At 46.8% G+C, this 288,358-nt stretch overlaps 1 long non-coding RNA gene across 1 annotated transcript; it reads left to right on the top strand.

Annotated features, from left to right (window-relative positions):
- The first annotated feature begins 114,534 nt into the window (after positions 1 to 114,534).
- Positions 114,535 to 258,224, top strand: LOC144807943 (uncharacterized). Its single transcript, XR_013606531.1, has 3 exons — positions 114,535 to 114,618; positions 177,406 to 177,450; positions 255,819 to 258,224. It is a non-coding gene; the product is annotated as an uncharacterized LOC144807943 (long non-coding RNA).
- Positions 258,225 to 288,358: the final 30,134 nt, after the last annotated feature.

Raw genomic sequence — 288,358 nt, 5'->3', positions numbered from 1 at the left:
CAAAGAGAGGGGACACAGTCCAAACCATCTGGAGGAGTCCTTGAGGAGTGGGAGCACAATGCCAGCCCTTGTCGGAGGTACTTTGCTGTAGTACGAAGGTCTTGAAGATGCAGCTGTGGAGCCCAGGGGACAATACAGGAGCACAGAAGCCATCCAAGAGCTTTCTCAACCCCGACTGAAGAATGCAGGAAGGTCAGTCACCAGCTGGACCACCAAAAACCCTTGGCAATGACAACCAGATGTGTTGCAGGAGACAATGCTTAGTTGATGACCAGCATGGTATGTGGGGCTCACGGGCCACAGCAATCAGGAATTGAAGGAGACCCCAAGTGGACCCTCTGGCATCAGGCACAGGGAGGTGCATGGAGGCCTCAGCAGCACACAGAAGATGAATGCCCACATCACTGGAGAAGCAGGGAGGATGGCACTCTTGGAGCTATGTGATGCTGGAGGCTGGTACTTTTTGGAGCTTTAAGATTTTGGTCAGGAGAGACAACAAGTTATAGCAACAGCAAACAGACTCGGTGCACAGGGATGTGTCCCGGTCAGCTGGAGAGGAATTGGAGTCTCCCAAGTTGCAGGAAAGACTTGTCAGGCCTCTGGAGAGAACCAACAAACCACGACCTGTGGTGCAGTACCGGGAGGTGTCCATGGGACAGCAGGATCCACAAGTCGGTTGTCGTCGTCGAGGTGCCTGCGGATGCAGGGGAGTGACTTCTTCACTCTGAGGAGGATGCCTTCTTACTGTCTTGATGCATGGAGAGTCGGGTGGGACGCAGAAGGATGCACAGACACAGAAATTGCAGAACTTGAGACAGCACGGAAACTAAGTTGTAGTAGGAGACTTCCTATCCTACCAGAAGCAGCCTTTGTCTTGGTTCCCTGCTCTGCCTAGCAGTAGAGTTCAGTGCCCAACAGCAGAAGAGTCTTTAGACAAATCTTCAGACAAAGCCAGTCATTTCTTGAAAACAAAGTCTGGACAAATCTAAGAATGCACTCTCAGGGGAGCTCTTAAGTAACCAATAAAGGGGGGAAGGACTACTTCCGTGGTGACTCACCGATCAGTAGGGATCGGGGATGCTACTTGATGGCCTAACCAGTCAGATGCTCCCTGGGGCCTCTGCCCATCTAAAATTCAAGACGGCAGAATCAATTGGCCACCTGTCAGAGTTCTGGGCAACTCCCAGGGGAGGAGTTGGACAGGTGGGTGGCCAGTCCCCTGTCCTTTGTGTAGTTTTGTGCCAGATCGGGAGCCAAGGGCTCCCAAACAAAGGCAAACCGGTTTATGTAAGGATGGCTCCAACTGTGCCCTTCAAATCAGTCTGGAGGCAATCGTAAGCATCCCCAACCGAGCCTAAGACATGGTTACACCTCTCCTCTATAGGAAATCCTTTGTTCTGCCTTCCCTGCCCGAGTAAAGCTCAGCAGCAGGAGAACAAAACAGTGTCTGGGGTCGGCAGCAGCACTGGCTTACATGCAAACCCTGCAAGGTAGAATAAGGAGGGTCCTCTAAGGAGCCCTCAAGTACATGGGATCATGCAATTAGCACCAGAATCAGTGTAGTGGCATGCATGATTCTAAACATGACCAGGTCCGGTGAAGCCATTATATAGCTGGACATCAGAACTCTATCAGTGTACAATACTCACCTAAAAATGGCTTCCCCACAATGGAGCCAGAGAATGGACTGCAGAGTTTGTAGGGGCAACTCTGCTCCTGCAGGGGCACCTCACACTTAGAATGATGCACCTTGCCTGTGGGCTGTAAGGCCCTCCTTGGAGGTGGCTTATAGGTTTTAAGTGCAGTGACCGGGATATAAGGAAAACGTTATATCTGAAGGGAAAGGTGCATGCACCATTTCACACACGTTGCAATGGAAGACCTGTAGACACAGTTTGCATGGGCTTCCATTGGTGGCACAGTACATGCTGCACCCCATGGGAGACCCCTGGTGTAAAAATGCCCTAGATACCTCAGTACAATATAATAGAGAGTTACAGGGGTACACCAGTATACCAATTGTGGGGTGTACAAATTGAGGAGAGAGAGCATAGACACTGGGGTCCTGATTAGCTATATCCTAGTGGGGTACAGTAAAAACACACTGACACCAGGGAAACAGTGGGGGTAACTATGCCACAAAGATCCTACTTTCCCACACATATCATATGGAGTTATAAGGGGGTTAAAGTCTTTGCCAATTGGGTTTACCAATTCACACACATCAGTTTTAGGGAGAGAGCACTGGAACTGTGGCCTGGGCAGGAGGCTCCAAGACACTCTCAGAGCCATTACCATCCACACTGGAGTAACAAGTGGGGGGTGACCATACAGAAAGGGCACTTTCCTACAACCACTTAACTTTTCCATTAAGCAACTTGATGGGCAGGATTATCTAGGAGGTGAGGTTGCTGGTATTAACCGTATTTGATGTACATAACATTCACACTCGTAAATAAAGGGGGATTGAAACCTTATCAGCATGTTGGTTAGCCACTAACATCCACCTCATCCATCGCACATTTGGACAGAATCAGTGCTTCATGAAACAGCTGATGGAGAACTTTTTTAAGAGCAGAGAAAGATAGAAAACTCTATCGCAAGAGAGCCAAATACAAACCTAACTTCAAGAGAGGACACACTCTTCGTCTAACAGGATTACACGGGGACAAGAGCAGCCCCTTCATCCCCTACCCCAAATGCAATGCGTTCGACCTGTCAGCCCTCGGGTGGTCTTTCCCTGTATTTTTTGCCCTTGCCTCATTTTTCACGCCTACTTTTTGTTGGCTTTAGGACTCTGGTCACCCTCCCATTGCTAATCAATGCCAGGGTGCAGGTGCTCTCTTCCCCCAACATGGCTGCCACTGACCCCTGCTACTGCAGCGTGGTCTGGATAGGCGCACTCTAGTAACCAGGAGCTGACTGGAACCCTTAAACAATGTTGCCATACCAGCCTGCCAGCCTGCCCATAGCTAGAATGATGGAAGCTCCTGGAACCTTCCAGAATAGGGGAGGCACCAACTGCCACTGCCAAATGCCAACTGACACTATATAAGGAAAAGGAGGGAAACTTTCCGGTCAGTTGGGGCATCACTGACCTGGGGAACCCACGCAGGAGTTTTAGGCGGGAGGGCCTAGTGAGGAACCTATGCTACTGGGAGGGACAGGATTTAGGTGCTGCCTCTTAAGCTCAGTGAGGTATCCAAAGCTATCCCCCTGATCTGGCCCAGTGGTAGGGAACCCCAGGGCCCATCTGCAGTGTCTGAGGAGAAATTCTTCAGGCCCTCAACTCATCCCCCCCCCTCTTCTGCAACTTCAAGAAACAAGCAACCAAGGGCGCAGAATCATCCAAGCGCCAAGAAACCTACTTCATGAGACAAGATACTGGACTGAGCTGCCCTGCGCATCCCCTGCCTTCAGCTGGGCCTTCCTGTCTCCCCTGACTAAACTGTGTGGAAAGCGCTATATTCTGCTTCCCCTGTCCAACGCTGTATTTAAGACTGCCTGCCCTGGAGCTAACTGTGCCCCCGTGGTTCAAGCGCTGTGATCCTGAGGCGCTTCTCGCCTAAAGAAGCATCCTGCCCTGTGAGGCACCGCAGTTGCCCCCACGAGCTCACCTGCATCGGTGTAAAGCGCTGTGACTAGCCCCGAGGCGCCTGAGGGGACCGCGTCACCATAACCGCATCGGCGCCGCCTTCGCGACAACTCCGAAGTGCCTCTGGCCTATCCTGTGGCCGCCTGCCTTTGCGCGGTGTCCAGCGCTGAGATTACCCCCCTCGGCGGCCCCCGTACGCCAGGAGAGGGCCGCCGCCTTAAGTGAGCCGGGCCGCAGTAGGCCCGAAGTCAGTGCGCATCCCACGTGACAGGGGAGCTCCTTCGCCCCGCCCTCGAGGGCAGCGCTACCATTGGTTCTGGCTGGCGCGCCCTCGAGGCGAAGCACGCCTGGCCCCTGCCTCGTCCCCAGCGCCGGTGCCCTAAAGCGGAGCCTGCACCGCGCTGGGACGAGGGCAGCCACGAGAGGGTTGGAACCCCCTCTCCTCCGCTGAACCCGATGCGAAGGCCCCGGAGGGCCGAAGAAGTGAGGTAACCCCCTGGGGAGGAGGGCGGTAGGCCGGGAGAGGCCCGAGGTCGCCCCTCCCCCGGGGTGCTCTTAGACTGGGCCCTGTTGGCCCCTTTCCCCCTGCAACTGTGCCTCAAGAGACCGTATCTACAAGCCTAAAGTGTTTAGCGTGCACCGTATTTACAAGCCTGAAGTGTTTAGCGTGCACCCTATTTACAAGCCTGAAGTGTTATAAGTGCATTGTATCTACAAGCCTGATTTGCTCCTAGTGCACCACATGTACAAGCCGGAAATGAGAGGGAGATTCACTTCACTGTACTGAATTTTCTTGCAGAGGTGGGCTTCCTTAGCATTCTGATGATATGATCTAGGTCGCAGCCGACCCGCATTCACAAGAAGAAAAGCTTGTCACAAATGACTAAAGGCTGTGTTCTTTGAAGTTATTTGTTAACCTGAAAAGTACTTGCTGATATGTTTTATTCCTTTCTAGGAGAAGCGACCGTGAGAGGTTTGATGTGCTTTTTAAATGCATTATAATTGTCGCTTCTTGTAGGATCCTCCAGGTTTATACCATTACCCCTTTGCCTGTCAAAGAGTTTGATGCGTCAGGCGGGGTCAGTTAATGTTTCATTGCATAGATGGACTAGCTGTATTTTTAATGCAAAGCCTTACTGAAATGCTTACTCTACAAAAGAAATGCAATCTGCACATAATCCATGAAATGTCTTAATGAAATGCTTATTTGAAATGCTAATGAATTACCAATGCCTTGCTCTGATTGAAAGCCTACATAAAAGATCTTGATTTTTCAAATACAACATCTGGTGTGGTCTCCATTATTGCGCCACTGTGTGTTTTATTGGATGTGTGTAATAAGTGGCTGCTTTACACATAAGCCCCTGGCCGCCTTCCTGCTCGAGCCATGCTACCCCCCGGAGAACTGGCGGTCCCAGTTCTTACATTGGTGCCGAGCGGTGGGCTCCAGGACCTGTAGCTACTTAACACCCTCCAGTGAGACGGGGTGAGCTGCAATTAATTGGACACCTATCGTGCTGCAAGCAAACCCAATTGCTCACCACTGTCTAGCCTGCAACAAAGTGTGTTGAACCAGTATTGTTGCCCACGTCTTAGAATTTTTCTTCCAGGTTATCTAGGTCCTCACCTGATAAAATGGAGTTCCAGCTGGCTGACCTGGATAAGTACACGGCAGTGCAGTTAAGGGAGTTTTGTCAGGGGATGGGGTGCCTGTGGGGACGAGAGCTGTTAAAGAAGAGCTCCGTACCGCCTTAAGGGCATGGGTAGAGGCCCACCCAGAGGAAGAAGAGGATAGGGAACAGGTCACACACGGGGAGGTGGACGCTCAGAAAGACCCAGGTTTGCTCAACATTGACGTATCAGATAATGTGTTGCCAGGACCACGTGCCAGGGCAGGGAGCAATGTATCTAGGGAGAGTGTGTCACCGCAGGAGTACGAAGACAGGAGGGGGGAGAGGCGATTGAAGTGGGAACTTGCTAGATTAGAGCACGAGAAGGAGAGAGAAAGGGAAGATAGGCAGTTTGCTTTGGAGAGAGAGAAATTAGCGTTGGAGGAAAAGAAGCTAGCACACGAGCGGCAGCTCAAGGAAATGGAGCTACAAGCATTGCAGTTGAGTGCGCCAGGAAGTCCTAATGGTGGCAGCGGACCAGAGGCTCAGCAGGAGCCCAGATTCTGGTTACCCAAGGAGGTGATAGCGAGCTACACCAAGGGAGATGACATTGCCAGGTGGTTGGAGGCGTATGAAGTGGCCTTGACTGCCCATGGGGTGCCTGAGAAACATTGGGGAGGTGGTTTGTACCGGAAATATACCTCCTGATGTCAGGGACTAACTCCGGTATTTGGAGAAGGTAGACCAGTTTAGGTATTCCCCCATGAAGGAGGCACTTATCAAACATTTTGGCCTCACCCCTGAAAGGTATCGCCAGAGGTTTCGTGGCAGCCATAAGCTGTCCACGCAGAATTGGGTAGATTTTTTTGAGTATGCTCGAAAGGCTCTGGATGGTTGGGTGCGTGGCAGCGAGGTGCGTGATTTTGAGAGTCGGTATAACCTTTTTTTGAGAGAGCACCTCTTGGATAAGTGTTTTCCGGAGTTCCGCCAACATTTGGTGGACCGCAAGTTTACTGATTCCCGTGAGCTTGCGGAGGAGGCGGATATTTGGGTTAGCACCCGGGTGTCACACAAGGGCCCCGGGGGAGATGGCCCGAAAGGCGGACAGGGCGCCCCTCAGAAGAAAGAGGGTGGTGATAAAAGGACAGAGTTCTCACGAGGCCCACAAACTAGACAGTTTGGGAAAGGAGTAGGTACCCCACCACAGAACCGTCCCCCAAAACCCACATACCCTGACAAGAGTCAGCAGCCAAAAGTGGTCCGGTGCTATGAGTGCGGAGAGGTCAGACACTACAAGGGAGATTCCCAGTGTCGCAAACAACCCCCAGCCCCCACTGGTGGCAAGAGTCCCGGGGTGGCTAGTATAGCGCTTGGGTTGGAGCTGCCCCTAGATAGGGAAGGGGAGTGGACAGGCTTGACCCTGGTTTCACTTGGAGATAAGGAGATGGTCCCAGTGACGCCCTTACGATCGAATACTGCTAAGTACCAGCAGAGAGTGAAGGTCAATGGGGAGGAGGTGGACGCTCTGAGGGACACAGGAGCCAGCATGACCACTGTAGTGAGGCGGCTGGTGTCCCCTTAGCAGGTTGTTCCTGATGTGTACCATCCGGCCGTATTGGCTGACGGCAAAATGAGCTACTATCCCGTGGCTCAAGTTCCCTTTGAATGGGGAGGAGTGTTAGGCCCGTTGAGAGTTGCGATCAGCCCTGCCTTGCCTGTGGACTGTCTGCTCGATAATGACCTCGAACATACCGCCTGGAAGGAAGTGGAGTTTAAGGCTCACACTGAGATGCTGGGATTACCAGGGTGGACTTGCGTAGTCACGCGGTCCATGGCTGCCCAGCAAGGAACTCAAACCGGGTTGGAGCCTGAAATAACGGGCCAACCCACTGTCGGTCCAGAGGAGAGTGTTGTGGAGGACACACCCCGTGTGATGGATGGGGAGCCTGCGGAGGTAACCCCGGAGTCCGTGGAGGTGGATGTCGTTCCCGTAGGGGATTTGCCGACCCTTGCCGAGGTCCTACCCGGGAGGAATTCTGTCGGGCGCAAAAGGAGTGCCCCACGCTTGAAGGCATGCGGCGACAGGCCGAAGCCCAAGTGATGAACAATGAGACCGGCAACTATCACGTGTATTGGGAGGATGGCCTCCTGTACAGTGAGCCAAGGGTTCCGGTGCATGGATCTTCGAGGGCCTTAGTGGTCCCCCAGTGCTACCGAGCCTTTTTGATGGAACTGGCGCATGAGATACCTCTAGCCGGACACCTGGGCCAGGACAAGACCTTTGCAAGGCTAGTCCCACATTTTTATTGGCCTAGGATGAGAGTTGCCTCGGACACCTATTGCAAGACCTGCAAGACTTGCCAGGCCAGTGGCAAGACTGGGAATAAATTGAAGGCCCCATTGGAACCACTCCCAGTGGTCGGGACCCCTTTCGATCGTATCGGTATTGACATTTTTGGGCCGTTGGACCCTCCGACCTCTGCGGGACATCGGTTCATTCTGGTGTTAGTGGACCACGCCACTCGGTACCCGGAGGCCATCCCTCTGAGGACCGTTACTGCACCTGTGGTGGCGCGGGCCCTGATGGGGATATTCACCCGAGTGGGATTCCCCAAGGTCATGGTGTCGGACAGGGGCACAAATTTCATGTCGGCCTACATGCAGGCCATGTGGAAGGAGTGCGAAGTGACCTATCGGTTCTCCACTCCTTACCACCCCCAGACTAATGGGCCCGTGGAGCGCTTCAACAAGACCTTGAAAAGAATGATCCGGAGTCTGCCAGAAGACCTGAGGCGGAAATGGGATATCCTCCTCCCTTGCTTGCTGTTCTCGTACCACGAGGTACCCCAGTAGGGAGTCGGGTTCAGCCCCTTCGAATTACTCTATGGTCACCCCGTTAGGGGACCCCGTAGTCTGGTCAAAGAGAGTTGGGAGAAGACTTCAAAGAAGCTTCCCCGGGATGTTGTCAACTATATGCTGGCATTCCGCAGCCAGATGGCTAAGATGTGGAAAGAAGCCTCAGACAATCTGGAGGCTAGCCAAGCCGTCATGAAGGAGTGGTATGACCACAACGCTCAGACGATGGAGTTGGACACTGGACAGAAGGTGTGGGTCATGGAGCCTGGGGAGCTTAGTGCCCTCCAGGACCGGTGGACTGGTCCGTTCGAGATTGTGGAGCAGAAAGGCCAGACCACCTATGTCGTGGATTTGAAGACCCCCCGACAGCCCCACCGGGTGCTCCACGTCAACCGCCTGAAGCCTCATCATGAGCGATCGGAGCTTGCTCTGCTCATGGTGACGGATGGGAGCGAGGAGGAGGAAAGTGAGCCTCTTCCTGACCTTCTAGCGGCTCAGGAGAAGGATGGTACAGTAGAGGGAGTTGTCCTCTCTCCATCTTTGACCCCAGAACAACAGCGAGACTGCTGCCAGGTTTTGGCGCAGCACGCCTCGTTGTTCTCTCTCACGCCTGGAGTTACGCATCTGTGTACCCATGATGTGGACACAGGGGACAGTCCGCCAGTGAAAACCAAGTCTTACCGGCTGTCCGACAAAGTAAAGAAGAGCATCCAGGGTGAGGTGACCAAGATGCTGGAGCTGGGAGTAATCGAGCCCTCCAGCAGCCCGTGGGCTAGTCCGGTCGTTCTGGTGCCAAAAGCGGCTCCACCGGGCACCACACCAGAACTTCGGTTCTGTGTGGATTATCGGGGGTTGAATTCTGTCACCAAGACAGATGCTCACCCGATACCGCGGGCAGACGAGCTGATTGACCGGCTGGGAGCAGCCAAGTACCTCAGCACCATCGACTTGACATCAGGGTACTGGCAGATTGCCATGGCCGAGGGAGCAATGGAGAAGACAACATTCTCCACCCCTGAGGGTCACTTCCAATTTCGGGTGATGCCCTTCGGGCTCAAGAATGCTCCGGCCACCTTCCAGCGGTTGGTGAACCAGGTATTATCTGGCCTGGAGTCCTTCTCAGCAGCTTACCTGGATGACATAGCTGTCTTCAGTAGCACATGGGAGGACCATCTGCAGCATCTCCAGAAGGTGTTGCGGGCGTTACAATGTGCTGGCTTGACCATCAAGGCTAGCAAGTGCCAGATTGGACAGGGCTCTGTCGTGTACCTGGGACACTTGGTGGGCGGAGGTAAGGTGCAACCCCTCCAGGCCAAGATTGAGACCATCATGGCCTGGGAGTCCCCCAAAACTCAGACTGAGGTCCGAGCTTTCCTCGCAGATTCGTCAAGGGGTATGGTACCATCGTAGCCCCCTTGACTGAGTTGATGTCCAAAAAGCAGCCACGTCAGGTCATCTGGACGGCTGCTTGCCAGGAGGCATTTGAAACACTGAAGCGCGCGATGTGCACCGCTCCGGTGCTGGCCACTCCGGACTTCCAAAAAGAATTCATCGTGCAGACAGATGCCTCAGAGCATGGCGTAGGCGCTGTGCTGTCGCAACTCAACGATGATGGCCAAGACCAACCTGTGGCCTTCATCTCCCGAAGACTCCTTCCTCGGGAACAGCGATGGAGTACCATCGAACGAGAAGCCTTTGCTGTGGTCTGGGCTTTGAAGAAGTTGAGGCCATACCTCTTTGGCTCTCACTTCCTGGTTCAAACCGACCACCGATCCCTTCGCTGGCTCATGCAAATGAGAGGCGAAAACCCAAAGTTGCTAAGGTGGTCTATTTCCCTACAGGGGATGGACTTTAGGGTGGAAAATCGGCCCGGAGCTGACCACGCCAATGCTGACGGTCTCTCCCGGTTTTTCCGCCTCAGTGACGAGAACTCCCTAGAGGTTGGGTAGCTCTCCCCACTTTCAGCTGGGGGGGACGCATGTTAGACCTGTCAGCCCTAGGGTGGTCTTTCCCTGTATTTTTTGCCCTTGCCTAATTTTTCACACCTACTTTTTGTTGGCTTTAGAACTCTGGGCACCCTCCGATTGCTAATCAATGCCAGGTGCAGGTGCTCTCTTCCCCCAACATGGCTGCCACTGACCCCTGCTACTGCAGCGTGGTCTGGATAGGCGCACTCTAGTAGCCAGGAGCTGGCTGGAACCCTTAAACAATGTTGCCATACCAGCCTGCCAGCCTGCCCATAGCTAGAATGAGGGAAGCTCCTGGAACCTTCCAGAATAGGGGAGGCACCAACTGCCACTGCCAACTGACACTATATAAGGAAAAGGAGGGAAACTTTCCAGTCAGTTGGGTCATCACTGACCTGGGGAACACACGCAGGAGTTTTAGGCGGGAGGGCCTAGTGAGGAACCTATGCTACTGGGAGTGAGAGGATTTAGGTGCTGCCTCTTAAGCTCAGTGAGGTGTCCAAAGCTATCCCCCTGATCTGGCCCAGTGGTAGGGAACCCCAGGGCCCATCTGCAGTGACTGAGGAGAAATTCTTCAGGCCCTCAACTCATCCCCCCCCTCTTCTGCAACTTCAAGAAACAAGCAACCAAGGGCGCAGAATCATCCAAGCGCCAAGAAACCTACTTCATGAGACAAGGTACTGGACTGAGCTGCCCTGCGCATCCCCTGCCTTCAGCTGAGCCTTCCTGTCTCCCCCTGACTAAACTGTGTGGAAAGCGCTATATTCTGCTTCCCCTGTCCAGCGCTGTATTTAAGACTGCCTGCCCTGGAGCTAACTGTGCCCCCGTGGTTCAAGCGCTGTGATCCTGAGGTGCTTCTCGACACAAGAAGCATCCTGCCCTGTGAGGCACCGCAGTTGCCCACACGCGCTCACCTGCATCGGTGTAAAGCGCTGTGACTAGCCCCGAGGCGCCTGAGGGGACTGCGTCACCATCGCGGCATCGGCGCCGCCTTCGCGACACCTCCGAAGTGCCTCCGGCCTGTCCTGTGGCCGCCTGCCTTTCCGCGGTGTCCAGCGCTGAGATTACCCCCCTCGGCGGCCCCCGTACGCCAGGAGAGGGCCGCCGCCTTAAGTGAGCCGGGCCGCGGTAGGCCCGAAGTCAGTGCGCACCCCACGTGACAGGGGAGCTCCATCGTCCCGCCCCCGAGGGCCGCGCTACCATTGGTTCTGGCTGGCGCGCCCTCGAGGCGAAGCACGCCTGGCCCCTGCCTCGTCTCCTGCGCCGGTGCCCTGAAGCGGAGCCTGCACCGCGCTGGGACGAGGGCAGCCACAAGAGGGTTGGAACCCCCTCTCCTCCGCTGAACCCGACGCAAGGGCCCTGGAGGGCCGAAGAAGTGAGGTAACCCCCTGGGGAGGAGGGCGGTAGGCCGGGAGAGGCCCGAGGTCGCTCCTCCCCCGGGGTGCTCTGAGACTGGGCCCTGTTGGCCCCTTTCCCCCTGCAACTGTGCCTCAAGAGACCGTATCTACAAGCCTAAAGTGTTTAGCGTGCACCGTATTTACAAGCCTGAAGTGTTTAGCGTGCACCGTATTTACAAGCCTGAAGTGTTTAGCGTGCACCGTATGTACAAGCCTGAAGTGTTATAAGTGCACTGTATCTACAAGCCTGATTTGCTCCTAGTGCACCATATGTACAAGCTGGAAATGAGAGGGAGATTCACTTCACTGTACTGAATTTTCTTGCAGAGGTGGGCTTCCTTAGCATTCTGATGATCTGATCTAGGTCGCAGCCGACCCGCATTCACAAGAAGAAAAGCTTGTCACAAATGACTAAAGGCTGTGTTCTTTGAAGTTCTTTGTTAACCTGAAAAGTACTTGCTGATATGTGTTATTCCTTTCTAGGTTAAGCGACCGTGAAAGGTTTGATGTGCTATTTAAATGCATTATAATTGTCGCTTCTTGTAGGATCCTCCAGGTTTATACCATTACCCCTTTGCCTGTCAAAGAGTTTGATGCGTCAGGCGTGGTCAGTTAATGTTTCATTGCATAGATGGACTAGCTGTATTTTTAATGCAAAGCCTTACTGAAATGCGTACTCTACAAAAGAAATGCAATCTGCACATGATCCATGAAATGTCTTAATGAAATGCTTATTTAAAATGCTAATGAATTACCAATGCCTTGCTCTGATTGAAAGCCTATATAAAAGATCTTGATTTTCCAAATACAACATCTGGTGTGGTCTCCATTATTGCGCCACTGTGTGTTTTATTGGATGTGTGTGTTAAGTGGCTGCTTTACACATAAGCCCCTGGCCGCCTTCCTGCTCGAGCCATGCTACCCCCCGGAGAACTGGCGGTCCCAGTTCTTACACAATGCATTGAGCAAATGTATCAAAAAATGATATCCATAAGGTAATAGCATTCCTAAAACCCATATCAAACGTCTCTGACCCTATTTTTTCCTCCCTCACCGAAGATCTCAGTCACCTCTATTCTCCCTAGGGACCCAGATCATTAATGCCTCTCTGACCAAAGGTCCTCCCCCCACCTCCCTGTCTACCCCAAAAATAATGCATTGTGGTGTAGTTTAAAAAACCATAAATAAAAATATCGGGAAGGTCACATCACATTTCTATGACCCTTATATGCCAATCTCACCAAAAGAGAAGCTCATTCAGGAGCGCACCGCGGGCCACTCAAAAGGATCTTAGCCCACAGTTCACGCAAAAGCAGGTCATGCATACCATAAAACAGCAAAGATCTGATAGGGCACCAGTACCAAACAGTCTGTCTAATGCCCTATTTAAAAAAGACTGAAACTTCTGGTCCACACATCTAACCCCCTGTTTACTTATGCACTGGAGACACGCATTATACCAGACTCGTGGTGAGGTAGTACACTTCAACTGTTATATAAAAGAGGAGCACGTTAAAACCCGAGCAATTATAGATTAATTGCACTCATAGACGTGGAGGCCAAGATCTTTGCTTCAAAGCTGTGGAGGACCGGGTGACCAGTATAAATGTAATTCCTAGAACTCAAACTGGATTACGTGCGGTAATGAGCACCCTAACAAACCTATCAACAGTCACTCTGCTGGCCGACCAAGCCATTGCAAAATCAAGCTTTGTTTATGCATGTTTTGAAGACCATACAGCTGCCTTTGATAAGGTCTCCAGAACAAAGCTATGGAAAAAATGGAAAACTGTGGAGTTCCCACAAAAATGCTTGAGGCAATCATTAACCTCTGTTCAAGAACATGGGTCCAAATTAAACTAGGAAATGGCCAAAGTCTCACTAATAAAATACCATCTACCAATGGCTTTAAACAGGGATGCGTTCTAGCCCCCTTTCGGTTCAACATTTACACAGCGGATTTAGAGCACCATCTCTGCCAAGCACAAGGAGACCCCTGAAATGTGGAAATGTTCCAACAATATTGTCTTGCTTAGCAAAACGCCTCGTGGCTTACAGCGGTTGATTGCTCATTTAGTAGACTATATAGCAAATGCTCATTTGGACCTCAATTATCAAAAAATGAAAGTCATGTGCTTTTCAAGCTCTCACAAAAGACAACCCAGATTCACCTGGATGGCAGACAGCAACATCCTGGATAAGGTTGCAACCTTCAGATATCTGGAGGGTACTACTCGACTGGCACCTTAACTATAAGCAATATCTGTCATTGAGGCAAGAAAAAGCAAACCAGCTGCTATTTGCAGTCCACATCTTGCAAAATAAACTCAGAGGCTGTTCAATAAATCATTTGCTGAAGTCATAGCAGCGAAATTCTTGCCTTCAATCTCGTACGGATCGGAACTGCTTAAAACAAAAGATGCATCAGAAATTAATACCTCACAATTCCGTCTTTTCAAGAAATTATTCTCAATTCCACGATTCACATCAGGATGGAGTCTGGACTAAAAAAATAGATCCCAGCAAGATATTGAAAACCTGCAGTGCTTTGCTTAGCGCGCTGCGCCTGGAGGAGCATCTCTGCATCTAGCGGCGTGAATTTTATCTTTATTTTTGTTTCATCCCTTATTTTTTAGCTGGGTTTGTAGTTGACCCTTGTTTTTAAATTTGCCCTCTGACTTGCACTGTAATAGTGATATCCCACCGCTTCTTTGGCAGGCCCTGTTCCTTCGCCTCGTTTTCGGCGGACATCTTGGGGGGATAGTGGAATGTTTGGCGGCGCCATTTTGGGTGTCGGGCTAGTTGCTCGAACGGACGCCTAAACAGCATTTAAGGCGGGTAAATCAGGCGTCGGCCATTATATTGAAAACCTGCAGTGCTTTGCTTAGCGCGCTGTGCCTGGAGGAGCATCTCTGCATCTAGCGACGTGAATTTTATCTTTATTTTTGTTTCATCCCTTATTTTTTAGCTGGGTTTGTAGTTGACCCTTGTTTTTAAATTTGCCCTCTGACTTGCACTGTAATAGTGATATCCCACCGCTTCTTTGGCGGGTCCTGTTCCTTCGCCTCGTTTTCGGCGGACATCTTGGGGGGATAGTGGGACGTTTGGCAGCACCATTTTGGGTGTCGGGCTAGTTGCTCGAACAGACGCCTAAACAGCATTTAAGGCGGTCATGCTGACGTGCAGCGGGTACGCGCAGCAAGGTAGCCGTAGTACCACCGGAGTTACGCCTGAGTTCAGCCCGTCTGCGCCCGTCAGCGTCCCGGAGGTGGACGGAGTGGCGGGAGGGGCTGACTCACGGATTAGATATTCGGCGGCGGACCTACTTTCATATAGGGAGGGTAAGGATGCATGTCGTGTGGTCTTTCCGGGGCGATATAGAGGTAAACGACGGTGTCAGGGATGTGGTTGGTTACCTGGCCATTTCCCGGTGGGGGGGGCTGTTTGCACTAAGGCCAATGCTAAACATTTGTGCCTCTTACCTAATACCTGCTCTTTAAGCAGGCATGCTCTTGATATCTATGAGCTTCTAGCTGTTGAAAAACCTGTTTGCCTCTCGCTTACAGAAACTTGGCTGGGGGAGGCATCTAATCCGGATGTTGTGACTGCTATTACCCCTGATTATGTAATCTATAGGCACGACCGATTGATTGGGAGGGGTGGAGGGGTGGCGATTGTGGTCAGGAGAACTGTCCCCTGCGTGGTTGTCCCGATGGAGGCCATTTCAGGCTGTGAATCCCTGGCGTTCTCGATAACCTTAGCTCCCCATCAATCGTTTACCGGGCTTCTGGTCTATAGACGACCTGGCCAACTGGGATCTTTTCACGAGGATTTGCAGGCGCAGGCATCTGAGCTTTGCTTGAAGACAGAACACTGCATTGTGCTCGGGGACTTTAATGTTCACATGGATGTGGGGACGGATGGTGACACGATTAAAATCAATGATGTCACCTCCCCTCTGGGCCTCACACCTTATTTGTCAGTGCCGACTCACATCAAGGGTCACACCCTTGATCAGGTGTTTTCTACCATCCCAGTTGACATGGCCAACCCGGTCCCTGTCCTTTGGTCGGACCATTTTCTGATTAGGTTTCAGATCTTGGGTATGAGCAAATCACCTTCTATAATGCCGAGTCACTCTAGGCACACTTGTCGGGCATTTCATCGGGTGACTCCAGAAAGTCTGGCCCAGGCTTGCTTGGATCATCCCTGCCTGATGTCAGGAGACCTAGAGAGGGATCTCAATCTGTTGCAGCGGTGGTTAATGGAGCGATTTGACGAACTAGCACCTGAGATCGCTCCTCGGAAAACATCTAGACGAACTTCTGCCCCTTGGTATATGGAGGCTTTGGCTCTGTCTCAGCGCAACTGTAAAGTGGCAGAGAGGCTCTGGTGCCAGCAGTATGATCTTGGAGCTAAGGCTGCCTATAGGGCGGCCATTAAAGCCTATCATGTAGACATCCTGTCTGCAAAGAAGAATTATTTCTCTGCGAGAATCGAGCCTGCTTCGAGTTCCTGTAGGGAAATTTTTACCATTGTGAAGGAGTTTGTGACCCCTAATGCTAATGCGATGCGTCATGAGTTCTCTGAGACGTGGGTGATCTCGCTAGCTTGCTTTTTTACTTCTATGATCAAACGTATCCAGGAGTCTTTTTCTTCTTCAGGCCCTAGTGATGCCATCAGCCCGGGAGATCCGGTGAGCCGGATAGCTGGATTTGGACCCACTCTCTCGGAGTTTCCATCTCTCTCTGACTCCGCATCTCTGGATTTTCTGACTAGACTTAAATGAGGCTCACCTCTAGATCCCTGTCCTGCTAAATTTTTGGCCAGGGCGGCGGGAGCTTTGAACCCGTTGATCAATCCCATCCTTAATTTGTCCCTGATTAGGGGTGTGGTGCCTGTGGCCTGGAAGCAGGCGATGGTTGTTCCATTACTTAAAAAGCCGGGTCTGGACCCTGAGCTTCATGCCAATTATAGGCCGATTTCTCTTTTGCCTGCTCTAGCAAAGATAGTGGAGAAGCATGTGCACACTGTGCTCTCTACTTTTCTGGAAACCCACAGTTTGCTGCATTCCACCCAGTCGGGCTTCCGGAGCAACCTAAGTACCGAGACGGTGCTTCTAGAGGTCAATGAGGTTATTAAGGAAATGCTGGACGCCGGAGGAAGCGCTATGCTGGTAATGTTAGAGCTGTCGGCGGCCTTCGACACCGTCCCTCATGAGGGTCTCCTCAGCAGGCTCTATGAGATCGGTCTGAGAGGGACGGTGTTGAGCTGGTTTCGATCTTATTTGGCTGGTCGCCGTCAGGTGGTCTGGGCCCCTCTGTACTCGGCCAAAGTACCACCGTTGGAGGTCGGAGTCCCGCAGGGCTCGGTGTTGAGCCCGACTCTTTTTAATATCTTTTTGACCCTCTGGCAGTGCTGGCTGAGTCTTTTGGGGCTCAGATCCTGTCATACGCCGATGATACTCAGCTCCTTTCCACTTGTGGGAAGGGGGCTGAGTTTGACGAAGAGGGCATCCGGGGTTGCCTTGGGGCTGTTTTCGAATGGTTTCAGCGAAGCAGCCTCAAGTGCAACCCTGATAAATCAGAGGTGCTCTTCTTCGGGTGTCAGTCTGACCCGAATTGGCAGGAGTGGTGGTCGGTGAATATGTTCCTTCCTAAGTCATCTTCTCTGATTGCCAAGAATTTGGGGGTCAGGATTGACAACGGCTTGACACTTAAGTCCCAGATTCTTGGGTTGGCCGGCACCTGCTATGGCCTCCTTAAAATGTTACGAAAGTTCCTTCCCCTGCTCCCGTTGGCGCATAGAAAGATTACGGTCCAGGCCCTTATTGGTTCGATGCTTGACTATTCAAACGTCTTATATTTGGGTTTGCCCGAATATCTTCTCCAAAGATTACAGGTGGTCCAGAACTCGGCGGCCCGGGCCATTTTTGGCCTGCATCGCCGAGCTAGAGCTTCGGACCTTTTACACTCCTTACACTGGCTGCCTGTCCGAAAGCGGATTGTTTTTAAAGCACTTACGCTGGCGCATAAGGCATTCAATGATGTGGGAGCGGAATACATTCAGAAACGGCTTGCCTTTTACAAACCGGCTAGAACCTTAAGATCGGAATCTCTCTGCCTTGCCGTTGTTCCTGTTATCAGGAAAGCACGGATGGGGGGACGTTCTTTTAAACGCTTGGCGCCCCAGCTTTGGAATGCCCTGCCTTTGCCGCTTCACGGTACATCTAATCTGCTGGCCTTCAGAAAGGGTCTGAAGACGTGGCTTTTTGGTCTGTAATTTGCTCTTTTCTCTCCTTGTGCTTGCCCTATGCAGGCGGTTGTGGGTTTGAAAGTGCCGGGACACTCTTCGGAGTAGCCGAGCGCTATATAAGACACCCATAACATAACATAACATAACAAGGCGCCCTTATAAAATTTTACTGGAGAATGGCAGCAGAGGTAAACTCCCTCTCCCATCATTGCTGGCTGGAAAATGAAAAACGATCCAGACCAAAGAACTCAGATCCACTTTGTGCTACTGCAATCACTTTCATCTCTAAAATTAGAAGAGGCTTGGCACACAATACCTGCCTACTCTGAGTTCAAACAAATAACTAACAAAGCCATCAGTCTGCAGTCATTGCTAATAGACAGAACAACCTTAATGTACAAAAGCCATGCATTGGTGGTTAGGCCAACATATAAAACTCTAAAATCTCAACCGTACCTACCGGATCACTTTTCAGGATCAAATAAGCTCAACCTGATGTTATTGAGGCTTGGAGTCTATCCATCTACAGATTTAACACCAAAATGGAAATGGTCTTGGCCAACCCTGGAATTCCGCCTTTGCGGTCACTGCAGCGAATCATTACTCCACCTACTATGTACTTGCCTGGCTCTACTACCCCTTCGGAAAACTTTATTACAGCCAATATTGAAGCAACAACAAATAAGAACTTGCAGATATGCCATTATAAAATTATTAGGAGGATCATTAGTTCAGCTGGCATGTAAGGCTGTGAGGTTTCTGAACTCAGCAGCAAAGGAGCTAGAAAAAAAGAGCTAGTTAAACCTAGTCCACCCATTAGGGACCTTTGCTTCTTCTATTCATTTTAGACAAAATCTAGGAACAGAAACAAGACTCGTAAAGTGGTGTTTCCATTTAATAAGCTAGTTTGAGTGGCAAAATGAGGTCATATAAAGATAGCAATTCTACAGGACAAAAGGCCCCCTCTGAACTGAAAAAGAAACGCAGAGAGGCGTATTTTCCAAACAAACTAATTCAAGTCTAAACAAGCCTAAAGCAAAAACACTGAACCTATACAGTGAAATAGGTAGGCTTTCCTGTTTTCAGTTTCTATTTTTGGTAAATTCTGGTGGGGTTTTTTCAGTGTTTTCAATATCTTAAAAAACAGTTGTTATCAGTGGTTACACATTTTTGCGCCACTAAAAACAACAGAAAAAGTGTTTTTCCATTGTTTATGGAACGTTTTGCTTTTATTATTGCTTGCTTTCTGCACTGAAATAACATGGTATATAGACAGTGTACTTATAGTGTATATGAGGTCCAAATAGATTTTTGCAAATTAATCTTATTGTAGTACACCATACAATACTTCTTCAGTGAGTCTTTGGGTCATGTGCGCTCGCTCTTCCCTTCCCATGTAAACTTCTGTGAAAAGGCCCTCTCAGCATTCTTAGTCCATTGGGCTGAGAACCATCCGCTAAGGGACACAGTTGGGATGACTCTTTCTTTGATGCCACAAAGCACGAAATGATAAATATTTGCGTTTTAGTTCCTGTGCATTAGAAACCAGTGCACCAGAATGGACTAAAAAGTCAATAGCATCCCTCATTAACTCTTAAGATTGTAAAGATGCTTTCAGCATACCATCTAACAAGTGGCAAGGATCTACTACAGGGTATCACTTCAGCTCGGGTATCAATTTCGACAGGTCATCACACAACTTTTTTATATACATAGCTGAATCACTGCAAATACAAACAATATCACTCTAATCTTTGTTGAACTTGGAAAGAACCTTTTTTGCAGAGCATTACAAGTGACACTGCGCTCCATGTTTTCCAAAGATCTGGTGTCATGTTTTTACCACTATCCCAGATGCTTGGTGATATATATATACTTGTCACTATACCTTGCATTGAATGTTTAAAGTTAAATAAACAAAAAGATCCACCTCTAAGAGGTTCGCTGTGAGCCAAGGTTATCAATGGCATACACAGTATTTGTTAAAATACCGCTCACACATCAAAAGGGCCCTTGGTGTCATGCTTCATCATCGGGGTCTTCCCGCCCCGCTGTGGGACGGGGCGTGCTACGACTAGCGACTAAGCTGGAGCACTTAGATAATGTAAGTGCTATGTGAGGTGTATAATGAGTGAGTGCAAGGAGGGTCAGGGGTGAATGGAAAAAGTGAGATTAAAAAATGCCTGGGCTTATGGGAACAAAAATTATTTTATTGGTCATAGGCTAGTATTATTAAAAATATGGTCGGTGGAGAAACCAAAGCTATCAATGAGCTAGTTCTCCTGGGGATGTCAACATGTTTCGAGGCTTTGAATGCCTCTTTGTCAGGACGGAGTTAGATCCCTCTGTCACTCACTATGGTTGTCATCCAATGGTGAAAAAGTGTATGTACAGGTGAAAAAATAAACATACAATACCTATGTGGTATGTAATTAATTCTAGTTAGAGCCCTGTCAGTATTTCTGAATCACGAGCTGCAATGACTAGGAGTCAGTGCACCATGAGCCGGTCTGGAAGAGGGGTAAGTGGAAATTCCATTACCAGTAGAGAAATCCTCGCATCCTCCCTTGTCCATGGCTTCCGTGGTGTGTTTAAAGCCTGAGGTGTTGGAAATTCACCTACTATCAATACTGACCCACTAGAAACTATGGTCTGATGTATTAAGGATTTTTACCCATTCTCTGTGGGTAAATGGGATGACACATATTAGGAAAGATTTGTATGAAACCAGCCACTTTACCTATCGGTGAAAGAATCAAATGCAGCCAAAATATCAAATATGAGTTTGATATTTCCTGATTCTCTATAGTTTATAAAATAATTAAACTAGACATAAAACATGAAACTAAACCCTGCGTCTTTAGACCAAAGGCCACAAAACTGAAAAAGTAAAAGGAAGAAGAAACAATATTTTAGTGGCATCCCTAAAGAACAAAACTCAAGCAGAATAATGTTAGCCAGTCTTTCTTACTGCCACTTGTGTAACAAAGTTACATTGTATTGACCCCATCAGGAAGAAAAAAATGACTCTTTCACTCTCTTTTTCCTTTCTTTGAATGGCATTTAGTTTGTGGTTGTCCAAGTGTTTTTTCACTGTTTATATGTTTTCACTGGTGAGGGCTATTTTTCTTTCAGTGGGGTTTTATCAGTTATTATAGGTTTAAACCTAAAACCCCACAGCTTAGACATAGGCTACTATCGCATAGGCACCTTGTCCACTCCGGACAAATGTTGACAGTCTAGATGTACATTGCATCATCACTTTATTCTTTATTCATGTTGCGGTATAACCCGTTAGCTTTTAACTTTGCTATGATGTTTGTCCATGTGCGGTTGGCCTAACTTTTATGCATTAGACATCTCATCCACTGATTTCAGGGTGGGTAGCCCTTGGCTTACAAGGCATTATAGGAAGTTGCTGTATTATCAGTTTTAGATCTTACATTAACAACATTGTAATGCAATATTTTAAATTAGCACAAATATCTAATGATTTTAAGTACATCTCTGGTTGTATCACACTTCGCTTTCATGATTTCAAATGAAATCAAATAAAGCATATTTCTACTATGAACAGGAGTGCCATTATGGTAGCCACAATATTGCTCTGTCACCTTTTTTTTGCCGTTTCAGAGTGTCATCTCCCAGCCCTAAGAATGCAAAGCCTGGGATAGTAGGAAGTGGGATTGTTGGGCAGTCCCACCAAATGTGGAGAAAGTCTCTGAAGAGCCCAAATCCACTCCAGCATCAGTCATAGGTGTTCAGCAAGATCTTTTTCAGTTTAGAGGGACAGAGGTACCAGTCACAGAGTAACAAGCTTCACATGTACCCATGGAGTGATTCCATTTCAGAATGTCTCTCCAGAGCTTCCTCCATTTTGCCTCAGTAATTTCCACTCTAAGAATATCCTCCCAGAAAGTCATATGTTGCGGCCTTGGAATGTGAAGTGCAGTGAGTAGTAAGGAGTAAAGGAGAGAGGTAGTTCCTCTGGAGAATCCCACCCTTTAAGCACATTGTTTAATAGGGTTATGGTATCTAGTGGCGGGCGGCTAGTCTAACATCTGGCTGAAGAGCCCAGTGTTTCAGTTGTGCATAATGGTAGTGTTCAATCTCTGATAGATAAGCGTTCTGTTGGCAGTGTTCCAAAGTTAAAATATCACAATTATTAAAGAAATCAGAGAGTAAAAGGCACTGCCCCTCTCTCCGAGCACCAAATGGGCCAGGCTAAAAGGCAGGGGGAAATGTAAAATGTAAATGTAAATCCAGTATTTGTAAAGCGCACAGATACCCATGGGTGTCCCGGCGCTGGGGCCATTGGGAAGATTAAGCGAGCTATTGCCCAGAGTCACATGGTGCTGGGCAGACTCCTGCCCCCGGTGCCGGGGATCAAACCGTGATCCCCAGCGTCCGGCGTCAGTCACCCTGGCCGCTGCGCCACACCTCTTCCCTGCTGGAAAGTGAGTATATTGGTATATATGGAGAAGGGAACGTGGTCCATTCCGCAGTCTTATTCACCTAAATCCATATTTCAAGAGTTGTTCTTGTATGGGTGCTCAAATATGCATTGGGAGGACAGTCTGCTCTAGGCTTTCATAGGACATCCCATATGACTACCTACAATTGCTTTGTCCATGTGTAGCCAATGTTTGTCTGATTCGCTAAAGTGACCTTTCAGAAATAACCCCTAGCTGTGCGGCTTTATAATAAAGTTGAAAGTCAGGGAGTGCTAACCCACTAACATCTTTTGCAAGTCGGAACAATATAAATGGCAAACGTGCTCTAAGATTTTGCAAAATAAAACGTGATTAGTGTACGCAAAGTCGGTAGTAAGTCTTGTAGGAGAGTAGGGTATGCTTCCTATGGTCACCACCACTTTTTGCTGTGCTTTTCAGGTTTTTCAACTTTAATGTGGCTGTGGGCCTGCTAATCAGACCCACAGCCCAGCTGTTCTCTCTCTAAATTTATACCATGTACTTTAGGTACATACCTGATTGGGAATTGGGTCACCTCTGTGAGCCCCTGTATAGTGTACCGTAGGTACCCAGGGCATAAGTGTATTCAAGGTCTACAAGGGGCTGCAGCCTGTACTATGCCACCCCTGGCTGGCCATCCAAACTGACACCACAGGCTGATCGCTAAGCTTGGGTAAGGTGGTGTAATCACCCCTTACTTAGATATAGTATACCTATATATACCTTTATATATAGACACATATGCACCTATAAGTCACTCCTATGGTAGGCCTCGACAATCCTGGAGGCAGAGTGCTTGGTTTTATGTGAGAGGCTGCTCTGGCATGAGCTGAGCCCCTCTGCAGCTTTCCGAACCATCGCCTTATACCTGTTCTATGATATAGCCATACCATATACTCTTAAGTGCATTATAACCCTCGCGGTTAATGCTAACTTTGGTTGAGCTTTATCAAAACATGTCGTGTAAGGTGTCAAACACTTTGGAATACTACCCCCCCCCCCGCCAATTCTGGCGGCGGGGGTAGCATTCCACCCTTCTAGAGGGAGAAGACATGTTGGTTACTGCTTTACCCGGTTAAAGTTAAACAGAGCCTCAGCATCACAAAATGGATGCTGCTACCACAGGCACGAGTCTGACCTCCTGCTGCTGGATGAAACTCCGGCAGGGGAGGCCTGGACAATAGGTTTCCTGCCTTGGGGGTTGCTAGCACCTCCCCAGACAGGCTTTTAGTGTATTGGGGCAGGGAGGGCTGCAAAACGAGACACTGCCTGGGGCACACAAGGTGCTCCATGCGTAGCCCGGTTCAAACCATTAGCTGGGGCACTCCAGCCCGGCTCTGGTGCGAAACTGGACAAAGGGAAATGGGTGTAACCACCCCCTTCCCAGGTCCACCCATAGGAGGGACCTAGCAGGTAATGCAGCCCCTAAGATTGGTATAAAGATAGGAGCTGTGTCCCCAGGACTTTAGATTATCCTGGAACGAAACTCTGATACAAACTCTTGGATCTTCGACATTCTATTTCGACTATAAGACTGAAGACATCTCCCTTGTGGTCAAGGAGTGACCACCCTGTGCAAACAGGCACCATCAGTAACTTGCTGGTCTGCTTTGTCGACGCTCCCGACGGATCCTGAAGACTCAGCGATGCAGGACCTGGACTTCCAGACTTCTCTGAATCCGACCCACACCCACAGTAAAGCTGAGACCCGTGGCGGACACGAGAGACGTGGGACCGGACTCCCTGGACATCCTGAATTTTGCTAAGAGCTCGACTACCGAGGTACTCTCGCAGTTGTCCATTGGGGTACAAGAAGCCCCAGACCCGAGCACCATTTGCACTGAAGCTCAGACACCCTAACTCTACGAGTGGCGCTTGGGGCCCGCTCTTGCATATCAGCTTGACGTGTCTTCCCGGTTGCTAGCCTTCTGGCTAGTGAGCCCCCTGAAGACAAACCTTTAAAATCAGCTTGCTTTTCCTGGTTGATACAGGCTTGCTCCAGATTCCCTTTAAAGGAGAAGCTCCCCAGATCTTGCTGGTCTGACCTGAAATCCATCTTCACTTCCTGCATGGGTTGCGTTTACCAAGGCTTGTTGGGTTCAGTCTGGATACCGACACAGCAGCCAACTAGATCCTTTGTGGGACAGCTAGAATCCAGGTCCTGGTTGTCATCAACGCCTCCTGGTCCTCGTGGCTGCAAAAACAAGCTTTACCTCTTCACCTGAGATCATCGCGACATCGCCTGGTTCCTTCCTGGTTCCTTTCTGGTCACTGGCTAGTGACCCATACTCTGTCCCCTCTGCTTTCAGGTTCTTTAGTTCTTCTATCCACCCTTGGATCCACCCGGACACTCTTCCACTGGCCGCCTGCAGCACTTCTTTGCAGATCTCCATTGAAAGCATCAACAAAACCGACAGCAAAAGGCACCTATGCACCCGGCTTCCCTGGGTGAGGTAACACGAGTACTCCGGTGCTCCCGTGGGTCTTGACTCTCGAAGTGTCCTAGTCTAAAGGGGTTTTGTCGTAGTCCATCCGGAAGTGCCCCAAAACAGTAACTATGTAACTTCTGCGTTCTCCATTATAAGTCAATGGGAACCCACGCCTGTGTTTAGACACTGTAGGCGCCTACTGTGGGTCTCCTCTTTCCTAACCTTTGGTTGTGTGGTGTAACAACCCTTATGGTGATGGTTGTAATTCAACCTTATAGACCAGCTATCCTAGTGGACAAGCAGTCTTAGCCTAAAACTGCAGTGAGCATGTGAAGCCAGCCGTTTTATCATATATAATCCCTTGAATACCAAATGAAAGGACACCACACAAGGTATATATCAAATATATATGTATTTATTACTTAAACATCCCCTCTGCACTCTTTATGAGGTCAGAGTTCGAGATACGTTACAAGTTACTCATTAAGCATACTATAAGTTGCACAAATACAATTCTGCCCTAGGGGCCTCACGTACCATATACTAAGTAAGTGGTATAAGAACCACTTCAGGAATGGTGAATAGGCCTAGGGCCTAGGGAATCGCTGGGGCTACACTACAGGACCAAAGGTTTGGAAGTAGGAGACCCTCGGAAGACACGTGCAGTGTGGGAACACAGACACAAGTTACCATTGACCTACAATGGAGAACGAAGAACTCACAAAGTTACTGATTAAAGACACTTACGGGTGGACTACAGTGAAACTCCTTTAAACTAGGACACTTGGATAGTCAATACCCACGGGAGCACCGGAGTACTCGAGTTACCTCACCCAGGGAAGCCGGGTGCATAGGTGCCTTTTCGTGTCGTGTTTCGTCGACGCTTTCAATGGAGACCTGCAAAAGATGTGCTGCAGGCGGCCGAAGGAAGAGTGTGCGGGAGGATACAAGGGTGGATCAAGGAGCTGAAGAACCTGAAAGCAGAGGGGACAGAGTCTGGGTCACTAGCCAGTGACCAGGATGGAACCAGGATGGAACCAGGTGATGTTGTGATGCAAACAGGTGAAGAGGTGAAGCTTGTGTCTGCAGCCACGAGGACCAGGAGGCATCGACGACAACCAGGAGCTGGAGTCGAGCTGTCCCACAAAGGCTCTAGTTGACTGCGGTGTCGGTATCCGGATTGAACCCAACAAGCCTTGGTAACAGCAACCCACGCAGGAAGTGAAGATTCAATTTAGTTCAGACCAGCAAGGTCTGAGGAGCTTCTCTTTTGGAAGGAATCTGGAGCAAGCCCAGAGCAACCAGGCAAGCATTGAAAAGTAAAAGGATCGTCTTCAGGGGGCTCACTAGCCAACGCGCAAGCAACTGGGAAGACGCATCAAGCTGAAATGCAGGAGGAGGCCCCACGCGGCACTCGTGGAGTGTGGAGGGCTGAGCTCTGGTGCCGATGTCGCTCGGGTCTGGGGCTTCTTGGGCCCCAATGCACAACTGTGAGCTACCTCATGAGTCCATGCAGTTAGCAATTTGCAGGATGTCCCGGGAGTCTGGTCCCACGTCTCTCGTGTCCGCCACGGGTCTCAGCTTTGCTGTGGATGTGGGTCGGAGTCCATGATGTCTGGAAGTCTAGTCCTGAGTAGCTGAGTTGTCAGGTTCCGTCGGGAGCGTCGACAAAGCAAACTGGCAAGTTACTGGTGGTGCCTGTTTCAACAGGGTGGTCACTCCTTGACCACAAGGGAGATCTTCAGTCTTCTAGTCAGCATAGAATGTCGAAGTCCAAGGGTTCTGTTTCATAGTTTCTTTCCAGGGTAATCTGGTGTCTCTAGACACAGCTCCTAACTTTACACCAAACTAAGGGCCTGGATTACCTGCTAGGTCCCTCCTATGGGTGGACCCTGAGAAGGGGGTGGTTATATCCCTTTCTCTTTGTCCAGTTTCGCGCCAGAGCTGCGGCTGGAGTGCCCCAGCAACTGGTTTGAACCGGGCTATGCATGGAGCACCTTGTGTGCCCCAGGCAGTGTCTGATTTTGCAGCCCTCCCTGCCCCAATACACTAAAAGCCTGTCTGGGGAGCTGTGGTAAATAAATAAATAATACCTCTCTTTTTGACTAGATATAACAATAACAGATAGCTCAATAAATAAGAGTCAAGATTCGAGGTTGTAGGAGTTTTGCAGGTTTAATACAGAATAAAGGACAGGAACAGGACAACCTGCACAGGACTAGGATGGCAGCGCTGCACAACACTTGCTAACAGGGCACAAGTATATATATACTTAAACAATTGCATTACAGTACATACGGTAGGCGGAGCAGTGGGTGTGGTCAATAGCAGTCGCGAAAGATAAGGGTGAAAGTAGGTGTAACAGGAGGCGTATACATAGACATGTGATGTAAACGTAACAGAATATGTCATAAATGGGGCGGAAACATGGAGGGGGCTACCTGAGGAGCCGGGACCTCTAACCTACTGGTGCGCGCAAGCTGACAATGACGTGTTACTAGGAGAAGCTGGGGGCTATGACTTCTGCGCTAAGAGCAGAGACTGAAGTCTGGAGAGTCAGAGCGACATGTACCTAAACACTATCTAGTATCTGATGTTTAGAGAACATGTTGATAGAATCCAAAAGTTATCGGGGTAAAGGCTAACAGATTCTAAGACTGGAGCATGCATTATTCTACATGTAGTGCGTGTTGAGGAATATTAAATGACCATTAATACAGTATTTCTCTTACATGGAGACGTAAAGGCTAGACCATGACGGAAACCATTGATGCGATTCAGTAGCTTAGGAATGCAGAGAAGGAGGGCTGGACTGATAACTAGAATCATAACATACTCTTGGCAAACTGGCAGGCAGAGCCAGGCCGAGCCGGGCACTGTGAGGCAGGAAGTAAGTGAAGGGTCAGGAATAAAGGTGGGGGCTGTATCGCTCCTCAGCGAGGGCTCAGGAGACAGGAGCTGAATCTGGTGTCCGGGCCCTTTTGAGGCCTAGAAACGGGGACTTCTCAATGAAATAACGTGCACACTGTGAAACGTGGCAACGTAGCTGTACATAGGCCTAATACTCGTTGTATTCACGAGAACTGGAAACTGGCATACTAGAGATGGACACAACTGTAATTGCGTCTTTAATCGAACATGGAGAATACATATGCATATTAATCATGCACATATAACATAAGATGGGGAACACGTAGGGACACAGAACATGGCAAAATTTACTTTTCCACATTCCCTCCTTGTCACTACGTTTCCATCAGGAAACATCAATATTCATGATACCATCTATCATTTCATACAGTATCATTTGCTCGTCTCGAATTGTCTTGGAACGGGATTTAGGACGGGACTTGGGACTAGGAATACAAGAGGTAGCACAAATGCCGCAAATCGCAGGGCCACATTGTATACAGAGGCAGCAACTGAATGTGATCGCTACTGCAATACCTAGAAATGACAATACTTTCCATCCCCAGGCAGAAATTATACTCCAGAACCAACCGGACCATGTCCAGGTGCCTGGATTTTGGTGTAACAGATGGGCAATTTTATGCAGTCTGGTTATAGCTGAATAAACAGAGGGCGCGTTATTAGGAATGAAAATGCAGCAACTAGATCCGATGACTCTACATGCTCCTCCTCTATCGGCCAGTATGACGTCAAGAACGAGACGATTTTGGAGCACGACAACTCTCATAGCAGATTGCTCTTCGGTTAGGTTACCTAGAGCGGAAGTAGATTCAGTCACTACTACTTCAAGGGTTCTGGTCAATCTACGTATCAATTTACTATTGACGACAGTACCTAAGTAGGGGAAGAAACCTTTATTGAGATCTATATATTGTTCTAGAGCAGTTTCAGTATAATCGACAATCGGGAGGTCTCTCTTGTGTCTAGTATGTACTAGGTGGGAGTTCCTATGATAGTCAGGTGGGGCTAGAAAAACTGGTGGCAGTAGGAAGGCAATGTAACAGGTTCCCTCCCAATCGAGGGGCAGACGAACGTATGCGGTCTGACCACAAACAAAATAAGAATGACGTGAAGCTTTGAAAATAGATTTCCCACTGTCACTATACTTGACAATAGTAGTACAATCACTATGTCCTACATGTACGGAACCATTATTTCTGACACATAATTCGCCTTTGACTGGTAGTACTGACATATCAGGTAAGTCTGGAGTAGAATCAGACTGAACATTCAGGACCATGAAATTCGAAGAATAATTACCCAAATTGTAAACTTCATTTTCTAGATCTAACCCTGTTCTGTGGGGAAGACCTTGCTTGTCTGGAAAACATGTACTGTTCAGAAAGGACATATCAGTTGAGGATGACGTTAACGTAGACCATGCTCCACATGAACCGTTATGTGAAAATGGATAAGGAAATAGTGGCAGGACTCCCTTCGGTGTCTGGAAAGGGGGGAGTCGACCACACACCCAACAATTAGTGGCATTGCTGGTCTGGTGTGAATAGTGTAGCATGCGGATAAATGAATTGTTTCGCATAGCAAGCCGATAAGATAATTCATGAGGAGGCAGATCACTAAACGTGTGCTCTACTGTTGCATTAGAAGACTTATTTACATGAGAAATTGGAAAACATAAATGAAATGCATAACTCGTGCAGGTAACCATCAGGCTGAAAAACAATATGAAACTTAGAAAAACAATACATCGGATTGAGTTTTGACTAACTCTCTCACTATGGGGGTCTATTTCATACATGTCAGATACCTATTTAACCGTTTCACCTAGGGGAGGACTTAGACAATTAAACTGGCTGACTTAATTTACTAGACCTTAATTTCTTTTTATACTCCTGCTGCGGAGTTTCCTCTAACAGGGGAGGCTTGGTATCAATGTCATTTGCGGGACAGTCCTTAAGAATAGTATCTCGGCAATCCTTGGAAAAGTTCTTGGAAACAGTTCGTGGTCGGAGTCCGTGAAATGTCTTTACATGCGACAGGTGGACCCACCCCTTCCTGCCTTCCAACTTGACGGCAGTACGGGTGGTCAGGAGAACCAACTTTGGCTCCTTCCAGCGAGGCTCCAGCGGACTTGAACGATCAAAATTCCTGACGAGAACAAAAGAGCCTGGAAGGATCTCGTGTGGCTTGACTTCAGTATTGTCGGGAAATGCAGCGGCAACCTGTGAACGACAAGAATGTAGGGCAGACATCAAGGAAGCTAGGTAATCTGTCAGCATATTACTGGAAACATCTGTAATACTTCGGGGTCTAGGTGTACCCCACATATTTGGGGGGCGGCCGAATACGACCTCGTACGGGGACAGACCTGATCTGGAATGTGCGACCATGCGCATATAAAACAAAGCGACTGGCAGAGCAACTAACCAGTCTACACCTTTTTCTTGACAAATTTTGGCAATACGGATTTTCAAGGTTTGATTATGTCTCTCTACGAGACCGGCTGCTTCTGGATGGCGTACACAATGGAACTTCCACTGGTACCCTAACAAAAGGGAAACATGTTTCATCAGTTCAGATGAGAATGGCTGGCCGTTATCAGAATATACGACCCTAGGGAGTCCATAATGGGGGAAGAATTCACGAACCAACTGCTTGGCAGTGGTCGCGGCTGTGTAATCTGGGACTGGATATGCTTCTGTCCACCTGGACAAAGCGCATACAACTACAAGAACATACTTGAAACCTCGACATCGCTCCATCTGAATATAATCCATCTGGAGGACTTCAAAAGGGTGGTCAGGGGGCTGGAATCCACCTTGTTCCACCGGGACACTTTTACCTGGATTAAACTGGCAACATATCATACAGGTACGGACTTTCTGCTTGGCTGCAGCTCGTAAATGCTTGTTAAACCAAATGTTCTGGATACTGTCTAACATGGCTTTTTCTCCTAAGTGTGCTGGACTATGTGCGGTATTGATAATGACTTGAACCATTGAGTCGGGGAGAAACCATGTGGCTCTACCCTTCGTCAACCATCCCTGATCTGTCTGGACCCCTCCTTGTTCGGACCAGTTCTTGATTTCTTCGGGAGTAGCATGTAACTGGATATCTATGACATCTTGAGTGGGGTCCTTAACTGTCATACAAGTAGTCTGTTCTAGAGTGGATGTCGGTGTCTTGTTAGCTGGTATGTCTGGTGTCTGTGCTGTAAGCTTGGCTGTTCGATCTGCTAGATCATTACCTTGGGAAATAATGTCGGTAACTTTAGTATGTGCTTTACACTTCATGATAGCAATAGATGTCGGTAAATGTATGGCATCTAACAGAGCTTGAATAAGGAAACCATGCTGAATCTTGGTTCCATGAGAAGTCATGAAACCTCTCTCCTGCCAGAGCACTCCGAAGTCGTGTACAACTCCAAATGCGTAACGTGAATCTGTGTAAACATTAACTTTCAGGTTCTTGGCGTGTATGCAGGCTTGTGTCAGAGCAACTAGCTCTGCTGCTTGAGCAGACAGGGTGTCAATACGGTGTGTTTCAATAACTTCAGTGTCAGTAGTCACTGCATACGCGGCTACTAGTTCTCCTGTACTTGTTCTCATACATGAACCATCCACATAAAGTGTCAGGTCGGGATCTGGTAATGGGATATCTGTCAGATCTTGTCTTGGCTTAGTCATAGTGTTAACAACTTCCACACAGTCATGTGTGGCAGGACTTGAAATAACTGACGGTAACAGTGTAGCAGGATTTAGAACGTTGCAGCGTCTGATTTCTATATGTGGCTGGAACAGTGTCAGTTCATAACCTGTCAAACGTGCAATTGTCAAGTGCTGAGTCTGTGTTCGGTTTAAAAGAACTTCCACGGAGTGTGGAACTTGTACTGTCAAGGAATGTCCTAATACTATGGAATCACTTTGTCTGATAGCTAGTGCTGTGGCTGCAACTGACTTGAGGCACGCAGGCAGAGCCTGGGCTACTGGATCTAATGTGCTCGAAAAATAAGCACAGGGCTTGTATTGTCCTGCTTGATCTTGTGTGAGAACAGATAATGCTGTACCATCACGTTCTGTGACGAAAAGTGTAAAAGGCTTACTGTAGTTCGGTGTAGCTAGAACAGGAGCTTGGCATAAAGCTTTCTTTAACTCATTGAAACTAAGTGTATGTTCAGGATACGGCTGCCTCCTGTGTCGTTAACTGTATCAGTGGCTTGGCTAGAAATGCATACTGAGGAATCCATTGTCTGCAATAAGAAGTAAGGCCGATAAAAGCACGTACCTCCTTCTGTGTCTTGGGCTGAGGAAGACTCGCTATTAACTGGATACGGTCTGGTGTCAACTGCCTACCCCACTTGGACAGTAAGTGGCCTAAGTAGATCACTTGCTGGACACAGAATTGAAGCTTTGAAGGGGACACCTTGTGCCCCATCTCGGCTAGGAAATACAAGACTGTAAGTGATGCTCGCTCGCAAGCACGTTCAGAACGGGCTGTGATCAATAGATCATCGACATACTGGAGCAGGGCAGTGTCAGCTGGCATGTGAATGTTGTCTAGTTGTCTCTTAAGTGCTTGACTGTAAATACTAGGACTTTCTGTGAATCCTTGAGGAGCTCGTGTGAATTTATAGCTCCTTCCATTTAAACAAAAACCGAAAAGGTACTGGCTATCTGGATGAATTGGAAAAATGAAAAATGCGTTCTTGAGGTCGATTACGGTAAAGAATATTGCCTCAGAATCAATGGCTGTCAATAGGGATGAAATATCTGGGACTACCGGATACTGGGGAATAATACATTTATTGAGTTCTCGAAGGTCAATCACTAATCGATATACTGGGGGTGCATTTGGATCAGTACGTTTCATGACTGGAATGATCGGAGAATTACATACATTGGAGTCAGTTTCTACAACTACTCCTTGAGCCATAAGCTCGTCAATAATTTTGGATAAGGCTGCTACAGCCTCAGGTGGCAATCTGTACTGTCTGATTCGTGGCAAAACAATACCTTGCTTGAGAGTCACACGATGGGGTGTGATTTGCATAAAGCCAACATCAGTTGGACCTTGCGCCCATAGATGCTGCGGAACATTAGACAATCTCGGATCAAAATCTCGTAATACATAGTGACCCTTGAAGTCACGTAAAAACAAACATATTCCCTCTGGGGAACAGCAAATAACTGCACCTAATTCTTTCAGTGTCTTAATACCTAACAAATTTTCTGGACATGATTTCGTGAGTAATAGATCAGTAGTTCGGGACAATGGACCTACTTCTAGAGTAACTGGTTTAGAAATCTCGTTTACAATAGGCTTTCCTGAAAATCCAAGGGAAACATTTCTAGAGCCTGAGAGCGGAGCCCCTGGAACCTCGTCGTGACTTATGGTAGTCCTACTTGCCCCTGTATCGATCAGAAACTTTCTGTCTTTCCCTAATACTTGACTATGAACATAGGGACATTCTTGATCTACAGGAATCTCGATGAGAGGCAAGCCTACCTCCCTCTCTAGGCTGTTTCATGAATACTGTTGATACTCTGGATACTCAGACTGTGCATACTGGTACATCTGCTGTGTAACATGCTGTGTTGCAGCAATAGGCTGCGGTGCTGTAACTGTCTGTTGTGCATTCTGTGGCTGAGAAGTCTGGGAAACTTGTTCTTGTCTAGGCGGACGTGGTCTTTCTTTAGTTTTACCGGTGGCTATATTGTGTTTCAGAACTGCACACTCGTTTATAAAATGACCTGGCTGTTTACAATAATTGCATGTCCCTTTAACGGGAGCTGCAGGATGACTGGCTTGATTCGGACCCCTCTTCTGACTGTCTTGAGGAACAGATTGTGCAACTAGTACTTTCATTTTTCGTGTCTTTCATATGTTTTCTCTCGTGTTCTTGCTCTTCTCTTATTCTATTCTGGTGATATTGAAGCATCTGTAACATCTGGGACGGGGTACTAGCTTGCCATGTACTTTCGACTTTCAAAACTCGATTTTTAACTTGTGGACTTGAATTCTCGACTAATTTGGTAACAAAAAGATGAGGGTATGACTCACTACTCGTCTTCAAGCCACTGTTTATAATGAAACATTTCTCAAATCTGGAATAAAAATCACTAGTGTCTTCGTCTTGTTTCTGTTTACAGGCTGAGATTGCATCCCAGTCTTCCTTTTTAGTGGCTAATAATCTAGGCAAAACTTGTATTAATAGTTCCGGTAATTCTTTACATTTGTCTCCAAGACCGGTACCTGGTACTCGTATCTTATCTTCAGCTTCTAGAACTGCCCAATCGATCTTTTTCTCTCCCACCTCCCATTCTTTTTCCTTGAGTTTTTCGTATACCCCTGTGGGCAACAGGACTTTTAACATTTTAATAATATCTGGATACGTGTATTCTCCCATACGGAGCATGTCTTTTAATTCTCGGTGGAACCCTGCTGGATCTTTGTCGTGACAGGGAATTAATTTCTTCATTTCTAAGAGTTCCATCTTGGTAACTGGGGTGTAAACAAATACTCGTTGCATTTCACCATCCGCTGTCCTAACTGGGTGTACTTCTCGTAGCGGATGCTGTCTGTCTATGTAAAACGGTTTACTTTCTGGAGGTGAGACATGAACAAAATGCGGGTTCAAAAACGTTCTATATTTGTGGCGCTGTTCTAGAATGACACTAATTAAATCGGTACCTAAACCTTTCCATCTATACTGGAGTAACTCGTTCAGGACATCATGTAACGGACCTGGATCAGAATGTTGACCCTCATACAGTGTAATGAGGTGCTGGATCATATACATACCCACCAGTCGCTGCTCGGCTGGCGGCAATTTCAGAAACATTTGTGCCACTATTTCGTCTGGAAAAGTGGTAGAATCAGTAGTCCATCGGACTGCTGATCGGGCTAGTTCTTGTTCATGCATAGTACTTAACTCACTATAACCGATTCGTGATTTCAGAATGTGATCGGTAGCTTGAAACACTTGTTCTAGAGAGCCTTGTTCTGGTGCTGGATGATGAAAGACTTTCTTGTGTTCTAGGCGTAAATGTCCGTCTGGAAATCTAGATTTACCTACATACGCTATTCTGGCAGTATTCTCGTCCTCTACCTCTTCCGTAAAAGAGTCATTTTCTTTCTCGCTTCCTAGAGCTTCACTGCGTTGTTCGTGTATCCTTATTATTTCTTTACGAATTTTCTTGTACATATGCTCTATACTATTGAGTGTCTTGTGCTTACCCTCGGCTATATTATCACTCCACTTTGTCAGGATTCTCATTTCGGTCGGATCTTTAGTCGGGGAATCTTGTTCCCGTATTAAACAATTGATCAGAAACTTTAATAGCATAAACTGGGTTTCGGATTTCCTGTGAGACATGACGTCAGCAATACTTTCTGGATCTTGTCCTGTACGAATGAAACAATACATTCTGTCTAGATCTTCTTTCATATCCGGTAGGGTGACCAAATACTCGGACACCTGTCTTATACGTATGGAATATATAACCATGCTATCCTCGCCTGGGACTGGATCATAACAGCATTCAGTAAGAGCTCGTCTGATTTCTGCAACGGACTTAAATTTGGGCGTACGCTGTAACGCACGTTCATGTAATTCTACTGCTCCTAAACGCCTACTTGGCGGCGGGGTACCAGGAGGACCTCCCCCTGCGGCCCCTATACTGGAATCGTCAACTGATACTCTTCGTGCTGGCAGAGTGACTGATGTGGCGGGAAGTTGTACTACGGGCTGGACCGGGGGTACCATAGCAGGTACTGCAATAGGTGCCCCGGTGTCTGGAAGACCATGAATTACATTATTTACAGGAGCTGGTGGAACAGGATTTGCATATTCTGGGACTGTGTCGTCCAAATAGGACGAGATAAAAATATCAGCTGCGGTCGGTTTGTGACGTAGCTTGGTCGGAACTAAGGGTGGCGGAAAATTACTGGATGCCTCCGGGGTTGCTTTTGGCAAGCCCTCGGCAAGAAGAGGATACATACCCTTAATGAGGGCATTCCTCTGTCTGTCTGACTGTTCGGTTTTAACTCGTTCACCTATTTCGATTAATTCCCTTTCTTGGGCTCTTTCTATGGATTTTCTACTTAATTCTGACTTTCTGATTTCTTTTTTGGTTCTTTTATGAGATTCTTTGCGCCATAACTCGATGGCATCTTTCTGTGACTGTCTGGCTTTCTTTTTCCATAACACTTCTTCTACTCGCATGATGCACTCGGCATCCCACGTACCTGATACGGGCCATCTATACTTTTCTTCTAACTCTTTGGTGTACTCCACCCATAAATCTAGATACAATATGGCACTTATGCCATGTTTTTGATACATAAAATGACCTGGACTGTCCCTAGGCGGGACAGGAACTGCTTCTTCTAACCGACCTTTTCTAGTTTTTAACTGACGTAATTTGGAAAACAACGGCATGACTGAACTGTAGTCTAGACACAATACAATACACAATAAAACACGATAATTACACCACTTTCATACCACGACATTAAAATACATGAATGACATTTTAAAATAACAGTTCTGACAAAATACTACCTGGAATATTGAAAACAAAATACAGAATTTCTCGAGAACAGAACGGACTAGAACAGAAACTAGATGCACTGCTGAAACAGTACGAACTTACCGGTCTCATAAAGAGACACGTCAGGACCCGCATCCACCGGAGTGGACACTTCGTGTTGGGTCTGTGTACCACCAAACCCACGGACCAGAGTCAATTAGATTGACCCTGTCTAGATACTACCCCAGCAACGGTACTCACCGGGCAGCAAGAACGGAAGGCCTCGGACTGGACTGGACTGCTTCGACGCCGGACGGACGAACTTCGGATTTTTGTTACGGGTGGGCCTCCGCATACCTCGGACCTTGGACTCTCGGCTTGGGCTCTGGTCGGGACTCGCCGCGTTCCTCCACCGCCTCGTCTGGATGCTGGACCGCAACCTCCGTCTCCTCCGTGGGCCTGAGGGATACTTGAAGCAGAAATATCTGCCGGTGCGCAGAAGAGTTCCGTCACGGCTGCAGAGGGTCAGGGGGCATACGTGGCTTCACCGGCGCGTGGGGAAAGGGCAAGTCCCTGTTCGGGCGCCATTATGTGGTAAATAAATAAATAATACCTCTCTTTTTGACTAGATATAACAATAACAGATAGCTCAATAAATAAGAGTCAAGATTCGAGGTAGTAGGAGTTTTGCAGGTTTAATACAGAATAAAGGACAGGAACAGGACAACCTGCACAGGACTAGGATGGCAGCGCTGCACAACACTTGCTAACAGGGCACAAGTATATATATACTTAAACAATTGCATTACAGTACATACGGTAGGCGGAGCAGTGGGTGTGGTCAATAGCAGTCGCGAAAGATAAGGGTGAAAGTAGGTGTAACAGGAGGCGTATACATAGACATGTGATGTAAACGTAACAGAATATGTCATAAATGGGGCGGAAACATGGAGGGGGCTACCTGAGGAGCCGGGACCTCTAACCTACTGGTGCGCGCAAGCTGACAATGACGTGTTACTAGGAGAAGCTGGGGGCTATGACTTCTGCGCTAAGAGCAGAGACTGAAGTCTGGAGAGTCAGAGCGACATGTACCTAAACACTATCTAGTATCTGATGTTTAGAGAACATGTTGATAGAATCCAAAAGTTATCGGGGTAAAGGCTAACAGATTCTAAGACTGGAGCATGCATTATTCTACATGTAGTGCGTGTTGAGGAATATTAAATGACCATTAATACAGTATTTCTCTTACATGGAGACGTAAAGGCTAGACCATGACGGAAACCATTGATGCGATTCAGTAGCTTAGGAATGCAGAGAAGGAGGGCTGGACTGATAACTAGAATCATAACATACTCTTGGCAAACTGGCAGGCAGAGCCAGGCCGAGCCGGGCACTGTGAGGCAGGAAGTAAGTGAAGGGTCAGGAATAAAGGTGGGGGCTGTATCGCTCCTCAGCGAGGGCTCAGGAGACAGGAGCTGAATCTGGTGTCCGGGCCCTTTTGAGGCCTAGAAACGGGGACTTCTCAATGAAATAACGTGCACACTGTGAAACGTGGCAACGTAGCTGTACATAGGCCTAATACTCGTTGTATTCACGAGAACTGGAAACTGGCATACTAGAGATGGACACAACTGTAATTGCGTCTTTAATCGAACATGGAGAATACATATGCATATTAATCATGCACATATAACATAAGATGGGGAACACGTAGGGACACAGAACATGGCAAAATTTACTTTTCCACAGAGCACCTCCCAAGGCAGGAAACCTATTGTCCAGGCCTCCCCTGCCGGAGTTTCGACCAGCAGCAGGAGGTCAGACTCGTGTGTGTGTCAGCAGCATCCATTTTGTGATGCTGAGGCTCTGTTTAACTTTAACCGGGTAAAGCAGTAACTAACATGTCTTCTCCCTCTAGAATGGTGGAATGCTACCCCCGCTGCCAGAATTGGCCGGGGGGGGGTAGTATTCCAAAGCGTTTAACACCTTACACGACATGTTTTGATAAAGCCCAACCAAAGTTAGCGAGGATTATAATGCACTTAAGAGTATATGGTATGGCTATATCATAGAACAGCTATAAGGACATGGTCCGAAAGCTGCAGAGGGGCTCAGCTCATGCTAGGGCACCTTCTCACATAAAACCAAGCACTCTGCCTCCAGGATTGTTAAGGCCTGCCATAGGAGTGACTTATAGGTATATATGTGTCTATATATAAAGGTAGATATAGGTATACTATATCTAAGCAAGGGGTGATTACACCACCTTGCCCAAGCTGAGTGATCAGCCTGTGTTGTCAGTTTGGATGGCCAGCCAGGGGTGGCCTAATGCATGCTGCAGCCCCTGGTAGGCCTTGGATGCTCCTATGCCCTGGGTACCTATGGTACACTATACAGGGGCTCACAAAGGTGACCCAATACCCAATCATGTATGTACCTAAAGTACATGGTATCAATTTAGAGAGAGAGCAGCTGGGCTGTGGGTCTGATTAGCAGGCCCACAGCTACACTAAAGTCGAAAAACCAGAAAATCACAGCAAAAAGTGGGGGTGACCATAGGAAGCAGACCCTACTCTCCTACACCCCCCCCCCCCAACCGCAGGGACATTAAACTAACCTTGACCAGTTGAGTCTTCATGTTCTAAGTGGAAATATCTGGAGAGTCCATCTGCATTGGCATGGTCAGTCCCAGGTCTATGTTCAACTGTAAAGTCCATCGCATGTAGGGAAAAGGACCACCTAAGCAGTTTGGGATTTTCACCCTTCATCTGATTTAGCCACAAGAGGGGCCTTTGGTCTGTCTGAATCTGGAAGTGAGTACCAAACAAGTATGGCCTCAGCTTCTTCAGGGCCCAAACCACAGCAAAGGCCTCCCTCTTAATAGCTGACCAACGTTTCGCTCTAGGGGTCAGCCTTCTGCTAATAAAAGCACTTGGCTGGTCTTGACCATCTTTATTCAATTGTGAAAGAACAGCTCCCACACCCAACTCAGAAGCATCTGTTTGGACAATGAATTCTTTGAAGTAATCTGAACTTTGCAGAATAGGTGCAGTGCACATGGCCTGCTTCAGGTCATCAAATGCCTTTTGACAGCTTACTGTCCACTGAACTTTCTTTGGCATATTCTTTGAAGTGAGGTCATTAAGAGGAGTCACAATGGACCTATAGTTCTTAACAAACTTCCTGTAGTAACCAGACAGGCCCAAGAAAGCTCTGACCTGTGTCTGGGTGGTTGGAGGAGTCCAGTCCTTTATGGTCTGGATCTTGCTCTCCAGTAGTTGAACCTGACCCCCACCTACAAGGTTGCCCAGGTATGCAACCTTACTCTGCTCTATCTGGCACTTAGTCGCCTTGATAGTTAGGCCTGCCTTTTGCAGGGCCTCCAAAGCATTTTTCAGGTGGATCAGGTGATCCTCCCAGGTGGAGCTAAAGACAGCAATATCATCAAGATAAGCTACACAGTAGTCATCCAGGCCTGTGAGGACTTGGTTCACCAACCTTTGAAATGTGGCAGGTGCATTCTTCAGACCAAAGGGCATTACCACAAATTGATAATGTCCTCCTGGGGTTGAAAATGCTGTTTTGGCTTTTGCATCATCAGCTTGTCTGATCTGTCAGTAGCTAGCTATCAAGTCAAATGTGCTCAAAACGTGGCAGAAGCCAATATGTCAATGAGCTCATCTGTCCTTGGTATTGGGTGGGAATCTGTCCTAGTGACAGCATTCAGACCTCTGTAGTCTACACAAAACCTCATCTCTCTCTTACCATCTTGGGTGTGAGGTTTAGGCACAAGGACTACTGGATTGTCCCAGGGACTCTCTGAGGGCTCAATAACTCACAGCTCCAACATCTTTTGGACCTCTGTCCTGATACAGTCCCTGACATGGTCAGGTTGCCTGTAGATTTTACTCTTCACAGGCAGACTGTCACCAGTGTCCACCTCATGGGTGCACCAGTTTGTCTGACTTGGAGTCAGAGAAAACATATGTCCGTAGGACTGTAGAACTTGTCTGAAGTCCCTCTGTTGCTGATCAGTGAGGCTGCCTGCCAAGGCTACACCATCAACAGACCCATTGTTAAGGTTCTGAGAAAGCAGGTCTGGGAGAGGGTCACTCTCCTCTTCCTGTCCCTCATGAGCAAGCCCATGTCTGCCCTGTCAACATATGCCTTCAATCTGTTGACATGAAGCATCCTGTGGGGGCTCCTGGGAGTTCCAAGGTCAACCAAGTAGGTTACCTCTCCCTTTTGCTCAACAATAGTGTGGGGTCCAGACCATTTGTCTTGGAGTGCTGCTGGGGCCACTGGCTCTAACACCCACACTTTCTGTCCTGGCTGATAAACAGTCAGCACAACCTTTTGGTCATGCCAGGCTTTTTGAAGTTCCTGGCTAGCCTCAAGGTTTTTAGATGCCTTTTTCATATACTCAGCCATCCTGGAGCGGAGACCAAGTACATAATCCACTATGTCTTGTTTAGGCTTTTTGAGAGGTAACTTCCATCATTCCTTCACCAGACACAGGGGTCCTCTTACAGGGTGCCCAAATAGAAGTTCAAAAGAGCTGTAGCTAACCCCCTTCTGTGGGACCTCTCTGTAAGCGAATAAAAGGCAGGGCGGCAAGATATCCCATCTTCCCCTAAGCTTTTCAGGGAGTCCCTTGATCATGCCCCTCAAGGTCTTGTTAAATCTTTCAACTAGACCATTGCACTGTGGATGATAGGGTGTGGTGAACTTGTAGTTCATTCCACACTCTTTCCACATAGCAGTCAAATATCCAGACATAAAGTTTGCATCTCTGTCTGAGACAACCTCTTTCCGAAAGCCCACTCTTGAGAAAACTCCCTGGAGGGCTCTTGCCACAACAGGGGCTGTTGTAGTCCTTAAGGGAATAGCTTCTGGGTATCTGGTGGCATAATGCACTACCACCAGAATAAACCTGTGCCCAGAGGCTGTTTGGGGATCCATTGGTCCAACAATGTCTATCCCAACTTTTTCAAAGGGAACCCCCACCACAGGTAGTGGTATTAGGGGGGCCTTTGTGGTGCCACCTGATTTGCCACTGGCTTGGCAGGTGACACAGGAGCGACAAACCTCCTTGGCATCTTCTGACATGTGTGGCCAGTGAAAGTGAGGGACAAGCCTGTCCCAAGTCTTGTTCTGGCCAAGATGTCCTGCTAAGGGAATATCATGGGCTAAGGTAAGAAGGAAGCCCCTGAATGCCAGAGGTATGACCAACCTCCTGGAATCACCAGGCTTGGGGTCTCTTGCCTCTGAATAAAGGAAGCCCTTCATCCCAATACACTCCATGGGTACCTATAGCATTCCCAGCAGCCTCAGCAGCAGCTTGCTGTCTGAGGGGTTCAAGAGAGCGGCAGTCCAGCAGCGCCTGTCTCAGATCTGCCCTTGAAGGTCCCCCTGTCCCAAGAAACTCAACCTGATCAGCCTCAAGCTCTTCTAGGACAGTTCCTTCTTGGGTCTCACTATCAGCTTCCTCAGAAGGCTGATCCTCATTCTGAGGCAGGGGGGAAGGCACTACCTTAACCCTACTGCTCTTTCTCTTGGTAGGCAACTGGTCCATAGTTTCAGGATCCAGGGCCTGGTCAGTTTTGCACTTTTTGGTCTTTGACCTTGTCACAGCAAGGACATGTGCTGATATGCCTAGCATTTCTGCATGAGTCCTATACTCCACTTCAGACCAGACTGAAGATTCCAGATCATTGCCCAACAAACATTCTACAGGGAGGTCTGAACTAACAACAACCTTTTTGAGGCCAGTTACCCCTCGCCAGGAGAAATGAACAATTCCCATACTATGGATGGTAGTGACATTGCTTGCATTGGTCACTAGGTAATTGTCACCTAGTATTATCTGTCCAGGGACCAAAAAGTTAGGCGTCACCATTGTGACACTGGCACATGTGTCCCTGTAGGTAGGAGCCACTTTGTTATTGATTAAAGGTGTTTGCCTGTACTTGCCCACGTTACTGGGACTCATAGCAGAGGACATAGCCATGTCCATATCACAGAAAATGTTAGACCTGGCACCTTGGCGTGAGCTTCCCTTCCACTTTTTGCTGATGTGCCTCAGATGTTTTGCTGGTGTTCGATGCTCAGGGCATTGCGCCATGGCCAATCTGTGCCGCAGTGCAAGTGCTCCCAATGTAAAGTGTATGTGTAATTGGTTTCCACGATTGGCCTATTTGGTTTACTGTCAGTCCCCAGTAAAGTGCACGAGGAGTGCCGGGGCTTGTAGATACAAATGCTGCTAGTGGGCCTGCAGCGCTGGTTGCGCCACCCACAGAAGCGGCTCCGTAAGATGTGTCTCGGGTCCGCCATTGCAGACCCCGTGTACAGTTCCGCACTGTCACGCTCACTGCGCTAAGGGCCCACACTTGCCAGTCCCTGAACCTTCCCTAACCTTCATATCAGTCACGATGGTAGACCTACGGGCAGGGTGGATTGCGAGTGTGTGGTGTGTGATCGGTCCTTTGGCAACACCGGGACTTGAAGCGATTTGTTGTAACGCTTTTTACTTGTTATAATCTTGCTGCCATATTTTAAATACTACTATTCTCCTTGCTTTTAATATTGCCGATTTTGCACTAATTGCCGATTTTGCACTGCCCAGGCTTGAACCGGAGCTATTTCGCCCCATTTGGTCCCGCCATATTGAGTGAGGAGCAGGGCTGCCGAGCAGACTAGTGCTCCGCCCCTCCCGCCCTCTCTGCATAAATTCCCCGTCAGAGCACGCCGCCACTGATTGCGAGTGTGTGGTGTGTGATCGGTCCTTAGGCAACGCCGGGACTTGAAGCGATTTGTTGTAACGCTTTTTACTTGTTATAATCTTGCTGCCATATTTTAAATACTACTATTCTCCTTGCTTTTAATATTGCAGATTTTGCACTAATTGCCGATTTTGCACTGCCCAGGCTCGAACCGGAGCTATTTTGCCCCATTTGGTCCCGCCATATTGAGTGAGGAGCAGGGCTGCAGAGCAGACTAGTGCTCCGCCCCTCCCTCCCTCTCTGCATAAAATGGTTCCCTCTCCTAGGAAGCGCAGCGGACGAGCGCAGCGGGCGCGCCGGCGGCGCGCCAAAGGCAAGCCCGTCTGCGCCCGTCAGCGCCAAATCAGCGGCAGGCGCAGGACACTCTGCATCTTTCTCTTCAGCTCATTTGTTTACTATCCAGGACCTCTTAGAACTAAATAAGGCCACTTGCTGTCGATGCAGCTTTGATATGACAACAATCATGGGCTATATTTCCTGTACAGCTTGCAGATGGACAATGCCATGGCCCGAAACCAAGAAGAGCACACATGCGGGCACACAGCTTTTCAAAGGAGGACTGATTAATGCTCGTTCCATGGGCGCCCATAGTCAGGACATTAGAGATCTCATCCAAGATTTGGATGTGGATTTTCTATTTATAACGGAAACATGGCTCAATGACAGCAGCAATCCCGATATCACACAGACGCTCCCACCGGGCTACACCATTTTCAGAGAGGATAGGCAACAGGGGAGGGGAGGAGGAATTGCCGTAGTTCTTAAAGATCACTTAAAATATCACACTTTTAAGTTGGAGCACCTGAAAGGAGCAGAAGGTATAGGTTTGTCCATCAAACTAAGCGAAACATCCTCCTTTTCTGGAGGCCTAGTATATCGCCCTCCCGGGACTGCAACTAGTTTTTTGGAGTCCCTAGGTGATGTTCTCGGCCATTCCCTGCTACCCCTATTTTACATTACTAGGGGATTTCAACCTACAGCTGGAATCTAATTCAGAGGTCTCAGCATGTAATTTTAAGCATACCTTGGAGATCTTTGACCTACAGCAGAAAATTATCCAACCCACACATCAAGCAGGCCACACGTTAGATGGAATCTGTTCTAATCTCCCTTTCTTAGAGACCCAATCCCCACTGCCACTGATCTGGACTGACCATGATTTTATTCCCTTCAATGTGAAAATACCTATTGCACAAAAATCTGCTAAGGGTAAGCAGCATTCCGAAAGCTTCCAAAATTGGAGGGAAATAGAGGACAGTTTAAGGCGCCAACCCATTCTGCAGTCTCAAGTCCCAAGCATGACGGGAGAAGTAGCTCTCGACTCGAAATGTTTCCATAATTGGTTACAACAGCTAATTACAGACAGAACCCCTGCCACCGGCTCTGCTGTTAAGAGAAAGTATGGAAAGAAAAATACCCCCTGGTTTACCCCGGAACTTGCTAACCTCCATCTCCTTTGTAAGAAAAAGGAACGTAAATGGCGAAAAACTTACGAGCTTGCAGATAAATTGCTGTACACTAAGCATGGGCGTAAAATCCGCTCCGATCGCGGATTTTTCGGATTTTCGACAAATTCGCAATCCGCGAACTCTCGCGAATTTGTCGAAAATCCGTGAATTCGCTTGCGGCGGATTTTTCGCTTGGTGATACAATATTGCGGGGCGCGGCGTGGTGCACGGCGTTCACTTTCCGTCATTTAGCGTTTGCCGAGTTGTTTTTCTCGATCATATTTTGCGAGTGCTGCGCCATTTTGGATCTTGCTGCGGGATCCCGCGGGAGTTTGGCGCCCGCCAATACATAATTGCGGCTTGCCACCTTGCACAGCACGCCTCGCGAGAGTTCGCAATTGCGAACACGTAGTTGCGGCGGACAGGAACAGTCTCGCACTCGCGAAATAGAGATTTTGCAATTCTGCACAAGAAATTCACCAGCAAACAGGATAAACCTTCAGAAAATGAGGATTTTTATCAGAATCACTCCTCAGGTTGACATTTGCATGGCCTTTTTTTTTGCAAGGAGTCCATTTTTTTGGGGGGGGAGGAAGGAAGTGCCCCACAGTCTCCAACTTCCTGTTCCTGTCCAGCAGGCTCCTCCCAGTGCTTTCTTCATGTGCTGGTCACTTTCATGTGGACCTTGACCTTGACCTTATTAGCATCAAGCCCGCCAAAAAAGCGCACTACATCAAGGAGATTAATGAAGCAAAACAAAAGCAGAAAACATTGTTTTCAATAGTGAGGTCCTTTACGCATCCAAAAGTTCTACAACCCGAAATCCCACCTTCATTAGTTTTTTGCAATCAAATTGCGGATTACTTCGAAGAAAAAATGAATCTGCTACAGAGGGATTTTCCCACTTCTGAACAACCAGTGACTTCAGATCCTGCAGCCCAAAGGAATATAAAATCAAATAACAAGGACAACATTAGCATATTCTAGGGATTTTCCCACTTCTGAAGAACCAGTGACTTCAGATCCTGCAGCCCAAAGGAATATAAAATCAAATAACAAGGACAACATTAGCATATTCTAACCGGTCTCCCTAGCTCAAACACGGGAAGCAATCCTGTTGTGTAAATCGGGATCTCCATCGGATTCCTGCCCCCTTCGGATTCTGCATCAGTTAATTGACGTTGTCAATCCTATAATAAACAACATTGTTAATACGTCGCTCAGCACAGGCAAAGTCCCTTCAGAGTGGAAGAAAGCCATCGTAAAACCACTCATGAAGACGAATAATAAACCCACCTCAGATCTTACTAATCTTAGACCAATCTCTCTCCTCCCCGTTCTAAGTAAGATCACTCAGCAAATGGTACATAGAGAACTAAAAAATTATGTTGAAACACATAATGTTCTACACCCTCAACAATCAGGTTTCCGCCCACACCATTCTACGAAACAGCTCTGATAGAGCTTACAGACTCTATAAAAACACTTCAAGATGAAGGAAAGAATGCCGTCCTGATCCTATTGGATTTCACGGCGGCATTCGACACCATCTCACATAGAATACTGCTCAGCAGGTTGAGAGACGCTGGAATCTCAGAGGTGGCACTAGCCTGGCTGACCTCCTTTTTGGAAGACAGAACCCAAACGGTCACTCTGGGTCCCTTCCTATCTAAAGAAAAGAAGGTGTCAATCGGAGTCCCTCAGGGCTCGATTCTGAGCCCTATATTATTCAATATCTACATGGTTCCCCTCATCTCCTTAATTGAGTTGTATGGCATTTTAGTAACATCATATGCCGACGATACTCAATTAATCGTACCTCTGGATAGGAATCCCAGAAAGGCGGGACTTAATTGAAAAAATTTAAATAATTGTTTAAAGGACGTCTTTCTTTGGTTAGAAACCAACCAGTTAAAAGGCAATGTCAATAAGACAGAAATCATCCCGATGGGAAAAAAGCTTCAGTTTTGTCCCGCTGATTGGTGGCCCAAAGATTCTCCAGCCCCTCCATCGGCTGTTGCCTCAGCGCAAAATCTAGGTGTCTTATTTGACGCCGAATTATCTTTTGACCAGCATGTTAGAAATGTGGTTGGAAGCTGTTTTAGCACTATCAAGTCCTTGAAAACGTTTTTCGATTTCTTGCCCATAGACGCTAGAAAGGCCGTAGCGGTGGCTTTAATCCTTGCCCGCCTAGATTACTGTAACGGGCTCTTAGATGGAATAAATAAAGCCACTTTAAAAAAGCTACAAAGCGTACAACACGCCGCAGCCAGATTGGTACTAAAATTACCTAGACGATCATCTGCATCGGCGGCTTTGAAGGCCTTACATTGGCTGCCTCTTAATAAGAGAATTCTTTACAAGATGCTCATGATCTCCCACCGTGCTTTCAATAATACGGGTCCAAGATATCTCACCAAACGATACATTCATTATAATCCATCAAGGAGGCTAAGATCTTCAGACTGCAATCTGATTTCTATGCCTAAATTCAATCTTAAAACCAAAGGGGGAAAACCCTGACGCATCTCTCCTCTAAGGCCTGGAATGTCATGCCCAAAGATCTTAGATTCCTTCAGATAGAAGGCCTTTTCAGGAAGCAACTAAAGACTTGGATCTTTAGCCCATCATCAGACTTTGTTAATACTATCATTTAATTTCCTCACACCGCACGACACACTGTATCTGTTAGCGCCAGGATGCTCCTTTCGGAGCGATAGTGCGCTTTATAAATAACAATATACAAATACAAATACAAATAAGCGTAAGGTAGGACAAGCCTAGAGTGTGGCATGTCCTAGTAGTAAATTACCGCCCTTTTCGTTCTTCACTATTGAAGGGCTACCTGTTCTCTTAGGCCAGATGAGCTGTCGGAACTATTACACGTTATAGTCCCAGCAGGCTCAGGGAACACGGTAGCACGTCAAGTTTAGTATGCCTGAACTCAGAATAATAAAATACTTCCTTTAGTAAGGTTTATTTTAATATCCTGGGTTTGCAAATGCTACTTTTAGAAAGTTAGCCTTTGCTCGCCTAACTGTTCAGCCCGCCTCTGCCAGGATGTGTATCTGCTGTCTGGGTTTGTGTGAGTGACAGGGCTGGGAGATTCCCGGGGACAGTCGGGGGCTCCAGGTGGTGAATGGGGTGCTTACACCAGGATGGGTGGGCGGAGTAGTCCTTGACTCTGAATAGGGTTGTGCTCCACCACCACAATACGGGCTCCACCTCCTGCGGAGCGTCTGATGTCTCTGCCTTGCACCGTGAAAGAAGACGGCAGCGTCCTGTCAACAGAGTACTCCAGAACTGGGTTGAACCAGGCTCAGGCCCCCTGGCCTGCAAAGACAAAAGAAACGCAGTATAAATATAGGAGTTCCGCTCCTCACAAATCAGATCCAGTTTTGACCACGACGAGCCTCTACCTGACTAGAAGGACCAAGAGAAGCTGAAGGACGAAACCAGTCTGTATCCTGTTAGACTGGCCTGCAGTGGTTCCTTGCTGAGGACGGAGAGGAAAGGACCAGAGAGGACTTTGTAGACTTGTGCCTGAAACGATCTCCAAGGGCTTGATCGAGAGCTTGCCCCCTGAACGGAACCCCAGGACCATTGGGTTCTATTCTGCTTGTGCCCGTCTGCTGTTGGGCCTTAGTTTTTATTCCCTCGCCAGAGTTGTGACTCGGGTGCCTTCGCCCCCTTCCAGGTCGTGACAGCTCGGAGCCTAGCCGCCCTGCCGTAGAGAGCCCCGCTCATCCCTGAGTCGCTCTCCGCTTCAGTGCCGGGCCGCCCGCTCTCCTGTCACCTCGCCGCTCATGGAGCGCGTTGGTTACCTCTCATCTTCTCCAGCCGGAATCTGCACGGGGAGCATTCCATAGCCCCGGACAGTCCGTACGTCGTAACGTACCCGACTGTCTTGCTTTGCCCTCCTGCATACCAAGGCTCGTGCCGCACCTCAAGAAAGGCTTCCCCGTACAGTGGTACCGGAAGCCTGGTGTTGCACCCGCCTGCCATAGAATGCGACGCCCCTCACAGATCCACGAGTACGACCCGGCGTGCTATGAAGTAGTGCGTCCCGCAGGCCTGAACGGCGCCTCCCCCTGTGTAATGTAATGTAATGTAAGGGGTTATTTATACCGCGCAACTATCGCTCCAAGGAGCATCTTGGCGCCCACTTGTATGGCTGATCAGATAGAATTCTTACACTAGGAATCTGGCAGTGGTGTCAGGTAGAGTAAAGATCCAGGTTTTTAGTTGTTTCCTGAATTCCATTTCTCTATCCAAGGCTCTTATGTGGGGGGGGAGTGTGTTCCAGGTTTTTGTGCCTAGCACCGCAAGGGACTTGCCCCCACGGGTCTTAAGCCTGAATGGTTGAGCTGCCAGAAGATTAGCGTTGGTCGAGCGGAGAATTCGAGTATGATGGTATCTGATTAAATTTTTCCGCAAATACAACGGTCCTAGTTTATGAATTGCCCTAAAGGTGATGAGCAGGATTTTGAATAGAATTCTTTTAATAATAGGTAGCCAATGTAAAGCCTTAAGGGCTTCCGTCGCTGATGATCTCCTGGGCCACTTTAATACAAGTTTGGCCGCCGAGTTCTGCACCATTTGGAGCCTATAGGTAACCTCCTTGTCGGTACCTGCATATAGTCCATTACAGTAATCAAGGTGGGATGTGACCAGTGCGACCACTACTGTTTTCCTGGCCTCCAAGGGAAGGAGGTCGAAGAACTTTCTTAAGCTCTTTATAACACCAAAGCACGTACCTGCCACCTTCAGTGCCTGCTGTTTAAAGGACAAATTCCAATCAAAGGTCACTCCCAGATTGCGGGCCGTAGTGGCAGTATTGGGTGGTATTTCTGCTTTTTCAGGCCACCACAGTCTGGGTATGAATTCATTGTTTGGGCCCATCGGTATTATCTCCGTCTTCCCGGTGTTACATTTCAAATGGTTAGTCCGCATCCATTCAAAGGTCGCCATGAGGCAGCCCTTGAGTTTCTCTTCCCAGACCTGGTTGTCTTTATCCATAGTCAGGATCAGTTGCGTGTCGTCGGCATAGGCTATAGCTTCTATGCCAAACGATGCAATTAAACTGATCAGGGGTGCGGTATAAACATTAAACAATGTCGGGCTAAGACTGGAGCCCTGAGGTACTCCTGTCGTGAGTCTTCTCTCCCCAGAGTGAAATTCTCCTAGTGTCACCACCTGTCTCCTTCCACTCAGGAAGTTCTTGAGCCATTCAAGTACCACACCTGTGATGCCAAAGGTTTTCAGACGGTCTATCAGGATGATATGTGAGACCGTATCGAAGGCCGCCGATAGGTCTAATAAAATCAGGACGGCCTTCTTCCCTTGGTCTAGGGCGGTACGGATGGTATCTGCGGTATGCAGGAGAGCAGACTCCGTTGAGTGCTGCGCTCTAAAACCAGCCTGGTTCGGATGCCATACTTCACTCTCCTCTAGGAACCTGGTCAGTTGTTGGTTGACCATAGACTCCGTGATTTTACACAGAGCAGGAAGTAGTGAGATGGGACGCAGATTGGATAATGTAGTGGGGTCAGGGAGCTGTTTCTTTTGCAGGGGTCTCACTGCTGCAAGTTTCCACTCTGGGGGGACATTAGCTGTGGCTAGGGAACTATTTACAATGTCGTTAATGACTGGGTTGATAACCTCCACAATAAGATGCAGGAGTTTAACAGGGAAGGGGTCAAATGGAGAGCCTGATTTGGTGCGGAGTATAGCTCGTCGAGATTCCTCTAAACTGACCGGTTGGAAGCTCGCCAATTGTTTCTCCACCAGTCTCTCCTTTCCATTAACGTCATCACCGGCCCGGCTAGGGATTACAAAATCCTTTGTCAGGCCATGTACTTTTGCTTCAAAGTACTCGGCGATAGCCTCGAACAGAGTCTCTGATGGGGGAATTTCTTGCATTAGAAAGTCAGGTTTATTAAATCCTCTGACTATGTTGAAGATGACTTTCTGTTTATTGTTTGCAGCCTCAACCGCCTTACAATAATACGTTTTTTTTGCCAACTTAATATGTTCATGGTATTTTTTCTTTGTGGCATTGTATTTGGTGCGTTCTATCATGCAGTAGTTCTTACGCCATCTGCGCTCTGCTCTGCGCAGTTCTCCTTGTCTTGTTTTGAGGTCCTGGTTGAACCATGGGGCGGACTGCTTCTTTTTTTCCCCTTTGGTCTTCCTGATATTTCCCTGCCCTCCCATTCCTTTTAGCACATTCATCCATTCCTTGAACGTATTGGGGTCAGTATTCAATGATCCTATCTTATGAGGTCTACATTCCATTGCCAGTCTGGCAAGGTCTGGGTGGGCCATTAGTTCCTTCCACTCTTCGTGGATGGACTGACTTTGTTGATCGCGATTTTTACATTTCATATTATGTTCAAGCGTGAGAGTAAACGGTATGAGCGCATGGTCTGTCCATACCTGAGGTTTTGGATATTCGCATCTTAGAGTGCTTATGTTAGTCGCGATGCAGTCAAGCATATGTCCTGCATCATGAGTGGGCTGGTTACCATTAATAACTAAGCCAAGAACTTCCATGGTCTCCCTAAAAGATGCAGTCGCATTATCAGATCTGTTCTCTAGGTGAATATTTACATTCCCTAGGACCGTGAAATTGGAGTACTTTAATACCAAAGGGCTAAGTGCTCCTCCCACTGTTTCCAAGAAGCCTTTACAGGATCCTGGTGGTCTGTATATTAATGCCCCAGCAAAGGTGAAGGTATCATTGATTTTTATGCAGAAGCCCATTCCTTCTGCCTCTTTAAGTTCCTGCAGCTCTAACACTGAACATGAAAGAGTGTCCCTATGAATAACAGCCACTCCCCCTCCCCGTTTTTCTTCTCCTCTGTCTTTTCTAAGTATAGTATAACCTGGTGGCAGAGCCTGTACCACATCTGGGGTGCAGCCTGGTTTCAGCCAGGTCTCTGTAATACAGAGTAGGTCCAGATTTTCATAAAGTATAAGATCGTATATATACTGGGCATGTCTGGGCATTGATCTAGCATTTATTACGCCTCCCAATAGGAGTTTCCCTCGAGGTGTCATATCAATGATTTGTGTCCAGGTGAAAGCGTGGCCACAGCACTGGCAATTTGCAGGGCCGGACCACACAGACGGATCCATCTTGTGTTTATCACAATCAGGCTCATATTGTAGGGAAAGTAACTCTTGCCTTGTGTATACCTTACTTGTAGATTTTGGGTCAGCATACCTTGCCGTTGGCCCGTCCGAGGCGCGGACGGGCGCAGATGGGCCGGACTCTGGCTCGACTCCGGCTCTCCTACGGCGCTCCCGCTGCGCGTTACCGCTGCGCGTGATCATGGCAGCTTTTTATGCACACCTCGTGCGCAGGCCTGAGCACTAGAGCGCTCGTCAAATGGCGGCGTCACAAGTGCCTACCTCCCCCCAAGATGTCTGCCGGGTATGTGGTGGTACAGCTAGTGGCCCGCTAAGCAGCGGTGAAGTCGCAATGATTTTTACAGTGCAAGTCAGCCTAAGCAATGTCAGGTAAAACCAGGGGATAACGACTAAATAATAAAAACAATAAGTGACAAAACGGGAATTTAAAAGATGACAGTGAAAATTTCACGAAGTCGAGCGCTATTACACACAAGTGCCTCAAATGCCTAGCGCAGTATTATCAGCCTGTTCCAAGGGCGAAACAGACCCGGATGCCCTCTTTTATGCACACCTCGTGCGCCGGCCTGAGCACTAGAGCGCTCGTCAAATGGCGGCGTCACAAGTGCCTACCTCCCCCCAAGATGTCTGCCGGGTATGTGGTGGTACAGCTAGTGGCCCGCTAAGCAGCGGTGAAGTTGCAATGATTTTTACAGTGCAAGTCAGCCTAAGCAATGTCAGGTAAAACCAGGGGATAACGATTAAATAATAAAAACAATAAGTGACAAAACGGGAATTTAAAAGATGACAGTGAAAATTTCACGAAGTCGAGCGCTATTACACACAAGTGCCTCAAATGCCTAGCGCAGTATTATCAGCCTGTTCCTGTGAGCTGCATCGATCCAGGATCGTCGCAACCCTCAATAGTCTAGCTCCCCGCCTCGCTCCTCGAGGGGGACCGAGCCGGAGAGATCCTCTGGAGAACCGTCGGCCTTGTCCAGGGTCCGCCCTCACCAGTAGCCGCGCCTGAAACGCCTCGGACTTCCCCGAGCAAGGTACACTTAAACTCCGTCCCGAGTTCATATCGGATCCAGGGTCCGCAACGTTCTTATTTCCCTGTCATCGTACCTTGCTGAACAACGAACATTCAAAGACTAAGCTTGCCTATTGTAATCTGATGGCCTCAAATCGCTAAACGTTATTTGGTCTTGTGATAATCCTGCTTGAATCTATCTTTTATATAAAGTATACGTATTTTTGATACAACCATACGACTGGTGTCCATTTGTGGTGGGTCAGTGGGTTTACTGTGTGTGATCATAAATGCTTAACTAACTATCGCCCTGAGGATTAGCCTTGTCTGCTCGCGCCACACTACCTAGAGGGTGAGCAGGGGTTATTCGAAGGAGTAGTTCCCTTGCCCTGACGTGGAGCTGAGGGTCCCCGCTTGTCACAAGTGCATACCTGAGCCAACCGGAGACCTCCGGTTCCAACATTGGTACCAGCGGTGAGGATTTCGGATTTGCATTTATGATTCATATACAGTGAATTACTGATCACCGCGTAGTGAGAGCAGACCAATATCGAAGCCACAGATTACGTTCTTGCCAAGAGATCTCCAATCTCCAAACCATGCCTGGTTCACTCCCCGCAAGAGCACCCTCCGTTATCTCTGGAATCGACGATGTTGACTGAGAAGGGCTTGACAAATGCAAAGTTGAGCATGTAAAAGCCCTATGCGTAAAGTTCTGAGTCACCCAACCTGGGGGCAAAACCAAAGCTCAGCTCATCAAGGCACTGAGAGCCTGGAAAGAGTCGAGAGAGCCAGAAAATCAGGTGGTAGTGGATCCACCCGATAGCCTTGTCGAGGTGCAGGGAGGCCCGTCATCAGAAGAACGCATGAAGTAGAGATGGCCAGATTATAAGGACAGATGGCAATGGAGGAAAAGAGGCTCCAGCTGGAGCACGAGATACGTCTGAAAGAATTGGAGCTGAAAGCAAAGAGCTTGGATGCAGCTCCAGGTGGCAGCACAACGCCAGCCCAGGTAGAGTCAAGGGTCTACGTACCGAAAGATGTGGTGAAGGAGTACTTTAAGGGAGATGACATAGGGCAGTGGTTCCGGGCCTACGAGGTAGCCATGTCTTCCCACCGGGTCCCTGAGAGAGATTAGGGAGCGGGGTTGTGGGGACAGTTCCTGACCGAGGGGCGGGATACCCTGCTAGATCTCCCTTCTGAAGAGTCCAACTCCTACCCACGCATGAAAGATGCCCTGATTAATCGATTTGGGTTAACTCCTGAAATGTACCGACAGCTGTTTAGGAAGTGCGTGAAGATTAAAGGGGGTACGTATGTGGAGTATGTGACCTTTTTCTGCAGAGCGCTGGATGATTGGGTGAAGGGCAGTAGGTAAATGATTTTCAAGGGCTGCTTGATTTGATGGCATTGGAGCACTTGTCGGATAATTGTTTTCCTGAGTTACGCCAGCACCTGATGGATAGCAAGCTGTCCAACCCGAGGAAGCTTGCTGAGGAAGCGGACCGCAGGCTCAGCACCAGGGTCCACAAGGGTCCAGTGGGAGACTCAGCCAAAGGTGGGCAGGGTCCCCAGCAGAAGAGTGGGGGGGGACAAGGGAAAACAGAAAGGGTTCCACAAAGGCCCCCAAAGTAATCCCCAAGGGAATCAAGGGAAAGGTTCTCAGCCTCCTCCACCCCCAAAATCAACTGGAGCCCCAACAGGTAAACCTGTTCAAAGAGGGCCCATCACCTGTCTTAGGTGTGGCGACCTGGGTCACGTTGCCTCTGACCCTAAGTGTCGCTTGTTTGCAAAAGCCGCACCCACTGGTGCTTCACCCCGGCAACTAGCATATGTTAACTTTGGGGAGGAAGTAGCCGTCCAAATGGGTGGGGATCCCGTTCAGATGACCCTAGTCTCGCTAGGAGACAGTGAGATGGTCCCCGAGAACTACCTACCCAGTAACACTAAGAAATATGGGCAGGTAGTGACCATCAACGGTAAGAAGGCGGAGGCTCTTCGAGATACAGGAGCCAGTGTGACTGCAGTGAGGCAGCACCTGGTGTCTCAAGAGCAGGTAGTACCGCACGCCTACTGTAGGGTTGTCAATGCCAACAATTCTGAGAGCCAGTGTCCGATGGCTCGGTGTTCCCTTTGAGTGGGGGGGGGGGTCTCAGGTACTCTGCAAGTCGCTGTGAGGACCTCCAAGCCTGTAGATTGTCTGCTAGGGAACGATTTGGAGAACTCCCCTTGGGGAAAGGTGGAGAAAACAACTCATCTGCGGATGGTGGGTCTACCCGACTGGGCGTGCGTGACCACGCGGTCCATGGCAGCCAGTAGGGGTTTTGAAGAGGTCCTGGAGCCTGAAGGAGAGGCCCAGGAACCGGCCTTAGAGAGAAGGCGCAGGGGGCACGGACAGCCGCCCCCCGACGTTCCCACGGCCCAGGAGGAGGCAGACCTCGAATGCCCTGGAGCCTACCGGGGAACAGATCGCTGAACTGGGAGACCTGCCTGAGCTGACCCATTGGCAGCAAGAAGGAGGTCCCTCCAGGGAGGAATTCTGCGAGGAGCAGAAAAAGTGCCCTTCTCTCGTGGGTATGCGGCAGCAGGCTGCAGACCAGGCCAATGGTGTTCGGTCCGGAAAACACTTGGTCTACTGGGAGAACGATCTCCTGTATTCAGAGCCTAGGGCTGCTGAACCTGGGTCAGCTGTGTGCTGGTGGTACCCCAGAAGTTTAGAGCCTTCCTACTGGGTTTGGCTCACGACGTGCCGTTAGCAGGACATCTGGGGATGGACAAGACCTATGACAGGCTTGTCACCCACTTTTACTGGCCCCAGATGCACAGGAGCTCAGACGCTCACTGTAGGACCTGCCAGACTTGCCAGGCAAGTGGTAAGTGCGGAGGGAAGAACAAGGCTCCCCTCCAACCATTCCCCGTCATCAGTACCCCATTCCAGCGAGTGGGAATTGACATTGTGGGGCCTCTGGACCCCAAGACAGCCATGGGCAATAGGTTCATCCTGGTCTTGGTGGACCATGCCACCCGGTACCCTGAAGCCATCCCTCTGAGGACAGTGACGGTCCCTGTGGTGGGAAGAGCACTGATGGAAATTTTCTCACGAGTAGGATTCCCTCTAGAGGTGGTGTCTGATAGGGGCACCAACTTCATATCGAAATATATGAAGTCCCTTTGGCAAGAGTGTGGTGTAACGTACAAATTCACCACCCCTTACCACTCCCAAGGAAACGGGTTGGTTGAGAGATTCAACCTAACCCTCAAAGGCATGATTATGGGCCTAGAAGGACCCATGAGGCGTAAGTGGGACGTCCTCTTGCCATGCCTACTGTTTGCGTACCGAGAGGTGCCTCAGAAGTAGCTCGGGTTCAGTCCCTTCGAGCTTCTGTACGGTCACCCAGTCCGAGGACCTCTGAGTCTGGTTAGGGAAGGCTGGGAGCAATCTCCCAGGAAACCTCCCCAGAATGTATATAGCTACATGCTGGCCTTCCGAAACCAGACCAGGCGATTCAGGCAACTTGCTGAGGCAAACCTGGAAGCCAGCCAGGAAGAGATGAAGCGGTGGTACGACCAGAATGCCACTCTGGTAGAGCTTCCCTTGGACAAAAGGTGTGGGTCTTAGCCCCAGTGGAGCCCTGTGCACTTAAGGATAAGTGGACGGGTCCATTTGAGGTTGTGGAGCGCAAGAGTCCTGTCACCTACCTGGTGAACTTGCAAACTCCCAGGAACCCTTTGAGGGTCCTACATGTTATCCGCCTTAAGCCCCACTTGGAGAGGTCCGAAGTGGGCATGCTGTTGGCAACCGATGATGGAATGGAGGAGGAGACCGAACCTCTTCCGGACCTCTTGGTGGCCTCCGAGCGAGATGGGTCAGTGGATGGAGCTAACCTCTCACCCTCCCTGACCCCTGAGCAGCAGAGTGATTGCCGCCAGCTGCTGGGGCAATTCTCTGACTTGTTTTCCCTGGTTCCGGGTGTCACAGATTGGTGCGTCCATGATGTGGACACGGGAGACAGTTTGCCGGTGAAGCACAAGGCTTACCACGTGACTGACAGGGTACGAGCCTGCATCAAAGAGGAAGTCTCAAAGATGTTTGCTCTTGGGGTGATTGAGTCCTCCAGCAGTCCTTGGGCCAGCCCAGTGGTCTTGGTCCCGAAGGCTGCGATGCCGGGAGCCACACCCGAACTCCGGTTCTGTGTGGACTATCGAGGACTCAATTCGGTAACGAAGACTGACGCGCACCCCATCCCCAGAGCTGATGAGCTCATCGATCGGTTGGGGGCTGCCCGGTACCTCAGTATGTTTGACTTAACGTCTGGGTACTGGCAGATCGCCTTAACTGAAGGTGCCAAAGAGAGGTCAGCGTTTTCAACCCCAGATGGGCACTACCAAATAAGGGTCATGCCCTTCGGGATGAAAAACGCCCCTGCCACCTTCCAGAGGTTGGTCAACCAGGTGTTGGTTGGACTGGACGCGTTCAGTGCCGCCTACCTGGACGACATCGCAGTGTTCAGCGGAACGGTTTAAGAACACTTGCGACACCTTTGGGAAGTGTTGGTGGCTCTGCGCAAGGCAGGCCTCACTAACAAGGCAAGCAAGTGCCAGATCGGGCAGGGTTCGGTGGTGTATTTGGGACACCAAGTTGGGAGCGGCCAGGTGGCGCCCCTTCAACCCAAAATTCAGACCATCCTGGAGGTGAGGGACTTCCTCGGACTCACCGGGTACTTAAGGAGGTTTGTCAAGGGATACGGCACCATCGTTGCCTCCTTGACCGAGCTGACTTCGAAGAAGCAGCCCCGGAAAGTGATCTGGACAGACGCCTGTCAGGTAGCATTCGACACCCTGAAAAAGGCCATGTGCACGGCGCCCGTGCTCCTGGCTCCTGATTTCTCCAAAGAGTTCTTAGTGCAGACAGACGCTTCAGAGCATGGGATAGGGGCTGTCCTTTCACAGACGACTGAGGAGGGCTGGGATCACCTTGTAGCCTTCATCAGTCGGAGGTTACTTCTACGGGAACAGAAGTGGAGTGCGATTGAGCGAGAAGCTTTTGCTGTGGTCTGAGCCCTGAAGAAGCTAAGACCCTACTTGTTTGGGTCTCACTGCCGAGTTCAGACAGACCACATGCCCCTCAGATTGTTGATGCAAATGAGGGGTGAGAACCTGTTGTTCAAAGCTTTATTTCGATATGCACATAATATCATAAAAGCACATTCAAAGTTTAAAAGAAAAACCACAATTCATAAATCTTACATTTTGGAAGGTTGGTTACAGTAAAAACATTCATATTACAATAAATAAATTAAGAGGCATATTAAACATTAGCAGCTTTGTAGAATTTAAAAATGTGATTAAAAACTAAGTCATCTCATTGGTTTTGCTCTAATTACCCATATCCAGCTCAGAAATTTGGCAACCCCACAGACTAAGCATGTGCTAGTGTCAGTCTCAAGTATTCTTAGAGCTACGGAGTGATTCCTGGTTCCGAGCAATAGACATGCAGGTTTTAGCCATTTCTGTCTCGGTTTTGCATAGGCTGGGCATGCAAAAAAGACATGAGCGATGCTTTCATTGACGCCTTCACAAAATGGGAAGTCAGGTGGGGTTTGGTACGGGGGCTTCCACTTACAGGTGTAATCGTGTAAGGGTATGTTTCCCAGCCTGAACTGGATAAACAACGATCTATCCCTAGGTTTTTTGATGAAATCCAAGTAAGGCTCCAAGCGAGGCTTGGGTTTATGCTGTGTAAACTATTCAGTCAGCCTTCCTTGGTTTAGGTCCCTTAGATCTTGCTCGTCCACCCAATTCCAGTAGACTCGCTTAATTTCAGACTTAGATAAGGAAACTCCAAGCTCCCAATTGATTGGCAAACCAGTGTCGTTCAAAAGCTTCTTGATGTTACGGATCCAGCTGACTTTATGGGAGCCATTAAGATTCATAACCTCTATCAAACCGTCGAGGTACTTAGAGAGCTCAGGGGTCCGCCATAGCCTAGCCCAATATAAAAGAGGTCGTAGCCTGGCTAGGTCCCGAATGGAGCGGCGACCCAGATCGCTCAGTAATGGTTTGATGGGGTGCCCATTGGAAGGGATACCAGCTCTCTAATGAACTTATTCTCGGAAGTGGTGAGGCCGCTAATGCATTCGAAGCCCCACAACTCTGCACCATAGAGGGCGCTGCCCACAGCCTTTGCAGCATATATATCCAGGGCAGGGGCAAAGGGCTTAGAGGTGGACATACGATGTTCCCGCCCCAAAACACCAGCCACCCTTTTATGGTTCAGAAGCATTTTATCAATATGGGGCTGCCACTTCAAGTTTTGAGAGATTCTAATTCCCAGGTAGTCAAAATCTTTTACGCGCTCCAATGGTTCTCCATCACGAAAGAGGGTGGACCTGGAAGACTTACTAGGATTGAGATAGAGGAGCTTAGTTTTCGAGGTGTTAATAACAAGGCCCCTAAGTTCACAAAACAAACTGAAGCGATTCAGCAACTTTTGCAGGCCCACGGGGGTTTTCGAAACCAACAAGGTGTCGTCTGCGAAAAGTAAGGTGGGCACTTTATCGCCCGCCAAAACCGGGGCGTCTGCGTCTATTTCAAGCAGAAAAGAGACCACACCATTCACAAACAAAGAAAAAAGTGTTGGGGCTAACACGCACCCCTGTCTGACCACTCGCTTCACAGGAATCCTATTGGTTTTTTGCCCTTGGGAGCCACATCTAATACGGGCATAGGTACCATCATACATGCGTGCCAAAAGGTTTAAGATTGGAGGCGGAATCCCCATCTCCTCTAATATAGTCCACAGGCGATCTCGGGGAACCCGGTCAAAGGCGGTCTTCAAGTCAATAAATGCCAAATAAAGACCGCCTTTGCCGATGGTGACCACCTTCCAGTGAAGGAGTAACAACCTGAACGCTTGGTCAGTTGTGCCTGTGGATGCCCTGAAGCCAGCCTAGTAAGGGGAAATGATCTTGTGCTCCACTGCCCACGAGAGGATCCTCTCAAGGAGAACCCTGCCCACCAATTTCTGTCCAGCATCTATTAGACTAATTGGACGGTAGTTGGCAGGGTTCTCCCTAGGGCCCTTCTTGTAGATGGGAATCACCTCGGCCGCCTTCCAAGAATTAGGGACCGGTGAGCCTGCCATCAATGCGTTTATTAGGGTGGCGAAATACGTTGCCCAACCATCGGGGTTAGCTTTAAAAAGGTCACCGGGCACACCGTCCTGGGGCTTTGGCAGATACTATTTTGGCTATTGCAGCAAGAACCTCTTTATTATTAACTCTAGTTGGCGCGAGCCGCCCGGAACCATCAACTGGAGCACCGCTCAAATGCACAGGGACACCGGGCAGGTCATTCCCACCATAGAGTTTGAAGAAGTGTTCAAACCATTCACTGTCCGTGATATGATTTGGAATTTGGTTCGAGCTGCACCCAGATGATTTTCTGACTAGTGACCAAAACAAGCTGCCATCCTTGTTTCTGCTTGCATCTCTAAGATTTTCCCAATGGGACTCATCCCAAGCCCTTTTGGCGGCTGTAATTGCCTTTCTATAAGACAATCTGGCCGAACGTACAGATACTGGATTAGAGGATTTGATGGCAGAAATTAAATCGGTTTTCCTCCTTCTACAATTACTATCAAACCAGTCCTGCGATGGCTTGGTAGTTGCCAGGCTCTTCTTTACTGGGACCGTAAACAACTTGCCAATCTGATCCATAGTGGCAGTATAGATGTTTTCTGCCTCTGCTGACCCAGCCACCTTATCACAAGCTACAGATAGCCTTGCTGACTGCTCTGCGAGGATTCCATCCAGCTCACGCAGTCTGGCCTCATCCAGACAACACTTAGGCCACTTGAGAAATCTGTTACAATTAGATGGAATAAGTTGCTTGGTTAATAGACCCCTGCTTTTTAAGGGTATGCACTCCCTTCTGTGCCATGGGTCTAGCAATGTAAGGGACAAAGGGTTATGGTCACTCTCCACCGATGGTATAATGACCATATCCACCACAGACTTCCAAGTCCTCCTATGTATCATTATGTAGTCAATCCTACTCTCACACAACACTCTATTGTAGGTATTAGCACCCTGAGCATCGGAGGTAGTACGGCCGTTGGCAGCTCTTAAACCTGTTTCAATCATTAAACCGTTTAATTGAATGACTACAGGAGACCATCTCCGCACGGGCTTGAGGGTTAGGGACGGGACGCCCCATTGTGCATCGTCCTCATGTACTCCTAAAATGTCCTCTACTGCCAATGGTTCGAATGAGCAGTTAAAGTCTCCTGCAACCAAAACTAAGGAATCAGGAGCACACAGCCTTAGCAAGTCAGTTAAAATGTCAATTGTGGGCGATTTAGCCCCCCCTTGGGTACCTCTTACATATACATTGAAGAATTCCCAGGCGGGGGCACCATTTATACCCTCAATGGAGAGTCTCATGATGTCCGGACAGGAAGTAGTGTGGTGTGTAATCTTAAGATTAAGATCAACCCTTACCCACATTATGAGCCCACCAGAGGGACGACCACGTCTAACCGAAGTAGCGGGTACACAAAAGCAAGAAAAACCCTGCATATGCAGCGGTTCCAAACTCCATGTCTCCTGAAACATGCAAATGTCAAACCCATTAATAAAGTCAAGCCAATCTGGTAACAAAAGCTTGTTTCGCAGACCTGCCACATTCCATGAGACAATTTTAAGATTGCTAACATTATCCCTACCATGGGCTAAGACACTTGCAGTTTCACACAAAATTGGGTTGGCGTTGGTGTTTATAATGCCTGCAGGGTCCAGGGCTATGCCACTGGATTTTATACCTGCTGTTAATTGCAATGCAGGTAGCTCTAAGAGGTGGTCACCCTGGGGGGAAGGAGAAGTACTTATTTCACTTGCAGTAACATCTGGTCAATCGACTGCGTCCAGATAGTCATAACGATTGTAGTGGAAGAAGCTATCAATGTTTACGGGGGGTATAGACCATTCTCCTTGTGCTACGCCCCTCATGCGCCCAGGAACCATAGTCCATCCATCAGGTTGAGAAGAAAAATGGCCGGGGGGATAGAAGTAGGTTAGTGGGAGGGAATGGACAGTCGTGCCTGTGCTAGGGTATCTCCAGTTGCAGATGAAATCAACAATTCTAGGGTTATTGAAATTAATCAAAATACAGTCTCCCCTTATGTTTTTAGCCAAATGTCCCACCCATGGAGTCCTACGAACCATAAGTATTTTACCCACTAGGTGCAAGGGCAAGGGTCTATTCACATTTAGCCAGTGTACGACCCTATTCCATAGCTTTGTAGGGCTTTCCCTTTAGTTTTTGCCCAGTTCTGGAGCCCCCGCTAAGACCACCACAAATGGGCAAACCTCCGGAGGTAAGTTTAAGATCTTTTTACCCGCAATAGGTTGGTTAATCAGTGCCCCTCCACCAGGCAAATTTTGGTCTGAGATTTTCTTGCGTTGACATGAGTTATTCTCATTGGGAAGAGTTAGGGATAGCTACAGGAACAGATATAGCCGACTGGGCTGTACCTACACCCACTGACTCCTTGTTGGTAGCTGGAGTGGTAACTTTTTCCTTACGGGTTTTAGGCAATTTAGACAGTTTAGCGACTGAGGGTGAAATAACTCTGAGAGTGGGTTCAACAAGGCCCTTAACATCACGTTCAATCCTTTTTAGGTGGACCTCAATCTTGCTCAACCTCTCTTCTAGTGGAGCTAACAAGAGTTTAATGGTGTCATAGATAGTATTAGGCTCAACCTCCAACACCCTCTGTAGCTTTTCTTGGCTTGGTGACCCATCTAAAGCCTCTATTGCCTTGCTAGGCGGAATAGAGCCTGTTAAACCAAGAGGTGAATTATCGACAGCTTGCTCCGCGATGGGTGGGTTTGCTTTCCTGCCCTTACGACCTTTGTTTCTCCTCCTGCCTGCATTATTAGGTAATTGGTGGGTCTTTTTAGGTATTGCCCCTGGGTCTTTCCCACACTGTTGCCTAGTATTATATACCTTTACTACACTGGGTACAGTAGGAAACATTTGAGGCGACAACAGCAATGATTCTGAGGCCGTGGACTGGCTACTAAGGGTAGTCTGTGACAAATTACAAAGGGGAAGCTGTGGAGTTGGGAGTTCTAGAATGGGGGAAGCACTTAGTCCACTATTGATAATCAGGTTATCAGGGGTCCGAGTGTCCGCAGTTAGTCCCATAGAAGATCTTCTTGCAATAGCTAGTTCATGCGAGACACATCGCTCCATTATAGTAATCCCCTCATCAACAACACTGTTCATCTTTGTTATGAATTGGTCCATGGCTCCCGTAAACACCGCAGCACCTGCCCTCCCCTTAGCCTCTTTGGATGGCATGTCAAATCTCCCAGTTTGTTACAGAGGGTTATATTGATAATGTACTCACTCGGATGTGCTGGATGGAAAATGGAAGGGGAGTGGCCCGACCCGGCCTCTCCGGTCTTGAACGGGCTTAAACGGGCCCGCCCTTGGCCCGGGCTTCGCCCGGGTGCTTCCGCGCGCGATTTGCAGGGGCGAGAGGCGTTTCTGTCTTTTAACGCACCTCCGGGCGCTCTGGTGGCGTCACTCTTGCACCACGGCCGCCGGGGCACCTGGGAAATGGAGTCCCAGGGGCGGCGATGGTGCTGGTGGGGCGCGAGAGCGAGGAGCTGTGAGCCGTTCCCCTCACGGCAGGTGATGGCGGCGTGAATGTCCAAAGTTGAGCCGTTCCCCTCACGGCAGTCAGGCGAGTCCTTGGCGTCAGGTAGTTAAATGTAGTAAGCTCTCCCAATGAGCGCTCGGCGCTCCTGTCTTTTAACACGCCCCCGGGCGCTCTGGTGGCGTCAGTCTCGCGCCTTAGTGATGAGGAACTCCCTGGGGAAGGGTAGTTCTCCTCACCTTTCAGCTGGAGGGGACACGTGTTAGACCTGGCACCTTGGCGTGAGTTTTTTTTTGCTGATGTGCCTCAGATGTTTTGCTGGTGTTCAATGCTCAGGGCACTGCGCCACGGCCAATCCGTGCCACAGTGCAAGTGCTCCCAATGTAAAGTGTATGTGTAATTGGTTTCCACGATTGGCCTATTTGGTTTACTGTCAGTCCCCAGTAAAGTGCACGAGGAGTGCCGGGGCTTGTAGATAGAAATGCCGCTAGTGGGCCTGCAGCGCTGGTTGCGCCACCCACAGAAGCGGCTTCGTTAGATGTGTCTCGGGTCCGCCATTGCAGACCCCGCGTACAGTCCCCCACTGTCACGCTGACTGCGCCAAGTGCCCACACTTGCCAGTCCCTGAACCTTCCCTAACCTTCATATCAGTCACCCCTATGGTAGGCCTACGGGCAGGGTGCATTGTAAGCGTAAGGTAGGACAAGCCTAGAGTGTGGCATGTCCTAGTAGTGAATTACCGCCCTTTTCGTTCTTCACTATTGAAGGGCTACCTGTTCTCTCAGGCCAGATGAGCTGTCAGAACTATTACATGCTATAGTCCCGGCAGGCTCAGGGAACACGGTAGCATGTCGGGTTTAGTATGCCTGAACTCAGAATAATAAAATACTTCCTTTAGTAAGGTTTATTTTAATATGCAAATGCTACTTTTAGAAAGTTAGCCTTTGCTCGCCTAACTGTTCAGCCCGCCTCTGCCAGGATGTGTATCTGCTGTCTGGGTTTGTGTGAGTGACAGGGCTGGGAGATTCCCGGGGACAGTCGGGGGCTCCAGGTGGTGAATGGGGTGCTTACACCAGGATGGGTGGGCGGAGTAGTCCTTGACTCTGAATAGGGTTGTGCTCCACCACCACAATATGGGCTCCACCTCCTGCGGAGCGTCTGATGTCTCTGCCTTGCACCCTGAAAGAAGACGGCAGCGTCCTGTCAACAGAGTACTCCAGAACCAGGTTGAACCAGGCTCAGGCCCCCTGGCCTGCAAAGACAAAAGAAACGCAGTATAAATATAGGAGCTCCCCTCCTCACAAATCAGATCCAGTTTTGACCACGACGAAACCTCTACCTGACTAGAAGGACCAAGAGAAGCTGAAGGACGGAAACCAGTCTGTATCCTGTTAGACTGGCCTGCAGTGGTGCCTTGCTGAGAACGGAGAGGAAAGGACCAGAGAGGACTTTGTAGACTTGTGCCTGAAACGATCTCCAAGGGCTTGATCGAGAGCTTGCCCCCTGAACGGAACCCCTGGACCATTGGGTTCTATTCTGCTTGTGCCCGTCTGCCGTTGGGCCTTAGTTCTTATTCCCTCGCCAGAGTTGTGACTCGCGTGCCTTCGCCCCCTCTCAGGTCGTGACAGCTCGGAGCCTGGTCGCCCCGCCGTAGAGAGCCCCGCTCATCCCTGAGTCGCTCTCTGCTTCAGTGCCGGGCCGCCCGCTCTCCTGTCACCTCGCCGCTCTGTGGAAAAGTAAATTTTGCCATGTTCTGTGTCCCTACGTGTCCTCCATCTTATGTTATGTGTGCATGATTAATATGCATATGTATTTCCCCATGATCGATTAAAGACGCAATTACAGTTGTGTCCATCTCTAGTATGCCAGTTTCCAGTTCTCGTGAAAGCTACGAGTATTAGGCTTATGTAAAGTTACGTTGCCACGTTTCTCAGTGTGCACGTTATTTCATTGTAAAGTCCCCGTTTCTAGGCCTCAAAAGGGCCCGGACACCAGATTCAGCTCCTGTCTCCTGAATCCTCGCTGAGGAGCGATACAACCCCCACCTGTATCCTCGACCCTTCACTTACTTCCTGCCTCACAGTGCCCGGCTCGGCCTGGCTCTGCCTGTTAGTCTGCCAAGAGTATGTTATGATTCTAGTTATCAGTCCAGCCCTCCTTCTTTGCATTCCTAAGCTACTGAATCGCATCAATAGTTTCCGTCATCGTCTAGCCTTTACGCCTCCATGCAAGAGAAATACTGTATTTATGGTCATTTAATATTCTTCATCACGCACTACATGTAGAATAATGCATGCACCGGTCTTAGAGTCTGTTAGCCTTTACCCTGATAACTTTTAGTTTCTATCAACATGTCCTCTAAACATCAGATACTAGATAGTGGTAGGTACATGTTGCCCTGACTCTCCAGACTTTCGTCTCTGCTCCTAGCACAGAAGTCATAGCCCCCAGCTTCTCCTAGTGATACGTCATTGTCAGTTTGCGCGCACCATTAGGTCAGAGGTCCCGGCTCCTTAGGTAGCCCCCTCCATGTTTCCGCCCCATTTATGACATATTCTGTTACGTTTACATCACATGTCTATGTATACGCCTCCTGTTACACCCACTTTCACCCTTATCTTTCGCGACTGCTATTGACCACACCCACTGCTCCGCCTACTGTATTCATTGTAATGCAACTGTTTTAGTATATATACTTGTGTATTGTTATTAAATGTTAGCGCGCTCATCCCAGATCCAGCCCCGGCAGCTGCCGGGCCCTGTCATCCTATTCCTGTGCAGGTTGTCCTGTTCCTGTCCTTTATGCTGTATTAAACCTGCAAACTCCTACTACCTCGAATCTTGACTCTTATTTATTGAACTATCTGTTATTGCTATGTCCAGTAAAACCTAGATCCGGTATTATTTATTTATATACCACATAATGGCGCCCGAACAGGGACTTGCCCTTTCCCCACGCGCCGGTGAAGCCGCGCCGGCCCCCTGATCCTCTGCAGCCGTGACGGAACCATACCGGCCACGTGCAGATATTTCTGCTTCAAGTATCCCTCAGGCCCACGGAGGAGACGGAGGTGGCGGTCCAGCATCCAGACGAGGCGGTGGAGGAACGCGGCGAGTCCCGACCAGAGCCCAAGCCGAGAGTCCAAGGTCCGAGGTATCCGGAGGCCCACCCGTAACAGAAGTCCGAAGTGTGTCCGTCCGGCGTCGAAGCAGTCCAGTCCAGTCCGAGGCCTTCCGTTCTTGCTGCCCGGTGAGTACCGTTGCTGGGGAGTATCTAGACAGGGTCAATCTAATTGTCTCTGGTCCGTGGGGTTTTGGTGGTACACAGATCCCAAAACGAAGTGTCCACTTCGGTGGATGCGGGTCCTGACGTGTCTCTTTATGAGACCGGTAAGTTTCGTACTGTTTCAGCAGTGCATCTAGTTTCTGTTCTAGTCAGTTCAGTTCTCAAGAAGATTCATGTATTCTGTTTTCAGTATTCCAGGTAGTATTCTGTTCGAACGGTTATTTTGAATGTCATTCATGTATTTTAATGTCGTGGTATGAATGTGGAGTAATTATCGTGTTCATTGTGTATTGTATTGTGTCTAGATTACAGTCCAGTCATGCCGTGGTTTTCCAAACTACGTCAGTTAAGAACTAGAAAAGGTCTGTTAGAAGAAGCAGTTCCTGTCCCGCCTAGGGACAGTCCAGGTCATTTTATGTATCAGAAGCATGGCATAAGTGCCATATTGTATCTAGATTTATGGGTAGAGTATACCAAACAGTTAGAAGAGAAGTATAGATGGCCCGTATCGGGTACATGGGATGCCGAGTGCATCATGCGAGTAGAAGAAGCATTATGGAAAAAGAAAGCCAGACAGTCACAGAAAGATGCCATCGAGTTATGGCGCAAAGAATCTCATAAAAGAACCGAAAAAGAAATCAGAAAGTCAGAATTAAGTAGAGAATCCTTAGAACGAGCCCAAGAAAGGGAATTAATCGAGATAGGTGAACGAGTCAAAACCGAACAGTCAGACAGACAGAGGCATGCCATCACTAAGGGTATGTATCCTCTTCTTGCCGAGGGCTTGCCAAAAGCGACCCCGGAGGCATCCAGTAATTTTCCGCCACCATTAGTTCCGACCAAGCTACGTCACAAACCGACCGCAGCTGATATTTTCATCTCGTCCTACTTGGACGACACAGTCCCAGAGTATGCAAATCCTGTTCCGCCAGTCCCTGTAAATCAAGCAATTCCTGCTCCTCCAGACACCGGAGTACCTGCTACGGTACCCCCGGTCCAGCCTACATTACAACTTCCCGCCACTCTGCCAGCACGAAGAATATCAGTCGAAGATTCCAGTTTAGGGGCCGCAGGAGGAGGTCCTCCTGGTACCCCGCCACCACACCAACGAGTAACGTTAGTCGAGTTACATGAATGTGCGTTACAGCGTACGCCCAAATATAAGTCCGTTGCAGATATCCGACGAGCTCTCACTGAATGCCGCTATGATCCAGTCGCAGGTGATGATAGCACAGTTATATATTCCATCCGTGTAAGACGGGTGACCGGGTATTTGGACACCCTACCGAATATGAAAGAAGATCTAGACAGAATATATCGTTTCATCCGTACAGGGGATGATCCAGAAAGTATTGGCGAAGCCATGTCTCAAAGGAAAGCTGAGATCCAGCTCATGTTATTAAAGTTTCTGATTAATTGTTTAATAAGAGAACAAGATTACCCGACTAAAGATCCGGCCGAAATGAGAATCCTGACAAGGTGGAGTGATAATATAGCCGAGGGTAAACACAGAACTATCAGTAGTATAGAGAGTATGTACAAGAGAATTCGTAAGGAAATAATAAAGTTACACGAACAACGCAAAGCAGCACAAGTAAGCGAGAAAGAGAATGACTCTTCTACTGAAGAAGTAGAGGACGAGAATCCCGCCAGAATAGCGTATGTAGGAAAATCTAGATTTCCAGACCGACATTCACGTCTAGACTACAAGAAAACTGTTCCTCATCCAGCACCAGAACAAGGTTCTCTAGAACAAGTATTTCAAGCTACCGATCATATTCTGAAATCACGAATCGGTTATAGTGAGTTAAGTACTATGCATGAACAAGAACTAGTTCGATCAGCAGTCCGATGGATTACTGATTCTACCACTTTTCCAGATGAAATAGTGGCACACATGTTTCTGAAATTGCCCCCAGCCGAGCAGCGACTGGTGGGTATGTATATGGTCCAGCACCTCATTACCCTGTATGAGGGTCAACATTCTGATCCAGGTCCGTTACATGATGTCCTGAACGAGTTACTCCAGTATAGATGGAAAGGTTTAGGTACCGATTTAATTAGTGTTATTCTAGAACAGCGCCACAAATATAGAACGTTTTTGAACCCGCATTTTGTCCATGTCTCACCTCCAGAAAGTAAACCGTTTTACATAGACAGACAGAATCCGTTACGAGAAGTACACCCAGTCAGGACAACAGATGGTGAAATGCAAAGAGTATTTGTTTACACTCCGATTACAAAGATGGAACTCTTAGAAATGAAGAAATTAATTCCCTGTCACGACAAAGATCCAGCAGGGTTCCACCGAGAATTAAAAGACATGCTCCGTATGGGAGAATACACGTATCCAGATATTATTAAAATGCTAAAGGTCCTGTTGCCCGCAGGCATATATGAAAAACTCAAGGAAAAAGAATGGGAGGTGGGAGAGAAAAAGATCGATTGGGCAGTTCTAGAAGCTGAAGATAAGATACGAGTACCAGGTACCGGTCTTGGAGAGAAATGTAAAGAATTACCAGAACTGTTAATACAAGTTTTGCCCAGATTATTAGCCACTAAAAAGGAAGACTGGGATGCAATCTCAGCCTGTAAACAGAAACAAGACGAAGACACTAGTGATTTTTATTCTAGATTTGAAAAATGTTTTATTATAAACAGTGGCCTCAAGACAAGTAGCGAGTCGTACCCTCATCTTTTTGTTACTAAATTAGTCGAGAATTCAAGTCCACAAGTTAAGAATCGAGTTTTGAAAGTCGAAAGTACATGGCAAGCTAGTACCCCGTCCCAGATGTTACAGATGCTCCAGTACCACCAGAATAGAATCAGAGAAGAGCAAGATCACGAGAGAAAACGTATGAAAGACACGAAAATGAAAGTACTAGTTGCACAATCTGTTCCTCAAGACAGTCAGAAGAGGGGTCCGAATCAAGCCAGTCATCCTACAGTTCCCGTTAAAGGGACCTGCAATTACTGTAAACAGCCAGGTCATTTTATAAACGAGTGTGCAGTTCTGAAACATAACATAGCCACTGGTAAAACTAAAGAAAGACCACGTCCGCCTAGACAAGAACAAGTTTCACAGACTCCTCAGCCACAGAATGCACAACAGACAGTTCCAGCACCGCAGCCTATTGCTGCAACACAGCATGTTACACAGCAGATGTACCAGTATGCACAGTCTGAGTATCCAGAGTATCAGCCATATTCATGAAACAGCCTAGAGAGGGAGGTAGGCTTGCCTCTCATCGAGATACCTGTAGATCAAGAAGGTCCCTATGTTCATAGTCAGGTACTAGGGAAAGACAGAAAGTTTCTAATTGATACAGGGGCAAGTAGGACGACCATCAGTCACGCCGAAGTTCCAGGGGCTCCGCTCTCAGGCTCTAGAAATGTTTCCCTTGGATTTTCAGGAAAGCCTATTGTAAACGAGATATCTAAGCCAGTTACTCTAGAAGTAGGTCCATTGTCCCTCACTACTGATCTATTACTTACAAAGTCATGTCCAGAAAATTTGTTAGGCATTAAGACACTGAAAGAATTAGGTGCAGTTATTTGCTGCTCCCCAGAGGGAATACGACTGTTTCTACGTGACTTCAAGGGTCACTATGTATTACGAGATTTTGATCCGAGATTGTCCAATGTTCCACAGCATTTATGGGCGCAAGGTCCAACTGATGTAGGTTATATGCAAATCACACCCCATCGTGTGACTCTCAAGCCAGGTGTAGTGTTACCACGAATCAGACAGTACAGATTGCCACCTGAGGCTGTAACAGCCTTATCCAAAATTATTGACGAGCTCATCGCTCAAGGAGTAGTTGTAGAAACTGACTCCAATGTATGTAATTCTCCGATCATTCCAGTCATGAAACGTACTTATCCAAATGCACCGCCAGTATATCGATTAGTGATTGACCTTCGAGAACTCAATAAATGTATAATTCCCCAGTATCCAGTTGTCCCAGATATCTCTTCCCTATTGACAGCCATTGATTCCGAAGCCTCATTTTTTACAGTCATAGACCTCAAGAACGCGTTTTTCAGTGTCCCCATTCATCCAGACAGCCAGTTTCTTTTCGGATTTTGTTTAAATGGAAGGAGCTATATGTTCACACGAGCTCCTCAAGGTTTCACAGAAAGTCCTAGTATTTATAGTCAAGCACTTAAGAGACAACTAGACAACATTCACATGCCAACTGACACTGCCCTGCTCCAGTATGTCGATGATCTACTGATCACAGCCCGTTCTGAACGTGCTTGCGAGCGAGCATCACTTACAGTCTTGTATTTCCTTGCCGAGATGGGGCACAAGGTGTCCCCTTCGAAGCTTCAATTCTGTGCACAGCAAGTGATCTACTTAGGCCACTTACTGTCCAAGTGGGGTAGGCAGTTGACACCCGACCGTATCCAGTTAATAGCGAGTCTTCCTCAGCCCAAGACACAGAAGGAGGTACGTGCTTTTATCGGCCTTACTTCTTATTGTAGACAATGGATTCCTCAGTATGCATTTCTAGCTAAACCACTGATACAGTTAACGACACAGGAGGCAGCCCTATCGACTGTCCTCCCTTGGACATCTGAACATACACTTAGTTTCAATGAGTTAAAGAAAGCTTTATGCCAAGCTCCAGTTCTAGCTACACCGAACTACAGTAAGCCTTTTACACTTTTCGTCACAGAACGCGAAGGTACAGCATTATCTGTTCTCACACAAGATCAAGCAGGACAATACAAGCCTTGTGCTTATTTTTCGAGCACACTAGATCCTGTAGCCCAGGCTCTGCCTGCGTGCCTCAAGTCAGTTGCAGCCACAGCACTAGCTATCAGACAAAGTGATTCCATAGTATTAGGACATTCCCTGACAGTACAAGTTCCACACTCCGTGGAAGTTCTTTTAAACCGTACACAAACTCAGCACTTGACAATTGCACGTTTAACAGGTTATGAACTGACACTGTTCCAGCCACACATAGAAATCAGACGCTGCAACGTTCTAAATCCTGCTACACTGTTACCGTCAGTTACTTCGAATCCTGCCACACACGACTGTGTGGAAGTAGTTAACATTATGACTAAGCCAAGACAAGATCTGACAGATATTCCATTACCAGATCCCGACCTGACACTTTATGTGGATGGTTCATGTATGAGAACAAGTACAGGAGAACTAGTAGCCGCGTATGCAGTGACTACTGACACTGAAGTTATAGAAACACACCGTATTGACACCCTGTCTGCTCAAGCAGCAGAGCTAGTTGCTCTGACACAAGCCTGCATACACGCTAAGAACCTGAAAGTTAATGTTTATACAGATTCACGCTACGCATTTGGAGTCGTACACGACTTTGGAGTGCTCTGGCAGGAGAGAGGTTTCATGACTTCTCATGGAACCAAGATTCAGCATGGTCTCCTTATTCAAGCTCTGTTAGATGCCATACATTTACCGACATCTATTGCTATCATGAAGTGCAAAGCACATACGAAAGTTACTGACATCATTTCCCAAGGTAATGATCTAGCAGATCGCACAGCCAAGCTTACAGCACAGACTCCAGACATTCCAGTTAATCCGACACAGACACATACTCCAGATCCGACTACATGCATGACAGTTAAGGACCCTACTCAAGATGTCATAGATATCCAGTTACATGCTACTTCCGATGAAATTAAGAAATGGTCCGAACAAGGAGGGGTCCAGACAGATCAGGGATGGGTAACAAAGGGTAGAGCCACATGGTGTCTCCCCGACTCTATGGTTCAAGTCATTATCAATACCACACATAGTCCAGCACATTTAGGAGAAAAAGCCATGTTAGACAGTATCCAGAACATTTGGTTCAACAAGCATTTACGAGCTGCAGCCAAGCAGAAAGTCCGTACCTGTATGATATGTTGCCAGTTCAATCCAGGTAAAAGTGTCCCGGTGGAACAAGGTGGATTCCAGCCCCCTGACCACCCTTTTGAAGTCCTCCAAATGGATTATATTCAGATGGAGAGATGTCGAGGTTTCAAGTATGTCCTTGTAGTTGTATGCGCTTTGTCCAGGTGGACAGAAGCATATCCGGTCCCAGATTACACAGCCGCGACCACTGCCAAGCAGTTGGTTCGTGAATTCTTCCCCCGCTACGGACTCCCTAGAGTCGTATATTCTGATAACGGCCAGCCATTCTCATCTGAGCTTATGAAACACGTTTCCCTTTTGTTAGGGTACCAGTGGAAGTTCCATTGTGTACGCCATCCTGAAGCAGCCGGTCTCGTAGAGAGACATAATCAGACCCTGAAAATCCGTATTGCCAAGATTTGTAAAGAGAAAGGTGTGGACTGGCTAGTAGCTCTGCCAGTCGCTTTGTTTTATATGCGCATGGTCGCACATTCCAGATCAGGTCTGTCCCCGTACGAGGTCGTATTCGGCCGCCCCCCTAATATGTGGGGTACACCTAGACCCCGAAGTATTACCGATGTTTCAAGTAATATGCTGACAGATTACCTAGCTTCCTTGATGTCTGCCCTACACTCTTGTCGTTCACAGGTTGCCGCCGCATTTCCAGACAATACCGAGGTGGCACCGCATGAAATCGTTCCCGGATGCATGGTTCTTGTCCGGAATTTTGATCGTTCAAGTCCGCTGGAGCCCCGCTGGAAGGAACCCCGACAGGTCCTCCTGGCCACCCGTACTGCCGTCAAGCTGGAAGGCAGGAAGGGCTGGGTCCACCTGTCACATGTGAAGAAGTTTTATGGATTGAAGCCTGTTTCTAAGAACATTTCCCAGGATTTTAAAGACTGCCAAAGTACTATTCTTAAGGACTGTCCCGCAAAAGACAATGATATTGAACCCCCCCTGTTAGAGAAAACTCCGCAACAGGAGTATAAGCTCAAATTAAGGTCTAGTAAAATAAGTCAGCCAGTTTGATTGTCTAAGTCCTCCCCTAGGTGAAACGGTTAGACCGGTTTCTGACATGTATAAAATAGACCCCCATAGTGAGAGAGTTAGTCAAAACTCAATCCGATGTATCGTTTTTCTAAGTTTCATATTGTTTTTCAGCCTTATGACTACCTGCACAGGCTATGCATTTTATTTGTATTTTCCAGTTTCTCATGTAAATAAGTCTGCTAATGCTACGGTAGAGCACACGTTTAGTGATCTGCCTCCTCATGAACTCTCATATCGTCTTGCTATGCGTAATAATTCCTTTATCCGCATGTTACATTATTCACACCAGACCAGCAATGCCACTAATTGTTGGGTGTGTGGTCGACTCCCCCCTTTCCAGACACCGAAGGGAGTTTTGCCACTCTTTCCTTATCCATTTTCACATAATGGTTCGTGTGGAGCATGGTCCACGTTAACGTCATCCTCAACAGATATGTCTTTTCTTAACAGTACATGTTTTCCAGACAAGCAAGGTCTTCCCCACAGAACAGGGTTAGATCTAGAAAATGAAGTTTATAATTTGGGTAATTATTCTTCGAATTTCATGGTCCTGAATGTTCAGTCTGATACTACTCCAGACTTACCTGCTATGTCAGTATTACCAGTCAAAGGCGAATTATGTGTCAGAAAGAAAGGTTCCGTACATGTAGGACATAGTGATTGTACTACTATTGTCAAGTATAGTGACAGTAGGAAATCTATTTTCAAAGCTTCACGTCATTCTTATTTTGTTTGTGGTCAGACCGCATATGTTCGTCTGCCCCTCGATTGGGAGGGAACCTGTTACATTGCCTTCCTACTGCCACCAGTTTTTCTAGCCCCACCTGACTATCATAGGAATTCCCACCTAGTACATACTAGACACAAGAGAGACCTCCCGATTGTCGATTATACTGAAACTGCTCTAGAACAATACATAGATATCAATAAAGGTGTCTTTCCCTATTTAGGTACTGTCGTGAATAGTAAACTGATACGTAGATTAACCAGAACACTTGAAGCAGTAGTGATTGAGACTACTTCTGCTCTAGGTAACTTAACCGAAGAACAATCCTTTATGAGAATTGTCGTGCTCCAGAATCGTCTCGTCCTTGACGTCATACTGGCCGATAGGGGCGGGGCATGTAGAGTCATCGGATCTAGTTGCTGCATTTTCATTCCTAATAACGCGCCGTCTGTTTATTCAGCTATAACCAGACTTCATAAAATTGCCCATATGTTACACCAAGATCCAGGCACCTGGACATGGTCCGGTTGGTTCTGGAATATGATTTCCGCTTGGGGATGGAAAGTCTTGTCCTTTCTAGGTATTGCAGTAGCGATCATATTCAGTTGCTGCCTCTGTATACAATGTGGCCCTGCGATTTGTGGCATTTGTGCTACCTCTTGTATTCCTAGTCCCAAGTCCCGTTCTAAATCCCGTTCCAAGAAAATTCGAGACGAGCAAATGATACTGTATGAAATAATAGATGGTATCATGAATATTGATGTTTCCTGATGGAAACGTAGTGACAAGGAGGGAATGTGGAAAAGTAAATTTTGCCATGTTCTGTGTCCCTACGTGTCCTCCATCTTATGTTATGTGTGCATGATTAATATGCATATGTATTTCCCCATGATCGATTAAAGACGCAATTACAGTTGTGTCCATCTCTAGTATGCCAGTTTCCAGTTCTCGTGAAAGCTACGAGTATTAGGCCTATGTAAAGTTACGTTGCCACGTTTCTCAGTGTGCACGTTATTTCATTGTAAAGTCCCCGTTTCTAGGCCTCAAAAGGGCCCGGACACCAGATTCAGCTCCTGTCTCCTGAATCCTCGCTGAGGAGCGATACAACCCCCACCTGTATCCTCGACCCTTCACTTACTTCCTGCCTCACAGTGCCCGGCTCGGCCTGGCTCTGCCTGTTAGTCTGCCAAGAGTATGTTATGATTCTAGTTATCAGTCCAGCCCTCCTTCTTTGCATTCCTAAGCTACTGAATCGCATCAATAGTTTCCGTCATCGTCTAGCCTTTACGTCTCCATGCAAGAGAAATACTGTATTTATGGTCATTTAATATTCTTCATCACGCACTACATGTAGAATAATGCATGCACCGGTCTTAGAGTCTGTTAGCCTTTACCCTGATAACTTTTAGTTTCTATCAACATGTCCTCTAAACATCAGATACTAGATAGTGGTAGGTACATGTTGCCCTGACTCTCCAGACTTTCGTCTCTGCTCCTAGCACAGAAGTCATAGCCCCCAGCTTCTCCTAGTGATACGTCATTGTCAGTTTGCGCGCACCATTAGGTCAGAGGTCCCGGCTCCTTAGGTAGCCCCCTCCATGTTTCCGCCCCATTTATGACATATTCTGTTACGTTTACATCACATGTCTATGTATACGCCTCCTGTTACACCCACTTTCACCCTTATCTTTCGCGACTGCTATTGACCACACCCACTGCTCCGCCTACTGTATTCATTGTAATGCAACTGTTTTAGTATATATACTTGTGTATTGTTATTAAATGTTAGCGCGCTCATCCCAGATCCAGCCCCGGCAGCTGCCGGGCCCTGTCATCCTATTCCTGTGCAGGTTGTCCTGTTCCTGTCCTTTATGCTGTATTAAACCTGCAAACTCCTACTACCTCGAATATTGACTCTTATTTATTGAGCTATCTGTTATTGCTATGTCCAGTAAAACCTAGATCCGGTATTATTTATTTATATACCACAGCTCACGGAGCGCGTTGGTTACCTCTCATCTTCTCCAGCAGGAATCTGCACGGAGAGCATTCCATAGCCTCGGACAGTCCGTACATCGTAACGTACCCGACTGTCTCGCTTTGCCCTCCTGCATACCAAGGCTCGTGCCGCACCTCAAGAAAGGCTTCCCCGTACAGTGGTACCCGAAGTCTGGTGTTGCACCCTCCTGCCATAGAATGCGATGCCCCTCACAGATCCACGAGTACGACCCGGCGTGCTATGAAGTAGTGCGTTCCGCAGGCCTGAACGGCACCTCGCCCCGTGAGCTGCATCGATCCCGGATCGCCGCAACCCTCCACAGTCTAGCTCCCCTGCCTCGCTCCTCGAGGGGGACCGAACCAGAGAGATCCTCTGGAGAAACGTCGGCCTCGTCCAGGGTGCGCCCTCACCAGTAGCCGCGCCTGAAACGCCTCGGACTTCCCCGAGCAAGGTACACTTGAACTCCGTCCCGAGTTTATATCGGATCCAGGGTCCGCAACGTTCTTATTTCCCTGTCATCATACCTTGCTGAACAACGAACATTCAAAGACTAAGCTTGCCTATTGTAATCTGGTGGCCTCAAATCGCTAAACTTTATTTGGTCTTGTGATAATCCTGCTTGAATCTATCTTTTATACAAAGTATACGTATTTTTGATACAACTATACGACTGGTGTCCATTTGTGGTGGGTCAGTGGGTTTACTGTGTGTGAACATAAATGCTTAACTATCGCCCTGAGGATTAGCCTTGTCTGCTCGCGCCACACAACCTAGAGGGTGAGCAGGGGTTATTCGAAGGAGTAGTTCCCTTGCCCTGACGTGGAGCTGAGGGTCCCCGCTTGTCACAAGTGCATACCTGTGCCAACCGGAGACCTCCGGTTCCAACAGACAAGAAAAGCTTGAGTTGGTATTCTAACAAGGCCAGAATCCATCTCAGTTCCCAGGGTTAACCCCACTATAGCCTTGGGTTGAGAACCACCACTGTTAACTGTACTAGGGGGTGCACGTGCCTTAGTGGCAACAGTGTTAGGAGCTGTCTCCTTCATGGTGCAATCACTAGTCCAGTGAGAATTAACCTTACAAGTTTTGCACCAGGGTTTCTTTGGGCCTTCCTTTTTCTTAGATTGTTGGGAACCCCCACCATTAGAAGCTTTTTGGGGACCTTGAGAAAAATTCTGGTCTTTTGCTTTCTCCCCATCCTTTTGGTCTTGCTTCTTCTGATCACCACCTTGGTTCTGTACCTTCTGCTTCACCCTGGTTCTGACCCACTTGTCTGCCTTCTTTCCCAGTTCTTGGGGAGAGGTCAGATCAGAGTCAATCAGGTGCTGATGCAATAACTGGTTCTGACAATTATTAAGAATTTGCTCTCTCATAATCAAATTATACAATCCTGTATAGTCTATGACCTTACTGCCCAGTAACCAGCCTTCCAGAGCCTTGGTGACACAATCTACAAAGTCAGTCCAGTCCTGAGTCTGTGTTTTCTGGGTGTCTCTGAACAGCAACCTATACTGCTCAGAGGTTAAGCCAAACCCATCTATTAGAGCACTCTTCCGGACATTGTAGTTGTCAGCCTCCTCATCACTAACTCTGAGGAGCTTGTCACTACCTTTTTCTGAAAAGGAGAGCCATAAGATTGCTGCCCAATGACTTTGGGGTACCTGCTGTACTTTGCAAGCCCTCTCCAAAGCAGTTATCCACTTGTGGATGTCATCCCCACTCTGGTAGAGAGGGACAATCTTACTTAGGTTTCTATGGTCATTTGACCTTTCCCTACCTCTAGGGATGATGCTGCCACCAGTGGAATCTAATACACTCAACGTTTGCTCTCTAGCAAGAGCCAGGGTCTCTTTGGCAAGGGCAATCTTTTGCCTCTGGATACTAAGATTGACTTCCCTCATCCTAGCATTATGCTCTCTTCTCTGAGGTGAAGTCATCCTCATCACTGCTGAGGTATTTGACCCTATTGAGTCATCAGAGTGGTGGGAGTCACTGGAAAGTGGCCTCCTCCTTCTGTGCTCAGTATTAGGCCTACTTGGGGGCCTGGATGGGATTCTCTCCTGTCCAGCCCCACTTAGTCCTAGGTTGTCCTGGTCCAGTTCTTCAACTTGGACCTGGTCATCATCCTCCTCATCAGACCCCCCTGGATTGTCATCCTGGGAATGCTCTGTTGATGGATTGCCTCCCCTTCCACAACCAGTCTGATCTGGAGCTGCTGCTTTCTCAGCATCATACTCCATTAACAAATCTATAGGGTTTGTTAGGGTTGGACTCTGTCCTTGTCTCAGTTTCCTGAGTGAACACAAACATCTAAGTTCATTAAAAGTAAATGTGTCATAGTGGGAAGGGATCCTGGGAGGGTCCACTTCCTCTGGGAGAGACACACTAGGCCCTCCTCTCAAGGACATTCTCTAGTGAGGTGTGGTGTGTGCACCTACCTATACTAAGTATTACCTACTAGAACCTCTCTAGGACTTGTAGTCAGGGTGTGCTAGGCCCTTTCGTATTATAAGACTTGATTTATATGTACCTCTAGGTACCTTAATGTGATCTTTCAAATGATATCCCAAGGTTATATGGTAAAACAACAGCAAGCTCTTATCCAAACCGCTGCACACCAATGTGAGAAGTTAGCCTGGCTTATGTTGTCCACTATTCTAGTGGGCACCATGCACCAGTCTAAACGACCCTTATGGTGATGGTTGTAAAGTCAACCTTATAGACCAGCTATCCTAGTGGTAGCATGGACAAGCAGTCTTAGGCTAAAACGTCAGGCCCAAGGAAGCGCTGACCTGTGTCTGGGTTGTGGGAGCTGTAGGAGAGTAGGGTCTGATTCCTATGGTCACCCCCACTTTTTTCTGTGCTTTTCTGGTTTTTCGACTTTAAGGTGGCTGTGGGCCTGCTAATCAGACCCACAGCCCAGCTGTTCTCTCTCTAAATTGATACCATGTGCTTTAGGTACATACCTGATTGGGCATTGGGTCACCTTTGTGAGCCCCTGTATAGGGTACCATAGGTACCCAGGGCATAGGTGCATCCAAGGCCTACCAGGGGCTGCAGCATGCATTATGCCACCCCTGGCTGGCCATCCAAACTGACATCACAGGCTGATTACTCAGCTTGGGCAAGGTGGTGTAATCACTCCTTACTTAGATATAGTATACCTATATCTACCTTATATATAGGTACATATGCACCTATAAGTCACTCCTATGGTAGGCCTCGACAATCCTGGAGGCAGAGTGTTTGGTTTTATGTGAGAGGGTGCCCTAGCATGAGCTGAGCCCCTCTGCAGCTTTCGGAACCATCTCCTTATAGCTGTTCTATGATATAGCCATACCATATACTCTTAAGTGCATTATAACCACTGTTCCCAATAAGCTTCGTGGGTCAGCGCGCGCGCACAGAAGTCACTCTAAGTGTGCTGTATTCAGAGCGCACTACCGGACCAACGCCGCTTTCAAAATGCGAGGATTCTATGATGGCACAGATGCGGGATTTTGTATTCGTGCTAATTGCAAGGCACACCAGCAGCTGTGCACTCAAAGAAACACAATACAGACTGTCAAACACGCCACAAGCAGTCGCATTGCGCTCGGAAGGAAACGTTACAGCTCTTCCTCCGCGCTCGGAAGGAAATATTACAGTTCTTCCTCCCGGTTTGCGAAGACCACACACTTTAGAAACTCATCTCCTCAGTTAAAAACTACGGAAACGTTTTCTGATAATATAGACTTAACCCCTTCCATGCTCATGACAAGGTCAGCTCGTCATGAGGCACACTGGAGCTGTGCTAATGACGAGCTGACCTTGTCATGAACAATGGGAAATCTGATATTCAGCACCCAGCAGGAATTGCCTTAGCACCATGGTGGTTAAAGAAATTTGATTGCAGCTCACACGGACAGAAAAAGTAAAAACCCTTCTTACATACAGTAAGAAAACGTTCATCATCACCAACTCTAACAAAAACATATGGCTGTATAGCACCACAAAATAACAATCTAAAGATGCACAGGCAGACGCATTCTTCACAATAAAGCATTCTCAGTAGATCCTGGATTACTCACTGCTTTAACTATCTGCATAGTCGAAATCCAGAACCAATCACATTCAGCCTGCCTTTTCCTGACACACACGGATTCCCTGCTCCGAAACAGACAGAGGACAAGGGGCGTAACACAGCCCCCCCCCCCCCGCAGTCTCCTGTTGGGGGGGGGATGCTCCAGGGGCCCCCTCACTTCATCAAAGAAAATTAAGGCTCTTAACAAATTAAGTGGTGCACTGCACACGCACACCTGGGCCCCGAGGGTCAGGAGAGAGGCTCACCCGAGCCTCTCTCTCATTATATTTAAATAGCGCAGTGTGCACGAGCGGCCCCGGCCGGGCCTCTGCAATGCTCTGACCTCTGAGCCTCTTCATTCAAGAATAGGTGACAGAGATTAAGATTGAGAGGAGCGAGGTGAGGTCGGTGATGGGTGAACAAGTAGAATGAAAGGAGAAAGGAGTGAGGAAGATAGAGGAAAGAAAGAAGGAGAGAGGCAAGTGCAAGGAACTTTATGTAAAAACGCTGCAATAGCTTTCTAAGAACGTTTATTTAAAACGCTGCAAGGCATTTATGTAAAAAAAAAAAGTGGCAAGATATTGGAGATATTGGAGAGACAGTCTATCAAGCACGCAGCAATAACTTACACACTGTCCACAATGTCCACATAAGTAGCAGTTTGAGTATGCCCCCCCCAGTAGATATTTCTGCACTAATATTTTAATCGTAACCCTGTTCCTGTTCAGTTTAAAGGCAACTGTCAGTCAATGGCAATTGGCTTTAAGTCAAAAATGATAAAATCTGAATCAGGGTAAGCCTAGAGTGACTGTCAGACTAGGGAGTGAAGTAAAATATAAGCCTGTAACAAAAAAAAAGGTATGATGAACGAGTACATGATGTAAGAAGCTGGAGTCATTTGATGAACAGGGAAATAAAAAAGTTGAACAAAATGGATTATGGGGGCCTGGTTAGTCTGTGGGAAGAGCAGGACTGTAGCAACATTGAGTGATGAAGATGAGATGAAGCATGACATGGAACACAAAATTGCTAGACATTAACTTTATGCTGTTGATGGAAAGCTTCTTGGACTAACAAAAAGGGTGCTTGGTGGCTGAGGCTGTGAATATTTTGCAGTGTGATTCTACTCAGGATTCACATGCAATGCATCGTTCCACCAGCTGGTGGGTGGGTGAGGAAAAAGCATGCAAAACATGTATCATTTTGCATTGGCCAAAGGTGCAGTCTGTATATTTATTAAAAAGGTTTCCCATGAGACCAGGGTTCCCTACTGAGTGCCCATTAGCTTCAGTTTATATTTCCCACCATACTATTCAGAAGCACTATCCAAATCACGAACAGAAATAATTTTCCACTATCAGTCCCAGAAAGAGTTTATAGCAACCCTTAAAAGAAGAAAATAGAACATGTGCAAAAAAGTGCAGAGGATCTAAAAAACACTGAAAACTGACATGAAGACAGTTTTTTCCAACGTGCTGTGAGAAAACAGGGTTATGTTTAGTGTCTGTCTTTTCAGGATGTTTCATTTTCTGTCTGCCTACTGTGTAATTGATGTTATTGAATGATGATGTGTAATGTGTGATGTGTAAATAAGTTAGGTTTGCATGATGTCAGCAATCAGTGCCTCCCTCATGATCATGACAATATTATTTGTTACAACTGCACTCTTTTTAAACCAAACTGTAGTGCAGATAGTTCATAGTGGCACAAAATATGAAGACTACAGTCCAAAGATTTCGGTTTTCAGTAGTGACAAGAAAGGTTTACACATCAATTGCAGCAAATTAACGCAATGGAACAAATTTCCCATTCTGATGAGAATTAGGAAGAGGAGCCATAGGTTAGTATCTGCATAAAAGTGTGGCTCACTGGTTAGAGGAGGCAGACCTGGAAGCAGAGGTCATCCCAGGACCAGGGTTCAATTCCCGGCTCGGCGGGGTCTTGAGTCCTAAAATGTCCATGGACTCGACAATTCTCGCTCCGGTGCCTACTCGATTCACGGGTTCACACTCTGCGACTCTGGGCAATAGCTTGCTTAATCTCCACAACGGGATGCCTGGCTTTCACCTTGCGGATACCCTGCTGGGGTTATCTCACAAGGGAATACCAGGACGGGTTCCCTAAGCAAGCGCTTAGAAACCGCTCGGTGATTTGCGCTATATAAATTCCTGTACATTTACATTTACATAAAAACCAATTCTGACTTTCTCGAAAAAACTATAAACTGGCAATGTCAAAAACAGAAAAAACGGGGGAGTCAAAATCGTCTGAACCAATACTGCTTCTGTTGACACAAGATGACAATAAAACACTGGAAAGCTGAAGTGATGAGACGCTTTTCAATTTGACTTGGGAAGCAGATGAAACTTAAACCAAAGCCATATTTCTTTAGATCTTGAACTGAACTTAATTTGAAAGCAAAACCTTTTGATGAAACGTTAAATGGGAAAAAGCAAGATCCTATTGGCATTGAATGGACATAATTTTTTTTAATGAACCACATCGTCTTGAAGGCCATTCAGAAATTATATATTTACCACAACATACCCAGGAATCTGAAAACGATGTACCAGACAACACAAAGAAAATCAGCAGTATCCTAACGAAATCGAATGGAGATTGAATAATAGAAAATTGAATGCCTTTAACTTGTAGTTACTGTGCAGAAAAAGATCATTCAACTCTGCTTCTAATATAGGTCTACCCCTTGATAGAGAGCAATAAACAAGACGGAGTTGGCAAGGAGATTGAGATGGTCCATTCGTGCAGTGATGCATTTAAAACTCCTGTTACCCAGCTGGTACTGACATCAAAAGTGACAATCTATGAAGGAGATCCTATAATGTATGCTTAAGTATAAACAACAAGCACTGGCATAGCCAATAGATCTCGCCTACAGCTTTACCAATTTGTCTTAGCCATGTTGTACAGCAGTGTGGCTGCTATTCAGTATGGCAAAAAATTACTGGTGCAAAGTGGCGTGGAGTGAAGCCTTCTAATGTGGAGTAGAGTGTATTGTTATGGAGTGGCGCTGAGTTGAGTGGTGTGGTGTGTTATGAAGTGGTATATAGTGATGTGGAATGTAATTTAGGAAGCATAGTGTCGTCCTAAAAAGTATCCGATGACCCTGATGCAGACTCTAGCATATGAGGGCCATACTCTATACTACTAAGCAAAATAGGGTTAATAAAAACAAAGTCTCATTGTTCTCTTAAAAACGATAGCATCGCCTCAACACTGATTTTATTATGAACAATGCCCGGGCTGTTTGACGCTAATGTTCTACCCCACAACCGACCTCCGAAATTAAGACCGGACATTTTGACCTTACTACCAGTGAAACACCTAAATCAACGTTTACACCCTTGTTAGGGTAGGACAAAAACATATCTGAAAACATTCAACTTCGCTCCTAGAACACACAAAAGTTTAAAATTAAAGGCTGCACGTTGTCCACAATGTCCACAGAAGTAGCAAATACTCTACCTCTCCCTCCCTGTATCTCCTTCTCCCTCCCTCTATCTCCCTCCATCGCCCTCCCTTTCCCGCTCTGTCCCTCCCTCTACCTCCCTCTCCCTCCCTCTACCGCTCTCTTCCTCTCCCTCTACCTCCCTCTCCCTCTACCGCTCTGTCCCTTCGCCTACCTACCTCTCCCTCTACCTCACTCTCCCTCCCTCGCCCTCTACCTCTACCCCCTCTACCTCTACCTCCCTCCCTCTACTTCCCTCTCCCTTTCCCTCCTCTACCTCCCTCTCCTTATACCTCCCTCTACCTCTCCCTCCCTCTCCCTCTACCTCCCGCTCCCTCTAGCTCCCTCTCCCTCCCGGTCTCTAACGATCTCTCCCGCACTGTCCTTCCCTCTCCCTCCCTCTCCCTTTCCCTCCATCTCCCTTCCTCTAACTCCCTCTCTGTCTCTACCTACCTCTCCCACTCTGTCCCTCCCTCTTCCTTTCCCTCCCTCTCCCTCTACCTTTCTGTCCCTCCCTCTACCTCTCTGTCTCTCCCTCTACCTCCCTCTACCTCTGTCTCTCCCTCTCCCTCTAACTCCCTCCCCCATTCCCTCCCTCTCTGTCTCTACCTACCCCTCCCCATCTGTCCCTCCCTCCCTCTCCCTGTACCTCTCTCTGTCCCTACCTACCTCTCCCGCTCTGTCCCTCCCTCTCCCTCCTTCTCTGTCTCTACCTACCTCTCCTGCTCTGTCCCTACCTCTACCTCTCTGTCCCTCCCTCTCCCTCTACCTCTCTGTCCCTCCCTCTCCCTCTACCTCTACCTCTCTGTCCCTCCCTCTCCCTTTCCCTCCCCCTACCTCTCTGTCCCGGCCTCTCCCTCTCTCCCTCCCTCTACCCTTCCCTCCCTCTACCTCTCTGTCCCTCCCTCCCTCTTCCTTTACCCCCTCCCTCTCCCTCCCTCTCCCTTTACCTCCCTCCCTTTACCTCCCTCCCCCCACCTCCCTCTACCTCTTTGTCCCTCCCTCTCCCTCCTCTACCTCCCTCTCCTTCTACCTTCCCCTACCTCTCCCTCTCTGTCCCTCCGTCTAGCTCCCTCTTCCTCTAGCTCCCTCTCCCTCTAGCTCCCTCTCCCTCTAGCTCCCTCTCCCTCCACCTACACCTCCCTCTCCCTCTACCTCGCTCTCCCTCCCTCTCCATCTACCTCTGTCCCCCCTCTCCCTCTCTTTCCCTCCCTTTCCCTCTCTGTCCCTCCCTCTCTGTTCATCTGTCCCTCTCTCTTCCTCTCTCTCTACCTCCCTCTACCTCGCTGTCCCTCCCTCTCCCTCTCCATCTACCTCTGTCCCTCCCTCTTCCTCTCTGTCCCTCCCTCTCCCTCTCTGTCCCTCCCTCTCAATCCCTCTGTCCCTCCCTCTCTACCTCCCTCTACCTTTACCTCCCTCTACATCCGTCTGCCCCTCCCTCTCCCTCTCCATCTACCCCCTCTCCATCTACCCCCTCTCCCTCTACCTCCCTCTCTCTCTACCTCCCTTACCTCCCTCTACCCCCTTTTCCCTCCCTCCCTCCCTCCCTCTACCTTCCTCTCTCGCTCTACCTCTCTGTCTCTGCCCCTATCTGTCTCTGTCCCTATCTGTCTCTGTCCCTGTCCCTATCTGTCTCTGTCCCTTTCTGTCTCTGTCCCTTTCTGTCTCTTTCCCTATCTGTCTGTATCTGTCCCTATCTGTCTCTGGGCGCAATTGTCCAAATTCTGAATGTGCTTACATCCAGGCGCGCAACGCCCATTGGGCTCAAAGGGCTTAAGCCCCAGCCCCCCCCCCCCCCCCCCACTTACCCATTAGTTTGTGGCAGCCCGGGCTGAGACAGCTTCCCGGGCGCGCACACAGCCGCACCTGAGTACTTCACAGGTCTTCCATTTACTTGTTAATGAGGCTTTGTTGTTTTTTTCACTCCTTCTTACAGCACATGCATCTCCACTTTGCCTAGAAACAACAAGGCAAGGTCCATGCACCGCCAATGAAGGCCTGCCGGGCCGTACTATGAGTATCACCGATGTAATTAGTTTACACAACTTTAAAATACTTTTTAAGTACTTTGACTTGTATTTGCTCCAAAAATTACGGCAAACCTAACCACCCAACATAGTATAGTTTCAGTGCACAGAGACCCTACACTGCCGCACACGGAGGAAAGAAATTAGAGGGAACATTGATTATAACCCTCGCAGTTAATGCGAACTTTGGTTGGTGTTGGACCTGGCCCTTTTTGGCAGGTTCACCCCAAAACTTTTTGCTTTTTCCTAGCCTGTTTCTGGAACCTGGTGTTGGTGATTTTAGGCCTTTGCGCACTTTTTCACTGTGGTACAGTGTAAAGTGCGTGAGCTCTCTGTGTATGTATGGTGAGTGACCTGCCCTCCCATAGGAATGCATGGGGAATATGTGTGACCATGGTAGTTCCTGATGTGTGGGGAGTGCAGGGTCGAGTTTGGTATGTGCGCACTCGTGAGATTGAATGCTGCGTAATGATGTATGTGGCATGAATGTGTCTAGTTTGGAAGTGCCACTTCTAGACATGGGTGTGCGTGTGTAGTAAGTCTGCTGGCACGTGATTGGCTGAAGCCTGGCTCCAGGAGTGTGCCTGGGCCTGCTTGTGGATTGACTGTCTGGTTTGAGGGTTGTTTTAGGCATCATGTGTTTTCCTTCCCCGCACCTCTGAATGTGTTTTCTTGCCTACACCCCTAAATGTATTTTATTCTTAGGTGGTCCTAGTGAGGTCCTGGTTCCCTGTGTGACATTCTCCTAAGGTGGTTAGGGTTGCGTAGGTGGTACTTACCTGTTACCAGTGGTTACTGGTTGTGTGCTATACTTGCTAAATTGTGCTACAGTGATTTTATATCCTATATTCTATGTTCTAAAAGTGCTATTTCTAAAAGTGTTGATTCTGACAGTGTCCCATGTGACCCTGTCCTGTACATAATCCCTTGTTGTGGTATTGGGTTTCGTCAGGTCTACATACTCTGCAAAAAACTCTCGAACACCATAGAATAGAAGTTGGCACGGAAACTGGAAAATGCAAAAGACAAGTTTATTAGGACCCCATGGGGTGGTGGTACATTCCTACAGTACCCTTCGGTAATGCAAGAAGTATCACACCGAACATCGGTGTGCGACCTCTTTTATACAAGTTTAACAGTAATAAAAAGGTAGGCGGTATACTTTACAGAGTTTAGGTACATATAAGGGCATTTTTGGAACACAGCCAACATGTGGGAGGAGTTTAGTACTACTGGTCAGTTTCAGAGAACATTCCTGAGAGGTGACCACTCATTAGTCTAACTGTTCGAATACGCATGCGTGAGCTTGACCAGTGCTAAAAATAGCCTGTTGCCGGGCAAGGTAAATGGTCATTGGTACAGAAAAAGGACAAAAGGGCATGCTGACCACGAGGCCGCATGTTCATACAAAATGGAAGCCAGGAAATACAAAATGGCCCCCGCAAGTATGGTCAATTTAAACACGAAAGTTCGTGTAGGTGGGCTAAATGCTAACCTAGTCACTGCCAAATTACGACATTGTGAATATTGCCCGTGCCAGTTGGCACAACGTACATGTGTGATTTCTATCTGATGTGTTTTGACAATACAGAAGTTATTTTTATATAACCTTGTGTGGAGTTCCTTTTGTGGTGTGCCTAGGATGTTGTTGCTGTTGTGTGCTTGCGCAAATGCTTTACACATTGCCTCCAGGATAAGCCTGTCTGCTCGTGCCAAGCTACCAAGGGGGTGAGCAGGGGTTATCTTGGCGTGTGACTCCCTTGCCCTGACTAGAATGGTGGTTTCTGCCTGGCTTTGGTGTCAGCCTTAGCCTACCAGAAATAGCCAGTTCTAACATTGTTGGACAGCGGTGAGGATTAGGACTTGTGTTTGCGCAGTGCCACAGCGACAACTGGCTACATTACAAAACTCTGCATTTTCTAGATAGTCACATGTTTGGGATTATTGTTTGTGATTTTATTTTTCCTCAAGCGTGTCATTTTCAGATGGTGCTCCTGCGCTTTATGTTTAGTGGCAGATGAGAGAAAATGACAGGGCGGGACGCCAGTAGAGGGGGTGGTTCCCTTAGATAAGGAATCCCTTGCTGGGTCCAGTGCTCAATCCCTGTTCCTGTCCCTGTGTGGGTAGATGGAAGAGAGGAAGTGTGGAGGAGGAATGGGTTGCTCGGGAGGGTTGTTATCCCCTGAGTGTAGTGTGTGTGTCTGGATTCCCCAGTATGGTAGGATCCAGTGGTGGCAGCTAAAATGTGTCCAGTGCGTAAAGTCCCATTCCCAGTTCCCAGAGTATGGTGCCTGGTGCTCAGTAAGAGGGGTACAGGTTGAGAGTCAGGGGCAGTGAGGAACTGTCTCACCAGTCTGGAGGGGGATGTGTGTGGATGAGTGGTGTGTTGAACTGGAGGAGTTGGTGTGAGGTTTTTTTGTGTGACAAAAGGAGCTTGCACAGGTGGTGTACCTCTGGTGGTGTACAGGAGGTCCTGCAGAGGCACTGGACAACAAGGTGGATATCTGGCGGTGTGCTAGATGTCTTGCAGAGGCATTAGGGAGTGATTCGAAAAGTAGTGGCTTGTGTATCTGATGATCCTGTGTAGGGGAAGAGGTTCATGTGCAGCCCAGCTAGGTCCCATTAGGATGGTAGGGGTGTAGGGGCTCACGTCCTGTCTCAGTGGAGGCGGAGTGAGTGTGGGACGGGGTGTCCCACGTTGGCCCGAAACCCTGTCTCAGGGCCTGGAGGGTTCCCTAAGGGAGCGCCAGGTCAGGGGCCTAGGCTGTACTTACAGGTCATTTGAGGAGGATCTTCCTATGTCTAGAGGACGGGGAGTGTCTGTAACCAGAACTCCGGCGGTCCTGGTGTTGGGCAGTACCGCTCCTAAGTGGAGGGTGCAGAAGTCCTGCTTCGCTGGGCATTTGACCGTCTAGAGTGCTTGACCATTTGTGGGGCCCCGAGGTGGGGGGAGACCAGGTTCAAGTTCAGCCTGACCTGGAGGGAAGGGCATCTGTAATCAGTGTCCTGACCGGTTTTGGCTACCAGGGGTACCGCTCCAAGGTGGGAGGGTGCAGAACTCTGGAAGGGGGTGCAGAGGGACGGTGTCCTTACTTCTAACCCTGGTGCAACCTGAGGGTTTAGATCCTAGGTTGGGAGATTAGGAAACTTCCAGGTCAAGAAGGAATCTCAGCTAAAGTAGATCAGCTGAAGAGACTGAGGGGGCTGCCCTTTCTGTGTGATCTGGGGCTCACCTGCAGTTTGTTGTTTCCACTAAGGTAGAGGAAAGGGGATTTTGCTGTGTGCTGTGTCCCCCCATCTGCTTGAAGAGGGACTGTGCTGTGTGCTTTGCACCTCAGAAGTGAAATAGTTTCCAGATCCCAGGTGGTAGACCAGTGATGGAGTGAGGTCCTGATCTGGTGACAGAGATGTGTTCTAGTGGGTGCTTCCCAGGGAGGGTGCGGAACCCCAGAAGTAGAGGTAGGGTGGGGCATTCTTGCCCGTGACCTCTGGTCAGCCTGAGGGTGTGGTCCCTAGGTTGAAGGATCAGTGTTAGTTGTAGCTACACTGAGAGGGAGAGTGGAGAATGGCTATTGTGTGCCAGGGGTTACTGCCCTCCACTCTGAGGATTGGTCAGGACCTGTGACATTTGGATGGCCTAGGGCCTGGTCCTGGCCATGGATGACTAGAGAGTCCCAGTGGGGTATCCTAGTTGTGCCAGAGAGCTCTTGTTGAGAGAAATACATGTGGGTTCAGAGTGGCGAAAAACTGGATGGTGTCCCTGTCGTGCCCGTGTTTTGTCGCCCAAAGCAGGGAAGTCCATCAGTGGAGTGATTGGTCTGACCTGCGTTTTGGCTGGAAGGGGGTTGTGTTGGACCTGGCCCTTTTTGGCAGGTTCACCCCGAAACTTTTTGCTTTTTCCTAGCCTGTTTCTGGAACCTGGTGTTGGTGATCTTAGGCCTTTGCGCACTTTTTTACTGTGGTACAGTGTAAAGTGCGTGAGCTCTCTGTGTATGTATGGTGAGTGACCGGCCCTCCCATAGGAATGCATGGGGAATATGTGTGACCATGGTAGTTCCTGATGTGTGGGGAGTGCAGGGTCGAGTTTGGTATGTGCGAACTCATGAAATTGAATGCTGCGTAATGATGAATGTGGCATGACTGTGTCTAGTGTGGAAGTGCCACTTCTAGACATGGGTGTGCGTGTGTAGTAAGTCTGCTGGCACATGATTGGCAGAAGCCTGGCTCCAGGAGTGTGCCTGGGCCTGCTTGTGGATTGACTGTCTGGTTTGAGGATGACAGGGGCTGGGGAGCCCCAGGAGGTTGTCTGAGTCAGCCCTTGGTTGAATGACTGCATCTGCAACTAGGGAAGTGGGAGGAGGTAGCACCTGGGAGTGAATAGGGCTGTGCCTGCCTGCCACAATGCTGGCTCCACCTCCTGCTGGGCGGCTGTCGCCGTGCCCCTCACACTGAAAGGAGTTCCCTATAACTAGTTGTAGCTGGTTCTTACACTGCCTGCACCCTGCTAGACAAAGGATTTTATGGTATAAATAAGGGGCTAACTTGAATCCTGCCAGGGGCGTGCTGCTGCTTGGGCCCAGGGGAAGGCTTGCCTCCCTGGGCCCTGCCCAGCCCCTGGATACCTGATGGACTACTGAAGGACTCTTGTTGCTGGACTTTTTGTCCCTCTAGCGCCTGGGGGCGCTTGATTCCTTCCCTAAGCGCCTGGAAGCGCTTTATTCATCTTTAGCGCTCGGCAGCGCTTTACCTTTCACCCTCCAGCGCTGGGAGCGCTTTATTCTCATATATCGCTTGGGGGCACTTTCCACTGGCTCAGGGCGGTGCCCACGCGGCATTCCTGGCCTGCTGTGCGGCAGAGCGGCGCGGGAGTCCACCTCGCTTATTTTGCCGCTGTTTGCCCCTAATTGTGTAATCACGAGGGAGCCTACTCCTCGGATAGTGACACCCCACCTGCAAGTGCCTGAAAAGGGCCGCCGCGCTGCCTGCGGCAACCCGGAAGTGTTTGGCCGGCCGGCCAATTGCAGCGCGTCCCCCGGGAGAAGGACTGGAAGTCCCGCCCCCACAGCACAGCTCGAGGAAGAAGCAGGGGAGCGGAGGAGCAGCGCCGGCCGGAGAGACTGCGGGGGAAGCAGTCCTGTGACCGGCGCCAGATAAGAAAACGGCTGGAAGACCAGACGGGGCTCCGGTGCTGAAGAGGAGCCCCGCGCTGCTGGAAGGAGGTCGTTACTGCCCAGCGAGGTCCCGTGAGTGCAGGGGGCAGTTCCATTTTCCAGAGAGTGGCGAAGCACAGTTTTGTTGAGCCCTAAGAGGCTCCCCCAAGGCGGCCTTTGTGTGTTAGGGCCGCGAAGGCTCAAGGGGAAATTGCTGCATCTCGAGTCCCCCAGAGGGGGGGACTCCAACCAAGGCGGCAGACTTGCTACGAGTCCAGAGAGGCTCCCAACCCCTGTTTGTTTCGGAGCCCCGAGAGGCTCAGAAGCGCCTACCTGTCGTGAAATCCCAGAGAGGCTCAAGGCGCCCCAAGTGTTCCCGGGTCCGCCGTGAGGGACCCCACCACCCAGTGAGTCTGCATCCTGGTTTTGCGAGCCCAGCGAGGCTCGAGGGGGCATTTCTTTGTTTAGAGCCACAAGAGGCTCTGGGGGCATTCTTTGTTGTGGAGCCCCGAGGCTCCCTGCCCACATGGTTGCTTTAGAGCCCAGAGAGGCTCCCTGCCCACATTGTTGTTTTGCGAGCCCAGAGAGGGCTCTTAGGGGGCAAAGTTATTTACAGAGCCCATGTGGCTCCAGCTTGGCGCAGCTTTTGTTCTAGGGCCAGTGAGGGCCCTGGCGCAGTTTTGTTGATTCACAGCTGCCCAGCAATTAGTGGGCAGCTGCCACGTTTAGGCCCCTGACTTTTGGACACAGGGCGTCCTAGCCCCAACAAGGCCAGTAGAACCTAGGGATTGCCACAGGGGGTGGCTTATGTAAGTTTTTGCGCAATTGTGTGGTTTTCCTTGTTCTTGCACCTCTGAACGTTTTTAGGCATCTTGTGTTTTTGTGCTATTGAGTGGTGTTCTGGCACCTCTGAATGTTTTTATGCATCATGTGTCTTCCTTGTTCTTGCACCTCTGAATGTTTTAGGCATCATGTGTTTTCCTTCCCTGCACCTCTGAATGTGTTTTGATGCACCATGTGTAATGTGTTCTTGCCTACACCCCTAAATGTATTTTATTCTTAGGTGGTTGTTCTTTCCAGTACAGGTGGTCCTAGTGAGGTCCTGGTTCCCTGCGTGACATTCTCCTAAGGTGGTTAGGGTTGCGTAGGTGGTACTTACCTGTTACCAGTAGTTACTGGTTGTGTGCTATACTTGCTAATTTGTGCCACAGTGATTTTATATCCTATATTCTATGTTCTAAAAGTGCTATTTCTAAAAGTGTTGATTCTGACAGTGACCCATGTGGCCCTGTCCTGTACATAATCCCTTGTGAATATTGCCCGTGCCAGTTGGCACAATGTACATGTGTGATTTCTATCTGATGTGTTTTGACAATAAAGAAGTTATTTTTATATAACCTTGTGTGGAGTTCCTTTTGTGGTGTGCCTAGGATGTTGTTGCTGTTGTGTGCTTGCGCAAATGCTTTACTCATTGCCTCCGGGATAAGCCTGTCTGCTCGTGCCAAGCTACCAAGGGGGTGAGCAGGGGTTATCTTGGCGTGTGACTCCCTTGCCCTGACTAGAATGGTGGTTTCTGCCTGGCTTTGGCGTCAGCTTTAGCCTACCCGAAATAGCCAGTTCTAACTGTTGAGCTTTATAAAACATGTTGTATAAGGTGTCAAACACTTTGGAATACTACCCCTCGCCAATTCTGGCGGCGGGGGTAGCATTCCACCCTTCTAGAGGGAGAAGACATGTTGGTTACTGCTTTACCCGGTTAAAGTTAAACAGAGCCTCAGCATCACAAAATGGATGCTGCTGCCACAGACACGAGTCTGACCTCCTGCTGCTGGAAGAAACTCCAGCAGGGGAGGCCTGGACAATAGGTTTCCTGCCTTGGGAGGTGCTAGCACCTCCCCAGACAGGCTTTTAGTGTATTGGCTGCAAAACGAGACACTGCCTGGGGCACACAAGGTGCTCCATGCATAGCCCGGTTCAAACTAGTTGCTGGGGCAATCCAGCCCCGCTCTGGCGTGAAACTGGACAACGGTAAAGGGGTGTAATCACTCCCTTCCCAGGTCCACCCATAGGAGGGACCTAGCAGGTAATCCAGCCCCTAAGATTGGTATAAAGATAGGAGCTGTGTCCCCAGGACTTTAGATTATCCTGGAAAGAAACTCTAATACAAACTCTTGGACCTTCGACGTTCTATTTCGACTAGAAGACTGAAGACATCTCCCTCGTGTTCAAGGAGTGACCATCCTGTGCAAACAGGCACCATCAGTAACTTGCCAGTCTGCTTTATCGATGCTCCCGACCGATCTCGAAGACTCAGCGACGCAGTACCAGGACTTCCAGACTTCTCTGCCTCCGACCCACAGCAAAGCTGAGACCCGTGGTGGACACGAGAGACGTGGGACCGGACTCCTTGGTCATCCTGCATTTTGCTAACAGCTCGACTACCGAGGTACCCTCGTAGTTGTGCATTGGGGTACGAGAAGCCCCAGACCCGAGCACCATTTGCACCGAAGCTCAGCCCCCCTCACTCCACGAGTGCCGCGTGGGGCCCCCTCTTGCATTTCAGCTTGACGGATCTTGCAAAGGAGAAGCTCCCCAGACCTTGCTGGTCTGACCTGAAGCCAATCTTCACTTCCTCCATGGGTTGCTTTCACCAAGGCTTGTTGGGTCACGTCCGGATACCGACACCGCAGTCAACTAGATCCTTTGTTGGACAACTCGAATCCAGCGCCTGGTCTTCGTCGACGCCTCCTGGTCCTTGTGGCTGCAGAGACAAGCTTCACCTCTTCACCTGAGATCATTGTGACATCGCCTGGTTCCTTCCTGGTCACTGGCTAGTGACCCAGACTCTGTCCCCTCTGCTTTCAGGTTATTCAGTTCTTCGATCCACCCTTGGATCCACCCGGACACTCTTCCTCTGGCCGCCTGCAGCACTTCTTTGCAGATCTCCATTGAAAGCATCGACGAAACCCGACACCAAAAGGCACCTATGCACCCGGCTTCCCTGGGTGAGGTACCACAAGTACTCCGGTGCTTCCGTGGGTCTTGACTCTCGAAGTGTCCTAGTCTAAAGGGGTTTTGTCATAGTCCATCGGGAAGTGCCCTAAAATAGTAACTTTGTAACTTCTTTGTTTTCCATTATAAGTCAATGGGAAACCGCACCTGTGTTTAGACACTGCAGGCTCCTCCCGTGTGTCTCCTCCTTCCTAACCTTTGGTTGTGTAGTGTAGCCCAAGCGATTCCCTAGGCCCTAGGCCTATTCACTATTTCTGAAGTGGTCCTTATACCACTTACTTAGTATATGGTTTGTGAGGCCCCTAGGGCAAAACTGTATTTGTGCAACTTATCGTATGCTAATTGAGTAACTTGTGATGTACTTCGATCTCTGACCTCATAAAGAGTGCAGAGGGGTTGTGTTAGAAATAAATACATATATATTTGATATATACCTCGTGTGGTTTCCTTTCATTTGGTATTCAAGGGATTATAATTGGTAAAACAGCTGGCTTCACATGCTCTCTGAAGTTTTAACCTAGGACTGCTGGTCCATGCTACCATTAGGATAGCTTGTCTATAAGGTTGACTTTACAACCACCATTAATAGGGGTCGTTTAGACTGGTGCAAGGTGCCCAGTAGAATAGTGGACATCATATGCCAGGCTAACTTCTCACATGTCTCTCTCTAGCTCAATGGGAAGGTCCTGGAAAAGATATAGGGCCATGTTGTAAATAGGATGGAGATTGATGACAGGATACTTCTAGTTGATTACATGTAGATTTATTGCAGGACACAGCCGAGTACACATCTCGCCAGCTGACCAGATCCATCAACTGACACACATGGAACCCCAGGGGATAAGTTAGAACACTCACAGGTATTCTGGGAGACTAAGGAGGTGGAAACACTAAGGAAGGGCTAATGACTACAGTCAGCCATATTACAAGAAGAATCAATATACAACACATCTTCCTCCTTTAGAAAAGAAATGAAACAAACATAAACAAGCATTTACAATGCAACGGTTTCGCCTTTGGAAAAGTTTGAGCTATTGGCATTGTAAATGACAACATTTGTATTTATGTCTTGGTTTTGAAAACAGATAAATAAATGGCATTGTCCTTTACATTGCCAATAGCTCTAACTTTTCCAAAGGCGAAACCGTTGCATTGTAAATGCTTGTTCTTCCTTCCTTGGTTCTCCCCTCTCTCCCGTCATTCGGGGCGGGAGAGGACACGGACGGCGGGAGGGGGCGGGAGAGGACACGGACGGCGGGAGGGGGCGGGAGAGGACACGGACGGCGGGAGGGGGCGGGAGAAGACACGGACGGCGGGAAACGTGCACAGGACAGCGAGGGGGGGGCGGAAAGGCACACGGAGGGGGCGGGAATGGACAGACTTTCAGTGAAAGGGGAGGGAACGGCAAAAAACTTAACACTTACGCTGCTTGTTCAGTGTATTTAATAGGTGTTCAAATCTTTCCTACAAGGAACCACACCCTAAAATCGGAGCCACACCTACACCTGACTCATACTAATTATTGTAGCAGTGGCGATGTTTGTATGTAGGCAAGACTCGCAATGTGATTTGAACACAGGACGGCCATCTTAAACAGGATTCACTTTAGAGTGACATACGTTTGTGTCTTTTAATTATTATAGTAAAAAGTAACTGTTTCATCGAACTATGTAAGTCCATCTAACTAGAAAGGGAATACTTGAAATGTATTAATAGGGCGACTGTGTTGTGGTAGATTGAAAACACAACAAAACTGAAAGGAAATGTCCAACATTGCATCTTATCTCTTTTATTTTACGATTCGAACTCATTCTGTGCCCAGTAAAGTAGAAAATGATAAGTTCCAACATGGCCACCAGCTTCCCGTACTGTTGAGACCGGCTCGTCGTCGGTCCTCCTCTCTATGTTTCTATTCCAGCGCCTCTTCCTCATTTCCCTGGCTGCTCACTGGCCAGGTCTCCTGACGTTGCTTCCGCCAGTTCCTTCTGCAGGCAGCAGCGCTGGCTCCGAGGGAAGGGCGGCCGCTGGAGGCTAGGCACCGAGTTGACTATATATGGTAACAACCTACGGAGAGTCGCGAGCCCGCCGCCTTCTTCCGGGTTTGAGGAGAAGCTTGGTAGCAGGCGCACCATCCACTGCCTGTCAGGAGCTACGGCTGACAGATCCTCCGCCGAACCCTAGCAGAGAGCAGTCACCGGGAAGATGCCATATGACATTAGTAAGTACCTCTGTCCATTGAATGGATTCAGTGTTAGCTCCTGTGATGGCAGTGGAGACTAACAGTGTGATGGCAGTGGAGACTAACAGTGGCTGCTTCGCTATAGAGCCGGTCATAAGCTGCATGGGCGTTTTGCAGCGATAGTCTGCGGCAGGCTGGGGCTACACCCACGTTCAAGGGTGTTTTTACTGGCATGTGAAACACGGAAATAGAAACTGACAATCTAGAAGCCCAGCTTTATCTTTACAGTAGTCTTAATCATAGAATCACGACGTATTTTCCAACTTGTTTTAATATAACCGAGAGCAGATCTACAATACAAATCGAAATGAATGTTACATAAATGTGTGTTAACTTTTTATAGTGCTCTCTCAAACTGTGGTATATAGCTTGGCGGACGCTACAGGCGTTGCTCTAGGATCATTCTAATAAATAAAAAAACTGGAACAAACCTGCCTAACTATTATGTGTCTTGTATGCATAATTTGTTAGCGCTATAGGCCAGTATGCGGGAGGGGGCGGGAGAGGACACGAACGGCGGGAGGGGGGCGGGAGAGGACACGGACGGCGGGAGGGGGCGGGAGAGGACACGGACGGCGGGAGGGTGTGGAAAAGTAAATTTTGCCATGTTCGGTGTCCCTACGTGTTCCCCATCCTATGTTATATGTGCATGATTAATATGCATATGTATCCCCCTATGATCGATTAAAGACGCAATTATAGTTGTGTCCAACTCTAGTATGCCAATTTCCAGTTCTCGTGAAAGCAACGAGTATTAGGCCTATGTTGCCACGTTATACAGTGTGCACGTTAATTCATTGAATTGTCCCCGTTTCTAGGCCTCAAAAGGGCCCGGACACCAGATTCAGCTCCAGTCTCCTGAATCCGCTCCGAGGAGCGATACAGCCCCCACCTGCATCCCTGACCCTTCACTCACTTCCTGCCTCGCAGTGCCCGGCCCGGCCTGGCTCTGCCTGCCTGTCTGCCAAGAGTATGTTATGCTTCTAGTTATCAGTCCAGCTCCTCGTCTTTGCATTCCTAAGCTACTGAATCGCATCAACAGTTCCAGCTATGGTCTAGCCTTTCGGTCTCCATGTAAGAGAAATACTGTATTAATATTCATAGAATATTTCTAGCACACGCATTACATGTAGAATAATGCATGCACCAGTCTTAGAGTCAAGTAGCCTTTCCCCTCCTGACTTTTAGTTTCTATCAACATGTACCTCCAAACACCAGATACCAGATATGATATAGGCACATGTCGTCCTGACACCGCAGACTTTAGTCTCCTCTTCTAGCGCAGAAGTCATAGCCCCCAGCTCTCCCTAGTCACACGTCATTGCCCGTTTGCGCGCACCACTAGGTTAAAGGTCCCAGCTGCTCGAGTAGCCCCCTCCATGTTTCCGCCCCACTCATGACACTTCTGTGACGTTCACATCACATGTTTATGTATACGCCCTGTACACGCCTCTTGTTACACCCATTTTCCTCTTATCTTTCGCGACTGCTACAAGTTACGCCTACTGCTACGCCTACTGTATTGAATGTAATGTAATTGTTTTGATATATATACTAATGTATTGTTACTGTTAGCCGTCAGCCATTCCCATTCCCTGGCAGCTGCCATCCATCCTGATTCCGTACAGGCTGTCCCGTTCCTGTCCCTCCCCTTATGCCTTATTAAAGCCTGTAAAGACTCAAGATACCTCGAATCCTGACTCTTATTTATTGAGCTATCTGTTTATAGAGTATCCTGAAAAATAGTACCGGTAATTAATTATTTATTTACCACATAATGGCGCCCGAACAGGGACTTGCCCTTTCCCTACGCGCCGGCGAAGCCACGCAAGCCCCCTGACCCTCTGCAGCCGTGACGGAACCATACCGTGCACGGGCAGATATTTCTGCTTCAAGTATCCCTCAGGCCCACGGAGGAGACGGAGGTTGCGGTCCAGCATCCAGACGAGGCGGTGAGGAATGCGGCGAGTCCCGACCAGATCCCAAGCCGAGAGTACAAGGTCCGAGGTATCCAGAGGCCCACCTGTAACCGAAGTTTCCGAAGTTTCCGAAGTTCGTATTCCGACGTCGTAGCTGTCCAGTCCAGTCCGAGGCCTTCCGTTCTTGCTGCCCGGTGAGTACCGTTGCTGGGGTAGTATCTAGACAGAGTCATTAATTTGTCTCTGGTCCGATGGGTTTGGGTACGCAGATCCAACACGAAGTGTCCACCTAGGTGGATGCGGGTCCGACGTGTCTCTTTATGGGACCGGTATGTTCTGTACTGTTTTAGCAGTGCATCCAGTATTTCTAGTAAGTCAGTTCTCGAGAAATTCATGTGTATATGTACCAGGTAGTATTCTGTCCGAACTGTCATTCTAATGTTATTCATGTATTTTTATGTCGTGGTATGAGAGTTTTGTCTGCTATGTTATTACTGTGATTATTGTATATTGTGTTTGAAGTGTATTCCCGTAATGCCTCTGTTTTCTAAGTTACGTCAGTTAAAAACCAGAAAAGGGTTGCTTGAAGAAGCAGTCCCTGTCCCGCCTAGGGACAGTCCAGGACATTTTATGTATCACAAGCATGGCTTAGATGCCATAATATATCTAGACTTATGGTCTGATTATACCAGACATCTCGAAGAGAAATATAGATGGCCCGTATCGGGCACATGGGATGCCGAGTGCATCATGCGAGTAGAAGAAGCATTATGGAAAAAGAAAGCCAGACAGTCCAAGAAAGATGCCATCGAGTTATGGCGCAAAGAATCTCATAAAAGAACCGAAAAAGAAATCAGAAAAACAGAATTAAGTAGAGAATCCTCAGAAAGAGCCCAAGAAAGGGAATTAATCGAAGTAGGTGAACGAGTTAAAGCAGAACAGTCAGACAGACAGAGAAATGCCCTTATTAAGGGTATGTATCCTCTTATTGCGGAGGGCTTACCGAAGGCAACCCCGGAAGCATCCAGTAATTTTCCGCCATCACTAGTTCCGACTAAGCTACGTCATAAACCGACCGCAGCTGATATTTTTCTTTCGTCCTATTTGGACGACACAGTCCCAGAATATGCAAATCCTGTTCCGCCTGCTCCCGTAAATAATGTAATTCCTGTTCTTCCAGCCACTGGTCCCGTGGGTCCAGTTAATGTTACAGCACCTGTTACAGCACCCCCGGCCCAGTCCACAGTACATGTACCCGCTACATCAGTCACTCTACCAGCACGTACAGTACACACCGATGATTCTAGTTTAGGAGCCGCGGGGGGAGGTTCTCCTCGTACCCCGCCTCAACACAGACGTATGACACTACATGAACTAGCGTTACAGCGTACGCCAAAAGTAAATACATACGTAGATATCAAGCGAGCACTTACCGAATGTCGTTATGATCCAGTTCCAGGCGATGGCCATATGGTCATATATTCATTACGTTTAAGACGGGTGACCGACTATTTGGACACCCTGCCCGATATGAGAGAACATCTAGACAGAATATATCATTTTATCCGTACAGGAGTGAATCCAGAAAGTGTTCACGAAGCCATGGTTCAAAGAAAAGTCGAGACTCAGCTCATGCTTTTAAAGTTTTTAATTAACTGTTTAATAAGAGAGCAAGATTATCCAGAAAAATATCAAGAAGAAATGAAAGTCCTGACCAGGTGGAGTGACAATATAGCCGAGGGAAAACACAAGACACAAGGTTGTATAGAGAGTATGTACAAGAAAATTCGTAAGGAAATAATAAAGTTGCACGAGGAACAAGAAGCAAAACAAGCGTCCGAGAAAGAGAATGACTCTTCTACTGAAGAGGTAGACAGCGAGAATCCCTCCAGAATAGCGTATGTAGGTAGAACTAGACTTTCCGACAGACATTCACGCCTAGACTACAAGAAAAGTGTTCCTACTCCAGTACCAGAACAGTGTTCCCTCGAACAAGTATTTCAAGCTACCGATCATATTCTGAAATCACGGATAGGTTATAGTGAGCTCAGTACCATGCACGAACAAGAACTAGTCCGATCAGCAGTCCGATGGACTACTGATTCTACCACGTTTCCAGATGAAATCGTGGCACAAATGTTTCTGAAACTGCCCCCAGCCGAGCAACGACTGGTGGGTATGTATATGATCCAGCACCTCATTACTCTGTATGAGGAACAGCATTCTGATCCAGGTCCTCTACATGATGTATTAAACGAGTTACTACAGTACAGATGGAAAGGTCTAGGTACCGATTTAATTAGTGTCATTCTAGATCAACGCCACAAATACCGAACGTTTCTGAACCCACATCTTGTTCACGTCTCACCCCCAGAAAGTAAATCATTTTACATAGACAGACAGAATCCGTTACGAGAAGTACATCCAGTCAAGAAAGAGGGTGGTGGTCTAGAACGAGTATTTGTTTACACCCCCATCACAAAGATGGAACTCTTAGAAATGAAAAAGTTAATTCCCTGTCATGATAAAGATCCAGCAGGGTTCCACCGTGAATTAAAAGACATGCTCCGTATGGGAGAATACGCGTATCCAGATATCATTAAAATGTTAAAGGTCCTGTTGCCTGCGGGCATATATGAGAAACTCAAAGAAAAAGAATGGGAGGTGGGAGAAAATAAGATAGATTGGTCCGCATTAGAAGCCGAAGATAACACACGAGTACCAGGTACCGGTCTAGGGGATAAAGCCAAAGCTTTGCCCGAACTGTTAATACAAGTTTTGCCAAGACTACTAGCCACGAAAAAGGAAGACTGGGATGCTATCTCAGCCTGTAAACAGAAACAAGACGAAGATACTAGTGATTTTTATTCTAGATTCGAAAAATGTTTTATTATTAATAGTGGTCTGAAAACAAGTAGTGAATCGTATCCTCATCTTTTTGTTACTAAACTAGTCGAGAATTCAAGTCCACAAGTTAAAAATCGAGTACTGAAAGTCGAGAGTTCTTGGCAAGCAAATACTCCGTCACAAATGCTCCAAATGCTCCAGTACCACCAGAACAGAATCAGGGAAGAGCAGGAACATGAAAGAAGACGTATGAAAGACACGAAAATGAAAGTATTAGTTGCACAGTCCGTTCCCCAAGACAGTCAGAAAAGGGGTCCGAATCAAGCCAGTCATTCTGCAGTTCCCGTTAAAGGGACATGCAATTACTGTAAACAGCCAGGTCATTTTATAAACGAATGTGCAGTTCTGAAACATAACATAGCTACTGGGAAGACCAAAGAAAGACCACGTCCGCCTAGACAAGAAAAAGTTTCACAGACTTTCCAGCCACCGCAGAATGCACAACAGACAGTTACCGTACCGCAGCCTATCGCTGCAACACAGCATGTTACACAGCAGATGTACCAGTACGCACAGTCAGAGTATCCAGATTATCAGCCATATTCATGAAACAGCCTAGAGAGGGAGGTAGGCTTGCCTCTCATCGAGATACCTGTAGATCAAGAGGGTCCCTATGTACACAGTCAAGTATTAGGGAAAGACAGAAAGTTTCTTATTGATACAGGGGCAAGTAGGACTACAATAAGTCATGACGAGGTTCCAGGGGCTCTGCTCTCAGGCTCTAGTAATGTATCCCTTGGATTTTCAGGAAAGCCGATTGTTAATGAAATTTCGAAACCAGTTACTCTAGAAGTTGGTCCATTGTCCCGAACTACTGATTTGTTACTCACGAAATCTTGTCCAGAAAATGTGTTAGGCATTAAAACATTAAAAGAATTAGGTGCAGTAATATGTTGTTCCCCAGAGGGGGTTCGCCTGTTTTTGAGAGACTTCAAAGGGCATTATGTATTACGTGATTTTGATCCAAGATTATTGAATGTACCACAGCATTTATGGGCGCAAGGTCCAACTGATGTAGGTTGTATGCATATCACACCCCATCGTGTGACTTTAAAGCAAGGTGTTGTTTTACCACGAATCAGACAGTACAAATTGCCACCTGAGGCTGTAGCAGCCTTATCCCGAATTATTGACGAGCTTATTGTTCAAGGAGTGGTTGTAGAAACTGACTCCAATGTATGTAATTCTCCTATCATTCCAGTCATGAAACGTACTGATCCAAATGCACCTCCAGTATATCGATTAGTGATTGACCTTCGAGAACTTAATAAATGTATCATTCCCCAGTACCCAGTGGTTCCAGATATTTCTTCCCTATTGACAGCCATTGATTCTGAAGTTACGTTCTTCACAGTTATCGATCTCAAGAACGCATTTTTCAGTGTCCCCATTCATCCAGACAGCCAGTTCCTTTTCGAATTCTGTTTAAATGGAAGGAGCTATAAATTCACACGAGCTCCTCAAGGTTTCACAGAAAGTCCTAGTATTTACAGTCAAGCACTTAAGAGACAACTAGACAACATTCACATGCCAACTGACACTGCCCTACTCGAGTATGTCGATGATCTATTGATCACAGCCCGTTCTGAACGTGACTGCGAGCGTGCGTCACTTACAGTTCTGTATTTCCTAGCCGAGATGGGGCACAAGGTGTCCCCTTCGAAGCTCCAATTCTGTGTCCAGCAAGTGGTCTACTTAGGACACTTACTGTCCAAGAGGGGTAGGCAGTTGACACCTGACCGTATCCAGTTAATAGCACATCTTCCACAGCCCAAAACTCAGAAGGAGGTACGAGCTTTTATCGGCCTCACTTCTTACTGCAGACAATGGATTCCTCAGTATGCATTTCTAGCCAAGCCACTGATACAGTTAACGACACAGGAGACAGCCGTATCGACTGTCCTCCCTTGGACATCCGAACATACACTCGTTTTCAATGAGTTAAAGAAAGCTTTATGCCAAGCTCCTGTTCTAGCAACACCGAACTACAGTAAGCCTTTTACACTTTTTGTTACAGAACGTGATGGTACAGCATTATCTGTTCTCACACAAGATCAAGCAGGACAATACAAGCCCTGTGCTTATTTTTCTAGCACATTAGATCCAGTAGCCCAGGCTCTGCCTGCGTGCCTCAAGTCAGTTGCAGCCACAGCTCTAGCTATCAGACAAAGTGATTCCATAGTGTTAGGACACTCCCTGACAGTACAAGTTCCACACTCCGTGGAAGTTCTTTTAAACCGAACCCAGACTCAGCACTTGACAATTGCACGTTTAACAGGTTATGAACTGACATTATTTCAGCCACACATAGAAATCAGACGCTGCAACATTTTAAATCCAGCTACACTGTTACACTCAGTTACTTCAAATCCTGCCACACATGACTGTGTGGAAGTAGTTAACACTATGACAAAGCCAAGACAAGACCTGACAGATATTGCATTACCTGATCCCGACCTGACACTTTATGTGGATGGTTCATGTATGAGAACAAGTACAGGAGAACTAGTAGCCGCGTATGCAGTGACTACTGAGACCGAAGTTATAGAAACACACCGTATTGATACCCTGTCTGCTCAAGCAGCAGAGCTAGTTGCTCTGACCCAAGCCTGCATACGTGCCAAGAACCTGAAAGTAAACATATATACAGATTCACGTTATGCATTCGGAGTCGTACACGACTTCGGAGTGCTCTGGCAGGAGAGAGGTTTCATGACTTCTCATGGAACCAAGATTCAGCATGGTCTCCTCATTCAAGCTCTGTTAGATGCAATACATTTACCGACAGCTATCGCTATCATGAAGTGCAAGGCACATACGAAAGTTACTGATATCATTTCCCAAGGTAACGATCTAGCAGATCGAACAGCCAAGCTCACAGCTCAGACTCCAGACATTCCAGTTAACAAGACACTGACACACATTCCAGAACAGACTACTTGTATGACAGTTAAGGACCCTACACAAGATGTCATAGACATACAGTTACATGCCACTCCCGATGAAATCAAGAAATGGTCCGAACAAGGAGGGGTCCAGACAGATCAAGGATGGTTGACGAAGGGAAAAGCCACATGGTTCCTCCCCGACTCAATGGTTCAAGTCATTATTAATACCGCACATAGTCCAGCACACTTGGGAGAAAAAGCCATGCTAGACAGCATCCAGAACATTTGGTTTAACAAGCATTTACGAGCTGCAGCCAAGCAGAAAGTACGTACCTGTATGATCTGTTGTCAGTTCAATCCAGGTAAAAGCGTCCCGGTGGAACAAGGGGGATTCCAACCTCCTGACCACCCTTTTGAAGTCCTCCAGATGGATTATATTCAGATGGAGCGATGTCGAGGTTTCAAGTATGTCCTCGTAGTTGTATGCGCTTTGTCCAGGTGGACAGAAGCATATCCAGTTCCAGATTACACAGCTGCGACCACTGCTAGGCAGTTGGTTCGTGAGTATTTTCCCCGCTATGGATTACCTAGGGTCGTGTATTCAGATAACGGCCAGCCATTCTCATCCGAGCTAATGAAACAAGTTTCCCTTCTGTTAGGGTACCAGTGGAAGTTCCATTGTGTACGCCATCCTGAAGCAGCCGGTCTCGTAGAGAGACATAACCAGACTTTGAAAATCCGCCTTGCTAAAGTATGCGCAGAGAAAGGTGTAGATTGGTTAATAGCCCTGCCAATTGCCCTGTTCTACATGCGAATGGTTGCCCATTCCAGATCAGGTCTGTCCCCGTATGAGGTCGTATTCGACCGTCCTCCAAACATGTGGGGTACACCTAGACCCCGAAAGATTACCGATGTTTCCAGTAATATGCTGACAGATTACCTAGCTTCCTTGATGTCTGCCCTACACTCTTGTCGTTCACAGGTTGCCACTGCATTTCCAGACAACACTGAGGTGAAACCGCATGAGATCGTTCCAGGTGACATGGTCCTGGTGCGAAATTTCGATCGTTCAAGTTCGCTGGAGCCCCGTTGGAAGGAACCCCGCCTCGTCCTCCTTACCACCCGGACTGCAGTGAAAGTCGAGAATCGCAAGGGCTGGCTCCACTCCAGCCATGTGAAGAAGTTTCACGGACTTAAGCCAAGGACAATTTTTAAAGACTGCCCTATTCTCAAGGACTGCCCAAATACAGACTCTGAATTCAAACTACCCCTGTTAGAGAAAACTCCGCAGCAGGAGTATAAAACAAAGTTGAGGTCTAGTAAGTCAGACAGTTTAATTGTTTAAGTCCCTCTCGGGTGAAGCGGTTAGACAGGTTCCTGACATGTATGAGATAGACCCACACAGTGAGAGAGTTAGTCAAAACTCTAAAAGATGTATTATTGTTCTATTTTTCTTATTATTTTTGAGTCTTATGGTTACCTGCATAAGTTATGCTTTACATTTATGTTTTCCTATTTCACATGTACATATGTTTTCTAATATTACAGTAGAGCACACATTTAGCGATCTGCCTCCTCACGAGTTATCCTATCGTCTTGCTATGCGTAACAACACATTTATTAGAATGTTACACTATTCACACCAGACCAGCAATGCCACTAATTGTTGGGTGTGTGGTCGACTTCCCCCTTTCCAGACACCGAAGGGAGTTCTGCCACTCTTTCCTTATCCGTTTTCACATAATGGTTCGTGTGGAGCATGGTCCACGTTAACGTCATCCTCAACTGATATGTCCCTTCTGAATAGAACATGTTTCCCAGACAAGCAAGGTCTCACCTATAGAACAGGGTTAGATCTAGAAAATGAAGTATATGATTTAGGTAATTATTCCTCGAATTTCATGGTCTTGAATGTTCAGTCCGAGACTACTCCAGATTTACCTGCTATTTCAGTACTACCAGTCAAAGGCGAATTATGTGTCAGAAAGAATGGTTCCACACATGTAGGACATAGTGATTGTACTACTATTGTCGAGTATAGTGACAGTGGGAAATCTATTTTCAAAGCCTCACGTCATTCTTATTTTGTTTGTGGTCAGACCGCATATATACGCCTGCCCCTCGATTGGGATGGTACATGTTACATTGCCTTCCTACTGCCACCAGTTTTCCTAGCCCCATCTGATTATCACAGAAACACACATCTAGTACATGTTAGACATAGAAGGGAGATTGAGTCCCCAATTGTCGATCAAACTGAAACTGCCCTAGAACAATATCAAGACTTCAATAAAGGTTTCTTTTTCTTTATAGGTCCTGTCCAGAATAGTAAGTTAATACGTAGATTAACCAGAACCCTTGAAGCAGTAGTGAATGAAACTACTTCCGCTCTAGGTAACTTAACCGAAGAGCAATCTGCTATGAGATTTGTCGTGCTCCAAAATCGTCTCGTTCTTGACGTCATACTGGCCGATAGAGGAGGAGCTTGTAGAGTCATCGGATCTAGTTGCTGTATTTTCATTCCTAATAACGCGCCGTCTGTTTATTCAGCTATAACCAGACTTCATAAAATTGCCCATCAGTTACACCAAGATCCAGGCACCTGGACATGGTCCGGTTGGCTCTGGAGTATTATATCTGCCTGGGGATGGAAAGTATTGTCATTCCTGGGTATAGCAGTAATGATCATATTCAGTTGCTGCCTCTGTTTACAATGTGGCCCTGCGATTTGCGGCATTTGTGCTACATCCTGTATTCCTAGTCCTAAGTCCCGTTCCAAGAAGATTCGAGACGAGCAAATGATACTGTATGAAATGATAGATGGTATCATGAACATTGATGTTTCCTGATGGAAACGTAGTGACAAGGAGGGAATGTGGAAAAGTAAATTTTGCCATGTTCGGTGTCCCTACGTGTTCCCCATCCTATGTTATATGTGCATGATTAATATGCATATGTATCCCCCTATGATCGATTAAAGACGCAATTATAGTTGTGTCCAACTCTAGTATGCCAATTTCCAGTTCTCGTGAAAGCAACGAGTATTAGGCCTATGTTGCCACGTTATACAGTGTGCACGTTAATTCATTGAATTGTCCCCGTTTCTAGGCCTCAAAAGGGCCCGGACACCAGATTCAGCTCCAGTCTCCTGAATCCGCTCCGAGGAGCGATACAGCCCCCACCTGCATCCCTGACCCTTCACTCACTTCCTGCCTCGCAGTGCCCGGCCCGGCCTGGCTCTGCCTGCCTGTCTGCCAAGAGTATGTTATGCTTCTAGTTATCAGTCCAGCTCCTCGTCTTTGCATTCCTAAGCTACTGAATCGCATCAACAGTTCCAGCTATGGTCTAGCCTTTCGGTCTCCATGTAAGAGAAATACTGTATTAATATTCATAGAATATTCCTAGCACACGCATTACATGTAGAATAATGCATGCACCAGTCTTAGAGTCAAGTAGCCTTTCCCCTCCTGACTTTTAGTTTCTATCAACATGTACCTCCAAACACCAGATACCAGATATGATATAGGCACATGTCATCCTGACACCGCAGACTTTAGTCTCCTCTTCTAGCGCAGAAGTCATAGCCCCCAGTTCTCCCTAGTCACACGTCATTGCCCGTTTGCGCGCACCACTAGGTTAAAGGTCCCAGCTGCTCGAGTAGCCCCCTCCATGTTTCCGCCCCACTCATGACACTTCTGTGATGTTCACATCACATGTTTATGTATACGCCCTGTACACGCCTCTTGTTACACCCATTTTCCTCTTATCTTTCGCGACTGCTACAAGTTACGCCTACTGCTACGCCTACTGTATTGAATGTAATGTAATTGTTTTGATATATATACTAATGTATTGTTACTGTTAGCCGTCAGCCATTCCCATTCCCTGGCAGCTGCCATCCATCCTGATTCCGTACAGGCTGTCCCGTTCCTGTCCCTCCCCTTATGCTTTATTAAAGCCTGTAAAGACTCAAGATACCTCGAATCCTGACTCTTATTTTTTGAGCTATCTGTTTATAGAGTATCCTGAAAAATAGTACCGGTAATTAATTATTTATTTACCACAAGGGGGCGGGAGAGGACACGGACGGCGGGAGGGGGCGGGAGAGGACACGGACGGCGGGAAACGTGCACAGGACAGCGAGGGGGGGGCGGAAAGGCACACGGAGGGGGCGGGAATGGACAGACTTTCAGTGAAAGGGGAGGGAACGGGAAAAAACGTAACTCCGCCCTGGGAAAAAATCTCGGGAACGCCCCCGAATCTGGTCCGGCCTTGACGGACAGATCCGGCACTCAATGGCTAGCCTCCATTTATGGAGCTAGCCAATGAGAGCCGGGGGACGTTCCCGAAGTCCTTATGGTCAACATAGGATTTCACCTGCGCCGAAAAGCTGCGCAGAGCGCAGCCTTCGGCAGGCGAAACCCAAAAAGCATATTGGGTGTATACCAAGACCAAGTATTGAACTGCTCTAATGTATAAAATACATGTTATTGCTTCAATAACAACCATCCAACACCACTAACTGTTGCACAATATTTAGCTTTTTGCTTGACAACACACACCTCCTAAACTGCACAAAATGTATACAAAAGTCAATTTACTGTTTCACTAGTAACACCTCAACTGAGCACCCACTGAAATAATTGTACATGAAATATAGTTTAATACTGCAGTGGCAGCTACCTCCTCTGTATAAACTGCACACATGGCAGCAAAATGAATATTATTTTTTTTCACTGGCACCCAACACCTCATCATAAACCGCACTAATCGCACCAAAATGTAATTTCTTAGTTGACTGACGTCTTCGCCTAATAATAAACTGCACGAATTTAAGCAAAATATTTAGTTTTTTTGTTTTCACTAACTAATATATAACAATTACGTGCACGAATTGTTTATATGTTTCATTGCCAACCAAAATGTGAGAATCAGAATACCAGCAGCTAAATGTGTCAGGACATGTCAGGGCCTTTTCAGTGCACACAGAGAGGTAGGAAGACCTGTCCTGTTTCTTGGTTAGGATTCTTGAGTTGTATTTTACACACTCTTACTGCCTCTCAGCACCAAGATACTGTCGAAATACCCTGATAGCAACCATAACCTGCACCCACTGTAACCAAATAGAGTGTATTGTTCCACTGACAACTGTCACCGAAAAGTGAATGGCACAAACCAGAACAAAGCCGATAATGTACTATTTCACTGACGACCATTTCACAGGGTGCACTGTTTGAAACAACAAAGCAACATATATTCCTTAGTGTTTCACTAGAAACACCTAATAAAATGAACGGATTTGAGTAAAAATATAGTTTATATTTTCAGATAAAACGAGGCCCGAAATCAAACTTCACAAATTGGAAGAAACCCTGAGGATTACCGTTTCATGGACAGCCATCGTCTGCTTTTAATTAAACTGCACTTTTTAAAAATTAATTTAGGGACACTATCTTGTGCTATTTTTAATGCTCTTACTGCTAAAAAACAGATAAATTGTACTGACTTTTATTTCAGCGATAGCTAAAAGCAGGAAATACTAATTTACGTAAACATGTGTTGTATTTAATAACGTTCGATGTACATGTGTTTTTTTATTTCGCCAAAGTCATATAATGTAATAAACTTGGCTAAACAGAAATGCGTGGTCTGCTATTTCAGTGTCCACTAAGAACAATAAATTGCCCTTATTCTGATATACATACTTTATTATTTCACGAATATCCGGTGTCTGAATAACTGCAGTTACGCAAGAAAATGTACATACAATATGTATTGATTGCAATGCAACAGATGCGAAAGAACTTCGGCTTTTCTAAGAGAATCGCATTCACATTCATTTCCAGAAAATGTCAGAGTGACATTGCTTTCTTACACCAGATCCACTGATAAAGGTTGCCCCGGAACAAAAGCCCAAAGTAAAAGCAATTGAGTTCCAGAAAAGTCTTGTAATATGTGTGGCGGTCGCAAAGTTTCAATGTTTGAATTTGTCCGGAGCGTGTAGCACGGGCGAGAATAGAAAGGCGCCTGGGAGGGCAGATGGGAGATCAAAGGCATGCCTCCCTGCACATAAATCGCCGGCACTTAAGCGAGTTGTAGTGCACATAATTTATACTTGATGAAATTCAGGAATCGCGGCGCAACCCCTGTTGTTACCTCCGTGGCGTCTGACGACATGTGCCAGAGGTTCGGTGTAATTGGGTCTGTGTGTGGGGAGGCTTCTCCAAGCACATATTAACCGAGGCGCTGTTTGCATGTCAAGCGCAGTGTCGTGGTGTGCACTTGTCAAACTTCACATGGGATTCAGAAACCCTCAGCCCAGAGGAAAGCTCTCCGGACGCGATGTGATTACGGGAATCATTCTGAGAGTTGCAATGAAATACGCCGAGTGCGCGCGCATGTGTGTTCCCGTGGACGTTTTGGTGGCCCATAACTTCCATTATTAAAACATCCCCCTTGACAGACAGACGGACATAAACACCATGCACACATACACATGGCATGTCCACACACATCATGTCCACACACAGCTATAATCACACACGCGAAACACACATACCATATAAAAACACAAACCCCACACATACCCAGCATGTACACACGAGCTATGTTCACATACGCGAAACACACAGACCATAAACAAACACAACCCCCCACACATACCATGCACAAACACACACACTGCGCACACACATATCCCATGTACACACTATGCACACACCACGCAAACACGACCATTTCATACACACACCGCACACACATACACACAGACACACCCCACATCACGCACTCACATACCGTGTATACAGCCTCCATGTGAACCCACGCATCTGCCTTGCTCGTCAGTTTCTTACCATGAGCTGTAATGGGATTTGGCAAAAGCGCCCCGTTCTATCTTCCAGACGGATGCAGCTGCCCCAGTCATGTCCATGAGAAGGATAAAAGCCCTCACCTGCGAAGGATGACTTCCAGAAGTGCGCGCCCTGAGGCTGCTCCTTGGCGCAGTACACGCCGCCGCTCCAGCCGTTCGCCAGGGTCCACGACTGGTAGCCGTCCATGGAGATGTATGCCTTGTGCCAGGGCTCTCCCGGCCCGAAGCCGGACACCACGTCGATGTACCCGGGCATGGGCTGGTAGGGCCCGGGGTACCCCGGGAAGTAGGAGACTTCCTTGGCCCGCGAGGATCCCTCGCTGCCCTGCGCGCTCGCCCCGCTGCCCAAGGCGGGCACGTCCATGTACTTCTCCACCGGGAAGGCGCCATGAGGCGAGGGCTTCAGGGCGCTTTGCTGCACCCCCACCCCGTGCGACATGCGGCAGCTGTAGTATCCGTTCCCAAAGTGGTAGCCATAGCCCAGGGAGGGCGCGCCGGCCCCATCCTTGCCGGAGTCCAAGCGCGCAGCGCCGGACGACCTCTCCGGGCCGGAGAAGGCGAAGCCAGATGTTGCTCGGCCAGCGGTGGGCCCGAAGACGTTGGAGGAGGCGAGGAAGCCCCGGGCCTGGCCGCTGGAAGACGTGCCCTCCGCTCGGAGCCCGTCCATGTCCCTCTCAGGGGCCTGCGCACGGCTCTCTCCTCCACCCCCGGCCAGGCATGGCAGAGCCAGGCATCCCCCCAAGCAGGTTAGGTCACCGCGGTGCGGTGATAAAAACTAACCTCCGGCCAGAGGGAGGGAGAGGGGAGTGGGAGGAATGTGTGCGCAGCGTGCCAAGTGCAAGGCCATTGGCCGTCTGAGGCAACGTGGTCCTGGAGCGCTTGGGAATCTCTGCCCTCAACCCCCAACACAAGGTGATCTGGGCCCACTCCCCTGCGCACAGGCCCTCCTGCAAGAGGAGTCTGCCCCCAACCCACTATCCAACACTGAGGCCTCCAGCACTCTGCCCCCCCCCCCTCGCCCCCAACCACCACCCGCCATCACAAGGAGGGCTCTTGCCACCAGCACAAGGACTACCCACATCCGGCATATACTTCTGACGATTTTATCAGATTTCAGAGCCTATTTTCCCTTCACTGTAAGGTACGAACCCTTGCCCGAGCTACAGATACATCTACGTGTTTCCCATCAACTCACTTTCATATGTCCCAGTCCAAGAAAAGAAAGGTCCTTCGCACTTGACTTCCCGTCACACATTCACCCACGTTCAAGGGTGTTTTTACTGGCATGTGAAACACGGAAATAGAAACTGACAATCTAGAAGCCCAGCTTTATCTTTACAGTAGTCTTAATCATAGAATCACGACGTATTTTCCAACTTGTTTTAATATAACCGAGAGCAGATCTACAATACAAATCGAAATGAATGTTACATAAATGTGTGTTAACTTTTTATAGTGCTCTCTCAAACTGTGGTATATAGCTTGGCGGACGCTACAGGCGTTGCTCTAGGATCATTCTAATAAATAAAAAAACTGGAACAAACCTGCCTAACTATTATGTGTCTTGTATGCATAATTTGTTAGCGCTATAGGCCAGTATGCGGGAGGGGGCGGGAGAGGACACGAACGGCGGGAGGGGGGCGGGAGAGGACACGAACGGCGGGAGGGGGGCGGGAGAGGACACGGACGGCGGGAGGGGGCGGGAGAGGACACGGACGGCGGGAGGGGGCGGGAGAGGACACGGACGGTGGGAGGGGGCGGGAGAGGACACGGACGGCGGGAAACGTGCACAGGACAGCGAGGGGGGGGGGCGGAAAGGCACACGGAGGGGGCGGGAATGGACAGACTTTCAGTGAAAGGGGAGGGAACGGGAAAAAACGTAACTCCGCCCTGGGAAAAAATCTCGGGAACGCCCCCGAATCTGGTCCGGCCTTGACGGACAGATCCGGCACTCAATGGCTAGCCTCCATTTATGGAGCTAGCCAATGAGAGCCGGGGGACGTTCCCGAAGTCCTTATGGTCAACATAGGATTTCACCTGCGCCGAAAAGCTGCGCAGAGCGCAGCCTTCGGCAGGCGAAACCCAAAAACGAGCTTAAAGTATGGGAAACAGCAACAATAACATTAAAGACAGATAGGAGGTCTAAGACAACTTGAACTAATATTAGTTCATGAAGGCGAAAGAGCATTTTGGGGCAAAGAGTGTAAAAGTGAAGTGTGAGGTGAGACACAACACTTAAAACAACAAATAGGCATCACCACTACCTACTCCCCTTAGACTGACAAAACAGGAAAAAGATAGTGCACTCCCTCCAATCTGTCTTTGACCAGCAAAACAGGAAGAGACAGTCCACTCTCTCAAATCTGTTTCCGTCCACGAACACTTTACGCTCTGAGTTGAAGAAAGAGAGTTCAACATATGCCTTCGTGCTTTATAGATACCACATTCTTAGATAAACTTTGAAGATTCCAAACGTAGGTACTCCTGAAGATTACCAAGTGCAGTATCACAAGCGATGTAAAGAAATTCATTTTTCCTTCTTGAAGCTTTCACTTCAAAAGATGGATTCGTCCATCCTTGCTGTAAATCTTGGAACCTTTGTCCCAAATACGGGCTTTCTGACTTTGCCTCCGTTGTGGACTTCTTGTCCAAACTATGACCTAGGACCACTGTTCCCGTTGTGGACTTTCTGTCCAGACTCTCACTTGGGACCTTTGTCCCCGTTGCGGACTTACCGTCCAGAGCCTCACCTGGGACCTCTGTCCCCATTGTGAACTCACCGTCCCGAGTCTCACCTGGAACCTCTGTCCCCGTTGTGGACTTACCGTCTAGAGTCTCACGTGGGACCTCTGTCCCTGTAATGAACCTATCACAGAGACTCTCACCTGGGACCACTGTCCCCATTATGGACTTACCTCCAGAGACTCACGTGGGACCAGGACCTTTGTCCCCGTTGTGAACTTACTATCCAGAGTCTCAACTGGGACCTCTGTCCCCGATGTGGACTTTCGTCGAGACTCTCACCTGGGACCTTTGTCCCGGTTGTGAACATTTTGTCCATCTTGCGAACTTGACTCCACTTGCATGACCATTGTCCATATTTTATTTTCCGGAACAGCCTTTGTCCAGTCCTGTTTCTTTTACCTCTGTCTCCTCGTTTCTCCGGCTCATTTATGGACTAATTTCACCCTGCTCTTTGACTTTCAGAGGATTCCGTGCAGCGATAGTTATTGAACATTTGTCCATAGATTCTCTGTCCAGCCAAAATCTCCTTTAGTACTAATTACAGTTGTAAGGCACTAGTTGATATAGTGAGGGACATGACATGTAGATCATCAAAATAAAATTGTTGCTTTCAATTTATTTTGTACCATCCACTTCAACTCGTTTCCAGATTATTCCCAGATCTGGTACCATTACGAAAAGATCCAGTAGGTGGTACTGTGGTTAAGTATTTCACACATAAACAAATTCTAAACCTAAAAAACACGAGTGCAGACTTCCGTGTTGAATGCTGTTGCAAAAATGATGAGAATGTGCTGGCTTACCTTTACTCTCTGTATAAACCTTGCAGCGCAGCATATCATTGTCGAAAGAAGCTTTCTTGTCAAATAGGGACATGCGCTGTCTCAGGAAAGTGACAAGAATAAGATATAGAGCGTGAAAACAGACCTTTGATCTTCGCTCTCTGTTAATGCCACTCACAAAACACGAGAAATAGTTTTTGAGCAAGCATTTCAAGGTCTATTTCATTTCATGATTTTCCCGTAACTACGTTGCCATGGAAACAGGGTACAGTAAAATGAAGGACAGAAAATGGCTGCATTACGTCGCGTTGTGACGTTTCACGTTGCGAGATGATGCACCCAAGCTTCTTCCACACGCTGCTTCTCCGCTGAGACCCACAGAAATACTCCTACGTCATCATTAAGAAATGTGCCATGGTGAAGAGTGGGTCAGCACGGAGACAGTCAAACAGTGTTCACAGGCAAACGGAAATTTCACTGTACTCACGGTAGGAGAACTTAAATATTGTTTCCTCTTTTCCTTTCTCCGTTTGTGTCTGTAATCCACTCCTTTCTGGCAGGATATGTCCTTTTGGCAGTATGCGTGTCTGCTTTTCCAAGTGATTCCTTCGGTTTTGGCAGTTTGTGTGATCGTTTTTCATGAGCAGCTGTGGCTTGAAAGTTAAAAGTACTTAGTTTAAATCCGTGCTGTATCTCGTGTCTGACGCTCCATTAGTAGCATTACAGGAATCAGAGGGAAAACATTCTTTGGAGCTATTTCTTAAACGTTACCGGTTTCCTTTTCATTCTAAAGAAGAGTTTCACAGGATAGGCAGTTCCTTTTCCTTAGTTTTAACTGGAGCCAGTTGAGAAGTAATTTAGTTTGACCTTTGCTGCAGCTTTAAACAGGTTTCTCAACTTTAAAGGCACTTTAAATACTTGCGCTTCAAAGATTTTTTGTTACTTCGCGGCTTTGTTTCTCAACACCTTCCTTCTAACCACAGTTGTGTGGTAACAAGTCTTGGGTTCTTGTAGCACAATGCTGCCAGGGATGAGTAATGTAGTCACAGTTTCTAATTGCTTAAGTTTCATTTGACTTTCTCTCATTCATGCAGTTTCATGCTCCTTTTGATAATGTTACTGGCAGCAGATAGGTGGACTGCAGTGGGTTCTCTTCGCGAGGTGTAGCTCAGGCTGTGTTTGATGGTTTCTTCTCTGGTCTGGTCAGCAGAAAACATCGCCAAAATGTTGTAAATAGGATGGAGATCGAGGAAAGGATACGTCTAGTTGATTACATGTAGATTTATTGTAGGACACAGCCGAGTACACATCTCGCCAGCTGACCAGATCCATCAACTGACACACATGGAACCCCAGGGGATAAGTTTGAACACTCACAGGTATTCTGGGAGACTAAGGAGGTGGAAACACTACGGAAGGGCTAATGACTACAGTCAGCCATATTACAAGAAGAATCAATATACAACAGACCACATGCATCGAGCTAAGGAATCAATCAATCAATCAGAATACTTGCGAAGTGCGCTACTCACTTGTGAGGGTCTCAAGGCACTGAGGTGAGAGGGTGCCGCTACTGCTCGAAGAGCCAGGTCTTGAGGAGTATTCTGAAGGCCAGCAGATCTTGGGTCTTCCGTAGGTGAGTAGGGAGGGCATTCCAGGTCTTGATGGCGAGGTAGGAGGAATATCTGCCGCCGTAGGTCGTTAGTTGGATGCGGGGGACAGAGACGAGGTCGAGGCTGGCGGAGCGGGGCTGTCAGGTGGGGGAGTAGAAGCTGAGTCTGCTGTTCAGGTAGGCTGGTCCGGCGTTGTGGAGTGTCTTGTGTGTGTGGGTGAGGAGCTTGAAGGTGATCCTCTTGTCGACGGGGAGCCAGTGTAGGTCTCTCAGGTGGGGTGTGATGTGGCTGCGGCGGGGGACGTTGAAGATCAGTAGGGGGGAGGCGTTTTGGATGCGTTGTAGTCGTTGTATATGTTTGGCTGGGATTCCTGTATAGAGTGCGCTGCTGTAGTCCAGTCTGCTGCAGACGAGGGCCTGTGTCATCGTTCTTCTTGTTTCGGTCGGGATCCACTTGTACATCCTGCGGAGCATGCGGAGGGTGTTGTAGCAGGAGAAGGAGACGGTGTTAACCTGTTTAAACATGGAGAGGGAGGAGTCGAGGATGAATCCTAGGTTGCGTGCATGGTCGGTGGGTGTCGGTGCAGTTCCCAGTGTGGCCGGCCACCAGGAGTCATCCCAGGCTGAGGGCGTGGGTCCGAGGATGAGTACCTCCGTCTTGTCCGAGCTCAGCTTCAGACGTCTATTCTTCATCCAGTCGGCGACGGCCTTCATTCCCTCATGGAGGTTGGTTTTGGCGGTGTGCAGGTCCTTGGTGAGGGAGAGGATGAGCTGGGTGTCGTCGGTGTAGGAGATGATGTAGAGGTCGTGTTGGCGGGCCACTTGTGCGAGGGGGGCCATGTAGATGTTAAACAGCGTCGGGCAGAAGGATGAGCCCTGGGGGACGCCGCAGATGATGTTGGTGGCCTCGGATCGGAAGGGCGGGAGGCGGACGCTCTGGGTTCTGCCGGAGAGGAAGGATGTGGTCCAGTCAAGGGCCTTCCCTTGGATTCCAGCTTCTAGGAGGCGTGTCTTTAGAGTGCGATGGCAGACCGATGAGGGCTGATGTTTCGCCGTTGTCTAGTTGGCGCCTGATGTCGTCTGTGGCGTCGATGAGGGCTGTCTCGGTGCTGTGGTTTCGTCTGAACCCTAACTCGGACGGGTCCAAGATGTTGTTGTCTTCCAGGTGGCGGGCCAGTTGCATGATGACGATTTTCTCTATGACCTTCGCCGGGAACGGGAGCAGGGAGATGGGCCGGAAGTTCTTGAGGTCCTTGGGGTCCGCCTTGGCTTCTTGAGGAGGGCATTGATTTTGGTGTGTTTCCAACTTTCCGGGAATGTTGCTGTTTCGAAGAAGATGTTGATGACCTTCCGTATTTGGGGTGCGATGGCTGCGTCTGCTTTGTTGAATTCGTGGTGTGGGCCCGGGTCCGACGGAGATCCTGAGTGGATGGAGTTCATGACCTTGCGTGTCTCGTCGTCGTTGACGTTGGACCAGAAGGTCAGGCGGTTGGCGCTGGTAGTGTTCACATGGGGGTGGGGTCTTGCGTAGTCGGAGCAGTCATGGTGTTGAAGCTGTCATAGATGTCAGCGATCTTGCGTGGAAGAAGATGGCTAGTGAGTTGCACAGTTCTTGTGAGGGCGGTATGTCGTTGGCGTTGGCGCTGGGGTTGGAGAGTTACTTTATGATGCTAAAGAGCTCTTTGCTGTTGTGTGCGTTGTAATCCAGGTGGTCTTGGAAGGAGGATCTCTTGGCTAATCTGATGAGGTGGTGATGTCTGTGAGTGGCATCCTTGTGGGCTGCGTGGTTGTCCAGAGTGCGTTCGTGGAGCCATATCTTCTCCAGCTTCCGGCAGGCACGTTTGGAGGTCTGCAGCTCGTCGGTGAACCATGTGGCTCTCTTGCTGGCGTGGTTGTTGGAGGGTTTCTTGAGTGGGGCGAGGGTGTTGGCGCAATCGCCGATCCACTGTCTGAGGTTGCTGGCTGCGGTGTCTGGGTTGGTGGGGTCGGTGGGAGGGTTCTGGGCGAGGGTGGTGATCAGCTGGTCTTCGGTGATTTTGCTCCAGCAGCGGCTAGGCAGCTGTTGGGTGCGGTGGTGCGTGGTTGGTTTGGTGATGGTGAAATGGATTCAGCGGTGGTCGGTCCAGTGGAGTTCGGTGGTGTGGTCGAAGGTGACGTAGGTGCCTGTGGAGAAGATGGGGTCCAGTGTGTGGCCAGCGGCGTGGGTGGGTGCGGTGACGAGTTGTCTGAGGCCGAGGTTGGCGAGGTTGTCGATCAGGGTGGCGGAGTTGGCGTTGTTGTTGCTCTCGAGGTGGAAATTCAGGTCCCCGAGGAGGATGAAGTCCGTGGAGGCGAGTGCGTGGGTGCTGGCGAGGGTGGCGATGGAGTCGCTGAATTGTGCTCGGGGTCCGGGTGGTCTTTAGATGAGTGTTTCTCTGAGGGTGGTGGTCGAGTCAGTGTGGATTTGGAAGTGCAGATGTTCGGCAGTTTTGAGGGTGTCATCTGCATGAGTGGCGACCTTGAGGTTGGACTTGTGGACAATGGCTATTCCTTCTCCGGTTCCGTTGTTGCGATCCCTGAGGGTGATCTTGTAGGCGTCCAGGATGGCTATGGCTATGTCGGGCGCCGAGGAGTCGTTCCACCAGGTCTCGTTCAGGAAGGCCACGTCTGAGGCGGAGGTGTTGAGCAGATCCTAGAGCTCGACGGCGTGTTTGCGTGCGGAGCGGGTGTTGAGGAGTATGCAGCGGAGGTGGTTGTTTCCGGTCCTTGGAGGTTTGGTGGTTCTGCCACAGGTGAATGGTCCGTGAGTGCGTTTCGGGGCGGCTTGGAAGCAGGTGTGGTTTCGGCCGGCATTGAGTGCGTGGAGGGTGCTGGCGTCCTAGTTGAGTCTGGTGTTGTGGCGTTCGCGGGGTCCAGGGGTTTTGGCACTGGGCGTGGTACAGGCACGGACAGGCACAGACGGGTTTGCCTTCGGCGTGCCAGTGGCGCACCCGCTGCGCGGTCTCTTTGTGGCCTCCATATGAAGGGATGTGGGAGGGAGGAGCAACTGGGAGGCGGGAGCGGGATGGCGAATGGGATAGCAGGGGTGGGGCCGCAGGTGAGGCAGCGGCGGGGAAATCGGTGGGGGTCACAGCAGGAAAGGGACAGGGACACAGAGAAGGGGGCACTAGGGCAAACAGCGGACACAGAAGCAAATGGAGGGGTAAGGCAGGCACTAATTACCGAACGAGGAAGAAACAATGCGGGCGACAGAGCGCAGAACAGCAGGTCCGGGCGAGCAGGTGGGATAATGAACAATGGGCGGCAGTGGCAGCGGGGCACCGGTCACACAGGGGGCTACGTGGCGGTGAGGGGCGTGACCTGCCTGGTGACAGGGTGGAAGGATTATCAATTCCTTAATAGTGATTCTTAAGGACTCGCTATTAAGGAATCGCAATTCCTCATGGATGTAAGTTTCGCTAAAATGTTATCGATTCCTACACATTCCTTAATTGCAAATCGCAAATTGAGATTCGCAATTAAGGAATGCCTTCCTATTCATTCCTATGGGCCTAGAGGACCATACGAATGAATGGGACAGCATTCGCAATTTGCAATTACCAAATAGGTAATCGCAAATTGCACATGTGTGGAGAAGCGTGGCTCAGTGGTTAGAGGCGGCAGACCAGGAAGCTGAGATCGGCCGTGGACCATGGTTCGATTCCCCGCCTCGGCGGGTCTCGGGCTCAAAAATTCCACGGACTCGACAATTCTCGCTCCGGTGCCTACTCGACTCACGGGGTCACACTCTGCGACTCTGGGCAATAGCTTGCTTAATCTCCACTACGGCCCCTCGCGGCGGGATGCCTGGCTTTCACCTTGTGGATACCCTGCCGGGGTATCTCACAGGGGAATACCAGGACGGGTTCCCTAAGCAAGCGCCTTGAGACCCCTGGGTGATTTGTGCGCTATATAAGTCGAAATACATACATACATACATACATACATGCAATTTTAAGGCGGCCAAAAGGCCACCCTGATGCATCCCCAACAAAGGTAAGTATGCACATGTGGTGCACTCACATGTCCTAAGGGCATGAGCATGCACCACAATGCTCTTTGAAAATTGCATTTTTGTGCATTTTTTTAAGTAATCGCAAATTAACATCAACTTGAAGCTGATGGCAATTTGTGATTCCAAATTGTAAAAATGCAATTTACGAATGCATAATGCATCGCAATTAGGGAATCACAATTTGCAATTCCCTAACTGCAGTCGCGAAATAGATAATTGCAAAAAGTGCGATTACCTGTTTTGCGAATGCCTTTGGGCTTGATGCATCGCAAATAGCATTTTACCGGTCACAAACCGTCCGATTCTGCGAATCAGCCTCTTTGCGACCAGTAAAATGCATGATGCATGTGCCCCATAGTACCCTAGGTAAGGCAGTCATTGTTATTAAATATATACGTCTAAGCCGTGATGTATATATAGGTGCCCATCATTTGATGTCTATCTTCAGTTGTTAAGTGCAGTGTAATTGGCACGGTACAAGCCTGACAACCTGAGGGGATTTGAATGCCAAGATATGTAATGTCTTTTTTAGCCCATTGAAAGAGGGCAGAGGCCACTAAATTTTCCATGTCTATACTGGTCAATGTCAAATTAAGGAGAAAGGGTTTGGTTATATTTACAGGAAGCCTGCCACTTGTTCAAATCAGAGTGATTCATCTTGGAGGGTCTTACGTTAAACTAGTCTCTGGTCCCCACAGGACCGGCTATATTCTCTTTCTCTCTCTCCTTGTTCCTTCCAACCCCACCAATTCAGGTACGGAATGGGCCTATGGGCAAGAAAGCTAAAAAAAAAAAAACTATGTTTTACGACTGGGAGCTGGGTTTGACAGTGGGACTATTTTTCTTTTATTTCAATTCTCTCCGAGTATATGCAAAATTGTTCTCTATAGATGAACTGTATGAGATGGCAAGCTTTAAATTCTAGGCAATAGCAACATGATCACACTTTGACTTTGGGACTGAGACTGTACAGAGACTTTTGTAAATGTGTAAGAATACCTCGGTCATGGGTGATTGTGAAAAACCTGAAAATGCTACAGTACAGAAAATATAATTATGTTTGTGGCAGAACATGGGTGGTTTACAACAAGACAGTGAAATTCCACTCGATAAAATGCTACTCAATATAATGTGACAACTCAACTTGTAGATGTCTGTGCAACATTTCAAGCATTGAGCGCAGACTTTCAATGTGGCCTCAGCCTCATGAACACTATGAAGTCTAAATTTAGAAAAAGACATGGGAGGAATCACTTGGACATGCTGATGAGGACAAAAGCCTACCTTTTGGGTGGCAAAGTTGACCTTGGTAGAGGTTATCACCATTGAAAGAAGGACAAGGACCGCTGGGAGAAGCAGGCATCTCACACATCAGATTTCTGTTCTTTTCTAAAAATGGAGTGTAGGCGCCACTCGAGTAAACAAATCATGTCATGATGATCTGTATCTAGATTGCAAAACTGTCTCAAGACTATTAAATGGAGCAATATTTGTAAAATACACCTGTTTTTGCTCTCATTGTAAACAAAGGTTTAGAGTGATAATTGCTGGAGGTTTATATACTCAAGTGCTGTGCTCGAATGCTTGGTGCACAAAGCCTTGACTTCAGTGCACAAAGATCTTGCACTGCTCCACACAGGTGAAATAAATTAGAGGAAACATTGGTCCTGATAGCTGGCAAGTTTCAGGTGACTACCATTTTTCCCTATATGCCAAAACACTTTCTTGCTGACTTTACCGCTGTCAATGCTTGTTGGTGTACAGTCTGGTAACCACCAACATTACTTGAACGGTGCAACTCAAGGGAACACCTCAACACCTTCATTCAATGCCAGCAGTGGCCCCACTGCTGACTTTTTGCATCTGTTCCTTCAACAGCAGTGTGTAAGTGATAAAACAAGATATCCGTGGATTCAGCTTCAGCACCACTGACTGCCAGGACAACTCTGCACCCGGGCTTCTTGAGCCAGGTATAATTGAACTGACTGTTGTTAACTTGGTCCTGGGACATGCATCACCTTAACCCTCCTTGGGTTCCACGCAACTAGACCTGCAAGTGACCAATTGTCACTAGTGCTTTTTACCATTGACGCAATGCTAAAGTTTTGCAGTACTGATTTGCACTGATTTAATTTTGCTTCTAAAATCATAAATCCGGTTATACTCATCTGATTGACTTAATTTCGGTTTCTAGATTCATATAAAAATCTGCTTTATTTTACATATTGGCGATGGATTTCTTTTAAGTCGTGTCAATTACTTATCATCCATGTTGGTACTCTGAAATGCTTAACACCGTTCCTCTAGCAAAAAAGGAAATTAAATGAAAAGGAGTTTTATAAAGCGCATTAAACCCAAAGTTGTCAAAGCGCTGGGCCAAAAAGATAAACAAAAACCAGAGACAAAGCACTAAATCAGAAAAGATCTATAATGAAAAAGCCAAGTTTTCAGGTGTTTGGTAAATACAGGGAAGAAATCTGCTTCAGAAATGTGAGCAAGCAGTGTGTTCCGAAGTTTGGCTGCAGCAACTGAAAAGGAATACCCACCTTATCTGGCTTTCCGGTGTCATGGGATTGCCACCTTTTTAAAGAGAGGATCTCAGAGACCTACCGGGAGAATACTAGTGAAAGAGAGAGTTAATTTGTCTGGGACCTCTAGGGTGAAGGACTTGGAAGACCATGCAGAGAGCCTTATAAGTAATTTGCTTTCTCAGTGGGAGCCAGTGAAGGGAAATAATCCTGTCTCTGACCAAGTGATGTTTGGGGATGTTAAGAATATGGCAATCAGTGGCATTCTGAGCAGCTTGAAGTTTGTTCATGGAGGAGAAGTTGATGTTAAGATACTGTGGAAAAGTAAATTTTGCCATGTTCTGTGTCCCTACGTGTTCCCCATCTTATGTTGCATGTGCATGATTAATATGCATATGTATCCCCCGTGATTGGTTAACCACTTGGCTGCTAAGGCACCTGATGAGCTTCCATTGACTTTCCATTGAAATCAATGGAAAGTCCATGACGAGTTACCCTTGTCATTAGCGCTGAAGTGGTTAAAGACGCAATTATAGTTGTGTCCATCTCTAGTATGCCAGTTTCCAGTTCTCGTGAAAGCTACGAGTATTAGACCTATGTAAAGCTACGTTGCCACGTTTCTCAGTGTGCACGGTATTTCATTGAAAAGTCCCCGTTTCCAGGCCTCAAAAGGGCCCGGACACCAGATTCAGCTCCTGTCTCCTGAGCCCTCGCTGAGGAGCGATACAGCCCCCACCTGTATTCCTGACCCTTCACTTACTTCCTGACTCACAGTGCCCGGCTCGGCCTGGCTCTGCCTGCTAGTCTGCCAAGAGTATGTTATGATTCTAGTTATCAGTCCAGCCCTCCTTCTCTGCATTCCTAAGCTACTGAATCGCATCAATAGTTTCCGTCATGGTCTAGCCTTTACGTCTCCATGTAAGAGAAATACTGCATTTAATGGTCATTTAATATTCCTCAACACGCACTACGTGAAGAATAATGCATGCACCAGTCTTAGAATCTGTTAGCCTTTACCCCGATAACTTTTGGATTCTATCAACATGTTCTCCAAACATCAGATACTAGATAGTGTCTAGGTACATGTCGCCCTGACTCTCCAGACTTCAGTCTCTGCTCCTAGCGCAGAAGTCATAGCCCCCAGCTTCTCCTGGTAACACGTCATTGTCAGTTTGCGCGCACCATTAGGTTAGAGGTCCCGGCTCCTTAGGTAGCCCCCTCCATGTTTCCGCCCCATTTATGACATATTCTGTTACGTTTACATCACATGTCTATGTATACGCCTCCTGTTACACCCACTTTCACCCTTATCTTTCGCGACTGCTATGCACCACACCCACTGCTCCGCCTATTGTATGTACTGTAATGAAACTGTTTTAGTATATATGCTTGTGCACTGTTATTAAAGTTGTGCTAGCTAGCCATCCCAGATCTTGCAGGTTGTCCTGTTCCTGTCCTTTATGCTGTATTAAACCTGCAAAACTCCTACTACCTCGAATCTTGAATCTTATTTATTGAGCTATCTGTTATTACTATATCCAGTCAAAAATAGATCCGGTATTATTTATTTATATACCACATAATGGCGCCCGAATAGGGACTTGCCCTTTCCCCACGCGCCGGTGAAGCCACGCAGGCCCCCTGATCCTCTGCAGCCGTGACGGAACCATACCGTGCACGTGCAGATATTTCTGCTTCAAGTATCCCTCAGGCCCACGGAGGAGACGGAGGTTGCGGTCCAGCATCCAGACGAGGCGGTGGAGGAACGCGGCGAGTCCCGACCAGAGCCCAAGCCGAGAGTCCAAGGTCCGAGGTATCCGGAGGCCCACCCGTAACTGAAGTCCGAAGTTCGTCCGTCCGGCGTCGAAGCAGTCCAGTCCAGTCCGAGGCCTTCCGTTCTTGCTGCCCGGTGAGTACCGTTGCTGGGGTAGTATCTAGACAGGGTCAATCTAATTGACTCTGGTCCGTGGGTTTTGGTGGTACACAGACCCAACACGAAGTGTCCACTCCGGTGGATGCGGGTCCTGACGTGTCTCTTATGAGACCGGTAAGTTCGTACTGTTTTAGCAGTGCATCTAGTTTCTGTTCTAGTCAGTTCTGTTCTCGAGAAATTCATGTATTCTGTTTTCAGTATTCCAGGTAGTATTTTGTCAGAACTGTTATTTTAAAATGTCATTTATGTATTTTAATGTCGTGGTATGAAAGTGGTGTAATTATCGTGTTCATTTTGTATTGTATTGTGTCTAGACTACAGTTCAGTCATGCCTTTGTTTTCCAAACTACGTCAGTTAAAAACCAGAAAGGGTCTGTTAGAAGCAGCAGTTCCTGTCCCGCCTAGGGACAGCCCAGGTCACTTTATGTATCAAAAGCATGGCATAAGTGCCATATTGTATCTAGATTTATGGGTAGAGTACACCAAAGAGTTAGAAGAAAAGTATAGATGGCCCGTATCAGGTACGTGGGATGCCGAGTGCATCATGCGAGTAGAAGAAGCATTATGGAAAAAGAAAGCCAGACAGTCACAGAAAGACGCCATCGAGTTATGGCGCAAAGAATCTCATAAAAGAACCGAAAAAGAAATCAGAAAGTCAGAATTAAGTAGAGAATCCACAGAAAGAGCCCAAGAAAGGGAATTAATCGAGATAGGTGAACAAGTTAAAACCGAACAGTTAGACAGACAGAGGCATGCCCTTATTAAGGGTATGTATCCTCTTCTTGCCGAGGGCTTGCCAAAAGCGACCCCGGAGGCATCCAGTAATTTTCCGCCACCCTTAGTTCCGATCAAGCTACGTCACAAACCGACCGCAGCTGATATTTTTATCTCGTCCTATTTGGACGACACAGTCCCGGAATATGCAAATCCTGTTCCGCCAGTTCCTGTAAATAATGCAATTCCTGTTCCTCCAGACACCGGGGCACCTTTTGCAGTACCTGCTACGGTACCCCCGGTCCAGCCCACATTACAATTTCCCGCCGCGCCAGCACGAAGAGTATCAGTCGACGATTCCAGTATAGGGGCCGCAGGAGGAGGTCCTCCTGGTACCCCGCCACCACACCAACGTGTAACGTTAGTCGAGTTACATGAACGTGCGTTACAGCGTACGCCCAAATATAAGTCCGTTGCAGAAATCCGACGAGCCCTTACTGAATGCCGCTATGATCCAGTCCCAGGCGATGATAGTACGGTTATATATTCCATACGTGTAAGACGGGTGACCGGGTATTTGGACACCCTACCGGATATGAAAGAGGATCTAGACAGAATATATCGTTTCATCCGTACAGGGGATGATCCAGAAAGTATTGGCGAAACCATGTCTCAAAGGAAAGCTGAGATCCAGCTCATGATATTAAAGTTTCTGATTAATTGTTTAATAAGGGAACAAGATTACCCGTCCAAAGATCCGACCGAAATGAGAACTCTGACAAGGTGGAGTGATAATATAGCCGAGGGTAAACACAGAACCATCAGTAGTATAGAGAGTATGTACAAGAAAATTCGTAAGGAAATAATAAGGTTACACGAACAACGTAAAACAGCACAAGTAAGCGAGAAAGAGAATGACTCTCCTACAGAAGAGGTAGAGGACGAGAATACCGCTAGAATAGCGTATGTCGGTAAAACTAGACTTTCCGACCGACATTCACGTCTGGAACACAAGAAAATCTTTCATTATCCAGCACCGGAACAAGGTTCACTAGAACAAGTATTTCAAGCTACCGATCATATCCTGAAATCACGAATTGGTTATAGTGAGTTAAGTACTATGCATGACCAAGAACTAGCCCGATCAGCAGTCCGATGGACTTCTGATTCTACCACTTTTCCGGACGAAATAGTGGCACAAATGTTTCTGAAACTGCCCCCAGCCGAGCAGCGACTGGTGGGTATGTATATGATTCAGCACCTCATTACACTCTATGAGGGTCAACATTCCGATCCAGGTCCGTTACATGATGTCCTGAACGAGTTACTCCAGTATAGATGGAAAGGTCTAGGTACCGATTTAATTAGTGTTATTCTAGAACAGCGTCACAAATATAGAACGTTTTTGAACCCGCATTTTGTTCATGTCTCACCTCCAGAAAGTAAACCGTTTTACATAGATAGACAGCACCCGCTACGAGAAGTACACCCAGTCAGGACAGCAGATGGTGAAATGCAACGAGTATTTGTTTACACCCCGATTACAAAAATGGAACTCTTAGAAATGAAGAAATTAATTCCCTGTCACGACAAAGATCCAGCAGGGTTCCACCGAGAATTAAAGGACATGCTCCGTATGGGAGAATACACGTATCCAGATATTATTAAAATGTTGAAAGTCCTATTGCCCGCAGGGGTATACGAAAAACTGAAGGAAAAAGAATGGGAGGTGGGAGAGAAAAAGATCGATTGGGCAGTTCTAGAAGCTGAAGATAAGATACGAGTACCAGGTACCGGTCTTGGAGACAAATGTAAAGAATTACCTGAATTATTAATACAAGTTTTGCCTAGATTGTTAGCAACTAAAAAGGAAGACTGGGATGCAATCTCAGCCTGTAAACAGAAACCAGACGAAGATACGAGTGATTTTTATTCTAGGTTTGAGAAATGTTTTAGCATTAACAGTGGACTCAAGACGAGTAGCGAGTCATACCCTCATCTTTTTGTTACTAAATTAGTCGAGAATTCCAGTCCACAAGTTAAGAATCGAGTTTTGAAAGTCGAAAGTACATGGCAAGCTAATACTCCGTCACAAATGCTTCAGATGCTTCAGTATCACCAGAATAGAATCAGAGAAGAGCAAGAACATGAAAGGAAACGTATGAAAGACACGAAAATGAAAGTATTAGTTGCACAATCTGTTCCTCAAGACAGTCAGAAGAGGGGTCCGAATCAAGTCAGTCATCCTGCAGCTCCCGTTAAAGGGACCTGCAATTATTGTAAACAGCCAGGTCATTATATAAACGAGTGTGCAGTTCTGAAACACAATATAGCTACCGGTAAGACTAAAGAAAGACCACGTCCGCCTAGACAAGAACAAGTTTCACAGACTTCTCAGCCACAGAATGCACAACAGACAGTTCCAGCACCGCAGCCTATTGCTGCAACACAGCATGTTACACAGCAGATGTAGCAGTATGCCCAGACAGAGTACCCAGAGTATCAACAGTATTCATGAAACAGCCTAGAGAGGGAGGTAGGCTTGCCTCTCATCGAGATTCCTGTAGATCAAGAAGGTCCCTATGTTCATAGTCAAGTACTAGGGAAAGACAGAAAGTTTCTGATTGATACAGGGGCAAGTAGGACTACCATAAGTCACGACGAGGTTCCAGGGGCTCCGCTCTCAGGCTCTAGAAATGTTTCCCTTGGATTTTCAGGAAAGCCTATTGTAAACGAGATATCTAAGCCAGTTACTCTAGAAGTAGGTCCATTGTCCCGTACTACTGATCTGTTACTTACGAAATCATGTCCAGAAAATCTGTTAGGCATTAAGACACTGAAAGAATTAGGTGCAGTTATTTGCTGCTCCCCAGAGGGAATACGGTTGTTTTTACGTGACTTCAAGGGTCACTATGTCTTACGAGATTTTGATCCGAGATTGTCTAATGTTCCGCAGCATCTATGGGCGCAAGGTCCAACTGATGTAGGTTACATGCAAATCACACCCCATCGTGTGACTCTCAAGCAAGGTATAGTCTTGCCACGGATCAGACAGTACAGATTGCCACCTGAGGCTGTAGCAGCCTTATCCAAAATAATTGATGAGCTCATGGCTCAAGGAGTAGTTGTAGAAACTGACTCCAATGTATGTAATTCTCCGATCATTCCAGTCATGAAACGTACTGATCCAAATGCACCCCCAGTATATCGATTAGTGATTGACCTTCGAGAACTCAATAAATGTATTATTCCCCAGTACCCAGTTGTCCCAGATATCTCTTCCCTATTGACAGCCATTGATTCCGAAGCCTCATTTTTCACAGTCATAGACCTCAAGAACGCGTTTTTCAGTGTCCCCATTCATCCAGACAGCCAGTTTCTTTTCGGATTCTGTTTAAATGGAAGGAGCTATAAATTCACACGCGCTCCTCAAGGTTTCACAGAAAGTCCTAGTATTTACAGTCAAGCACTTAAGAGACAACTAGACAACATTCACATGCCAGCTGACACTGCCCTGCTCCAGTATGTCGATGATCTACTGATCACAGCCCGTTCTGAACGTGCTTGCGAGAGAGCATCACTTACAGTCTTGTATTTCCTAGCCGAGATGGGGCACAAGGTGTCCCCTTCAAAGCTTCAATTCTGTGTCCAGCAAGTGATCTACTTAGGCCACTTACTGTCCAAGTGGGGTAGGCAGTTGACACCCGACCGTATCCAGTTAATAGCGAGTCTTCCTCAGCCCAAGACACAGAAGGAGGTACGTGCTTTTATCGGCCTTACTTCTTATTGCAGACAATGGATTCCTCAGTATGCATTTCTAGCCAAGCCACTGATACAGTTAACGACACAGGAGGCAGCCGTATCGACTGTTCTCCCTTGGACATCTGAACATACACTTAGTTTCAATGAGTTAAAGAAAGCTTTATGCCAAGCTCCTGTTCTAGCTACACCGAATTACAGTAAGCCTTTTACACTTTTTGTCACAGAACGTGATGGTACAGCATTATCTGTTCTCACACAAGATCAAGCAGGACAATACAAGCCCTGTGCTTATTTTTCGAGCACATTAGATCCAGTAGCCCAGGCTTTGCCTGCGTGCCTCAAGTCAGTTGCAGCCACAGCACTAGCTATCAGACAAAGTGATTCCATAGTATTAGGACATTCCTTGACAGTACAAGTTCCACACTCCGTGGAAGTTCTTTTAAACCGAACACAGACTCAGCACTTGACAATTGCACGTTTGACAGGTTATGAACTGACACTGTTCCAGCCACACATAGAAATCAGACGCTGCAACGTTCTAAATCCTGCTACACTGTTACCGTCAGTTAATTCAAATCCTGCCACACATGATTGTGTGGAAGTTGTTAACATTATGACTAAGCCAAGACAAGATCTGACAGATATTCCATTACCAGATCCTGACCTGACACTTTATGTGGATGGTTCATGTATGAGAACAAGTACAGGAGATCTAGTAGCCGCGTATGCAGTGACTACTGACACTAAAGTTATTGAAACACACCGTATTGATACCCTGTCTGCTCAGGCAGCAGAGCTAGTTGCTCTGACCCAAGCCTGCATACACGCCAAGAACCTGAAAGTTAACATATATACAGATTCACGTTATGCATTCGGAGTCGTACACGACTTTGGAGTGCTCTGGCAGGAGAGAGGTTTCATGACTTCTCATGGAACCAAGATTCAGCATGGTCTCCTTATTCAAGCTCTGTTAGATGCCATACACTTACCGACATCTATCGCTATCATGAAGTGCAAAGCACATACGAAAGTTACTGACACTATTTCCCAGGGTAATGATCTAGCAGATCGTACAGCCAAGCTTACAGCACAGGCTCTAGACATTTCAGTTAATCCGACACAGACACATACTCCAGATCCGATTACATGTATGACAGTTAAGGACCCTACTCAAGATGTCATAGATATCCAGTTACATGCTACTCCCGATGAAATCAAGAAATGGTCCGAACAAGGAGGGGTCCAGACAGATCAGGGATGGGTGACGAAGGGAAAAGCCACATGGTTTCTCCCCGACTCTATGGTTCAAGTCATTATCAATACCGCACATAGTCCAGCACATCTAGGAGAAAAAGCTATGTTAGACAGTATCCAGAACATTTGGTCCAACAAGCATTTACGAGCTGCAGCCAAGCAGAAAGTCCGTACCTGTATGATATGTTGCCAGTTTAATCCAGGTAAAAGTGTCCCGGTGGAACAAGGGGGATTCCAGCCTCCTGACCACCCTTTTGAAGTCCTCCAGATGGATTATATTCAGATGGAGCGATGTCGAGGTTTCAAGTATGTCCTTGTAGTTGTATGCGCTTTGTCCAGATGGACAGAAGCATATCCAGTTCCAGATTACACAGCCGCGACCACTGCCAAGCAGTTGGTTCGTGAATTCTTCCCCCGCTATGGACTCCCTAGGGTCGTATATTCTGATAACGGCCAGCCATTCTCATCTGAGCTCATGAAACACATCTCCCTTTTGTTAGGGTACCAGTGGAAGTTCCATTGTGTACGCCATCCTGAAGCAGCCGGTCTAGTAGAGAGACATAATCAAACCCTGAAAATCCGCATTGCTAAAGTTTGTAAAGAGAAAGGTGTGGACTGGCTAGTAGCTCTGCCAGTCGCTCTGTTTTATATGCGCATGGTCGCACATTCCAGATCAGGTCTGTCCCCTTATGAGGTTGTTTTCGGCCGCCCCCCTAATATGTGGGGTACACCTAGACCCCGAAGTATTACAGATGTTTCAAGTAATATGCTGACAGATTACCTAGCTTCCTTGATGTCTGCCCTACACTCTTGTCGTTCACAGGTTGCCGCCGCATTTCCAGACAATACCGAGGTGGCACCGCATGAAATCGTTCCCGGAAGTCTGGTTCTTGTAAGGAACTTTGATCGTTCAAGTCCGCTGGAGCCTCGCTGGAAGGAGCCAAAGCAGGTCCTCCTGGCCACCCGTACTGCCGTCAAGCTGGAAGGCAGGAAGGGGTGGGTCCATCTGTCTCACGTAAAGAAATTTTATGGACTAAAGACTGTTTCCAAGAACATTTCCGAGGATTTTGAAGACTGCCAAAGTACTATTCTCAAGGACTGTCCCGCAAAAGACATTGATACAAAACCCTCCCTGTTAGAGAAAACTCCGCAACAGGAGTATAAGTTGAAATTAAGGTCTAGTAAAATAAGTCAGCCAGTTTGATTGTCTAAGTCCTCCCCTAGGTGAAATGGTTAGACAGGTTTCTGACATGTATAAAATAGACCCCCACAGAGAGAGAGTTAGTGAGAACTCTAAAAGTTGCATTATTATTTTATGTTTTCTGCTATATCTCAGCCTTATGATTATCTGCACGAGTTATGCATTGCATTTATGTTTTCCAATTCCTCATGTAAATAAGACTTCTAATACTACAGTAGAGCATACGTTTAGTGATCTGCCTCCTCATGAACTTTCTTATCGTCTTGCTATGCGAAATAATTCCTTTATCCGCATGTTACATTATTCACACCAGACCAGCAATGCCACTAATTGTTGGGTGTGTGGTCGACTCCCCCCTTTTCAGACACCGAAGGGAGTTCTACCACTTTTTCCTTATCCATTTTCACATAACGGTTCATGTGGAGCATGGTCCACGTTACCGTCATCCTCGACAGATATGTCTTTTCTTAATAGTACATGTTTTCCAGACAAGCAAGGTCTTCCCCATAGAACAGGGTTAGATCTAGAAAATGAAGTTTATAATCTGGGTAATTATTCTTCGAATTTTATGGTCCTGAATGTTCAGTCTGATACTACTCCAGACTTACCCTCTATGTCAGTATTACCCGTTAAAGGCGAATTATGTGTCAGAAAGTATGGTTCCGTACATGTAGGCCATAGTGATTGTACTACTATTGTCAAGTATAGTGACAGTGGGAAATCTATTTTCAAAGCTTCACGTCATTCTTATTTTGTTTGTGGTCAGACCGCATATGTTCGTCTGCCCCTTGATTGGGATGGTACATGTTACATTGCATTCCTTCTGCCACCAGTTTTCCTAGCCCCACCTGACTATCATAGAAACTCCCACCTAGTACATACTAGACACAAGAGAGACCTCCCGATTGTCGATTATACTGAAACTGCTCTAGAGCAATATATAGATATCAATAAAGGTTTCTTCCCCTACTTAGGTACTGTCGTGAATAGTAAACTGATACGTAGATTAACCAGAACCCTTGAAGCAGTAGTGATTGAGACTACCTCTGCTCTAGGTAACTTAACCGAAGAGCAATCTTTTATGAGAATTGTCGTGCTCCAGAATCGTCTCGTCCTTGACGTCATACTGGCCGATAGGGGCGGGGCATGTAGAGTCATCGGATCTAGTTGTTGCATTTTCATTCCTAATAACGCGCCGTCTGTTTATTCAGCTATAACCAGACTGCATAAAATTGCCCATATGTTACACCAAGACCCAGGCACCTGGACATGGTCCGGTTGGTTCTGGAATATGATTTCTGCCTGGGGATGGAAAGTATTGTCCTTTCTAGGTATTGCAGTAGCGATCATATTCAGTTGCTGCCTCTGTATACAATGTGGCCCTGCGATTTGCGGCATTTGTGCTACCTCTTGTATTCCTAGTCCCAAGTCCCGTCCTAAAACCCGTTCCAAGGCAATTCGAGACGAGCAAATGATACTGTATGAAATGATAGATGGTATCATGAATATTGATGTTTCCTGATGGAAACGTAGTGACAAGGAGGGAATGTGGAAAAGTAAATTTTGCCATGTTCTGTGTCCCTACGTGTTCCCCATCTTATGTTGCATGTGCATGATTAATATGCATATGTATCCCCCGTGATTGGTTAAAGACGCAATTATAGTTGTGTCCATCTCTAGTATGCCAGTTTCCAGTTCTCGTGCAAGCTACGAGTATTAGACCTATGTAAAGCTACGTTGCCACGTTTCTCAGTGTGCACGGTATTTCATTGAAAAGTCCCCGTTTCCAGGCCTCAAAAGGGCCCGGACACCAGATTCAGCTCCTGTCTCCTGAGCCCTCGCTGAGGAGCGATACAGCCCCCACCTGTATTCCTGACCCTTCACTTACTTCCTGACTCACAGTGCCCGGCTCGGCCTGGCTCTGCCTGCTAGTCTGCCAAGAGTATGTTATGATTCTAGTTATCAGTCCAGCCCTCCTTCTCTGCATTCCTAAGCTACTGAATCGCATCAATAGTTTCCGTCATGGTCTAGCCTTTACGTCTCCATGTAAGAGAAATACTGCATTTAATGGTCATTTAATATTCCTCAACACGCACTACGTGAAGAATAATGCATGCACCAGTCTTAGAATCTGTTAGCCTTTACCCCGATAACTTTTGGATTCTATCAACATGTTCTCCAAACATCAGATACTAGATAGTGTCTAGGTACATGTCGCCCTGACTCTCCAGACTTCAGTCTCTGCTCCTAGCGCAGAAGTCATAGCCCCCAGCTTCTCCTAGTAACACGTCATTGTCAGTTTGCGCGCACCATTAGGTTAGAGGTCCCGGCTCCTTAGGTAGCCCCTCCATGTTTCCGCCCCATTTATGACATATTCTGTTACGTTTACATCACATGTCTATGTATACGCCTCCTGTTACACCCACTTTCACCCTTATCTTTCGCGACTGCTATGCACCACACCCACTGCTCCGCCTATTGTATGTACTGTAATGAAACTGTTTTAGTATATATGCTTGTGCACTGTTATTAAAGTTGTGCTAGCTAGCCATCCCAGATCTTGCAGGTTGTCCTGTTCCTGTCCTTTATGCTGTATTAAACCTGCAAAACTCCTACTACCTCGAATCTTGACTCTTATTTATTGAGCTATCTGTTATTACTATATCCAGTCAAAAATAGATCCGGTATTATTTATTTATATACCACAATACAGTGTGTTGCAATAGTTCAACCGTGAGGTGATCAGAGTGATGATGAATGAATGGTGCAGTTCCAGTGAAATAAAAGGGAAGATTTTTCTCAGAGTCCTAATAGTCAGGAAACAAGTGCTAGTGGTAAAACTGACCTGCACATCAAAACTCAAGGTATCATCAAAGATAACACCCAGATGTTTGACTGATTAGCCTAGGATGGGAACGCTAACCTTTGGCCACCAGATGTTGGACTAGATGGAATCCAAAGTTCCAAACAGCAGCACCTTCATTTTGTCTGCAGTAAGTTTTTAAGAGTCATCTCTCATCCAGCTGCTAATGCTAGACATACATTGGTTAAACTTCTCTGTCACACAATGATTTGTGGTTGTTTGCGTTAGATAGCACCTAGGAACCCAAATGATGCGCACAAGCTCAGCCAGGGTCCACGTAAAGATTAAAAAGAGAAGGGCTTAGGGGTGAGCCCTGAGGCACTCCACAAAGAAGGCTGAAAGCCTTCACCTTGAAACAACCATACCTCACAATTTGCATTCTATTAGATAAGAAAGTGTGAAGAAGCTTCATGGCAGCCTGCCCAAAACTAGCTTACTGCAGGCATTGTATAATACACAAGGGCGAGACGGTATCAAATGCTGCAGACATATCGAGCATTACCTGCACTGATCGACCTGGTGATGGATACTGTCAGCAGCCACAATAAGGGCAGTCTCTGTGTTGTGGCTACTCCTAAACCCATTTTGAGATGAATCAAGGACAGCATGGGTATCAATAAATGTAACCAATTTCTGATTGATACGTTTTTTAAAAGATCTTAGTGGGGGTCGCCAGTAGGGATAGCAGGAGGGCATTTTTCAAGTCATCTGGATCCGCATTTGTTTTTTTAGGTACTGGTTTGATGATTGCTTTTTCCCAGGAAGTAGGAAAACTACCATATTGAAGCGTAGAGTTAAACACATTCTGTAGGAAATCGACGATGGGGTTTGGTGCCAGCTAAAGATTTTTGGGAGAGCAAGGATCTGAGAGAGAACCAGATTTTAAATTTAGCAGTAAGTCCTTTGTTTGCTGAAGAGAGATGGGTGGAAATTCAACAAGCTGAGTGGGAGGAGGACCGGTAGAGAGATTTTCAGGAAGAAGATCGCTAACCAGAGGTGAATAAAACTCAGCGTATATACGGAGAAGAGTGTCCCAAAAACAGAGTGCAACTCTGTCAGAGAACTCGTGAGATGAATTCAAAGAGCACTGAGTAGGAAGAATAAACAGTTCTATCACTACTTTGAAAAGTTGTTTAAATAAGTTGTTAGCAACCTAATTTTCTCCACAAAGAAAGGCGCTTTAGGCAGCCCAATAGACTGTCTGTAGTGAAGTAACAGGGTCTCGTGCTTCTCTTTTGCTCAAGTGCTGGGGTTTGCCTCCCATTTCCTCTTGAGTTCCTCTGAGAACCAGGGTGCCATGGGTTTGTGGCTGGTGGACCTGATAACTTTCAAAGGCACCTCAGCACTGAAAGACCCATTTATCCAGTCTCGAAAACCTTCTGCTCCATACACAAAGGAACTGTCAGATCTGGTGGTCGAGAGGTTAAGAGCTCAGTCCAGGCCTTCCAAGGTGATCTTACTTGTATTCTGCATGATATGAATTTAGGGGAGGCAGGACCAGCACCTAGAGTAGACTGCAAGAAAAGTAGTTTGAATAAGATTGCCTGATGATCTACCCAATTCCGGGGATGTCCATGCTCCATTACCAAATCAGGATGATTTGTGAATATATCATCCAGGGTATGGCCTGCTGAGTGGATAGAATCTTTTATCAGCTGGGAAAATTGGACATAAGTTCAAATACAGAGGCAGAATCTTTGCAAAAGGTGTCATCAAATTGAAAATTAAAAAGCCCCAGGAATGGCAAAATTAGCATGCATCAGATATGGTTCCCAAGTTTGCATCACACCTCTAGAAAATTAGCATCTGGAACTGGCGGACGATACACAAGGAGGCCAGAAGAAGTGTTATTAGTGGAGATTTTGAGTCTCTCCTCTATACTCTTTGCCATTGAATCTAAAGTACTTTTGAGTTCATCACATGCAGTGACAGCCAGCCCCCCACCCCCAAGGCCTTGACGATGTTGTTTGGTAATGGCATAGCCCAACGGGACCGCCACCACCAGATGAGAACCAGAGTCCTCACTGGCCCAGGTTTCTGTAATGAACACACAGTCAAGACACAGAGAGAGAATTACATCATGAATTTCTGTTTTGTGGTTAATAAGGGAGGGGGCATTAATTAGCACACCACAGAAGCGTTTGTGATTATCGGGCCAATTCCTACCACTTTGCATTCTTTTGCTCCTCTATATATTGGTTGGGTAGCTCTAGGACTACAATGTGTGTTAAGGCAGAAATTACAGTGGGGACGGTTACTGACTGCACTATTGTACAGGTTGACTTTAGTTGAGCAAGCCCCCTTAATACCTGCAGGGCAGAGCTCCATAAATTGGACTTGGGCATAAGGTTATACATTGAGGATACTGTGTTGCGAATAAAAACTGACTGCATCCCTGGCCCCTGGCACTGTCCAGGGGGTTGGACAGACACATACAAGCTTGCCTTTGGAGCACCTTTGTCACATCCACACCCTCCTTGCTCCTAAATAGGGTCTCTCATTGGAGAGTAGAGTGCCTGGACCGCTAACCTCCTAAAGATGGCACTCTGAATGGCAACCAGGAAGTGAGGCAGCTCAAATTACACGCTCCGCTCAAACGGCAGTGCTGCTGTGACCCGGGGTGTAGCTACAGTGCAAAAATAGAGTGCACGTGCCACAAGCCTAGTAACAGATATTTACATTAGCTTTGCTTTGAAAATTAACCCTCCAAAAGTTTGAAACACACTTCTCACAACCAGGAAATAATCGTTATGGAGAAAAGTGCAGTGCCTTCGAACTGAGCTAAGGATTTATTAGTGTGAATCCAAGGACAATCTTTGAGCTATTGTGAGAGTATTAAATAGCAAAGCTGTTGGAAAATGAGGCAGTAGAGGCCTGCACAAATAACATAATTACATTTGTCCTTCACTGGGAACGAAACACCCAACTATAGCACTGTGGTATTGGGTTTCGTCAGGTCTACATACTCTGCAAAAACTCTCGAACACCATAGAATAGAAGTTGGCACGGAAACTGGAAAATGCAAAAGACAAGTTTATTAAGACCCCATGGGGTGGTGGTACATTCCGACAGCACCCTTCGGCAATGCAAGAAGTATCACACCGAACATCGGTGCGCGACCTCTTTTATACAAGTTTAACAGTAATAAAAAGGTAGGCGGTATACTCTTTTCACAGTTTAGGTACATATAAGGGCATTTTTGGAACACAGCCCACATGTGGGAGGAGTTTAGTACCACTGGTCAGTTTATGGAGGACATTCCTAAGGGTGACCGCTCATCAGTTTTCACGTTCGAGTACGCATGCGTGAGCTTGACCAGTGCTAAAAATAGCCTTTTGCCGGGCAAGGTAAATGGTCATTGTTACAGAGAAAGGACAAAAGGGCATGCTGACCACGAGGCCGCATGGTCATACAAAATGGAAGCCAGGAAATACAAAATGGCCCCCGCAGGTTTGGTCAAATTAAACACTAAAGTTCGTGTAGCTGAGCTAAATGCTAACCTAGTTGCTGCCAAATTACGACAGACGGCCCTTTTAGCATTTAGCTGAAGCTACCTCATAATGGAAGTAATCAGGATACTCGTCATCAATATTAATCATCATTATTTTCATCATTTCTGTGTTAATCATTTGCTCGTTTTTGGCAATAGCTCGTTTGGATGGAATACTGACTGTAATACATACAGAGCATAAGGTAGGGCCACATTGGATTTACAAACAAAGGAAAACGAGTATTCCAATAATCATACACAGGATAGTCAGTAATTTCCAACCCCAGGTACTAAGCAAAGTCCAGAACCAATTAGAGAATGTCCATGTACCATTTTCGGGATGAATTTCAGCAGCAATTTTGTGCAATTTAGAAATGGCATCATACACAGAAGGCGAATTATCTGGGACGTATACACAACAACTACTTCCGATAATGCGGCATGCACCCCCATGATCAGCTAGCACTACATCTAGAACCATTCTGTTCTGTTCTGAAGCGTTACAATTCTGGTAATTTGCAGTTCCTCAGTTAAGTTCCCTACAGCAGAGGCAGTTTCATTAGCAACAGCTTAAACAACACGTTTTAGCCGTCTTATTTTCCTGCTGTTTAAGGCAGCACCAACAAAGGAAAACAGGCCTAAATTAAAATCTACATATTGTTGTAAGAAGGTGTCGGTTTGATCTACATTTTCAATCTCTAATGTTCTCTTAACCCTATTTAATATAAAATCATGATATAACACAAAATCATTATGGTACATAGGCGGGGCAATAAATACAGGGGGTAGTACAAAAGATATATAGCAAGTTCCTAATCACCCAATGGGAAGACGATGATATCCTTTATTTCCACAAATAAAGTAAGTATTTCGCGAGGCTACAAAAGCAATACCACTTGGTGTTTCAAATGTGAGAGTAGTATTACATTCACTTTTCCCTACCGGAATTGTACCTTTATTCCTTACACATAGGTCAGCCTTAGTATCAATAACCGTAATCACATGTAAACTGGACATATTTGTAATTCTTTGATTAGTAAAAATACGAGGTGTAGATACATTGTCCGGTCGATATTCTTGCCACTCAAATTTAGCTCCTTCTGCCTGTGGGTAACCATCTCTATCATTATAGCATACTTTATTAAGTCGAAAAAGTAGTCCACCTTTTTTTGACCATCTCAGGGTAAAAAGAAGAGTGTACCAAGCATTGCAAGAACCATTATGAGAAAAAGGAATAAGTGGAGTTCCTCCTTTCTTTTGATGTCCAGGCAACATTCCACATACCCAACAGTTCGAAGTGTTCGTCATATTATGAGTATGATGTAGAATTTGAATGAAGCAGTAATTTAAGTAAGTCTGTCTATGTCTCTCTTCATGATAAGGCAGAGTAAAATGGAAATGTTCAGATGGGATTGGAGTGGTAGGCAGAAAATATTCTCGTGCAGTAAGCAATCGTTCTACAACCCATGCTATTACTGCTATTACCACTATAGTCATAACAAAAAGTACTGCACCCAGAATTCGTCTGTTTCTCATCGTAGTAGGTGCCATAATGCAAAGAACAAAAGTTTCAAAACAAACAAAAAAATAAAAATTGAGTGCTAAGATCCGAGGTAGCCGCTGGTTTCTTCTCCGAGATTCAAGACGGGTGTCGCTTCACTGGACAGAACTGATCCCCCCCCCTTGATATTCTCGGCTTCCGTTTTCACAAACCTCAGAACGGTAACTCAACCAGTCTCGCACAAAACAACTGCTTTCCTTGGCCGCAGGTTGTATCTCGCTCCACCAGAAACAGTGTGGTCCGGGAAGGCTCCCTCCGATTCGTGAGGCGTAACAGCTGGGCTCTTCTCTGCATCCAAGATGTCTCGATAATCAGACAGCACCGCAGGATTCACCAGATCCGGAGAGACACGATGGCAGTGAGTGGAATGTACCCACCGCTTCTTATTCGTGACTCGCACCGAGTTGCCAGCAATACTTGTTCAGGGCCACGCCACCTCAGCTCCAAACTGCTGGTCCTCTCGAACGCACGGATCATAACGTGGTCCCCAGGACGGAGATCGTGAGCCTCTCCAATGGAATTGTCGGGGAGCGCTTCTCGAACCTGTTGATGAATAGAAAGTAAATCATTTGTTAATCGTGCCAAATAATCGTTCATCATTATACAAGGCACATCATGTATTAAACGAGGCTTTGGGACTCCCCAGATATTCATAGGCCTTCCAAACACTACTTCATATGGTGTGAGGCCAGATCGGGAATGTGGCACTGATCTAATAGACAGTAATGCCAAAGGCAAAGCGTCCGGCCATTTCAAAGACGTGGATGCCACGATCTTTGCTAGCTTCAGCTTTAGAGTTGCGTTATACCTCTCTACTAGACCTGCTGACTGCGGGTGGAATACAGCGTGGAATTTTTGTTTAATTCCCAATCCTTTCAGGACATGCTCCACTATTTTCCCAACAAAATGAGGACCATTGTCATTCCACAAAAAATTACAAACACCATAGCGTGTGAAGTACTCTTTGAGTAACACCTTAGCTGTTGTCAATGCTGTATTATCCTTCGTGGGGTAGGCCTCAATCCATTTACTGAAAGCACACACCACCACTAGGACATACTTGAGGTTATTACAGCGCTCAAGCTGGATGTAATCCATTTGCAGTACTTCGAATGGTGCAGTAGGTGGAACGAACCCTCCTTTAGGAGTATAAGTCCCTTTTTGCAGGATTGTACTGTAGGCATATCAGACAGGTCTGCACTACTCTCTTGGCCGTGCTGGCAATCTCAGGATGCTCCCAAACTCGTGCAAGCAATTTAGTAATTGCAAGAGCTCCAACATGTGCCAGCCCATGTGTCATTTGAACCATTGCTTGCAAATAAGCGGCAGGCAATTTCCATCTCTCCATATCTTTGCTACGCCAACAACCCTCATCATCCAACACTCCCTCTGTTGCCCAGGTTGCAAGTTCCGCTTCAGATGCTGATTTTTGTATGTATAATATTTCCTCTCTAGCATCATGCCATCGCTCAGCTTGTGATCTCACCACATACATAGGAGAGACATTTTGTAACATGGCAGTCTCTCTCGCTATGCGATCTGCAAAAGCATTTCCTTGTCCTATTTTGTCTATCACCTTCTTGTGTGCACTACATTTGATTATCGCTACTTTCTTTGGACATAATAGTGCATTCAGGAGGTCACGTACTAATTCTCCATGCATAATATGCACTCCATGCGAGGTCAGGAACCCTCGTTCCTTCCAGAGTAGGCCGAAATTGTGCACTACTCCAAAAGCTTAACGGCTATCAGTGTAGATATTCACACATAAGCCAGCACTTAACTCACATGCTTTCGTTAAGGCTATCAATTCAGCTGCTTGGGCCGATTTTTGCGGTATTCGTGCTGTTTCTACCACTGTCTTAAGTGTCGTGATCGCATAGGCTGCGGAAGTCGTACCATCTGGCAGCTTTAAACACAATCCATCAACCCACAGTTCCCCATCTACATCTGGAAGTGGCGTATCCTGTAAATCGATACGACCCTTTGTTTGTTCTTCAGTCAGAAAAACACAATCATGATGTTCTTCCTTCTGGGTCTCAGCAACAGGATATGGCAATAAAGTAGCAGGGTTCAAAGTGGCGCACCTCTTCAGTGTAATATGTGGCGCCAACAGCGTTAGCTCGTATCCTGTTAAACGAGCGCTAGTTAGATGCTGTGTTTTCGTTTGGTTCAATAAAGCATCTACCGCATGGGGAACTAACGCCAACACTTTGTATGACAAAACTATTCCCTCACTCTGTTGTATGGCCACTGCTGTTGCTGCAACTGCTCGAAAACATCCAGGCAATCCTCGAGCAACAGGATTTAGTACTGCTGAGAAGTACGCACAAGGTCTCTGTTTATTTCCGTGTGTATGCACTAAGACTGACAATGCGCACCCATCCTTCTCATGTACATATAGTGTAAAGATCTTTGTATAATCTGGTGTACCTAACACTGGTGCAGAACAAAGAGCTTGTCTCAATTGTTCAAAAGCATTCTGACATTCATCTGTCCATTCAAGGGGAATTGGTGTAGTTTTGGACAACAACGCTAACAAGGGTTTTATAATGTGCGAAAATCCTAGTATCCACTGTCTACAAAAGGACGTCAAACCTATGAAGGCACGAACATCTTTCTGAGTGCAAGGGACTGGCGTATCTAAAATTGCTTGAATTCGGTCTGATGTCAATGCACGCCCCTCCATAGACAAAAGATGACCGAGGTAGGTCACCTTTGGTCTACAATATTGCAACTTCTTCCTTGAGACCTTGTGATTATTTTTGGCAGAAAAAGAAAGTAGGGAGAGAGTACTCTCCTCACATTGTTCCTGCGTGTCTGCTGCAAGTAAAATGTCATCAACATATTGAATAAGAGCCACCCCAGACTGTAAGTCGAAAGAATCAAGCTGTCTTTTTAAAGCCTGGCTATAAATGCTAGGGCTTTCTGTGTAGCCTTGAGGAACTCGACAAAATCTTTATGATTTGTTATTTAATGTGAAGCCGAACAAATATCGGCTATCGGGATGAATAGAAATCGAGACGAAAGCATTATTCAAGTCAATAACAGTGAATGTAGTGGATGTAGGTGGAATCAAAGTAAGTAAGGTGGTAATGTCAGACACCACCGGATACTGGGGTACGACTATCTTATTAATTTCCCTCAAATCAATAATGAAATGGTAGATCTTAGTGTCTGTGTCTTTCTTTAGGATCGGAAGAATCGGACTGTTACAAACATTATAGAGGACTTCCTCCACCACCCCTGCCATAATCAAGTCATTTACAATATGTGTCAAGGCCACTTCGCCTTCTCTGGAGATCTTGTACTGTGGTACATGAGGCAAAGACACTCCCTCCTTTACAGTAATACGTACGGGAGGAATAATCATTTGACCCACATCAGTATCAGAAGTGGCCCAGAAAGTGCTTGGAAGGGAAGCTAACGCATCGGCCTCCTGCATGAGGCACGATCTCTCAACCTCTGGGTAGTTCTCATTCAAAATAACCCGCACCCCTTCAGGGGCACAGCGTATAGTTGCTCGAAAATGTTTAAGCATATCAAGTCCCACAATATTATCTGGTGTGTTTGGAGATAACAAAAACGGGCATGGGGCAGTAAATTTATCAATGTGAAATATAAGGGGTTGAGACAATGGGCTAAGAGAAGGTGTTCCATCGAACCCTATTGATGTAATCGTTTCGCCAGACAGGGGAGCCCTTGGAACGAAGTGTTTGGACAGAGCGCTACGAGTAGCTCCTGTATGGACCAGAAACTGATCAGTAGAACCCAAAACATGTGGTGATATATATGGACCCCTTTGATCGTCTGGTACTTCAACCGATTCCACACCCCATCCTATGCAATCCTATGCATAATTATTATCCTGAGACTCAGTAAACTCTCCTTCAGCTATCTGATACTGATTCCGTCGATCAAAAGTATTATGATCAGCCTGACCACGACCCCTTGCTTCAAACCTACCACGATCATTCGCTCCACCTCTGGGTCCTGAATAACTATTCCGTGACCTTCCACTCCCTCGACCATGCTGATTACGCTGTTCTCGAAGCACCGGACAATCCGAAGCCCAATGTCCAAACTGTTTACAGAATGCACACTGATCCTCAGAAATATCAGTACGAGTAGAAGACGTACCATACGATCCTCGTCTACCCCTATCATTCCCTCTCGACTGCGTAGCATAAACCTGAGCCAACATCACCTTCGTCTTCAAATCCTTCGCTTTCTTATCACTACTTTCCTTAGCCTCCAATTCCTGTCGTTCATAATACTGAGCCATAGTCAATAAAGAAGCAGGGGTTGCCGTGGTCCATAAACTTTCACTAGTTTTAAACGTTTTGCAATCTCCAGTAGGAGTTTAGCCACGTACTTATCAACGAACAAATGCTTGCCCGTATCCTCTGTTAATGATTGCCCACTGTAATCATGGAATACTTCCTCGAAACGTGAAAAGAAATCAGAGACCGATTCATCCGGCTTCTGTTTACAAGAAGCCAACGTTGTCCAATCAATTTTCTTAGGAGGAGCAAGCGTTTTTAATTTATTCAAAATAGCCACCGGGAGATCTAAAATCAATTGGCATGGCTTACATGCAGGTTCTCTATCTAAATCAGCTCGGGCTAATTCCTTCCAATCTGCACCTAGAATCGTTCGATCATCAAACTTACGAATCGCCCTCCACATATCAGGAGGCAGTATCAACCCAAAGAAAAGATCAATATCAACTAATGTCATAACACACGAAGAAATAGCACCTTCCACACCTTCATAGAAAGCTGCTGGATTTTTACGGGGGTCTGGCAAAGCATTCTTGAGCGCCATAACGTCTGTTCTATTCCATGGCGTATAAAACCCAATTATATACAAAATAACCCTTCGCATCTTTAGACATCTTATCATCATCTGTGCCTAGCCCTTTAGGAGGGACATACAAAGGCGCAGCTTCTCGCATAGGCATGACATTAACTGCAGCGCTCTTATCTGTTCCAGAGATAGGGCACTCTTTGGATACTTCCGTTGATCCAGACGCAGACGAACCCGATGCCTTTTTCAACGCCCGTAGTCGTAACGTCTCATCCCGTAGCTTAACCAAACGCTGGAAAAACTCATCCGCATCTGCAAGAACAAAAATACCTTTACGAAAATTATCACGACCAACTGATATATCCTTAGGTTCCAACTCAGGTGAATACTGTCTAAACCGTTCGACAACTTCATCTCCAAAATGATCCAGAAAATCCAATCCTTCTCGGTCGGACCACTTACACATAAGGCCATCAATCTCTGAAACAGTTATAAAATTTACATTAAGTTTACGAGCAAACCCGCGCAATTCCGTAGCTCGATCAGTAGTTAACCTGGTACGCTGATCTCCTTGATCATCCTCGTCCGAGTCCTCATCCGGGGCCGTAGGCGGAACATACGGAGGCGGGCAACGATCTAGTAATGAAAAATCATCTGATTCATTAGTAAGGACAGGATAAAGAGGACGTCGGATAGGAAACTGACCATTAACTTGCAAATTACGTTCTCGAATCTCCCTCTCTTTCTGTTCCTGCAATTCTTTTTCCTGCAACTCTAAAGCTTTATCACGAGCAGCCTTTCGCTGCTCTTTGTCCGCCAAGGCTTGTTCACGCTTCATTCGTTCACGCACCGCTTTCTCCCACATACACACACAATCAAACATATCCTATCTAGACCTGCGCTGAAACAAACACTGCTCCACATATTGAACCTTTCGCAGATCAAACGACCCATGTAGTGGCCATTGCAATTCACGATCAATATTTGTATATTTATGCCACAATGTACTATACATAATGGGGGGAAGGCCACATTTTATGTACATTTCACGATTAGGTGTCCCCTCTGGGGGAGCCGGCTGAGATTCATTTAATCGATAACTGGTACCATTTCCAAAACAGCACATTCCTCGAAGTGTGCTTAGAACAGGAATGTCAAAATATCACGAAAACGTGATATTACATAAAAATGGCACTTAAATATGTTTTTACACACGGTGTGCCGTTCAAACAAATACAAAGTCAGAGAAATATCTCTAAATGCCTGTCTATGTGAGGTGCACTCCACATATAACTCAAATCATAGGTCCAAATGTTAGCTAACTCAAACAAATCCAAAAAGCCACAGTAAGTGTCAGTAGACTACCTTACCAATCACAAGCTTACCAAATATTCTCAAACGTCCAGGTTCCAACTGCCAAGTTCCTTAATCGAATCAGCCAAATGGGCACTGCACGACAACCCAACCGATCAGGATCTCAGTCAAGGACCGGCGCCACCTGGAAGGTCGAGTCAGAAGGAAAGGAAGAAACACCGTGGGTGCCAAGACTCGGGTCACTCAGTGGCAGCGTACGCGTCCATGGCGAGTTTCCAATCCTTCGTCACGACCTCTCCTTCGGGCAACCGAGTCGCCGATGAGTCCCTTCGTGGTCGTCAAGTTGTGGTATTGGGTTTCGTCAGGTTTACATACTCTGCAAAAACTCTCGAACACCATAGAATAGAAGTTGGCACGGAAACTGGAAAATGCAAAAGACAAGTTTATTAAGACCCCATGGGGTGGTGGTACATTCCTACAGCACCCTTCGGCAATGCAAGAAGTATCACACCGAACATCGGTGCGTGAGCTCTTTTATACAAGTTTAACAGTAATAAAAAGGTAGGCGGTATACTCTTTTCACAGTTTAGGTACATATAAGGGCATTTTTGGAACACAGCCAACATGTGGGAGGAGTTTAGTACTACTGGTCAGTTTAAGGAGGACATTCCTAAAGGGTGACCGCTCATCAGTTTTCACGTTCGAGTATGCATGCGTGAGCTTGACCAGTGCTAAAAATAGCCTGTTGCCGGGCAAGGTAAATGGTCATTGGTACAGAGAAAGGACAAAAGGGCATGCTGACCACGAGGCCACATGTTCATACAAAATGGAAGCCAGGAAATACAAAATGGCCCCCGCAAGTTTGGTCAAATTAAACACTAAAGTTCGTGTAGCTGAGCTAAATGCTAACCTAGTTGCTGCCAAATTACGACAGCACCTGACTCTCAGAGGGTAGCGTTGCAGAGCAGTTTAAGGCTTACTCAAGGGAGGTGGTGTGGGCGAGTAATCGCTATTACAGGTGAGCCAAAATAACACTGAATAATTGATTGTCCAGTCTGTACTTTGCTTTATAAAAGTAAGAGTACATTTATTAAACACACACACTACTCAATACTATGCACCAATTTACAAATATACATAAGCTGTTGGACTTACTTTGTGACATTGCATAACATCTCCACCCCCTATGCAGGGGGTGGGGTCTAGTACCACCACGCCCTCTTATGCACATAATCTTGCCCCCTAATGCAGCAAGTTGAACATAACCTGGAGCGAGGGCCCTGCGCACTGGAATCCTAACAGTGCGACCTACCCCATTACCTCAACAAGCATTTAAAATAGGCACACCTGCCCAGGTGACACATAACCCCGACTGAGCATTTCCTACTGACCATGAAGTATACACCTCTACATTTTAGGGGCTAACAGTCTGGGTTCTTCACCTAAGTGTAGCAGCAAGAATACATGTTTAAGCATCACTTTAGAATGACAGTACTCATCACATTTGTGTATCATTAGAATGCATTGCAATTACAACCCCTAAAGGCATCACAGATGAAATCACAGGATTAAGCATATACAACCAGCCATCCTAGCAGGAATGTCTGTAAACCTAACCCCACTTTGCTTTTTGACATCGCCTTACACATGTACTTCACATGAGACATGTGACTCACTGTCCCCCTAAAAGATATAACGTTAGTAAATGTAGTTCTGGTGCAATTACACCTCTTCACCTTCAGGGGATGCCCTTCTCCAGACATCCCCAACTCAGCCCTTCACTCCTGGAGGCAATCCCTGACGCACCCAAGCTGCAGAACAAAAGTTCCAGCCATGGGGATGCTGATAAAGCCTGGCTGAACCCTTGAGGGGTTATTCTTTTCAAGTCCCCATGAGACTTAGGGAGGGACTCCTCTTCTTTGTGCTGGGGGAGACTGCGATTCTCCTGTTGCTCGCCCTGCACTGTTGCATTCACTTGGTGGTGACCCCGTTCGCCTGGGGCCACCGCAGGCAGAATAACAAGCAGTTTGCCCTTGTAGGCCGGTCCGGGCCTGCAAGGCATTATGGGGCGTTTCCTTGTCTTCCTCTATGCATATTCTAGTAGAGGCTTACCGCTGACTCGGGGAGAGCCGCGATCACCCCGCTGGTGGCTTCGCCGCATCCCACTCATCGGTGGGGGGCCAGTCCCACCCGGACCACCAGGGGATACATTGCAGCTCGGGGAGCCCACCCCAGCTGCTCCTGCGCGGTGAGTGCTTTAGGCAACCCAGGGAGCCCACACCCGGCTGCCCCCACCGTCTCCACGCCCGGCTATCAACCTCGCAGCACATCTCTTCTGGTCTGCCCGCTCCTACGGGCAGACACAAAGCTCCCGCCGGGTCTGTCTGGACCTCAGACCTCGGGAGAGTGCAACGGCTCTCCCCCACCTTCCTCCAGCCACGGGGCAGCACTACCCCGGTCACCGCCATCTCTTCAGGGCCCGTAAATGGGCCAGGGTGGGCCACTGGTACTCCCTCGGCCAACTTCATGGGGAGCGCGACGGCATTCCCTGGCTTAGATTCTTTGCGGGGGTGCAACGGTGCTCCCCACCGCCTCCTCCTCACATGGGGCCCAGATTTGGGGTCCAGGGCCCCTTCCCCCAATCTTCACGGGGAGCGCAACCACGCTCCCTGGTTTCAGTTTCAGCGGTGGCCAGGGTGGGCTCCTGGCACCCTTTGGGGTGCATTCACGGGGAGCGCGACGGCACTCCCCGACTTCCATCTTCGCGGGGGCACGATGGCACCCCCCCGCCGTCAGCAGGCCCCGGACTCAGGATCCCGGGCCCCCTTTTCACCATCTTCACGGGGAGCGCGACAGAGCTCCCCGCCTTAACTTCTGTTGGGGGCAGCCCCCGGGACCTGACCCACCCAGGAGGCATTCTCTGGACCGGCGGCGGAGCCCCACGCGCTTTGTTGTGAGTTGGCCAAAGGTCGCCAACCTTCTGGGGGGCATATCTCAGCCCCCATGGATCCGATTGTCCTGGTTTAGGCCACTTATTGCTCCTGGTGGCGCTCCCCAGCCACTGGGAGCACTCTCTTTTGCCCTCTGCATCTCACAGGAGAAGTGTGGCTCAATGGTTAGAGCGCAGACCCTGATGCAGAGTTCTAGCCCGGGACCAGGGTTCAATTCCCCGCCTCGGCGGGTCTTGGGCTCAAAATTCCACGGACCTGATAATTCTCGCCTCGGTACCTATTCCAATCATGGAGTCCCAACCTGCAACTCTGGGCAGTAGCTTGCTTAATCTCCACAACGGCCCCCACAACGCTAAGGATGCCTGGCCTCCAGCTTGGGGGTGCCCAGGAGTGGACACCTCACAGGGAAATCCAGGATGGGTTCCACAGCGGTATTCGTACAAGCGCCTTGAGACCCTTGCGGGTGAGTAGTGCGCTATACAAGTATCAATTTACATTTACAGACGGTGGATTCAGCAGGGAGCTGCCTTAACTGGCTACCTGGGCCAGCCTTTCGCCTGGGTCTCCTCCTGGGCCTCTCTTCTCCCTGTGCAGAGGCCCCTGCTTCTGTGCACTGGTCCTGGTCTCTTCTCATGGCACTGTTCAGGATCCTGGGACAGTCAGGGGATTCATCCTTCCGATTGCCCAACTCTTCCTGTGCAAACACTTTTTAAAGTTTGGGGAGGGGTCTGGCAGGAAGTCTCTGTTTGTCCTATCAAACAGCAACACATCACTTCACTGCCCCTGCTCCCTCCTTCCCGCCGAGGCCTCTGATTTGGTTCAAGATGGCGTCGTCCAGGGGTCTCCTGCCACATGGTCTCTGAAAGCCCCTTCTCCCGCGCTGCCGTCTCCCTTGTGCAGCGTGGTGCCTGGCACCCGGTGACATCTGCTGATGGATGAGCCTGTAGCTCCACCCATTATCTCTTCTTTGGAGAGGAGGCCTTTGCTCTTGGAAGGAAGGTCGTTAATCCAACCTACTTTGGTCAGCCCCAGCCAGGCCCTGGCTGTGAGCTGACTCAGAGAAATATAACATTTCTGGATGACCCAAAAGCAGTACAAATATGACTTTGGACTCGGCCGAATACTTCTTCTCAAATAGGTTAAAGTGGACTTTGGTGCGTGTCTGGAATTTGTAGGCCCTAGGAAAGTAAAACTAGCCCATGTGCTCCCTATCCTCATAAGAGAATAATGGAATAAACACTGTAAAGCACACTGAGTTTCCCTGGCATGTTTCTTTCCACCGTATAAAGCCTATTCCCTGTCACCACCCAATTCTGCATAAGTCCTGCCACACCAATCACTTTGTATCTGCTCCTGGGCTGCGCACACCAGGAATCTCCCCTGCGCAGCCCATACACGTGTGAATAGGCATGTACACACGTGTCTACATGTAACCAGCCCTGTGCCCCTTACTCCAGCTGCAGCGCAGCAGCCTAGCCAAGCTAGGGGGACACCAGTAAAATTCACATGCAGTCTCTTTTGTCATGAGTTCACTGTGGGTGAGTCCCAACTTATGAGGCTCTCGCACAGTAAAGGCTCAACAAATAGGTGCTCAAAAAGCAAAAAATCTGGGCGGCTCAGAGAGTCAGACCACCTTCTAACACAAGCCTAACCAGCCTCGCTACATAGTGCTTCACTTTCCTACATTGGTGTTACAGCGCTGGGATCCTGAGCTTGTGTTTCGCAGTACCGCTTGGTCATAAATGATTTTTTGCACAATAGATCCACTAATGACTTTGGACTCATTCATTTTTATATATATTTTTTAATTGGAATTTCAGGGAACTGTGGAGGCCTCCCTTTCCAATAGTAAAGTAAAAGACATTTAGGAAAACGTTTTTCAAAGGATTATAAAAAGGTCCCAACTTTCAGGTAAAAGGTTAGGCACAATGGAGGATGACATGAATCTCAATCTGTCATTCCAGCCCTGAAGATCAGTGATTTAAGGGTGTTGTACAAAGCTTTGGGCATTAGCTATAAAGCTACAGCCAAAAAGAAGGAGCTCAACAGGACCTGCAGCTATGATGAGAAAAGAAATAGAGGAAAACCAAACCTCAGAAGGACACCCTGAAGAGGGTGAGGATGAGGCCCCAGCCTAAATTGTAGAAGATGGGGAAGACGGCGAAGACCAGAACTCTCCACCTTTCCCTTACCTCTTTCACCAGTGACCTCTTAATAGAGGAGATAAGACTTAAAGTTGAGGAAAATAAACTAGCCCTCAAAGAAAGAAGGGTCAAGATGTGCTCGAAGCCCAAAGATGGTGGCAGCAATATTAACAGGGTAAAAGATGAAACTGTTGACCCTGAGACCCCAAAAGGGATTGTCCCTAAGTGTAATGATGGTGATAATATCAGCAAGTGGATTGCAGCCTATGAGAGGGCCTGCAAAATGAGGCGGATAGGTCACCAGCACTGGGGCTCTCTACTGTAGGAGTCATTCTCAGTGAAGGGCAGAGATAAACTTCTGACCCTTAATTAGGATATGACGGAGTCCTATCAGTATATGAAGAAGACCTTGATAGAATGATCTGGACTCACCACAGAGGAATACAGATTGAAGTTTAGCGACACCTATAAAGGTTAAAACCAGACATGGGTGGACTTTTTGGACTCTTCGGTCAAAGCACTAGAAGGCTGGATAAAAGGCAATAAAGTGGACACAAGATAATGTAATTATGAAAGGGAATATTTTAACTAAATACACCACAGAGAAACTGAACCAGCATTTGGTGGATTCCAAGTTGTCTTCTCCCAGAGAGCTGGGGAGGACAGCTGAAAAATGGGGCAGCACCAGGGTGTCTACAAAGACCCATTGTGGGAGTGACCAGAAAATGGTACTCAGACTTCCCAACAGGGGAAAGATGTGAGCAACAACACAGACAAAAAGAAGGAGTTCTCCAACCCCCCCCCCCCCCCCCCCCCAAAAAAAAATTCCACTCAGGAGACCAGGTGCAGGGGGTTATCAGGGTAAGAACAGGCCCCCATCAAACGCTTCTGGGGTATAACATGACTGTCAACAGATAGGACATAAAGAGATGCAGCATGTTCCAAAAAGTCCTTTCATTGGTGGACAATCCAAGGGATTGGCTAGCATAGAAGTGGGGCAGAAGGTGTACTCTGGAGAGGCCAGAAGTTACACTGAGGCTGTAGGAAGATGGATATCTGACTATATGGTTACCCCAACGTTTTGCCTAATGTTTAGCTGGTTTTTTACTTAGTTGGCCTGAGATCCTGCTATTCAGGGCCCCAGGCTATCTGCTCTCCCTGTAAAATGGACTCCATGTACTTTAGGTACATACCTGATTGGGTATTCGGTCACCTTTGTGAGTCCCTGTATCGTGTACCATAGGTACCCAGGGAATAGGTGCATCCAAGGCCTACCAGGGGCTGCAGCATGTATTATGCCTCCCCTGGCTGGCCATCCAAACTGACACCACAGGCTGATCACTCAGCTTGGGTAAGGTGGTGTAATCACCCCTTACTTAGACATAGTATATCTATATCTACATTATATATGGACACATAGTAACCTATAAGTCACTCCTATGGCAGGCCTTAACAATCCTGGAGGCAGAGTGCTTGGTTTTATGTGCGAGGGTGCTCTAGCATGAGCTGAGCCCTTCTGCAGCTTTCGGAACCATGTCCTTATAGCTGTTCTATGATATAGCCATACCATATACTCTTAAGTGCATTATAATCCTCGCAGTTAATGCTAACTTTGGGTTGGCTTTATCAAAACATGTTGTGTAAGGTGTCAAACACTTTGGAATACTACCCCCCCTATTCTAGCGGCGGGGGTAGCATTCTACCCTTCTAGAGGGGGAAGACATGTTGGTTACTGCTTTACCCGGCTAAAGTTAAACAGAGCCTCAGCATCACAAAATGGATGCTGCTGCCACAGACACGAGTCTGACCTCCTGCTGCTGGACAAAACTCCGGCAGGGGAGGCCTGGACATAGGGTTTCCTGCCTTGGGAGGTGCTAGCACCTCCCCAGACAGACTTTTAGTGTATTGGGGCAGGGAGGGCTGCAAAATGAGACACTGCCTGGGGCACACAAGGTGCTCCATGCATAGCCCGTATTCAAACCAGCTGCTGGGGCACTCCAGCCCCAGCTCTGGCGCGAAACTGGACAAAGAGAAAGGGGTGTAACCACCCCCTTCTCAGGGTCCACCCATAGGAGGGACCTAGCAAGTAATCCAGCCCCTTAGATTAGTATAAAGATAGGAGCTGTGTCTAGAGACATTAGATTATCCTGGATTGAAATTCTGAAATGGAACTCTTGGACCTTCAACGTTATATATTGACTAGAAGACTGAAGACATCTCCCGTGTGGTCAAGGAGTGACCACCCTGTGCAAACAGGCTCCACCAGTAACTTGCTGGTTTGCTTTGTCGATGCTCCTGCCGGAACCCAAAGACTCAGCGACTCAGGAACTGGACTTCCAGACTTCTCCGACTCTGATCCACATACACAGCAAAGCTCAGACCCGTGGCGGACACGAGAGACATGGGACCGGACACCCTGGACTACCTGCTCTTTGCTAACTGTGCAGCTTCTGAGGTACCCTCGAAGTTGTGCATTGGGGTTTAAGAAGCCCCAGACCCGAGCAGTATTTGCACCGAATTTCCACACTCCACGAGTGCCACGTGGGGCTTGCGCCTGCATTACAGCTTACTGCGTCTTCCCAGCTGCTAGCCCATTGGCTAGTGAGCCCTCTTTGTGAAACTACACTGCTTGCCTGGTTGCTCCGGGCTTGCTCCAGCTTCCCTGCGAAGGAGAAGCTCCCCAAAGCTTGCTGGTCTGACCTGAAGCCAATCTTCCTTTCCTGCGTGGATTGCGTTTGCCAAGGCTTGCTGGGTCCAATCCGGATGCCAACACCGCAGACAGCTAGATCCTTTGTGGGACAGCTCGAATGCAGCCCCTGGCTATCGTCGACGCCTCCTGGTCCTCGTGGCTGCAGAGACAAGCTTCACCTCTTCACCTGATTGCATCTCGACATCGCCTAATTCCTTCCTGGTTCCTTCCTGGTCACTGGCTAGTGACCCAACTCTGTCCCCTCTGATTTCAGGTTCTTCTCATCTTCGATCCACCCTTGGATCCACCCGGACACTTTGCTCCTGGTCGCCTGCAGCACTTCTTTGCAGCTCTCCATAGGAAACAGCGACGAAACCCGACACGAAAAGACACCTATGCACCCGACTTCCCTGGGTGAGGTAACTCGGTGCTCCCGTGGGTGTTGAGCCCCGAAGTGACCTAGTTTACCGTAGTCCATCCGGAAGTGTCCTTAATCTACTACTTTGTGACTTTAACGTTCCCATTATAACTCTATGGTAATTCGCGACTGTGTTCATACACTGCACGCGTCCCCCGTGGGTATCCTACTTCCTAACCTTTGGTTCTGTAGTGTAGCCCCCGCGATTCCCTAGGCCCTAGGCCTATTCACTATTCCTGAATTGGTTCTTATACCACTTACTTAGTATATGGTTCGTGAGGCCCCTAGGGCAGAATTGTTTTTGTGCAACTTATAGTATGCTAAATGAGTAACTTGTAACGTATCTCAAATTCTGACATCATAAAGAGTGCAGAGGGGTTGTATTAGTAATAAATACATATATATTTGAAATATACCTTGTGTGGTGTCCTTTTATTTGGTATTCAAGGGATTATATATGGTAAAATAGCTGGCTTCACATGCTCTCTGAAGTTTTAGCCTAAGACTGCTGGTCCATGCTACCACTAGGATAGCTGATCTATAAGGTTGACTTTACAACCACCATCATAAAGGTTGTTTAGACTGGTGCAAGGTGCCCACTAGAATAGTGGACAACATATGCCAGGCTAACTTCTCACAGAGGCTACTTTAGTTTCCCTGGGAAGGGTGGATATTGAAGGACAAAGATCAATTAGACTGACGAAGAGGCTCTGGGGGATACAGGTGCCAGTGTCACTATGGTGGCAGCTCGACTGGTTTCCCCAGACCAAATGGTACCTGGTGTTAGACACCAGGTAACCAGTGCTGACAATGAGACTAAGCTCCATCCAATGGGCTTGATAAGCTTAGAGTGAGGGTGGGTTACTGGCCCGAATAAGGTGGTTGTTTCCCCTGTCACTCCCAGTGAAATATCTGTTGAGGAACGAACTGGAGACTTCTACTTGGGCAGACGTTGAAAGGAGCGCTCATGTAGAAATGCTGGGTCTCCCTGAGTGAGTGCTGTTACCACATGTGCACAAGCAGTACTACAGGGTAGTCATGGGGGCTTAGAGCCTGAAATAATGGACCAAGGCTCCTAAAGCAAGAAAAAGGGCAAGAAGTATGTTAAGACCGCTCCAAAGGGGACACAAAACCATAAGGAGCACTCTCCTAAGGCAGATGCCCCGGTGTTTGAGGAGGGAACGGTTGCGTAAGAGTCTGCCCTGACCTGGCAGAGCTCCTAAGTGCAGGCGGGCCCTCCGGAGAGGACCTATGCCAAGGAGAAAAGTCAAGCCCAACTCTTGAATGCCTTAGGAAGCAAGCTGTGAGGCAAGATGTCAGTGGCACCCACAGTGTCTACTAGGAAGATGGGCTTCTATACACTGAGTTTATACAAAACAGAGCCACCCAATATTCCCAGAGGGACTGGGTATTATCAGTAACAATTTGCAAAAATGTCCCTATAGGAGTTATTTAAACAAAATTCAATAAATGTTCATATTGCCACCCAAGTGGTCAATTATTAACCAAGAGCAAGGAAAACAGATTTAAACTGTTTTTATTATTCAAAGTATTTTTAACTTTTTTTCTTCTTTTGTACTTTTTCCATATACAAGACTAAAATATGGCAACAAAAATACTACAATATTGACAGACGAAATTCTTAGTAGTATAGGGCAACTTTTGTTAAACACATGGAAAAATAAATATCATGTGCAAAACAGTACTTGTCACAATACAGTCATTTAGCAATCAAATGATGATATAAGGAATGAACAAAACGTTGCCAAGCGTCGACGTTTCGGTCCTTAGTTGGTTATAACAATCCATAGGACCATCTTCAGGACCATGCGCTGCACATATTAATCTAAAAACAAATGCATATATAAATATATATATATAATAACCTTGCCAAAATGGTATCGTCCACCTACTCCAAAGGAAAACAAAACCGAAATTGTGACACACAACTCAAATGTGACACTTAAATTATCCACCAGCACCAAAAACACCACCATTGCCGTGCCACCACCGTGAGCACACTACATTACGAACACATAATCTGGACAGCACAGGGCTTACCCAGGACCTCCAGCCGGAAGTCATGAGGTTATTAACCTAATATCTGAAAAAAGAGAAACCACTATAAATATCGCATCAAATGCAGAAAACCTGCCTAAGGGCTGTGGAGTGACACATCATGTAGGAATATCAATACAGGACTAGCTAGGTTGTGTTAGTGAGACTCAGAAGGTACATCTGTGGGCAAACCATTTGGTTTGGTCATGAAGCCCTCACACACCAACCTAGTTGGTGTCATGCTTCATCATCGGGCCCACCACAGTGACACCGAATGTGTCCCGGGTGTGCTGCGACTCCAGATTACTGAGGAGCTGGTATGCTTGCTGAGTGTGCAGTGAGTAGTGAGTATGAACGTGAAGTTTAAAAGCTATACAGGTGGTCCCAGTTCCCGAGGGTGAAAGGTAAATTTTAATACCTGGGCCCCTGTTAGCGAATAAAAAAGGCTTGGACGATGTGGAGTGTATTAAGAGCTCCTACGTCCCGTGTGGTCTACATGTTTCAGCCAGGCCTTTTGATTAAAACTGGCTTTCCTCAGGACCAATGAGTATGTGTAGGTGAAAAGAATAGAATATTAAGTGATTTGTTGTGTGGTAAAAAGTGTCGCACTCGCTAAGGTGCTGTACGTGTTCGAGGGGGATTCCCTCTGCTTTACTGTACATTGAACACAAAGACATTTACAGACATACAAGGGAGAACCAGTGAGAATGGTATTTTAGATAACACAACTTATTGCCGACTTCTAATGTGCGTGAGCGACCTAGAGCGGCAGATAAAAACGTGGCCATGAGCGTTTTTCATGGCTAGGGTGAACTATAGCGGTTGAGATTTAAAGCGCAGTGGCGGTGGTGGGCTACACAGCGAAACGAGCATAGCGTGAGGTACAGGTAAGTATGGTACATAATTCCTCACACTTGCTACTTGCTGTTAAAGCCTCATGGGTCACTTGGCAGGGAGGGGAAGAAGACCCTAAACATTGTAAAAGGCACGAGTTAGGACTTAACCTGTGGAGAGAAGATGCTGCTTACCCAGAGCGTCGTGAAGATTCAGCATGTTTACTCGCGGTATTTCCGATCAGCGTGCTCCTGCGACCTATCGTCCTGCTCCGGTGTCCCGAGTGAGGTTGCATGGCTCGGGCACGGGCTTAAATAGCTTGTTCGATTGACTGCACCTGGAGCTGGGAGAGGAGGGTGCGGTCGCGCTAGCCCTTAGTACGCGAGTGTAAGGGATCAGTGCTATTCGTATCGCGCATGCGCGGGGAAAAGTGCGGGCCGTATTGCGCATGTGCGAGCTGCAGGCGTGTTCACAGTGCGCTTGCACTTGGCGCTTTGAAATGTTACAGGCGATAGCACTGATATTGGTCTATGGCGCAATTGTGGCCAGAGTGGTGGGTGAATAAAGTTGATAAATAACAACTATGAAAGGGGGGGATTAAATAAAATAACGTTAAAAGGCAACGTTAAAAGGCAACTACAGCGATGGGACAGACCACGAGTCTGAGAGTGAACAGGGATACAGTCTGGGGGTGGAAATTGCATTCCACAGCATGGATACAGACAGGGGGTGGTTATTTGGACAATGCATTCCACGGAATGGAATCATTGAGTCCCTCTGTGTGGGTGGAAAGGCGGTAAATCCAGCGCTGCTCCTTGGCGAGCAGGGTTTTCTCATTGCAATCCGATACTGCAAATTGTTCAATGACTGTCCATGAGAAGTCATTTGGGGTATGATTTTGGGTAAGGAAATGTTGAGTCAGTTTGCTGATGTTTTTACCACAGCGCATTGTGCTTCTATGTTCAGTCATCCTGGTTCTGACTTTTCTGGTGGTCATGCCGATGTACCTCAATCCACACCGACATGTGATCAGGTATATTAAGTTGGATGAATTGCAGTTGGTAAATTGTCTTTGTGTCCAGGTTTTTCCGTTTTCCAGGGATAGTGTCTTGGAAGGGGTGGTGAGGTGGCAGACACTGCAGTTGTAACATGGTTGGTGGCCTGTTTTTTCCGGTAGTCCCCACGCATTGAGGATTGTGTGGCCTGTTGGTTGTTTCTTCCTGGGTCTGGTGGATACCAATTGGTCTTTGAAATTTTTTGCTCTTTTATAGGCAAACCGTGGTGGGTCCCAATTTCTGGTGCCCGAGTTTATGATCTTCCAGTTTTTGCGGATTATGTTTGATACCTGGTTTGAGGCGGTATTGTAGGTGGTGACACATGTCACTGTGGGCGTTTCTTGTGGTTTGACAAATGTTTCTAGAAGGGCCTCTCTGTTCTTGTTGCGTGCTCTTTTGCACGATTTGGAAATGATTCTTGTTGGGTAGCCCCGGTCTTCCAACTTGTGAACCAAGGCTTTTGACTGGTATTTGAAATCCTGGAGGTTACTGCAGTTCCGTCGTATGCGCAGAAACTGCCCAAACGGCAAGTTCTCCCTCAGGGGTCTGGGGTGGAAGCTGTCAAACCGCAGCAATGAGTTTCTTGATGTCGGTTTGTAGTGGGTGGTTGTAGTTAGACCTCCCTGGTCAGGTCTGAGATTGAGGTCCAGGAAGGCCAGTTCAGTTGAGCTGCTGGTGCAGGTGAACTTGAGGAAGGGGTCAAGGTTGTTAATCCATGTTAGGAAGTCTTTCAGTGTCTCTTCGTTGCCTTCCCAGACAATGAAAATGTCGTCAATATAGCGACGCCAGATTGTGATGTTAGCTGAGTAGGGGTTCGTGGGGGCTTCAATGTGCGTCTGTTCGAAATGGTGGACGTATAGTCCTGCCACGCTGGGGGCAAAGACTCTCCCCATAGAGGTTCCATTGGTCTGGAGGAAGAATGTGTCTTCATATTCGAAGTAATTCTCTTTTAGCGCTAGTGAAGCACAATCCAAGATGAAGTGACGCGGAGTGCGGTGTTGCCAGTCAGTCTCCATCAGAATATCGTGGAGTACCTTTAGGGTGGCGTCCTGAGGGAGGCTCGTATATAAGCTCTCTATGTCTAGTCCGACCAGGAGTTGTTTGTCTGGATCGAAGCTGACATCTTTAATGATGTTGAGGAGATGTTTTGTGTCTTGGATATAGGATCGGGTTTTCTGAACACGCCTGCAGCTCGCACATGCGCAATACGGCCCGCACTTTTCCCCGCGCATGCGCGATACGAATAGCACTGATCCCTTACACACGCGCACTAAGGGCTAGCGCGACCGCACCCTCCTCTCCCAGCTCCAGGGGCAGTCAATCGAACAAGCTATTTAAGCTCGTGCCCGAGCCATGCAACCTCACTCGGGACACCGGAGCAGGACGATAGGTCGCAGGAGCACGCTGATCGGAAATACCGTGAGTAAACATGCTGAATCTTCACGACGCTCTGGGTAAGCAGCATCTTCTCTCCACAGGTTAAGTCCTAACTCGTGCCTTTTACAATGTTTAGGGTCTTCTTCCCCTCCCTGCCAAGTGACCCATGAGGCTTTAACAGCAAGTAGCAAGTGTGAGGAATTATGTACCATACTTACCTGTACCTCACGCTATGCTCGTTTCGCTGTGTAGCCCACCACCGCCACTGCGCTTTAAATCTCAACCGCTATAGTTCACCCTAGCCATGAAAAACGCTCATGGCCATGTTTTTATCTGCCGCTCTAGGTCGCTCACGCACATTAGAAGTCGGCAATAAGTTGTGTTATCTAAAATACCATTCTCACTGGTTCTCCCTTGTATGTCTGTAAATGTCTTTGTGTTCAATGTACAGTAAAGCAGAGGGAATCCCCCTCGAACACGTACAGCACCTTAGCGAGTGCGACACTTTTTACCACACAACAAATCACTTAATATTCTATTCTTTTCACCTACACATACTCATTGGTCCTGAGGAAAGCCAGTTTTAATCAAAAGGCCTGGCTGAAACATGTAGACCACACGGGACGTAGGAGCTCTTAATACACTCCACATCGTCCAAGCCTTTTTTATTCGCTAACAGGGGCCCAGGTATTAAAATTTACCTTTCACCCTCGGGAACTGGGACCACCTGTATAGCTTTTAAACTTCACGTTCATACTCACTACTCACTGCACACTCAGCAAGCATACCAGCTCCTCAGTAATCTGGAGTCGCAGCACACCCAGGACACATTCGGTGTCACTGTGGTGGGCCCGATGATGAAGCATGACACCAACTAGGTTGGTGTGTGAGGGCTTCATGACCAAACCAAATGGTTTGCCCACAGATGTACCTTCTGAGTCTCACTAACACAACCTAGCTAGTCCTGTATTGATATTCCTACATATAACCAGGGGACCCGGACTAGCTTACCTAGTCCTCTCTCTCCCTTTTGATTTGCTGACGAGTGACACATCATGTCATTACACCTACCTACAGAAGATGTTAATATCTCCAGTAGTCTCGTATTTTGCACCAGATGAAAGTTCGGGCGTTAGTATAGAAAAGAAAAATCACATCACCTACAAATCAAAGAACTGCATCAATATTGCTAGCGTGAGTCTAATGAACACTCTAATATAATCCAGCCCTAAATTTATCAGTGAACTGCCATGTAAAACTTACTCAATAACGTGAAGAAAGCACCGCCGTTGCTCACCGATCCGCATCCGCGTCCGAGCCAAGCCTCGGAACGCTACCGTGTATATGTTACAATTTGAGTGGTGATACAGTTTGATGTTTTTACCATTCACAGTACAATTTTTTAGTGTCTTAGTCGTCGCACAAGCTGCACAGGAACCACAGGGGAAATGCCCAACCACAGGTGGTAACCCCCATTGGGACTGTATAGTAGAGGGTGCTGGTTCATTATAAGCCCTCACCAGAAAATCTCTCAAATGTCTTCCTCTTTTAAAGGCAAAGCGAGGCTGCTCAAAATGAGGTTCAACTTTACTGATTAAATGCCAGTTGCTTTTTATGATAGTCCTAATTTGGTGGGATTCAGAACCAAACGTAGTGACGCATGTAAGAGGTCTTGTGTCTAACTCAGACATAGCAATCTTTTCTTTTTTTGTCAGCAAAGCCTCCCGGTCATAATACCAGGCCCGTTTCATGGCCCGTTTCACTAGTGAACAACTGGCATTTAATCAGTAAAGTTGAACCTCATTTTGAGCAGCCTCGCTTTGCCTTTAAAAGAGGAAGACATTTGAGAGATTTTCTGGTGAGGGCTTATAATGAACCAGCACCCTCTACTATCACCACTCAAATTGTAACACTAAGAACGTTATTTATTGCATACAATGTCCGTGCATGTTATCGTACATTGGTAAAACTACACAGCAAGTTAAGAAACGGGTGTTACAGCATCAGTCCAGAATAAGATGTAATGTTACAACTGCCCCTTTAGTAGAACATTATCAACAGAAGTTACATATGCCTAACGAAATGCAGTGGTTTGTGATTGATGTCATAAAAGGTACCAAGCGTTGCCAGAATGTGGATCGCTTGCTTACCCTGAAGGAAAATAAATGGATCTGGACTTGTGACACTGTGGATAGGGGTTTGAATTCTCTTATTGAATGGCATACTGTGGCCACCCTGTGAGTCAATGATGGTCCTATATGTCCATCATATTGGATATCAAGGTTCAAGGTTTCTGTAGACGACAACACTCAGCGTGTTAATACTGCCTTTTATAAATTCCTTTTACAATAATAGGTGGATGGGGCTCCTTTTCCAAAATGTCCGCTGTAATGATAGTCTCTGACGATTGGCTTTGCCAGGTGTGTGATTACAGGCTGTGTCAGATCTGACCCTAATATGCCACTACCTCGGTCCCTGTTAGATTTACTGGCTTTTTTGCGCTTCAATTATAGGCTATGCATGTATGATTAGTTATTTTTTGTTTACTTGTGTTCGCCAGAGTAGTACATACTTACTTCTATGGCTTCAGACTATACCAAGATGGTTCCCCAGAACGTGTTACGTCATGACGCTTTGTACGCATATACACGGTAGCATTCCGAGGCTTGGCTCGGACGCGGATGCGGATCGGTGAGCAACGGCGGTGCTTTCTTCACGTTATTGAGTACATTTTACATGGCAGTTCACTGATAAATTTAGGGCTGGATTATATTAGAGTGTTCATTAGACTCACGCTAGCAATATTGATGCAGTTCGTTGATTTGCAGGTGACGTGATTTTTCTTTTCTATACTAACGCCCGAACTTTCATCTGGTGCGAAATACGAGACTACTGGAGATATTGACATCTTCTGTAGGTAGGTGTAATGACATGATGTGTCACTCCACAGCCCTTAGGCAGGTTTTCTGCATTTGATGCGATATTTATAGTGGTTTCTCTTTTTTCAGACATTAGGTTAATGCAGTGCATAACCTCATGACTTCCGGCTGGAGGTCCTGGGTAAGCCCTGTGCTGTCCAGATTATGTGTTCGTAATGTAGTGTGCTCACGGTGGTGGCACGGCAATGGTGGTGTTTTTGGTGCTGGTGGATAATTTAAGTGTCACATTTGAGTTGTGTGTCACAATTTCGGTTTTGTTTTCCTTTGGAGTAGGTGGACGATACCATTTTGGCAAGGTTATTATATATATATATATATATTTATATATGCATTTGTTTTTAGATTAATATGTGCAGCGCATGGTCCTGAAGATGGTCCTATGGATTGTTATAACCAACTAAGGACCGAAACGTCGACGCTTGGCAACGTTTTGTTCATTCCTTATATCATTATTTGATTGCTAAATGACTGTATTGTGACAAGTACTGTTTTGCACATGATATTTATTTTTCCATGTGTTTAACAAAAGTTGCCCTATACTACTAAGAATTTCGTCTGTCAATATTGTAGTATTTTTGTTGCCATATTTTAGTCTTGTATATGAAAAAAGTACAAAAGAAGAAAAAAAGTTAAAAATACTTTGAATAATAAAAACAGTTTAAATCTGTTTTCCTTGCTCTTGGTTAATAATTGACCACTTGGGTGGCAATATGACCATTTATTGAATTTTGTTTAAATAACTCCTATAGGGACATTTGTGCAAATTGTTATCTATACACTGAGGCCAGGGACCTCAAACCAGGGGCAGCCAGCAAAGTGGCAGCCCCTCAAGTGTACAAAGAGTTCATTTTGACCTTAGCCCATGACATTCCCCTAGCTGGACATCTGAGACAAACCAAAACCTGGGACAGGTTGGTTGCCCATTTATATTGGCCTCTGGTATCTGGAAAAGAGTAGGAGTTTTGTTGTTCCAGTGTTACCTGTCAGCCCAGTGACATGCCAGGGGGACAGCCAAGGCATCCCTTAATTCCTCTTTCAGTGGTTGTGACGCCCTTTGAAAGGGTAGGGATTGACATTGTTGGTCCCCTTGACCCCCAACCCGCATCTGGGAACAGATCTAGTGGGAGTAGACCATGTCACTAGGTATCCAGAGGCAATTCCCCTCAGAACAGTCACAACCCCTGCAGTGGCAAAGGACCTTCTTGGTATCTTTACCAGAGTGGGGTTTTCTAAAGAGGTGGTATCTAATAGATGGACAAATGTCAAGTCTCCATAGCTAAAAGCTATGTGGAATAAAATGTGGTATGACCTCCAGGTTCACCACCCCCTATTACCCCCAGAAAGATGGTTTAATTGAGAGGGTCAACAAAACTCCGAAGGTCATGATAATGGGCCTCTCTGAAAAACTCAGAAGTAGATGGAATATCCTGTTATCTTGCCGCTTGTTTGCCTACAGAGAGGTGCCACAGATGGGGGTTGGCTTCAGCCCTTTTAAACATCTGTTTGGCCATCCTGCAAGAGGTCCTCTAACCTGATGAGCGAAGGCTGGGTAACACATCTGAAAGACCTCAAACAGAACATAGTGGATTATGTACTGGGCCTATGTTTGCGCATGGTTGAGTACATTGCACAGAGAAAACAAACATCTGGAGGCCAGTCAGCAGCTCATCTTGCCCTGGTATGACAAAAGGCAGCACTGGTTGAATAACAACCAGGTCAGTTGGTGTGGGTGTTGGAGCCTGTGGCTCCCAGGACCCCACAGGAAAAAGTTGACTGGACCCTACTCTATTTTGGAAAAGAATGGGGAAGTCACCTACTTGGTAGAATTAGGCACCCCTAGGAGTCTATACCTAATTCTCCATGTAAATCGCCTGAAGCCATGAAGAACTATGTAGGTTCGGACTGCAGCGGAATACACCGGAGAAGTTAAGGTATCCCTAAGAGGGAACCCCAAATTATCAAAGCTAAAGTATGCTCCTATGAAAGCTTGTGGATATAAATAACCTGAGAGCACAATCCAGCATATGCATCAGGCGGAGCCACTCCCAACAGGAGAGTGGAACTTGTCCCTCATGCTTCGTAAAGCCTTATTGGTCTCAAACCAGTTGGGACTAGATACATGGAAGGTAACAGCACTTCCATCGTATTCATTTGGATTAAGGGAACCCCCATCCACCTTTGAGATTTTCTCGTGAATTATAAGGTCCTGATGAAGGTGGTAACAATTTTAACCCTCCGAAACGTGCATTGACCGACCACAAGGGAGGCCTAGATATGACAACATATCAGTGGATAATCCTTTGAGTAAATCTTACCACTTTATCTATGATTGAGTGCTTGTCATCTTGAATAATAGGAGTCCCTTTCTATGCTCATGACGGAGCGGTTCCACCATGAGCAACGGTTTGCGTGTGCCCATGACGAAACCGCTCCATCATGGCACCCACCCATGGGGGAAGGGCTGGCGCTCCCCTCATGGACAGCCCATCTAGTCTCCACAAAGGGGAATGGCAGCGGAAGAGTTTCCACTGCCACCCCAAAACCCCCTCCAGGCAATCCCATGAGGTCAGGGCGCACAGCACACGCCGGACGCACTGGAAGCTAATGGCGTTCAGCAGGAAACAGGTATGTTTCCTTGCTCCGGCGGGGTGGGGGAATTTGGGATGCATTGAGGCATCAGGGAGAGGAAAGAGTTTTTCCTCACCCCTGATGTCTCAATGCAGGGCATTCCTGCTGCACGATCGCGCATGGCGTCGCGATCGAGCAGCAGGAATGCCCCCACTAAGCACCAGGGATTGCTTTTTAATTTAAACAAAGCGACCTGTTGGGAAAGGGTTGCTTCCTTAAGGGGCACATTATTTTAAATGCATATCTGCCCACCCTGGGGACAGATCGACTGCGTTGTGCCGTTTCTGGCCCCAGGGGGGTCAGAAAAGCTCACTAGAGCCAGGGATTTAAAAATAAATAAATGGAAGCAACTCCTTTGGCAAGGGTCGCTTCCAGGGGGCATATTTATTCCATGAGTATATTATCAGCCTGTTTTTTTGGCGTTTCTGCCCCTGGGCAGAAAACCCCACTATACACCATGTATTTCTTTTAAATTATAATGGAAGCAACCCCTTGAGCAAGGGTCGCTTCAGGGGGCAGATTTCTTATATATGTGTATTCTGCCCCCCCCGGGAACAGATCGGCATGTTCTATTGGCCTTTCTGTCCAAGGGGGTGGAGGAATCCCCAGTAGACACCAGGGACCTTTATAAAATTAAATTGGAAGGGACCCCTTGGGCAAGGGTCGCTTCCAGGGGGCAGATATCTTTTGTATGTTTAGTCTCTCCCCACTCCCCCCCCCGTGGGCAGATTGGCCCATTTTGTTTGGCGTTTCTGTCCCATGGAGGGAAGTAAATCCCACTAGACACCAGGAACTATATTTTAGTATTAAATCTTTTTATTGAGAAATCAGCTCGCATACAGACAATAATACTTTCCACAAATCGAAAACCCTGTAATACAGAGGGAGATGGCTTGAAACATTGTGATAAACATGGTAAAGTATCCCCGAAGACCTCTGATTCCTTCCCCCCTCTTGGTAGAATTGTAGAGCCGAGTCTGCGGGAAAAAGAAGAAATAAAAACCAGAACCAACCCCCCGCCCCACCCCCATTCCACCCCCCACCTACCCACCCACCTCCCGCGTTCCAGGTCCAAAGTCCCCCAACCTCAACACATCCATTCACTCCCAAGCGTTTCAGGGGTCAGCCTGTTACAGGCGTAATAGACGCATATACCTGTGACATGTCACTTCTCTGAATTCTGTAGCCAACAGGGATAGGAATGGCTGCCACAGCTCTGCATACTTGGATCCTTCCCCTGCTCTGATTAGGGATAACTTTTCCATACCCAAGACCGACCAAAGTCGGGTAGGTAATGGCATTAGGTAAACCCAGGAGGACGTAGGCAGGGAACCTGGGAATTTCTGTGTCAAAATGTGTGTCTACCTCGTCCAGAACCTCCTTCCAGTACCACCGGGTTTGGGGGCAATCCCACAACAGGTGGACCAACGTAACCCTCTCGCCACATCCCCACCAACAGGAGGCATCCCTCGTGTGATCCATTTCGTACAACCTCTCGGGCGTGTAATACCAGTATGTCGCTAATTTGGTGAAGGTGTCTGTTAATCCCATGTGGTACGCTGAGTGCCTTGCTCGATAATAAATTCCCTCCCATTCCTGGTTACTGAACACCCGTCCCAGTTTCCTCTCCCAGCAGGCCCTACCGGAGTTGTACACGAGGGAGAAGCGGTCTAGCAGCATGCGATATAAATCCGAAATGAGCCGCTTGTCCGCCGTCCGCGTAATGAGCCAATACTTATAAGGAGTGAGTTTCCGATCCGCCTTTTCCCGAACCTGAGCGTTGAGCGCCCAATGACGCACTTGCAGATAACGAAGCCTTTCCGTCTCCAGCAGGCCATATTCCCGTCTCACAGTCTCGAAGGGAACTATGCCCTCCCCTGTATACAAGTGGAACAAGAATCTACACCCCGCCGGGCGCCACTGGGCGAAAGCCTGAGTGTCTTGACCCGGCCCAAACTCTGGGTTTTCTATCAGCGGCGTAAGTGGAGACGGAAATGTCGTCAGCTCATGCTTCGTGTTGGTCTGGTACCAGATTTCCAAGGGGACTCTCGTGATAAACGAGGCATACAAAATAGGGGGTTGATGCTGTTTGCGGAGGAAAGGGACCTCCTGTAGAGGGTGGCCCGCTACTTCCTGGTCCTGAAAGAGCCAGTGTTTTTCTGACTCCCACCTGCTCCATTCCACCAGAGTCCGGAGTTGGACTGCTTGATAATACAGCATCCCAAGCCACCCTTTTCTGGTGGCAGCATGGCCAGCCTTAGCTTCATTTTTGGACGTTTGCCATTCCAGATGAATTGGGCGAGTTCCGACTGTGTTTGGCTGATCCAGCCCTCGGGAGGACGGAGCGGGATAGCGCGAAATACATACAGGATTTGCGGAAGAATGGTTATTTTTATGGCGGCCACTCTTCCCAGCCAGGACAACGGAAGGTGCCGCCACCTACCCAATTCCGTACGGAGTGTCTGGCGAAGTCGGGCGTAATTGATACGCACCGTATCTTGCAGTGTGGCCGCCAACTGAATTCCCAAGTACGGGATAGCTTCCGAAGCCCAACAGAAGGGAAAGTGCTCCTGCAAATAGGCCCGTGTGTGCCCTGCAAGCGAGAGGTCCAGTGCCACAGACTTCGTCATATTAACCTTAAAATCTGACGCACCAGCGCATGCTTCAAGTATCTCCGCACAAGCCGGTAGGGAGACCTTGGGGGAGGCCAAGGAGATAAGGACATCGTCAGCATATAAGCTAATCGTGTGCACATATGCACCAAACTTAATTCTCTGCACCCTCCGACCCGTTCTTATTGCCTGCGTCAACGGCTCCATATAAAGGGCAAATAACAGAGGCGAAAGCGGTCACCCCTGCCGCGTCCCCCATTCAATGGGAAACCGGGGCGAGGAACACCCATTGACTCTTACTGTCGCCGTGGGGAAAGTATAGCAATTCAGGACCCAGGTTCTAAACTTCACTCCTATCCCTGCTTTTATCAGACCTGTTCCAAATATGTCCAGTGGACCCGATTGAACGCCTTCTCGGCATCAATCCCGAGCATCATATATTCCCCCTTGGTCCGCATGGCCTTCTCTATCAGGTGTAGAGCCCTCTTGGTGTTGTCAACCGTTTGTCGCTCCGGGATAAACCCCGCCTGGTCTGGCTCGATAAGTCCCTGCATAAGCGGTGTCAGCCGCGCCGCCAAGATACTAGTGTAGATCTTGAGATCGACATTGAGGAGAGATATGGGGCGGTACGCTCCGCACTGTGTGCGATCCTTCCCTGGTTTAGGGATGACCGATATGGTGGCATCTAATAAGTCATGTGGGATTGCTCCGGGCTCCTCGAATGAGTTAAAGGGGGCAGTCAATAACGGCGCTATCTGGGGACAGAATGTTTTATAAAACAGTGCCGTCCGGCCCCGGAGTCTTGGTCAATTTAAGGCACGAGATCGCCGAAATCACCTCCTCAGGATGGATTTTACTATCCAGGAGTTCTGCTTGGTCTTTCGACAAGGCAGGGAGAGAACCGGATTTCAGAAAAACCGTGCCGCTGGCAGGATCGAGCCGCGCCCCCGCATAAAGGGAAGTATAAAAATCGCTGAAGACCTTTGCTATGCCGCCGTCGTCGGTGGCCCGCGTACCGTCCCGTGCATCAATCTCCTGCACCATGTGTCGCTGCTGAGTTTCCCGGAGAGCACTTCCCAGCAAGCGCCCGCACCTGTCCCCCCCAGTGTAGTACATGTGCCTTACCCTCAGGGCCGCAAATTCCGCCCTATCCTGATCTAAGGCGGCCAGTTGCTGTCTTGTTTGTCGGAGTTGCCTCCACACCCGAGGCGCACCCATCCGTTGGTGCATCTGTTCTAGCTCTCTTGTCCGCAACGTGAGTTCCTCGCGCTTGCAAGCCCTCTCTAAGTTTTCAGCCGCCGATACCGCTATAAACTCACCGTGCAGTACCGCCTTGAGCGCCACCCAATGTGTGGCCCGAGAGGTGTCCAAAGTGTGGTTATGTGATAAGTAATCTTTCATGGCCCCTTTGATCTTCTCTACAGTGTCCTTACGGTGAAGCAGTGTGTCGCGCAAACTCCAGCAGCACGCAGCCCTAGTCACAGGGGGGAAGGCGAACACCACCGTCAACGGTGCATGGTCAGAGAGCGACGCAGCACCTATCTCTACTGCAGTCGCCAGTGCCTTAAGTGATGTGGAGGATAAAAAGTAGTCCAGCCTCGCATATGTTTTATGGGCGTTAGAGTAATAGGAATATTCCCGGACTCCCGGATGAAAGGTATGCCAAAGATCCACCATCCCCATCTCCTCTAGTCTAGCCAACCCCTCCCCGGATAAGGTACCTGCCTGTGTGGTGCGCTGCCCTGACCTGTCCAGTAGGTTGTCAAATACCAAGTTTAGGTCCCCCCAACCAAGATATGCCTATCAGATGTCGCAGCCGTCTCGCTAAGCGCCTGATGAAAAAATCTCTCCTGTCCCTCGTTAGGTGCATAGACTGTGCTGACTGTGAAGGATGTATCCCCTAGGGAAAAGCTGTAGGAAAGCAGTCTCCCTCGCACTTCAGCTACCTTCCATCTCACCCTCCCCCTAAAGTGCTGGGTCACCAAAATCGCCACCCAGCTGTCTTAATGGGGCCTGATGAGAAAAACTGGAGCGGGAAGCAGCGCGATTTCATCCTAAAGCAATCCCCGGTCAGAAGGTGCGTTTCCTGAAGAAGACAGATGTCAGCCTTGGAATTCTCCAAGAGCGAAAGGACTGCCCTCCGTTTCACCGGATTGTTTAGGCCTCGGACATTCAGGTTAAGGAGGCGTAATTCAGTCGGCGGCATAACTAATCCCCAACTCCGAACCCTCTATTTCCCAGCTCCGCACCGCACCTCCACTCCCATGGTCATGCAGCAAGAACCACATCACTCCACACACACACACGCATTCATGGACCTGGAAACCCCCCACCATCCCAACAACATTACCCCAAATAACTGGCAACATAGAAATAATAAATCCCCCCCCAACTGCAAAGTCATAAGCAAGCTCATTGTCCATCATCCTTAGGTGATTGGTAGAAAACAACACTGGGGTAGTCTGTCAGTTCGGAGAATACCCTCTCTTCCGCCGACAGCACCCTACATAATACCTAGAAGACCCAGCCACAATTACATATCTCAGAGTTCAGCTGGGATGGGACGCCTCGGCGCCCGATGACACTGCCTCCACCGCCGCCCGCTAGCCATCTTTGATCTCAGCTGCTGGTGGTTTCCGGACCCGACGTCTTCTAGTCTGTTGTCGCCACCGAGGTCTACCATCATCTGTCTCTGTTGCGGGTCCCCCATCTCTTCAGTCTCTGCGGGCGGGTCCAGATCCAATAACCGACACGCTTTTGTCAAGGACCTGAGTTGATGCAGCTTATTGTCCTTTTTGAAGATTAAACGGAAGGGATGACCCCAGCTGTAGGAAATGTTTTGTTGCTGAAGGAGGCCATGATGGGTCTGAAGCAACGTCGTTTCTGCAGGGTAAGAGTGGACAGATCTTGGTATAAAACCAGGGTTTGCCCTTGAAAGGATAGGGGATGCTTCTGCCGTGCCTTCAGCAGTACCTCCTCCTTGATGCGAAAGTCCTGCACACACGCGAGGATGTCGGGCGGTGGGGCCGAGGGAAGGCGGGGGGCCCACTCTGTGCACGCGGTCTATCCGAATGTCCATGTCTGCTGAGCTTCCGAGGATGTGGCGAAACAGCGCGCCGGTGAAGCTAAAGAGATCCCTGGTGTCTTCGGACATTGTTATGCCCCGGATGCGGACGTTATGGCGTCAGGAACGATTCTCCAAGTCTTCCATATGTGATTAGAGGTCCACCTGCTGATCATGAATCCCGACTATCTCTTGACGGAGTGCCTCCATCTCCGTGTCCCGGGAATCGCTCTTGGTCTCCAGGTCCGCCACTCGCTCCCCTATGCTATCTACGTCCTTGCAGACTTCTTTTTTTTTAAATAAATATTTTATTGAACAAAAGCAGAGGTGGTATCAAGCAGTCAATCACAAAAAACATATTTGACATAGAGTACGTAAGTTACAGCAATGGATCGCCAGCACGATTTCGAGGGGAACCAGATCTAGCCAATGACATTTCAGTAGAGGGAGAAGTACACAGTTCACCTCTGTAGACGTTCCATTGCCCCCATTTTTTATCCCAGACACCAGGGCAACCCCTGATCTTATAGACCGTTTTTTCTGACAACATACACACATCCATAGCAGCAACCCATCTGATCAAAAGCGATTTAGCTGGTGAGCCCCATTGCATTGCTATTTCCCTTTTCAGTAAGAGGAAGCCCAGAGCTGCCCACTGTTGCTCCAGTGCAGTTAGATCTGTGGGGTCCCATATATTCAGGAGTCCGCACCTGGGAGTCAGAGGGACGGGCTTCCCCAGAGCATCGGTCATTTTGCGAACAGCTCGCTCCCATAGGTCTTGGATCACTGGGCATTCCCAGAGAATGTGGTAGAAAGTACCAATCAGACCGCAGTTACGGAGACAGAGGTCAGATGTGCGTCTACCAATCTTGGCCAGTAGGGGGGCAGACATGTATGTTCTGTGTAATGTCTTTAATTGTATGAGTCGGAATCTATGATTGATAGCTGATTCGCGCGGGGACATCAGCGCCGCTTGCCAGTCTGTCTCGTCTAAGTCTCCGATGTCGCCCTGCCATTTGTCTCGTAAGAGTTGGAAGGCGTTGGGCATGTTATTACATAATTTGCGGTAAGTGTGCGATATTGCTTTGGCCTGGAGGGGTTCCGATAAGAGTCTATCCTTGAGGGGTGAGTATTGTGGAAGAGAAGAAAGATCAGGGACGTTGGCAAGTATGGCGTGTTTGATTTGGAGATAGCGGAAAGCCTCAGATTGCGCCAAGTCGTGTGTCTTCTGGAGTTCCTCGAACGTCAGCAGTTTACCCTTGTGAAGCATGTCACCTAGAGTGGAGATGCCAATCGTGTCCCATCTGTCAAAACCCCGATAGTGGCAGAGAGAGTCCAGTTTATGTGAGGTCCACAGTGGGGTGGATAGCGTAAGAGTGTTGGCCCACCCAAGCCGTTTGTTAGCTCGGTGCCAGATTGTGATTGTGTGGGACATCGGGCCTATATATTGGGCTCGAGAGTTCTTACCATATAAGGCTTCTAGATAGCCCCCGCGGCCGGTCTGGTACCGCTCTAGGTGAAAAGCCGGGTTCGTGGGTGAACCGTAGATCCATGTGTTAGTGGCGGTCAGTTGGGTAGCCCAATAGTAAAGTCGGATGTGCGGCAGGGCAATACCTCCGTCGTACCAGCCCTGTGTAAGTGAGAGGAGAGCAATACGGGGAGAACCGCCGTCCCAGAGAAGGAGTTGCAGGTCTCCTTCGAGCGTGTTAAAATAAGAATCGGTTATGGGAAATGGACAGTTCTGTAAGGCATATAAGAATCGAGGGAGTGCTAGCATTTTAAAGAGGGCTGCTCTGCCGGGGAGAGTGAGAGGGAGCGATCTCCAATGAGAAATGTCATCACGAAGTCTTTGTAGTGGGCCTTTAAGGTTGCGATCGTAGAATATATTTGGGTCTGGAGTGACAAAAATTCCGAGGTATTTGAATCCTTCCTGGGCCAGTTCAATCAAGTAGCCCTGTGGGAGGGGAGGTGGTGGGCCGTGTAGTATGTATAGTATCGATTTGGACCAATTAATGGAAAAACCCGAGTACTTGCCAAAGTTGGTGATGACGTGTAATAGACTATTGATAGAGGATTTGGGGGAGGAGACATATACGAGGATGTCGTCCGCGTAGAGTGAGATCTTGTCGATCGTGTCATCGTTCCATTGGAGGCCGCGGATGGAGTTGTCAGTCCTGACCCAGTGGGCCAAAGGTTCGAGAGTGAGTGCGAACAACAGAGGGGATAGTGGGCACCCCTGCCTCGTACCTCTGTGTAGAGGAAATCGCCTGGATGTGTGTCCATTAACATAGACTTGACCCCAAGGATCAGTGTAAAGCAATCGGATCCACTGGATGAATTTGGGACCAAAGCCATAGCGATGTAGGACCGCGAAGAGGTACGACCATTCTATAGAATCGAAGGCAAGTGTAGCATCGAGGGAGAGAATGGCTGCGTCTTCCCGGAGGTGCGGCATTCGACTCATCACGTTATGAACCCGTCGGAGGTTGAGCGCCGTATTACGGCCTGGCAGGAAGCCGGATTGATCTTCGTGGATCAAGGCGGGGAGGACCGCCATGAGCCTGGTAGCGAGGAGCTTCGCCAGGACTTTCACCTCAGAGTTAATGAGGGAGATCGGTCGGTAGGAGCCGCAAACGTTAGTTGGTTTATGAGGTTTACGGATGACCACTATTGACGCTAATCGTTGGTCGAGGGGCATGCATCCAACCTCACGGCTCCCCTCAAACATCGCCTTGAGGTGTGGGAGGATCTCGCCTGCCATGCCTTTTAGGAACTCAATAGGGACACCGTTGGGGCCCATGGCTTTACCTGATTGAACGGCAAACAAGGCATTTCCAATCTCCTCCGAGGTGAGGTCTGCCTCCAATTCCTGCACTTCAGAGTCGGAAAGAGTGGGAAGTCTCATCTCGTCGAGGAGCAGTCTAGACTCTTCGGCGCTATATAGTGCTTTGGCCGTGTAGATATTTTCACAAAGTGGGCGGCGAAGGCCTCTGCTATGTCACCTGGGTCCGTGATTTGGGACTGGCCCGGTATGGTCAATTCTGGGATCCATCGGGACCCCTGGTCGCGTTTTTCCAGCCATGCCAGTAGTTTACCTGCTCTGTCTCTCAGTTCGTAGACCCGGTGGCGAGTTGTCAGGAGCTTAGCCTGTGCCTTTTTAGAGGCCAGCGCCTTATATTCCATTTGTTTCGCGCGGAGACGATCCGCTGTCACGTCCGTGGGATTTGCGTTGTGGAGTGATTCTAGGTCGGTCAGGTCTGTTTCTACCTGAGACAGGTGTTCGCTTTGCTTGCGGATGTAACCGGTTTTTAAGGATAGTGCCCTGCCCTTGAGTACCGCCTCTTAGGCCTCCCATATAGTTACAGCGGAGTTCACCGAGCCGACATTTTCCGCAAAGTAGTATTCTGTGTGTTTTAGTAAGTCGCCTTTTATGTCAGGGATTTTTAGGATCCAGGGTGTTATGATGATAGGGCCGCGGGGTCTCTGCCGGTGATGCGTGAATTCTACTGTGAGTGGGGAGTGATCCGAGATTCCCCTGGGCAGCCCTTTAGGGTGGCGAAAGAACTCTAGGTCAGTGGTTGGTGGGAATAGATAGTCTATACGAGAGCTGCTGTTGTGGGCGTTGGAATAGTGTGTGAAATAAGAAGTAGTCGGGTGAGATGAACGCCATAGGTCCTCAAGCCCCATTGTTTGTGCGAAGTCAGATAGGTCAGAACCCGGTCGGTGTGACGGCCGCTGGGGGTGCCGGTCTTGGGCATCATTCATTGTCATGTTGAAGTCGCCCCCAATAATTAGAGGTCCCTGCGGGAGGTCTAACATTATCCGTTGCAGGGCCTGCAATGCGGTCGTGCCTAGGGCTGGAGGGATGTAGACTGAGATGACATTTAGCGGTTTGCCTTCCCAATTGGCCTCTATTACTGCGAAACGACCCAGAGGGTCAGCCCATGTCTTTGTACATGTCAGTGCAACATTATTCCGAACCAGGATCCCTGTCCCTCTAGAACCAGAAGTAAAACCTGCGTGTACAAGTAGTTTATAGCCTCCCCGGTGTAGTGCTTGGCACGCATTGCCCATCAAGTGTGTTTCTTGGAGGAGAACCAAGTCTGGGGCATGGCGTTTAAGATATTGTATGACTATCCCTCTTTTAATTCTATTGCCTAGGCCGTTGACGTTCCACGTCATGAGTGAGAGAGCTGTCGTTGATGGGGGTGTCATGGTGGCTCAAAGGACAGAGGGTGTGCGCGGATTAGTGGTCTAGGGGGCACCAGTTGTGCCCTGTAGCAGATGACAGTGCCGGGTATGCCCATAGCGGGTTTAGTGAGGGGCCTGGTATGGCCGACCGTTGGGCAGTGGGTTCTTTGAGAAAGTGTCGAGCATTGTGTAGGCAGGCCCATGCCTGAGACATCAGTGTGGCGTGGAGACAAGAAATAAGTCAGAAAAGACAGCAACGTCAGGCCCAGATTCTCAAGCACCCATCTCTCTCGAAGGAGGGAGCCGGCATTGGCTGATAGCAAGTGTGGACTGTGTCGTGAAAGCGTGGATCGCTGCGTAGTGCACTCCGTGTTCATAGACTCTCTGCAATATGTAAACATGAACAAAGGCAGAAACCATAACGTTGACTTGGCACACTTAACCTTCCCAACAACCCCTGTCCCCCGAAAACCCTCTCCCCATCTCACATCCCTACCACCAACCCCCCTCCCTGCCCCCCTGCCCGCGGACTTAAAACTATCCACTCCCCAACTAGGCAGAGTGCCTGTCGCCCTCCCGAACATTAATGGGGTGCGTGGAGAGCCATAGGTGCCCCCGCTATCAGTTAACAGGATGATATCGTCTAGTGCAGTCAAATGCAACTTGCATCAATAACAGTATTCACATAGTAGATAACAGTAACGAATTAACCAGGGTAGGCCATGATAGCTGGAGCTAGAGGAGGATAAGGAGAGTCAAATAGCCAATTGTACCCAGTAGGCCTCACGCTGGAGGTCCGAACCATATCAGTTCAGCCATTTGGCAGTGTCCAGCAGCAGTAGCCAAAGTATACGGACACTTGCAGACTTCTTTGATCTCATTTGCGAACTCCTTCTGTAGGGCGTGAATGTCCCCCCTCAGAGAGGTCAAAAGCGACTCTAAGAACGCTTTTGTGATCGGTTCCGTTCCCTCCGTGCCCCCCGCCCTTTCTGCCGCCGTTGGAGACTTGGTGGTCGCTATGTCCTTGGCCTGCTGATGCGTTTGGGCCTTAGCAAAAAGGTCCTTGACCGTCTTCTCCTTCTTCAACCTCGTGGTGGACATCCCTTAGCCCTTCTGGGACCAGGCCCCACAAGGAGCCCCCCTGCCACTGACGCCCACTTACTACTACTGTCTGCCTCCTCCACCTTCTTCATCACAGACTCGCCGAAAAGGGTCCCTGCCGGTACCCGCCAGGCGGGCTCCTGAGGTGCTCCACCAAGCCCGGAAGGGAGCGAGCCCACTGTTAGGCTGCTCTGCTGCTGCTATATAGCGCCCAAAGGTGTGTTCTCAATTCATGCTGCTCCGTCCGCCAAAGATAGCGCCCTCCGCTCTAGTCCACCTCCGGTCCTCTGGATCCCCACGGCCACTCAGAGCACCCTCACGGCCGTACACCGCTGCCCCTGTCCCACAATTCTCAGCGCTGCCACCACTCTCCACCGGCGATCTCCGTCTCTCACGTCTAGGCCCCACAGTCCGCTCCCTCCACTGTAACTCCAGGGAGCCAACCCTCTCTCACCCGTCGCTTACCGGGGTCTCTTCGTTGCTGCCACGCTGCGGGAATCCCTCCGGCGGGAAGCTGCCAGTCACTCCGGGCCAGGGGCACAGCACTGCGGGGTGAGCCCCCTCCGGCTGTCTGACCTCCCACCATATCCGGTCACTCTGGGCTTCCGGGGATCCCCAGGGATTGGCAGTCTGGGCCCCCCCCTGCGATCACACCGGTCTTCCTGAAGCGGTGGGCCAATCCACCCAGTAATCGTTGCTGCCCCGGGTTCGCCGTCCCAGCCACAAAATGGCGGCTCACCTCGGACCTTCCACTGGTCAGCTCGGTCTGTGCCTGATGTCCTCCAGCCTGCGGGGCAACCGCCGTCACCCGCCGTTAAACAGGCCGCCCCCTCCTACACGGAGCCTCCGCAGGCTCCCCAATGTATTCCACAGGGCCGGGTGACTCTCGCCCCTTGCGCTGCAGCCGCCTACCCCCACAAGATGGCGGGCGGCGGGGGTGTCTTCTCCTCTGCCACTGAGACCGGGCAGAACGCCACTCGCTGCTCCTCCGTCCACCACTGGGTGGATCGCCGCACCCGCTTCCACTGCTGACCTTGATCCCGGGCAAGCGCCAGGCCGCTCGCCCTCCTCCACACTCAGGCCTCCGCGCCCTCCACCGGTGTCAGCCTCCGCTCCAAATCGTCCTCTGGCCCGCAGCACCGACAGCCTCCGGTTCAGCAGCAACCGGCCCCCTGGTGCTCTGTGTGTCCTCGGGGGTATTCGCACCGGTACCGGGCTCCGACCACCGCTATTTGAGGCCGTGGGCCTGTGCTAAAGCCATCTGTCGGCGGGAGCTCCGGCAAGATGCGTCTGATCACGCCACCATCTAGGCCACGCCCCCTCGGGGACTATATTTTAATTGAAATGGAAGCGATCCCTTGGGCAAGGGTCGCTTTTAGGGCGCTGATATTTTGTGTATGTTTTTTCTTCCCCCACTGGGGGCAGATCGGCCCTTCTTTGGCGTTTCTGCCATGGGGGTGGGGGGAGAAAACGCCACTAGGCACCAGGGATTTTGTTTTGTGTGTAATGGAAGCAATATGGTTGCTTCCAAGGGGGTAAAATTTGGTAATGTTTTTTCTTCCCCTCCTGGGGACAGATCTGCCCCTTTGTTTGGCCTTTCTGCCCTAGGTAGGAGAGGGGAGGCAGAAAATCCTACTAGGCATCAGGGATGTATTTCTTTTTCAAGGGGGGCACATTTCTGTCTGCTGCTTTCTGTCCCACCTGGCGGACAGATCGGCCTGGCAGACAACCTCACCCGATCCCTTGGGCAAGAAAACCCCCCCATTTTTCTCAGCCCTATTTGAAGGCCCATCTGCAGATTGATTATTTGGGTAGAGACATAGCGTGTTATATTGTTAATTGTTTTATTTCTTGTGAATTGCAATGGTAATGATTTATTTCTCCCTTTTTGTTCTAGTTCAAGGCTTCTGCTCTTTAGACTGTTCCAGGTTGCAGTTTCATTACTGGTAGTTCTGCTGTTTATGTAGTTGCATGTGTTTAGTAAGAGGCTTTTTTTTGTACAATATAAATGAGTTTCATTTCCCTGCATAAATGTGTTTTTTGCAAATGGCATCTGTTTTTTAGTTTCAAAAATGTTTTGCATTTGTGCTTAATGTGTATTTTGTTGTCTTGTGAGTAATTGTTTTTTTTTTCTTTCTAGTGGGATATCGTTGGTTTTGGCTGTGTCTCTGCAGAGTAGGTGCTGGTGAGTGTAGCTGTCACTTTCAAGTGAATCGTAATGTTTTTGAGTATATAGATCTCTGTGATAAAGACACTCATTTTTTTACTTACTTATTTTGCACAGTGTTGATTGTTGTTGACTTGTTTGTGCAGTCTTCTTTCTTAGTAAGGATAATGGCTAGACGCACGATTACTGCTCATCAGGTTGTTGGTATGCTTTTTGAGTCTTCCTCTGACCATGGTTCAGAGAATGACTCTGCATCTGAGGCAAAGGAGGGAGTGGAAGAATCAGGCAGTGAGTTGTCTGTCCACAAGGAATCGTCGGATGATGAAGATACTCTCAGTGGGGATGAAGCTACTCTTAGTGCGAATGAAGTGCCTGTTTTAGAGGAGGTCATTGATGTGCCGATAGTGCAGCAAGAGGCATCTGGGATGCAGCCTGGGGCTGCAAGGTTTCCCATTGGAAGTGCTGACCTCTGGGTTGCCCCAGGCATGGTGCAGCCGGCATTGCCAGACTTTACTGTCGTTCCAGGGTGTAGAGTGAATACTTAAAACATTTTGCCGATAACTTTTTTTCTGTTATTTGTGGACGATGTATTTTTTGCGGTGATTGTTGAGCAGACTAATTTGTATGCCGAACAGTTTTTGAGGTACAACAGTGCTAGCCTTAGGCCCCACTCAAGAGCTACCCGGTGGACTCTCACAAATCTGGAAGAGACGAAGAAGTTCTTGGGTTCACTTTTTTGATGGGTTTGCTAAAGAAGCCATCAATGTCTTCATATTGGTCTACTAGTATCTTGATGGCAACGGCTATATTTCTGGCAGTCATGAGTCGTGATAGGTATTTGTTTCTTCTTCGGATGCTGCATTTTGTTGATAATGGTTTAGCGTTGCCACAAGATCACCCTGATTGTCACCATCTTTTTAAGATTTGGCCTGTCATTGATCACTTTGTAGATCATTTTTCTGAGATCTATGCTCCAGGAAAAGAAATAGCAGTGCATGAGTCTTTCGTTTTGTTCAAGGCCCGATTGGTTTTTAGGCAATACATTCCTAGTAAGAGGGCACGCTATGGAATTAAGATGTATATTGTTGTAAATAAATAGGTTCATTTCACGTAGTTTCTTTAGGAAGATTTATTCCAAGTAAGATGTTATACAGTTGAGCCCCACCAAGAGCAGCCTCCCTGCTGCTCAGCCCATACACCAACTGACATTCTCACTTATCTAACATTCCGCAGTCACCTCTCACACCAACATTCCACTTCACATTCACACTGGCTGAGCCGCAGGTATAACACATCTCCCTTTTTTACCCAAATGAGAATCAACTTCAAATGAATTACAAAAGGAATGGTGCAAGTAGGTGGTGGCAATACGATAATTACTTGCAGCACTGGGGCAAGGAAGCAATTTCAATGTAATACATGTAGAGATGATAATGATGGAAAATATATATGTATGCTAGATAACAGAGAATAGATTTATGAAAGAGTAACAGAACGCAATTCAGAAATCACAAAAAATAGGAGACACACAAGCACACTCATCTCATCTCTCATTCCACAATACAATCCAAATAAATGCAAAACACACGCTACCATGCCATAAAACATAAGCTAAAACTCCACTACCAAAAAGCAGGCTGGCTAGGCCAACAAGAGGTAAAGAGTAACAATAGGAAAGCATGGTAGGAAACCAAACAGAAAAGAGATACGAATCTGTGGAAGGTAATTCCACAGGGAACAATAAAAATACTTCCCCCAATATCGCTAGTTGGGGTGTGATGTGTGGGGGATATCACACAGTACACTAGACACACAAAAGCTGCAGCACTTCCCCCAGCACTAGCTGGGGTGGAATGTGAGAAAAAATTCACACGGCACGGAGGAACTTGTAAAATAAGGAAGAAACTGCAGCACTATCCCTAGCACTAGCTGGGGTGGAGAGAGTGTGGAGGCAAAACAAACTACACAGCACGGAGGGACACTCAGATACAATAGCACTTCCCCCAAGAAAGTTTGGGGTAGAATGCGTGGGAGGACACCACACAGCACAATACAACTTACAGGAATGACAGAAGTTCACCCAATGCTCGCTGGTGTGGAATGTGTGAGGAAAATCACACAGTACAGAGGGACACTCAGAAAACAATATCAAAAGTTCCTCCAACAACACTAGTTAGAATGGAATGTGTGGGGCACACCACACGGCACAAGGTAAAATCAACAATACAATAGGTGGGTATCAAGGACCAACCTATAACCGCGTAAATGTGGGAAACATCACTGCAAACAACTGGACCGTTTCAAACAATAATCCATAGTAAGTGTAACAGGAAGCCAGTACGTAAGAAGAAAACATACTGTGACTGCAAACAACAAGCACACAAGGTAATAAGTATAAGAAAAAACAGGATCAAAAACCTCTGCAACATTTAAAAGAGAACCACAGGAGAGCATGGAATCATACAGAGTAGTGCAAAAACTGTAAGGTAACATAGAGCATTAGAAAAGAAGATGCAATATTGAGAAGGAACACGTGAACACCGGTGCGCAAAGTCTTACCCTAACAAAATACTGTGCGGTGAACTAAAGTTCATTACAGTATGATGCGTAATGACAAAGATGTTGTAAGAAAAGCAGTACTGACATTGATCACTTCCAAAAGGTGACATAGACAAAATGGTCCAATACTAGCAATGTTTAGAATAGCAACAAAAAAAAAAGAAATATGACACAAAGCAAAAATGACTAAATCAAACGAAGATGAAGAATGTATTACAGGTACAGACGCTGAGAGAAACAATGCACAATCCGTCATAGGAAGTGAAAACAGTAACTCCGATATCATAGATGGTGGCAGACAGAAGTTGTATCCATTTAAATTGCACTCACGTTAAAAATCCAATTACCGGCATGGGCGTGTCTTCCCAAGGAACCTCTAAGCGTGAAAGCAGGTACCCAGTGCGGAAATATTAAAAACAAGCATTGGCATAGCCAATAGGTCTTGCCTTTGGGACTTTATAAGTGTTTAGCCATGCAACAGTTAATGTTGTTGCACTAAGGATATTGTGCTGCATAACTAAATACTTATAAGGTCGTGAAGCAAGACCTATTGGCTATGCCAATGCTTGTTAATATGATGTCACTCTGAATTCTGTTGATATGTCTCTTTCAAATAAGTCTTGTTTAGTTTGACATGTATACATTCTGTTTCCTTTTATTTTTGCATTTCACAAGCCTACTGCAACCCTTTACATCTGTGGTAAGGTAGCGCCTTTACAACTTTCATTAACAAATCATAAATAAACCATATTTTCCAATGTATTATGTAGGAAAGTCACCATTTTACTAAAGAAATGGAGGTGAATTTTACGTGTGCGCAAGCTTTACGAAACTTCAAAGTTAAAACCTTGGCACAACTCTGCCAGCCGAAAGAAAGCGCGCCCTGCCCTTCTTGCTCTGTGTTTCCGAAATGCCTGAATTAGATACCATATTTTGAGACCCCTGCCTGCCTGGCAAGGAAGGTATTGCTTCAATTCAAAAGGAACCTGAAGCACACCCTTTCTTTTATCTCGAAATATTGGTTATTCATCTCATTCAGTTTGGCGTGCATGCACTTTTTGAACGCTCCGTTCCGGGTGCACATATCGAATTAATCATTAAGTTGTGACACACCCTTTGCATGTCACAAAGGGTAGCACAGCCTGATTCACATTTGTGATAAACTTATTCACGTACTCAGTTGCTTGTCCAAATTCATCCAGTTTATTGACAGTTTTATTTCTTCTTAATGCGTCACGTCAAAGACACACAGTTACATAATTTCTCGCATCTTCACTTGCTCAGGAATTGCCCATCCGGGTCTATTCACGGGCACGTAAACGAACTTCATTGCTCCATAATATTAAAATCACCCAATGCATTTCGGTCTCTCAAAGACCTTCTTCAGGGGTATCTACAATAATGAAAAAATATGCATCAAACCACCGCAATTGACATTTTATAAAGGTGAAACTTGTTGCAAATATTTTTTGAAACCTCTTTTAATTCTAAACAACATGCATAATCCACTCAGTTTGTATTCACAAATGATCAGGCTGTGCTACCCTTTGTGACACGCAAAGGGCGTGTCACCACCTAATGATTAATTCGATATGCGCACCCGGAACGGAGCGTTCAAAAAGTGTATGCACGCCAAACTGGATGAGATGAATAACCAATATTTCGAGATAAAAGAAAGGGTGTGCTTCAGGTTCCTTTTGAATTGAAACATTATAAACCGTTCCAACCCTGTTAGCACCCCATCGATAAAGCAAGTGGAATATGAAGAACGTCGGGTGTCACGTCTTAGACCCTCCGAATTAACATCAATGAAAGATATGGGTTGAAACACACCGTTTTGGACATTCTTCGAATGACTGTTAAATTTACTTAGTATTGTTTATGTATATGGTGTTACATATAAATTGTGTTTCGTTTGGTTTTTTGCAAACTGTCACCAGGGCATTGTGGGACATTGAGTATTTTGGCCGTGTGGTAAATGAGGGTGGTACATCATTACTGCTGAAACTCTTGAGGGGTGGAGTATGTGAGCCATGCATTATTAATTGAACACAGGTGATGTAGGTGGAGTTTAAGTTTGATAGGAACACGCAGAGAGATCGTGTAGAGCATGGCGTTTGAGTTCTTGGGCAAGTAAATCGTTCATGAAGCTGCAAGTGACCTTCAGGTAAATAAAAAAAGGGGAATTGAATCAATCTACCACGAGTAAGAGGCAAGAATACGGAAGTTGTGCGCTTGGCATACAGGTGGTATAACTATCAAGGGTGCAAGTTCAGTTTATCTGTTTTGGGTCGTTTTGAGGTTTTCTGTACATGAAGTTTAGGGTGGGGGTATGATTGTTCATGGGGGGAGCACGGGCACAAGGGAGTTGTGTGGGCAGTCATTTGTGGATACAAACTGGGTGGATTATGCATGTTGTTTAGATTTAAAAGAGGTTTCAAAAAATATTTGCAATAAGTTTCACCTTTATAAAATGTCAATTGCGGTGTTTGATGCATATTTTTTAATTATTGTAGATATCCCTGAAGAAGGTCTTTGAGAGACCAAAATGCATTGGGTGATTTTAATATTATGGAGCAATGAAGTTCGTTTACGTGCCCCTGAATAGGCCCGGATGGGCAATTCCTGAGCAAGTGAAGATGCGAGAAATTATATAACTGTGTGTCTTTGACGTGACGCATTAAGAAGAAATAAAACTGTCAATAAACTGGATGAATTTGGACAAGCAACTGAGTACGTGAATAAGTTTATCACAAATGTGGATCAGGCTGTGCTACCTTTGTGACATGCAAAGGGCGTGTCACCACCTAATGATGGAATGTATTGCAGCATTTCATAGAGGGTGCTGCTGGTGTAAAGTAAGTAAGGCAGAGCAGCGTGCCAAGCACATGCCATGCTTGTTAGGTTTTGCTAAGAGTAAATACCCTTTAGTTTTACTTAAACTTCAAAAGCAGAGACAGTTTCAGTAAAACAAACACAGACTGGCCCCGAGGAGCAGGGAGATCTCTCCCTACGCATGGGTCCTGCTTTGAATTCTTTACCAGGCGCTACTTTACCACCCCACCCCAGGCACAGGAATGCAAGGAGCTTTACATCACGCTAAACAGGAAGTGACGTAGGCCGCTATCACGCTGCCTAATGGATCAAGGCCTTCCGACGCCGGAGGCAGCTGAGCTGGGGCTCTACTCATGGAAAGTCGGCATCGCTGGCAGTAAAACCAGGAAACGTGTTGTTACAGTGCTTGGGGACAGCACAACTGCAGTACAAAGCGGTGTTATAAAAAAAAAACAGGACATTATTATTACCAAAACGACTGAGACATTTTGAAAATAAAAACAGGTTCATAATAAAAATGGGTGCTAATGACCCCGAGGCCTAGTGTGAGGACGGATGGCTGGCCCTGACCGACAGAGGCTGTGGAAAGAGCCCCATTGTAATAGAGGGAGCGGGTCCCCTTTGAGGTGATGTCACACACCACAACAGAGTTGAACTCCAAGGCCCTGATAACTGGTGGCCTGGGGTGTGGTAGAGTAATCACTGCACCCCATAAAATATGAAATCCACGGGTGGCAAATTTATTGCAAGTTTGACACCAGGGTGGGGAATAACGTCTGGATTACGGTGTTTATTGCACCACAGTTTTCTAGCAGGTTTGAGACTTGCTGAAGTATGCTGAGGCAGCGATTACGGCAAGGGATAAACAAAATCACAACAGTTATATATGCGATCCCTGCGGGAATGCAATTTCCCCGGCCACTCATAACAAGCGCCTAGATGTCACCCCTAAATAATGGGAGCGCTGCCTTCTCAGAGTGCGTAGACTGAAGCGCGCGCACAATGCACGCAGCTCGTGTTAACAAAGGATGCTCTGTGCACTTTTGGGCTTGAGCCGAGAAACAATAGTGGGAACTCACGCCTAGAGGAGGCGCCACTTCTTAAAAGCCTCATTACACTGATAGCTTATAATAGATAATTGTTCAAACATTTTAAGCTATTAAAAAATAAAAAACAAGCACAAGCGTGTGCGGCAGCAGGGGGAGGGGAGAGAGGAGGGGTCCTGGGCGATTCACTTGTGGGAGCGAGGGGCTGGCGCAGCGATAATTGATAACACATGGCGCCAGCTGCTCGCTCCTGCAAGTGAATCACCTGATGTGCACGCATTGCCATTGGAAGCAATGCAACGCATACACGTTTTTGACGGGAAAGCTGTGACAAATACGAAAGGTCTCTTAACGCATGCGTGCTGCGTAGGTGAGACTTAATGAGCGGTGGTTGAGAAAGAAAGAAGTCCTTCTATGGTATTTGCGCTTAAAGTGCGCAATACATAGAGAAAACCTGTGCATACTGCAAACCAAAAGATGGCAGCACGCTCCGGACGCTGTGCGGGGTGTCTCACGGTGTGTTAATGTACCAAAACATCCAAGAGTAGGCTGAGAAATGAACTGGCATCATCGAAGATCCCATGGAGCTGCCAGTATGCAAGTAGGATTGAACGCGCTAAAGAAAGCACGCACATTTAAACATGACTTTTTAACTGCCAGTTGTAATGGGAAAACCAGGGACCAAGTAATTGTAGCAAAAAGTCTTGACCCCACAAAAACGCACATAAACACAAAAAGGCACAGCTCACCAGCATTTAACATCCTCATAATTATGTGCACAAAAGAAAAACACGTCTCTGTGTTGCTGGAATATCTTGACCCAGGCTGGCATACTATTAAACATAGCCCAACAGGTTCAGTTCACACAACAGTAAATCAAAATTAATGATAGCAGAGTCCCAATAAAGTTGAAAGAGACTTGAGAGTACGTGTAGAAGGCAGTTTCCAGTTTACAGGGTGCTCGCTGTAGTAATGCAGGTTGCAGCAGATCTTTGGCCACACGATGGTTACAGGGTAAAGTAGGTGGAAGCAGAAACTGGTGATTCTGCAGGTAAACAGCAGTTTAAGAGCAAACTATCCCAAGGCAACAGGGCAAGTACATCTTATTTCAAGGCAGCGTAGCAGGCAGGTAGGAGGACAAGGAGGCGGTGAAAACAACTGGACGCTCTCCTGGGAAACTGCACTTGGGGGGGGGACTGTCCTGAAGTAGAAGGGGAGGGAGCACTGTCCCTTAGGAGTGGCAAAGGGATGGAAGTCGAGCAGGAACTGGAACATTATGGTAGAAACTGGCAACGTTGGGTTGTGGGCGACCGATAGGGTGGTCACTGTGGGGCTCGGGGTGCCAGATTCATCAAGTTCTTCTTCAGTTTCTTTAGTTTAAATTCACTTACTTCAAGCTTGACAGGTTTGAGTCCAGTAAGGTGGCACACATAGATTCTTCCTTCTTTACTTGTCGCCAAAATATGTTGTAAATAAATAGGTCCATTCCACGTAGTTTCTTTATGAAAATGTATTCCAAGTAAGATGTTATACAGTTGAGCCCCACCAGGAGCAGCCTCCCTACTGCTCAACCCATACACCAACTGACATTCTCACTTATCCAACATTCCGCAGTCACCTCTCACACCAACATTCCACTCCACATTCACACTGGCTGAGCAGCAGGTATAACATATATGCTGCGTGACAGTAGGACTGGATATGTTTCTAATTTCAGGGTGTTCATTGGTAAGGATTCCAAGATTAACCCCCCTGGTTGTCCGTCCACTTTTAAAGTGACTTAGAAAATTGTGTGGGAACTTGGTAGAGGACTTTTTAACAAAGGTCACCATTTATATGTAGATAACTTCTACACTGATGTGCAATTGTTCAGAGAATTGGCCAAAGTGGACACTGTTGCTTGTGGCACAATCCGCTCTAACCGTAAAGGTTTCCCAAAAGAACTTGTTTGTCAAAAGCTTGTGTGGGGACAGTGCAGTGCAGTGCGTTGCAAGGAACTTCTAGCTGTGACAGGAGAGATGTCTACATGCCGACCACCATCAATGATGAAAGCACTTTACCTGTGACTGATTGGGGTCAGGTTGCTGAAGCGCGCAAACCTGTGTGCATTTTAGACTATAATAGGAACATGGGTAGTATTGATAGAGTAGATCAGAGATTGGAATCTTACACTGCTCTTTGTAAGGCTTACATTTGGAATAAGAAGTTGGCTATCCATCTTTTCCACTTGGCAACCTTTAATGCTTTTGTTGTATTCAGGAATTGTTGTCCTGAGTCAAAGATGCCTTTTGCTAAGTTTCAGTAGTCTGTAATAGGCAGCCTTGTTGTAGTGGAACAGGCAAGTGTTCCTAGAGTTGGAGTGGTGGCGGATGTGGCGAGATTGAAAGATCGCCACTTTCCTGATCACATCCCTCCCACACCCTCAAAGGACTTTCCCAGTTGGAGATGTAGAGTCTGTTAGCAAAGAGGTACGTGGAAGGAGACTCGTATGTACTGCCCTTAGTGTCCTTCTAATCCTGCGCTGTGTGTGCCTGCTTGTTTTAGAATGAATCACACGCAAAATAATTTTTGGGAGCATCCATGAGTGATAAAGTGAACTGCCTGGTCTCTATTGATTTATATTATATGTTCAGTTTCAAGGTTAGCATTTGTGCAACGTATTCAGTTTGAGAGTTTGTGTTTGTAGATTTGTATTTGTTTTTGTTTTCTTTTTTGTATAAAAAAATCCTAGATGGGATGGCTGTGTTTAGGCTGGCGCTTGGCTGGTGGTGTGCGTGGACTGGCGCTGGCTGGCGGTGTGCGTGGACTGGTGCTTGGCTGGTGGTGTGTGTGGACTGGTGCTTGGCTGGCGGTGTGCATGGACTGGAGCTTGGCTGGTGGGGTGCGTGGACTGGCGCTTGGCTGGATGTGGGTGAGTAGTGACTTGCTGCTGGTCACTACACACACTGCTAGCCAAATGCCACTCCACGCAATCCGTGAGCTGGTGTGGTTGCTGTGTCAGGAATGTGGGCCACACAGATATTTGAGAAAAAAGTTATTTTTTCAGCTAAATTTGAGGTTTGCAGAGGATTCTGGGTAAATAAATGTTGGGGGACCCACGCAAGCCATACCTCGCTAGACTCCCCCCGGGTGTCTAGTTTTCAGAAATGTGTGAGTTTGGTAGGTTTCCCTAGATGGCTGCCGAGTCCGAGGACAAAAACTCATGGGACCCCCCTTGCAAAACCAGGTTTGTTTGTGATAGGTAATGTTGATGTGCCCTCAATAGATTTTGGGCCCTTGCCTGTCGCTGGTACTTGACCCACCCACACAAGGGATGTACTGTTTTTCTCTGAAGACTTTGGAGAACGTGGTTTGGGTGGAATTTTGTGTATCCACGCAGATTTCAGAACTTTCCACCACAGAATTCTTTATACCTTTTTAAGTTTGCAATGGATTCTGGGTAAGAGAACCTGGTGAGAGCCAGTGAAGTCACCCCATTCTGGATTTTCCTGAGTGTCTAGTTTTTAAAAATGTATAGGTTTGCTAGGTTTCCCAAGGTGCCGGTAGAGCTAGAGTTCAAAATCTACAGCTAGGCAATTTGCAAAATGGGTCAGTTTTCACTGTGAAAGTGTGGTGAGTCCACATTGCATTTTGGGCCGTGTCCTGTCGTGGGCATTAGGCCTACCCACACAAACGAGGTACCATTTTTTGGGAAGACTTTGGGGAACGGGGGTGGGTTGAATTTTCTGGATCTATGCAGATTCCAGAACTTTCCACCACAGAAATGTGTGGAAAATGTGTTTTTTTACACATTTTGAGGTTTGCAAGGGATTTTGGGCAACAAAACCTGGTGAGAGCCAATCAAGTCACCCCATCTTGGATTTCCCTGGGTGTCTAGGATTCAGAAATATATAGGTTTGGTAGATTATCCTAGGTACCGGCAGAGCTAGGGTTCAAAATCTACTGCTAGGCATTTTGCAAAAAACAGGTCCGTTTTCATTGTGCAAATATGGTGTGTCCACAGAGCATTTTGGGCTGTTTCCTGTCGCGGTCACTAGGCTTACCCACACAAGTTAGGTACCATATTTTTCAGAAGACTTCGGGGAACGCGGGGTGGGTGTAATTTTGTGGATCCACGCAGATTCCAGAACTTTCCACCACAGAAATGTGAGGAAAAAGTGTTTGTTTGGACACATTTTTAGGTTTGCAAGGGATTCTGGATAACAGAACCTGGTGAGAGCCAGTCAAGTCACCCCATCCTGGATTCCCCTGGGTGTCTAGGATTCAGAAATATATAGGTAGATTATCCAAGGTACCGGTAGAGCTAGGGTTCAAAATCTACAGCTAGGCATTTTGCAAAAAACAGGTCCGTTTTCACTGTGAAAATGTGGTGTGCCCACGTTGCGTTTTGGGCCGCTTCCTGTCGCGGGCACTAAGCCTACCCACACAAGTGAGGTACCATTTTACTTAGAATACTTTGGGGAGCACGTGGTGGGTGGAATTTTGTGGATCCACGCAGATTCCTGAACTTTCTACCACAAAAATGTCAGGAAAAGAAGTTTTTTTGTACAAGTGTTCAGGTTTGCAAGGGTTTCTGGGTAACATAACCTGGTGAGAGCGAGTCAAGTCACCCCATCCTGGATTCACCTGGGTGTCTAGTTTTCACACATTTCAAGGTTTGCTAGGTTTCCCTAGGTGCCGGCAGAGCTAGGGTTCAAAATCTACCACTAGGCACTTTGCAAAAAAAGGGTCAGTTTTCACTGTGAAAATGTGGTGTGTCTAAATTGCGTTTTGGGCCGCTTCCTGTCGCGGGCACTAGGCCTACCCACACAAGTGAGGTACCATTTTTCTTGGAAGACTTTGAGGAATGTGGTGTGGGTGGAATTTTGAGGATCCACGCAGATTCCATAACTTTCCACCATTGAAATGTCTGGAAAATATGTTTTTTTTTTACAAAGTTTTAGGTTTGAAAGAGATTCTGGGTAACAGAACCTGGTGGGAGCCAGTCAAGTCAACGCATCCTGAATTCCCCTGGGTGTGTAGTTTTCAGAAATGTAAAGGGTTGCTAGGTTTCCATAGGTGCCGGCAGAGCTAGGGTTAAAAATCTACAGCTAGCCACTTTGTAAAAAAAGGGTCAGTTTTCACTGTGAAAATGTGGTTTGTCTACATTGCGTTTTGGGCCGTTTCCTGTCGCGGGCAATAGACCTACACACACAAGTGAGGTACCATTTTTCTTAGAAAACTTTGGGAAACGCTGGGTGGTTGAAGTTTGTGAATCCACACAGATTCCAGAACTTTCCACCACAGAAATGTGAGGAAAATGTTAGTTTTTTCACATTTTAAGGTCTGCAAGGGATTCTGGGTAACAGAACCTGGTAAGAGCCAGTCAAGTCACCCCTTCTTGGATTCCCCTGGGTGTCTAGGATTCGGAAATATATAGGTTTGGTAGATTATCCAAGGTACCGGCAGAGCTAGGGTTCAAAATCTACAGCTAGGCATTTTGCAAAAAACAGGTCCGTTTTCACTGTGAAAATGTGGTGTGCCCACGTTGCGTTTTGGGCCGCTTCCTGTCGCGGGCACTAGGCCTACCCACACAAGTGAGGTACAATTTTTCTTGGAAGACTTTGAGGAATGCGGGGTGGGTGGAATTTTGAGGATCCACGCAGATTCCATAACTTTCCACCATTGAAATGTCTGTAAAATATGTTTTTTTACAGAGTTTTGGGTTTGAAAGAGATTCTGGGTAACAGAACCTGGTGAGAGCCAGTCAAGTCACTGCATCCTGGATTCCCCTGGGTGTGTAGTTTTCAGAAATGTAAAGGTTTGCTAGGTTTCCCTGGGTGCCGACAGAGCTAGGGTTAAAAATCTACAGCTAGGCACATTGCAAAAAAAAGGGTCAGTTTTCACTGTGAAAATGTGGTGTGTCTGTGTTGCGTTTTGATCCACTCCCTGTTACGGGCACTAGGCCTACCCACACAAGTGAGGTACCATTTTTCTCAAAAGACTTTGGGGAACGCGGGGTGGGTAGAATTTTGTGGATCCACCCAGATTTCAGAGCTTTCCACCACAGAAATGTTAGCAAAATGTGGGTTTTTTTTACACATTTTTAGGTTTGCAAGGGATACTGGGTAGGAGAACCTGGTGGCAGCCAAGCCAGTCCCCCCATCCTGGATTTCCCTGCATGTCTAGTTTTCAAAAATGTAAAGGTTTGCTAGGTTTCCCTAGGTGTCCGCAGAGCTTGGGTTCAAAATCTACAGCTAGCCACTTAGCAAAAAAAGGGTCAGTTTTCAATGTGAAAATATGGTGTGTCCACAGAGCATTTTGGGCTGTTTCCTGTCGCGGTCACTAGGCTTACCCACACAAGTTAGGTACCATATTTTTCAGAAGACTTCGGGGAACGCGGGGTGGGTGTAATTTTGTGGATCCACGCAGATTCCAGAACTTTCCACCACAGAAATGTGAGGAAAATGTGTTTGTTTGGACACATTTTTAGGTTTGCAAGGGATTCTGGATAACAGAACCTGGTGAGAGCCAGTCAAGTCACCCCATCCTGGATTCCCCTGGGTGTCTAGGATTCAGAAATATATAGGTAGATTATCCAAGGTACCGGTAGAGCTAGGGTTCAAAATCTACAGCTAGGCATTTTGCAAAAAACAGGTCCGTTTTCACTGTGAAAATGTGGGTGCCCACGTTGCGTTTTGGGCCGCTTCCTGTCGCGGGCACTAAGCCTACCCACACAAGTGAGGTACCATTTTACTTAGAATACTTTGGGGAGCACGTGGTGGGTGGAATTTTGTGGATCCACGCAGATTCCTGAACTTTCTACCACAAAAATGTCAGGAAAAGAAGTTTTTTTGTACAAGTGTTCAGGTTTGCAAGGGGTTCTGGGTAACATAACCTGGTGAGAGCCAGTCAAGTCACCCCATCCTGGATTCACCTGGGTGTCTAGTTTTCACACATTTCAAGGTTTGCTAGGTTTCCCTAGGTGCCGGCAGAGCTAGGGTTCAAAATCTACCACTAGGCACTTTGCAAAAAAAGGGTCAGTTTTCACTGTGAAAATGTGGTGTGTCTAAATTGCGTTTTGGGCCGCTTCCTGTCGCGGGCACTAGGCCTACCCACACAAGTGAGGTACCATTTTTCTTGGAAGACTTTGAGGAATGTGGTGTGGGTGGAATTTTGAGGATCCACGCAGATTCCATAACTTTCCACCATTGAAATGTCTGGAAAATATGTTTTTTTTTTACAAAGTTTTAGGTTTGAAAGAGATTCTGGGTAACAGAACCTGGTGGGAGCCAGTCAAGTCAACGCATCCTGAATTCCCCTGGGTGTGTAGTTTTCAGAAATGTAAAGGGTTGCTAGGTTTCCATAGGTGCCGGCAGAGCTAGGGTTAAAAATCTACAGCTAGCCACTTTGTAAAAAAAGGGTCAGTTTTCACTGTGAAAATGTGGTTTGTCTACATTGCGTTTTGGGCCGTTTCCTGTCGCGGGCAATAGACCTACACACACAAGTGAGGTACCATTTTTCTTAGAAAACTTTGGGAAACGCTGGGTGGTTGAAGTTTGTGAATCCACACAGATTCCAGAACTTTCCACCACAGAAATGTGAGGAAAATGTTAGTTTTTTCACATTTTAAGGTCTGCAAGGGATTCTGGGTAACAGAACCTGGTAAGAGCCAGTCAAGTCACCCCTTCTTGGATTCCCCTGGGTGTCTAGGATTCGGAAATATATAGGTTTGGTAGATTATCCAAGGTACCGGCAGAGCTAGGGTTCAAAATCTACAGCTAGGCATTTTGCAAAAAACAGGTCCGTTTTCACTGTGAAAATGTGGTGTGCCCACGTTGCGTTTTGGGCCGCTTCCTGTCGCGGGCACTAGGCCTACCCACACAAGTGAGGTACAATTTTTCTTGGAAGACTTTGAGGAATGCGGGGTGGGTGGAATTTTGAGGATCCACGCAGATTCCATAACTTTCCACCATTGAAATGTCTGGAAAATATGTTTTTTTACAGAGTTTTGGGTTTGAAAGAGATTCTGGGTAACAGAACCTGGTGAGAGCCAGTCAAGTCACTGCATCCTGGATTCCCCTGGGTGTGTAGTTTTCAGAAATGTAAAGGTTTGCTAGGTTTCCCTGGGTGCCGACAGAGCTAGGGTTAAAAATCTACAGCTAGGCACATTGCAAAAAAAAGGGTCAGTTTTCACTGTGAAAATGTGGTGTGTCTGTGTTGCGTTTTGATCCACTCCCTGTTACGGGCACTAGGCCTACCCACACAAGTGAGGTACCATTTTTCTCAAAAGACTTTGGGGAACGCGGGGTGGGTAGAATTTTGTGGATCCACCCAGATTTCAGAGCTTTCCACCACAGAAATGTTAGCAAAATGTGGGGTTTTTTTACAAATTTTTAGGTTTGCAAGGGATACTGGGTAGGAGAACCTGGTGGCAGCCAAGCCAGTCCCCCCATCCTGGATTTCCCTGCATGTCTAGTTTTCAAAAATGTAAAGGTTTGCTAGGTTTCCCTAGGTGTCCGCAGAGCTTGGGTTCAAAATCTACAGCTAGCCACTTAGCAAAAAAAGGGTCAGTTTTCAATGTGAAAATGTGGTGTGTCCACATTGCGTTTTGGGCCGTTTCCTGTCGCGGGCACTAGACCTACACACATAAGTGAGGTACCATTTTTCTTTGAAGACTTTGGGGAATGCTGGGTGGTTGAAGTTTGTGGATCCACGCAGATTCCAGAACTTTCCACCACAGAAATGTGAGGAAAATGTTTGTTTTTTCACCTTTTAAGGTTTGCAAGGGATTCTGGATAACAGAACCTGGTGAGAGCCAGTCAAGTCACCCCATCTTGGATTTCCCTGGGTGTCTAGGATTCAGAAATATATCGGTTTGGTAGATTATCCAAGGTACCGGCAGAGCTAGGGTTCAAAATCTACAGCTAGGCATTTTGCCAAAAAAACGTCAGTTTTCATTGTGCAAATGTGATGTGTCCACAGTGCATTTTGGGTTGTTTCCTGTGGCGGTCACTAGGCCTACCCACACAAGTGAGGTACCATTTTTTTCAGAAGACTTTGGGAACGCGGGGTGGGTGTAATTTTGTGGATCCATGCAGATTCCAGAACTTTCTACCACAGAAATGTGAGGAAAATGTTTGTTTTTTCACATTTTAAGGTTTGCAAGGGATTCTGGATAACAGAACCTGGTGAGAGCCAGTCAAGTCACCCCATCCTGGATTCCCCTGGGTGTCTAAGTTTCAAAAAGAAGATAGCTTTGCTAGATTTCCCTAGGTGCCGGCAGAGATAGGGTTCAAAATCTACAGCTAGGCCCTTTGCAAAAAAAGGGCCCGTTTTCACTGTGAAAATGTGGTGTGCCCATGTTGCGTTTTGGGCCGCTTCCTGTCGCAGGCACTAAGCCTACCCACACAAGTGAGGTACCATTTTTCTTGGAAGACTTTGGGGAGCACGTGGTGGGTGGAATTTTGTGGATCCACTCAGATTCCAGTACTTTCCACCACAAAAATGTCAGGAAAATACGTTTTTTGTACAAATTTTTAGGTTTGCAAGGGATTCTGGGTAACAGAACCTGGTGAGAGCCAGTCAAGTCACCCCATTCTGGATTCACCTGGGTGTCTATTTTTTAAAACATTTCAAGGTTTGCTACGTTTCCCTAGGTGCCGGCAGAGCTAGGGTTCAAAATCTACCATTAGGCACTTTGCAAAAAAAGGGCCAGTTTTCACTGTGAAAATGTGATGTGTCCACGTTTCGTTTTGGGCCGCTTCCTGTTGCGGGCACTAGGCCTACCCACACAAGTGAGGTACCTTTTTCTTGGAAGACTTTGGGGAGCATGTGGTGGGTGGAATTTTGAGGATCCACGCAGATTCCATAACTTTCCACTACAGAAATGTCTGGAAAATATATATTTTTAACAAAGTTTTTGGTTTGAAAGAGATTCTGGGTAACAGAACCTGGTGAGAGCCAGTCAAGTCACCACATCCTGAATTCCCTTGGGTGTCTAGTTTTCAAAAATGTAAAGGTTTGCTGGGTTTCCCTAGGTGCCGGCAGAGCTAGGGTTAAAAATCTACAGCTAGCCATTTTGTAAAAAAAAGGGTCAGTTTTCACTGTGAAAATGTGGTTTGTCTACATTGCCTTTTGGGCCGTTTCCTGTCGCGGGCACTAGACCTACACACACAAGTGAGGTACCATTTTTCTTAGAAAACTTTGGGAAACGCTGGGTGGTTGAAGTTTGTGAATCCACACAGATTCCAGAACTTTCCACCACAGAAATGTGAGGAAAATGTTTGTTTTTTCACATTTTAAGGTCTGCAAGGGATTCTGGGTAACAGAACCTGGTAAGAGCCAGTCAAGTCACCCCTTCTTGGATTCCCCTGGGTGTCTAGGATTCAGAAATATATAGGTTTGGTAGGTTATCCAAGGTACCGGCAGAGCTAGGGTTCAAAATCTACAGCTAGGCATTTTGCAAAAAACAGGTCCGTTTTCACTGTGAAAATGTGGTGTGCCCACGTTGCGTTTTGGGCCGCTTCCTGTCGCGGGCACTAGGCCTACCCACAAAAGTGAGGTACAATTTTTCTTGGAAGACTTTGAGGAATGCGGGGTGGGTGGAATTTTGAGGATCCACGCAGATTCCATAACTTTCCACCACTGAAATGTCTGGAAAATATGTTTTTTTTTACAGAGTTTTTCGTTTGAAAGAGATTCTGGGTCACAGAACCTGGTGAGAGCCAGTCAAGTCACTGCATCCTAGATTCCCCTGGGTGTGTAGTTTTCAGAAATGTAAAGGTTTGATAGGTTTCTCTGGGTGCCGGCAGAGCTAGGGTTAAAAATCTACAGCTAGGCACTTTGCAAAAAAAAGGGTCACTTTTCACTGTGAAAATGTGGTGTGTCTGTGTTGCGTTTTGATCCACTCCCTGTTACGGGCACTAGGCCTACCCACACAAGTGAGGTACCATTTTTCTCAAAAGACTTTGGGGAACGCGGGGTGGGTAGAATTTCGTGGATCCACGCAGATTTCAGAGCTTTCCACCACAGAAATGTTAGCAAAATGTGTTTTTTTTACACATTTTTAGGTTTGCAAGGGATACTGGGTAAGAGAACCCGGTGGCAGCCAAGCCAGTCCCCCCATCCTGGATTTCCCTGCATGTCTAGTTTTCAAAAATGTAAAGGTTTGCTAGGTTTCCCTAGGTGTCCGCAGAGCTTGGGTTCAAAATCTACAGCTAGCCACTTAGCAAAAAAAGGGTCAGTTTTCAATGTGAAAATGTGGTGTGTCCACATTGCGTTTTGGGCCGTTTCCTGTCGCGGGCACTAGACCTACACACACAAGTGAGGTACCATTTTTCTTTGAAGACTTTGGGGAACGCTGGGTGGTTGAAGTTTGTGGATCCACGCAGATTCCAGAACTTTCCACCACAGAAATGTGAGGAAAATGTTTGTTTTTTCACCTTTTAAGGTTTGCAAGGGATTCTGGATAACAGAACCTGGTGAGAGCCTGTCAAGTCACCCCATCTTGGATTTCCCTGGGTGTCTAGGATTCAGAAATATATCGGTTTGGTAGATTATCCTAGGTACCGGCAGAGCTAGGGTTCAAAATCAACAGCTAGGCATTTTGCCAAAAATGGTCAAATGTGGTGTGTCCACAGTGCATTTTGGGTTGTTTCCTGTGGCGGTCACTAGGCCTACCCACACAAGTGAGGTACCATTTTTTTCAGAAGACTTTGGGAACGCGGGGTGGGTGTAATTTTGTGGATCCATGCAGATTCCAGAACTTTCTACCACAGAAATGTGAGGAAAATGTTTGTTTTTTCACATTTTAAGCTTTGCAAGAGATTCTGGATAACAGAACCTGGTGAGAGCCAGTCAAGTCACCCCATCCTGTATTCCCCTGGGTGTCTAAGTTTCAAAAATAGATAGCTTTGCTAGATTTCCCTAGGTGCCGGCAGAGATAGGGTTCAAAATCTACAGCTAGGCCCTTTGCAAAAAAAGGGCCCGTTTTCACTGTGAAAATGTGGTGTGCCCATGTTGCGTTTTGGGCCTCTTCCTGTCGCAGGCACTAAGCCTACCCACACAAGTAAGGTACCATTTTCTTGGAAGACTTTGGGGAGCATGTGGTGGGTGGAATTTTGAGGATCCACGCAGATTCCAGAACTTTCTACCACAGAAATGTGAGGAAAATGTTTGTTTTTTCACATTTTAAGGTTTGCAAGGGATTCTGGATAACAGAACCTGGTGAGAGCCAGTCAAGTCACCCCATCCTGGATTCCCCTGGGTGTCTAAGTTTCAAAAATAGATAGCTTTGCTAGATTTCCCTAGGTGCCGGCAGAGATAGGGTTCAAAATCTACAGCTAGGCACTTTGCAAAAAAAGGGCCCGTTTTCACTGTGAAAATGTGGTGTGCCCATGTTGCGTTTTGGGCCGCTTCCTGTCGCAGGCACTAGGCCTACCCACACAAGTGAGGTACCATTTTTCTTGGAAGACTTTGGGGAGCACGTGGTGGGTGGAATTTTGTGGATCCACTCAGATTCCAGAACTTTCCACCACAAAAATGTCAGGAAAATACGTTTTTTGAACAAATTTTCAAGTTTGCAAGGGATTCTGGGTAACAGAACCTGGTGAGAGCCAGTCATGTCACCCCATTCTGGATTCACCTGGGTGTCTACTTTTTTAAAACATTTCAAGGTTTGCTAGGTTTCCCTAGGTGCCGGCAGAGCTAGGGTTCAAAATCTACAACTAGTCACTTTGCAAAAAAAGGGCCAGTTTTCACTGTGAAAATGTGGTGTGTCCACGTTGCGTTTTGGGCCGCTTCCTGTCGCGGGCACTAGGCCTACCCACACAAGTGAGGTACCTTTTTCTTGGAAGACTTTGGGGAGCATGTGGTGGGTGGAATTTTGAGGATCCACGCAGATTCCATAACTTTCCACTACAGAAATGTCTGGAAAATATATATTTTTTACAAAGTTTTAGGTTTGAAAGAGATTCCAGGTAACAGAACCTGGTGAGAGCCAGTCAAGTCACCGCATCCTGAATTCCCTTGGGTGTCTAGTTTTCAAAAATGTAAAGGTTTGCTGGGTTTCCCTAGGTGCCGGCAGAGCTAGGGTTAAAAATCTACAGCTAGCCATTTTGTAAAAAAAAAGGGTCAGGTTTTACTGTGAAAATGTGGTTTGTCTACATTGCGTTTTGGGCCGTTTCCTGTCGCGGGCACTAGACCTACACACACAAGTGAGGTACCATTTTTCTTAGAAAACTTTAGGAAACGCTGGGTGGTTGAAGTTTGTGAATCCACGCAGATTCCAGAACTTTCCACCACAGAAATGTGAGGAAAATTTTGTTTTTTCACCTTTTAAGGTTTGCAAGGGATTCTGGATAACAGAACCTGGTGAGAGCCAGTCAAGTCACCCCATCTTGGATTTCCCTGGGTGTCTAGGATTCAGAAATATATCGGTTTGGTAGATTATCCAAGGTACCGGCAGAGCTAGGGTTCAAAATCTACAGCTAGGCATTTTGCCAAAAAAAGGTCAGTTTTCATTGTGCAAATGTGGTGTGTCCACAGTGCATTTTGGCTTGTTTCCTGTGGCGGTCACTAGGCCTACCCACACAAGTGAGGTACCATTTTTTTCAGAAGACTTTGGGAACGCGGGGTGGGTGTAATTTTGTGGATCCATGCAGATTCCAGAACTTTCTACCACAGAAATGTGAGGAAAATGTTTGTTTTTTCACATTTTAAGGTTTGCAAGGGATTCTGGATAACAGAACCTGGTGAGAGCCAATCAAGTCACCCCATCCTGGATTCCCCTGGGTGTCTAAGTTTCAAAAATAGATAGCTTTGCTAGATTTCTCTAGGTGCCGGCAGAGATAGGGTTCAAAATCTACAGCTAGGCCCTTTGCAAAAAAGGGCCCGTTTTCACTGTGAAAATGTGGTGTGTCCACGTTGCGTTTTGGGCCGCTTCCTGTCGCGGGCACTAGGCCTACCCACACAAGTGAGGTACCTTTTTCTTGGAAGACTTTGGGGAGCATGTGGTGGGTGGAATTTTGAGGATCCACGCAGATTCCATAACTTTCCACTACAGAAATGTCTGGAAAATATATATTTTTTACAAAGTTTTAGGTTTGAAAGAGATTCTGGGTAACAGAACCTGGTGAGAGCCAGTCAAGTCACCGTATCCTGAATTCCCTTGGGTGTCTAGTTTTCAAAAATGTAAAGGTTTGCTGGGTTTCCCTAGGTGCCGGCAGAGCTAGGGTTAAAAATCTACAGCTAGCCACTTTGTAAAAAAAAAGGGTCAGTTTTCACTGTGAAAATGTGGTTTGTCTACATTGCGTTTTGGGACGTTTCCTGTCGGGGGCACTAGACCTACACACACAAGTGAGGTACCATTTTTCTTAGAAAACTTTGGGAAACGCTGGGTGGTTGAAGTTTGTGAATCCACACAGATTCCAGAACTTTCCACCACAGAAATGTGAGGAAAATGTATGTTTTTTCACATTTTAAGGTCTGCAAGGGATTCTGGGTAACAGAACCTGGTAAGAGCCAGTCAAGTCACCCCTTCTTGGATTCCCCTGGGTGTCTAGGATTCAGAAATATATAGGTTTGGTAGATTATCCAAGGTACCGGCAGAACTAGGGTTCAAAATCTACAGCTAGGCATTTTGCAAAAAACAGGTCCGTTTTCACTGTGAAAATGTGGTGTGCCCACGTTGCGTTTTGGGCCGCTTCCTGTCGCGGGCACTAGGCCTACCCACACAAGTGAGGTACAATTTTTCTTGGAAGACTTTGACGAATGCGGGGTGGGTGGAATTTTGAGGATCCACGCAGATTCCATAACTTTCCACCATTGAAATGTCTGGAAAATATGTTTTTTTACAGAGTTTTTGGTTTGAAAGAGATTCTGGGTAACAGAACCTGGTGAGAGCCAGTCAAGTCACTGCATCCTGGATTCCCCTGGGTGTGTAGTTTTCAGAAATGTAAAGGTTTGCTAGGTTTCCCTGGGTGCCGGCAGAGCTAGGGTTAAAAATCTACAGCTAGGCACTTTGCAAAAAAAAGGGTCAGTTTTCACTGTGAAAATGTGGTGTGTCTGTGTTGCGTTTTGATCCACTCCCTGTTACGGGCACTAGGCCTACCCACACAAGTGAGGTACCATTTTTCTCAAAAGACTTTGGGGAACGCGGGGTGGGTAGAATTTTGTGGATCCACGCAGATTTCAGAGCTTTCCACCACAGAAATGTTAGCAAAATGTGTTTTTTTTTTACACATTTTTAGGTTTGCAAGGGATACTGGGTAAGAGAACCTGGTGGCAGCCAAGCCAGTCCCCCCATCCTGGATTTCCCTGCATGTCTAGTTTTCAAAAATGTAAAGGTTTGCTAGGTTTCCCTAGGTGTCCGCAGAGCTTGGGTTCAAAATCTACAGCTAGCCACTTAGCAAAAAAAGGGTCAGTTTTCAATGTGAAAATGTGGTGTGTCCACATTGCGTTTTGGGCCGTTTCCTGTCGCGGGCACTAGACCTACACACACAAGTGAGGTACCATTTTTCTTTGAAGACTTTGGGGAATGCTGGGTGGTTGAAGTTTGTGGATCCACGCAGATTCCAGAACTTTCCACCACAGAAATGTGAGGAAAATGTTTGTTTTTTCACCTTTTAAGGTTTGCAAGGGATTCTGGATAACAGAACCTGGTGAGAGCCAGTCAAGTCACCCCATCTTGGATTTCCCTGGGTGTCTAGGATTCAGAAATATATCGGTTTGGTAGATTATCCAAGGTACCGGCAGAGCTAGGGTTCAAAATCAACAGCTAGGCATTTTGCCAAAAAAAGGTCAGTTTTCATTGTGCAAATGTGGTGTGTCCACAGTGCACTTTGGGTTGTTTCCTGTGGCGGTCACTAGGCCTACCCACACAAGTGAGGTACCATTTTTTTCAGACGACTTTGGGAACACGGGGTGGGTGTAATTTTGTGGATCCATGCAGATTCCAGAACTTTCTACCACAGAAATGTGAGGAAAATGTTTGTTTTTTCACATTTTAAGGTTTGCAAGAGATTCTGGATAACAGAACCTGGTGAAAGCCAGTCAAGTCACCTCATCCTGTATTCCCCTGGGTGTCTAAGTTTCAAAAATAGATAGCTTTGCTAGATTTCTCTAGGTGCCGGCAGAGATAGGGTTCAAAATCTACAGCTAGCCCCTTTGCAAAAAAAGGGCCCGTTTTCACTGTGAAAATGTGGTGTGCCCATGTTGCGTTTTGGGCCGCTTCCTGTCGCAGGCACTAAGCCTACCCACACAAGTAAGGTACCATTTTCTTGGAAGACTTTGGGGAGCATGTGGTGGGTGGAATTTTGAGGATCCACGCAGATTCCAGAACTTTCTACCACAGAAATGTGAGGAAAATGTTTGTTTTTTCACATTTTAAGGTTTGCAAGGGATTCTGGATAACAGAACCTGGTGAGAGCCAGTCAAGTCACCCCATCCTGGATTCCCCTGGGTGTCTAAGTTTCAAAAATAGATAGCTTTGCTAGATTTCCCTAGGTGCCGGCAGAGATAGGGTTCAAAATCTACAGCTAGGCCCTTTGCAAAAAAAGGGCCCGTTTTCACTGTGAAAATGTGGTGTGCCCATGTTGCGTTTTGGGCCGCTTCCTGTCGCAGGCACTAGGCCTACCCACACAAGTGAGGTACCATTTTTCTTGGAAGACTTTGGGGAGCACGTGGTGGGTGGAATTTTGTGGATCCACTCAGATTCCAGAACTTTCCACCACAAAAATGTCAGGAAAATACGTTTTTTGAACAAATTTTCAGGTTTGCAAGGGATTCTGGGTAACAGAACCTGGTGAGAGCCAGTCATGTCACCCCATTCTGGATTCACCTGGGTGTCTACTTTTTTAAAACATTTCAAGGTTTGCTAGGTTTCCCTAGGTGCCGGCAGAGCTAGGGTTCAAAATCTACAACTAGTCACTTTACAAAAAAAGGGCCAGTTTTCACTGTGAAAATGTGGTGTGTCCACGTTGCGTTTTGGGCCGCTTCCTGTCGCGGGCACTAGGCCTACCCACACAAGTGAGGTACCATTTTTCTCAAAAGACTTTGGGGAACGCGGGGTGGGTAGAATTTTGTGGATCCACGCAGATTTCAGAGCTTTCCACCACAGAAATGTTAGCAAAATGTGTTTTTTTTACACATTTTTAGGTTTGCAAGGGATACTGGGTAAGAGAACCTGGTGGCAGCCAAACCAGTCCCCCCATCCTGGATTTCCCTGCAAGTCTAGTTTTCAAAAATGTAAAGGTTTGCTAGGTTTCCCTAGGTGTCCGCAGAGCTTGGGTTCAAAATCTACAGCTAGCCACTTAGCAAAAAAAGGGTCAGTTTTCAATGTGAAAATGTGGTGTGCCCACATTGCGTTTTGGGCCGTTTCCTGTCGCGGGCACTAGACCTACACACACAAGTGAGGTACCATTTTTCTTAGAAAACTTTGGGAAACGCTGGGTGGTTGAAGTTTGTGAATCCACACAGATTCCAGAACTTTCCACCACAGAAATGTGAGGGAAATGTTTGTTTTTTCACATTTTAAGGTCTGCAAGGGATTCTGGGTAACAGAACCTGGTAAGAGCCAGTCATGTCACCCCTTCTTGGATTCCCCTGGGTGTCTAGGATTCAGAAATATATAGGTTTGGTAGATTATCCAAGGTACCGGCAGAGCTAGGGTTCAAAATCAACAGCTAGGCATTTTGCAAAAAACAGGTCAGTTTTCACTGTGAAAATGTGGTGTGCCCACGTTGCGTTTTGGGCCGCTTCCTGTCGCGGGCACTAGGCCTACCCACACAAGTGAGGTACAATTTATCTTGGAAGACTTTGAGGAATGCGGGGTGGGTGGAATTTTGAGGATCCACGCAGATTACATAACTTTCCACCATTGAAATGTCTGGAAAATATGTTTTTTTTACAGATTTTTTTGGTTTGAAAGAGATTCTGGGTAACAGAACCTGGTGAGAGCCAGTAAAGTCACTGCATCCTGGATTCCCCTGGGTGTGTAGTTTTCAGAAATGTAAAGGTTTGCTAGGTTTCCCTGGGTGCCGGCAGAGCTAGGGTTAAAAATCTACAGCTAGGCACTTTGCAAAAAAAAGGGTCAGTTTTCACTGTGAAAATGTGGTGTGTCTGTGTTGCGTTTTGATCCACTCCCTGTTACGGGCACTAGGCCTACCCACACAAGTGAGGTACCATTTTTCTCAAAAGACTTTGGGGAACGCGGGGTGGGTAGAATTTTGTGGATCCACGCAGATTTCAGAGCTTTCCACCACAGAAATGTTAGCAAAATGTGTTTTTTTGACACATTTTTAGGTTTGCAAGGGATACTGGGTAAGAGAACCTGGTGGCAGCCAAGCCAGTCACCCCATCCTGGATTTCCCAGCATGTCTAGTTTTCAACAATGTAAAGGTTTGCTAGGTTTCCCTAGGTGTCCGCAGAGATTGGGTTAAAAATCTACAGCTAGCCACTTAGCAAAAAAAGGGTCAGTTTTCAATGTGAAAATGTGGTGTGTCCACATTGCGTTTTGGGCCGTTTCGTGTCGCGGGCACTAGACCTACACACACAAGTGAGGTACCATTTTTCTTTGAAGACTTTGGGGAACGCTGGGTGGTTGAAGTTTGTGGATCCACGCAGATTCCAGAACTTTCCACCACAGAAATGTGAGGAAAATGTTTGTTTTTTCACCTTTTAAGGTTTACAAGGGATTCTGAATAAATGAACCTGGTGAGAGCAAGTCAAGTCACCCCATCTTAGATTTCCCTGGGTGTCTAGGATTCTGAAATATATCGGTTTGGTTGATTATCCTAGGTACCGGCAGAGCTAGGGTTCAAAATCTACAGCTAGGCATTTTGCCAAAAAAGGTCAGTTTTCATTGTGCAAATGTGGTGTGTCCACAGTGCATTTTGGGTTGTTTCCTGTGGCGGTCACTAGGCCTACCCACACAAGTGAGGTACCATTTTTTTCAGAAGACTTTGGGAATGCGGGGTGGGTGTAATTTTGTGGATCCATGCAGATTCCAGAACTTTCTACCACAGAAATGTGAGGAAAATGTTTGTTTTTTCACATTTTAAGGTTTGCAAGGGATTCTGGATAACAGAACCTGGTGAGAGCCAGTCAAGTCACCCCATCCTGGATTCCCCTGGGTGTCTAAGTTTCAAAAATAGATAGCTTTGCTAGATTTCCCTAGGTGCCTGCAGAGATAGGGTTCAAAATCTACAGCTAGGCACTTTGCAAAAAAAGGGCCAGTTTTCACTGTGAAAATGTGGTGTGCCCATGTTGCGTTTTGGGCCACTTCCTGTCGCAGGCACTAAGCCTACCCACACAAGTAAGGTACCATTTTTCTTGGAAGACTTTGGGGAGCACGTGGTGGGTGGAATTGTGTGGATCCACTCAGATTCCAGAACTTTCCACCACAAAAATGTCAGGAAAATACGTTTTTTGTACAAATTTTCAGGTTTGCAAGGGATTCTGGGTAAAAGAACCTGGTGAGAGCCAGTCAAGTCACCCCATTCTGGATTCACCTGGGTAGCTAGGGTTAAAAATCTACAGCTAGCCACTTTGTAAAAAAAAAGGGTCAGTTTTCACTGTGAAAATGTGGTTTGTCTACATTGCCTTTTGGGCCGTTTCCTGTCGCGGGCACTAGACCTACACACACAAGTGAGGTACCATTTTTCTTAGAAAACTTTGGGAAACGCTGGGTGGTTGAAGTTTGTGAATCCACACAGATTCCAGAACTTTCCACCACAGAAATGTGAGGAAAATGTTTGTTTTTTCACATTTTACGGTCTGCAAGGGATTCTGGGTAACAGAACCTGGTAAGAGCCAGTCAAGTCACCCCTTCTTGGATTCCCCTGGGTGTCTAGGATTCAGAAATATATAGGTTTGGTAGGTTATCCAAGGTACCGGCAGAGCTAGGGTTCAAAATCTACAGCTAGGCATTTTGCAAAAAACAGGTCCGTTTTCACTGTGAAAATGTGGTGTGCCCACGTTGCGTTTTGGGCTGCTTCCTGTCGCAGGCACTAGGCATACCCACACAAGTGAGGTACAATTTTTCTTGGAAGACTTTGAGGAATGCGGGGTGGGTGGAATTTTGAGGATCCACGAGATTCCATAACTTTCCACCACTGAAATGTCTGGAAAATATGTTTTTTTTACAGAGTTTTTGGTTTGAAAGAGATTCTGGGTCACAGAACCTGGTGAGAGCCAGTCAAGTCACTGCATCCTGGATTCCCCTGGGTGTGTAGTTTTCAGAAATGTAAAGGTTTGCTAGGTTTCCCTGGGTGCCGGCAGAGGTAGGGTTAAAAATCTACAGCTAGGCACTTTGCAAAAAAAAGGGTCAGTTTTCACTGTGAAAATGTGGTGTGTCTGTGTTGCGTTTTGATCCACTCCCTGTTACGGGCACTAGGCCTACCCACACAAGTGAGGTACCATTTTTCTCAAAAGACTTTGGGGAACGCGGGGTGGGTAGAATTTTGTGGATCCACGCAGATTTCAGAGCTTTCCACCACAGAAATGTTAGCAAAATGTGTTTTTTTAACACATTTTTAGGTTTGCAAGGGATACTGGGTAAGAGAACCTGGTGGCAGCCAAGCCAGTCACCCCATTCTGGATTTCCCTGCATGTCTAGTTTTCAAAAATGTAAAGGTTTGCTAGGTTTCCCTAGGTGCCCGCAGAGCTTGGGTTCAAAATCTACAGCTAGCCACTTAGCAAAAACAAGGGTCAGTTTTCAATGTGAAAATGTGGTGTGTCCACATTGCGTTTTGGGCCGTTTCCTGTCGCGGGCACTAGACCTACACACACAAGTGAGGTACCATTTTTCTTTGAAGACTTTGGGGAACGCTGGGTGGTTGAAGTTTGTGAATCCACATAGATTCCAGAACTTTCCACCACAGAAATGTGAGGAAAATGTTTGTTTTTTCACCTTTTAAGGTTTGCAAGGGATTCTGGATAACAGAACCTAGTGAGAGGCAGTCAAGTCACCCCATCTTGGATTTCCCTGGGTGTCTAGGATTCAGAAATATATCGGTTTGGTAGATTATCCTAGGTACCGGCAGAGCTAGGGTTCAAAATCTACAGCTAGGCATTCTGCCAAAAAAAGGTCAGTTTTCATTGTGCAAATGTGGTGTGTCCACAGTGCATTTTGGGTTGTGTCCTGTGGCGGTCACTAGGCCTACCCACACAAGTGAGGTACCATTTTTTTCAGAAGACTTTGGGAACGCGGGGTGGGTGTAATTTTGTGGATCCATGCAGATTCCAGAACTTTTTACCACAGAAATATGAGGAAAATGTTTGTTTTTTCACATTTTAAGATTTGCAAGGGATTCTGGATAACAGAAACTGGTGAGAGCCAGTCAAGTCACCCCATCCTGGATTCCCCTGGGTGTCTAAGTTTCAAAAATAGATAGCTTTGCTAGATTTCCCTAGCTATCGGCAGAGATAGGGTTCAAAATCTACAGCTAGGCACTTTGCAAAAAAAGGGCCTGTTTTCACTGTGAAAATGTGGTGTGCCCACGTTGCGTTTTGGGCCGCTTCCTGTCGCGGGCACTAGGCCTACCCACACAAGTGAGGTACCATTTTTCTTGGAAGACTTTGGGGAGCACGTGGTGGGTGGAATTTTGTGGATCCACTCAGATTCCAGAACTTTCCACCACAAAAATGTCAGGAAAATACGTTTTTTGAACAAATTTTCAGGTTTGCAAGGGATTCTGGGTAACAGAACCTGGTGAGAGCCAGTCAAGTCACCCCATTCTGGATTCACCTGGGTGTCTACTTTTTTAAAACATTTCAAGGTTTGCTAGGTTTCCCTAGGTGCCGGCAGAGCTAGAGTCCAAAATCTACAACTAGGCACTTTGCAAAAAAAGGGCCAGTTTTCACTGTGAAAATGTGGTGTGTCCACGTTGCGTTTTGGGCCGCTTCCTGTCGCGGGCACTAGGCCTACCCACACAAGTGAGGTACCTTTTTCTTGGAAGACTTTGGGGAGCATGTGGTGGGTGGAATTTTGAGGATCCACGCAGATTCCATAACTTTCCACTACAGAAATGTCTGGAAAATATATATTTTTTACAAAGTTTTAGGTTTGAAAGAGATTCCGGGTAACAGAACCTGGTGAGAGCCAGTCAAGTCACCGCATCCTGAATTCCCTTGGGTGTCTAGTTTTCAAAAATGTAAAGGTTTGCTGGGTTTCCCTAGGTGCCGGCAGAGCTAGGGTTAAAAATCTACAGCTAGCCACTTTGTAAAAAAAAAGGGTCAGGTTTTACTGTGAAAATGTGGTTTGTCTACATTGCGTTTTGGGCCGTTTCCTGTCGCGGGCACTAGACCTACACACACAAGTGAGGTACCATTTTTCTTAGAAAACTTTGGGAAACGCTGGGTGGTTGAAGTTTGTGAATCCACACAGATTCCAGAACTTTCCACCACAGAAATGTGAGGGAAATGTTTGTTTTTTCACATTTTAAGGTCTGCAAGGGATTCTGGGTAACAGAACCTGGTAAGAGCCAGTCATGTCACCCCTTCTTGGATTCCCCTGGGTGTCTAGGATTCAGAAATATATAGGTTTGGTAGATTATCCAAGGTACCGGCAGAGCTAGGGTTCAAAATCAACAGCTAGGCATTTTGCAAAAAACAGGTCAGTTTTCACTGTGAAAATGTGGTGTGCCCACGTTGCGTTTTGGGCCGCTTCCTGTCGCGGGCACTAGGCCTACCCACACAAGTGAGGTACAATTTATCTTGGAAGACTTTGAGGAATGCGGGGTGGGTGGAATTTTGAGGATCCACGCAGATTACATAACTTTCCACCATTGAAATGTCTGGAAAATATGTTTTTTTTACAGATTTTTTTGGTTTGAAAGAGATTCTGGGTAACAGAACCTGGTGAGAGCCAGTAAAGTCACTGCATCCTGGATTCCCCTGGGTGTGTAGTTTTCAGAAATGTAAAGGTTTGCTAGGTTTCCCTGGGTGCCGGCAGAGCTAGGGTTAAAAATCTACAGCTAGGCACTTTGCAAAAAAAAGGGTCAGTTTTCACTGTGAAAATGTGGTGTGTCTGTGTTGCGTTTTGATCCACTCCCTGTTACGGGCACTAGGCCTACCCACACAAGTGAGGTACCATTTTTCTCTAAAGACTTTGGGGAACGCGGGGTGGGTAGAATTTTGTGGATCCACACAGATTTCAGAGCTTTCCACCACAGAAATGTTAGCAAAATGTGTTTTTTTGACACATTTTTAGGTTTGCAAGGGATCCTGGGTAAGAGAACCTGGTGGCAGCCAAGCCAGTCACCCCATCCTGGATTTCCCAGCATGTCTAGTTTTCAACAATGTAAAGGTTTGCTAGGTTTCCCTAGGTGTCCGCAGAGATTGGGTTAAAAATCTACAGCTAGCCACTTAGCAAAAAAAGGGTCAGTTTTCAATGTGAAAATGTGGTGTGTCCACATTGCGTTTTGGGCCGTTTCGTGTCGCGGGCACTAGACCTACACACACAAGTGAGGTACCATTTTTCTTTGAAGACTTTGGGGAACGCTGGGTGGTTGAAGTTTGTGGATCCACGCAGATTCCAGAACTTTCCACCACAGAAATGTGAGGAAAATGTTTGTTTTTTCACCTTTTAAGGTTTACAAGGGATTCTGAATAAATGAACCTGGTGAGAGCAAGTCAAGTCACCCCATCTTAGATTTCCCTGGGTGTCTAGGATTCTTAAATATATCGGTTTGGTTGATTATCCTAGGTACCGGCAGAGCGAGGGTTCAAAATCTACAGCTAGGCATTTTGCCAAAAAAGGTCAGTTTTCATTGTGCAAATGTGGTGTGTCCACAGTGCATTTTGGGTTGTTTCCTGTGGCGGTCACTAGGCCTACCCACACAAGTGAGGTACCATTTTTTTCAGAAGACTTTGGGAACGCGGGGTGGGTGTAATTTTGTGGATCCATGCAGATTCCAGAACTTTCTACCACAGAAATGTGAGGAAAATGTTTGTTTTTTCACATTTTAAGGTTTGCAAGGGATTCTGGATAACAGAACCTGGTGAGAGCCAGTCAAGTCACCCCATCCTGGATTCCCCTGGGTGTCTAAGTTTCAACAATAGATAGCTTTGCTAGATTTCCCTAGGTGCCTGCAGAGATAGGGTTCAAAATCTACAGCTAGGCACTTTGCAAAAAAAGGGCCAGTTTTCACTGTGAAAATGTGGTGTGCCCATGTTGCGTTTTGGGCCACTTCCTGTCGCAGGCACTAAGCCTACCCACACAAGTAAGGGACCATTTTTCTTGGAAGACTTTGGGGAGCACGTGGTGGGTGGAATTGTGTGGATCCACTCAGATTCCAGAACTTTCCACCACAAAAATGTCAGGAAAATACGTTTTTTGTACAAATGTTCAGGTTTGCAAGGGATTCTGGGTAACAGAACCTGGTGAGAGCCAGTCAAGTCACCCCATTCTGGATTCACCTGGGTGTCTACTTTTTTAAAACATTTCAAGGTTTGCTAGGTTTCCCTAGGTGCGGGCAGAGCTAGGGTTCAAAATCTACCACTAGGCACTTTGCAAAAAAAGGGCCAGTTTTCACTGTGAAAATGTGGTGTGTCCACGTTGCGTTTTGGGCCGCTTCCTGTCGCGGGCACTAGGCCTACCCACACAAGTGAGGTACCTTTTTCTTGGAAGACTTTGGGGCGCATGTGGTGGGTGGAATTTTGAGGATCCACGCAGATTCCATAACTTTCCACTACAGAAATGTCTGGAAAATATATATTTTTTACAAAGTTTTAGGTTTGAAAGAGATTCTGGGTAACAGAACCTGGTGAGAGCCAGTCAAGTCACCACATCCTGAATTTCCTTGGGTGTCTAGTTTTCAAAAATGTAAAGGTTTGCTGGGTTTCCCTAGGTGCCGGCAGAGCTAGGGTTAAAAATCTACAGCTAGCCACTTTGTAAAAAAAAAGGGTCCGTTTTCACTGTGAAAATGTGGTTTGTCCACATTGCCTTTTGGGCTGTTTCCTGTCGCGGGCACTAGACCTACACACACAAGTGAGGTACCATTTTTCTTAGAAAACTTTGGGAAACGCTGGGTGGTTGAAGTTTGTGAATCCACACAGATTCCAGAACTTTCCACCACAGAAATGTGAGGAAAATGTTTGTTTTTTCACATTTTACGGTCTGCAAGGGATTCTGGGTAACAGAACCTGGTAAGAGCCAGTCAAGTCACCCCTTCTTGGATTCCCCTGGGTGTCTAGGATTCAGAAATATATAGGTTTGGTAGGTTATCCAAGGTACCGGCAGAGCTAGGGTTCAAAATCTACAGCTAGGCATTTTGCAAAAAACAGGTCCGTTTTCACTGTGAAAATGTGGTGTGCCCACGTTGCGTTTTGGGCTGCTTCCTGTCGCAGGCACTAGGCATACCCACACAAGTGATGTACAATTTTTCTTGGAAGACTTTGAGGAATGCGGGGTGGGTGGAATTTTGAGGATCCACGAGATTCCATAACTTTCCACCACTGAAATGTCTGGAAAATATGTTTTTTTTACAGAGTTTTTGGTTTGAAAGAGATTCTGGGTCACAGAACCTGGTGAGAGCCAGTCAAGTCACTGCATCCTGGATTCCCCTGGGTGTGTAGTTTTCAGAAATGTAAAGGTTTGCTAGGTTTCCCTGGGTGCCGGCAGAGGTAGGGTTAAAAATCTACAGCTAGGCACTTTGCAAAAAAAAGGGTCAGTTTTCACTGTGAAAATGTGGTGTGTCTGTGTTGCGTTTTGATCCACTCCCTGTTACGGGCACTAGGCCTACCCACACAAGTGAGGTACCATTTTTCTCAAAAGACTTTGGGGAAAGCGGGGTGGGTAGAATTTTGTGGATCCACGCAGATTTCAGAGCTTTCCACCACAGAAATGTTAGCAAAATGTGTTTTTTTAACACATTTTTAGGTTTGCAAGGGATACTGGGTAAGAGAACCTGGTGGCAGCCAAGCCAGTCACCCCATTCTGGATTTCCCTGCATGTCTAGTTTTCAAAAATGTAAAGGTTTGCTAGGTTTCCCTAGGTGCCCGCAGAGCTTGGGTTCAAAATCTACAGCTAGCCACTTAGCAAAAACAAGGGTCAGTTTTCAATGTTAAAATGTGGTGTGTCCACATTGCGTTTTGGGCCGTTTCCTGTCGCGGGCACTAGACCTACACACACAAGTGAGGTACCATATTTCTTTGAAGACTTTGGGGAACGCTGGGTGGTTGAAGTTTGTGAATCCACATAGATTCCAGAACTTTCCACCACAGAAATGTGAGGAAAATGTTTGTTTTTTCACCTTTTAAGGTTTGCAAGGGATTCTGGATAACAGAACCTAGTGAGAGGCAGTCAAGTCACCCCATCTTGGATTTCCCTGGGTGTCTAGGATTCAGAAATATATCGGTTTGGTAGATTATCCTAGGTACCGGCAGAGCTAGGGTTCAAAATCTACAGCTAGGCATTCTGCCAAAAAAGGTCAGTTTTCATTGTGCAAATGTGGTGTGTCCACAGTGCATTTTGGGTTGTTTCCTGTGGCGGTCACTAGGCCTACCCACACAAGTGAGGTACCATTTTTTTCAGAAGACTTTGGGAACGCGGGGTGGGTGTAATTTTGTGGATCCATGCAGATTCCAGAACTTTTTACCACAGAAATATGAGGAAAATGTTTGTTTTTTCACATTTTAAGATTTGCAAGGGATTCTGGATAACAGAAACTGATGAGAGCCAGTCAAGTCACCCCATCCTGGATTCCCCTGGGTGTCTAAGTTTCAAAAATAGATAGCTTTGCTAGATTTCCCTAGCTATCGGCAGAGATAGGGTTCAAAATCTACAGCTAGGCACTTTGCAAAAAAAGGGCCTGTTTTCACTGTGAAAATGTGGTGTGCCCACGTTGCGTTTTGGGCCGCTTCCTGTCGCGGGCACTAGGCCTACCCACACAAGTGAGGTACCATTTTTCTTGGAAGACTTTGGGGAGCACGTGGTGGGTGGAATTTTGTGGATCCACTCAGATTCCAAAACTTTCCACCACAAAAATGTCAGGAAAATACGTTTTTTGTACAAATTTTCAGGTTTGCAAGGGATTCTGGGTAACAGAACCTGGTGAGAGCCAGTCAAGTCACCCCATTCTGGATTCACCTGGGTGTCTATTTTTTAAAACATTTAAATGTTTGCTAGGTTTCCCTAGGTGCGGTCAGAGCTAGGGTTCAAAATCTACCACTAGGCACTTTGCAAAAAAAGGGCCAGTTTTCACTTTGAAAATGTGGTGTGTCCACGTTGCGTTTTGGGCCGCTTCCTGTCGCGGGCACTAGGCCTACCCACACAAGTGAGGTACCCTTTTCTTGGAAGACTTTGGGGAGCATGTGGTGGGTGGAATTTGAGGATCCACGCAGATTCCAGAACTTTCTACCAAAGAAATGTGAGGAAAATGTTTGTTTTTTCACATTTTAAGGTTTGCAAGGGATTCTGGATAACAGAACCTGGTGAGAGCCAGCCAAGTCACCCCATCCTGGATTCCCCTGGGTGTCTAAGTTTCAAAAATAGATAGCTTTGCTAGATTTCCCGAGGTGCCGGCAGAGATAGGGTTCAAAATCTACAGCTAGGCACTTTGCAAAAAAAAAGGCCCGTTTTCACTGTGAAAATGTGGTGTGCCCATGTTGCGTTTTGGGCCGCTTCCTGTCGCAGGCACTAGGCCTACCCACACAAGTGAGGTACCATTTTTCTTGGAAGACTTTGGGGAGCACGTGGTGGGTGGAATTTTGTGGATCCACTCAGATTCCAGAACTTTCCACCACAAAAATATCAGGAAAATACGTTTTTTGAACACATTTTCAGGTTTGCAAGGGATTCTGGGTAACAGAACCTGGTGAGAGCCAGTCAAGTCACCCCATTCTGGATTCACCTGGGTGTCTATTTTTTAAAACATTTCAAGGTTTGCTAGGTTTCCCTAGGTGCCGGCAGAGCTAGGGTTAAAAAAATACCACTAGGCACTTTGCAAAAAAAGGGCCAGTTTTCACTGTGAAAATGTGATGTGTCCACGTTGCGTTTTGGGCCGCTTCCTGTCGCGGGCACTAGGCCTACCCACACAAGTGAGGTACCTTTTTCTTGGAAGACTTTGGGGAGCATGTGGTGGGTGGAATTTTGAGGATCCACGCAGATTCCATAACTTTCCACTACAGAAATGTCTGGAAAATATATATTTTTTACAAAGTTTTAGGTTTGAAAGAGATTCCGGGTAACAGAACCTGGTGAGAGCCAGTCAAGTCACCGCATCCTGAATTCCCTTGGGTGTCTAGTTTTCAAAAATGTAAAGGTTTGCTGGGTTTCCCTAGGTGCCGGCAGAGCTAGGGTTAAAAATCTACAGCTAGCCACTTTGTAAAAAAAAGGGTCAGTTTTCACTGTGAAAATGTGGTTTGTCTACATTGCGTTTTGGGCCGTTTCCTGACGCGGGCACTAGACCTACACACACAAGTGAGGTACCATTTTTCTTAGAAAACTTTGGGAAACGCTGGGTGGTTGAAGTTTGTGAATCCACACAGATTCCAGAACTTTCCACCACAGAAATGTGAGGAAAATGTTTGTTTTTTCACCTTTTAAGGTTTGCAAGGGATTCTGGATAACAGAACCTAGTGAGAGGCAGTCAAGTCACCCCATCTTGGATTTCCCTGGGTGTCTAGGATTCAGAAATATATCGGTTTGGTAGATTATCCTAGGTACCGGCAGAGCTAGGGTTCAAAATCTACAGCTAGGCATTTTGCCAAAAAAAGGTCAGTTTTCATTGTGCAAATGTGGTGTGTCCACAGTGCATTTTGGGTTGTTTCCTGTGGCGGTCACTAGGCCTACCCACACAAGTGAGGTACCATTTTTTTCAGAAGACTTTGGGAACGCGGGGTGGGTGTAATTTTGTGGATCCATGCAGATTCCAGAACTTTCTACCACAGAAATGTGAGGAAAATGTTTGTTTTTTCACATTTTAAGGTTTGCAAGGGATTCTGGATAACAGAACTTGGTGAGAGCCAGTCAAGTCATCCCATCCTGGTTTCCCCTGGGTGTCTAAGTTTCAAAAATAGATAGCTTTGCTAGATTTCCCTAGGTGCCGGCAGAGATAGGGTTCAAAATCTACAGCTAGGCCCTTTGCAAAAAAAGGGCCCGTTTTCACTGTGAAAATGTGGTGTGCCCATGTTGCGTTTTGGGCCGCTTCCTGTCGCAGGCACTAAGCCTACCCACACAAGTAAGGTACCATTTTCTTGGAAGACTTTGGGGAGCATGTGGTAGGTGGAATTTTGAGGATCCACGCAGATTCCAGAACTTTCTACCACAGAAATGTGAGGAAAATGTTTGTTTTTTCACATTTTAAGGTTTGCAAGGGATTCTGGATAACAGAAACTGATGAGAGCCAGTCAAGTCACCCCATCCTGGATTCCCCTGGGTGTCTAAGTTTCAAAAATAGATAGCTTTGCTAGATTTCCCTAGCTATCGGCAGAGATAGGGTTCAAAATCTACAGCTAGGCACTTTGCAAAAAAAGGGCCTGTTTTCACTGTGAAAATGTGGTGTGCCCACGTTGCGTTTTGGGCCGCTTCCTGTCGCGGGCACTAGGCCTACCCACACAAGTGAGGTACCATTTTTCTTGGAAGACTTTGGGGAGCACGTGGTGGGTGGAATTTTGTGGATCCACTCAGATTCCAGAACTTTCCACCACAAAAATGTCAGGAAAATACGTTTTTTGTACAAATTTTCAGGTTTGCAAGGGATTCTGGGTAACAGAACCTGGTGAGAGCCAGTCAAGTCACCCCATTCTGGATTCACCTGGGTGTCTATTTTTTAAAACATTTAAATGTTTGCTAGGTTTCCCTAGGTGCGGTCAGAGCTAGGGTTCAAAATCTACCACTAGGCACTTTGCAAAAAAAGGGCCAGTTTTCACTTTGAAAATGTGGTGTGTCCACGTTGCGTTTTGGGCCGCTTCCTGTCGCGGGCACTAGGCCTACCCACACAAGTGAGGTACCCTTTTCTTGGAAGACTTTGGGGAGCATGTGGTGGGTGGAATTTGAGGATCCACGCAGATTCCAGAACTTTCTACCAAAGAAATGTGAGGAAAATGTTTGTTTTTTCACATTTTAAGGTTTGCAAGGGATTCTGGATAACAGAACCTGGTGAGAGCCAGCCAAGTCACCCCATCCTGGATTCCCCTGGGTGTCTAAGTTTCAAAAATAGATAGCTTTGCTAGATTTCCCGAGGTGCCGGCAGAGATAGGGTTCAAAATCTACAGCTAGGCACTTTGCAAAAAAAAAGGCCCGTTTTCACTGTGAAAATGTGGTGTGCCCATGTTGCGTTTTGGGCCGCTTCCTGTCGCAGGCACTAGGCCTACCCACACAAGTGAGGTACCATTTTTCTTGGAAGACTTTGGGGAGCACGTGGTGGGTGGAATTTTGTGGATCCACTCAGATTCCAGAACTTTCCACCACAAAAATATCAGGAAAATACGTTTTTTGAACACATTTTCAGGTTTGCAAGGGATTCTGGGTAACAGAACCTGGTGAGAGCCAGTCAAGTCACCCCATTCTGGATTCACCTGGGTGTCTATTTTTTAAAACATTTCAAGGTTTGCTAGGTTTCCCTAGGTGCCGGCAGAGCTAGGGTTAAAAAAATACCACTAGGCACTTTGCAAAAAAAGGGCCAGTTTTCACTGTGAAAATGTGATGTGTCCACGTTGCGTTTTGGGCCGCTTCCTGTCGCGGGCACTAGGCCTACCCACACAAGTGAGGTACCTTTTTCTTGGAAGACTTTGGGGAGCATGTGGTGGGTGGAATTTTGAGGATCCACGCAGATTCCATAACTTTCCACTACAGAAATGTCTGGAAAATATATATTTTTTACAAAGTTTTAGGTTTGAAAGAGATTCCGGGTAACAGAACCTGGTGAGAGCCAGTCAAGTCACCGCATCCTGAATTCCCTTGGGTGTCTAGTTTTCAAAAATGTAAAGGTTTGCTGGGTTTCCCTAGGTGCCGGCAGAGCTAGGGTTAAAAATCTACAGCTAGCCACTTTGTAAAAAAAAGGGTCAGTTTTCACTGTGAAAATGTGGTTTGTCTACATTGCGTTTTGGGCCGTTTCCTGACGCGGGCACTAGACCTACACACACAAGTGAGGTACCATTTTTCTTAGAAAACTTTGGGAAACGCTGGGTGGTTGAAGTTTGTGAATCCACACAGATTCCAGAACTTTCCACCACAGAAATGTGAGGAAAATGTTTGTTTTTTCACCTTTTAAGGTTTGCAAGGGATTCTGGATAACAGAACCTAGTGAGAGGCAGTCAAGTCACCCCATCCTGGATTTCCCTGGGTGTCTAGGATTCAGAAATATATCGGTTTGGTAGATTATCCTAGGTACCGGCAGAGCTAGGGTTCAAAATCTACAGCTAGGCATTTTGCCAAAAAAAGGTCAGTTTTCATTGTGCAAATGTGGTGTGTCCACAGTGCATTTTGGGTTGTTTCCTGTGGCGGTCACTAGGCCTACCCACACAAGTGAGGTACCATTTTTTTCAGAAGACTTTGGGAACGCGGGGTGGGTGTAATTTTGTGGATCCATGCAGATTCCAGAACTTTCTACCACAGAAATGTGAGGAAAATGTTTGTTTTTTCACATTTTAAGGTTTGCAAGGGATTCTGGATAACAGAACTTGGTGAGAGCCAGTCAAGTCATCCCATCCTGGTTTCCCCTGGGTGTCTAAGTTTCAAAAATAGATAGCTTTGCTAGATTTCCCTAGGTGCCGGCAGAGATAGGGTTCAAAATCTACAGCTAGGCCCTTTGCAAAAAAAGGGCCCGTTTTCACTGTGAAAATGTGGTGTGCCCATGTTGCGTTTTGGGCCGCTTCCTGTCGCAGGCACTAAGCCTACCCACACAAGTAAGGTACCATTTTCTTGGAAGACTTTGGGGAGCATGTGGTAGGTGGAATTTTGAGGATCCACGCAGATTCCAGAACTTTCTACCACAGAAATGTGAGGAAAATGTTTGTTTTTTCACATTTTAAGGTTTGCAAGGGATTCTGGATAACAGAACCTGGTGAGAGCCAGTCAAGTCACCCCATCCTGGATTCCCCTGGGTGTCTAAGTTTCAAAAATAGATAGCTTTGCTAGATTTCCCTAGGTGCCGGCAGAGATAGGGTTCAAAATCTACAGCTAGGCCCTTTGCAAAAAAAGGGCCCGTTTTCACTGTGAAAATGTGGTGTGCCCATGTTGCGTTTTGGGCCGCTTCCTGTCGCAGGCACTAGGCCTACCCACACAAGTGAGGTACCATTTTTCTTGGAAGACTTTGGGGAGCACGTGGTGGGTGGAATTTTGTGGATCCACTCAGATTCCAGAACTTTCCACCACAAAAATGTCAGGAAAATACGTTTTTTGAACAAATTTTCAGGTTTGCAAGGGATTCTGGGTAACAGAACCTGGTGAGAGCCAGTCATGTCACCCCATTCTGGATTCACCTGGGTGTCTACTTTTTTAAAACATTTCAAGGTTTGCTAGGTTTCCCTAGGTGCCGGCAGAGCTAGGGTTCAAAATCTACAACTAGTCACTTTGCAAAAAAGGGCCAGTTTTCACTGTGAAAATGTGGTGTGTCCACGTTGCGTTTTGGGCCGCTTCCTGTCGCGGGCACTAGGCCTACCCACACAAGTGAGGTACCATTTTTCTCAAAAGACTTTGGGGAACGCGGGGTGGGTAGAATTTTGTGGATCCACTCAGATTCCAGTACTTTCCACCACAAAAATGTCAGGAAAATACGTTTTTTGTAAAAATTTTCAGGTTTGCAAGGGATTCTGGGTAACAGAACCTGGTGAGAGCCAGTCAAGTCACCCCATTCTGGATTCACCTGGCTGTCTATTTTTTAAAACATTTCAATGTTTGCTAGGTTTCCCTAGGTGCCGGCAGAGCTAGGGTTCAAAATCTACCACTAGGCACTTTGCAAAAAAAGGGCCAGTTTTCACTTTGAAAATGTGGTGTGTCCACGTTGCGTTTTGGGCCGCTTCCTGTCACGGGCACTAGGCCTACTGACACAAGTGAGGTACCTTTTTCTTGGAAGACTTTGGGGAGCATGTGGTGGGTGGAATTTTGAGGATCCACGCAGATTCCAGAACTTTCTACCACAGAAATGTGAGGAAAATGTTTTTTTTTTTACATTTTAAGGTTTGCAAGGGATTCTGGATAACAGAACCTGGTGAGAGCCAGTCAAGTCACCCCATCCTGGATTCTGCTGGGTGTCTAAGTTTCAAAAATAGATAGCTTTGCTAGTTTTCCCTAGGTGCCGGCAGAGATAGGGTTCAAAATCTACAGCTAGGCACTTTGCAAAAAAAGGGCCCGTTTTCACTGTGAAAATGTGGTGTGCCCATGTTGCATTTTGGGCCGCTTCCTGACGCAGGCACTAGGCCTACCCACACAAGTGAGGTACCATTTTTCTTGGATGACTTTGGGGAGCACGTGGTGGGTGGAATTTTGTGGATCCACTCAGATTCCAGAACTTTCCACCACAAAAATGTCAGGAAAATACGTTTTTTGAACAAATTTTCAGGTTTGCAAGGGATTCTGGGTAACAGAACCTGGTGAGAGCCAGTCAAGTCACCCCATTCTGGATTCACCTGGGTGTCTACTTTTTCAAAACATTTCAAGGTTTGCTAGGTTTCCCTAGGTGCCGGCAGAGCTAGGGTTCAAAATCTACCACTAGGCACTTTGCAAAAAAAGGGCCCGTTTTCACTGTGAAAATGTGGTGTGCCCATGTTGCGTTTTGGGCCGCTTCCTGACGCAGGCACTAGGCCTACCCACACAAGTGAGTACCTTTTTCTTGGAAGACTTTGGGGAGCATGTGGTGGGTGGAATTTTGAGGATCCACGCAGATTCCATAACTTTCCACTACAGAAATGTCTGGAAAATATGTATTTTTTACAAAGTTTTAGGTTTGAAAGAGATTCTGGGTAACAGAACCTGGTGAGAGCCAGTCAAGTCACCGCATCCTGAATTCCCTTGGGTGTCTAGTTTTCAAAAATGTAAAGGTTTGCTGGGTTTCCCTAGGTGCTGGCAGAGCTAGGGTTAAAAATCTACAGCTAGCCACTTTGTAAAAAAAAGGGTCAGTTTTCACTGTGAAAATGTGGTTTGTCTACATTGCGTTTTGGGCCGTTTCCTGACGCGGGCACTAGACCTACACACACAAGTGAGGTACCATTTTTCTTAGAAAACTTTGGGAAACGCTGGGTGGTTGAAGTTTGTGAATCCACACAGATTCCAGAACTTTCCACCACAGAAATGTGAGGAAAATGTTAGTTTTTTCACATTTTAAGGTCTGCAAGGGATTCTGGGTAACAGAACCTGGTAAGAGCCAGTCAAGTCACCCCTTCTTGGATTCCCCTGGGTGTCTAGGATTCAGAAATGTAAAGGTTTGTTAGGTTTCCCTGGGTGCCGGCAGAGCTAGGGTTAAAAATCTACAGCTAGGCACTTTGCAAAAAAAAGGGTCAGTTTTCACTGTGAAAATGTGGTGTGTCTGTGTTGCGTTTTGATCCACTCCCTGTTACGGGCACTAGGCCTACCCACACAAGTGAGGTACCATTTTTCTCAAAAGACTTTGGGGAACGCGGGGTGGGTAGAATTTTGTGGATCCACGCAGATTTCAGAGCTTTCCACCACAGAAATGTTAGCAAAATGTGTTTTTTTTAACACATTTTTAGGTTTGCAAGGGATACTGGGTAAGAGAACCTGGTGGCAGCCAAGCCAGTCACCCCATTCTGGATTTCCCTGCATGTCTAGTTTTCAAAAATGTAAAGGTTTGCTAGGTTTCCCTAGGTGCCCGCAGAGCTTGGGTTCAAAATCTACAGCTAGCCACTTAGCAAAAAAAGGGTCAGTTTTCAATGTGAAAATGTGGTGTGTCCACATTGCGTTTTGGGCCGTTTCCTGTCGCGGGCACTAGACCTACACACACAAGTGAGGTACCATTTTTCTTTGAAGACTTTGGGGAACGCTGGGTGGTTGAAGTTTGTGAATCCACACAGATTCCAGAACTTTCCACCACAGAAATGTGAGGAAAATGTTTGTTTTTTCACCTTTTAAGGTTTGCAAGGGATTCTGGATAACAGAACCTGGTGAGAGGCAGTCAAGTCACCCCATCTTGGATTTCCCTGGGTGTGTAGGATTCAGAAATATATCAGTTTGGTAGATTATCCTAGGTACCGGCAGAGCTAGGGTTCAAAATCTACAGCTAGGCATTCTGCCAAAAAAAGGTCAGTTTTCATTGTGCAAATGTGGTGTGTCCACAGTGCATTTTGGGTTGTTTCCTGTGGCGGTCACTAGGCCTACCCACACAAGTGAGGTACCATTTTTTTCAGAAGACTTTGGGAACGCGGGGTGGGTGTAATTTTGTGGATCCATGCAGATTCCAGAACTTTTTACCACAGAAATATGAGGAAAATGTTTGTTTTTTCACATTTTAAGGTTTGCAAGGGATTCTGGATAACAGAAACTGGTGAGAGCCAGTCAAGTCACCCCATCCTGGATTTCCCTGGGTGTCTAAGTTTCAAAAATAGATAGCTTTGCTAGATTTCCCTAGCTATCGGCAGAGATAGGGTTCAAAATCTACAGCTAGGCACTTTGCAAAAAAAGGGCCTGTTTTCACTGTGAAAATGTGGTGTACCCACGTTGCGTTTTGGGCCGCTTCCTGTCGCGGGCACTAGGCCTACCCACACAAGTGAGGTACCATTTTTCTTGGAAGACTTTGGGGAGCACGTGGTGGTTGGAATTTTGTGGATCCACTCAGATTCCAGAACTTTCCACCACAAAAATGTCAGGAAAATACGTGTTTTTGTACAAATTTTCAGGTTTGCAAGGGATTCTGGGTAACAGAACCTGGTGAGAGCCAGTCAAGTCACCCCATTCTGGATTCACCTGGGTGTCTATTTTTTAAAACATTTAAATGTTTGCTAGGTTTCCCTAGGTGCGGTCAGAGCTAGGGTTCAAAATCTACCACTAGGCACTTTGCAAAAAAAGGGCCAGTTTTCACTTTGAAAATGTGGTGTGTCCACGTTGCGTTTTGGGCCGCTTCCTGTCGCGGGCACTAGGCCTACCCACACAAGTGAGGTACCCTTTTCTTGGAAGACTTTGGGGAGCATGTGGTGGGTGGAATTTGAGGATCCACGCAGATTCCAGAACTTTCTACCACAGAAATGTGAGGAAAATGTTTGTTTTTTCACATTTTAAGGTTTGCAAGGGATTCTGGATAACAGAACCTGGTGAGAGCCAGCCAAGTCACCCCATCCTGGATTCCCCTGGGTGTCTAAGTTTCAAAAATAGATAGCTTTGCTAGATTTCCCGAGGTGCCGGCAGAGATAGGGTTCAAAATCTACAGCTAGGCACTTTGCAAAAAAAAAGGCCGGTTTTCACTGTGAAAATGTGGTGTGCCCATGTTGCGTTTTGGGCCGCTTCCTGTCGCAGGCACTAGGCCTACCCACACAAGTGAGGTACCATTTTTCTTGGAAGACTTTGGGGAGCACGTGGTGGGTGGAATTTTGTGGATCCACTCAGATTCCAGAACTTTCCACCACAAAAATATCAGGAAAATAAGTTTTTTGAACACATTTTCAGGTTTGCAAGGGATTCTGGGTAACAGAACCTGGTGAGAGCCAGTCAAGTCACCCCATTCTGGATTCACCTGGGTGTCTATTTTTTAAAACATTTTAAGGTTTGCTAGGTTTCCCTAGGTGCCGGCAGAGCTCGGGTTCAAAATCTACCACTAGGCACTTTGCAAAAAAAGGGCCAGTTTTCACTGTGAAAATGTGATGTGTCCACGTTGCGTTTTGGGCCGCTTCCTGTCGCGGGCACTAGGCCTACCCACACAAGTGAGGTACCTTTTTCTTGGAAGACTTTGGGGAGCATGTGGTGGGTGGAATTTTGAGGATCCACGCAGATTCCATAACTTTCCACTACAGAAATGTCTGGAAAATATATATTTTTTACAAAGTTTTAGGTTTGAAAGAGATTCTGGGTAACAGAACCTGGTGAGAGCCAGTCAAGTCACCGCATCCTGAATTCCCTTGGGTGTCTAGTTTTCAAAAATGTAAAGGTTTGCTGGGTTTCCCTAGGTGCCGGCAGAGCTAGGGTTAAAAATCTAGAGCTAGCCACTTAGCAAAAAAAGGGTCAGTTTTCAATGTGAAAATGTGGTGTGTCCACATTGCGTTTTGGGCCGTTTCCTGTCGCGGGCACTAGACCTACACACACAAGTGAGGTACCATTTTTCTTTGAAGACTTTGGGGAACGCTGGGTGGGTAGAATTTTGTGGATCCACGCAGATTTCAGAGCTTTCCACCACAGAAATGTTAGCAAAATGTGGTTTTTTTTACACATTTTTAGGTTTGCAAGGGATACTGGGTAAGAGAACCTGGTGGCAGCCAAGCCAGTCACCCCATTCTGGATTTCCCTGCATGTGTAGTTTTCAAAAATGTAAAGGTTTGCTAGGTTTCCCTAGGTGCCCGCAGAGCTTGGGTTCAAAATCTACAGCTAGCCACTTAGCAAAAAAAGGGTCAGTTTTCAATGTGAAAATGTGGTGTGTCCACATTGCGTTTTGGGCCGTTTCCTGTCGCGGGCACTAGACCTACACACACAAGTGAGGTACCATTTTTCTTTGAAGACTTAGGGGAACGCTGGGTGGTTGAAGTTTGTGGATCCACGCAGATTACAGAACTTTCCACCACAGAAATGTGAGGAAAATGTTTGTTTTTTCACCTTTTAAGGTTTGCAAGGGATTCTGGATAACAGAACCTGGTGAGAGCCAGTCAAGTCACCCCATCTTGGATTTCCCTGGGTGTCTAGGATTCAGAAATATATCGGTTTCGTAGATTATCCTAGGTACCGGCAGAGCTAGGGTTCAAAATCTACAGCTAGGCATTTTGCCAAAAAAAGGTCAGTTTTCATTGTGCAAATGTGGTGTGTCCACAGTGCATTTTGGGTTGTTTCCTGTGGCGGTCACTAGGCCTACCCACACAAGTGAGGTACCATTTTTTTCAGAAGACTTTGGGAACGCTGGGTGGGTCTAATTTTGTGGATCCATGCAGATTCCAGAACTTTCTACCACAGAAATGTGAGGAAAATGTTAGTTTTTTCACATTTTAAGGTTTGCAAGGGATTCTGGATAACAGAACTTGGTGAGAGCCAGTCAAGTCATCCCATCCTGGTTTCCCCTGGGTGTCTAAGTTTCAAAAATAGATAGCTTTGCTAGATTTCCCTAGGGGCCGGCAGAGATAGGGTTCAAAATCTACAGCTAGGCCCTTTGCAAAAAAAGGGCCCGTTTTCACTGTGAAAATGTGGTGTGCCCATGTTGCGTTTTGGGCCGCTTCCTGTCGCAGGCACTAAGCCTACCCACACAAGTAAGGTACCATTTTCTTGGAAGACTTTGGGGAGCATGTGGTGGGTGGAATTTTGAGGATCCACGCAGATTCCAGAACTTTCTACCACAGAAATGTGAGGAAAATGTTTGTTTTTTCACATTTTAAGGTTTGCAAGGGATTCTGGATAACAGAACCTGGTGAGAGCCAGTCAAGTCACCCCATCTTGGATTTCCCTGGGTGTCTAGGATTCAGAAATATATCGGTTTGGTAGATTATCCTAGGTACCGGCAGAGCTAGGGTTCAAAATCTACAGCTAGGCATTTTGCCAAAAAAAGGTCAGTTTTCATTGTGCAAATGTGGTGTGTCCACAGTGCATTTTGGGTTGTTTCCTGTGGCGGTCACTAGGCCTACCCACACAAGTGAGGTACCATTTTTTTCAGAAGACTTTGGGAACGCGGGGTGGGTAGAATTTTGTGGATCCACACAGATTTCAGAGCTTTCCACCACAGAAATGTTAGCAAAATGTGTTTTTTTGACACATTTTTAGGTTTGCAAGGGATCCTGGGTAAGAGAACCTGGTGGCAGCCAAGCCAGTCACCCCATCCTGGATTTCCCAGCATGTCTAGTTTTCAACAATGTAAAGGTTTGCTAGGTTTCCCTAGGTGTCCGCAGAGATTGGGTTAAAAATCTACAGCTAGCCACTTAGCAAAAAAAGGGTCAGTTTTCAATGTGAAAATGTGGTGTGTCCACATTGCGTTTTGGGCCGTTTCGTGTCGCGGGCACTAGACCTACACACACAAGTGAGGTACCATTTTTCTTTGAAGACTTTGGGGAACGCTGGGTGGTTGAAGTTTGTGGATCCACGCAGATTCCAGAACTTTCCACCACAGAAATGTGAGGAAAATGTTTGTTTTTTCACCTATTAAGGTTTACAAGGGATTCTGAATAAATGAACCTGGTGAGAGCAAGTCAAGTCACCCCATCTTAGATTTCCCTGGGTGTCTAGGATTCTTAAATATATCGGTTTGGTTGATTATCCTAGGTACCGGCAGAGCTAGGGTTCAAAATCTACAGCTAGGCATTTTGCCAAAAAAGGTCAGTTTTCATTGTGCAAATGTGGTGTGTCCACAGTGCATTTTGGGTTGTTTCCTGTGGCGGTCACTAGGCCTACCCACACAAGTGAGGTACCATTTTTTTCAGAAGACTTTGGGAACGCGGGGTGGGTGTAATTTTGTGGATCCATGCAGATTCCAGAACTTTCTACCACAGAAATGTGAGGAAAATGTTTGTTTTTTCACATTTTAAGGTTTGCAAGGGATTCTGGATAACAGAACCTGGTGAGAGCCAGTCAAGTCACCCCATCCTGGATTCCCCTGGGTGTCTAAGTTTCAAAAATAGATAGCTTTGCTAGATTTCCCTAGGTGCCGGCAGAGATAGGGTTCAAAATCTACAGCTAGGCACTTTGCAAAAAAAGGGCCCGTTTTCACTGTGAAAATGTGGTGTGCCCATGTTGCGTTTTGGGCCGCTTCCTGACGCAGGCACTAGGCCTACCCACACAAGTGAGGGACCATTTTTCTTGGAAGACTTTGGGGAGCACGTGGTGGGTGGAATTTTGTGGATCCACTCAGATTCCAGAACTTTCCACCACAAAAATGTCAGGAAAATACGTTTTTTGTACAAATTTTCAGGTTTGCAAGGGATTCTGGGTAACAGAACCTGGTGAGAGCCAGTCAAGTCACCCCATTCTGGATTCACCTGGGTGTCTACTTTTTTAAAACATTTCAAGGTTTGCTAGGTTTCCCTAGGTGCGGGCAGAGCTAGGGTTCAAAATCTACCACTAGGCACTTTGCAAAAAAAGGGCCAGTTTTCACTGTGAAAATGTGGTGTGTCCACGTTGCGTTTTGGGCCGCTTCCTGTCGCGGGCACTAGGCCTACCCACACAAGTGAGGTACCTTTTTCTTGGAAGACTTTGGGGCGCATGTGGTGGGTGGAATTATGAGGATCCACGCAGATTCCATAACTTTCCACTACAGAAATGTCTGGAAAATATATATTTTTTACAAAGTTTTAGGTTTGAAAGAGATTCTGGGTAACAGAACCTGGTGAGAGCCAGTCAAGTCACCACATCCTGAATTTCCTTGGGTGTCTAGTTTTCAAAAATGTAAAGGTTTGCTGGGTTTCCCTAGGTGCCGGCAGAGCTAGGGTTAAAAATCTACAGCTAGCCACTTTGTAAAAAAAAAGGGTCCGTTTTCACTGTGAAAATGTGGTTTGTCCACTTTGCCTTTTGGGCTGTTTCCTGTCGCGGGCACTAGACCTACACACACAAGTGAGGTACCATTTTTCTTAGAAAACTTTGGGAAACGCTGGGTGGTTGAAGTTTGTGAATCCACACAGATTCCAGAACTTTCCACCACAGAAATGTGAAGAAAATGTTTGTTTTTTCACATTTTACGGTCTGCAAGGGATTCTGGGTAACAGAACCTGGTAAGAGCCAGTCAAGTCACCCCTTCTTGGATTCCCCTGGGTGTCTAGGATTCAGAAATATATAGGTTTGGTAGGTTATCCAAGGTACCGGCAGAGCTAGGGTTCAAAATCTACAGCTAGGCATTTTGCAAAAAACAGGTCCGTTTTCACTGTGAAAATGTGGTGTGCCCACGTTGCGTTTTGGGCTGCTTCCTGTCGCAGGCACTAGGCATACCCACACAAGTGATGTACAATTTTTCTTGGAAGACTTTGAGGAATGCGGGGTGGGTGGAATTTTGAGGATCCACGAGATTCCATAACTTTCCACCACTGAAATGTCTGGAAAATATGTTTTTTTTACAGAGTTTTTGGTTTGAAAGAGATTCTGGGTCACAGAACCTGGTGAGAGCCAGTCAAGTCACTGCATCCTGGATTCCCCTGGCTGTGTAGTTTTCAGAAATGTAAAGGTTTGCTAGGTTTCCCTGGGTGCCGGCAGAGGTAGGGTTAAAAATCTACAGCTAGGCACTTTGCAAAAAAAAGGGTCAGTTTTCACTGTGAAAATGTGGTGTGTCTGTGTTGCGTTTTGATCCACTCCCTGTTACGGGCACTAGGCCTACCCACACAAGTGAGGTACCATTTTTCTCAAAAGACTTTGGGGAACGCGGGGTGGGTAGAATTTTGTGGATCCACGCAGATTTCAGAGCTTTCCACCACAGAAATGTTAGCAAAATGTGTTTTTTTAACACATTTTTAGGTTTGCAAGGGATACTGGGTAAGAGAACCTGGTGGCAGCCAAGCCAGTCACCCCATTCTGGATTTCCCTGCATGTCTAGTTTTCAAAAATGTAAAGGTTTGCTAGGTTTCCCTAGGTGCCCGCAGAGCTTGGGTTCAAAATCTACAGCTAGCCACTTAGCAAAAACAAGGGTCAGTTTTCAATGTTAAAATGTGGTGTGTCCACATTGCGTTTTGGGCCGTTTCCTGTCGCGGGCACTAGACCTACACACACAAGTGAGGTACCATATTTCTTTGAAGACTTTGGGGAACGCTGGGTGGTTGAAGTTTGTGAATCCACATAGATTCCAGAACTTTCCACCACAGAAATGTGAGGAAAATGTTTGTTTTTTCACCTTTTAAGGTTTGCAAGGGATTCTGGATAACAGAACCTAGTGAGAGGCAGTCAAGTCACCCCATCTTGGATTTCCCTGGGTGTCTAGGATTCAGAAATATATCGGTTTGGTAGATTATCCTAGGTACCGGCAGAGCTAGGGTTCAAAATCTACAGCTAGGCATTCTGCCAAAAAAGGTCAGTTTTCATTGTGCAAATGTGGTGTGTCCACAGTGCATTTTGGGTTGTTTCCTGTGGCGGTCACTAGGCCTACCCACACAAGTGAGGTACCATTTTTTTCAGAAGACTTTGGGAACGCGGGGTGGGTGTAATTTTGTGGATCCATGCAGATTCCAGAACTTTTTACCACAGAAATATGAGGAAAATGTTTGTTTTTTCACATTTTAAGATTTGCAAGGGATTCTGGATAACAGAAACTGATGAGAGCCAGTCAAGTCACCCCATCCTGGATTCCCCTGGGTGTCTAAGTTTCAAAAATAGATAGCTTTGCTAGATTTCCCTAGCTATCGGCAGAGATAGGGTTCAAAATCTACAGCTAGGCACTTTGCAAAAAAAGGGCCTGTTTTCACTGTGAAAATGTGGTGTGCCCACGTTGCGTTTTGGGCCGCTTCCTGTCGCGGGCACTAGGCCTACCCACACAAGTGAGGTACCATTTTTCTTGGAAGACTTTGGGGAGCACGTGGTGGGTGGAATTTTGTGGATCCACTCAGATTCCAAAACTTTCCACCACAAAAATGTCAGGAAAATACGTTTTTTGTACAAATTTTCAGGTTTGCAAGGGATTCTGGGTAACAGAACCTGGTGAGAGCCAGTCAAGTCACCCCATTCTGGATTCACCTGGGTGTCTATTTTTTAAAACATTTAAATGTTTGCTAGGTTTCCCTAGGTGCGGTCAGAGCTAGGGTTCAAAATCTACCACTAGGCACTTTGCAAAAAAAGGGCCAGTTTTCACTTTGAAAATGTGGTGTGTCCACGTTGCGTTTTGGGCCGCTTCCTGTCGCGGGCACTAGGCCTACCCACACAAGTGAGGTACCCTTTTCTTGGAAGACTTTGGGGAGCATGTGGTGGGTGGAATTTGAGGATCCACGCAGATTCCAGAACTTTCTACCAAAGAAATGTGAGGAAAATGTTTGTTTTTTCACATTTTAAGGTTTGCAAGGGATTCTGGATAACAGAACCTGGTGAGAGCCAGCCAAGTCACCCCATCCTGGATTCCCCTGGGTGTCTAAGTTTCAAAAATAGATAGCTTTGCTAGATTTCCCGAGGTGCCGGCAGAGATAGGGTTCAAAATCTACAGCTAGGCACTTTGCAAAAAAAAAGGCCCGTTTTCACTGTGAAAATGTGGTGTGCCCATGTTGCGTTTTGGGCCGCTTCCTGTCGCAGGCACTAGGCCTACCCACACAAGTGAGGTACCATTTTTCTTGGAAGACTTTGGGGAGCACGTGGTGGGTGGAATTTTGTGGATCCACTCAGATTCCAGAACTTTCCACCACAAAAATATCAGGAAAATACGTTTTTTGAACACATTTTCAGGTTTGCAAGGGATTCTGGGTAACAGAACCTGGTGAGAGCCAGTCAAGTCACCCCATTCTGGATTCACCTGGGTGTCTATTTTTTAAAACATTTCAAGGTTTGCTAGGTTTCCCTAGGTGCCGGCAGAGCTAGGGTTAAAAAAATACCACTAGGCACTTTGCAAAAAAAGGGCCAGTTTTCACTGTGAAAATGTGATGTGTCCACGTTGCGTTTTGGGCCGCTTCCTGTCGCGGGCACTAGGCCTACCCACACAAGTGAGGTACCTTTTTCTTGGAAGACTTTGGGGAGCATGTGGTGGGTGGAATTTTGAGGATCCACGCAGATTCCATAACTTTCCACTACAGAAATGTCTGGAAAATATATATTTTTTACAAAGTTTTAGGTTTGAAAGAGATTCCGGGTAACAGAACCTGGTGAGAGCCAGTCAAGTCACCGCATCCTGAATTCCCTTGGGTGTCTAGTTTTCAAAAATGTAAAGGTTTGCTGGGTTTCCCTAGGTGCCGGCAGAGCTAGGGTTAAAAATCTACAGCTAGCCACTTTGTAAAAAAAAGGGTCAGTTTTCACTGTGAAAATGTGGTTTGTCTACATTGCGTTTTGGGCCGTTTCCTGACGCAGGCACTAGACCTACACACACAAGTGAGGTACCATTTTTCTTAGAAAACTTTGGGAAACGCTGGGTGGTTGAAGTTTGTGAATCCACACAGATTCCAGAACTTTCCACCACAGAAATGTGAGGAAAATGTTTGTTTTTTCACCTTTTAAGGTTTGCAAGGGATTCTGGATAACAGAACCTAGTGAGAGGCAGTCAAGTCACCCCATCTTGGATTTCCCTGGGTGTCTAGGATTCAGAAATATATCGGTTTGGTAGATTATCCTAGGTACCGGCAGAGCTAGGGTTCAAAATCTACAGCTAGGCATTTTGCCAAAAAAAGGTCAGTTTTCATTGTGCAAATGTGGTGTGTCCACAGTGCATTTTGGGTTGTTTCCTGTGGCGGTCACTAGGCCTACCCACACAAGTGAGGTACCATTTTTTTCAGAAGACTTTGGGAACGCGGGGTGGGTGTAATTTTGTGGATCCATGCAGATTCCAGAACTTTCTACCACAGAAATGTGAGGAAAATGTTTGTTTTTTCACATTTTAAGGTTTGCAAGGGATTCTGGATAACAGAACTTGGTGAGAGCCAGTCAAGTCATCCCATCCTGGTTTCCCCTGGGTGTCTAAGTTTCAAAAATAGATAGCTTTGCTAGATTTCCCTAGGTGCCGGCAGAGATAGGGTTCAAAATCTACAGCTAGGCCCTTTGCAAAAAAAGGGCCCGTTTTCACTGTGAAAATGTGGTGTGCCCATGTTGCGTTTTGGGCCGCTTCCTGTCGCAGGCACTAAGCCTACCCACACAAGTAAGGTACCATTTTCTTGGAAGACTTTGGGGAGCATGTGGTAGGTGGAATTTTGAGGATCCACGCAGATTCCAGAACTTTCTACCACAGAAATGTGAGGAAAATGTTTGTTTTTTCACATTTTAAGGTTTGCAAGGGATTCTGGATAACAGAAACTGATGAGAGCCAGTCAAGTCACCCCATCCTGGATTCCCCTGGGTGTCTAAGTTTCAAAAATAGATAGCTTTGCTAGATTTCCCTAGCTATCGGCAGAGATAGGGTTCAAAATCTACAGCTAGGCACTTTGCAAAAAAAGGGCCTGTTTTCACTGTGAAAATGTGGTGTGCCCACGTTGCGTTTTGGGCCGCTTCCTGTCGCGGGCACTAGGCCTACCCACACAAGTGAGGTACCATTTTTCTTGGAAGACTTTGGGGAGCACGTGGTGGGTGGAATTTTGTGGATCCACTCAGATTCCAGAACTTTCCACCACAAAAATGTCAGGAAAATACGTTTTTTGTACAAATTTTCAGGTTTGCAAGGGATTCTGGGTAACAGAACCTGGTGAGAGCCAGTCAAGTCACCCCATTCTGGATTCACCTGGGTGTCTATTTTTTAAAACATTTAAATGTTTGCTAGGTTTCCCTAGGTGCGGTCAGAGCTAGGGTTCAAAATCTACCACTAGGCACTTTGCAAAAAAAGGGCCAGTTTTCACTTTGAAAATGTGGTGTGTCCACGTTGCGTTTTGGGCCGCTTCCTGTCGCGGGCACTAGGCCTACCCACACAAGTGAGGTACCCTTTTCTTGGAAGACTTTGGGGAGCATGTGGTGGGTGGAATTTGAGGATCCACGCAGATTCCAGAACTTTCTACCAAAGAAATGTGAGGAAAATGTTTGTTTTTTCACATTTTAAGGTTTGCAAGGGATTCTGGATAACAGAACCTGGTGAGAGCCAGCCAAGTCACCCCATCCTGGATTCCCCTGGGTGTCTAAGTTTCAAAAATAGATAGCTTTGCTAGATTTCCCGAGGTGCCGGCAGAGATAGGGTTCAAAATCTACAGCTAGGCACTTTGCAAAAAAAAAGGCCCGTTTTCACTGTGAAAATGTGGTGTGCCCATGTTGCGTTTTGGGCCGCTTCCTGTCGCAGGCACTAGGCCTACCCACACAAGTGAGGTACCATTTTTCTTGGAAGACTTTGGGGAGCACGTGGTGGGTGGAATTTTGTGGATCCACTCAGATTCCAGAACTTTCCACCACAAAAATATCAGGAAAATACGTTTTTTGAACACATTTTCAGGTTTGCAAGGGATTCTGGGTAACAGAACCTGGTGAGAGCCAGTCAAGTCACCCCATTCTGGATTCACCTGGGTGTCTATTTTTTAAAACATTTCAAGGTTTGCTAGGTTTCCCTAGGTGCCGGCAGAGCTAGGGTTAAAAAAATACCACTAGGCACTTTGCAAAAAAAGGGCCAGTTTTCACTGTGAAAATGTGATGTGTCCACGTTGCGTTTTGGGCCGCTTCCTGTCGCGGGCACTAGGCCTACCCACACAAGTGAGGTACCTTTTTCTTGGAAGACTTTGGGGAGCATGTGGTGGGTGGAATTTTGAGGATCCACGCAGATTCCATAACTTTCCACTACAGAAATGTCTGGAAAATATATATTTTTTACAAAGTTTTAGGTTTGAAAGAGATTCCGGGTAACAGAACCTGGTGAGAGCCAGTCAAGTCACCGCATCCTGAATTCCCTTGGGTGTCTAGTTTTCAAAAATGTAAAGGTTTGCTGGGTTTCCCTAGGTGCCGGCAGAGCTAGGGTTAAAAATCTACAGCTAGCCACTTTGTAAAAAAAAGGGTCAGTTTTCACTGTGAAAATGTGGTTTGTCTACATTGCGTTTTGGGCCGTTTCCTGACGCGGGCACTAGACCTACACACACAAGTGAGGTACCATTTTTCTTAGAAAACTTTGGGAAACGCTGGGTGGTTGAAGTTTGTGAATCCACACAGATTCCAGAACTTTCCACCACAGAAATGTGAGGAAAATGTTTGTTTTTTCACCTTTTAAGGTTTGCAAGGGATTCTGGATAACAGAACCTAGTGAGAGGCAGTCAAGTCACCCCATCTTGGATTTCCCTGGGTGTCTAGGATTCAGAAATATATCGGTTTGGTAGATTATCCTAGGTACCGGCAGAGCTAGGGTTCAAAATCTACAGCTAGGCATTTTGCCAAAAAAAGGTCAGTTTTCATTGTGCAAATGTGGTGTGTCCACAGTGCATTTTGGGTTGTTTCCTGTGGCGGTCACTAGGCCTACCCACACAAGTGAGGTACCATTTTTTTCAGAAGACTTTGGGAACGCGGGGTGGGTGTAATTTTGTGGATCCATGCAGATTCCAGAACTTTCTACCACAGAAATGTGAGGAAAATGTTTGTTTTTTCACATTTTAAGGTTTGCAAGGGATTCTGGATAACAGAACTTGGTGAGAGCCAGTCAAGTCATCCCATCCTGGTTTCCCCTGGGTGTCTAAGTTTCAAAAATAGATAGCTTTGCTAGATTTCCCTAGGTGCCGGCAGAGATAGGGTTCAAAATCTACAGCTAGGCCCTTTGCAAAAAAAGGGCCCGTTTTCACTGTGAAAATGTGGTGTGCCCATGTTGCGTTTTGGGCCGCTTCCTGTCGCAGGCACTAAGCCTACCCACACAAGTAAGGTACCATTTTCTTGGAAGACTTTGGGGAGCATGTGGTAGGTGGAATTTTGAGGATCCACGCAGATTCCAGAACTTTCTACCACAGAAATGTGAGGAAAATGTTTGTTTTTTCACATTTTAAGGTTTGCAAGGGATTCTGGATAACAGAACCTGGTGAGAGCCAGTCAAGTCACCCCATCCTGGATTCCCCTGGGTGTCTAAGTTTCAAAAATAGATAGCTTTGCTAGATTTCCCTAGGTGCCGGCAGAGATAGGGTTCAAAATCTACAGCTAGGCCCTTTGCAAAAAAAGGGCCCGTTTTCACTGTGAAAATGTGGTGTGCCCATGTTGCGTTTTGGGCCGCTTCCTGTCGCAGGCACTAGGCCTACCCACACAAGTGAGGTACCATTTTTCTTGGAAGACTTTGGGGAGCACGTGGTGGGTGGAATTTTGTGGATCCACTCAGATTCCAGAACTTTCCACCACAAAAATGTCAGGAAAATACGTTTTTTGAACAAATTTTCAGGTTTGCAAGGGATTCTGGGTAACAGAACCTGGTGAGAGCCAGTCATGTCACCCCATTCTGGATTCACCTGGGTGTCTACTTTTTTAAAACATTTCAAGGTTTGCTAGGTTTCCCTAGGTGCCGGCAGAGCTAGGGTTCAAAATCTACAACTAGTCACTTTGCAAAAAAGGGCCAGTTTTCACTGTGAAAATGTGGTGTGTCCACGTTGCGTTTTGGGCCGCTTCCTGTCGCGGGCACTAGGCCTACCCACACAAGTGAGGTACCATTTTTCTCAAAAGACTTTGGGGAACGCGGGGTGGGTAGAATTTTGTGGATCCACTCAGATTCCAGTACTTTCCACCACAAAAATGTCAGGAAAATACGTTTTTTGTAAAAATTTTCAGGTTTGCAAGGGATTCTGGGTAACAGAACCTGGTGAGAGCCAGTCAAGTCACCCCATTCTGGATTCACCTGGCTGTCTATTTTTTAAAACATTTCAATGTTTGCTAGGTTTCCCTAGGTGCCGGCAGAGCTAGGGTTCAAAATCTACCACTAGGCACTTTGCAAAAAAAGGGCCAGTTTTCACTTTGAAAATGTGGTGTGTCCACGTTGCGTTTTGGGCCGCTTCCTGTCACGGGCACTAGGCCTACTGACACAAGTGAGGTACCTTTTTCTTGGAAGACTTTGGGGAGCATGTGGTGGGTGGAATTTTGAGGATCCACGCAGATTCCAGAACTTTCTACCACAGAAATGTGAGGAAAATGTTTTTTTTTTTACATTTTAAGGTTTGCAAGGGATTCTGGATAACAGAACCTGGTGAGAGCCAGCCAAGTCACCCCATCCTGGATTCCCCTGGGTGTCTAAGTTTCAAAAATAGATAGCTTTGCTAGATTTCCCTAGGGGCCGGCAGAGATAGGGTTCAAAATCTACAGCTAGGCCCTTTGCAAAAAAAGGGCCCGTTTTCACTGTGAAAATGTGGTGTGCCCATGTTGCGTTTTGGGCCGCTTCCTGTCGCAGGCACTAAGCCTACCCACACAAGTAAGGTACCATTTTCTTGGAAGACTTTGGGGAGCATGTGGTGGGTGGAATTTTGAGGATCCACGCAGATTCCAGAACTTTCTACCACAGAAATGTGAGGAAAATGTTTGTTTTTTCACATTTTAAGGTTTGCAAGGGATTCTGGATAACAGAACCTGGTGAGAGCCAGTCAAGTCACCCCATCTTGGATTTCCCTGGGTGTCTAGGATTCAGAAATATATCGGTTTGGTAGATTATCCTAGGTACCGGCAGAGCTAGGGTTCAAAATCTACAGCTAGGCATTTTGCCAAAAAAAGGTCAGTTTTCATTGTGCAAATGTGGTGTGTCCACAGTGCATTTTGGGTTGTTTCCTGTGGCGGTCACTAGGCCTACCCACACAAGTGAGGTACCATTTTTTTCAGAAGACTTTGGGAACGCGGGGTGGGTAGAATTTTGTGGATCCACACAGATTTCAGAGCTTTCCACCACAGAAATGTTAGCAAAATGTGTTTTTTTGACACATTTTTAGGTTTGCAAGGGATCCTGGGTAAGAGAACCTGGTGGCAGCCAAGCCAGTCACCCCATCCTGGATTTCCCAGCATGTCTAGTTTTCAACAATGTAAAGGTTTGCTAGGTTTCCCTAGGTGTCCGCAGAGATTGGGTTAAAAATCTACAGCTAGCCACTTAGCAAAAAAAGGGTCAGTTTTCAATGTGAAAATGTGGTGTGTCCACATTGCGTTTTGGGCCGTTTCGTGTCGCGGGCACTAGACCTACACACACAAGTGAGGTACCATTTTTCTTTGAAGACTTTGGGGAACGCTGGGTGGTTGAAGTTTGTGGATCCACGCAGATTCCAGAACTTTCCACCACAGAAATGTGAGGAAAATGTTTGTTTTTTCACCTATTAAGGTTTACAAGGGATTCTGAATAAATGAACCTGGTGAGAGCAAGTCAAGTCACCCCATCTTAGATTTCCCTGGGTGTCTAGGATTCTTAAATATATCGGTTTGGTTGATTATCCTAGGTACCGGCAGAGCTAGGGTTCAAAATCTACAGCTAGGCATTTTGCCAAAAAAGGTCAGTTTTCATTGTGCAAATGTGGTGTGTCCACAGTGCATTTTGGGTTGTTTCCTGTGGCGGTCACTAGGCCTACCCACACAAGTGAGGTACCATTTTTTTCAGAAGACTTTGGGAACGCGGGGTGGGTGTAATTTTGTGGATCCATGCAGATTCCAGAACTTTCTACCACAGAAATGTGAGGAAAATGTTTGTTTTTTCACATTTTAAGGTTTGCAAGGGATTCTGGATAACAGAACCTGGTGAGAGCCAGTCAAGTCACCCCATCCTGGATTCCCCTGGGTGTCTAAGTTTCAAAAATAGATAGCTTTGCTAGATTTCCCTAGGTGCCGGCAGAGATAGGGTTCAAAATCTACAGCTAGGCACTTTGCAAAAAAAGGGCCCGTTTTCACTGTGAAAATGTGGTGTGCCCATGTTGCGTTTTGGGCCGCTTCCTGACGCAGGCACTAGGCCTACCCACACAAGTGAGGGACCATTTTTCTTGGAAGACTTTGGGGAGCACGTGGTGGGTGGAATTTTGTGGATCCACTCAGATTCCAGAACTTTCCACCACAAAAATGTCAGGAAAATACGTTTTTTGTACAAATTTTCAGGTTTGCAAGGGATTCTGGGTAACAGAACCTGGTGAGAGCCAGTCAAGTCACCCCATTCTGGATTCACCTGGGTGTCTACTTTTTTAAAACATTTCAAGGTTTGCTAGGTTTCCCTAGGTGCGGGCAGAGCTAGGGTTCAAAATCTACCACTAGGCACTTTGCAAAAAAAGGGCCAGTTTTCACTGTGAAAATGTGGTGTGTCCACGTTGCGTTTTGGGCCGCTTCCTGTCGCGGGCACTAGGCCTACCCACACAAGTGAGGTACCTTTTTCTTGGAAGACTTTGGGGCGCATGTGGTGGGTGGAATTTTGAGGATCCACGCAGATTCCATAACTTTCCACTACAGAAATGTCTGGAAAATATATATTTTTTACAAAGTTTTAGGTTTGAAAGAGATTCTGGGTAACAGAACCTGGTGAGAGCCAGTCAAGTCACCACATCCTGAATTTCCTTGGGTGTCTAGTTTTCAAAAATGTAAAGGTTTGCTGGGTTTCCCTAGGTGCCGGCAGAGCTAGGGTTAAAAATCTACAGCTAGCCACTTTGTAAAAAAAAAGGGTCCGTTTTCACTGTGAAAATGTGGTTTGTCCACTTTGCCTTTTGGGCTGTTTCCTGTCGCGGGCACTAGACCTACACACACAAGTGAGGTACCATTTTTCTTAGAAAACTTTGGGAAACGCTGGGTGGTTGAAGTTTGTGAATCCACACAGATTCCAGAACTTTCCACCACAGAAATGTGAAGAAAATGTTTGTTTTTTCACATTTTACGGTCTGCAAGGGATTCTGGGTAACAGAACCTGGTAAGAGCCAGTCAAGTCACCCCTTCTTGGATTCCCCTGGGTGTCTAGGATTCAGAAATATATAGGTTTGGTAGGTTATCCAAGGTACCGGCAGAGCTAGGGTTCAAAATCTACAGCTAGGCATTTTGCAAAAAACAGGTCCGTTTTCACTGTGAAAATGTGGTGTGCCCACGTTGCGTTTTGGGCTGCTTCCTGTCGCAGGCACTAGGCATACCCACACAAGTGATGTACAATTTTTCTTGGAAGACTTTGAGGAATGCGGGGTGGGTGGAATTTTGAGGATCCACGAGATTCCATAACTTTCCACCACTGAAATGTCTGGAAAATATGTTTTTTTTACAGAGTTTTTGGTTTGAAAGAGATTCTGGGTCACAGAACCTGGTGAGAGCCAGTCAAGTCACTGCATCCTGGATTCCCCTGGCTGTGTAGTTTTCAGAAATGTAAAGGTTTGCTAGGTTTCCCTGGGTGCCGGCAGAGGTAGGGTTAAAAATCTACAGCTAGGCACTTTGCAAAAAAAAGGGTCAGTTTTCACTGTGAAAATGTGGTGTGTCTGTGTTGCGTTTTGATCCACTCCCTGTTACGGGCACTAGGCCTACCCACACAAGTGAGGTACCATTTTTCTCAAAAGACTTTGGGGAACGCGGGGTGGGTAGAATTTTGTGGATCCACGCAGATTTCAGAGCTTTCCACCACAGAAATGTTAGCAAAATGTGTTTTTTTAACACATTTTTAGGTTTGCAAGGGATACTGGGTAAGAGAACCTGGTGGCAGCCAAGCCAGTCACCCCATTCTGGATTTCCCTGCATGTCTAGTTTTCAAAAATGTAAAGGTTTGCTAGGTTTCCCTAGGTGCCCGCAGAGCTTGGGTTCAAAATCTACAGCTAGCCACTTAGCAAAAACAAGGGTCAGTTTTCAATGTTAAAATGTGGTGTGTCCACATTGCGTTTTGGGCCGTTTCCTGTCGCGGGCACTAGACCTACACACACAAGTGAGGTACCATATTTCTTTGAAGACTTTGGGGAACGCTGGGTGGTTGAAGTTTGTGAATCCACATAGATTCCAGAACTTTCCACCACAGAAATGTGAGGAAAATGTTTGTTTTTTCACCTTTTAAGGTTTGCAAGGGATTCTGGATAACAGAACCTAGTGAGAGGCAGTCAAGTCACCCCATCTTGGATTTCCCTGGGTGTCTAGGATTCAGAAATATATCGGTTTGGTAGATTATCCTAGGTACCGGCAGAGCTAGGGTTCAAAATCTACAGCTAGGCATTCTGCCAAAAAAGGTCAGTTTTCATTGTGCAAATGTGGTGTGTCCACAGTGCATTTTGGGTTGTTTCCTGTGGCGGTCACTAGGCCTACCCACACAAGTGAGGTACCATTTTTTTCAGAAGACTTTGGGAACGCGGGGTGGGTGTAATTTTGTGGATCCATGCAGATTCCAGAACTTTTTACCACAGAAATATGAGGAAAATGTTTGTTTTTTCACATTTTAAGATTTGCAAGGGATTCTGGATAACAGAAACTGATGAGAGCCAGTCAAGTCACCCCATCCTGGATTCCCCTGGGTGTCTAAGTTTCAAAAATAGATAGCTTTGCTAGATTTCCCTAGCTATCGGCAGAGATAGGGTTCAAAATCTACAGCTAGGCACTTTGCAAAAAAAGGGCCTGTTTTCACTGTGAAAATGTGGTGTGCCCACGTTGCGTTTTGGGCCGCTTCCTGTCGCGGGCACTAGGCCTACCCACACAAGTGAGGTACCATTTTTCTTGGAAGACTTTGGGGAGCACGTGGTGGGTGGAATTTTGTGGATCCACTCAGATTCCAAAACTTTCCACCACAAAAATGTCAGGAAAATACGTTTTTTGTACAAATTTTCAGGTTTGCAAGGGATTCTGGGTAACAGAACCTGGTGAGAGCCAGTCAAGTCACCCCATTCTGGATTCACCTGGGTGTCTATTTTTTAAAACATTTAAATGTTTGCTAGGTTTCCCTAGGTGCGGTCAGAGCTAGGGTTCAAAATCTACCACTAGGCACTTTGCAAAAAAAGGGCCAGTTTTCACTTTGAAAATGTGGTGTGTCCACGTTGCGTTTTGGGCCGCTTCCTGTCGCGGGCACTAGGCCTACCCACACAAGTGAGGTACCCTTTTCTTGGAAGACTTTGGGGAGCATGTGGTGGGTGGAATTTGAGGATCCACGCAGATTCCAGAACTTTCTACCAAAGAAATGTGAGGAAAATGTTTGTTTTTTCACATTTTAAGGTTTGCAAGGGATTCTGGATAACAGAACCTGGTGAGAGCCAGCCAAGTCACCCCATCCTGGATTCCCCTGGGTGTCTAAGTTTCAAAAATAGATAGCTTTGCTAGATTTCCCGAGGTGCCGGCAGAGATAGGGTTCAAAATCTACAGCTAGGCACTTTGCAAAAAAAAAGGCCCGTTTTCACTGTGAAAATGTGGTGTGCCCATGTTGCGTTTTGGGCCGCTTCCTGTCGCAGGCACTAGGCCTACCCACACAAGTGAGGTACCATTTTTCTTGGAAGACTTTGGGGAGCACGTGGTGGGTGGAATTTTGTGGATCCACTCAGATTCCAGAACTTTCCACCACAAAAATATCAGGAAAATACGTTTTTTGAACACATTTTCAGGTTTGCAAGGGATTCTGGGTAACAGAACCTGGTGAGAGCCAGTCAAGTCACCCCATTCTGGATTCACCTGGGTGTCTATTTTTTAAAACATTTCAAGGTTTGCTAGGTTTCCCTAGGTGCCGGCAGAGCTAGGGTTAAAAAAATACCACTAGGCACTTTGCAAAAAAAGGGCCAGTTTTCACTGTGAAAATGTGATGTGTCCACGTTGCGTTTTGGGCCGCTTCCTGTCGCGGGCACTAGGCCTACCCACACAAGTGAGGTACCTTTTTCTTGGAAGACTTTGGGGAGCATGTGGTGGGTGGAATTTTGAGGATCCACGCAGATTCCATAACTTTCCACTACAGAAATGTCTGGAAAATATATATTTTTTACAAAGTTTTAGGTTTGAAAGAGATTCCGGGTAACAGAACCTGGTGAGAGCCAGTCAAGTCACCGCATCCTGAATTCCCTTGGGTGTCTAGTTTTCAAAAATGTAAAGGTTTGCTGGGTTTCCCTAGGTGCCGGCAGAGCTAGGGTTAAAAATCTACAGCTAGCCACTTTGTAAAAAAAAGGGTCAGTTTTCACTGTGAAAATGTGGTTTGTCTACATTGCGTTTTGGGCCGTTTCCTGACGCAGGCACTAGACCTACACACACAAGTGAGGTACCATTTTTCTTAGAAAACTTTGGGAAACGCTGGGTGGTTGAAGTTTGTGAATCCACACAGATTCCAGAACTTTCCACCACAGAAATGTGAGGAAAATGTTTGTTTTTTCACCTTTTAAGGTTTGCAAGGGATTCTGGATAACAGAACCTAGTGAGAGGCAGTCAAGTCACCCCATCTTGGATTTCCCTGGGTGTCTAGGATTCAGAAATATATCGGTTTGGTAGATTATCCTAGGTACCGGCAGAGCTAGGGTTCAAAATCTACAGCTAGGCATTTTGCCAAAAAAAGGTCAGTTTTCATTGTGCAAATGTGGTGTGTCCACAGTGCATTTTGGGTTGTTTCCTGTGGCGGTCACTAGGCCTACCCACACAAGTGAGGTACCATTTTTTTCAGAAGACTTTGGGAACGCGGGGTGGGTGTAATTTTGTGGATCCATGCAGATTCCAGAACTTTCTACCACAGAAATGTGAGGAAAATGTTTGTTTTTTCACATTTTAAGGTTTGCAAGGGATTCTGGATAACAGAACTTGGTGAGAGCCAGTCAAGTCATCCCATCCTGGTTTCCCCTGGGTGTCTAAGTTTCAAAAATAGATAGCTTTGCTAGATTTCCCTAGGTGCCGGCAGAGATAGGGTTCAAAATCTACAGCTAGGCCCTTTGCAAAAAAAGGGCCCGTTTTCACTGTGAAAATGTGGTGTGCCCATGTTGCGTTTTGGGCCGCTTCCTGTCGCAGGCACTAAGCCTACCCACACAAGTAAGGTACCATTTTCTTGGAAGACTTTGGGGAGCATGTGGTAGGTGGAATTTTGAGGATCCACGCAGATTCCAGAACTTTCTACCACAGAAATGTGAGGAAAATGTTTGTTTTTTCACATTTTAAGGTTTGCAAGGGATTCTGGATAACAGAAACTGATGAGAGCCAGTCAAGTCACCCCATCCTGGATTCCCCTGGGTGTCTAAGTTTCAAAAATAGATAGCTTTGCTAGATTTCCCTAGCTATCGGCAGAGATAGGGTTCAAAATCTACAGCTAGGCACTTTGCAAAAAAAGGGCCTGTTTTCACTGTGAAAATGTGGTGTGCCCACGTTGCGTTTTGGGCCGCTTCCTGTCGCGGGCACTAGGCCTACCCACACAAGTGAGGTACCATTTTTCTTGGAAGACTTTGGGGAGCACGTGGTGGGTGGAATTTTGTGGATCCACTCAGATTCCAGAACTTTCCACCACAAAAATGTCAGGAAAATACGTTTTTTGTACAAATTTTCAGGTTTGCAAGGGATTCTGGGTAACAGAACCTGGTGAGAGCCAGTCAAGTCACCCCATTCTGGATTCACCTGGGTGTCTATTTTTTAAAACATTTAAATGTTTGCTAGGTTTCCCTAGGTGCGGTCAGAGCTAGGGTTCAAAATCTACCACTAGGCACTTTGCAAAAAAAGGGCCAGTTTTCACTTTGAAAATGTGGTGTGTCCACGTTGCGTTTTGGGCCGCTTCCTGTCGCGGGCACTAGGCCTACCCACACAAGTGAGGTACCCTTTTCTTGGAAGACTTTGGGGAGCATGTGGTGGGTGGAATTTGAGGATCCACGCAGATTCCAGAACTTTCTACCAAAGAAATGTGAGGAAAATGTTTGTTTTTTCACATTTTAAGGTTTGCAAGGGATTCTGGATAACAGAACCTGGTGAGAGCCAGCCAAGTCACCCCATCCTGGATTCCCCTGGGTGTCTAAGTTTCAAAAATAGATAGCTTTGCTAGATTTCCCGAGGTGCCGGCAGAGATAGGGTTCAAAATCTACAGCTAGGCACTTTGCAAAAAAAAAGGCCCGTTTTCACTGTGAAAATGTGGTGTGCCCATGTTGCGTTTTGGGCCGCTTCCTGTCGCAGGCACTAGGCCTACCCACACAAGTGAGGTACCATTTTTCTTGGAAGACTTTGGGGAGCACGTGGTGGGTGGAATTTTGTGGATCCACTCAGATTCCAGAACTTTCCACCACAAAAATATCAGGAAAATACGTTTTTTGAACACATTTTCAGGTTTGCAAGGGATTCTGGGTAACAGAACCTGGTGAGAGCCAGTCAAGTCACCCCATTCTGGATTCACCTGGGTGTCTATTTTTTAAAACATTTCAAGGTTTGCTAGGTTTCCCTAGGTGCCGGCAGAGCTAGGGTTAAAAAAATACCACTAGGCACTTTGCAAAAAAAGGGCCAGTTTTCACTGTGAAAATGTGATGTGTCCACGTTGCGTTTTGGGCCGCTTCCTGTCGCGGGCACTAGGCCTACCCACACAAGTGAGGTACCTTTTTCTTGGAAGACTTTGGGGAGCATGTGGTGGGTGGAATTTTGAGGATCCACGCAGATTCCATAACTTTCCACTACAGAAATGTCTGGAAAATATATATTTTTTACAAAGTTTTAGGTTTGAAAGAGATTCCGGGTAACAGAACCTGGTGAGAGCCAGTCAAGTCACCGCATCCTGAATTCCCTTGGGTGTCTAGTTTTCAAAAATGTAAAGGTTTGCTGGGTTTCCCTAGGTGCCGGCAGAGCTAGGGTTAAAAATCTACAGCTAGCCACTTTGTAAAAAAAAGGGTCAGTTTTCACTGTGAAAATGTGGTTTGTCTACATTGCGTTTTGGGCCGTTTCCTGACGCGGGCACTAGACCTACACACACAAGTGAGGTACCATTTTTCTTAGAAAACTTTGGGAAACGCTGGGTGGTTGAAGTTTGTGAATCCACACAGATTCCAGAACTTTCCACCACAGAAATGTGAGGAAAATGTTTGTTTTTTCACCTTTTAAGGTTTGCAAGGGATTCTGGATAACAGAACCTAGTGAGAGGCAGTCAAGTCACCCCATCTTGGATTTCCCTGGGTGTCTAGGATTCAGAAATATATCGGTTTGGTAGATTATCCTAGGTACCGGCAGAGCTAGGGTTCAAAATCTACAGCTAGGCATTTTGCCAAAAAAAGGTCAGTTTTCATTGTGCAAATGTGGTGTGTCCACAGTGCATTTTGGGTTGTTTCCTGTGGCGGTCACTAGGCCTACCCACACAAGTGAGGTACCATTTTTTTCAGAAGACTTTGGGAACGCGGGGTGGGTGTAATTTTGTGGATCCATGCAGATTCCAGAACTTTCTACCACAGAAATGTGAGGAAAATGTTTGTTTTTTCACATTTTAAGGTTTGCAAGGGATTCTGGATAACAGAACTTGGTGAGAGCCAGTCAAGTCATCCCATCCTGGTTTCCCCTGGGTGTCTAAGTTTCAAAAATAGATAGCTTTGCTAGATTTCCCTAGGTGCCGGCAGAGATAGGGTTCAAAATCTACAGCTAGGCCCTTTGCAAAAAAAGGGCCCGTTTTCACTGTGAAAATGTGGTGTGCCCATGTTGCGTTTTGGGCCGCTTCCTGTCGCAGGCACTAAGCCTACCCACACAAGTAAGGTACCATTTTCTTGGAAGACTTTGGGGAGCATGTGGTAGGTGGAATTTTGAGGATCCACGCAGATTCCAGAACTTTCTACCACAGAAATGTGAGGAAAATGTTTGTTTTTTCACATTTTAAGGTTTGCAAGGGATTCTGGATAACAGAACCTGGTGAGAGCCAGTCAAGTCACCCCATCCTGGATTCCCCTGGGTGTCTAAGTTTCAAAAATAGATAGCTTTGCTAGATTTCCCTAGGTGCCGGCAGAGATAGGGTTCAAAATCTACAGCTAGGCCCTTTGCAAAAAAAGGGCCCGTTTTCACTGTGAAAATGTGGTGTGCCCATGTTGCGTTTTGGGCCGCTTCCTGTCGCAGGCACTAGGCCTACCCACACAAGTGAGGTACCATTTTTCTTGGAAGACTTTGGGGAGCACGTGGTGGGTGGAATTTTGTGGATCCACTCAGATTCCAGAACTTTCCACCACAAAAATGTCAGGAAAATACGTTTTTTGAACAAATTTTCAGGTTTGCAAGGGATTCTGGGTAACAGAACCTGGTGAGAGCCAGTCATGTCACCCCATTCTGGATTCACCTGGGTGTCTACTTTTTTAAAACATTTCAAGGTTTGCTAGGTTTCCCTAGGTGCCGGCAGAGCTAGGGTTCAAAATCTACAACTAGTCACTTTGCAAAAAAGGGCCAGTTTTCACTGTGAAAATGTGGTGTGTCCACGTTGCGTTTTGGGCCGCTTCCTGTCGCGGGCACTAGGCCTACCCACACAAGTGAGGTACCATTTTTCTCAAAAGACTTTGGGGAACGCGGGGTGGGTAGAATTTTGTGGATCCACTCAGATTCCAGTACTTTCCACCACAAAAATGTCAGGAAAATACGTTTTTTGTAAAAATTTTCAGGTTTGCAAGGGATTCTGGGTAACAGAACCTGGTGAGAGCCAGTCAAGTCACCCCATTCTGGATTCACCTGGCTGTCTATTTTTTAAAACATTTCAATGTTTGCTAGGTTTCCCTAGGTGCCGGCAGAGCTAGGGTTCAAAATCTACCACTAGGCACTTTGCAAAAAAAGGGCCAGTTTTCACTTTGAAAATGTGGTGTGTCCACGTTGCGTTTTGGGCCGCTTCCTGTCACGGGCACTAGGCCTACTGACACAAGTGAGGTACCTTTTTCTTGGAAGACTTTGGGGAGCATGTGGTGGGTGGAATTTTGAGGATCCACGCAGATTCCAGAACTTTCTACCACAGAAATGTGAGGAAAATGTTTTTTTTTTTACATTTTAAGGTTTGCAAGGGATTCTGGATAACAGAACCTGGTGAGAGCCAGTCAAGTCACCCCATCCTGGATTCTGCTGGGTGTCTAAGTTTCAAAAATAGATAGCTTTGCTAGTTTTCCCTAGGTGCCGGCAGAGATAGGGTTCAAAATCTACAGCTAGGCACTTTGCAAAAAAAGGGCCCGTTTTCACTGTGAAAATGTGGTGTGCCCATGTTGCATTTTGGGCCGCTTCCTGACGCAGGCACTAGGCCTACCCACACAAGTGAGGTACCATTTTTCTTGGATGACTTTGGGGAGCACGTGGTGGGTGGAATTTTGTGGATCCACTCAGATTCCAGAACTTTCCACCACAAAAATGTCAGGAAAATACGTTTTTTGAACAAATTTTCAGGTTTGCAAGGGATTCTGGGTAACAGAACCTGGTGAGAGCCAGTCAAGTCACCCCATTCTGGATTCACCTGGGTGTCTACTTTTTCAAAACATTTCAAGGTTTGCTAGGTTTCCCTAGGTGCCGGCAGAGCTAGGGTTCAAAATCTACCACTAGGCACTTTGCAAAAAAAGGGCCCGTTTTCACTGTGAAAATGTGGTGTGCCCATGTTGCGTTTTGGGCCGCTTCCTGACGCAGGCACTAGGCCTACCCACACAAGTGAGTACCTTTTTCTTGGAAGACTTTGGGGAGCATGTGGTGGGTGGAATTTTGAGGATCCACGCAGATTCCATAACTTTCCACTACAGAAATGTCTGGAAAATATGTATTTTTTACAAAGTTTTAGGTTTGAAAGAGATTCTGGGTAACAGAACCTGGTGAGAGCCAGTCAAGTCACCGCATCCTGAATTCCCTTGGGTGTCTAGTTTTCAAAAATGTAAAGGTTTGCTGGGTTTCCCTAGGTGCTGGCAGAGCTAGGGTTAAAAATCTACAGCTAGCCACTTTGTAAAAAAAAGGGTCAGTTTTCACTGTGAAAATGTGGTTTGTCTACATTGCGTTTTGGGCCGTTTCCTGACGCGGGCACTAGACCTACACACACAAGTGAGGTACCATTTTTCTTAGAAAACTTTGGGAAACGCTGGGTGGTTGAAGTTTGTGAATCCACACAGATTCCAGAACTTTCCACCACAGAAATGTGAGGAAAATGTTAGTTTTTTCACATTTTAAGGTCTGCAAGGGATTCTGGGTAACAGAACCTGGTAAGAGCCAGTCAAGTCACCCCTTCTTGGATTCCCCTGGGTGTCTAGGATTCAGAAATGTAAAGGTTTGTTAGGTTTCCCTGGGTGCCGGCAGAGCTAGGGTTAAAAATCTACAGCTAGGCACTTTGCAAAAAAAAGGGTCAGTTTTCACTGTGAAAATGTGGTGTGTCTGTGTTGCGTTTTGATCCACTCCCTGTTACGGGCACTAGGCCTACCCACACAAGTGAGGTACCATTTTTCTCAAAAGACTTTGGGGAACGCGGGGTGGGTAGAATTTTGTGGATCCACGCAGATTTCAGAGCTTTCCACCACAGAAATGTTAGCAAAATGTGTTTTTTTTAACACATTTTTAGGTTTGCAAGGGATACTGGGTAAGAGAACCTGGTGGCAGCCAAGCCAGTCACCCCATTCTGGATTTCCCTGCATGTCTAGTTTTCAAAAATGTAAAGGTTTGCTAGGTTTCCCTAGGTGCCCGCAGAGCTTGGGTTCAAAATCTACAGCTAGCCACTTAGCAAAAAAAGGGTCAGTTTTCAATGTGAAAATGTGGTGTGTCCACATTGCGTTTTGGGCCGTTTCCTGTCGCGGGCACTAGACCTACACACACAAGTGAGGTACCATTTTTCTTTGAAGACTTTGGGGAACGCTGGGTGGTTGAAGTTTGTGAATCCACACAGATTCCAGAACTTTCCACCACAGAAATGTGAGGAAAATGTTTGTTTTTTCACCTTTTAAGGTTTGCAAGGGATTCTGGATAACAGAACCTGGTGAGAGGCAGTCAAGTCACCCCATCTTGGATTTCCCTGGGTGTGTAGGATTCAGAAATATATCAGTTTGGTAGATTATCCTAGGTACCGGCAGAGCTAGGGTTCAAAATCTACAGCTAGGCATTCTGCCAAAAAAAGGTCAGTTTTCATTGTGCAAATGTGGTGTGTCCACAGTGCATTTTGGGTTGTTTCCTGTGGCGGTCACTAGGCCTACCCACACAAGTGAGGTACCATTTTTTTCAGAAGACTTTGGGAACGCGGGGTGGGTGTAATTTTGTGGATCCATGCAGATTCCAGAACTTTTTACCACAGAAATATGAGGAAAATGTTTGTTTTTTCACATTTTAAGGTTTGCAAGGGATTCTGGATAACAGAAACTGGTGAGAGCCAGTCAAGTCACCCCATCCTGGATTTCCCTGGGTGTCTAAGTTTCAAAAATAGATAGCTTTGCTAGATTTCCCTAGCTATCGGCAGAGATAGGGTTCAAAATCTACAGCTAGGCACTTTGCAAAAAAAGGGCCTGTTTTCACTGTGAAAATGTGGTGTACCCACGTTGCGTTTTGGGCCGCTTCCTGTCGCGGGCACTAGGCCTACCCACACAAGTGAGGTACCATTTTTCTTGGAAGACTTTGGGGAGCACGTGGTGGTTGGAATTTTGTGGATCCACTCAGATTCCAGAACTTTCCACCACAAAAATGTCAGGAAAATACGTGTTTTTGTACAAATTTTCAGGTTTGCAAGGGATTCTGGGTAACAGAACCTGGTGAGAGCCAGTCAAGTCACCCCATTCTGGATTCACCTGGGTGTCTATTTTTTAAAACATTTAAATGTTTGCTAGGTTTCCCTAGGTGCGGTCAGAGCTAGGGTTCAAAATCTACCACTAGGCACTTTGCAAAAAAAGGGCCAGTTTTCACTTTGAAAATGTGGTGTGTCCACGTTGCGTTTTGGGCCGCTTCCTGTCGCGGGCACTAGGCCTACCCACACAAGTGAGGTACCCTTTTCTTGGAAGACTTTGGGGAGCATGTGGTGGGTGGAATTTGAGGATCCACGCAGATTCCAGAACTTTCTACCACAGAAATGTGAGGAAAATGTTTGTTTTTTCACATTTTAAGGTTTGCAAGGGATTCTGGATAACAGAACCTGGTGAGAGCCAGCCAAGTCACCCCATCCTGGATTCCCCTGGGTGTCTAAGTTTCAAAAATAGATAGCTTTGCTAGATTTCCCGAGGTGCCGGCAGAGATAGGGTTCAAAATCTACAGCTAGGCACTTTGCAAAAAAAAAGGCCGGTTTTCACTGTGAAAATGTGGTGTGCCCATGTTGCGTTTTGGGCCGCTTCCTGTCGCAGGCACTAGGCCTACCCACACAAGTGAGGTACCATTTTTCTTGGAAGACTTTGGGGAGCACGTGGTGGGTGGAATTTTGTGGATCCACTCAGATTCCAGAACTTTCCACCACAAAAATATCAGGAAAATAAGTTTTTTGAACACATTTTCAGGTTTGCAAGGGATTCTGGGTAACAGAACCTGGTGAGAGCCAGTCAAGTCACCCCATTCTGGATTCACCTGGGTGTCTATTTTTTAAAACATTTTAAGGTTTGCTAGGTTTCCCTAGGTGCCGGCAGAGCTCGGGTTCAAAATCTACCACTAGGCACTTTGCAAAAAAAGGGCCAGTTTTCACTGTGAAAATGTGATGTGTCCACGTTGCGTTTTGGGCCGCTTCCTGTCGCGGGCACTAGGCCTACCCACACAAGTGAGGTACCTTTTTCTTGGAAGACTTTGGGGAGCATGTGGTGGGTGGAATTTTGAGGATCCACGCAGATTCCATAACTTTCCACTACAGAAATGTCTGGAAAATATATATTTTTTACAAAGTTTTAGGTTTGAAAGAGATTCTGGGTAACAGAACCTGGTGAGAGCCAGTCAAGTCACCGCATCCTGAATTCCCTTGGGTGTCTAGTTTTCAAAAATGTAAAGGTTTGCTGGGTTTCCCTAGGTGCCGGCAGAGCTAGGGTTAAAAATCTAGAGCTAGCCACTTAGCAAAAAAAGGGTCAGTTTTCAATGTGAAAATGTGGTGTGTCCACATTGCGTTTTGGGCCGTTTCCTGTCGCGGGCACTAGACCTACACACACAAGTGAGGTACCATTTTTCTTTGAAGACTTTGGGGAACGCTGGGTGGGTAGAATTTTGTGGATCCACGCAGATTTCAGAGCTTTCCACCACAGAAATGTTAGCAAAATGTGGTTTTTTTTACACATTTTTAGGTTTGCAAGGGATACTGGGTAAGAGAACCTGGTGGCAGCCAAGCCAGTCACCCCATTCTGGATTTCCCTGCATGTGTAGTTTTCAAAAATGTAAAGGTTTGCTAGGTTTCCCTAGGTGCCCGCAGAGCTTGGGTTCAAAATCTACAGCTAGCCACTTAGCAAAAAAAGGGTCAGTTTTCAATGTGAAAATGTGGTGTGTCCACATTGCGTTTTGGGCCGTTTCCTGTCGCGGGCACTAGACCTACACACACAAGTGAGGTACCATTTTTCTTTGAAGACTTTGGGGAACGCTGGGTGGTTGAAGTTTGTGGATCCACGCAGATTACAGAACTTTCCACCACAGAAATGTGAGGAAAATGTTTGTTTTTTCACCTTTTAAGGTTTGCAAGGGATTCTGGATAACAGAACCTGGTGAGAGCCAGTCAAGTCACCCCATCTTGGATTTCCCTGGGTGTCTAGGATTCAGAAATATATCGGTTTCGTAGATTATCCTAGGTACCGGCAGAGCTAGGGTTCAAAATCTACAGCTAGGCATTTTGCCAAAAAAAGGTCAGTTTTCATTGTGCAAATGTGGTGTGTCCACAGTGCATTTTGGGTTGTTTCCTGTGGCGGTCACTAGGCCTACCCACACAAGTGAGGTACCATTTTTTTCAGAAGACTTTGGGAACGCTGGGTGGGTCTAATTTTGTGGATCCATGCAGATTCCAGAACTTTCTACCACAGAAATGTGAGGAAAATGTTAGTTTTTTCACATTTTAAGGTTTGCAAGGGATTCTGGATAACAGAACTTGGTGAGAGCCAGTCAAGTCATCCCATCCTGGTTTCCCCTGGGTGTCTAAGTTTCAAAAATAGATAGCTTTGCTAGATTTCCCTAGGGGCCGGCAGAGATAGGGTTCAAAATCTACAGCTAGGCCCTTTGCAAAAAAAGGGCCCGTTTTCACTGTGAAAATGTGGTGTGCCCATGTTGCGTTTTGGGCCGCTTCCTGTCGCAGGCACTAAGCCTACCCACACAAGTAAGGTACCATTTTCTTGGAAGACTTTGGGGAGCATGTGGTGGGTGGAATTTTGAGGATCCACGCAGATTCCAGAACTTTCTACCACAGAAATGTGAGGAAAATGTTTGTTTTTTCACATTTTAAGGTTTGCAAGGGATTCTGGATAACAGAACCTGGTGAGAGCCAGTCAAGTCACCCCATCTTGGATTTCCCTGGGTGTCTAGGATTCAGAAATATATCGGTTTGGTAGATTATCCTAGGTACCGGCAGAGCTAGGGTTCAAAATCTACAGCTAGGCATTTTGCCAAAAAAAGGTCAGTTTTCATTGTGCAAATGTGGTGTGTCCACAGTGCATTTTGGGTTGTTTCCTGTGGCGGTCACTAGGCCTACCCACACAAGTGAGGTACCATTTTTTTCAGAAGACTTTGGGAACGCGGGGTGGGTGTAATTTTGTGGATCCATGCAGATTCCAGAACTTTCTACCACAGAAATGTGAGGAAAATGTTAGTTTTTTCACATTTTAAGGTTTGCAAGGGATTCTGGATAACAGAACTTGGTGAGAGTCAGTCAAGTCATCCCATCCTGGTTATCCCTGGGTGTCTAAGTTTCAAAAATAGATAGCTTTGCTAGATTTCCCTAGGTGCCGGCAGAGATAGGGTTCAAGATCTACAGCTAAAGGGCCAGTTTTCACTGTGAAAATGTGGTGTGCCCATGTTGCGTTTTGGGCCGCTTCCTGTCGCAGGCACTAAGCCTACCCACACAAGTGAGGTACCATTTTTCTTGGAAGACTTTGGGGAGCACGTGGTGGTGTCGTGTTTTGGCAGCTCCTGAGTTAGCGTTTAGCACAGCTACACGGTCTTTTCTGTTAACTTGACCAAAACGAACGGGGGCCATTTTGAATCCCTCTGACTTCCGTTTCCTATGAACACGCTGCCTCGTGGTCAGTGTGCCCTTTCGTCCTTTCTCGATACCCATGGTCACTATTCTGCTCGGCAACAGGCTATTTTTAGTACTGGTCAAGCGCACATGCGCACTATGCATCAACTGGTCACTCTTTAGGAATGTTCACACTAACTGACCAGTGCCGTTGAACTCCTCCCACGTGCTGGCTGTGTTCCAAAAATGACCTTATATGTACCTAAAATGTGTAACTTGTAACCGCCTATCTTTTTATTGCTATTAAACTATATAAAAGAGGTCGCGCACCGATGTTCGGTGTGCTACTTCTTACATTGCCGAAGGGTGCTGTAGGAATGTACCACCACCCCATGGGGTCTTAATAAACTTGTCTTTTACCTTTTCCAGTGTCCGTGCCAACTTCTATACTAAGGCGTTCGAGAGTTTAGCAGAGTATGTAGGCCTGATTTGAACCCGACACCACAATTGGCGACCACGAAGGGACTCATCGGTGACTCGGATGCCCGAAGGAGAGGTCGTGACGAAGGTCAGGAAACTCGCCATGGACGCGTACGCTGCCACTGAGTGACCCGAGTCTTGGCACCCACGGTGTGTTTTCCCTTCCTTCCGATCTGACCTCCCAGGTGGCGCCGGTCCTCGACTGAGATTCTGATCTTGGATTGTCGTGATGTGCCGTTTTGGCTGATTTGACCACAGAACTTGGCAGTTGGACTTTGGACGGTTGAAAATATTTGGTAAGCTTTTGAGCGGTGAGGTAGTCTACTGACACTTACTGTGGCTTTTTGAAACTTTGAATTTGAATTTGAATTTGTTAGCTAACGTTTTGAATCTTTGAATTTGAATTTGAATATGTGAAGTGCACCTCACATAGGCAGGCATGTAGGGATATTTCTCTGATTTATTTGATTTGAACGGTACACCGCGTTAGGTGACATTTTTGTAGTATCACATTTTCGTGGTACTTTTTGGAACATGCCTGTTTTTAGCACACTCCGTAGGATGTGCTGTTCTGAAAATGGTACCAATTATCGATTAAGTGAAAAGCAGCCGGCTCCCCCAGAGGGGACTCCAAATCGTGAAATGTATGTCAAATTCGGTATTCCACCTATAATGTATAGTACATTATGGCATAAGTATACTAAGACTGATCGTGAATTACAGTGGCCGCTATATGGGTCGTTTGACCTTCGAAAGGTACAGTATGTAGAGCAGTGTTTGTTTCAGCGAAGGTCTAGACAAGATATGTTTGATTGTGTGCGTATGTGGGAGAAAGAGGTGCGTGAACGAGCAAAGCGTGAGGAAGCCTTGGCGGAGAAAGTGCAGCGGAAGGCTGCACATGACAAAGCTTTACAGCTACAGGAGAAGGAATTACAGGAAAAGAAAGTGAGGGAGAGACGAGAACGCAATTTACAGGTTAATGGTCAATTCCCTATCAGGCGTCCTTTTTATCCAGTCCTTACTAATGAAACAGATGATTTTTCATTACTAGATCGTTGTCCGCCTCCGTACGTCGTACCTACGGCTCCGAACGAGGACTCGGACGAGGATAGTGATCGAACACAGCGTACCAGGTTACATGCGGAACGAGCTGCGGAATTACGTTCATTTGCACGAAAACTAAATATTAATACTGTTACTGTTTCTGACGTTACTGAACAAATGGAACAGTGGCCTGATAAGGAACGACTGTATTTTTTAGATCATTTTGGAGATGAAGTTGTTGAGCGGTATAGAAAATATTCTCTCGAGTTAGAACCAAAGGAGATATCCAAGGATCGTGAGAATTTTCGTAAAGGTCTTTTTGTTCTTTCAGATGCGGACGACTTCTTCAAGCGTTTGATTGAACTGCGTAATGAGGCGACACGACTACGGGAGTTGGAAAAGTCGAAGAATTTGTCTACGTCCGGAGCGACGGGGATATCCAAAGAATGCCCTATCTTTGAAACAGATAAGATCGCTGCGATTAATGTTAGACCTATGCGAGAAGCTGCGCCTTTATATGTCCCTCATAAAGGGGATGGCACAGATGATGATAAAAGATCCAAAGACGCGAAAGGGTATTTTGTATATAATTGGGTTTATACGCCTTGGAATAGAGCAGATGTCATGGCGCTTAAGAATGCTTTACCTGATCCCCGTAAAAACCCTGCGGCTTTTTATGAAAATGTTGAAAGTGCAATTTCTTCATGTATCATGACGTTAGTTGATATTGATCTATTTTTCGGGTTGATATTGCCCCCTGATATGTGGAGAGCGATTCGTAGGTTTGATGACCTCACGACTCTCGGGGCCACTTGGAAAGATCTTGTTCAGGCTGATTTAGATAGAGAACCAGCATGTAAGCCGTGGCAATTAATATTAGACCTTCCAGGGGCCATACTAACAAAACTCCCTTCTAAAGACTCTTGCTCCCGCTAAAAAGATTGATTGGACTATATTAGCCTCTTGTAAGCAGAAAGCGGATGAATCAGTTTCCGATTTTTTCTCTCGCTTCGAGGAAGCGTTCCATGATTACAGTGGTCAATTATTGACAGAAGATACTGGCAGGCATTTATTCGTTGATAAGTATGTGGCTAATCTCCTACCGGAGATTGCGAAACGATTGAAAGCGAGTGAAAGTTCATGGACCACAGCAACCCCTGCTTCTTTATTGACTATGGCTCAATATTATGAAAGACAGGAATTAGAGGCAAAAGAAAGTAGTGAAAAGAAAGCAAAGGATTTGAAGACGAAGGTAATGTTAGCCCAGGTTCAGGCTACGAGAGGAAATAACAGAGGAGGGCGAGGATCATACAGTAATGCTCCTCCCCCTCGTTCTGACATTTCTGTGAATCAATGTGCATACTGCAAACAGTTTGGGCATTGGATTGCAGACTGTCCGGTGTTTCGAGAGCAGCGTAATTTGAGGGGACGAGGAAGTGGAAGGTCTAGGAATTATTATGGAGGGTCAAGAGGAGGTTATGGCACGAATGATCGAGGAGGCTATGGTACGAATGATCGTGGAGGATATGGAGCAAGGGGTCGTGGTCAGTCTGATTATAATACGTTTGATAACCGCAATCAATATCAGATAAATGAGGGTGGTCCTGCTGAACCACGGGATGAGCATTATGCATAGGATTGCGTAGGATGGGGTGTGGAATCGGTTGAGGTACCAGTTGATCAAAGGGGTCCATACATAGAAGCACATGTTCTGGGTTCCACTGATCAATTTCTGGTCGATACAGGAGCTACTCGTAGCGCTTTGTCCAAATACTTGGTTCCAAGGGCTCCCCTGTCTGGCGAGGTAATTACAGCAATAGGGTTCGATGGAACACCTACTTCTAGCCCATTGTCTCAACCAGTTGCATTTCATGTTGAAAAATTTGCTGCCCCATGTCCCTTTTTGTTGTCTCCAAATACACCAGATAATATTATTGGACTCGATATGTTAAAACACTTTCGAGCTACTATTCGCTGTGCCCCAGAAGGAGTGCGAGTTGTGTTGAATGAGAATTACCCAGACTTTGTGCGAGTGTGTTTTCTCCATGAATCTGAAGTATTGGCCTCCTTACCAAACACGTTGTGGGCCACTTCAGACACGGATGTGGGGCAGATGTTAATCCCTCCAGTACGTATTACTGTAAAGGAGGGAGTATCTCTACCACGTGTCCCACAATATAAGATTTCCAGAGAAGGAGAACTTGCTTTGATGCACATTGTGAACGATTTGATTTTGGCAGGAGTAGTTGAGGAAGTCCCCTACAATGTTTGCAATAGCCCAATTTTACCGATTCTTAAAAGAGATACAGATGCTAAGGTTTACCGTTTCATTATTGATTTGAGGGAAATAAACAAGATAGTAGTGCCTCAGTACCCGGTGGTGTCTGACATCACCACGTTGCTTACGTTGGTTCCATCGACGGCAACTACTTTTACAGTTATCGATTTGAAGAATGCCTTCTTTTCGATCCCTGTACATCCTGACAGTCGATATCTATTCGGCTTTACATTAAATAATAAATCGTACAGATTCTGTCGAATTCCTCAAGGCTATACTGAAAGTCCTAGCATTTATAGTCAGGCATTAAAAAGACAGCTTGATTCCTTTGACTTACAAGAGGGAGTGGTTCTCATTCAATATGTAGACGATATCTTACTTGCTGCAGACACGCCAGAACAATGTGAGAAGAGTACCTTTTCTTTGCTTTCCTTCCTGGCCAAACATAATCATAAAGTTTCGAAGAAAAAGCTACAATATTGTAGACCAAAGGTGACCTACCTCGGTCATCTTTTGTCTAAGGAGGGCCGTGCATTGACACCAGATCGAATTCAAGCAATCCTAGATACTCCAGTCCCTCGCACTCAGATGGATGTTCGCGCCTTTATAGGTTTGACGTCTTTTTGTAGGCAATGGATATTGGGTTTTTCACATATCGTTAAACCATTGTTGGCATTGTTGTCTAAAGATACACCGATTCCCATTGAATGGACGGATGAATGTCAGAATGCTTTTGAGCAATTGAGACAAGCTCTTTGTTCTGCACCAGTGTTGGGTACACCTGATTACACGAAGATCTTTACATTATATGTACACGAGAAGGATGGGTGCGCATTGTCAATGTTAGTGCAGACACACGGAGACAAACAGAGGCCTTGTGCATACTTCTCGGCGGTACTCGACCCTGTGGCTCGAGGATTGCCTGGATGTTTTCGAGCAGTTGCAGCAACAGCAGTTGCGATACGACAAAGTGAGGGAATAGTTTTGTCACACAAATTGTTGGTGCTAGTTCCCCATGCGGTAGATGCGTTACTGAATCAAACAAAAACGCAGCATCTAACCAGTGCCCGTTTGACAGGATATGAGCTAACATTGTTGGCGCCGCACATCACACTAAAGCGATGTGCGACACTAAATCCTGCTACTTTACTGCCGGATCCTGTTGCTGAGACCCAGAAGGAAGAACAACATGATTGTGTTTTTCTGACTGAGGAACAGACAAAGGGTCGTATCGATTTACAGGATACGCCATTTCCAGATGTAGATGGGGAACTGTGGGTTGATGGATCGTGTGTGAGGTTACCAGATGGTACGACTTCCGCAGCTTATGCGATCACGACACTTAAGACCGTGGTAGAAGCAGCACGAATACCCCAGAAATCGGCTCAAGCAGCTGAATTGATAGCCTTAACGAAAGCATGTGAGTTAAGTGCTGAGCTATGTGTGAACATTTACACGGATAGTCGTTACGCTTTTGGAGTAGTGCATGATTTTGGCCTACTTTGGAAGGAACGAGGATTCCTGACTTCACACGGAGTACACATCATGCATGGAGAGTTGGTACGCGATCTCCTGAATGCACTGTTATGCCCAAAGAAAGTTGCAATAGTCAAGTGTAGTGCACACAAAAAGGTGACGGACAAAATAGGGCAAGGCAATGCTTTCGCAGACCGCATTGCGAGAGAGACCGCTATGCTGCAAAATAATTTCCCCATGTATGTGGTGAAGTCACAAGCTGAGCGGTGGCATGATGCTAGAGAAGAAATACTAGATATACAGAAGTCAGCATCTGAGGCAGAACGTATGAAATGGGCCACTGAAGGAGTATTGGATGATGAGGGTTGCTGGCGTAGTAAAGATATGGAGAGATGGAAACTACCCATGGCCTATTTACAAACAATGGTGCAAATGACACACGGCCTGGCACACATTGGAGCTCTCGCAATTACTAAATTGCTTACACGAGTTTGGGAAAATGCTGACATTGCTAGCACGGCTAAGAGAGTAGTGCAGACCTGTCTGATATGTTTGCAGCACAATCCTGGACAAGGGACTCATACTCCTAAAGGAGGGTTTGTTCCACCTACTGCACCATTCGAAGTACTACAAATGGATTACATCCAGCTGGAACGCTGTAATAATCTCAAGTATGTCCTAGTAGTGGTGTGTGCCTTCAGCAAATGGATTGAGACTTACCCTACGAAAGACAATACAGCATTGACAACAGCTAAGGTGTTACTCAAGGAGTACTTCCCGCGCTACGGTGTTTGTAAACTTATGTGGAGTGATAATGGCCCTCATTTCATTGGAAAAGTAGTGGAATACGTCCTGAAAGGATTGGGAATCAAGCAACGATTCCATGCTGTCTTTCATCCGCAATCAGCAGGGTTAGTAGAACGATACAATGCAACTCTGAAGCTGAAGCTAGCAAAGATAGTGGCATCTACATCTCTGAAATGGCCGGACGCTTTGCCTCTGGCATTACTGTCCATTCGGTCAGTGCCACATTCTCGATCTGGCCTCACACCCTACGAAGTGGTGTTTGGAAGGCCTATGAATATTTGGGGAGTTCCAAAACCTCGTTTGATACATGATATGCCTTGTATAATGATGAACGATTATCTGGCACGATTAACAAATGATTTGCTTTCTATCCATCAACAGGTTCGAGAGGCGCTCCCTGATAACTCCACTGGTGAGGCTCACGATCTCCGCCCTGGGGACCACGTGATGGTCAAAGTATTTGAACGATCCAGCAGTTTGGAACCGAGATGGCATGGCCCTGAGCAAGTGCTGCTGGCTACGCGAACTGCTGTGAGAGTCACTAACAAGAAGCGGTGGATACATTCAACGCACTGCCGACGTGTCTCTCCGGATCTGGTGAGCCCTGTGGTGCTATCCGACTACAGAAAGATTTTGGATACAGAAAAGAGCCCAGCTGTCACGCCTGATGAATTGGAGGGAGCCTTCCCGGACCACGTTGTTTCTGATAAAGTGAAGTACAATCTACGCCCCAGGAAATAAGATTCCTTTTGTGTTTTTGAAACTGGTTGGTAACCGCTCTGAGGTTTGTGAAACGGAAGCCGGGAATATCAAGGGGGGGGGATCAGTTCTGCCCAGTGTAGCGACACCCGTCTTGAATCCCGGAGAACAAATCAACGGCAGCCTCGGTTCAGAACCATCGTTTTTACTTTTCCCGCTTAGTGTTGTTTTCTTGAAGAGTATTGTTTTGTGAACTATGGCATCTCCTTCGACACGAAGAGGGAGAATTCTTGGTGTTGTTTTGTTTGTCTTGACCGTAGTGGTGATCGCAGTATTAGCTTGGACTATAGAACTGTTGTTTCCTGCACGAGAACATTTGCTGCCCACCACTCCAAGTCCATCTGAACATTTTCATTTCACTCTGCCTTTTCACGAAGAAAGACATAGGCAGACTTATTTGAATAACAGCTTTATTAAGATTTTGCATCATACTCATAACATGACCAACACGTCCAATTGTTGGGTATGTGGAATGTTGCCCGGACATCAGAAGAAGGGAGGAACACCACTCATTCCTCTCCCGTTTTCTCATAATGGTTCTTGTCATGCTTGGTACACTCTTCTTTTTACTCTGCGATGGCCAACGAAAGGTGGACTACTTTTTCGGTTGAATAAAATATGTTATAACGACAAAGACGGCTATCCACACGCTGAAGGAACTAAGTTTGAATGGGAAGAGTACCGTCCGGACAATGTTTCTACACCTCGTGTATATACGAATCAAAGACTTATAAATGTGACGAGCTCGCATATGATAACAGTCATTGATACAAAAGCAGATTTGTGTATTAGAAATAAAGGTACAATCCCTGTAGGCCGCAGTGAATGTAATATTACACTTACCTTTGATACACCAATTGGAATTGCATTTGTAGCTTCACATAACACGTATTTCATTTGTGGAAATAAGGGATACCATCGTCTACCATTGGGATGGTTGGGAACGTGTTATATAGCTTTTGTATTACCACCTGTATTTATTGCTCCTCCCATGTACCACAATGATTACGTTCTGTACCATGATTTCATACTAAACAGGGTCAAACGAACAGTAGATCTTGATGAAATAGACCAGACTGATACCACTTTACAACAATATGTAGATTTCAATTTGGGGTTATTCTCATTCGTAGGAGCTGCACTGAATAGCAGGAAGATAAGGCGGCTTACGCGTGTGGTGGAAGCAGTCGCTAACGAAACTGCCTCCGCTTTAGGGAATATTACTGAGGAATTACAAATTACCAGAATTGTGGCGCTCCAGAATCGAATGGTTCTAGATGTGATACTAGCTGATAGAGGTGGAGCATGCCGCGTCATCGGAAGTAGTTGTTGCGTGTACGTACCAGATAACTCACCTTCTGTATATGATTCGATTACAAAATTACATAAGATAGCTGCTGAGATCCACCCAGAAAATGGAACATGGACCTTTTCTGGTTGGTTCTGGACCCTGCTTAGTACTTGGGGTTGGAAATTATTAACGATTCTCTGTGTTTTTATTGGAGTACTATTTTTCCTTTGTCTATGTATTCAATGTGGCCCTACATTATGTTCTGTATGTATCACAGCCTGTATTCCGTCCAAACGAGCTATTGATAAGCAAGAGAAACTGATCAATGATGAAGTATTGAAAATAATGGCTATTAACATTGAGGATGAACATTCTGACTACGTCCACTATGAGGTAGCTTTTGCTAAACGCTAAAAGGGCCGTCTGTCGTGTTTTGGCAGCTCCTGAGTTAGCGTTTAGCACAGCTACACGGTCTTTTCTGTTAACTTGACCAAAACGAACGGGGGCCATTTTGAATCCCTCTGACTTCCGTTTCCTATGAACACGCTGCCTCGTGGTCAGTGTGCCCTTTCGTCCTTTCTCGATACCCATGGTCACTATTCTGCTCGGCAACAGGCTATTTTTAGTACTGGTCAAGCGCACATGCGCACTATGCATCAACTGGTCACTCTTTAGGAATGTTCACACTAACTGACCAGTGCCGTTGAACTCCTCCCACGTGCTGGCTGTGTTCCAAAAATGACCTTATATGTACCTAAAATGTGTAACTTGTAACCGCCTATCTTTTTATTGCTATTAAACTATATAAAAGAGGTCGCGCACCGATGTTCGGTGTGCTACTTCTTACATTGCCGAAGGGTGCTGTAGGAATGTACCACCACCCCATGGGGTCTTAATAAACTTGTCTTTTACCTTTTCCAGTGTCCGTGCCAACTTCTATACTAAGGCGTTCGAGAGTTTAGCAGAGTATGTAGGCCTGATTTGAACCCGACACCACAGTGGGTGGAATTTTGTGGTTCCACTCAGATTCCAGAACTTTCCACCACAAAAATGTCAGGAAAATACGTTTTTTGTACAAATTTTCAGGTTTGCAGGGGATTCTGGGTAACAGAACCTGGTGAGAGCCAGTCAAGTCACCCCATTCTGGTATTTCCCTGCATGTCTAGTTTTCAAAAATGTAAAGGTTTGCTAGGTTTCCCTAGGTGCCCGCAGAGCTTGGGTTCAAAATCTACAGCTAGCCACTTAGCAAAAAAAGGGTCAGTTTTCAATGTGAAAATGTGGTGTGTCCACATTGCGTTTTGGGCCGTTTCCTGTCGCGGGCACTAGACCTACACACACAAGTGAGGTACCATTTTTCTTTGAAGACTTTGGGGAACGCTGGGTGGTTGAAGTTTGTGGATCCACGCAGATTACAGAACTTTCCACCACAGAAATGTGAGGAAAATGTTTGTTTTTTCACCTTTTAAGGTTTGCAAGGGATTCTGGATAACAGAACCTGGTGAGAGCCAGTCAAGTCACCCCATCTTGGATTTCCCTGGGTGTCTAGGATTCAGAAATATATTGGTTTGGTAGATTATCCTAGGTACCGGCAGAGCTAGGGTTCAAAATCTACAGCTAGGCATTCTGCCAAAAAAAGGTCAGTTTTCATTGTGCAAATGTGGTGTGTCCACAGTGCATTTTGGGTTGTTTCCTGTGGCGGTCACTAGGCCTACCCACACAAGTGAGGTACCATTTTTTTCAGAAGACTTTGGGAACGCGGGGTGGGTGTAATTTTGTGGATCCATGCAGATTCCAGAACTTTCTACCACAGAAATGTGAGGAAATTGTTTGTTTTTTCACATTTTAAGGTTTGCAAGGGATTCTGGATAACAGAAACTGGTGAGAGCAAGTCAAGTCACCCCATCCTGGATTCCCCTGGGTGTCTAAGTTTCAAAAATAGATAGCTTTGCTAGATTTCCCTTGGTGCCGGCAGAGATAGGGTTCAAAATCTACAGCTAGGCACTTTGCAAAAAAAGGGCCCATTTTCACTGTGAAAATGTGGTGTGCCCACGTTGCGTTTTGGGCCGCTTCCTGTCGCGGGCACTAGGCCTACCCACACAAGTGAGGTACCATTTTTCTTGGAAGACTTTGGGGAGCAAGTGGTGGGTGGAATTTTGTGGATCCACTCAGATTCCAGAACTTTCCACCACAAAAATGTCAGGAAAATACGTTTTTTGTACAAATTTTCAGGTTTGCAAGGGATTCTGGGTAACAGAACCTGGTGAGAGCCAGTAAAGTCACCCCATTCTGGATTCACCTGGGTGTCTATTTTTTAAAACATTTCAAGGTTTGCTAGGTTTCCCTAGGTGCCGGCAGAGCTAGGGTTCAAAATCTACCACTAGGCACTTTGCAAAAAAAGGGCCAGTTTTCACTTTGAAAATGTGGTGTGTCCACGTTGCGTTTTGGGCCGCTTCCTGTCGCGGGCACTAGGCCTACCCACACAAGTGAGGTACCTTTTTCTTGGAAGACTTTGGGTAGCATGTGGTGGGTGGAATTTTGAGGATCCACGCCAATTCCAGAACTTTCTACCACAGAAATGTGAGGAAAATGTTTGTTTTTTTCACATTTTAAGGTTTGCAAGGGATTCTGGATAACAGAACCTGGTGAGAGCCAGTCAAGTCACCCCATCCTGGATTCCCCTGGGTGTCTAAGTTTCAAAAATAGATAGCTTTGCTAGATTTCCCTAGGTGCCGGCAGAGATAGGGTTCAAAATCTACCACTAGGCACTTTGCAAAAAAAGGGCCAGTTTTCACTTTGAAAATGTGGTGTGTCCACGTTGCGTTTTTGGCCGCTTCCTGTCGCGGGCACTAGGCCTAACCACACAAGTGAGGTACCTTTTTCTTGGAAGACTTTGGGTAGCATGTGGTGGGTGGAATTTTGAGGATCCACGCCGATTCCAGAACTTTCTACCACAGAAATGTGAGGAAAATGTTTGTTTTTTCACATTTTAAGGTTTGCAAGGGATTCTGGATAACAGAACCTGGTGAGAGCCAGTCAAGTCACCCCATCCTGGATTCCCCTGGGTGTCTAAGTTTCAAAAATAGATAGCTTTGCTAGATTTCCCTAGGTGCCGGCAGAGATAGGGTTCAAAATCTACAGCTAGGCACTTTGCAAAAAAAGGGCCCGTTTTCACTGTGAAAATGTGGTGTGCCCATGTTGCGTTTTGGGCCGCTTCCTGTCGCAGGCACTAGGCCTACCCACACAAGTGAGGTACTATTTTTCTTGGAAAACTTTGGGGAGCACGTGGTGGGTGGAATTTTGTGGATCCACTCAGATTCCAGAACTTTCCACCACAAAAATGTCAGGAAAATACGTTTTTTGAACCAATTTTCAGGTTTGCAAGGGATTCTGGGTAACAGAACCTGGTGAGAGCCAGTCAAGTCACCCCATTCTGGATTCACCTGGGTGTCTATTTTTTAAAACATTTCAAGGTTTGCTAGGTTTCCCTAGGTGCCGGCAGAGCTAGGGTTCACAATCTACCACTAGGCACTTTGCAAAAAAAGGGCCAGTTTTCACTGTGAAAACGTGGTGTGTCCAAGTTGCGTTTTGGGCCGCTTCCTGTCGCGGGCACTAGGCCTACCCACACAAGTGAGGTACCTTTTTCTTGGAAGACTTTGGGGAGCATTGTGGTGGGTGGAATTTTGAGGATCCACGCAGATTCCATACCTTTCCACTACAGAAATGTCTGGAAAATATATTTTTTTTACAAAGTTTTAGGTTTGAAAGAGATTCTGAGTAACAGAACCTGGTGAGAGCCAGTCATGTCACCGCATCCTGAATTCCCTTGGGTGTCTAGTTTTCAAAAATGTAAAGGTTTGCTGGGTTTCCCTAGGTGCTGGCAGAGCTAGGGTTAAAAATCTACAGCTAGCCACTTTGTAAAAAAAAGGGTCAGTTTTCACTGTGAAAATGTGGTTTGTCTACATTGCGTTTTGGGCCGTTTCCTGTCGCGGGCACTAGACCTACACACACAAGTGAGGTACCCTTTTTCTTAGAAAACTTTGGGAAACGCTGGGTGGATGAAGTTTGTGAATCCACACAGATTCCAGAACTTTCCACCACAGAAATGTGAGGAATATGTTTGTTTTTTCACATTTTAAGGTCTGCAAGGGATTCTGGATAACAGAACCTGGTAAGAGCCAGTCAAGTCACCCCTTCTTGGATTCCCCTGGGTGTCTAGGATTCAGAAATATATAGGTTTGGTAGATTATCCAAGGTACCGACAGAGCTAGGGTTCAAAATCTACAGCTAGGCATTTTGCAAAAAACAGGTCCGTTTTCACTGTGAAAATGTGGTGTGCCCACGTTACGTTTTGGGCCGCTTCCTGTCGCGGGCACAAGGCCTACCCACACAAGTGAGGTACAATTTTTCTTGGAAGACTTTGAGGAATACGGGGTGGGTGGAATTTTGAGGATCCACACAGATTCCATAACTTTCCACCATTGAAATGTCTGGAAAATATGTTTTTTTACAGAGTTTTGGGTTTGAAAGAGATTCTGGGTAACAGAACCTGGTGAGAGCCAGTCAGGTCACTGCATCCTGGATTCCCCTGGGTGTGTAGTTTTCAGAAATGTAAAGGTTTGCTAGGTTTCCCTGGGTGCCGACAGAGCTAGGGTTAAAAATCTACAGCTAGGCACTTTGCAAAAAAAAGGGTCAGTTTTCACTGTGAAAATGTGGTGTGCCAGTGTTGCGTTTTGATCCACTCCCTGTTACGGGCACTAGGCCTACCCACACAAGTGAGGTACCATTTTTCTCAAAAGACTTTGGGGAACGCGGGGTGGGTAGAATTTTGTGGATCCACGCAGATTTCAGAGCTTTCCACCACAGAAATGTTAGCAAAATGTGTTTTTTTTTGTTTACACATTTTTAGGTTTGCAAGGGATACTGGGTAAGAGAACCTGGTGGCAGCCAAGCCAGTCACCCCATTCTGGATTTCCCTGCATGTCTAGTTTTCAAAAATGTAAAGGTTTGCTAGGTTTCCCTAGGTGCCCGCAGAGCTTGGGTTCAAAATCTACAGCTAGCCACTTAGCAAAAAAAGGGTCAGTTTTCAATGTGAAAATGTGGTGTGTCCACATTGCGTTTTCGGCCGTTTCCTGTAGCGGGCACTAGGCCTACCCACACAAGTGAGGTACCTTTTTCTTGGAAGACTTTGGGGAGCATGTGGTGGGTGGAATTTTGAGGATCCACGCAGATTCCATAACTTTCCACTACAGAAATGTCTGGAAAATATATATCTTTTACAAAGTTTTAGGTTTGAAAGAGATTCTGGGTAACAGAACCTGGTGAGAGCCAGTCAAGTCACCACATCCTGAATTCCCTTGGGTGTCTAGTTTTCAAAAATGTAAAGGTTTGCTGGGTTTCCCTAGGTGCCGGCAGAGCTAGGGTTAAAAATCTACAGCTAGCCACTTTGTAAAAAAAAGGGTCAGTTTTCACTGTGAAAATGTGGTTTGTCTACATTGCGTTTTGGGCCGTTTCCTGTCGCGGGCACTAGACCTACACACACAAGTGAGGTACCATTTTTCTTAGAAAACTTTGGGAAACGCTGGGTGGTTGAAGTTTGTGAATCCACACAGATTCCAGAACTTTCCACCACAGAAATGTGAGGAAAATGTTTGTTTTTTCACATTTTAAGGTCTGCAAGGGATTCTGGGTAACAGAACCTGGTAAGAGCCAGTCAAGTCCCCCCTTCTTGGATTCCCCTGGGTGTCTAGGATTCAGAAATATATAGGTTTGGTAGGTTATCCAAGGGACCGGCAGAGCTAGGGTTCAAATGCAAAAAACAGGTCCGTTTTCACTGTGAAAATGTGGTGTGCCCACGTTGCGTTTTGGGCCGCTTCCTGTCGCGGGCACTAGACCTACCCACAGAAGTGCAGAACAATTTTTCTTGGAAGACTTTGAGGAATGTGGGGTGGGTGGAATTTTGAGGATCCACACAGATTCCATAACTTTCCACCATTGAAATGTCTGGAAAATATGTTTTTTTACAGACTTTTTGGTTTGAAAGGGAATCTGGGTAACAGAACCTGGTGAGAGCCAGTCAAGTCACTGCATCCTGGATTCCCCTGGGTGTGTAGTTTTCAGAAATGTAAAGGTTTGCTAGGTTTCCCGGGGTGCCGGCAGAGCTAGGGTTAAAAATCTACAGCTAGGCACTTTGCAAAAAAAAGGGTCAGTTTTCACTGTGAAAATGTGGTGTGTCTGTGTTGCGTTTTGATCCACTCCCTGTTACGGGCACTAGGCCTACCCACACAAGTGAGGTACCATTTTTCTCAAAAGACTTTGGGGAACGCGGGGTGGGTAGAATTTTGTGGATCCACGCACATTTCAGAGCTTTCCACCACAGAAATGTTAGCAAAATGTGTTTTTTTTACACATTTTTAGGTTTGCAAGGGATGCTGGGTAAGAGAACCTGGTGGCAGCCAAGCCAGTCACCCCATTCTGGATTTCCCTGCATGTCTAGTTTTCAAAAATGTAAAGGTTTGCTAGGTTTCCCTAGGTGCCCGCAGAGCTTGGGTTCAAAATCTACAGCTAGCCACTTAGCAAAAAAAGGGTCAGTTTTCAATTTGAAAATGTGGTGTGTCCACATTGCGTTTTGGGCCGTTTCCTGTCGCGGGCACTAGACCTACACACACAAGTGAGGTACCATTTTTCTCTGAAGACTTTGGGGAACGCTGGGTGGTTGAAGTTTGTGAATCCACACAGATTCCAGAACTTTCCACCACAGAAATGTGAGGAAAATGTTTGTTTTTTCACCTTTTAAGGTTTGAAAGGGATTCTGGATAACAGAACCTGGTGAGAGCCAGTCAAGTCACCCCATCTTGGATTTCCCTGGGTGTCTAGGATTCAGAAATATATCAGTTCGGTAGATTATCCTAGGTACCAGCAGAGCTAGGGTTCAAAATCTACAGCTAGGCATTTTGCCAAAAAAAGGTCAGTTTTCACTGTGAAAATGTGGTGTGCCCATGTTGCGTTTTGGGCCGCTTCCTGTCGCAGGCACTAAGCCTACCCACACAAGTGAGGTACCATTTTTCTTGGAAGACTTTGGGGAGCACGTGGTGGGTGGAATTTTGTGGATCCACTCAGATTCCAGAACTTTCCACCACAAAAATGTCAGGAAAATACGTTTTTTTGTACAAATTTTCAGGTTTGCAAGGGATTCTGGGTAACAGAACCTGGTGAGAGCCAGTCAAGTCACCCCATTCTGGATTCACCTGGGTGTCTATTTTTTAAAACATTTCAAGGTTTGCTAGGTTTCCCTAGGTGCCGGCAGAGCTAGGGTTCAAAATCTACCACTAGGCACTTTGCAAAAAAAGGGCCAGTTTTCACTTTAAAAATGTGGTGTGTCCACGTTGCGTTTTTGGCCGCTTCCTGTCGCGGGCACTAGGCCTACCCACACAAGTGAGGTACCTTTTTCTTGGAAGACTTTGGGTAGCATGTGGTGGGTGGAATTTTGAGGATCCACGCCGATTCCAGAACTTTCTACCACAGAAATGTGAGGAAAATTTTAGTTTTTTCACATTTTAAGGTTTGCAAGGGATTCTGGATAACAGAACCTGGTGAGAGCCAGTCAAGTCACCCCATCCTGGATTCCCCTGGGTGTCTAAGTTTCAAAAATAGATAGCTTTGCTAGATTTCCCTAGGTGCCGGCAGAGATAGGGTTCAAAATCTACAGCTAGGCACTTTGCAAAAAAAGGGCCCGTTTTCACTGTGAAAATGTGGTGTGCCCATGTTGCGTTTTGGGCCGCTTCCTGTCGCAGGCACTAGGCCTACCCACACAAGTGAGGTACTATTTTTCTTGGAAAACTTTGGGGAGCACGTGGTGGGTGGAATTTTGTGGATCCACTCAGATTCCAGAACTTTCCACCACAAAAATGTCAGGAAAATACGTTTTTTGAACAAATTTTCAGGTTTGCAAGGGATTCTGGGTAACAGAACCTGGTGAGAGCCAGTCAAGTCACCCCATTCTGGATTCACCTGGGTGTCTATTTTTTAAAACATTTCAAGGTTTGCTAGGTTTCCCTAGGTGCCGGCAGAGCTAGGGTTCACAATCTACCACTAGGCACTTTGCAAAAAAAGGGCCAGTTTTCACTGTGAAAACGTGGTGTGTCCACGTTGCGTTTTGGGCCGCTTCCTGTCGCGGGCACTAGGCCTACCCACACAAGTGAGGTACCTTTTTCTTGGAAGACTTTGGGGAGCATTGTGGTGGGTGGAATTTTGAGGATCCACGCAGATTCCATACCTTTCCACTACAGAAATGTCTGGAAAATATATTTTTTTTACAAAGTTTTAGGTTTGAAAGAGATTCTGAGTAACAGAACCTGGTGAGAGCCAGTCATGTCACCGCATCCTGAATTCCCTTGGGTGTCTAGTTTTCAAAAATGTAAAGGTTTGCTGGGTTTCCCTAGGTGCTGGCAGAGCTAGGGTTAAAAATCTACAGCTAGCCACTTTGTAAAAAAAAGGGTCAGTTTTCACTGTGAAAATGTGGTTTGTCTACATTGCGTTTTGGGCCGTTTCCTGTCGCGGGCACTAGACCTACACACACAAGTGAGGTACCCTTTTTCTTAGAAAACTTTGGGAAATGCTGGGTGGATGAAGTTTGTGAATCCACACAGATTCCAGAACTTTCCACCACAGAAATGTGAGGAAAATGTTTGTTTTTTTCACATTTTAAGGTCTGCAAGGGATTCTGGGTAACAGAACCTGGTAAGAGCCAGTCAAGTCACCCCTTCTTGGATTCCCCTGGGTGTCTAGGATTCAGAAATATATAGGTTTGGTAGATTATCCAAGGTACCGGCAGAGCTAGGGTTCAAAATCTACAGCTAGGCATTTTGCAAAAAACAGGTCCGTTTTCACTGTGAAAATGTGGTGTGCCCACGTTGCGTTTTGGGCCGCTTCCTGTTGCGGGCACTAGGCCTACCCACACAAGTGAGGTACAATTTTTCTTGGAAGACTTTGAGGAATGCGGGGTGGGTGGAATTTTGAGGATCCACGCAGATTCCATAACTTTCCACCATTGACATGTCTGGAAAATATGTTTTTTTTACAGAGTTTTTGGTTTGAAAGAGATTCTGGGTAACAGAACCTGGTGAGAGACAGTCAAGTCACTGCATCCTGGATTCCCCTGGGTGTGTAGTTTTCAGAAATGTAAAGGTTTGCTAGGTTTCCCTGGGTGCCGACAGAGCTAGGGTTAAAAATCTACAGCTAGGCACTTTGCAAAAAAAAGGGTCAGTTTTCACTGTGAAAATGTGGTGTGTCTGTGTTGCGTTTTGATCCACTCCCTGTTACGGGCACTAGGCCTACCCACACAAGTGAGGTACCATTTTTCTCAAAAGACTTTGGGGAACGCGGGGTGGGTAGAATTTTGTGGATCCACGCAGATTTCAGAGATTTCCACCACAGAAATGTTAGCAAAATGTGTTTTTTTTTTTACACATTTTTAGGTTTGCAAGGGATACTGGGTAAGAGAACCTGGTGGCAGCCAAGCCAGTCACCCCATTCTGGATTTCCCTGCATGTCTAGTTTTCAAAAATGTAAAGGTTTGCTAGGTTTCCCTAGGTGCCCGCAGAGCTTGGGTTCAAAATCTACAGCTAGCCACTTAGCAAAAAAAGGGTCAGTTTTCAATGTGAAAATGTGGTGTGTCCACATTGCGTTTTGGGCCGTTTCCTGTCGCGGGCACTAGACCTACACACACAAGTGAGGTACCATTTTTCTTTGAAGACTTTGGGGAACGCTGGGTGGTTGAAGTTTGTGGATCCACGCAGATTACAGAACTTTCCACCACAGAAATGTGAGGAAAATGTTTGTTTTTTCACCTTTTAAGGTTTGCAAGGGATTCTGGATAACAGAACCTGGTGAGAGCCAGTCAAGTCACCCCATCTTGGATTTCCCTAGGTGTCTAGGATTCAGAAATATATCGGTTTGGTAGATTATCCTAGGTACCGGCAGAGCTAGGGTTCAAAATCTACAGCTAGGCATTCTGCCAAAAAAAGGTCAGTTTTCATTGTGCAAATGTGGTGTGTTCACAGTGCATTTTGGGTTGTTTCCTGTGGCGGTCACTAGGCCTACCCACACAAGTGAGGTACCATTTTTTTCAGAAGACTTTGGGAACGTGGGGTGGGTGTAATTTTGTGGATCCATGCAGATTCCAGAACTTTCTAACACAGAAATGTGAGGAAATTGTTTGCTTTTTCACATTTTAAGGTTTGCAAGGGATTCTGGATAACAGAAACTGGTGAGAGCCAGTCAAGTCACCCCATCCTGGATTCCCCTGGGTGTCTAAGTTTCAAAAATAGATAGCTTTGCTAGATTTCCCTAGGTGCCAGCAGAGATAGGGTTCAAAATCTACAGCTAGGCACTTTGCAAAAAAAGGGCCCGTTTTCACTGTGAAAATGTGGTGTGCCCATGTTGCGTTTTGGGCCGCTTCCTGTCGCGGGCACTAGGCCTACCCACACAAGTGAGGTACCATTTTTCTTGGAAGACTTTGGGGAGCACGTGGTGGGTGGAATTTTGTGGATCCACTCAGATTCCAGAACTTTCCACCACAAAAATGTCAGGAAAATACGTTTTTTGTACAAATTTTCAGGTTTGCAAGGGATTCTGGGTAACAGAACCTGGTGAGAGCCAGTAAAGTCACCCCATTCTGGATTCACCTGGGTGTCTATTTTTTAAAACATTTCAAGGTTTGCTAGGTCTCCCTAGGTGCCGGCAGAGCTAGGGTTCAAAATCTACCACTAGGCACTTTGCAAAAAAAGGGCCAGTTTTCACTTTGAAAATGTGGTGTGTCCACGTTGCGTTTTGGGCCGCTTCCTGTCGCGGGCACTAGGCCTACCCACACAAGTGAGGTACCTTTTTCTTGGAAGACTTTGGGTAGCATGTGGTGGGTGGAATTTTGAGGATCCACGCCGATTCCAGAACTTTCTACCACAGAAATGTGAGGAAAATGTTTGTTTTTTCACCTTTTAAGGTTTACAAGGGATTCTGAATAACAGAACCTGGTGAGAGCCAGTCAAGTCACCCCTTCTTGGATTCCCCTGGGTGTCTAGGATTCAGAAATATATAGGTTTGGTAGGTTATCCAAGGTACCGGCAGAGCTAGGGTTCAAAATCTACAGCTAGGCATTTTGCAAAAAACAGGTCTGTTTTTCACTGTGAAAATGTGGTGTGCCCACGTTGCGTTTTGGGCCGCTTCCTGTCGCGGGCACTAGGCCTACCCACACAAGTGAGGTACCTTTTTCTTGGAAGACTTTGGGTAGCATGTGGTGGGTGGAATTTTGAGGATCCACGCCGATTCCAGAACTTTCTACCACAAAAATGTGAGGAAAATGTTTGTTTTTTCACCTTTTAAGGTTTACAAGGGATTCTGAATAACAGAACCTGGTGAGAGCCAGTCAAGTCACCCCTTCTTGGATTCCCCTGGGTGTCTAGGATTCAGAAATATATAGGTTTGGTAGGTTATCCAAGGTACCGGCAGAGCTAGGGTTCAAAATCTACAGCTAGGCATTTTGCAAAAAACAGGTCTGTTTTTCACTGTGAAAATGTGGTGTGCCCACGTTGCGTTTTGGGCCGCTTCCTGTCGCGGGCACTAGGCCTACCCACACAAGTGAGGTATCATTTTTCTTGGAAGACTTTGAGGAATGCGGGGTGGGTGGAATTTTGAGGATCCGTGCAGATTCCATAACTTTCCACCACTGAAATGTCTGGAAAATATGTTTTTTTTACAGAGTTTTTGGTTTGAAAGAGATTCTGGGTAACAGAACCTGGTGAGAGCCAGTAAAGTCACTGCATCCTGGATTCCCCTGGGTGTGTAGTTTTCAGAAATGTAAAGGTTTGCTAGGTTTCCATTGGTGCCGACAGAGCTAGGGTTAAAAATCTACAGCTAGGCACTTTGCAAAAAAAAGGGTCAGTTTTCACTGTGAAAATGTGGTGTGTCTGTGTTGCGTTTTGATCCACTCCCTGTTACGGGCACTAGGCCTACCCACACAAGTGAGGTACCATTTTTCTCAAAAGACTTTGGGGAACGCGGGGTGGGTAGAATTTTGTGGATCCACGCAGATTTCAGAGATTTCCACCACAGAAATGTTAGCAAAATGTGTTTTTTTTACACATTTTTAGGTTTGCAAGGGATACTGGGTAAGAGAACCTGGTGGCAGCCAAGCCAGTCACCCCATTCTGGATTTCCCTGCATGTCTAGTTTTCAAAAATGTAAAGGTTTGCTAGGTTTCCCTAGGTGCCCGCAGAGCTTGGGTTCAAAATCTACAGCTAGCCACTTAGCAAAAAAAGGGTCAGTTTTCAATGTGAAAATGTGGTGTGTCCACATTGCGTTTTCGGCCGTTTCCTGTTGCGGGCACTAGACCTACACACACAAGTGAGGTACCATTTTTCTTTGAAGACTTTGGGGAATGCTGGGTGGTTGAAGTTTGTGGATCCACGCAGATTCCAGAACTTTCCACCACAGAAATGGGAGGAAAATGTTTGTTTTTTCACCTTCTAAGGTTTGCAAGGGATTCTGGATATCAAAACCTGGTGAGAGCCAGTCAAGTCACCCCATCTTGGATTTCCCTGGGTGTCTAGGATTCAGAAATATATTGGTTTGGTAGATTATCCTAGGTACCGGCAGAGCTAGGGTTCAAAATCTACAGCTAGGCATTTTGCCAAAAAAAGGTCAGTTTTCATTGTGCAAATGTGGTGTGTCCACAGTGCATTTTGGGTTGTTTCCTGTGGCGGGCACTAGGCCTACCCACACAAGTGAGGTACCTTTTTCTTGGAAGACTTTGGGGAGCATGTGGTGGATGGAATTTTGAGGATCCACGCAGATTCCATAACTTTCCACTACAGAAATGTCTGGAAAATATATTTTTTTTACAAAGTTTTAGGTTTGAAAGAGATTCTGGGTAACAGAACCTGGTGAGAGCCAGTCAAGTCACCGCATCCTGAATTCCCTTCGGTGTCTAGTTTTCAAAAATGTAAAGGTTTGCTGGGTTTCCCTAGGTGCCGGCAGAGTTAGGGTTAAAAATCTACAGATAGCCACTTTGTAAAAAAAAGGGTCAGTTTTCACTGTGAAAATGTGGTTTGTCTACATTGCGTTTTGGGCCGTTTCCTGTCGCGGGCACTAGACCTACACACACAAGTGAGGTACCCTTTTTCTCAGAAAACTTTGGGAAACGCTGGGTGGTTGAAGTTTGTGAATCCACACAGATTCCAGAACTTTCCACCACAGAAATGTGAGGAAAATGTACAGGAAGGTCCTGGAAGAGAGCCAAGCATACTACAAGTAAGTGGAATTCACCCCTGACTGTGAGAATAGCTCTTAGAGGATAACTTTAATCAAGACCCCTTTGAATTCTAGATTAATCATTAAGACCCTTGTGAATTTGAAGACTAATTCATGAAATTTTGTAAACAGAGCTACCTGGATATTTATAATCAGGAAAGCTACTGGTGCAGACACACTACAAATTGAAGGTCTACATCAACCTACCAATACAACCTCAAGGTAATATAAAGGATTCACAAACCTTGTCAAAACATAAGGTATGCAAATTAGAACTGGTAAGGTAAATTAATAAGGAAAGTTGGGTCTCCACAGTAATGAAATTGGGGTGACGACCTTCCTGTCCAGATTTCAAGTTCCAAAACAAAGTTGAAACTTGAGGTAAGAACCATATTTACAATACAAAGACTACCACCTATAACCTAGGGTAGGAACAGGAAAACATTTCCTTCCCTTTTTTTCTGACAAAAAGCCTTTCTGCAATTTATTGAGACAGGAAGTTAACGCTTGGACGTTCGAGATTTTAGAACTAGAGGATACCATAATGATTACGAAAAGATACACCTCTACCATATCCTAATACAGGTAGGAATTGTTGTATTTAACACACCAACAATGGTAATAATACTAAAAATAGTTAATTGTGTAGCCAAGATAGATATATTTGGTATCCTATCCCAAAAGTTGGCAAGAACAATAAATACCAACTGAAAATAAGCAAACAAGAAACCAGGAGCAGAGAAGACATAGAATATTCCGCTCCATAGGTAATTACATTCTTGACATAAAATTGCAAGTTGTAATATATATCAGAGAATGCCAAAAACACGTAAGAAACAGAAATGTTAATATATCTTCTTATGTTACAGTATAACCAAATAGCAGGAACTCTAAGCCAATTAATACAGGCTGCAATATAAAATAATAGAAAAGTGAGTATCCTTTGTAAAGAATTATACAACTTACGCTTTTTTTTATATAGTTTGTCAATAAATGGGAGTCCACAAATAACAAATATTTAAGTATGTAATATTAAAACTCTGTGTATAGGCTCTCTAACACGGTTAGCCAGTTTGTATATTGAGTATTTGATGGATGAACAATCGGTCTTGAATTCTGAACAGGGAGAATTTTTTTAATGAAATGAGTATTTTGGATTAATAAAATGGCGAGCAATGAACAAGAATGTGAAAAGATAAGACCACATGGTCATAACATGAGTAAGAAAAAGATGATATAGTAAAAATGTATAGAGGTCTGTTAATCAAAACATTGTTTTTTAATGCAAAATTGTTTTTGTTTATATATTTTCTAAATAGATTGTTTTTAATATAAGAAATTATTGTCCTGAAGAAGGTGACCAACGTTTTCACCGAAACGCCGCGTCGACAGTTTTCTTTTTCTAAATGATTTTTATAAAATGTATTGTAATGTTTTAATAAATTGTATGATATTTTTATGAAATAATGTTGAATAACAGATCATATCTTTTTTTATAATAAAATCCAATACAAAACGCAAATCTTCTTGTCAATTTCGCCTTGTCCATTCCTGCTGTAATGCTTATATTGTTCACAATCATCTGTATTTAAGCGTTAAGAGTGTTTTGTTTAATCCTCATGATATATTTGTAAATTTGTTAATTTGTTTTTGGACTCCAAGAATTCACTAAACTGATAGGTCACCACAGAATAAGGTTAAACAGGGAGACTACTCTTCATAGTCTTATCTGTTAGTCAAAATCAGGAAAAGGGATCTCTTTGCATTTGTTGATCACAAACCCATTCCCTTTTTCTCTAAAAAAGGTGTCTCCCATTATATTTTTACCGCTGCCATGCTGCACCACACTTTACGTTAAGACCATTCTCCTGCACTAAGTGCACCTTCTTTTGCACCAGCAAGACCACATCACACTACATAGCACCATGCCGACCTCTTGCCACACCACACCTGAAGTGACACCTCATCTCCACTGCCTACTCTTCAGCACACGCTCTATGTGTAAGCATTCCACTCAAATATGGGACCTCATCACTTCCCTCGCATCTGACATCATAAATGAATGAATGATTGAATGAAGGAACTTGTAGAATGCAAAGAATACCCGGAGCCCTCATGATGCTGCAAGTGACAAGATTCAGTACTGACACTAACTTCTAGTGTCTAAATAACCACGTTTTTAAGGATTTCCTACATGCTAACAGAGAAGTGTCTGATTTCACCTCCAATGGGATCTTGTACCAGTTTAAAGCAGTGCAGATAATGAAGCTTCTGCCGCCCCATGATGAGCGTTTGATGGAAGGGACAACCATACTGCTAGAGGAGCTAGATCGAAGTGTTAAACGGGCATGTACCATTTAAAGCTTTCCTTCACATAAGCAGGACCTTGTATGTGGAGTGCGTTGAATGAAATACATAGCGCCTTAAAAACAACACAATGCTTTATAGGTAGCCAATGAAAACTCCTTATGGCTTGAGATGAGAGTGGAAACGGGGAACATTCAAGAGCATCCGTACTGCAGAGTTTTTCAGGACTTGGAGTTTATTCAGAGATCCTTTTAGTAGATTTTGATAAAGACAGCTGCAGTAGTGGATCGCTCAACCACCAGTGCTCTGAAGCAAATAAACGATTATGCAGAGCTCTATCAACCGACCCTAGATGTAACTTCGAAGTGAAGTTGGCCAGGCTGAGATACAAAAACTGCAATTACAAATTGGAAAGCAGAAATTTAAAAAAACGTTGGGAGGCTTAGCGGTAGCTGAAAACACTAGAAATGGTGAAACATTCTGGTCAGCCAAGGGACCAGGGATCTGTGGGGCAGCTTCTTACTCCCATCAGCTGCACTATTGCGGGTGAGTCATGGGAAAACATTTCTCAGAAATGTATGCTGCACCGGCACAAGAGACAGACTATTTCAAGCCAGGGCAGCTAACCAGATTAGAGATAACCGTATCTGAGGAGCAGAATTTATTCAGCAGAGCGCAGGCAATAAAGCCTCTGGGCTGGATGGCTTACCCATCAATCTTAAGCCAGACTTCTGGGCTCCTCTACTTTTAAATGTTCTTTATAACCTAATGTATGCTCCGTTACCCAGTTCTTGGTCCACAAGTCCACAAGCATCATTGTTCCGATTTTCAAAAAAGGGGATTGTTCTCGATCCAACTGTTACAGGCCTATCTCCCTAATTGATAACACCTTAAAAATCTTAGGTAGAGTCCTGTGCAATAAGATCTTAGAGTGGTCTGAGGAAAATGGAATTTGGGAACCCTGTCAACTGGCCTTTCGCAATAATTAACAATGCCTCAATCTTAACCTCATTGTGGGCATCCCGAGTCTACTTAGCCCTTAGCCTTCATGAATTTGACTTCTGCTTTTGACCTTGTCAATAGGTCAAAGCTCTGGTCAATCCTTCTGACCTATGGACTGGATGAGCCCCTGGAATACTTTTTGGCACACCTCCACAAAGATCTTAAAGCTCGGGTGAGGATAGGATGCGGGGGTGAGGTTAACGAAGCTATAGCTGTAGGAAGGTGGTCAGACAGGTCTGTGTCTTCGCCCCCCTCCTTTTTATCATCTATATTAATGGACTAAATAAAAACTGAAAACATTAACCCAAGATGTCCCAATAATCAACAGAAAATCACTCCCTGTATTCCTTTATGTAGATGATGCGGTCCTCATAGGCCGTACCCCAGCATTCCTTGCGCCTTATAGTGCAAGGTTTTGTTAACCATATGGATAGTCTGGATTTACGTACAACATTTTAAAAAGTTGTTGATAATGTGGTGTGGGCCAAAGAAATGCCAACTTAGTTCAATATCGGTGGGCAACCAGAATCTGATGAGCACCAGTAGCTTTCCTTATCTTGGGGTTGTCTTTGCTGTGAACGGCTCCTGGACTGAGCATATGGCTCACTCCTAGGAACAAGTTCTCAAGGGCAACCAACTTGATTCTTAGTCTTCCGTGCCCAAAGAATACAGGTGCCATTTTAGCCATTTTAGAGATTTTTAAGTCCCAATGCGTGCCAACAACCACTTATGGCGCTGAGGTGTGGGGCTGTCCCAAGAATACCTGCATCCAACAGGCAGAGAACAGATTTTGCAGAAAGTTATTAGGCATTCCAGTTTCAACACCACAATATACCTGTCACAGGGAACTCAAACTAAATTTTATTGAAGATTTTATCAGGGCCCGTCCTGTCCTTTTTTGGCTATCGTTCTGGAAAAACCCGGCCGCATCCCTAACGAGAGAGATCATTAGCAATTGTATTGGATGTGCAAAATGAAAGGACATTCCATGGCTGTCAAGGTGTACCAGAGCCTATGTAGTATTAACAAGGATAGAATATTTTTGGACCACAGCACAGTAACGACCGCAAACAGAAATGAGCTTAGGAGTGCACTCTATTCGCTATATAGAGCTGAAAGGATTGTAAAGGAATCCAAGAAAACACTTGTCCATAGCTACATGGCCACTGAAAACTCTGTAGACCCGCTGGCTAACTACATTATCTTGCCCTTGAGCCATTGGGAGAGGAGCCTTTTGTTCTGCCTAAGTGCAGGCACCATTACATTTTTATTATGTTTTCCTCTTGCCCACCACTCTGACATTGACCATTTACCTTGTCCGTGTGATGGCCAGAGGGGTCAATCCACCTTACATTTTCTGTTTTTCTGTAATTACTATTTAAAGTATATTAAGTGGCTTTTAACTCCGTATTTTAAAAAGCATATGCCCATTACCCTGGAAAACATCTAGCTGAGGCTACTTAATCTGGACAATGAAAAATGAGTCTTTCGCGCAGGCACTTTCCTGAGAATTGCAGTTTGTGCATGCCGAATGATGTCTAACCCTTGAGTTTTTAACTATTTAGGAATTCCTATGAATTTAAAGATTATTGTACAATGTATGCTGCTAATGGTCTTATCATGACTCTCTTTTTATATTCTCACATTTTAAATCTGTTTTTCTTGTATTGTGCTTTTATGGATACGTTGTAATCCGAATAAAGTGTTTTTGAACTTGGACTTGACAGCTGCAGTAGTAATTTTCATTATAATTCTAAGGGTGTAAAAAGAAGCAGAAATTACCTTGTTAATTGCTCTTCAAAGGAGAGTTTCTCACCCACCAAAACGCCAAGGTTTTTCCTGGCGTTGGAAGAGTCCCTAGGTCATCTGACCACCTTGAAGGGGACCAGAAGGAAGTATTGCTACCAAATAGGATGACTTTGGTCTTAGAAGAATTCAATTTAAGACCACTGTTATCCATTCATTTGCTTACTGCACTCATGCAGTTCCGAAATGTATCACTTGTGTTAGAGCTGCTTTTAGAGAGCGCAATCACAATCTGGATATTGTCAGCATAAGATACCAATGAAAACCCAAACAAATAGTCAGGGGTGTAATATAGAGATTGAAAAGGGCCGTTGAGCCCAACCCTCACCGAGAACCTGGCTCTATCAATCAATCAGAGTACTTGTAAAGCGTGCTACTTACCCGTGAGGGTCTCAATGCGCTAAGGAGAGGGGGGGGTGCCGCTACTGCTCGAAGAGCCAGGTCTTGAGGAGTCTTCTGAAGGCGAGTAGCTCTTGGGTCTGCCGTAGGTGGTAGGGAGGGTGTTCCAGGTCTTGGCGGCGAGGTAGGAGAAGGATCTGCCGCCGGAGGTTGTTCATTGATGTGGGGGACAGCGGCGAGGGTGAGGATGGTGGAGCAGAGCTGGCGGGTGGGGGTGTGGAAGCTGAGTCTGTTGTTCAGGTAGGCTGGTCCGGAGTTGTGGAGTGCTTTGTGTGCATGGGTGAGGAGCTTGAAGGTGATCGTCTTGTCGACGGGGAGCCAGTGTAGGGCTCTCAGGTGGGGGGTGATATAGCTGCGGCAGGGGACGTTGACGATCAGTCGGGCGAAGGTGTTTTGGATCCGTTGTAGACGTTATAGGTGTTTGGCTGGGATTCCTGCGTAGAGTGCGTTGTCGTAGTCCAGTCTGCTGCTGATGAGGGCCTGTGTCACCGTTCTTGTTGTTTCGGTCGGGATCCACTTGTAGATCCTGCAAAGCATGCAGAGGGTGTTGTAGCAGGAGGAGGAGACGGCGTTGACCTGTTTAGACATGGAGAGGTAGGAGTTAAGGATGAATCCTAGGTTGCGAGCATGGTCGGTGAGTGTTGGTGCTGTTCCCAGTGTGGTCGGCCACCAGGAGTCGTCCAAGGCTGAGGGGGGGGGTCCGAGGATGAGGACCTCCGTCTTGTCCGAGTTTAGCTTCAGACGGCTGTTCCTCATCCAGTCGGCGATGGCCTTCATTCCCTCGTGGAGGTTGGTTTTGCTGGTGTGCGGGTCCTTGGTGAGGGAGAGGATGAGCTGGGTGTCGTCGGCGTATGAGATGATGTTGAGGTCGTGTTGGCAGGCCACTTGTGCGAGGGGGGCCATGTAGACGTTGAACAGCGTCGGGCTGAGGGATGAGCCCTGGGGACGCCGCAGATGATGTCGGTGGCTTCGGATCAGAAGGGTGGGAGGCGGACGCTCTGGGTTCTGCCGGTGAGGAAGGATGTGGTCCAGTCAAGGGCCTTCTCTTGGATTCCGGCTTGTAGGAGGTGTGTCTTTAGAGTGGTCTTGATGGCGTGGTTGTTGGAGGGTTTCTTCAGTGGGACGAGGGTGTTGGCACAGTCTTCGATCCACTGTCTGAGGTTGCGGGCTGCGGTTTCTGGGTTGGTGGCGTTGGTGGGTGGGTTCTGGGCGAGGGTGGTGATCAGCTGGTCTTCAGTGACATTGCTCCAGCAGCGGCGAGGTAGCTATTGGGTGCGGTAGTGCGTGGTTGGTTTCTTGAAGGTGAAATGGATGCAGCGGCTCAAGTTTAATGTTAATTTTATTTATGTTACGGAATGCCAGAGAGATTCACATAAAACATCAGCCACAATACATATATTCAAAAGACATTAAAAAACACATATTCAATAGGTCCCTTGAAGAACATTAAAAACCAAGATAGCAAGAAACACAGTTACAATGTGTACAATATAATTTGTACAGATTTAAAAAATACTTACAGTTAAAAATTCTGTAACAAAACATTTCAATAGGAGGTACGTAAAGTGACTGTAGTGCATCTGAAGCAGAGAATATATATAACTGTAGACATATAGGTCTCAAATTTTCAACGACAAAATAAAAGTGCTGAGCAGACAAAGAGAACATGGTTCCGATCTTGGAGACCATTTCAATAAAGATTATGTTCAGCAGGGATTCCATACCATTTGGCCAAAAGAGAATTAAGCAGGGGCATACCCTGCCTCAACAGAATCATCGAGAAGCATCTCAAACAATGCAGCAAATTCCAAGTAATATATGGTTGCACTTTGTTTACTAAAAATCACTCTATAATATACTGAAAGCCCCTTTTTTTGAGGCAAGCCTCCCTGTCTCAACAAAAGCTTACGGTCCATGTAGCGTGTTTTAAACTAGCTGTTTTACAACATTAGAATCTAGTTGAAGAATATCAACAGCATAAGCAAAGTTTCTACAACTTATTGACCTATCCTTAATGTCAACCTAAATTTCTTTCTTTATACAGGACCTTAATGTGTCATTGTCGCTACTTGCTAAACAGGCAACCCAGTGTACTGACTCCACCAGAACTTAAACAAAAGCACTTCTCAAGTCCATTTCCAATCTCAAGGCCGCCACTGGGATTGCTGAGTTAATAGAAGATATGATTCTGAGGACGAGTCCTTTCATCGTACCTAGAAAACCACTCTGTAGTTACTGCAATATGCTCCAGTCCATAGCGCAGATAGACAGGGATTTTGGCTCCCTAGACCTCTTAAAGATTCTCCCCATTTCCCTATAACTAGCCCCCAGGCCCTTAGCTTAAGACTGCAAAAGACACACAGATGATGTATTGGAATGCAGAGCAAATCAAACATTTACTCCCAGTCAATAGATCTGGGTTAAATCCATCATTCTTTTTCCAGTTTAGATCTAGCCATATGCAAATCAGTCTTGACCCTGTGCCTCATGGGAACAGCCCAGCCCGGACTGCCAAGCCAGGTCCTCCCTGGACCAGAAACAAGTCTCCTGGGACTGGATTCGGGTCATCACCCTTTATCAGCCAGGTTAGCTTGAATCCAGTGGCACAGTAAGCCCAGGACCCAATGCTAGGCATACCCATTGCACTTAGGGTGAGAAAGCAAAAGACACACAGATGATGGACTTAGCTGAAGCCTGGGCTTTGCTCATGCTATTTTCAATATGGGCCTTCTCACTATGGTTCCCACACATATCTTTCCCCAAAAAGTATACGATTGTATCATTTCTAGCTTTTGTGCGCTCCCGCCGGACACTGAACCCTCAGCTCTCGACATCCATCGTGGATAAGCTTGCCTCCTGCTCCTGATCATCCCAGATGACTCCAGGTCCTCGCAGCTGAAGAGTCAAGATAACCGTCAACACACCTGAAGCACCCAACATTGGTGGGCATTCGTCTACCAAGCCCCTGGTCACTTCAAAGTGACCCAGACTCTATCCCCTCTGCTTTCAGGTTCTTCTCATCTAGAATCCACATTTGGATTTCACCAGACAGTTTTCGTACTTCCAGCAGCAGCATTTCTTTGTCGACATCCATAGAGAACAATGAGGGTTTCCGACGCCAATTCATGCCTATGCACCCGGCTCCTCTGGGATAGGCAACTCTGGTACAAAGGTATCCACGGGTGGGGTGGCTCTTCAAACTCTTAAATTCCGAGGGTTGTCTTTGTAATCTTCTGGGAAGTGTCCTTAATCTCCGATTTTCCAACTGCGACTTTCCCATTGAATTGTACGGAGCACCTGGTTGTGTTCTCACTCTGCACCCGTCCTCCTTGGGGTCCTTACTCACTCACCTTGGGCAGTTCCTTGGGCTCCGAGCAATTCTACACCTTCTAGACTAGGTCTAGTCCCGAGTCATGGTTCTTATACCACTTATTGAGTATATGGTTTTGTCTTCCCCGGGGGCCCAATGTGTATTGTGATACTTACGTTTGATTCTTTGCTACTGTATTATTTGATTTGTGTTTTATTCTCGTGTAGAGGATACTAGAGAGAGTTATATATAATAAATACATATTTTTATAACTACTGTGTGGTTTCCCTTTCATTTAACCAATACTATTAGGTTGCATTTTGGTAAAACATGGTGCTTAACTTCCTTCAAGACTAGCCTGAAGGATGCTCTCCATAGTTAGCACTAGGATAGCTTTCAATAAAGGTTATCTTTGACCTAATCACCATAAGGGTTGCTTGGACTCGTACAGGGTGCACACTTTAACTAGTGGACAGCATATACCAGGTCAACTTCTCACACTAAAGTATCTCACTATCGGCCTGAGAGTGGTCCAGATGCATCAGTGTCTGAGCTCTAAGCAGATAAAGGAACCTGGCTGTTGGCCCAGGTGGAACCTGACCATTATCCTGGCGAAGGGCCAGGTGGCATTAGCAGCAGAGCTAGAAAAAGATTGAGACCAAGTCTGTCTTTTGAACGCATACCACATACTGTTAGTTAAAAAAATGAAAATACTGATTTATGTATTTAGTGAATTTTTAAAAGCGTGGACATTACCTGAAGGTGTTAGAGCGCTGTACAATAGAGCCAGTTATGTTACAAGAGAAAAGTGTTACATAATAGAACATTACAAAGATAGACAGGAGCGTAGCATTGAAGAATAACCAGTACTCAGGAGATCGAAAAGACCATGGGTAACTTGTTGGAGGTACTCAGCCGAAGAGGGGACCTACTACATAACATAGTTTCCATGATTTGGATGATAGAGCAGTGCTAACCAAGATTCAGAGAACTTCAATTCACTGTGGGAGTGTTGCTCTTTAAGCCTATTCAAACAACTGGATAAACTGTACAATGAACTTTGTCTCTGCTAGATTTTTCCTTAACTGAACTTTGCTTTGGGCAGAACTTTGACATTTTCTTTGAAGTGTGGCAAAGTAAATGTGCTTTCTTTTAAAGAATTAGAAAGATTTCATAGGTCAGAGGCTGCAGAAGAAGAAATAAGGGTGTCATTCTAAAAGAAGACAGAATAGGTATAGGGATTACTCAATAAGACTGCTGAAAATAAGTTAATCACCATATATCATTGAATCCAGTTTTGCCATTTGCACAAGTAGAAGTGTACAAAGAAAAGTCTGTTTGCCTCCATTTATACTCGTAGCGGGCTAATTGTAGAGAAGTTATGGATATTGATAATCCAAATAGGCATAGGTTGATAGTGGCAGGAATATGAATCATTGCTATTTTAGGACAAACAATATTGCTTATAGGTTTAAATTCCCCAAATCATTCCAATCCTATTATATATAAACCAAGACCAATTTCTAGCACTAATACATCTGCAATAGGGAATTAGCCCATTTTCATTTTAAGTCACTACACCATCATCAAAAGAGACTTTATTTGATTGCTTTTTGAGACACTCATAAAAGTACATATAAACAGTTAATTCATTAAAATTGTGAGATATAAAAAAACTAAACATGATTACATTAATAAAATAAACATACAAACAATCTTAATAGTTTCCAAAATTACAAATTGATACATTTCCTGTGGCTAAGGACTTTTTTTTAAAAAACATGCCAATCTACCAGGCTTTATGCACATCGTCCAGGAGCTGCAGCACCAGCAATGCAGGGCAACATTGTCTCAGTCCCAGCTCCTTTAGAATAGGGACAATCCAAAGTTTCCTCAGGTTACTATAAAACCTACAAAATAACAGGACATGAATTGTCGATTGATCCGAACAGTTGTCACACGGACACAGTCCTAAAGTTCGCGACCAATCGTTCATTCATGGGACGCTTACTAGCCTGTGGAAAATGTTACATCTAAAATGGGTTAATAAAAATCTGTCGTATCCACCAGGTACAATCAATAAATAGGACTGAATGTTAAAGGAGGATACAATCATTTGATTATATTGCACAGTGGGTTTTGAGCTCTCGCTAGCCAATCGAATTGAGTCCAAGTGATGTAAGCCCTGTTTTTTTAGTTCTTTTCTACTGATCGATTGCATTGAACTCGGGTCATTATAGTACTCCGAGTGGCCAAGATCAGACATAAAATCTATCTATATATATATATTCACTGAAAAAACCATAGGTTTCACATTTGTTATAGTTAGGAATTAGCATTTAAAAAACCTTTGAAATTCACTGAAAAAAACATAGGTTTCACACCAGTTATAGTTAGCTGAACATTTTACTCATATAAAACCATTGAAATTCCCACGTTATAGTTAGTTGGACTCACTATAACTCGCGCGCCCGCAATCCACTGCTGATGATGTCACATATTACATCATTCATGACATGGTCAGTGACATCACTGATGACATCACTGATGTCATCTCAGATGACATCACTGATGACATCACTGATGACATCTCAAATGACATCACTGATGACATTGTGATGCGGCGTCCTCTCATACCCGTCATGGTCCACGTCAGTTCGGTCCTTCGCGTAAAACAGAGGTCCCGGCCAGAGCGTCCATAGCAACGACCCGCCCCACCAAATGTCCAACCCTCTGTCCTCTGTTCCAGGACCCAATCCGGAACGACGAACACCCGGAAGCAATACCTCCCGACCCCGGAAGTACCTCCCCCTCACGTTACCCGGACACTGGAAAAGCCGGAACCAGGAAACAGTCCGACGTCGGATTGAGCTTGTGGCAGGAGACCCCGACCGGAGAGGCGAAGGAGACGGCGACCGAAGAGGAAGAAGACTGGTCCGAAGATTGGTGGAGTCCACCGGAGGTTGCTGGGGAGCGGCCGCAACTCAACTTGGAGAGTTGCGGCGGACCGGGTGAGTGACTCGGAAACCCCTTGTGGCACATTAGGTGCAGTGTAAATAACTCCCTTTGTATAGATAATCTTCCCTCCTTGTAGGCTCACAACGCCACCCGTAGCACTGCGTAAATATTGTGAAGCACTTGTCCACTTTGTGAATAAACCCCGACCCTTCACGCCCCACCACCCTACACTCCTACCGTTTCTCGCTACCCTGCTTGCCTTTGATACCAACCCCGACCCTACCGTCCCCTCCTCACTTTCGCCTTCATACCCCTCACAGTCCCAGGTGTTGGTAACAGGGATAAGACATGAAATCCGGCAGGACTAACGGCTCCTTTCTTTGTTTCTTTGTTTCCCCTCCCGGTACCTCCGAGGATATCCCCAAGACCGGAACCCCAGGAGAACCCACTGGATACCGAACCCCGACCCTTCGTCCATCCGAGGAGCTGTGACTTTGTTTTGTGGAACATTTAAGCCTGATAAGAACCCTATTGTGACCAGATGCATTGAAATAATTAAAACATTGCCCACTATATACGGCCTCCGCGCTTGATATTCCGGTCCGCCACATCCCCACGTGGACAGTTGGTGTCAGAAGTGGGATCCGGAAGCATGGAGGCCGTCGTACAGAAGATGGCCGAGTCCCAAGAGATGTTAGGAAAGCTGATGGAGCGTTTCTTGAAAACGGCCGAGGAGGACAGGGGACAACTGCACGACGTCCTCAAGGGTCAGGGGGATGCTCACGACCAGGCCATGGGTAAATTGACGGACGTCATCGGTCAACAACAACAACGACCCATAACCTCACTACCGTCAGTAGTATTACAGAAGTACGTCCCAGGGGAAGATCCGGACTACTTTTTTACAAACTTCGAAAGGCTAGCCCAGGCCGCCTCATGGCCAGTAGACCGATGGGGACAATATTTGGGACCCCTACTGACCGGGGACCTTCAAGCCGCGTATCAGCAGGCCAATATACAGGGCAACACGCCCTACGCTGACATCAAGAAGTGTATATTGGAGAGACTGGGTATCGACGATGAGACCTACAGGGTGAAACTGCGCCAAGCCAAGGAAGGGCCACAGGAAACCCCTAGGGCCCTGTCCTTCCGCATTAAGGACCTCGCTAATCGTTGGTTACGCCCGGATACCTCCACAAAAGAAGATATCCTTGCTAAAGTGTATTTGGAACAATTCCTGGCCTCCCTACATCCGGCCACTCAAAGATGGGTACGGCAACATGCCCGTCTCACCCTGGACAGCGCGGTGGAGATCGCGAGTGCCTACAGTCGAGCCCAAGAAACACCCCGGGGCAGAGAAGACCATTCCCACCGAGCACCTATAAGCGCAGTCCGACCCCACCGACCCCCCCCTCCACGGAAAGCGGATCCACCTCCCCTGTTGCCAGCCCCGCTATTATACAGACCACCCAATCCGGGTCCACAGTGTTACAATTGCGGTGGCTATCGACACATAGCACGTGTATGTCCACAGAAAGACGAGCCTATGGAGGTAGGCCTGGTACAGAACTATGTATGTGCAACACCTGGAAAGACGCCCCCTCCGTTCCATTGTCCCGTATATGTGGACGGACATCCCCTCCTGGCTTTGGCTGACACGGGCTGTCGCCAGAGTGTTCTACGTCCTCAGGATTTACCAACTCCACCGAGACCACCCACAGGCATGGTAGCCATACAGTGTGTACACGGGGACACCAAAAAGTACCCAACCACCCAGATACGTGTACGGCACCCAGCTGATCCCGGAACTGATCTCACTGTGGGCCTGATACCGAATCTTCCTGAGCAGGTGATCCTAGGGAGTGACTATGCTGGACTTCCTAGACTAGTACAAGACACTACAGACTCCCTGAACCAATGGTGGGAAGAGGCGCCCTTTTCTAAGGAACAACCGGTTGTTGAAGATCTGGTCAGAACCCGGAAAACCCGTAACCAGAAAAGAAAAGAGAAGCGTAATCACACCACCGCCTATCCTGTGGTTCCTGAGGTACATCCCTGGCAAACAGACAGGGAATTCCGGGCGTCACAACAGGAAGATCCTGTCCTGCAGGAGGCCTGGGGAAAGGCCTTAGATCAGGAAGACCCCCTTCACGTAGGTCCCTATTTTTTTAAAAAGAATGGTCTTCTATATAGAAAAGGGAATCCTAACCAACCACCCCAACTATTGATCCCCGGACCCTTTAGAGAGAAAGTACTCTTCCTTGCCCACAGCCATCTCCTAGGGGGACACTTCAGTGATGAAAAAACCAGTCTATCCATCCTAGAGAAGTTTTACTGGCCGGGGGTACATCAACAGGTCAAACAATACTGTAGGGAGTGCCCGGTGTGTCAGAGGAACAGCAGATACCGACCTCCCAGGGCTCCATTACTCCCCTTGCCCCTCATTGACGTCCCCTTCACCCGGGTGGGAATGGACATTATAGGCCCCTTACTCCCCTCTCGCAGTGGCTGCCGATACGCCCTGGTTCTGGTGGACTACGCCACTCGATTCCCTGAGGCAGTGCCCTTACGTCAACCCACGACACAAACCATAGCCAAAGCCCTCATCTCCATATTCTCGAGAGTAGGGTTTCCCAGGGAGATCCTTACGGATCAAGGCACCCCATTCGTTTCGGCCCTGATGAAACAAGTGTGCTCAAACCTAGGGATAAAGCAGATTCGTACCTCCGCCTACCACCCCCAGACGGATGGGCTGGTAGAGCGCTACAACGCTACCCTTAAATTGACTCTGAAGAAAATGTTGGCCTTGGAGGCAAAGAGGTGGGAGGAGATGTTGCCGTTGGCCTTGTTTGCCATACGCTGCAAAACCCAGAGTAGCACAGGATATTCTCCATACGAATTGCTTTATGGACGGCCACCACGCACCCTCCTTGACATGGCACAAGAAGCGTGGGAGGCACAACCTGACAGAACTCGACCTCTGCCGGAATATGTCGAAAACCTAAAGACCCATCTCTCACAACTGCGCGACATAGTCCGCCAGAACATGGAGAACGCCCAAGCCAGCCAGAAACGGCAATATGATAAGGGCACCAAACCCCGTTCTTTTAGCGATGGAGATCTTGTTCTACTGATGAGACCATCATCTGACCATAAATTATTGGGACAGTGGCAAGGGCCCTATGTGATCCTTCGCCAAGTAACTCCTGTCACCTATGAGTTGGAACTCGACCCCACTCGGGGAACCACGCAGGTATATCATGTCAACCTTCTTAAAAAATGGGAGGGACCCCGACCCGTCCTATCCGCCACCGATCCGCCTCCCTCTCTCTCTTTTGAACCCTGTTTTGACTCCGAAATGACAAAAGGGCAGAGACAGAGTCTACGAGAGGCGTTACAACCCATACAGAGAGTGTTTTCATCATCACCAGGTCACACGACCATCACTGAACACAGCATACAAACAGAACCCGGTAAGATTGTACGGCTACGACCCTACAGGGTCCCTGAAGCCCGTAGGAACGTGATCAGGCAAGAGACCGAACAAATGCTGGGTATGGGGATCATTGAACCATCCATCAGTGAATGGAATTCCCCCATTGTTTTAGTGCCTAAACCGGACGGGTCAGTCAGGTTCTGCATAGATTTCCGAGAGGTAAACAAAATATCAACCTTCGACACCTACCCCCTTCCGCGTGTCGATGAAATGGTCGAAAGTATAGGGAAAGCCCGATACATTTCCACATTAGACCTCTGCAAAGGGTATTGGCAGATTCCACTGAGAGCCCAGGACCGAAAGAAAACTGCCTTTTCCACCCCAGATGGCTTATTCCAATTTACAGTGTTACCCTTCGGGTTACACGGTGCACCAGCCACCTTCCAAAGGGCGATGAACCATGTATTAAGACCACATGCAGGGTATGCAGGGGCCTACCTCGACGACATTGTTATTTATAGCAATAGCTGGGAGGAACACCTCGATCATCTAAGCAAAGTTGTAGCATCATTGGGTGTTTTTGGGTTCACCATCAATCCCGCAAAGACCACTCTAGAGCACAATCGGTGAAGTATCTGGGTTATCTCCTAGGCGAGGGTATGATACGTCCCCAGGCCAAGAAAGTTGAGGCCATTCAGTCCATTCCATTCCCCCAGTCACGAAAGGACCTCCGGGCATTCTTAGGTCTACTTGGTTATTACCGTAGGTTTATACCCAACTTTTCCCAGACAGCCGCTCCCCTCACTGATCTCTTAAAGAAGTCGGCCAAAACAGAAGCCATCCTAAAGAATCCCTCTCCCGTTTTGCTCCTAGCCTTTTCTCGGCTCAAGACAGCCTTAACCTCCAAACCTGTGTTGGTAAGTCCGGATTATTCACGGACCTTCCTCTTACAGACAGACGCCTCAGAACAGGGCCTAGGGGCGGTTCTGTCCCAGAAAGACGACAAGGGAAACGAGAACCCTATACTGTTCTTGAGCCGTAAATTGTATCCCCGTGAAACCGGTTATGCTGTCGTAGAAAAGGAAGCATTGGCCATTAAGTGGGCGGTTGAAAGTCTAAGGTATTACCTGGAGGGGAGGGAGTTCATCATCTATACTGACCATGCCCCTCTGGAATGGATGGCCCGTAATAAAGGACATAATGACCGGGTCCTCCGCTGGTTCTTAGCCCTACAACCATACAGATTCCGGACAGTTCACCGTAAAGGAACCGAACAGGGCAACGCTGATTTCCTCTCCCGATACCCCATGACTCCAACCCGTACTAGTAGGACAGCTAGGGGAAGGGGATGTGATGCGGCGTCCTCTCATACCCGTCCTGGTCCACGTCAGTTCGGTCCTTCGCGTAAAACAGAGGTCCCGGCCAGAGCGTCCATAGCAACGACCCGCCCCACCAAATGTCCAACCCTCTGTCCTCTGTTCCAGGACCCAATCCGGAACGACGAACACCCGGAAGCAATACCTCCCGACCCCGGAAGTACCTCCCCCTCACGTTACCCGGACACTGGAAAAGCCGGAACCAGGAAACAGTCCGACGTCGGATTGAGCTTGTGGCAGGAGACCCCGACCGGAGAGGCGAAGGAGACGGCGACCGAAGAGGAAGAAGACTGGTCCGAAGATTGGTGGAGTCCACCGGAGGTTGCTGGGGAGCGGCCGCAACTCAACTTGGAGAGTTGCGGCGGACCGGGTGAGTGACTCGGAAACCCCTTGTGGCACATTAGGTGCAGTGTAAATAACTCCCTTTGTATAGATAATCTTCCCTCCTTGTAGGCTCACAACGCCACCCGTAGCACTGTGTAAATATTGTGAAGCACTTGTCCACTTTGTGAATAAACCCCGACCCTTCACGCCCCACCACCCTACACTCCTACCGTTTCTCGCTACCCTGCTTGCCTTTGATACCAACCCCGACCCTACCGTCCCCTCCTCACTTTCGCCTTCATACCCCTCACAGTCCCAGGTGTTGGTAACAGGGATAAGACATGAAAGTCCGGCAGGACTAACGGCTCCTTTCTTTGTTTCTTTGTTTCCCCTCCCGGTACCTCCGAGGATATCCCCAAGACCGGAACCCCAGGAGAACCCACTGGATACCGAACCCCGACCCTTCGTCCATCCGAGGAGCTGTGACTTTGTTTTGTGGAACATTTAAGCCTGATAAGAACCCTATTGTGACCAGATGCATTGAAATAATTAAAACATTGCCCACTATATACGGCCTCCGCGCGTGATATTCCGGTCCGCCACATCCCCACGTGGACAGACATCATCCAGTGTCTGTGTATTTCTGTAAAG

The sequence above is a fragment of the Lissotriton helveticus genome, chromosome 1_2 (assembly GCF_964261635.1).
Source record: "Lissotriton helveticus chromosome 1_2, aLisHel1.1, whole genome shotgun sequence".
Lineage (NCBI taxonomy): Eukaryota > Metazoa > Chordata > Amphibia > Caudata > Salamandridae > Lissotriton > Lissotriton helveticus.
This window is presented reverse-complemented; position numbering and strand designations above follow the sequence as displayed.